The sequence below is a fragment of the Pelophylax lessonae genome (genome assembly GCF_965119305.1).
Source record: "Pelophylax lessonae genome assembly, chromosome: 11".
Lineage (NCBI taxonomy): Eukaryota > Metazoa > Chordata > Amphibia > Anura > Ranidae > Pelophylax > Pelophylax lessonae.
Genome location: NC_138778.1, coordinates 230,776,860 through 231,065,217, shown reverse-complemented (window position 1 = coordinate 231,065,217; position 288,358 = coordinate 230,776,860). Strand labels below are relative to the sequence as shown.

Genomic DNA, 288,358 nt, shown 5'->3' with positions numbered 1-288,358 from the left:
CCTTACATCCAGTGTCCTCACAACAGTGCCCCCTTACATTGGGTGTCCCCATAACAGTGTCCCCTTACATCGGGTGTCCCCATAACAGTGCTCCCTTACATCAGGTGTCCCCATAACAGTGCTCCCTTACATCAGGTGTCCCCATAACAGTGTCCCCTTACATCAGGTGTCCCCATAACAGTGCCCCCTTACATCGGGTGTCCTCATAACAGTGTCCCCTTACATCAGGTGTCCCCATAACAGTGCCCCGTTACATCGGGTGTCCCCATAACAGTGTCCCCTTACATCAGGTGTCCCCATAACAGTGCCCCCTTACATCGGGTGTCCTCATAACAGTGCCCCCTTACATCAGGTGTCCCCTTACATCAGGTGTTCCCATAACAGTGCCCCCTTACATCAGGTGTCCCCATAACAGTGCTCCCTTACATCAGGTGTCCCCATAACAGTGTCCTCTTACATCAGGTGTCCCCATAACAGTGCCCTCTTACATCAGGTGTCCCCATAACAGTGCCCCCTTACATCAGGTGTCCCCATAACAGTGCCCCTAGAAAAACAAAACCCCAATCAGAATATCTTCTTATATCAGTTGCCCCCTTCAATGCGCCCCCATATATCAATACCCCATAAGGGTACCCCCGTATTACAGCCTCCCCATAGACTAGCTGCCCCATTACACTGCCCCCTTACATAAGGTGTTCCCATCTTAAGTACCCCCCTAAATCAGGAGCCCCATCAGAATACCTTCATACATTGGTTATCCCAAACAGAGCATCCCCATAGATCAGTTACCCCCATCAGTGTGCCCCCTTACATTAGGTGTTCTTCTTCACAGTGCCACTTTATATCAGGAACCCCAATCAAAATACCCTCATATATTTTGCTCCAATCAGAGTACCCCCCCCTTATCAGTGGCCCCAATCAGAGTACCCCCATAGATCAGTTGCCCCAATCAGAGTACCCCCATAGATCAGTTGCCCCATTAGGGTACGCCCATAAATCAGTTGCAACATCAAAATACTCCCATAGATCAGTTTCCCCCATCAGAGTGCCTCCACAAATCAGTTGCCCCATCCCAGTGCTCCCATAGATCAGTTACCCCATCAGAATGTCCCCTTAGATTAGTTGCAGACATAGATTATCCATCAGAGTACACTATATTGTCAAAAGTATTGGGACGCCTGCCTTTACACGCACATGAAATTTAATGGCATCCCAGTCTTAGTCCGTAGGGCTCAATATTGAGTTGGCCCACCCTTTGCAGCTATAACAGCTTCACCTCTTCTGGGAAGGCTGTCCACAAGGTTTAGGAGTGTCTATGGGAATGCTTCACTATTCTTCCAGAAGAGCATTTGTGAGGTCAGGCACTGATGGTGGATGAAAAGGCCCTGGCTCACAGTTTTCGTTCTAATTCATCCCAAAGGTGTTCTATTGGGTTGAGGTCAGGACTCTGCGCAGACCAGTCAAGTTCCTGCACCCCAAACTCGGTCATCCAAAGACTGGGATGATATTAAAGTTCATATGTGTGTAAAGTCACCTGTAACAAATGTTTGACAATATAGTATATACAGATTATACAAAAAGGGGGCATGGGGATAGCGGGACTTTAAATGAGGTAGGTTGCTGTATCAAATCTCCAAATGGAAATAAAGTAGTTTCAATATATTAATTTATTACTTGCTGCATGGTAAAAATAAAATCCTGCAGCAATAGTCCGTAAATAAAATCTAACATATTCACAGTACAAATACAGACAATCCAGGTATGGACATATAAAAGGTAGTAAAGGAAATGTCTTGCTAGGCATATAACCATAATAAATAGATATACAATAGCAGATAAAAAATATCATACAACGGCTTATATATATATATATCATCAAATACATAGCAGGGATACATCCAGTGGCTCATGGGCTCTTTCATAGGTAATACATAATCCATATCCTGATAAATCTTCATATTTCATATTTAATGGCTCTACGCGTTTCGTGGGATTATCATCCACTCTTCAGGAGCTTGGTGTACATTTTCTGTAAATAAGGACTAGTTTGAATTCAACAAATCACATAAGGATAAGGAAACACACCAATAAAGTCCCTCAAAAGTTTTCAAAAATCTGAAGTTCTGATACTTACATATTAAAAAACACAGAAAGTCGCAGAAAAAAAATTGCATCATCTCCCGTCGCTGGGTGCACTGTGTGGGTATACGCCTGATCCGGGGCTGAGGCGGGTAAACGCCAGATGGTCCAAAAAGTGTGGGGGGGGGGGGGAGAGGAGAGAGGAGGAAAAAATCCCACAGAAGAAATGGAGGAACCAGTGATTTCATCACATCAGTGCCCAAGTAATCTAGTCAGGGAAGTAACATTTAAATATGTATGTGTCCATATTACGAAAAGTCTCGTTCAGATATTGGTGTTATATGTGATAAAAACAGGTGAGAGGACAAGAGAAAGTTAGTGGAAAATACCTGTGTACCAAGTGCAGCATAAGTGAAATCCAGCAAGCAGCCCAGCAGAAACAAGGGAGAAAAAAAAAAAACCCCCACAGGTGCAGAGCATGAAAAAAGTGGAAGTGCAAAAACTAGCAGGATGGTAATCTTACCATTAACATAGAGATGTGAAGCAGGAAGCAACCGTGCTACAGGGATAGTCCTGGTGCAGTCAGAGCATGAAAGAAAAGTGTCCAGAAACTCCCTAGCTATATACCCCCACGGGCCAGGGCGGATCCCCGCCAGCGCCATGTGGTCGTCGCAGAGAGGGGTGGTGAAAGAGTGAACATGGTATCCGGCTGAATGCTGGAAACCACTCACCACCTAACACACCCCCAGCGATCAGAGATGTATGTATGTGTGTGTGTATATATACCCCTATACAGAAGTTCAGATGTTATGCCTGCCTCCAAAGACGCCCAAAAAATGCCCAAAAAAATGCCTGCAACAAAAACGCCCAGGTGTGTTGATGAAGGCGTTTTTTTGGGCATTTTTTGGGCGTCTTTGGAGGCAGGCATAACATCTGAACTTCTGTATAGGGGTATATATACACACACACTTATATGTATTTACACACATACACACATATAGGTGTGATAGGAGCGGAGCCCTATGCCTGCAAATTATTTCAGCGCAGGCATAGGGCTAGCGCAGGCATAGGGTTCTGCTACTTACACACCTATATATGTGTCAGTGGCGGCTGGTGCTCAAAATTTTTGGGGGGGCGCAAAAAGAAAAATGTAATAGGTATTGCTTCACGGCAAAAAACACGGTAAAAAATTACATGACTTTGAGGTTATGATACAGGCATGGCACAGGTGATGGTACAGGCATGGCACATATGATATAGGCATGGCACAGGTGATGGTACAGGCATGGCACAGATGGTATAGGCATGGCACAGGTGATGGTACAGGCATGGCACAGATGATGGTCTAGGCATGGCACAGGTGATGGTACAGGCATGGCACAGGTGATGGTATAGGCATGGCACAGGTGATGGAATAGGCATGGCACAGGTGATGGTACAGGCATGTCATAGGTCATGGTACAGATGATGGTATAGGCATGGCACAGGTGATGGTACATGCATGGCACAGATAATGGTATAGGCATGGCACAGGTGATGGTATAGGCATGGCACAGGTGATGGTACAGGCATGGCACAGGTGATGGTACAGGCATGGCACAGGTGATGGTATAGGCATGGCACAGGTGATGGTACAGGCATGTCATAGGTCATGGTACAGGCATGGCACAGGGGATGGTACAGGCATTTCACAGGTGATGGTACAGGCATGTCACAGGCATGGCACAGATGGTATAGGCATGGCACAGGTGATGGTTCAGGCATGGCACAGGTGATGGTACAGGCATGTCACAGGCATGGCACAGATGGTATAGGCATGGCACAGGTGATGGTACAGGCATGTCACAGGCATGGCACAGATGGTACAGGCATGGCACAGCTGATGGTACAGGCATGGCACAGGTGATGGAATAGGCATGACACAGGTGATGGTAAGGTCATGGCACAGGTGATGGTAAGGTCATGGCACAGGTAATGGAATAGGCATGGCACAGATGGTACAGGCATGGCACAGGTGATGGAATAGGCATGGCACAGATGGTACAGGCATGGCACAGGTGATGGAATAGGCATGGCACAGGTGATGGTAAGGTCATGGCACAGGTGATGGAATAGGCATGGCACAGATGGTACAGGCATGGCACATGTGATGGAATAGGCATGGCACAGATGGTACAGGCATGGCACAGGTGATGGAATAGGCATGGCACAGGTGATGGCAAGGTCATGGCACAGCTGATGGAATAGGCATGGCACAGATGGTACAGGCATGGCACAGGTGATGGAATAGGCATGGCACAGGTGATGGTAAGGTCATGGCACAGGTGATGGAATATGCATGGCACAGATGGTACAGGCATGGCACAGATGATGGAATAGGCATGGCACAGATGGTACAGGCATGGCACAGGTGATGGAATAGGCATGGCACAGGTGATGGTAAGGTCATGGCACAGGTAATGGAATAGGCATGGCACAGATGGTACAGGCATGGCACAGATGGTACAGGCATGGCACAGGTGATGGAATAGGCATGGCACAGGTGATGGTAAGGTCATGGCACAGGTGATGGAATAGGCATGTCACAGATGGTACAGGCATGGCACAGGTGATGGAATAGGCATGGCACAGGTGATGGTAAGGTCATGGCACAGGTGATGGAATAGGCATGGCACAGATGGTACAGGCATGGCACATGTGATGGAATAGGCATGGCACAGATGGTACAGGCATGGCACAGGTGGTGGAATAGGCATGGCACAGGTGATGGCAAGGTCATGGCACAGGTGATGGAATAGGCATGGCACAGATGGTACAGGCATGGCACAGGTGATGGAATAGGCATGGCGCAGATGGTACAGACATGGCACAGGTGATGGAATAGGCATGGCACAGGTGATGGTAAGGTCATGGCACAGGTAATGGAATAGGCATGGCACAGATGGTACAGGCATGGCACAGATGGTACAGGCATGGCACAGATGATGGAATAGGCATGGCACAGGTGATGGTAAGGTCATGGCACAGGTGATGGAATAGGCATGGCACAGATGGTACAGGCATGGCACAGGTGATGGTAAGGTCATGGCACAGGTGATGGAATAGGCATGGCACAGATGGTACAGGCATGGCACATGTGATGGAATAGGCATGGCACAGGTGATGGTAAGGTCATGGCACAGGTAATGGAATAGGCATGGCACAGATGGTACAGGCATGGCACAGATGGTACAGGCATGGCACAGGTGATGGAATAGGCATGGCACAGGTGATGGTAAGGTCATGGCACAGGTGATGGAATAGGCATGGCACAGATGGTACAGGCATGGCACAGGTGATGGTAAGGTCATGGCACAGGTGATGGAATAGGCATGGCACAGATGGTACAGGCATGGCACATGTGATGGAATAGGCATGGCACAGATGGTACAGGCATGGCACAGGTGATGGAATAGGCATGGCACAGGTGATGGTAAGGTCATGGCACAGCTGATGGAATAGGCATGGCACAGATGGTACAGGCATGGCACAGGTGATGGAATAGGCATGGCACAGGTGATGGTAAGGTCATGGCACAGCTGATGGAATAGGCATGGCACAGATGGTACAGGCATGGCACAGGTGATGGAATAGGCATGGCACAGATGGTACAGGCATGGCACAGGTGATGGAATAGGCATGGCACAGGTGATGGTAAGGTCATGGCACAGGTAATGGAATAGGCACGGCACAGATGGTACAGGCATGGCACAGATGGTACAGGCATGGCACAGGTGATGGAATAGGCATGGCACAGGTGATGGAATAGGCATGGCACAGATGGTACAGGCATGGCACAGGTGATGGAATAGGCATGGCACAGGTGATGGTAAGGTCATGGCACAGGTGATGGAATAGGCATGGCACAGATGGTACAGGCATGGCACAGGTGATGGAATAGGCATGGCACAGATGGTACAGGCATGGCACAGGTGATGGAATAGGCATGGCACAGATGGTAATAGGCATGTCACAGATGGTACAGGTGATGGTAAGGTCATGGCACAGGTAATGGAATAGGCATGGCACAGATGGTACAGGCATGGCACAGATGGCACAGGTGATGGAATAGGCATGGCACAGGTCATTGTACACAGGTACAAGCATGTCACAGGCATGTAACACACCCCCCCCGTCTCCCCCCCCCCCCATCAACGCAGAGAGAGACCAGCGTGCATGCCCTTTTCAAGGCACCAGACTGTGACAGTGTGCAGGCCGTCCCGTCCCCACCCCCCCCCCCCAGGCATCGCTTACCGGCTCGGCGGCTCAGTCTTACAGTACTCTCACTGCTGCTGCGGGTCTGTCTGCGGCCTGCGGGACTCGGCAGTAGCGTCTCTGGGCTGGCTCTGCGGAGTCTCCGGACTGTTATCTCGGAAGCTGGAACCCGATACTGCGGAGAGGGGCCGGGTGGAGAAGAGGAGAGTGCCAAGGGAGCGGTAACGGTGCGTGACTGACGCACGCACCGGCACCGCCCCCATTGCGAGTCAGCGATGTCCTGGATGATGATTGGTCCAGGCTGGAGACTGGACCAATCACAGCCAGGATATCATGAAGGTGGGGTGGCTCAGCGCTTTTTGCTGCGCCCAGGTTACGCCCCCAGAAGGCAGCCAATCGGCACCTCTTCTGGGTCGTAAACCCCACCCCCCCATATCCACCAGGCCGAGCGCATAGGCCTGCGAACCCAATTTTTTTTTTTTCAAAACTTTATTATTTTTTGTCATTTTTTTTTCTTTTTTTTTTTTAGGGGGGGCGGCGCTCCGGCGCCCCCTATGCACGGGCCACCACTGATATGTGTATGTGTGTATATATACATACATATGTTATGTGTATATATACCCCTACACAGAAGTTCAGATGTCATGCCTGCCTCCAAAGACATCCACAAAAAAGCCCAATAAACGCCTGCAACAAAAAGCCAGGTGTGAAAATAGCGGAGCCACTATCCTGCTCTACTGCAATTCTAATACAAACAAACTTTTTTTTTCTGGTTCTGGACATGCTACAGAGCTGACACTTCACAGGTACACTTTTTAGACCCCCCCCAGACACTAAATCCAAAGAAATCTTTTTTTTTCAATCATTTTTTCAATAATTGGCTCTCTATCAAAAATGACAATTTTTAAGAACTTTTTTTTTTGTGTGATTAATAGTCCCTGGGGTATGACCCAGAACCCTAGGCACTTTTTAGGGGCATTTATTGGGTTTTAGGGCTTCAAAATGGTGTTTTTTGATTACCGAAGTTCGGGTCCCATTGATTTCAATGGGGTTCTGAAATCCGGGCCGAACTTTCGGGAAGTTCGGGTGTTCTGGTCGAACCGAACTTTTCAAAAGTTCAATCATCCCTAATTAGTACTAGTAGTGCCCACCAGTGCCACATATCAATGCCCACCAGTGCAACCAGTGTCCATTAGTGCTGCCAATCAGTACCCATTAGTGCATCATCATCAGTGCCACCTATCAGTGTCACCTACCAGTGCCTATCAGTATCCATCAGTGCTCATCAGTGCCACCTTTCAGTGCAGCCTCATCAGTGCCTCCTAAACAATGCCCACCAGTTCCGCTTCAGCAGTGCCACCTATCAGTGCCCATCAATGCCGCCCTATCAGTGCCCACCAATGCCGCCCTATCAGTGCTCACCAATGCCGCCCAATCAGTGCCCATAAGTGCAGCTTCATCAGAGTACATCAGTAAAGGAGAAAAATTACCTGTTTGCAAAATTGTATAACAAGCTATTAAAACTGTTTTTATTTATTTTTTTTCAATATTTTCTGTCTTTTTTGTTTGTTTAGCAAAAAATAAAAAACCCCCAGCAGTGATTAAATACCACCAAAAGAAAGATCTATTAGTAGGAAAAATATATAAAAATGTCATATGGGTACAGTGTAGCATTACTGCGCAATTGTCATTCAAAGAGTGACAGCGCTGAAAACTGGCCTGGGCAGGAAGGGGGTAAAGTGCCCAGTAAGCCAGTGGTTAAAGTGTCCCCTATAGAGAAGTGTAAGTAGCGTAGTTTGCCGCCATTCCCCGGGTGGACACAATTAAAGCGGGACATGTTAGGTATCTATTTACAAGGCGTAACATCAGTTTTTATATATTTTATATAAAAATGAGGTATTATATTGTGTTCGTGTGCAATAAAATGAAAATTTATTTTTTCCCCAAAAAATTGCTTTAGAAAAAACCGCTGCTCAAATACCGAGTGACATAAAATATTGCAACACCCGTCATTTTATTCTATAGGGGCCTCTGCTATAATGTTTGAGGTCCTAAACATTTTCTAGCAAAAAAAAAAGTCTATATTTTTTCATGTAGGAGAGAAGTGTCAGAATTTGCCCAGTTGGTTAAAATAACGGGGAAAAAAAAAAAAAGCTTTTCCTGAAAAATCTGCAGCTTCATTCCAGAGACAATACTTTTTCCTGCCACTAGATGTCCTCAGACTGATGTCCAGCATCATTAAATCCACGACAGTAAACCCCCGTTATATCGCGGTTCAGTTTTCGCGGTCCCGGTATTTTGCGTTTTTTTCTGTAAGATCTATTAATATTGTTTTATTAAATAAATCTTTGTTAATTCAATATTTTTGTGTTTTCCATTGCTCTTGCTCTGTCTCTCAATATCTTTTATGTGTTTAAATGAGTTTCTATTGTTTTTAAAAGTGTGTTTTAAGACCTTAAAATGCTTTTAAAAGTACTGTAAAAGTTATAAAAACCTGCCTAGGGTGAATTTAAATAGGGGATTTATTATTATTTTTTTTTTTACTACATTTTTTTATTTATTTAACATTTTTTTCATACAAAACACAACCCAAAAAAAAAAAAAAAAGGAAAAAAAAAAAAAGAAAAAAAAGAATAAAAAAACATATACATAGGTAATCATCGCACGTTGTACATACAATTTCATATCTTATTTATACTATAGCAGGAACATATATTCATAGTTTTAATAAATTTTATTTAAATAGGGGATTTCTATTTTGCGGATTTTCACTTATTGCGGGTGGGTCTGGAATGTAACCCCCGCAATGGAGGGGGGTTTACTGTACCCATGAGTGCAAGTTGTCTCCAATCTGCCCCCAGCAACAGTGAAATGAGAAACAACACAGGGGTGAGTTCATCTCTCTGTCACTATGCTCTCTCCTCCTATCAGCATGCCATTGTCAGTACATAAACTGATTGGCTGCTTGTGCTGCTTCTTTCTTCTCACACTCCAGCCGTGCTGTACAGAGGATGACACCAGGTCACATTCATGTACTTACACTGCTTGCATGTAAAAAAATAAATGTAATCATGTATCAATGATTAGGATTCTTTCTGTGTTTATAACTGCTTAACCACTTAACCCCCGGAGGATTTGGCTGCTCAATGACCAGGGCCTATTTTGCAATTCGGCACTGCGTGACTTTAACGGACAATTGCGCGGTCGTGCAACGCTGTACCCAAATGAAGTTGATGTCCTTTTTTCCCCACAAACAGAGCTTTCTTTTGGTGATATTTGATCACCTCTGCGATTTTTATTTTTTGCGCTATATAAACAAAAAAATAGCGACAATTTTGAAAAAATAACAATATTTTTCACATTTTTTCCCACAAATTCCGAAAACAAAAAAAGTAAAAATCAAAATTTTTTAACATTTTAGGCCAATTTGTTTTCTGCTACATATTTTTGGTAAAAAAAAAAAATCGCAATAAGCGTATTTTGATTGGTTTGCGTAAAAGTTATTGCGTTTACTAACTAAGGGAAAGATTTATGTCATTTTTATTGTTTTTTTTTTTTTTTAACGAGTAATGGCGGCGATCTGCGATTTTTTTTGCGGGACTGCGACATTGTGGCGGACAGATCGGACCCCTGACTGACACTTTTGGGGGTACCAGTGACATTACTACAGTAATCAGTGCTATACATATGCACTGTTACTGTAAAAATGACACTGGCAGGGAAGGGCTTAACTTTATTAGAGATCCAGGGATTAAGTGTGTCCCTAGGGGCGTGATTCTAACTGTAAAGGGGTGTGGCTTGTGATGTAACCACAGAGACATACAATCCTACATAGCAGGATCTTATGATCTCTGCAGTTACACCAGGGAGAATGACAGACGGCTTTGTTTACATCAGCCGTCTGCCTTTCTCCCTCTCCAGCGGGAGATCGCGAGTGGCCGGCTGACATCGGAAGCCGCCGGTCACACGCGCGGGGATGGCCATGAACGAGCGGGGGCAGGAGCATGCCTCTGGCGGTGCGCGCTCGCCCCCTGCAGGCTCCTGGGCGAGCGATGTAGTACTACGTCGCTTTGCCCAGGGGGTTGACTGCCGCAGTAAATATACTGTGGGCGGTTGGCAAGTGGTTAAGGAGCGTCCTACGTACATATACTGCAGCAGGGCGGACCTTAAGCGCAAAATGATGTACCTGTACGTGATTACTTTATTTGGCTCTGGGGCGCACGCACGTGCCCTGCCAAAGTCCCGCTGTGATTGGACGCAGCAAGAGCCAATCAGCAGGTCTGGCGGAAGACGATTAGACAGAGAGAGGCAGAACGGCGGTCTGCTAGTAACAAAGACAGAGATCTTGTGTATCTGCTAAGCAGGAACACGGATCTCTGTCTTTCTTCAGCTAAACCATCCCCCGCACAGTTAGCAAGCACTCCCAGGGAACACAGTTAACCCTTGATGTTAACCCCTTCCCTGCCAGTGTCATTAGTACAGTGCCAAAAGAAATTTGTGGTGCTTGGCACCTTACTCCTGCACTCAGAAACAGGGTTCCCAGACTACTCCTGTCACGGGACTCATACTTGGCATCCCCAATGGCTAGACCTTGCTGCCCTCTACGACCGGGGTGGTCAACATAGTTACATAATAGATGAGGTTGAATAAAGACAATAGTCCATCCAGTTCAACCTGTGTAGGTGTGTGTGGCTGTAATCATCTCACATAGCCCTGAATGTTCTGATCCTTGAGATGTAAGTCTAAGAGTCTTTTGAAAGCCACCATACTACCCGCAAAAACCACCTCTTGTGGTAGAGAATTCCACAATCTTGTAGCCCTCACAGTAAAGAACCCCCTACGTTGCCTGAGGTTAAAACGCTTCTCCTCTAATCGTTTTGTATGCCCTTGAGTCCTCGTGCAATCCCTTTGATTGAACAGCTTTTTTTCTAAGCTGAGATCCCCATTGAGATATTTTTAAATTGCTATCATGTCCCCCCTCAGACGTCTCTTCTCCAGGGAGAATAAATCAAGCGATTGCAGACGCTCTTCATAATTAAGGTCCTCCAATCCCCTAATTAGTTTAGTTGCCCTTCTCTGGACTCTTTCCAGCTCCAACACATCCCTCCAGAGGACCGGCGACCAGAACTGGACAGAATACTCCAGATGCGGTAGGACCAGAGTTTTATAAAGTGGAAGGATTATAGTCTTATCTCTGGAATACATCCCTTTCTTTATGCATGCTAATATTCTGCTGGCTTTGGCAGCTGCTGCTTGACATTGCATGCTATTGCCTAATCTATCATCAACCAAGACTCCCAGATCTTTCTCCATTTTTGATTCCCCCAAAGGTTCCCCCCTAACGTGTATTGTGCTTTTATGTTTTTAGTCCCCAAGTGCAAAACCTTACCCTTCTCCACATTAAACCTCATTTGCCATGTTGTTGCCCACTCCGTTATTTTGTCCAGGTCATTCTGTAGGATATCTGCTTCATGCTGTGCAGTTATTGCCCTGGCCAATTTTGTGTCATCTGCAAAAACTGATAACGAACTACTGATCACGTCCTCAATGCTGCTTATGAATAAATTGAACAAGGTTGGTCCCAGGACTGAGCCCTGGGGGACCCCGCTTACTACCTCAGACCAGTCTGAGTATGCGCTGTTTATTACTACCCTTTGGACACGCCCTTTTAGCCAGTTCCATATCCAAGAGCAAACCCTGCTGTCGATACCTGCCGACCTTATTTTATAAATTAAGCGCTTGTGGGGAACTGTATCAAACGCCTTAGCGAAATCCAAGTACACCACATCCACTGGTCTGCCCCTATCTATCTCACAGCTCACCTCCTCGTAGAATGTTAGGAGATTGGTTTGACAAGAACGCCTATTTGTAAACCCGTGCTGATTACTGCTGATGATGTTGTTGTCTTTAGCAAACTCTACGATATAGTCACTTATCATCCCCTCCAGAAGTTTACATACTATCGATGTCAGACTGACAGGCCTATAATTTCCCGGGATATGCCTCTGCCCCTTTTTGAATATCGGAATCACGTTGGCTTTCCTCCAATCCCCTGGTACATCTCCTGTCCTAATACTGTCAACAAAGATCAGGAACAGTGGTCTAGATATAACCTTACTGAGTTCCTTGAGTACTCTCGGATGTACGCCATCCGGGCCTGGTGATTTGTTTGTGTTAAGTTTATCCAGCCTGTCCCTGATTTCACCCTCTGTTAGCCATAGTGGCAAGTCCTGTGTATTACTACTAACCATACAGTCATGGTCAGTGTACCCCTCATTTTCCTGTGTAAAGACTGACGAGAAAAAAGCATTCAGCACGGTTGCTTTTTCAGTGTCCTCTGTAACCATCCTCCCATCATCGTTAATTATGTGTGCAATATGCTCTGCCCTCGTTTTTTTGCTGTTGATATATTTAAAGAATTTCTTTGGGTTTTTTTTACTATCCTCTGCTATTTGTCTCTCAAAGTTGATTTTAGCCATCTTGATTTTGTGTTTACTTTTCTTATTTGCCTCCTTGTATTGCTCGAAAACCGATATTGTGCCCTCTGATTTATATTTCTTGAAGGCCATTTTTTTTCCCCTAATAAGTTTTTTTAACGCTACGGTTTAGCCAGCCAGGTTTGGCTTTGTCTCTTCTAAATTTATTTCCCATAGGAATGCACTGCAAGATGCATTTGCTTAATATGGTCCTAAAGCATTCCCATTTTTCCTCTGTGGTCAGGGATCCCAGGGTTTGGTCCCAGTTTACCCTTTCCATCATTGAGTACAATTTTGGAAAGTCTGCCCTTCTGAAGTTTAGGGTTCTTATGTTCCCCACTTGCCTTGTTATATTGTTATTTACGCTAAATGCGATCATCCTGTGATCGCTAGAGCCCAGGTTGTCCTGGACTCCTACCTCCGAGATTAGGTCTGGGTCATTAGTGATCAATAGATCCAGGACTGCATTTTCTCTGGTAGGGGAATCCACCAACTGTGACATGTAATTATCCTGTAAGGTTTCCGTGAATAGACGGGCCTTCTGTGAGTGTGTAATCCCCTCATCCCAGTCAATGTCGGGATAATTGAAGTCCCCCAATATGATGACTGATCCCAATTTTGCCACTTTACCCATTAGTGCTAAAAATTCCAGCTCTACCTCCTCCCCTTGGTTAGGTGGCCTATAGCAAACCCCCACAATTACTTTCCCCTTTTCTCCTTCCCTATGGAGTTCAACCCACACAGATTCTAAATCCATGCTCATCCCATCCGTAATGTCACTCCTTTCTATCACCTTTATATTCTTCTTGACATAGAGACATACCCCTCCCCCTCTTTTTCCTACCCTGTCCTTCCGGTACACCGAATACCCTTGGATATTGGCCAGCCAGTCATGTGAGGGGTCGAACCAAGTCTCTGTTATTCCCACAAGGTCTATGTCATCCTCATGTACTAACATTTCCAACTCATCCATTTTATTAGCTAGGCTCCTGGCATTAGCATATACCACTCTTAGTTTTACGGAAGTTAAACATGGTTGGTGGTTATGTTGATTCCTGTTTGGTCTGCGGTTTTCCCGCACAGACCCACCAATTGCTGTTGTGGACCTACTGTCGCTGCTGACCCTACAACTGCCTTCAGTCCTTTGCTCTCTCCTAACTGACCCTACTTCTGAGCCCTCCCCCCGTCTCCTAGTTTAAAAGCCCCTCCAACTTGGTGGCCATCTTTCTCCCCAAAAGAGCTGTACCCTCCCCATTAAGGTGCAGCCCATCCTTACTAAAGAGCCGGTAGCCGACTGAGAAGTAGTGATGTCGCGAACCTAAAATTCGCCGTTCGCGAACGGCGAACGCGAACATCGGCAAATGTTCGCGAACCGGGCGAACCGCCATAGACTTCAATAGGCAGGCGAATTTTAAAACATACAGGGACTCTTTCTGGCCACAATAGTGATGGAAAAGTTGTTTCAAGGGGACTAACACCTGGACTGTGGCATGCCGGAGAGGGATCACGCAAAAAAAAGTTCTTAAAAATTATAATTTTTTGATAGAGAGCCAATTATTGGAAAAATTAAAAAAAAATAAAAATAAAAAATTTCTTTGGATTTAGCATCTGGGGGGTCTAAAAAGTGTACCTGTGAAGTTTCAGCTCTGTAGCATGTCCAGAACCCCTAAAAAACAGCATTTGTCTTATATTTTCAGGAATATGGCTTCTCTGCGGCTGGCTTTTTCTCTTGCAGGCATTTATCGGGCATTTTTTTAGGCAGGCATGTCATTTTTTGTATTTAGTGTCTGGGGGGTCTAAAAAGTGTACCTGTCAATTTTCAGCTCTGTAGCATGTCCAGAACCCCTAAAAAACAGCATTTTTCTTATATTTTCAGGAATATGGCTTCTCTGCGGCTGGCTTTTTCTCTTGCAGGCATTTAGCGGGCATTTTTTTAGGCAGGCATGTCATTTTTTGTATTTAGTGTCTGGGGGGTCTAAAAAGTGTACCTGTCAAGTTTCAGCTCTGTAGCATGTCCAGAACCCCTAAAAAACAGCATTTTTCTTATATTTTCAGGAATATGGCTTCTCTGCGGCTGGCTTTTTCTCTTGCAGGCATTTAGCGGGCATTTTTTTAGGCAGGCATGTCATTTTTTGTATTTAGTGTCTGGGGGGTCTAAAAAGTGTACCTGTCAAGTTTCAGCTCTGTAGCATGTCCAGAACCCCTAAAAAACAGCATTTTTCTTATATTTTCAGTAATACGGCTTCTCTGCGGCTGTCTTTTTCTCTTGCAGGCATTTATCGGGCATTTTTTTAGGCAGGCATGTCATTTTTTGTATTTAGTGTCTGGGGGGTCTAAAAAGTGTACCTGTCAAGTTTCAGCTCTGTAGCATGTCCAGAACCCCTAAAAAACAGCATTTTTCTTATATTTTCAGGAATACGGCTTCTCTGCGGCTGGCTTTTTCTCTTGCAGGCATTTATCGGGCATTTTTTTAGGCAGGCATGTCATTTTTTGTATTTAGTGTCTGGGGGGTCTAAAAAGTGTACCTGTCAAGTTTCAGCTCTGTAGCATGTCCAGAACCCCTAAAAAACAGCATTTTTCTTATATTTTCAGGAATACGGCTTCTCTGCGGCTGGCTTTTTCTCTTGCAGGCATTTATCGGGCATTTTTTTAGGCAGGCATGTCATTTTTTGTATTTAGTGTCTGGGGGGTCTAAAAAGTGTACCTGTCAAGTTTCAGCTCTGTAGCATGTCCAGAACCCCTAAAAAACAGCATTTTTCTTATATTTTCAGGAATACGGCTTCTCTGCGGCTGTCTTTTTCTCTTGCAGGCATTTATCGGGCATTTTTTTAGGCAGGCATGTCATTTTTTGTATTTAGTGTCTGGGGGGTCTAAAAAGTGTACCTGTCAAGTTTCAGCTCTGTAGCATGTCCAGAACCCCTAAAAAACAGCATTTTTCTTATATTTTCAGGAATACGGCTTCTCTGCGGCTGTCTTTTTCTCTTGCAGGCATTTATCGGGCATTTTTTTAGGCAGGCATGTTATTTTTTGTATTTAGTGTCTGGGGGGTCTAAAAAGTGTACCTGTCAAGTTTCAGCTCTGTAGCATGTCCAGAACCCCTAAAAAACAGCATTTTTCTTATATTTTCAGGAATACGGCTTCTCTGCGGCTGGCTTTTTCTCTTGCAGGCATTTATCGGGCATTTTTTTAGGCAGGCATGTCATTTTTTGTATTTAGTGTCTGGGGGGTCTAAAAAGTGTACCTGTCAAGTTTCAGCTCTGTAGTATGTCCACAACCCAAAAAAAACAGCATTTTTCTTATGATTTTTAGTAGAAAACTAATGCAGTGTCTTTCCAGCTGTCTTTTTTTCTTTCTGGCAAGCTGAAATATGATATGCCAAGGCAAACATGCCTATCAGTTGAGCTATGACACAGACAACACTGCACACATGGGGAAATATGTAAAACAAAAAACAGGAAAAGGAAATTAGGTGACGGTCACAAAACATGATATTGTGATTGGCCAAATAAAAAGTCACCTCGCGATGAGGTCGCGCCAAAGTCGCGCTAAGTCGCGCCAAAGTCGCACTGGAGGCGACGCTACTTTAGTGGTAGCGGCAGTGTAAACCAGCACTAAAACATCCAGTGTGTGAATACGATCAGGTATGATGTTTTATCGGTCAAGTAGTGTAAGGGTTACGCCCGTCGCCCGCTTCACAGTGACAGACCAAACTCTGACAGACCAAACTCCCCGTTTAACAGTCAGTCAGTCCATTTGCACAACCGCAAACTCCCAATTTGCACAAGGTTGGATACCAAGCTAGCCATGTCCCGTTCCTTGTCCTCACTGACATCATTGAAGGTCTCTTCCTCCACCCAGCCACATACAACACCAAGGGTCCCCGAAAGGTGAGAACAAGCCCCCTGGGACGCCTGCTGTGGCTGGTATTCCACCTCCTCAAAGCCACCTTCCTCCTCTGACTTCTCTTCTTCAGACTCCTCTCTCTGCGTTGCCACAGGTCCAGCAATTGACAACGACAAGGCTGCTTCTGGTGGTGATGAGGACCACAACTCTTCCTCTTCATGCTCATCTACAGCCTGATCCAGTACTCTTCGCAGGGCACGCTCCAGAAAAAACGCATATGGGATGAGGTCGATGATGTTGCCTTGGGTTCGACTGACCACCAGGGTTGTCATCTCCGCAAAAGGACGCATGAGCCTACAGCCATTGTTCATGAGCATTCAGTAACGCGGCCAAAAAATACCCAGCTCCGCAGAAAGAATGAAAGAAAATGAATGTTTTTTTTTATGAAAAATTATCCTGCGGATCGCTTTTGGTCTGTACACAATGAAGCAACGACCTTATCATCTGGGGTGTGCCAACACAATCCTAGAGGTGATCGCTTCATTGTGATACGCAAGCCCCTTCACCACGACAAGGTAACGATCACGAAGGGGAATTGACACATGTATGTGCCTTTTTTTTTGTTTTTTGTTTTTTTGCAGCCACAGTGTAGCACCAGAGGCCAGAAAAATTAGGCATGTACACATGCATGAAAAAGTAGGTATTGTTGCAGCCGCTGCTGTAGCAGCGGCCTGAAAAATTGAGGTTTTAAGGCAGAAAGTGCACTAAAACATTGCGGCTTGAACCGTAGTTGGTGGCGGAGACGTCACGTAAGTCATCCGGCATGCAGAGAATGATTATATACAGCAGCGTGTGGACCATTTTTAGGCCAAGGCATCTCAGTCATCACCAGGCCTTTTTTAGTCAAATGCATCCCCCACTGTCAGTCCCTTCGGGATCCATGCCTCATTCATCTTAATAAACGTGAGGTAATCAAGACTTTTTTGACCTAGGCGACTTCTCTTCTCAGTGACAATACCTCCTGCTGCGCTGAAGGTCCTTTCTGACAGCACACTTGAAGCGGGGCAGGCCAGAAGTTCAATGGCAAACTGGGATAGCTCAGGCCACAGGTCAAGCCTGCACACCCAGTAGTCAAGGGGTTCATCGCTCCTCAGAGTGTCGATATCTGCAGTTAAGGCAAGGTAGTCTGCTACCTGTCGGTCGAGTCGTTCTCTGAGGGTGGACCCCGAAGGGCTGTGGCGATGCATAGGACTAAAAAAGCTCCGCATGTCCTCCATCAACAAGACGTCTGTAAAGCGTCCTGTCCTTGCCGGCGTGGTTGTGGTGGTAGGAGGAGGATTACTTTCACCTCTTCCCCTGTTGGATACCCGTTGTGCTGTGACATCACCCTTATACGCTGTGTAGAGCATAGTTTTTAACTTATTTTGTAGCTGCTGCATCCTTTGCGACTGCCGGTAATTGGGTAACATATCACAGACTTTCTGCTTATACCGGGGGTCTAGTAGCGTGGCCACCCAGTACAGGTCGTTCTCCTTCAGCCTTTTTATACGAGGGTCTCTCAACAGGTATGACAGCATGAAAGACCCCATTTGCACAAGGTTGGATGCCGAGCTACTCATGTCCAATTCCTCGTCCTCACTGATGTCATTGAAGGTGTGTTCTTCCCCCCAGCCACGTACAACAGCACGGGTACCAGATAGGTGACAACGAGCACCCTGGGATGCCTGCTGTGGTTGGTGTTCCTCCTCCTCAAAGCCACATTCCTCCTCTGACTCCTCTTCCTCACACTCCTCTTCCAGTGTTGCCGCAGGTCCAGCAATCGATGGTAAGGCTGTTTCTGGTGGTGGTGATGGTGACCACAACTCTTCCTCTTCCTCTTCACGCTCATCTACGGCCTGATCCAGCACTCTTCGCAGGGCACGCTCCAGGAAAAAAACATATGGGATGATGTCGCTGATGGTGCCTTCAGTGCGACTCACTAGGTTTGTCACCTCCTCAAAAGGACGCATGAGCCTACAGGCATTGCGCATGAGCGTCCAGTAGCGTGGCAAAAAAATACCCAGCTCCGCAGAGGCTGTCCTAGCACCCCGGTCATACAAAGACTCGTTGACCGCTTTTTCTTGTTGGAGCAGGCGGTCGAACATTAGCAGTGTTGAATTCCAACGTGTCGGGCTGTCGCAAATCAAGCGCCTCACTGGCATGTTGTTTCGCCGCTGAATATCTGCAAAGTGCGCCATGGCCGTGTAGGAACGCCTGAAATGGCCACACACCTTCCTGGCCTGCTTGAGGACGTCCTGTAAGCCTGGGTACTTCTGCACAAAACGTTGCACAATCAGATTCAACACATGTGCCATGCACGGCACATGTGTCAACTTGCCCAAATTCAATGCCGCCAACAAATTGCTCCCGTTGTCACACACCACTTTGCCGATCTCCAGTTGGTGCGGGGTCAGCCACTGATCCACCTGTGCATTCAGGGCGGACAGTAGTGCTGGTCCGGTGTGACTCTCTGCTTTCAGGCAAGTCAACCCCAAGACAGCGTGACACTGTCGTATCCGGCATGTGGAATAGCCCCTGGGGAGCTGGGGGGGTGCAGTTGGTGTGGAGCAAGACGCAACAGCAGAAGAGGACTCAGCCGAGGAGGTTAGCAAAGAGGATGGAGTAGGAGGAGTAGAGGAGGTGGCAGCAGGCCTGCCTGCAAGTCGTGGCGGTGTCACCAACTCCTCTGCAGCAGAGCCACGCATTCCATGCTTGGCAGCCGCCAGCAGGTTTACCCAATGCGCAGTGTACGTTATATACCTGCCCTGACCGTGCTTTGCAGACCAGCTATCAGTGGTCAGATGGACCCTTGCCCCAACACTGTGTGCCAGACGTGACATGATTTCCTTTTCCACAATAGAGTACAGGTTGGGGATTGCCTTTTGTGAAAAATAATTTCGGCCGGGTACCTTCCACTGCGGTGTCCCAATAGCGACAAATTTTTTGAAGGCCTCAGACTCCACCAGCTTGTATGGTAAAAGCTGGCGGGCTAAGAGTTCCGACAAGCCAGCTGTCAGACGCCGGGCAAGGGGGTGACTCTGCGAGATTGGCTTTTTGCGCTCAAACATTTCCTTCACAGACACCTGACTGTGGGCAGGTGACGAGCAGGAACTGCTGAAGGTGAGAGGCGGAGGGGCGGGTTGTTGATAGGGGGCATGGAGGACAGCAGTGGTTGACGTGGCTGAAGATGCTGGACCAGGAGGAGGATGGTGACTTTCAGTTTGTGTGCTGCTTTTACTCATGTGTTGATCCCATAGGCGTTTGTGATGTGAGATCATGTGCCTTCGCAAAGCAGTTGTACCTAGGTGGGTGTTGGACTTCCCACGACTCAGTTTCTTTTGGCACAGGTTACAAATGGCATCGCTGATATCAGAGGCAGACACACAAAAAAAATGCCACACTGCTGAGCTTTGCAAGGACGGCATTCTGGTGGTGGCAACAGCTTGCGTTGATTGGCGTGCTGTCTGGCTGACCCCGGGTGCCGAATCTACATGCTGTCTGACTGCGCCACTAGCTCCTTGCGATGACCTCCTCCCCCTGCTTCCAACTCGTCTCCTCCTCCTCTCTGTCTCCCCATCTGAACTTTCCCCCTCTTCTTCTGCTCTTCGAGCAGGCACCCAGGTGACATCCACAGACACATCGTCATCATCAGCCGCTTCACTTGACAACTCAGCAAAGGCAGCAGCAGCAGGTACAACATCATCATCATCACAATGTACGTCCATGTGTATAATGCTGCCTGACTGAGACATATCCCCGTTATCTACATCCTCTGGCACTAATAGTTGCGCATCACTTATTTCTTCAAACTGATGTGAAAATAACTCCTCTGACGGATCAAGTGAAGCGTCTGTGGTGCTAGTGTTGGTGGTGGTGCCGGCGGGCTGGCGAGTGGTAAATTGAGAGGTGCCCGAAGCTGAGCTGGAGGAGGATGGTGCATTAAGGTTCCGAGCGGAAGCTGTAGACGATTGGGTGTCCTGTGTAAGCCAGTCAACTATGGCCTCAGAATTTTTTGAGTTCAGGGTCTGTGGTGGCCTCTGAACACTGGGCATTATTCTAGGGCCTAAGGAAATCACAGCACCACGACCACGACGGCCCTTGCGGGGTGGCCTGCCTCTGCCTGTCATTTTTTTTTTAATGTGTTGTTACTGTTGTACTATGAGTGCAAGCTGCTGTGCCACCTTATATATCAGTGGTGGGTGGGCAGTGGCACAGTACACTCTCTGTGGACCTGACAGCAGTCACTGGCACCCAGGCAACTGCAATTTAAAAAATATATATATTTTTTTTTACTTTGCAAGCTGCTGTGCCACCTTATATATCAGTGGTGGGTGGGCAGTGGCACAGTACACTCTCTGTGGACCTGACAGCAGTCACTGGCACCCAGGCAACTGCAATTTAAAAAAATATATATATATATTTTTTACTTTGCAAGCTGCTGTGCCACCTTATATATCAGTGGTGGGTGGGCAGTGGCACAGTACACTCTCTGTGGACCTGACAGCAGTCACTGGCACCCAGGCAACTGCAATTTAAAAAAATATATATATTTTTTTTACTTTGCAAGCTGCTGTGCCACCTTATATATCAGTGGTGGGTGGGCACACAGTGGCACTGCAGTGGGCACAGTACACTCTGTGGACCTGACAGTCACTGGCAGCCCAGGCAACTGCAATAATAAAAAATATTTTTTTTTTCAATTTATTGCAACAAGATGCTGTGCCAACGTATATATATCAGTGGTGGGCAGTGCACTGCAGTGGGTACAGTGCACTCTGTGGACCTGACACAGCACTCACTGCAATTATGACAGAGGAAAAAAAAATATTTTTTAAAATGCAAGGTACTGTGCCTGTGCCACCCGAAATGAGTGTGGTGTGCACACAGTACAGTCTGTGGTAGGTCTGTGGCCTCTCACACACAGCGGGCAGGCAACTGCAGTGTACAATAGATATATATAGATATATATATATAAAGAAAAAAATCTATTACCTTACCAGCCCTTAAAAGGGCTTTTGGGGACACTATATATATATATATATATGTATATATATAAATAAAAAAATCCTCAATTACCAGCCCTTAAAAGGGCTTTCGGGGACACTAGATAGATATAGATATATATATATATATAAGAAGAAACAACTCAATTACCAGCCCTTAAAAGGGCTTTTGGGGACGCTAGGTATATATATATATATATATAAAAAAAAAAAAAAAAACACAAATACCAGCCCTTAGAAGGGCTTTTTGGGGTGCTGATATTACAGCAGTAGTGGACCAAGAACACTGCAAGACCAGGAACACTGACTAACTGTCCCTAGCTTAACAGCAGCAGCAGCAGCAGCTCTCTCCCTACTCTCACTACACACACTGCTTCAGAATGATCTAAGATGGATGCTGCCCTTGCTTATTTATAGGAGGTGGGAGGGTGTGGGAGGGAGGTACGCTGATTGGCTGGAAATGTGTCTGCTGACTGTAAAGTTCAGGGTCAAAGTTTGCCTCAATGATGTCTTATGGGGGGCGGACCGAACATCGCATATGTTCGCCGGCAGCGGCGAACGCGAACATGCTAAGTTCGCCGGGAACTGTTCGCCGGCGAACAGTTCTATACATCTCTACTGAGAAGTCAGCCCAGTTCTCCAGGAACCCAAACCCCCCCTTCCTACACCAATTCCTCAGCTACTTGTTAACTTCCCTAATCTGCTTCTGCCTCTCCTGTGTGGCTCGAGGTACAGGCAGTATTTTGGAGAAATCCACCTCGGAGGTCCTTTTCCTCAATCTATTACCTAAGTCCCTGAAATCGTTCTTTAGGATCCTCCACCTACCTTTTACTTTGTCATTAGTGCCCACATGCACCATGACCGCTGGGTCATCCCCCGCCCCGCACAATAATCTGTCTGCCAGATCTGCGATGTGCCGAACGCGGGCGCCCGGTAAACAACAAACTGTTCGATTCACGAGATCTTTTTTACAGATTGCCCTCTCTGTCCTCTTGATAATTGAGTCCCCAACTACCACAACCTTTCTAACCTTTCCTGAGTTACGGCCCCCCTTCTTCCTGGAGCCGTCCCTCCCCTGGCAGCTGGGGGAGGGTGCATGCTCCAGCTCTGCCACCCCTGAGTTGATATCCCCCTCAACCTGCAACTCAGCAAATATGTTAGGGTGTACCAACTCAAGACTGGCCTCCCTGACACTCCTCCCACTGACATGACCAATGTAGAATAGATGTCCCCCCAAACTCTTAGGCTGCTTAACGCCAAAGACTCCACCCCCATTCCATAAACCTTTCCCCATACCTAAATAAATGAGACCACACCGTGCTTGGAGTTAATTGGCCACAGCAGCCATTTTATTAACCCTTTTACCTTAAAATTAACATAAGGAGAAAAAACATTCCTTAAAAACATAAAACAAATCAGTCGTTAAGCCTGTTGGTCCTTGAGGCACCCCCAAATAATTCCAAATCCTGCACTGCGGGACCTGTGCCCTGATAGGCCTCCAGCCGCGTCACCAGCTCGGAGACAACCCACTCCCCGCAGTGCCACCATTTTAAATTCCATTTAAACTGACATTAAATGGAATGCACCATAGGGACCCATACCAACGATGAGTCCCAACCATACCCTTATCCTAAACTGTTCACCTCCCCCGCCAGCAAAGACCAACAAAACGCCAAGCTGCCATGACAAGTTTAAATAACCCCCGAAAAGGACAGAAAGCACAAAAGACAGAAAGCAAAAACATAACACTCATATAAACTAGGGAGGGTGGGTGAGAAGCTTCTTCTTCCTTCGTCCGTTGAACTTCACTGACCTCCAATTCTTCGGGGCCACCCCTCCTAACTGTACCTCAACCCTACCCAAACCTGGTCCACCAATCCCTGAATACCCCCAAACCAAAACAATTTTTGTTTAACCCATACCTGCCCTGTCTCCCCTCTTCACATTGTCATGTCTGCCCTGCGCTATTTTTTTTTTTTCGCTTCGGGCCTTGCTTGACCAATGTAGAATAGATGTCCCCCCAAACTCTTAGGCTGCTTAACGCCAAAGACTCCACCCCCATTCCATAAACCTTTCCCCATACCTAAATAAATGAGACCACACCGTGCTTGGAGTTAATTGGCCACAGCAGCCATTTTATTAACCCTTTTACCTTAAAATTAACATAAGGAGAAAAAACATTCCTTAAAAACATAAAACAAATCAGTCGTTAAGCCTGTTGGTCTTTGAGGCACCCCCAAATAATTCCAAATAATTCCAAATCCTGCACTGCGGGACCTGTGCCCTGATAGGCCTCCAGCCGCGTCACCGGCTCGGAGACAACCCACTCCCCGCAGTGCCACCATTTTAAATTCCATTTAAACTGACATTAAATGGAATGCACCATAGGGACCCATACCAACGATGAGTCCCAACCATACCCTTATCCTAAACTGTTCACCTCCCCCGCCAGCAAAGACCAACAAAACGCCACCAGCACCCAAGGGTGACACCTTACCCTTGCGTGCCCCTCCAAACCCTCAAGGCTCGCTGGATCCCATCTTGCAATCCCAGAGCCCACAAATCCGTACCCACCGCATTGAGGTGCACTCCGTCACCCCGCAGATACCGCCATGTGTCCACTTCCAACTCCAAGTGGCGGACCACCAACCCACCATTCCGACAAACAAAGCGCCCCACTTCCTTGTTCAACTTGATCCGAGTCTTATTAAGTCGCGCGACCGACCTAGCCATGCGCCAGGACGTGCGGGCCACCATATCGGACCAAACTATAAGCAGCGCCGGAAAAGCCGTGCGCAGTCGCAGGAAATCCAACTTGATGTCCCTGATCAAGGCCCGCGCCGACCTAGCCCCCAAATCGTTGCCCCCGGCATGCAGCACCAAAACATCCGGCTGCCTGTCCAACCGGGCGAAACGATGAACTTCCGGGAGGACCCTGCCCCAAGTAAGGCCTGGTACCCCCATCCACCTGACACAAGCCTCCTGCCGAGAGAAACCCAGCTGTCTACCATTAGGACGTACATCAGCTCTCCGGGCCCCCCAGAAAACGTGCGAGTGTCCCAAAATCCAAACGAGGCAGGGGTCCACACCTATAAGAAAAGGGGACAAAAACACCAACCAATAATCAGACAACCAGCCGGGCCCCCCACCCCCCAGCTATAAAAAACCAACACCCGCACATACATTACACCAACAGCTGCGGACACACATACAACAAGAACCTCCTGGACTCCCAGCGCCCAATGCGTTTTACCGCATCCTCGTTCAACCCCCAGCGTGCGGCCTCCGTGGCTGCCCCGATCCGAAAGGAATGAGACGCAAACCTACTAGCATCCAAACCCAAAGAGCGCACACATTTCCTGAACACTGAGATGAATTGAAAACGAGATAACGACGACCCGTCAGCGTGCATCAAAAATGAACCAGGCCGAGGAGGGCGGATTGCCCTGAAAGCCTGAACCGTACCCACCGGGCACAGCGGTGAAGATGGCACCGCGAACAACCGTTTTTGACCTGCGAAGGAGGATAGTAACCCCCTCCCGACCGGACGAGACATCCTGATCCAATAAGCCCCCCGGCACCGTCCGGGAGGAGCTGACCAATTCCCCAATCCGGAAAGCCCCAAAAAAGCGAGAGAAAAGGCCACCCTAAACAACGCCACCTCGTAACACGAGGTGCAGTGTACCCCCAATTGCATGCACACGTCATGTAAAAGAGCGAAGGACACCGGGCGTCTGGAGTCCCTCCGCCGGTGTGCCCTGGAATAGCCCTTCAACGCCTGTCTCACCAAAAAGTCTTTTGTGAAGTCCTGACAACCCAAAAATTTAAACAGAAAGGCCAAGCCGGACATCTTGCGCGCCACAGCGGAAGCCGACGAACCCCTCTCAAAATGATCAGAAATAAAAGAAAGCAACACCCACCTGACCTCCAGACCCAGGGGATCCACCGCCGCCACCCGCAACACCTCCAGCCACTCCAACCATACCTTGCAATATGCTGACCACGTGGACTCACTCACCGACTTCCTGATCCATCCAGCGAGGACCCCAAGGCAATCCCCCACAGCCACTCCGGACACGGGACCCCGCGTTGCTCCTCTGCCGGTGCCAACTCCCGGAATCTGTCCCACTGAAACCGAGACAGCGCGTCAGCAATATCATTTTGAACCCCTGGAATGTGTACAGAATACAGGAAAACATTCAACAGTAGACAGCGCAAAACCAAATACCTGAGGAGGCGCACCACCAGCTGAGAAGAAGCCGACGCGCGGTTGATGACCTGGACCACCCCGAGATTGTCGCAATGGAGACGAACCTTCAAATTCCTGAACTCAGCCCCCCAGATCTCCAGAGCCACCACCACCGGGAACAGCTCCAGCAGAACCAAGTTGCTGACCAACTCTGCCACCTGCCACTCCCCCGGCCAAGGTGCGGCGCTCCACGCCCCTCGGTGAAAAGCCCCGTACCCAGCCGAACCAGCTGCATCAGTAAACAGCTCCAAATCAAAGTTGCTAATCGGCCCGGACAACCACAAGGATCTACCATTGTACGTGGCCAAAAAACTGTGCCACAGACGCAAGTCATCCCTGTGTTCCCTGTTGAGCCTGACAAAGTCGCCGCCGACAGCCGTCGGCAGAAAACCCGGCCCATGGGCATAATGCGGAAGGCAAAATTCAATTTTCCCAGCAACGACTGCAAGCTGCGCAATTGAATTTTTCGCAAGCCCAGAACCCCTTCAATTTCAGCACTCAAAGCCCCCAACTTGTCCTCCGGCAGGCGACACTCCATGGCCTCCGAATCCACGACAATGCCCAGGAAGCTAAGCACCGGGGTCAGGCCCTCCGTCTTGTCCGGAGCCAAAGGAATGCAGAAACTCCCCGCCACATGCTGCAACGTGACGAGAAGGATCGCACACCCATTGGAAGAGGGCGGGCCCACACAAAGAAAGTCGTCCAAATAGTGGATCACCGAATTCACCCCGGAAACATCCCTGACCACCCACTCCACAAAGGAACTGAAGGTCTCAAACAACGCGCAAGATATGGAGCAGCCCATGGGAAGGCAGCGATCCACATAATACGCCCCTTGCCACCAGCAGCCCAGCAAGCGAAAACTATCCGGATGAACCGGGAGCAACCTGAACGCCGCCTCTATGTCAGACTTTGCCATCATGGCCCCCCGCCCATAATGTCGCACCCAGGCCACCGCGGCGTCAAAGGAAATGTAAGACACCGCACAGGCCTCCGGGTCAATGGCGTCATTCACGGACCCACCTTTTGGGAAGGAAAGGTGGTGAATGAGGCGAAACTTATTGGGTTCCTTTTTGGGAACCACCCCCAACGGCGAAACCACCAAGTCTCGCACCGGCACCTCAGAGAACGGGCCCGCCATGCGACCGAGAGCCACTTTTTTGTTCAATTTATCCGACACCACCAAAGGGTGGCGCAAGGCCGAACGCAGATTCCTCGCCAGCGGCGGCACCGAGGCCAAAGAGCAAGGGATATGAAAACCCACCGCAAAACCCTCCCCCAGAAGTCGGGCAGCCGCCCTATCGGGGTACCTATTTAGAAAAGGCCGTAGCCTTTCCACCCTCACCGGCGTCGTCCCCTTTGTGCGAAGGCTCTCCGGAACGCCCCCTACCGGACTTAAAACACTGAGACAAGGAATGGGAACCTCCGCAACCGGAGCATTCATGTTTGAAGCGACAGGTGCCACCAAACTTACAGGAACCCTCATTGAACTGCCAGCAGAAACCCCTCTTCTTTGCGGCCGGCTGTCCCGGGGTCGCAGAACCACCGGCCCCCCCTGGAAAAAACTGATTCGGAGCCCTCGCAGAAGACATGAGCCGCATCCACAGGCTGATGTCCTTGTGGTCCCACCGCAAGGACGGCCTAACCGCCTTTCGCTGCCGGAACTGTTCGTCGTACCGCAGCCAGGCCGACCCCCTGTACACCCGATAGGCCTCCCCGTCCAGGTAACAGAATAGGGCCGAGCAGTGTTCCGGCGCCTTTTCCCCTATGACGCCCGCCAGAATGGCAAATGCCTGCAACCAATTAGGGAACGTCCGCGGGATAAGCCGATAGCGTCGTGCTTCCTCATCCTCCTTCTTGCGTTCCTCTGGTTTAACCCTGTCCAGGTTTAACTTCTCAAGGTGCAACAGCGTGAAGATTTCCACGTACTCACCCTTCCAAATCTTCTCCCGGACCTCCTGCTTCAAATGTGCCCCCAATGGGCCCTCAAAACAAACATATACCTCACCTTTAGCCGAATCGTCCAGGCGAACCGCGTCCGCCTTCCCCTCCTTCGCCGTCCCGGTCTTGTCCCCCGCAGACCCAGCAGTCACCGCCTCCACCGCAAGCGAACCAATAACTTGGGGCGCCGTGGCCACCCTCGTAACAGGCCCAGCGGAAGACGGCCCCGCCAACCCCGGGGGCCCCCACGGGCTCCGTGCCCGAGCCCCCCACCGGAGGAACCCAAGCCGCCGCAGGAGACGGGCGGACCCTGCCCCCAGGAGCCAAACGCCCCAAGAGGTCCCGCAGACCCATGATAAAGCCCCCCAAGCCCCCATCAGCTCCCCCATCTGGGGCCGCCACCCCCACCGGCCGGGACGCCCCTCCCATTTGAGCCACCGCAGGACTCCCACCCCCCACATCAAACAAACCCCTCAAATCAGCCAAAGGTAGTGAAGAAATAGTGACCTCACCTGACTGCCCAGGGGGGGCGCCCCCAGCCGCCGATCCAGCCTCCCTCGCCGCCGACCGGACACCGACATCCTCTTCACCTTCCGATCCGGACACCTCGCCTTCCGACCGATCGTCCCCGGACACTTCCTGCATCAGCCCTCCAGGTGGCGCACTCCCGGAAGCCGCAGAGCCGAGCGACAGGCGTCCCCGCCCCCTTACTCCAGCTCCGCCTGGCGTAGACCCCTGCGATCCAGCCGAACTCTCGATGACCTTGCCACGTGACTTGCCGCGATGCGTCATGTCTCTGCGCCAGACCGAGGCCGACTCCGAGTCCCACCGATCCCTGCTGCCACCGGCCGCCACAAAGTCACTCCCACGCCGAGGCTCCCCACCGACCGGAGCATCGCCAGCATGGGAGCCCGCCAGTCCACTTGACCCTCGATGAGAGGGACGGGGAGAGACCGAAGGCCGCCTCCTCCCACCGCCCCCAGAGCTCCGTCCCTGCAGAGGATTCCTCCCAGAGGCGCGCACGGCGGCAGCAGAGGCACGCTTGGCCGGCGACCCTAAAGGGTCCCTGTCGGGGCTCCTAGGGTGACGCTGAGCTCGAGGGGAAGGGTCCGGTGAAAAGCACTCCGGAGGCCGTGACCGCCGAGCCCGCGGGACTGCCAGCCCCCCTGGCTCCTGGGTAGAGTCCTGAACCCCCACCAAAGCGGAGACCTGGGCCCGGAGCCATTCAGTCCCCTTCACCGCGGCAGCGGCCTTGATTTGAGCCATCAAAACGTCCACCTCCGCCATCGCAGCCGGACCAGGGAAGCCGAGGTGAGATGCTCTGCAGTGCAAAAGGTGGGTGACAAGCTTCTTCTTCCTTCATCCGTTGAACTTCACTGACCTCCAATTCTTCGGGGCCACCCCTCCTAATTATACCTCAACCCCACCCAAACCTGGTCCACCAATCCCTGAATACCCCCAAACCAAAACAATTTTTGTTTAACCCATACCTGCCCTGTCTCCCCTCTTCACATGGTCATGTCTGCCCTGCGCTATTTTTTATTTTTTTTTTTCGCTTCGGGCCTTGCTTTCCTAACAGTCACCCAGCTGCGTACCTCTGCTGCTTGCGTCTCCTCTATTCCTCCCTCCTCTATGCTGGCCCCTGCCAGCGCCTGATAGGTAATGTCCAAGCTCCTTTCCAGGTTGTTGATGCCACGCAGTGTTGCCACTGTGTTCTGTAGGTCCAGGATCTGGTCTACCAGAGCAACAAGTCGCTCACATCTTGCACAGCAGTATTCGTCCTCGATTGGTTCATCAAGGAACGCATACATGCCGCAAGAAGTGCACTGAGTGGCATCACCAATCCTGTCGGACATTATTACCCACTACTCTATGGGGATATATTAACGACCTGCTCTTCCTTACCTACACGACCTCTGTCTCTCCTGGTACTAAACCTGGGGTACTAACCAGTCACTAAGATACTCACCAGTCGCAAGGATACTCACCAGTCGCAAAGATACTCACCAGTCGCAAAGATACTCACCAGTCGCAAAGATCCACCCCAGTCGCAAAGATACTCACCAGTCGCAAAGATACTCACCAGTCGCAAGATACTCACCAGTCGCAAGATACTCAGCACTGTTGGTCAGTCGCAGAGCACCTCTCAGTCTATAGTAGCCCCTTAGTAACCTGTATTGCTTGTAGTTTTTGTACTTGTATGTAGTTTGTACTTGTAGTCCCCCCCACCAGCCCACCCCCCTACCAGCAGATCAGCTCAGTTGTTTCCTACTTACGTCCCTCTGTCTCGGTCTGGTCCCGGTCCTGTCAGGTCCTTGTCTCCGCCGCTGCTGCTCTGTCCCCGCACTGTCTCTCTGGTCCGCTCTGACACCGCTGCTGCTGCTGCTCTGTCCCTGCTGCTGCTGCTCTGTCCCCGCTGCTGCTGCTGCTCTGTCCCCCGCACTGGTTTCCTGGTCCGAGGCTCCGAGGATCCTGCCTCCTGCCCCCGGCTTCCTAGTGCGGCCTCCACCCGCTCTCCCCCGCTCTACCCCGCACGTGCGGCTCCTCCTCCGCTCCTCCTCCACACACACACAGCTCACAGCTCTCCTCGCTGTGTGTGTGCTGTGGATCGCTTCCGGTTCCGGTTACAGTTCCTCCTCCTCGGCTAATCACCTTGGCCAATGGTGAGTATCTTAGTGACTGGTTAGTACCCCAGGTTTAGTACCAGGGGAGACAGAGGTCGTGTAGTGATGCATCCCACAGTTCTTTTTGATAGGTGTGATGGTCAGGTGTCCATCATTTTTTGATTTTATAATGTGTTTGAACATCATTTACCGAAACAATTGTAGAGAAGTCATAAATGGCAAAGTAATCCGCAATGCAATACGCTGTAAAACTGATACATTGTCTGGAATACTAACAAAACACACTGATAGATATTATTCATTGTTCAGTAATTTCCTATACTGTGAGATGGGGGGGGTCATTCTTCACCCCTACAGAAATGATTCTATTTTTATTAAACCCCCCCCCCCCCTCCCATCCTCCCGTCCTCCCATCCTCCCATCCTTCAATGGATTTGTATATAGCATGGAATATTCGGGAAGTTCCCCAGCTGTGTGCAGGCATTCCCCAGCATGAATTTGGTTTTACTTTCGTTCTCCTCAGAAGCTGCTTTCTTACAGGAAACCATAACTTTGGGGGTGTGCTGACAAAACTGGAAACATTGCACTCCATTAGTTAGGTTGAAAACAGCATCTCACAAACGTTTGCAGCACACTAAAAGGTAGGTGCTAGGTAAATTATAAGGGAGGCTTTTCCTGCTTTTCAGCAGGGCCTTATTATTCAGCTAGGCTGCCATGTGTTCCCAGGTGTGCCTGTTGTGTTGGGGAGTCTCCCCACTGAATCCCAATGAGGGCTCTCATTGGGCAGTGGAGGAAACCTGACTAATAGCACACCAGGGCTTGTATCTATCCCAGAAGGGCAGATTCTGCCGCACAGCATTCTGGGAGGGGGTATAGGTCTGTGAGGAGTGCATGGCAGATTGTCTTTGGCGGGAAGCAGAGTCCCAGGAGGGAGATGACGGCTGTCTCTCCTCCTGTCAGAGGAAAACGAGTGTCCCAGGTGGCTTACCTGGGTGGATACCGGGCTGAGCTGAGCTGCAGAGAAAGATCCAGTGTGCTGAGGACCAGCGGAGCTGTTGGGGAAGAGTTTCAGGAAAGCATTCTGAATCAGAATTGACCCGGCGCCGACCCCTGATCATTTTATTTGGGGGGGCACATGGGGGGGCACACTGTAACTTTGGTGGGGCCGTGGCCCCCTCTGGCCCACCCTAGTGACGCCACTGATTCTGATCCCTGAGTACTGCAAACTACTCCTGGGGTCTGCCTAGGAGAGGGGACCACTCCGGAGAAGGTCAGAGGGATCAAGGAGCTAACTAGCCATTGCAGAAGTGTAGTAAAGGGGGTGCCAGAGTTAACCCCGAAGAGTAAAGGGGGTGCCAGCGGTTGGGCCCTGAAGTGTTAAGTGTTGCAGCAGTATTGCAAGTAGCGACCTCAGTCAGTGAAGACTAAAGGGAGCTGTACAAAGGACTTTTGAGCTATCAGGAAGTGTCAGAAGTCAGTTCAAGTTCATAGTCAGTGTTCACAAGCACCAACGGGCGTTGACCGGCATTCAGCAAGTCAGCGCCAGGAGGCATTTTTCTCGAGTGTCCCATTTCAAGTAAATAGTTGAGCAGAGGAGTATCCCACTCATTCCCTTCTCCCATCCAAGTTCCCAAAATAAACATAAAAACCAAAGATGTCAGACTGTTTATTGTCTCAGTACTCACACTTGGGCAACAAGCTTAAGGCCCCTTTCACACAGGCGGTCCGTTCAGATCCGCCTGTCCGTTATTCACCAATATTCAGCAATAATGGTGGAAATACTGCTACACGTTTTTTCAGTTCTGGTCCAGAGCAGACATGTGCGTTTCGTTACTCCTTCCTCCTGCTGGTGACCCCTCTAGTGATATCAAGATCTTAGTAGAAGAATCTGGACCTCCTTCCTCTTACTGGTGACCCCACTAGTGATTTATAGATCTATATAGAGAAATCAGGACCTCCATCCTCCTGCTGGTGAACCCCTCTAGTGATATCAAGATCTTAATAGAAGAATCGGGATCTCCTTCCTCTTGCTGGTGACCCCTCTAGCAGGCCCGGACTGGGACATAAAATAGGCCCGGTAGGCTGAGCAGCCCATTTTTTTTTAAACAAAATAACCAATGATGTACAACTACCGGTTTCTCTATGTTTTTTTAGTTATATTTAGCATGCACACCCATGCAATCCGATTCTGCAAATCGCGCTGCGTTTTGAAAACTGATTGCTGGGTGTCGTTAACCTAACATACACTCCACAATCTGTTTGCGTGGACGGGTTGCTATTTAGATGCAGTCTGCATTTAGTGTGAACCCAGGCTAAGAGATAACAGGTCATTTTAAGGTACATTAAAAATATATTACCCAATTTTTGGGTAAAATATAAAAGATGAGTTTGCGTCAAGTAAATAAATACCCAACATGTCAAACCTTAAGACTATGCATGCCCGAAAATAGCAACACATTTCAGTACCCTATATTTTGCATAGGCAAAGCTATTAAAGATCATAGAGGTCATCAGTTCAGAGTTAACCATGAATAATGATCCTATAATTATTGCTCTCATTCCAGTGTGCAGGGTCATATATTACACGTGTAGTAAAATCAAGGTTTTTGTTCACAGGCGTCCCCAAAATTTGTATGTAGTTTCGTAAGGTGGTGGTGGTGGGGATAGGGATGACATCAGTAGCAGTGGTGGTGGGGATAGGGGTGACATCAGTGGCAGTGGTGGTGGGGATAGGGGTGACATCAGTGATGGTGGGGATAGGGGTGACATCAGTGGCAGTGATGGTGGGGATAGGGGTTACATCAGTATCAGTGGGAATAGGAATGACATCAGTGGCGGTGGTGGTGGGGATTGGGATGACATCAGTGGCAGTGGTGGGGATAGGGATGACATCAGTGGCGGTGGGGATAGCGTTGACATCAGTGGTGGTTTGGATAGAGATAACATCAGTGGCGGTGTTGAGGATAGGGATGACATCAGTGGGAATGATGAGGATAGGGTTGACATCAGTGGGAGTAGTGGTAAGGTTAGGGATAACATCAGTGGCAGTGGTGGTGGGGATAAGGATGACATCAGTGGCAGTGGTGGTGGGGATAGGAATGACAATGTTCACTGCCACTGATGTCATCCTTATCCTCACCACCATTGCCACTGAAGAGGGATGGCGGTGGGAGAGATGGGATCAGGCAGAGGGATGGCGGTGGGAGAGATGGGATCAGGCAGAGGGATGGCGGTGGGAGAGATGGGATCAGGCAGAGGGATGGCGGTGGGAGAGATGGGATAAGGCAGAGGGATGGCTGTGGGAGGGATGGGATCAGGCAGAGGGATGGCGGTGGGAGAGATGGGATCAGGCAGAGGGATGGAGGTGGGAGAGATGGGATCAGGCAGAGGGATGGCGGTGGGAGAGATGGGATGAGGCAGAGGGATGGCTATGGGAGAGATGGGATCAGGCAGAAGGATGGCGGTGGGAGAGATGGGATGAGGCAGAGGGATGGCGGTGGGAGAGATGGGATAAGGCAGAGGGATGGCTGTGGGAGGGATGGGATCAGGCAGAGGGATGGCGGTGGGAAAGATGGGATCAGGCAGAGGGATGGCGGTGGGAGAGATGGGATCAGGCAGAGGGATGGCATTGGGAGAGATGGGATCAGGCAGAGGGATGACTGTGGGAGAGATGGGATCAGGCAGAAGGATGGTGGTGGGAGAGATGGGATGAGGCAGAGGGATGGTGGTGGGAAGGATGGGATCAGGCAGAGGGATGGCGGTGAGAGAGATGAGAGCAGGCAGAGGAATGGCGGTGGGAGAGATGGGATCAGGCAGAGGGATGGCGGTGGGAGAGATGGGATCAGGCAGAGGGATGGCGGTGGGAGACATGGGATCAGGTAGAGGGATGGCGGTGGGAGAGATGGGATCAGGCAGAGGGATGGCGGTGGGAGAGATGGGATCAGGCAGAGGGATGTCGGTGGGAAAGATGGGATCAGGCAGAGGGATGGCGGTGGGAGAGATGGGATCAGGCAGAGGGATGGCGGTGGGAGGGATGGGATCAGGCAGAGGGATGTCGGTGGGAGAGATGGGATCAGGCAGAGGGATGGCGGTGGGAGAGATGGGATCAGGCAGAGGGATGGCGGTGGGAGGGATGGGATCAGGCAGAGGGATGGCGGTGGGAGAGATGGGATCAGGCAGAGGGATGGCGGTGGGAGCCTTTCCAGAGTCTTCAGTTCTGTGTCACAGTTCTGTTTATTTATGGACCACTAGTCACACACTACCATACTGATGCCACTCTGAGCTCTGCTCCTTCCATGAGCCCATCTGAATACCTCCCCCTTCCACACAACTATTTACAGAGCAGCCACTCCCATGCAAGCCTGTGATTTCATCTAGTGAAGAAGTGTTTATCTCTCACATGTCCTCCGTATCTCCAGTGTATCTCCAGTGTATCTCCAGTGTCAAGTTCTCCAGAAACTGGTACTGGTCTCACCTTGAGGAGAGCGGCGCTGCTGCCTGTCCTCCCACAAAAGATCCCCGACGGTCCAGGAGGAGGGAGCCGGAGGGGAAATTGCGGCAAGCCTGGACTTACATGCAGGGCTTCAATCTTACCCGCCCGGGCCGGTGTTGTGCCGAAATTGGTTTCCCCAAATGCATCAGGCTGGAGGGGCGGAGTTCCGATCACAGCCGAAAGCAAGGGGAAAACGATTTTGGCACAACACCTGTTCCATGCATAATGCAGGCACGTCCGCTCGGCTCAGTGTCGGCTGCTCTATGTCCCGGTGACCGGCTCTCTTCCGTCCTCTTCTCGCTGCCACTGCTAGGGCGCCGCAGCCCACCGGGAATATGCCCGGTCTGCCCTATGGCCAGTCTGGGCCTGCCCTTCTAGGGATATAAAGATCTATATAGAGAAATCAGGACCTTCTTCCTCCTGCTTGTGATCCATCTAGTGATATAAATATCTATATAGTAGAATCAGGGCCTCCTTCATCCTGCTGGTGACCTCTCTAGTGATATAAAGATCTACACAGAGGAATCAGGACCTCCTTACTCTTGCTGGTGATGCCGCTAGCGATATAAAGATCTATATAGAGAAATCAGGACCCCCCTCCTCCTGCTGTTGACCCCTCTTGTGATATAAAGATCTATATAGAGGAATCAGGACCTCCTTCCTCCTGCTGGTGATCCCTCTAGTGATGCATCCCCCACTTCTTTTTGATAGGTGTGATGGTCAGGTGTCCATAATTTTTTGATTTTATAATGTGTTTGAATATCATTTACTGAAACAATTAAAACAATTGTAGAGAAGTCATAAATGGCAAAGTAATCCGCAATGCAATACGCTGTAAAACTGATATATTGTCTGGAATACTAACAAAACACACTGATAGATTTTATTCATTGTTCAGTAATTTCCTACACCGTGAGATGGGTAAATCCCATTCAAATATTTCAGGACCAGTCATGGATCTCTGCTGTAAACTGAGATTGCTGTTAAAGTGCCTTGGATTATTCTTACTTGTAGGCAATCTCTAGTTAAACTATTCCTGGCCGGGAGCAGTGGAGGAGGGGGGGGGGAATCATTCTTCACCCCTACAAAAATTATTCTGTTTTTATTACCCCCCTCCCGTCCTCCCTTCCTCCAGTCCTTTTATGGATTTGTATATAGCATGGAATATTCGGGAAGTTCCCCAGCTGTGTGCAGGCTGTCCATCCCCGGCATGAATTTGGTTTTACTTTCGTTCTCCTAATGAATTCTCAGAAGCTTTCTTACAGGAAACCATAACTTTGGGGGTATGCTGACAAAACTGGAAACATTGCACTCCATTAGTTAGGTTGAAAACAGCATCTCACAAACGTTTTTCAGTTCTGGTCCAGAACAGACATGTGCGTTTCCTTACAAATCGATTTTCAGACAAAAATTTAATTTCCAGCGATTCAGATGTATAAGAATATCCGAATGGACATAGTAACTAATGTCAATAAATTAAAAAAAAAAAGTTGTAATGAAATTAACCACTTTACCACCGGAGGATTTTCCTGCTTTACGTCCAGGCCACTTTTTGCGATTCGGCACTGTGCGACTTTAACTGACAATTGCGCGGTCGTGCAACGCCGTACCCAAACTAAATTGACGTCCTTTTTTTCCCACAAACAGAGCTTTCTTTTGGTGGTATTTGATCACCTCTGCGCTTTTCATTTTTTGCAATATTAATACAAAAAAGCGACGATTTTGAAAAAATAACAATATTTTTCTACTTTGACAGTTAAAAAATATCCAATATATTAAATTTTTGTCATATATTTAGGCCAAAATGTATTTAGCTACATGTCTTTGACAAAAAAATTCTCAATGAGCGTATTTTTAACCGCTTTAAGACCGGAAGATTTTACCCCATTCCTGACCAGGCCATATTTTGCGATTCGGCACTGCATTATTTTAACAGACCATTGCGCGGTCGTGCAACGCTGTACCCAAATTAAATTTATGTCCTTTTCCCCCCACAAATAGAGCTTTCTTTTGGTGGTATTTGATCACCTGTGCGATTTTTAATTTTTGCGCTATAAACAAAAAAAGAGCAACAATTTTGAAAAAATAACAATATTTTTCAAATTTTTTTTATATGAAATTCCCCCAAAAAAATGTAAAAATCAAAATTTTTTAACATTTTAGGCCAATTTGTTTTCTGCTACATATTTTTGGTAAAAAAAATTGCAATAAGCGTATTTTGATTGGTTTGCGCAAAAGTTATCGCAGCTACTAACTACGGGAAATTTATATAATTTTTATTGTTTTTTTTTAACTCGTAATGGCGGTGATCTGCGATTTTTTTTACGGGACTGCGACATTGCGGCGGACAGATCGGACCCTTGACTGACATTTTTGACACTTTTGGGGGGACCAGTGACATTACTACAGTAATCAGTGCTATAATTATGCACTGTTACTGTAAAAATGACACTGGCAGGGAAGGGGTTAACTTTTATTGGTGATCAAGGGGTTAATTGTATGCCTGGTGCTTACTGACCTGTGTGGGGGGAGGGGACTGTGTGACACAGACAGAGATCGCAGGTTCAGCTATGCTGAATCCTGTAATCTGTCCCTGCCTGTCACTTAGGAGATCCGCCCGCTCTGTTTACACAAGCGGGCGGATCTCCACACTCGATTCCCCGGCGATCGGGGAAGAGCAGCGGTGATCACCGCCTCTCCTCCCCTGGCCCGACTTCCGCTGTGACTGAATACAGCGGAAGCGAGCCTCCGGTGGCGCGCGCGCGCCGCCCACAAGGGGAGGAGCCCAGCAGTGTAGACCAACGTCGCTGGACGATAACGAACCACTTTGCCGCAGTACGGTCAATGTGAGCGGTCGGCAAGTGGTTAACAAAATTTGTTTCATTCGGATGACATCACATGATGTGATAGTAGTTCGGTCCCATGGGGAAATTACTTAAATTTTTGTACATGTTCGAAAATTTAGATTTGGATAACAAATGGATCCCAATTTCATTCTATTCCTTATTTCGGATACATTGAGTAATGCATTCTGGTTCTACTGCCTGTCGATTGCCCGATGGGCGTTAGTATTTGTGTAATAAAGTAAAGTAGATTGGCGACCGCCTTATAGCAGTTTTACTGCTACAGGGTGGCAGCTGTGCGCAGAATGTACAGTATGTACATGATCCTGCACTTCCTGGGTAGTGGGGCAAGAATTTGCACCGCCGGCAGCTTGCTCCCACTGTGATTACACACAGCAATGGGTACTCCACAGGTGTCAAACACAAGGCCCAAGGGCCAAATCAGGCCCTCCAGGCCATTTCATGTGGCCCTTGCCCCTCTCCTGCAGCATCTCCCTCATCTCTGCCCCCACCTTGTCTCAGCAGGTGGCACCAGAGAGGACAGAACTCCTCTGCCAGATCCTGTGCTTCCCCCTGCAGCTGCAGAGAGGACCACCCCCCCCCCCCAACTCAGCAGTTGGCAGCAGAGAGGAAGACACAACTCCTCCTACAGATCCCGCACCTCTCTGTGCAGCCACAGCACCCCCTCCTCTCTGCTTCCACTGGTCTCAGCATTCAGCAGACTCTGGCAGCTGACTTCAGCTCTCCTCCAGACCCTGCAGTTGCTGCTTCACAGCTCTGCCTCCAGCTTCTTCCCAGCAGCAGCACATGGAAAAAGGGGCTCTTGACTTCTGATAGTGGTGGGCTACAGATAGAACTGGCCCTCTGAGGGCGACCATAATGGTGATGCGACCCGCGATGAAATGGAGTTTGACACCCCTGGGGTACTCAATGTCCTCCAGCACCCACCAATCATCAGCCAGAGAGACAGAACTGCAATCTGCTTATGTAAACAAGGCAAATCGGCATTCTGACAGAAGGGAAGGCATGGATCCTGTGTTCCTGCAAAGCAGGCAATATATTTAATCTCTTAATAAAAGCCCCTCCCACAATTTAGAAAAACACTGGCTAGGCACACAGTTAACCCTTTTAAATGCCCTTGATGTTGAACCCCTTCCCAGCCAGTGTCATTAGTACAGTGACAGTGCATATTTTTAGCACTGATCACTGTATTCATGTCACTGGTTCCCACAGAATAGAAGTTAGTTTCAGAATGTCTGCTGCAATAATTATTTATTATTCTCATTGATTAGGCACATATTACTTTATAGCATTAAAATTTTATCACTCCTTGCGCCGATTTTTTGTTTCCAGTCCCGCTATATGTCGCTGATCGCCACCATTACTGGTACCGTTAAATAAATAAATAAATAAATAAATATCCCAAAGTTGCAGACAACATTCTTCTATTTTTGACAATTCCCCTCACCATAATCCCGAACCTCCTTAAAGACTTTGCAGATTTCAAAACCCTGACTACTTTATAGATAAACTTTTCGAAATCCCATGCTCTTAACATTTCCCTAACACAAGACGTCTTGAAGCTAAGCCAATCTAACGTCCCATTCACATGGCAACGGGACGCGTTCACATACCTTGGCGTCCAATTACCGTCTAATCTTTCTGACCTGTACTCCAAAAATGATCTACCGATTCGCCACAATATACAACGAGACCTAAAATCATGGTCTACTGGCTTCGGAAGAGCACCATTTATTAAAATGAACATTCTCCCCAAAATACTATACATGATGCAAACCATTCCAATCAAATTGCCACCCACATTCTTCTCCTCATATAAAAGAGCTTGCACTAGTGTCCTCTGTAGAAAACTATGGCCTAGACTAAGCTACGAAAAATGAACAGTATCTAAACCTAAAGGAGGTATAGGACTTCCAGACATCTTTAAATACCATCAAGAATGCAACTTAACGAGGATAATAGACTGGAACATCCATTTGGAAACTAAAGATTGGGTTCAACTCGAGACTAAGTTCTCCTCCTTACCCATGAGCGTCCGCATGGGGGTGCAAGGGGGGGCAAATGCCCCCCCCCGGAATCACAACTTCCCCTTTAAAGTGGTTGTTAAGCCACTTTATACTATCCTGTCTGGTCTGTTTAATAATCCCGTGTGCCCGTGCCCCTGTGTCTGCATTTTTTAAAAAAATAAGCCATTCTTTAACAGTTTTTAGTGCTGATCGCCGCTCACGTGAGCCGCCAGCTCTCTCCTCTCCCTATCTGACAGCTACCTGCAGCGGGCGGGGCCAAGGATTCCCTGCTGACATCAGTCGGTAGGGTAGGAGGAGGGGGTGGAAGAGGAGAGACCGAGAGGAGGAGAGAGGTGGCGGGTCACGTGAGCGTCGATCAGCGATCTTAAAACTGGTAAAGAGCGGCTTTTTTTTTCCCCTTTAAAAATAAATACTTGCGAGTCGCGACTTGCACGGTGACTGACATCAGCAGCCACACGGACCACTGTCTTTAGCCCCAGGCACCTTAAAATGATGCCCCCCCTGGAAAAAGTTCTGCGGATGCCCATGTCCTTACCCTTATACTAACTACCATGGACAGACCCAGAATACATCCCACTGACAAGCAAAACACACCCCTTAACTGACAACACACTACATATCTTTAAAGCAGCCTGCCTGAAACACAAACTATCATCTTCACCAGTTACGAAATGTAATGCTCATCATCATACGATTAGGTAAATACTACTCGGAATTGGCACTTTCTTACAGATGATAGCACTGTTTCCAAATATGTAAACACCCAACCAGAGCTGGTTTATCGGAGATAAACCTACATAAACTTAGCACCTACATCATCCCATGGCCACGCTTTTCACAAGTTTGATAAGCATAAATGACTGATTACTAAACTCCCACTATATACATTTCTGAAATGTGCTCTACGCACTTAAACCTAATACTTCGGCTTTGTTAGGCCCAAGAACTTTATAAATTTAACTATAACCAACATTTAGTAAAAGTAAATGGGGAGACGTTTGGCTATGCCCCCACCGGGACACAGTTGGCTCCCAATCCGATGTCATGGGTAGGATGTGAATTTGCTTACGTGCAATGGTAACAAGATCTTACCTTTAATACAGTGGTAATCAACATAATGCGCATAAAGTCTCCAAGGTAGCCAAGGAACCACACTGTGTTGAATGGTATGCAGTGTTTCAGGGGGCGAACCCCCTTCCTCAGAGCCAAAAAGAGTTGCTACTGAGTCAGCAGCAACTCTTTTTGACTCTGAGGAAGGGGGTTTGCCCCTGAAACGCGTCAACCTAGACACAGCAGCCTCATGCGGCACACTGCATACCATTCAACACAGTGTGGTTCCTTGGCTACCTTGGAGGCATTATGCGTATTATGTTGATGTGTGTCTATACACACCTGCTTTGTGAGTATAATGTATACTTTTAATATTTTTAATAGATTTTTAGTGGTAATGCACTAGGTCGGTTGCGCCCCTTTTCTTTTTTTGTTCCCTAGTTGGTTTTGGATACCCTTGATCCTGAAGGGGCAGCAAGACCTCAAGCTTTGTCCACTCAAGTCTGAAGTATTCCTCTTCCCTCCGGCCCATTTTTCACTTGAGCGCAGGAGAATTGTTCTACTAGATCACGAAGGCTCATCTGAGGTGCGGAATCGAAGTACTAACCGGTGCTAGAGCTCCTGATGGTGGAGATGGATTTTGCTGCGTGTTAGCACCAGGTCACAGTCCTCAGGATCGCCCCACCAGGAAGTGAGGAAGTCAGAGTCCAGTAGCAGATATAGCAGGTAGGGATCAAGCAGAAGTGTATTCGATTAACAAGCCAAAGGTCAGTAACGAGTAGTTGCAGGTTGGGATTAGGCAGAAGCGTAGTCGAGGAAGAAATGTCGATAACGAATGGTAGCGAAGATACGGATGGCAGCAGGATAGACAAGCAAGATATTGGCTGGAGAAGGCACAATATTCTGGCAACCAGGAATTGCAGAGACATGGCTTAAATCAGGAAGTTCATGGGAGGAGCAAAGGGTTCACGGTTCAAGGCAATTAAGATTCATGGCAGGATCATTCAAGGATTTGTCTAGGGAGCTGTGCAGCATTCCAGGTGGCTCAGCAAGTAGAGTCACCGCCAAATACAATAGAGGTCCCAGGTTCAAGTCTAACAACACCCCTAAGTGGAGCCCAAAGTGTCAATATTTTTTGTGGCCACCATTATTTTCCAGCACTGCCTTAACCCTCTTGGGCATGGAGATCACCAGAGCTTCACAGGTTGCCACTGGAGTTCTCTTCCACTCCTCCATGACGAAATCACGTAGCTGGTGGATGTTAGAGACCTTGCGCTCCTCCACCTTCCATTTAAGGATGCCCCACAGATGCTCAATAGGGTTTAGGTCTGGAGACATGCTTGGCCACTCCATCACCTTTACCCTCAGCTTCTTTAGCAAGGCAGTGGTCGTCTTGGAGGTGCGTCATGTTGGAATATTGCCATGCGGCCCAGTCTCCGAAGGGAGGGGATCATGCTCTGCTTCAGTATGTCACAGTACATGTTGGCATTCATGGTTCCCTCAATGAACTGTAGCTCCCCAGTGCCGGCAGCACTCATGCAGCTCCAGACCATGACACCCCCACCACTATGCTTGACTGCAAGACACACTTGTCTTTGTACTCCTCACCTGGTTGCCACCACACACGCCTGACACCATCTGAACCAAATACGTTTATTTTGGTCTCATCAGACCACAGGAGATGGTTCCAGTAATCCATGTCTTTAGTCTGCTTGTCTTCAGCAAACTGTTTGCGGGCTTTCTTGTGCAACCAATTTAGAAGAGGCTTCCTTCTGGGATGACAGCCATGCTGACCAATTTGATGCAGTGTGCGGCGTATGGTCTGAGCACTGACAGGCTGACCCCCCACCCCTTCAACCTCTGCAGCAATGCTGGCAGCACTCATACGTCTATTTCCCAAAGACAACCTCTGGATAAGACGCTGAGCATGTGCATTCAACATCTTTGGTCAACCATGGCAAAGCTTGTTCTGAGTGGAACCTGCCCAGTTAAACCGCTGTATGGTCTTTGCCACTGTGCTGCAGCTCAGTTTCAGGGTCTTGGAAATCTTCTTATAGCATAGGCCATCTTTATGGAGAGTAACAATTCTTTTTTTCAGATCCTCAGAGAGTTCTTTGCCATGAGGTGCCATGTTGCACTTCCAGTGACCAGTATGAGAGAGTGAGAGCGATAACACCAAATGTAACACACCTGTTCCCCATTCACACCTGGGACCTTGTAACACTAAAGAGTCACATGACAACGGGGAGGGAAAATGGCTAATTGTGCCCAATTTGGACATTTTCCCTTAGGGGGTGGGCCAGTGCATTCCACAGGGAAATAAATTTAAAAGAGCAAAACTAAACCCTTGGTGGCTAAACTCCAACATAAAAATGTTTATTGGAGCTAAAGAAAAGGCCTTCAAAAAATACAAGACTGAGGAGTCATTGGCAGCATTTAAGCACTACAAAGAGTGTAATAAGAAATGTAAAGACGAAATCAGGGCGGCTAAAATAGAACACGAGAGACATATAGCGGAGGAGAGTAAAAAGAACCCCAAGAAGTTCTTTAAGTATATAAACAGTAAGAAAGCGAGGCCAGAACACATTGGCCCCATAAAAGATGATAAAGGAAAAATGGCCACAGAGGACAGAGAAAAGGCGGAAGTGTTAAATAATTTATTTTCTTCAGTCTTCACAAAGGAATTGGGGGGCAACACGAACCTTGCTTGTAAGGCCGAACTAAATAATACACCTCAGGAAGTGCCGCCATGGCTAACAGAGGATAGACTTAGAGCTAAACTAGAGAAACTTAACATAAATAAATCCCCGGGACCAGATGGCTTGCACCCGAGGGTTCTTAATGAGCTCAGTCAGGTGATTGCCAGACCATTATTCTTGATCTCTAAGGATAGTTTACAGACGGGTATGGTGCCAGCTGATTGGAAAAAAGCCAACGTGGTACCAATATTTAAAAAGGGGCCGCGATATATCCCGGGTAACTATAGGCCGGTCAGCCTAACATCTGTAGTCTGCAAAATTTTGGAGGGGATGTTAAGGGACCACATACAAGACTTTAGTAATGAAAACGGTATTATAAGTAGTAATCAGCATGGATTCATGAAAAATCGTTCGTGCCAAACCAATCTATTAACCTTCTACGATGAAGTGAGCTGCCACCTAGATAAAGGAAAGCCTGTGGATGTGGTGTATCTGGACTTTGCAAAGGCCTTTGACACCGTTCCCCACAAACGCTTACTGTTCAAACTAAGGAAGGTAGGTATGGACCATAAGGTGAGTACCTGGATAGAGAACTGGCTCCAGGGGAGAGTACAGAGGGTGGTGATTAATGGGGAGTACTCGGATTGGGCGGGTGTGGAAAGTGGGGTCCCCCAGGGTTCTGTCCTGGGACCAATCCTGTTTAATTTATTCATAAATGATCTGGAGGAGGGGATATCTAGTACAATCTCAGTATTTGCGGACGATACTAAACTAAGCATGCCAATATCTTCTATGCAGGATGTGGAAACCTTGCAAGCGGACCTCAACAAAATAACGGGGTGGGCAACTACATGGCAGATGAGGTTTAATGTTGAAAAATGTAAAGTAATGCACTTGGGGGCCAGAAACCAGAAAGCAAGCTACTCACTAGGGGGGGAACCTCTGGGTGAGTCTAGGATGGAAAGGGACCTGGGGGTACTGGTAGACAACAGGCTTGGCAGTGGCATGCAATGCCAAGCCGCCGCAAGCAAAGCCAACAGAATACTGGGATGTATAAAAAAGGGGATTCACTCCAGAAATAAAGAGATTATTCTCCCACTCTACAAGACTCTGGTCCGGCCACATCTGGAGTATGCTGTCCAGTTCTGGGCACCGGTCCTCAGAAAGGATGTGCTGGAACTGGAGAAAGTCCAGAGAAGGGCAACAAAAATAATTAGGAGAATGGAGGACATCAGCTATGAGGAAAGACTACAAGCACTGAACTTATTCTCTCTGGAGAAGAGACGATTGAGGGGGGATATGATATCAATGTACAAATACTGTACTGGCGACCCTAGCATAAGGAACAAACTATTCAGAGAGAGGAGATACAATAAGACACGTGGCCACTCACTAAAACTTGAGGAAAGGCGGTTTAACCTTAAAGTGCGTAAGGGGTTCTTCACTGTAAGAGCGGTAAGGATGTGGAATTCTCTTCCACAAGCAGTCGTATCAGCAGGGAGCATTGATAGTTTCAAAAAACTATTAGATGGGCACCTTAAAGACCACAACATACAGGGGTATACAATGTACAACATACAGGGGTATACAATGTACAACATACAGGGGTATACAATGTACAACATACAGGGGTATACAATGTACAACATACAGGGGTATACAATGTACGGTTAAAAGCAAACACACACACACATCATAGGTTGAACTGGATGGACTTGTGTCTTTTTTCAACCTCACTAACTATGTAACTATGTAACTATGTGTACTCACTTTTGTTGCCAGCGGTTTAGATATTAATGGCTGTGTGTTGAGTTATTTTGAGGGGACAGCAAATTTACACTGTTATACAAGCTGTACACTCACTACTTTACATTGTAGCAAAGTGTCATTTCTTCAGTGTTGTCACATGAAAAGATAGAATAAAATATTTACAAAAATGTGAGGGGTGTACTTACTTTTGTGAGATAGTGTACATATATATTTTGGGACTTGGTCATTCCATTGGATGGTGTGCAACACTTATTGATGTTTAGTTTTTTGCACATGCACTTTTTATTCATTATATGATATATATATATATTTTTATATATGCATGTTATATGTGTTGAAGCGCGAGACATATATTATGTTATCCTAAATATTTTTTCACTATTATATTTATTGATATAGCGCCGCTACATACTCTTTTTTTTTTTTTTTTACTTGGCGTAACATCATCTTTCACATTATACAAAAAAATTGGGCTAACTTTACTGTTTTGTTTTTTTAATTAATAAAAAAATTGTATTTCATCCCAAAAAATTGCTTTTCAAAGACTGCAATACCCTATGACATAAAATGTTGCAACGACTGCCATTTTATTCTCTAGGGTCTCTTCTTAAAAAATATATAGAATGTTTGGGGGTTCTAAGTAATTTTCTAGCAAAAAATACTGATTTTTTTTTTTCTTGTAAATTCTTTATAAAATACTGATTTTAACTTGTAAGCAACAAGTGTCAGAAAAAGGCTTAGGCTCTAAGGGGTTAAAGTGATTGTAAAGTCTAGTTTTTTTTCTTTTTTGGTAAAAACATACAATACTGTACTTCCCTCCTCTGTGCAGTTGGTTTTGCACAGAGCAGCCTGGATCCTCCTCTTCTCGGGTCCCTCTTCTTTTCTCCTGGCCCCTCCCTCCTGTTGAGTGCCCCCATAGTAAGCAGCTTGCTATGGGGGCACCTGAGCAAAGTCACAGCTCCCTGTGCCCAATCAGACACAGAGCTGCCATTCGGTCCCACCCCCTCTCTCTCCTGATTGGCCAACTGACTTTGACAGCAGAGGGAGTCAATAGCGCCGCTGCTGTGTCTCAGCCAATCAAGAGGGAGAGTCCCGCACAGCGGAGGGACTTGTAGACTTTGCTGGATAGAGAGGGTGCTCAGGTAAGTATTAGGTGGACCTGCTGCACACAGAAGGTTTTTCTTTTATCTTAATGCACCTTCTGCCTTTGCAATCATTTTAATTTAATTACACTGGCTCAATCGATGTGGAACCTTTGGCCAATCACAAATGGTCCCTCCCTGTGGATGTGCCAATATATAGTGTGTGGTAAGGTGTGCGTGCGTGCCCCTGATGATGTCATATGTGACGAAACCAGTAGGGCGGGACGTACGCACACCACTACACATACACAGACACAAGTCGGCCATTTTAACTTCTGGATATTGAGGATTTAGCATTTGATTCGCCAACCAATGCCTAAAAATCATGTTTTTGGCAAGGGAATAGGGGGGGCTTACCTGATTGGAGGTATGTGGTGGCTGGGTGGGGCTTGAGGAACTATAGGAGGGGTGGCTTCCGTCCTGTGGAAGATCGGCAGACACAGGAGGACAGCTTTCCACCCACCCTCCCGATTCTTGTTTATTTTTCATTGCTATGTTGTGTTGTCTTACTGGATGTCATGGCTGCTGGGCGTTTTGTTGGTCTTTGCTGGTGGAGGAAACATTTTAGGATAAGTGAATGGTTGGGGGCACATTGGTGGTATGTGGCCCTCTGGTGCATTCCAGTTAATTACAGATAACTGGAATATGGAAATGGTTGCACTGCAGGTAGGGTGTTGTCTCCGAGCCGGTGTGTTGCAGCTGGAGGCCTAATATGATAAAGGTCCAGCAGTGTATAATGGAAAATATTTTTGGGATGCCCCAGAGACCGACAGTCTTAGCAACTGAACTGTTTCTGTATTAAGAAATGTTTTCCTTATCCTTTATGTTAATTTAAGTTTAACCACTTAAGCCCTGGAGGATTTGGCTGCTCAAAGACCAGGGCCTATTTTGCGATTCGGCACTGCGTGACTTTAACGGACAATTGCGCGGTCGTGCGCCGCTGTACACAAATGAAATTGATGTCCTTTTTTTCCCACAAACAGAGCTTTCTTTTGGTGGTATTTGATCACCTGTGCTTTTTACTTTTTGCGCTATAAACAAAAAAAGAGCGAAAATTTTGAAAAAATAACAATATTTTTCACATTTTTTTTTTATATGAAATTCCCCCCAAAAAATTTAAAAATCAAAATTTTTTAACATTTTAGGCCAATTTGTTTTCTGCTACATATGTTTGGTAAAAAAAATCGCAAAAAAGCGTATTTTGATTGGTTTGCGCAAAAGTTATTGCGTTTACTAACTAAGGGAAAGATTTATGTAATTTTTATTGTTTTTTCTTAAACGAGTAATGGCGGCGATCTGCGATTTTTTTTTTTGCGGGACTGCGACATTGCGGCGGACAGATCGGACCCCTAACTGACATTTTTGACACTTTTGGGGGTACCAGTGACATTACTACAGTAATCAGTGCTATACATATGCACTGTCACTGTAAAAATGACACTGGCAGGGAAGGGGTTAACTTTATTAGAGATGCAGGGGTTAAATGTGTCCCTAGGGGCGTGCTTCTAACTGTAAAGGGGCGTGGCTATTGATGTAACCACAGAGACATACAGGGGAGGGCTGGCAGCCTTAGGCCTGGGGGGCAAGTTCAGTCAAGTGGCCTATTGAACCATGGAATCAGCTCACCATCCATGCCCACCTGGTTTTGGACTAACAGTTGTATACAGTGTCTGGCCCCTACATTAATCCAGCCCTGAGTGCGGCCTTTTTATTAGTTTTTACCACTTTTCAGAGTGGCCCGGGGGGCAATTGCCACCCTGCCCCCCTTGCCAGTCCTCCCCTGGAGACATACGATCCTACATAGCAGGATCGTATGATCTCGGCAGTTACACCAGGGAGAATGACAGATGGCTTTGTTTACATCAGCCGCCTGCCTTTCTCCCTCTCCACCGGGAGATTGCGAGTGGCCGGTGGACATCGGAGCCGCAGGTCACACGCCCGGACATGTCAGGGAACAAGCGGGTCGGGAGTTCGCCTTCAGCGGCACGCGCTCGCCCCCTACAGGCTCCTGGGCTAGCGACGTAGTACTACGTCACTTTGCCCAGGAGGGGCTGACAGTCGCAGTAAATATACTGTGGGAGGTCGGCAAGTTGTTAAAATCTGTTAATAAAAGGCTGCTATAGCCATTTTCACTCCATTCTCTGTGTGGCCTCAATTATTGGGATAGTTAAAGCGGAGTTCCGCCCCCCCCCCTCCAAAAATTTAAAGTGAGCAGCTACACATACTGTACACATACTGTAGCTGCTGACTGTTAATATTAGGACACTTACCTGTCCTGGAGTCCAGCAATGTCGGCAAAGCAGCCGATGTTTGTGGCTTCACGGGCAGGTCCCTACTGCGCATGCATGAAGCATTTGGATTAGCTGAGTGGTGAGGGAAGGAGGAGGGGGCCAAACTTCCGAGGGACGGCGCCGCGGAAGTGGGGAAGGGTTCCAAACAAAAGATAGTGACCGCACTCCAATGTAGATGAAAGCATTGAAAAGTATTTATTCCTCACCACGAATATCAATCAAGACTAGCACATCACAGGACAGGTATATAGGTTGACGCGTTTCATGACACTGATGATCGCTTATTCACATGGTTGATATTCGTGGTGATGAATAAATACTTCAATGCTTTCATCTACATTGGAGTGTGGCCACTATCTTTTGTTTGGAGTGCTGCCTGGATTGCGGATCCGACTCGCGCCTGATCTTCAATCTCACCTGAGCTGGTTTGTCTGCCTTGGATTTTTGCAAGTGGGGAAGGGTACCTGTCAAAAACAGGTACCCTTTCCCCCCTCCCCCCCTGAAAGGTGCCAGATGCCAGATATCCCAGCTGCAACACCACTTTAAGACATTCATTTGTACACGTCACAGGACATGTGCTCCCAAAGTCGAAGCGTAGGTTGCACCAGTGTGACCCGGGCCTCAATTACCACTGCATAATTGATCCTCTGGATTTCACTTTTTTTATTTTCAAGAACCATTCTGAGCAACAAGTGAAATCAATCATCAAATCAGTGGCGGCTGGTGAAGTTTTCAGATGGGGGGGGCGCAAGACCCCGCCCTTCCATTTTGACCCCTCCCATTTCTCAGAAGCCCCACCCCTTATAGACTCCACCCATTTTGTCCCCTGTATTTTGCTTGCGTGAACAAATTCTCCCAATATATCACATATTAAGGGGTCCATCAGTACTAGTATATCCCATAATAGGGAGCAGGGGCCCTATTATGGTATATACTGTGAGAGACACCCTATTATGGGATACACTGACTGAGAGCAGACTTGTATAAAGTACTCGAAATTTCTACTTGAGTAAAAGTACAAGTGCTCGATCAAAAAATTACTTGAGTAGAAGTGGAAGTGCTCGCAGAAAAAGTTACTTAAGTAGAAGTACTAAAGTATTCAACATTTTTTTTACTTAAGTATTGCAAGTAGTTTTTTCAAAAAATTTGCTACTTAAGTACTAAAAGTAAAAAGTACCAGTAGTTTTGAAAAAAAAATTCTACTCAAGTACTGAAAGTAGAAGTACAAGTACTGTGTTATGTAGTTATTAAAGAAAGAAGTCAAAAGTATGAACATCATATTGTTTTTATTATTTCAAATGATTTATTCAAATGATTAACCGGTGTTTGTTAGTAGTTTCTTGATGCACTTTAAGCGCTGTAGCATCATTTATTTGTTTGTTTCATATTTTCTTTTTATTGGAAAGATTTGGTATAGCAGCTTTTATTATACACAGCCTTTATTTTCGTATGCGCTGATTTACAAATGACATTATACACATTTTTTTGAGCTTTATGCAACCTGCCATCTACTGTTCTGGCAGTGGTAATTTTTTTAAAAGTAACTAGTAACTATGCAGCACAAAAAAAAAATACTTGAGTAGAAGTATCGAAATCATCGAAAAAATGTAGTGAAGTAAAAGTAGAAGTAGGAGAAAAAAATTCTACTCTAGGAAAGTACAGATACCGCATTTCGGTACTTAAGTACAGTACTTAAGTAGTTCTACTTCGTTACTATACATCTCTGACTGAGAGTGGCACAAACCCCTCAAGCACAAACCCCACAGTACAGGCCCCCTAGCACAAACCTCACAGTACAGACCCCCCTAGCACTAATCCCGGAGTACAGACCCCCTAGCACTTATCCCACAGTACAGACCCCCTAGCACTAATCCCACAGCACAGGCCCCCTAGCACAAACCCCACAGTACATGCCCCCTTCAATGTAGTGACCAGTATATATGCCCCCTTTCAATGCAGTGACCAGCATACATGTCCCCAATGCAGTGATCAGCGTACATGTCCCCAATGCAGTGACCTGCGTACATGTCCCCAATGCAGTGACCAGCGTACATGTCCCCAATGCTGAGATCAGCGTGCGTGCCCCCAATGCAGTGACCAGCATACATGCCCCCAATGTAGTGACCAGTGTACATGTCCCCAATGCAGTGACCAGCATACATGTCCCCAATGCAGAGATCAGCGTGCGTGCTTCCAATGCAGTGACCAGCATACATGTCCCCAATGCAGAGATCAGCGTGTGTGCTTCCAATGCAGTGACCAGCATACATGTCTCCAATGCAGAGATCAGCGTGCGTGCCTCCAATGCAGTGACCAGTGTACATGTCCCCAATGCAGAGATCAGCGTGCAGGCCTCCAATGCAGTGACCAGTGTACATGTCCCCAATGCAGAGATCAGCGTGCGTGCCTCCAATGCAGTGACCAGTGTACATGTCCCCAATGCAGAGATCAGCGTGCGTGCCTCCAATGCAGTGACCAGCGTACATGTCCCCAATGCAGAGATCAGCGTGCGTGCCCCCAATGCAGTGACCAGTGTACATGTCACCAATGCAGAGATCAGCGTGCGTGCCTCCAATGCAGTGACCAGCATACATGTCTCCAATGCAGAGATCAGCGTGCGTGCCTCCAATGCAGTGACCAGTGTACATGTCCCCAATGCAGAGATCAGCGTGCGTGCCTCCAATGCAGTGACCAGTGTACATGTCCCCAATGCAGAGATCAGCGTGCGTGCCTCCAATGCAGTGACCAGCGTACATATCCCCAATGCAGAGATCAGCGTGCGTGCCCCCAATGCAGTGACCAGTGTACATGTCACCAATGCAGAGATCAGCGTGCGTGCCTCCAATGCAGTGACCAGCGTACATGTCACCAATGCAGAGATCAGCGTGCGTGCCTCCAATGCAGTGACTAGCATACATGTCCCCAATGCAGAGATCAGCGTGCGTGCCCCCAATGCAGCCAGTGACCAGTGTACATGTCCCCAATGCAGAGATCAGCGTGCGTGCTTCCAATGCAGCCAGTGACCAGTGTACATGTCCCCAATGCAGAGATCAGGGTGCGTGCCTCCAATGTAGCCAGTACCAGTGTACATGTCCCCAATGCAGAGATCAGCGTGAGTGCTTCCAATGTAGCCAGTGACCAGTGTACATGTCCCCAATGCAGAGATCAGCGTGCGTGCTTTCAATGCAGTGACCAGTGTACATGTCCCCAATGCAGAGATCAGCGTGCGTGCCTCCAATGCAGCCAGTGACACAGTGTACATGTCCCCAATGCAGAGATCAGCGTGCGTGCCTCCAATGCAGCCAGTGACCAGTGTACATGTCCCCAATGCAGAGATCAGCATGCGTGCTTCCAATGCAGCTAGTGACACAGTGTACATGTCCCCAATGCAGAGATCAGCGTGCGTGCCTCCAATGCAGCCAGTGACCAGTGTACATGTCCCCAATGCAGAGATCAGCGTGAGTGCCTCCAATGCAGTGACCAGTGCGATTTCCCCAATGCAGAGATCAGCGTGCGTGCCTCCAATGCAGCCAGTGACACAGTGTGTACATGCGATGTCCCCATCCCCAATGCAGAGATCAGCGTGCGTGCCCCCTTCAAAGCAGATACTTACCTCGTCATGGACGGCGTGCTGTGATCGGGCCGAGATGCGGTGCGATCACGCACGGCGGCGGCTCTCCTGTCTCCTCTTCTCCGGCGGGCGGGAACTGAAGGTGAACGTGACGCCAGGGTGGTGCATTGCCCCCAGGCATCACGTCACCAGGTCTGATGTCGTCCTGTGATTGGTCCAGGCTGGTCTCTGGACCAATCACAGCCCGGACATCGCTAAAGTGGGGTGTGTCGGGGCGCATTGGTCTGCGCCCGACACACCCCCAGAAGAGCGCCAATCGGCGCCTCTGCCGGGCGAGGGTGGGGTCAAAAACTCCACCCTCCCCATACCAAGCACACAGTCCGGCGCCCCTAGTGGGCGAAAATCTTACTTTTTTTAAATTTTTTTTATTTAATCTTTTTTTTTCTGCCTCGTTTGGGGAGGCGGCGCACCAGCGCCCTCTATGGGTGGGCCGCCACTGCATCAAATTGTAGCACAGGGAATGCTGGAGCTGTGCTAAATCCAGAGAGTTCTCCCACGTTACCTTCTTCTGAGCCCTCCATAATCCACTTCAGTCAGAACCCAGAGAGCTCCTCATATGTGGACTGGGTGGGTCTTCTTCATAACCTGCACTGAGCTATAGACTTCTGTTATTACCTGCACTGAGCCATAGACTTCTGTTATAACCCACACTGAGCGATAGGCTTCTGTTATTACCTGCACTGAGCCATAGGCCTCTGTTATTACCTGCACTGAGCCATAGACTTCTGTTATAACCTGCACAGAGCGATAGGCTTCTGTTATTACCTGCACTGAGCCATAGGCTTCTGTTATTACCTGCACTGAGCCATAGACTTCTGTTATTACCTGCACTGAGCCATAGACTTCTGTTATTACCTGCACTGAGCCATAGACTTCTGTTATTACCTGCACTGAGCCATAGACTTCTGTTATTACCTGCACTGAGCCATAGACTTCTTTTATTACCTGCACTGAGCCATAGACTTCTGTTATTACCTGCACTGAGCCATAGACTTCTGTTATTACCTGCACTGAGTCATAGACTTCTGTTATTACCTGCACTAAGCCATAGGCTTCTGTTATTACCTGCACTGAGTCATAGACTTCTGTTATTACCTGCACTGAGCCATAGACTTCTGTTATTACCTGCACTGAGCCATAGACTTCTGTTATTACCTGCACTGAGCCATAGACTTCTGTTATTACCTGCACTGAGCCATAGACTTCTGTTATTACCTGCACTGAGCCATAGACTTCTTTTATTACCTGCACTGAGCCATAGACTTCTGTTATTACCTGCACTGAGCCATAGACTTCTGTTATTACCTGCACAGAGCGATAGACTTCTTTTATTACCTGCACTGAGCCATAGACTTCTGTTATTACCTGCACTGAGCCATAGACTTCTTTTATTACCTGCACTGAGCCATAGACTTCTTTTATTACCTGCACTGAGCCATAGACTTCTGTTATTACCTGCACTGAGCCATAGACTTCTGTTATTACCTGCACTGAGCCATAGACTTCTGGTATTACCTGCACTGAGCCATAGACTTCTGTTATTACCTGCACTGAGCCATAGACTTCTGTTATTACCTGCACTGAGCCATAGACTTCTTTTATTACCTGCACTGAGCCATAGACTTCTGTTATTACCTGCACTGAGCCATAGTCTTCTGTTATTACCTGCACTGAGCCATAGACTTATTTTATTACCTGCACTGAGCCATAGACTTCTGTTATTACCTGCACTGAGCCATAGACTTATTTTATTACCTGCACTGAGCCATAGACTTCTGTTATTACCTGCACTGAGCCATAGACTTCTGTTATTACCTGCACTGAGCCATAGACTTCTTTTATTACCTGCACTGAGCCATAGACTTCTTTTATTACCTGCACTGAGCCATAGGCTTCTCGTATTACCTGCACTGAGCCATAGACTTCTGTTATTACCTGCACTGAGCCATAGACTTCTGTTATTACCTGCACTGAGCCATAGGCTTCTGTTATTACCTGCACTGAGCCATAGACTTCTCTTATTACCTGCACTGAGCCATAGACTTCTGTTATTACCTGCACTGAGCCATAGACTTCTGTTATTACCTGCACTGAGCCATAGACTTCTGTTATTACCTGCACTGAGCCATAGGCTTCTGTTATTTCCTGCACTGAGCCATAGACTTCTGTTATTACCTGCACTGAGCCATAGGCTTCTGTTATTACCTGCACTGAGCCATAGGCTTCTGTTATTACCTGCACTGAGCCATAGACTTCTGTTATTACCTGCACTGAGCCATAGACTTCTGTTATTACCTGCACTGAGCCATAGTCTTCTGTTATTTCCTGCACTGAGCCATAGACTTCTTTTATTACCTGCACTGAGCCATAGACTTCTGTTATTACCTGCACTGAGCCATAGACTTCTTTTATTACCTGCACTGAGCCATAGACTTCTTTTATTACCTGCGCTGAGCCCTAGACTTCTTTTATTACCTGCGCTGAGCCATAGACTTCTGTTATTACCTGCACTAAGCCATAGACTTCTGTTATTACCTGCACTGAGCCATAGACTTCTGTTATTACCTGTAGGGTAATCTCAGCCAATGAGGAGAGAGAGTCCCGGACAGCTGAGTGTCTCGCGCAACATCCCTGGATAAAGATGGGGTTCGGGTAAGTATTAGGGGGGGTGAGGGGGGATGCTGCACACAGAAGATTTTTTATCTTAATGCACAGAATGCACCTTCTGCCTTTGCAACCACTGTAAACTGAGTAGGTGAATAAATTGTGGCAGGCTGGTAGGGGCCCCAGTGCATTACTTTGCCCAGGATCCCATGATGGTATTAAGATGGCCCTGGATAGAGGAGCCATTTGAAGTCCAGTAGGGTGCTTTTGGCAGGATCACCAAGTAATATGCAGCCAGCCAACATGAAAAATGCCTGGATTCTTTCACAAATGTACATAATATAAGTGGGTACTAACCTTTATAGGTAAAGTTGATCCAGGAAAAATCAGATTGCCTCTAGGGGGATCAGAAAGGAATTTTTTTCCCCTGCTGAAGCAAATTGGATTTTTTGCCTTTCTCTGGATCAACTGTAGGTATAGGATTGTGTATATTAGATTGTATAACATTTTTTCCCCTTGTATTGGTTGAACTAGATGGTCTTTTTCAACTTGAATAACTATCTATGTAAAGATTGGTAAACTGCAATATATGATATTTTTTGTGTTTTTTTGGGTTTAGATACGCTTTAAATCTAACTGGTTGCTGTGAGGAGCTTCATAGTGCTGACATTGCATGCATGAGACTTCCTGGGTGTGTCCCGGGATCCATCTTCTGGATCACAATCCTGGATATTGGCAGATAATGTCTGCCACAATCTGATCTGACAGGATAGGAAATTACATCACACAAAGTACAGAGCACAGATCATTTCTTTATATATAATTTTTATTGGTTATATTGATTACATTGGTAACTTCATAGCTCCCAACTGTCCCAGATTTCGAGGGACTGTCTCTGATTTGCAACAATGTCCCTTCTTTCCTCCTCATTTGTCCCTCACTTTTGTCTGATCTATATAGTTATATATGAAATGCACTTTTATTCTTTCAAAAAGTGTTAAAACTTTCATCCAATTTCAAAATTGCTGCATTTGTCCAGCCATGACCTGTACCATGCCTATACCATCTCCTGTACCATGACCTGTGACATGCCTGTACCATAACCTGTGCCATGCCAAAGTCCAAAGCCAATATACAGAAATAGTAGTGGTAAACAAAAGCACTTTACCAGGTGACATCAGACGCCTACCGAACGGAAGGAGTATATAAGGCCGGCGGCTCGGCGGTACAATTGCTGGAGCCTCGGAGGACACCGACAAGACTAACCAATACATAATATATGGTGAGAGACGGAAGCTGGAAAACGTATATGTATGCATTGGTAATGTTACTTTGTTTATTTATTTTGTTTAAGACCCCGTTCACACTGGGGCGATCCGACTTGCCGGGACAACCTCACAGGTCGCGGTACGCAGCTCGCACCGTGACCTCGGAGCGGCCGGCACGGACTTCATAACATTGAAGTCAATGCAGGTCGCTCCAGGTCACCCCAAAGAAGCTCCGGATCCTTTTTCTAAGTCGGAGCGACTTGTGTCGCTCCTATTAGAATGGGTCCGCAGCTTCTCTATGGCAGGCGACCTACGGCGACCAGGTCGCCTGACAGGTCGCCCCAGTGTGAACGGGGTCTTAAGCTTCACCCCATGATAACTCACCTAAAATCTATGGGAGTATGGGCAAGTCTGGCGCCTCCTTCCCATCTGGGCAATTGTTATTACCATACAGCATCAATAGGTGATACCATAATACTTGTAAAGATGACTACATGTAGATATATAAAATACAAAAATTTGTGAATATATATACTATTTTCTAAAGCAAGGTCCAGATTACTTCTTCTATGGCTGTTTAAGTACCACCCTGAAATTCAAAAAATCTGATAAACTGATAACAACTATAAAGTTAAACTAGAAGCAGTGGCGTACCAACAGGGGGGGCGGGGGGCGCACCGCCCCGGGTGCCACAGATTAGGGGGGTGTCAGGGAGCACCAGGGTGACACCCGGGGCCGGCCGCCGGACTGCCTCCGCCGCTCGCTGACACAGGAGCGCGGAGGAGGAGGAACTGTTCAGAGAATGAGAGAGAGAGATTACCGTCACTCACGTAGCCCTGAATACACAGCGGGCGCTGCCGGAGTTAACTGTGCTAGTTAATGAGAAGGCGATTGGTTGCTAGGACCGTCTATCAACCTATCAACCAATCACCTGCTCATTAACTAGCACAGTTAACTTCGGCAGTTCCCGCTGTCCCGCTGACCGCTGTGTATTCAGGGCTCGTGAGTAACGGTGAGTCTCTCTCCCATTCTCTGCTTTCAACAGTTCCTCCTCTGCTGTAAGGGGAGGGGGGGTGCTTGCATTGTAAGGGGGTTCTATTGGGGGGGATGTATTGTGATGGGGTTCTATTGGGGGGGGGCATTTGCATTGTAAGGGGGTTCTATTGGGGGGGTGTTTTGTGAAGGGTTTTTTTTGGGGGGCGCTTGCATTGTAAGGGGGTTCTATTGGGGGGGTGCTTGCATTGTGAGGGGGTTCTATTGGGGGGATGTATTGTGAAGGGGTTCTATTTGGGGGGGGTGGGCGCTTGCATTGTAAGGGGGTTCTATTGGGTAGGGGGGATGTATTGTAAAGGGGTTCTATTGGGGGGGGCACTTGCATTGTAAGGGGGTTCTATTGGGGAGGGGGTATGTATTGTAAGGGGGTTCTATTGGGGGGGTTTGTATTGTAAAGGGGTTCTATTGGGGGGGTTGTATTGTAAAGGGGTTCTATTGGGGGGGGGGGTTGTATTGTAAAGGGGTTCTATTGGGGGGGTCCAGAGGTACTGGGGCTGTGTAATGTGAAGGGGTCCAGGGGTACGGGGCCTGTGTAATGTGAAGGGGTCCAGGGGTACGGGGCTGTGTAATGTAAAGAGGTCCGGGGCCTGTGTAATGTCAAGGGGTCCAGGGGTACGGGGCTGTGTAATGTAAAGAGGTCCGGGGGCTGTGTAATGTGAAGGGGTCCAGGGGTAGGGGGGCTGTGTAATGTAAAGGGGTCCGGGGGCTGTGTAATGTAAAGGGGTCCGGGGGCTGTGTAATGTAAAGGGGGCCTTCCTACATTTTGCTGCAGTGCGTGGAGGCGCTACACGTGACACGTCAATGAGCGGTTCGTCGCCTGCACGCCTGGGGGGGGCTGCCAGATATAGGATCGGCCCCGGGTGCCAAATGCTCTAGGTACGCCCCTGACTAGAAGTAAGGACTGTTTATTTGTGGACAAGGACTCTCTCTCTCTCTCTCTCTCTCTATATATATATATATATATATATATATATATATACAGATTTCTTGAAAAAAGATTTTCTCTGTATTTGATAATTGTATGTAAAATTATATGAAATTTTCACATGGATGTATCTTTTATATACAGCGTATATATACGTTTTGGGCAACACTCCTCCAGAAGAAGCCATTGTCGGTGAACCATGTAGAGCACATGTGTCAAACACAAGGCTCGCGGGACGAATCTGGCCCTCCAGGCCTTTATATGTGGCCCTCGCACCTCTCCTGCAGCTGCAGAAGAGCTCCAGCCGTCCTCTGGTCCTCCCCCAGATCCTGTACTTCCTGCTTTCCAGCATTGTCTCCAGCTTCTTCCCAGCAGCAGCACAAGGCAATGGGGGTGCATTGGGGGACCCAAATTCTGATGGTGGAGAGAATCTTGATGACTTACGTCAGGGTAGGGAATGCTCTGGACATCTAGTCTTACAGATACAACCGGCCCTTTTTAGGGCAATCATAATGCTGATGCGGCCCATGATTAAATTGAATTTGACACCCCTGATGTAGAGGAACAACAGTACAACCTATACGGAACAAACAACTAACTGCAGTGGCGGCCAGTGTGTTGGAGGCGCAGGGGCGACGTCCCCCTGTCCTTGCATCCGGCCCCCTAATCTGCATGCCGGACGCATGGAGCTCAATGTGATTTTTTTTTTGTCACCTGATTAGAGCCAGAGGCTCTAATAGGCTTCAGAAGTGGGTGGACCCGGGGCGCAGAGCAGTGCGCCCCGAGCCCACCCATTGTGTGACAATAGCGAATGGAAATTCGCTATTGTCACACGGATCCTCCTCCTGGCCAATCAGGAAGCGTGTCCGATACAATATGATTGGCTGAAAGGCCCCGCTCAGCCGCCGCCTCCCTCGCTCTGATCCGGGAGGAAGCTCTGGTAGAGCCCACGGAAAGTTTCCCGCATTGTGCACGAATCCCGAGCTGTGCCGCCCGGCTCCCCTCTCCTCTCCTGGCTCCCCCCAGTGTCCTGTCCTCCATCCCCAGCTGGGAGTGTTGTTCCACGGCAGGTAGGATCGGCTGTGTGTCATCCGGGCCTCTGGGTGTGTGGTGCCCAGGGAGGGGAGGAGGGTGTCCGGGGAAGGGGAGAGGGGGTCTTATTGTTACCTACGATGACACAATGGCATCTCTGCATTGAAAGGGGGCACGCTGGCATCTCTGCATTGAAAGGGGGCACGCTGGTATCTTTGCATTGAAAGGGGGCACGCTGGTATCTCTGCATTGAAAGGGGGCACGCTGGCATCCCTGCATTGAAAGGGGGCACGCTGGCATCTCTGCATTGAAAGGGGGCACGCTGATATCTCTGCATTGACAGGGGGCACGCTGGTATCTCTGCATTGACAGGGGGCATGCTGGCATCTCTGCATTGAAAGGGGGCATGCTGGCATCTCTGCATTGGAAGGGGGCACGCTGGTATCTCTGCATTGAAAGGGGGCATGCTGGCATCTCTGCATTGAAAGGGGGCATGCTGGCATCTCTGCATTGAAAGGGGGCATGCTGGTATCTCTGCATTGAAAGGGGGCATGCTGGTATCTCTGCATTGAAGGGGGCACGCTGGTCTCTCTGCATTGAAAGGGGGCACGCTATACCTTAATTACTGAAGGCCCCTTTCACACTTTTGTGACCTCAAAGTCACGCAATTTTTTACAGTGTTTTTTGCCGCAAAGCAATGCCTATTACATTTTTCTGTTTGCGCCCCCCCCCCAAAAAAAATATTTTTTTAGCACCAGCCGCCACTGACTAACTGCTGTGGTTTTCTGTGTATGGATAATGTATAATTTATTTTAAATATGTCTTTAATGTGTGTAAAATAAAATTTATATTTTTTTAAAGAAAAAAATTGAGTCTTGGCACCATAAAATCCCAATATATTTTGAATAAGAATGAAATATTATATTTTGGGGATGCGGTGTAGAAAAAGTTCTTAGACCAGAAAATCAACCTGAATACTCAGCAATACTTAAAAACAAAAGCACTTGTGGGTTTACCTTAGTGGTGGCTCGTCCATTAGGGGTGCATGCGTCCGGCCCCCTAACCTACATGCAGGGTGCCGAACGCATGGATTCCAATGGAGGATTTTTTTTTTGAAGCATGCGATTAGAGCCAGAGGCTCTAATATGCTTCAAAAAAGGGTGGGCTCGGGGCGCAGAGCACTGCGCCCTGAGCCCGCCCAGTTGTGTGACAATAGCCAATGAATATTTGCTATTGTCAAATGCATTCTCCTCCTGGCTAATCAGGAAGTAGGTCCTGAGACCCATTCCCGATTGGCTGAAAGAAGAAGCCACCCTATTGGCGAAGGAGGAGGAGGGAGGAGACGCAGGGGAAGCCCGACATCCGAAGGGGGACACGGAGGAGACTGAGGGAGGAGGCCGCCACCGCCTCCACATGTCAGTCCAGGGGCAGCACAGGGTGAGTGAGCTGGTGACCGGAGGGGGTATGGGGTGCGGGCTGGAACTGGTGTGGTCCGTGGTCAGGTCCGTCTGCCGCCCCCCCCGACCCATGGAGCACCAGCCACCACTGGTTTACCTAATCATTTTTTTTTATTTTTATAATTTTCCTTTGAGGGGGTGTGGTGGGGGCATGCCCAATACCTAAATACTCTTGCCAATAGATGTCCCTCATTCCCATCTGGAAAAGTTGGGTGGTATGGGTAACTTTATATCAGATCAGAGATATAATTTGATTTGTAACAATTTTTTTCTTTAACCACTTGCCGACCGCTCACTCGAGCTCTACTGCGGCAAAGTGGTTAGTTATCGTCCAGTGACGTAGACCTACGTCACTGGACTCCTCCCCTTGTGGGCGGCGCACGCGCGCCACCGGAGGCTCGCTCCCGCTGTATTCAGTCACAGCGGGAGTCGGGCCAGGGGAGGAGCGGCGGTGATCATGGGGGAATCGAGTTGTGTAAACTGTCTCCTAAGTGACAGACAGTGACAGATTGCAGGGTTCAGCATAGCTGAACATGAGATCTGTCCCTGTGTCACTCAGTCCCCTCCCCCCACACACGTTAGTAAGCACCGGGCATACATTAACCCCTCCCTCTCCAATAAAATTAACCCCTTCCCTGCCAGTGTCATTTTTACAGTAACAGTGCATATTTATAGCACTGATTACTGCAGTAATGTCACCGGTACCCCCAAAAGTGTCAAAAATGTCAGTCAAGGGTCCGATCTGTCCGCCGCAATGTCACAGTCCCGCAAAAAAAAAATCGCAGATCGCCGCCATTACTCGTTAAAAAAAAAAAACACCAAAAATTACAGAAATCTTTCCCTTAGTTAGTAAACACAATAACTTTTGCGCAAACCAATCAAAATACGCTTATTGTGATTTTTTTTTACCAAACATATGTAGCAGAAAACAAATTGGCCAAAAATGTAAAAAAATTTAGATTTTTACATTTTTTGGGGGGGAATTTCATATAAAAAAATGTGAAAAATATTGTTATTTTTTCAAAATTTACGCTCTTTTTTTTGTTTATAGCGCAAAAAGTAAAAAACACACAGGTGATCAAATACCCCCAAAAGAAAGCTCTGTTTGTGGGAAAAAAAGGATGTAAATTTCGTTTGGGTACGGCGTCGCACGACCGCGCAATTGTCAGTTAAATTCGCACAGTGCCGAATCGCAAAAAGCTGCCTGGACGTAAGACAGCAAAATCCTCCGGTGGTAAAGTGGTTAATGAGCAGTAAGCAGTAAATGAAGAAGTGTGAATATCTTATAAACTCCTTTTGTTGGATTCCTGCGGAATAAAGCTGGGCTCCGGACAAATACCTAAAGCAGACCGTCACCTTTTTCTTATTGGCCCCTTTCCTTCCCTCTTACACAATTGGAGAACAGTTCCTTATGTTTTATAATAGTGCTGCACCACACCACTTCCTTTTACACCTAAATGAGAATTTTTGGGGACTTCTGTCCTCCCTCCCCCCACTGTCTCCTGGAATCTCCATGTCACACACCCCAGGAGTTCGTTTTATTGGCAGTTGTATGTACGCCATGGCAGTGGCGTAGCATGGGTTGTGAGCACCCGGGGCAAGGCAAGTAATTTGCGCCCCCTAACCTGTGGATTTTAGCACTTGAGTCTCTTCCACTAGATTAGTTGCCCTGCTAAGTGTCCAGCGTGCCCCCTTTCAATGCGGAATGACCAGCGTGCCCCCTTTCAATGCGGAATGACCAGCGTGCCCCCTTTCAATACGGAATGACCAGCGTGCCCCCTTTCAATGCGGAATGACCAGCGTGCCCCCTTTCAATGCGGAATGACCAGCGTGCCCCCTTTCAATACGGAATGACCAGCGTGCCCCCTTTCAATACGGAATGACCAGCGTGCCCCCTTTCAATACGGAATGACCAGCGTGCCCCCTTTCAATGCAGAATGACCAGCGTGCTCCCTTCAATGCAGAGAGACCAGTGTGCCCCCTTTCAATACAGAGAGACTTACATGCAGCGGCGGCTTCTCCTCAGTTCCCCACGTCTCCTCAAGTCCTCCCGCCTCCTGCTCGGCAGCTCGGCCAATGAGGAAGTGGATCCTGCTTCCTGATTGGCTTGGAGGAGCGAAATCTGTGACAGCGCCAGACTGCTGACTCTGCTCCATCGCTGCTAAACTGACTGAGCGAACTGTTATGTCAGAGTCAGACAGAGTGCATAGGCGTGCGCAGCCTATGGCATTAGGGTGTGCACCTCAACCACATGTGCATGTGTATATATATATATATATATATGAATATATACACACACACTTTTATAAATAAATGTAAACAAACATTTAAGCGGTATTAAAACATTTTTAATTAAACAATTATCAATGTATACCATAGATCCCATTTAGAGCAGGGTCCCCATAGATCCCCTTTAGAGCAGGGTCCTTATAGATCCCCCTCTACAGCAGGGTCCCCCATAGATCCCCTATAGAGCAGGCCAGGGTCCCCATAGATGCCCCTTTAGAGCAGGGTCCCCATAGATCACCTTTTAGAGCAGGGACCCCATAGATCCCCCTTTAGAGAATGGTCTCCATATAATCTATGGGGACATTTCTCTAAAGTGGGGAATCTATGGGGACCCTGCTCTAAAGGGGGATCTATGGGGACCCTGGCCTGCTCTAAAGGGGATCTATGGGGACCCTGGCCTCCTCTAAAGGGGATCTATGGGGACCCTGGCCTCCTCTAAAGGGGATCTATGGGGACCCTGGCCTCCTCTAAAGGGGATCTATGGGGACCCTGCTCTAAAGGGGGATCTATGGGGACCCTGGTCTGCTCTAAAGGGGATCTATGGGGACCCTGGCCTCCTCTAAAGGGGATCTATGGGGATCCTGCTCTAAAGGGGGATCTATGGGGACCCTGGCCTGCTCTAAAGGGGATCTATGGGGACCCTGGCCTCCTCTAAAGGGGATCTATGGGGATCCTGCTCTAAAGGGGGGATCTATGGCATAGATCCCCTTTAGAGCAGGGTCCCTATAGATCCCCCATTAGAGCAGGCCAGGGCAGGTTCCCCATATAGATCTCCCCCCTTACAGCAGGCCAGGGTGAGGTGAGGTCCGGACCCTGGCCTGCTGTAGGGGGGGGGATCTATATGGGGGACCCCAGAGTGACCTAACCTCACCCTGGCCTGCTGTAAGGGGGGATAGATCTTTTCAGTTTTCAGTGTTCTTCTCACACACTCCTACCTTTTTTTTTCACCTGTCCCAGACCCCATCACAGCAGGCTAGGTTTTCTCCTCGAGTCCCCCTAGGATTTGCTCCTGCAGTACCGTCTGACCGTCGTCTCCACTGGCTCTCTCCTCTCTGGCCTCTCATCTGCCACCGCTGCCAGGTTCTTCTGCTCCTGCCTGGCCTGGTGGTTCTCTCCCGCGCTCAGCGCTGTGCTGGGCGGCCGCTGCAGGGGTTAGTCCCTCCCCCAGATAGGCCAGGCGTGCAGGAACTGTCTCTCCAAACATGCCCCCCCCCTCCCCCACAGTGGGCGACCCGGCGGCTCGGATCGGATTCGGGAACCGAGCTGCACAGCCACAGCCAGCACTGTGACTGCAGTGAGAGAGTGAGTGAGCCAGGGCAGAGAGCTGCAAGTGCGTGTGGGCGGCGGCAGCCAGCCTAAGACAGTGTGAGTGACAACTGAACTGACATGACACTGCGGAGCGCCGAGCGGATCATGCGCCCCCCCCCAGATATTGCGCCCGGTGCGGCCGGCCCCCCCTGCACCCCCCACGCTACGCCACTGCGCCATGGGATTCCACATGTGTTCAGATGCACCACAGGTCTTTGGACCTGGCTTACACATGTGGTATGTAGCACACACAAAGAAGGATGGAAACCGCTCAGGTGTGTAGGTGTCCAAACACCCAAACTGGGTGCAGGTAGGATCCTCAATACCGGCAGAGTAAATGAAAATGAGATGACCGCACTCCAATTTGAAAGTGAAGGAGATTAAAATCCGTTTATTGAAAAATATCCAAAAGCATGAAGACAAAAAAAATCAGAGACAGGGGACAAACATAGTTGACGCGTTTCACAAAATTAGATTCGCTTAGTAATAACTATGACATGTGGTACATCTGTGCAGGCAGAGGAGGAGGGATGTGTGCATGTGTGTATTAAGGTCTCAGATACCAGAATTGTGTGACCATGTGCAGAAACTCCCCCGGGTTTCAAAGACCGGGCAGAGAACTTCAACACATTTGCGCACAACCAGGATTCTCAGTGCATTCTGGGAGAGGGAGGGGCCAGCACTATGAGCCAATCAGAGCTCTGCCACTGTATGTTTAACACGGGACATGTTTACAGGAGGGTGGAGCACAGGGATGAAGTCATCAACGAGCTGCTGCTTCCTCACTGTCCTATCACAGGATGTCATCAAAATTAAAGAAGCATAAGCTAATTAATTGTCAGGGTGGGGGAGGGGGGGTCACCTGTGATATATATATAATTAATATACTCACATTGTGATTTTCGTGTGGAGTTCTGCTTTATACACAATTTTAGGACATGCAGGACCCTATGGCAATGAAATTGAAAACTCAATGCCAGGCAGAGAAACGGTGGTTTGTGGCCCCATTCTGAACCCAGTGCCTAAGAATTTTGCCTCAATGCCATCAATATCAGCTGACACCCCAGTGTCCAAATTAGGACCAAACTTAGCTGTAACTGGGCCGGCAGTGGCAGAGACACTTCCAAGTTCTGCCCTGGCCATAGCCTCTACTCCCAGTGCACTGACTTCAGCTCCAATGGAGGCATTTGGCCCTTTAGCTTCAGCCTCAAAAACACTGAACTCTGCTTTTGCTCTGCCAATTCCGGCCTCAGCATAAACTCCTGCCTTTGGGATCCTCTTCATAGGTTTATCTATAAATCCCGTTGCGTACTTTCTTGACCGAGCGTATACGCCTTCTGCATACGCATGACCTGGTCTGTCATATGTGTCAATCATTCTAAGAAGACCTTTTTTGGATGCCTTAACCTTTAATTTCATGGTTGGTGTTCTTTGGAAGTTCAACTCCACTGATGATTTCACTTAAGTTGTAAAATGTTCTTTGTGGGTTATTTGGTATGTGGTATTTCCCCAAAAGTTATCAATTCATCTCCAGAATTTCCAAGCTTTTCCTTGTGATCCCACAATTGGAGGTCGTCTCTATCCTGTTAGGAGAAATATGTATACAGTTATCATCAGATACATACTAAAGTACTCTACACACACTGTACACCATGCTAAGACCAAACTTCACCCTCTTCCCTGACCCTACTATCTGAGTACAGCCGAATCCAATGGATATTTCAGGGCAACACGGGATCGGGCAGACAACTTGGCATATACCAGAAGGGTTTGTGTGCCTCATAGTGGGCTGCAGGGATCTCCCGTACACTGATGGCCTTAGTCAACTGTTTCTTTTTCATATATGTTGTTAGAAATATGAACAATTCCAAACAAATACTGTACTTAACCCCCGGAAGATTTTACCCCCTTCCTGACCAGGGGGTATTTTGCGATTCGGCACTGCGTGACTTTAACGGACGATTGCGCGGTCGTGCGACGCTGTATCTGAACGAATTTGGCGTCCTTTTTTTCCCACAAACAGAGCTTTCTTTTGGTGGTATTTGATCACCTGTGCAATTTTTTGATCATGCGCTATAAACAAAAAAAGAGCGTAAATTTTGCAAAAATAGCAATATTTTTCACATTTTTTTATATGAAATTCCCCCCCAAAAAAATGTAAAAATCTAAATTTTTTAACATTTTCGGGCCAATTTGTTTTATGCTACCTATGTTTGGTAAAAAAAAAATCGCAAAAAGCGTATTTTGATTGGTTTGCGCAAAAGTTGTCGCGTTTACTAACAAAGGGAAAGATTTTTGTCATTTTTGTTGTTTTTTTTTAAACGCGTAATGGCGGCGATTTTTTTTGCGGTACTGCGACATTGCGGCGGACAGATTGGACCCTTGACTGACATTTTTGACACTTTTGGGGTTACCAGTGACATTTCTACAGTAATCAGTGTTATACATATGCACTGTTACTGCAAAAATACACTGGCAGTGAAGGGGTTAACTTTTTTTTGAAAGGGAGGGGCTATGTGTGTCCCTAGGGGCGTGCTTTCTACTGTGATTGGCTGTGGCTTCAGCTGTATGAACGGTGATCAACGGTTCTACATAGTAGAACCGTATGATCATCCTTCATACACAGGGGAGAATGACAGGCAGCTTGTTTACACAAGCCGCCTGACTTTCTCCCTCTCCCCCGCCGATCACAGAGTGACCGGTGGACATCGGGTCCGCCGGTCACACGCGCGGGGGGGTCCGTGACCACGCGGGAGCTGGAGCGCGCCCCTGGGGACGCGCGCTCGCTCCCTAGACCCTCACAGCTTAGCGACGTAGACCTACGTCACTTTGCCTGTGAGGGGCTGACCGCCGACGTAGATAGTCGTGCGGCGGTCGGCAAGTGGTTAAGTACCGAAAGGTGGTATCTGTACTTTCCTGGAGTAGAATTTTTTTCTCCTACTTCCACTTTTACTTCACTACATTTTTTCAATGATTTCAATACTTCTACTCCGATATTTTTTTTTTGTGCTGCATAGTTACTCGTTACTATTATAAAAATGACCACTGCCAGAACAGTAGATGGCAGTTTCATGAAGCTCAAAACATGTGTATTATCAGCGCATACGAAAATAAAAGCTACTGTATGTATAAATAAAAGCTGCATTTGAAATAATAAAAAAACAATATGATGTTTAAACTTTTGACTTCTTTCTTTAATAACTACGTAACACAGTACTTGTACTTTTACTTTCAGTACTTGAGTAGCAAAATTTTTAAAAAAACTACTTGCAATACTTAAGTACAAAAATGTTGAATACTTTAGTACTTCTACTCAAGTCACTTTTTGATCAAGCGCTTGTACTTTTACTCAAGTATGGGTTTTCGAGTACTTTATACAACTCTGGATGAAGATATGGTTAGGCTAAACATCAATAAAGTTCCTGGAATGTAATACAATAAAAGAAGTCTATCATTCTGAATTAGGATAATGTCTCCAGGTTTTTTTTAAAAATAATAATGGGTAAAGAAAATTGATTCCAGGTAGAGTTGGGGTGGACAGAAGAAGGGGGGCAGGAGGTCAATGGGGGAAGCATAGGAGGGGGAGATTAGGGAAGGTGTGGGTCTACACCTACCGAACCAGGAAAGCACATGAGGTTTCTCAGTCCAGGGAGACAGCTGGATAGAAGGTGTATTCCTCTGTAAATGTAAATTCACACCAATAAAACCATCTTTTATGAAGGGCTTCTGTACCCATGATGGTGGGCATGAGGTCCTCCATGAGTTTGATTTCTTGTATTTTTTCAGACCATTGTACCAGCGCCAAGGTGTCCAGTCAACCCCAGAGATCAGAGATACAGGATCAGGCCGTGTTAATTGATGAATAAGTAACAATTTCTTATAGGTCTTCCTTGGGATTGTGATGTGATGGAGGGAGAAGGTCGTATTGTGAGGTATGGAAGTCGGAAAACTTTTGACCCATAGGTCTGACTGAGCGCCAAAAGGGTTGAAGCTTAGGGCAATTCCAAACAACGTGGAGTATACTACCCTCAGCTTCCCACATCATCAGCACATATCCGGGACCAGGAGAATCATACGGTGCAATACAGAGGAACTCTATACCAGTAATTTGTAACCCGTTTCTTGGGATGTGTTACCTGTTAAGAATTTGTGAGCAGAGTAAATCAGTTTAAGGCTCGGTTTCCACTAGTGCGGCTACGAAGTCGTACTACTTCTAGCACGACTTCGTAGCGAAAGTAAACTGCAGCTTCAGTGAGACTTGTCCCTCATATATAGAGGGAAGTCGCACTGAAGGCGGCTCAAAAGTAGTGCACGATCTACTTTTGAAGTTGCCGCAACTGAAGCCGCGGCAGTGGAAACGGGCCCCATTGAAAGCAATGGCTTTTGACTTGCTGTGCGACTTGACATGTGTCAAGTCGCACCACAAGTCGCACTAGTGGAAACCGAGCCTAATAATTGGTTCAGGGAGAAGTTAAGTTCCAGGTTGGTGGGAAAACAAAGCTGTTTCTTTTTATTTAATAGCAGAATAATAAAGAAACTTATAAAAGTCAATCATATCCCCCCCTTATGTATTTATACATGGAGATCATATCCCCCCTTATGTATTTATACATGGAGATCATATCCCCCCTTATGTATTTATACATGGAGATCATATCCCCCCTTATGTATTTATACATGGAGATCATATCCCCCTTATGTATTTATACATGGAGATCATATCCCCCCTTATGTATTTATACATGGAGATCATATCCCCCTTATGTATTTATACATGGAGATCATATCCCCCCCCTTATGTATTTATACATGGAGATCATACCCCCCCCCTTTTGTATTTATACATGGTGATCATATCCCCCCTTATGTATTTATACATGGAGATCATATCCCCCCCCCTTATGTATTTATACATGGTGATCATATCCCCCCTTATGTATTTATACATGGTGATCATATCCCCCCCTTATGTATTTATACATGGTGATCATATCCCCCTTATGTATTTATACATGGAGATCATATCCCCCCTTATGTATTTATACATGGAGATCATATCCCCCTTATGTATTTATACATGGTGATCATATCCCCCCTTATGTATTTATACATGGTGATCATATCCCCCCCCATTATGTATTTATACATGGTGATCATATCCCCCCCTTATGTATTTATACATGGTGATCATATCCCCCTCATGTATTTATACATGAAGATCATATCCCCCCTTATGTATTTATACATAGTGATTATATCCCCCCTTATATATTTATACATAGAGATCATATCCCCCCCTTATGTATTTATACATGGTGATAATACCCCCCTTATGTATTTATACATGGTGATCATATCCCACCGTATGTATTTATACATGGAGATCCTATCCCCCCCTTAATGTTTTTATACATAGTGATTATATTCCCCCTTATATATTTATACATAGAGATCATATCCCCCCCTTATGTATTTATACATGGTGATAATACCCCCCTTATGTATTTATACATGGTGATCATATCCCACCATATGTATTTACACATGGAGATCATATCCCCCCCTTAATGTATTTATACATGGTGATCATATCCCCCCTTATGTATTTATACATGGTGATCATATCCCCCCTTATGTATTTATACATGGAGATCATATCCCCCCCTTATGTATTTATACATGGAGATCATATCCCACCATATGTATTTATACATGGAGATCATATCCCCCCTTATGTATTTATACATGGTGATCATATCCCCCCTTATGTATTTATACATGGAGATCATATCCCCCTTATGTATTTATACATGGAGATCATATCCCCCCTTATGTATTTATACATGGTGATCATATCCCCCCTTATGTATTTATACATGGTGATCATATCCCCCCTTAATCTCCTCTTCTCAAGAGAAATTAAATTCAGTTCCTCTATCTTTCCTCATAGCTGAGCTCCTCCATGCCTCTTATCAGTTTGGTTGCCCTTCTCTGCACTTTCTCCAGTTCCCCGATATCCTTTTTGAGAACTGGAGCCCAAAACTGAACTGCATATTCCAGATGAGGTCTTACTAATGATTTGTACAGGGTGTGACAGGTGGAGACTCTGTCATGGTGAAAGTGGTCATTTAAAGGACACAGAATGTGCACTTTGGCTCTGTGCGGGACTACAGCGCATAGACGTGCAGTGGAGAAAACTGCTTTTGCGGCTTTCTCCATGTTTTGGTATACCTGGATGGGGCTCTGTAGTTTGGAGATTTCATAGTGTCTTGGGAGGGACAGAATCTCCAACTCTGTGTTCGTGTTTTGGGGATGACCAGCAGGGTGTGTGCTCAGGTGGTGTGTACTCTGAGGTCTAGGAAGACCTCAGAGCTCCCAGTTGGAGACTGCTTCATCCAACAGACAGGAGGTCTGTTCATGGGGAGTCAGGAGGACTTCAATGCTCTCTGGGAGTCAGTGGCTGCACGTGGCAGCCAGAGCACGTGTATCTGCAAGAGACAGGTAACAAACAAACAAAGAGCTGGGGGGGGGGGGGGCACACCCTGAACATGCATTTCTAAAGCTGGTGCAGCTATGAAAACCAAGCAACATGCATATTTACAGAGAATAGAGCACACATGCAAAAGAAATGACTATCAAATATAAAGGCAATCAATAAATAAAAATGGGGATTTAGTCCCACCATATCGTGCTCAAGCCCACCACTACGTCAAAGCACCCCATTGTCAGTGGGTAATAAATATGCATGTTGCTTGGTTTTCATAGCTGCACCAGCTTTAGAAATGCATGTTCAGGGTGTGCCCCCCCAGCTCTGTCCAAGTATACCACGTCCACAGCCCCCTCTGTCCAAGTCTACCATGTCCACAGCCACCCCTCTGTCCAAGTATACCACGTCCACAGCCACCCCTCTGTCCAAGTATACCACGTCCACAGCCACTCCTCTGTCCAAGTATACCACGTCCACAGCCCCCTCTGTCCAAGTCTACCACGTCCACAGCCACCCCTCTGTCCAAGTATACCACGTCCACAGCCACTCCTCTGTCCAAGTATACCACGTCTACAGCCCCCTCTGTCCAAGTCTACCACGTCCACAGCCTCCCCTCTGTCCAAGTATACCACGTCCACAGCCACCCCTCTGTCCAAGTATACCACATCCACAGCCCCCTCTGTCCAAGTCTACCACGTCCACAGCCACCCCTCTGTCCAAGTATACCACATCCACAGCCACCCCTCTGTCCAAGTATACCACATCCACAGCCCCCTCTGTCCAAGTCTACCACGTCCACAGCCACCCCTCTGTCCAAGTATACCACGTCCACAGCCACCCCTCTGTCCAAGTATACCACGTCCACAGCCACCCCTCTGTCCAAGTATACCACATCCACAACCACCCCTCTGTCCAAGTATACCACGCCCACAGCCACCCCTCTGTCCAAGTATACCACGTCCACAGCCACCCCTCTGTCCAAGTATATCACATCCACAGCCACTCCTCTGTCCAAGTGTACCACATCCACAGCCCCCTCTGTCCAAGTCTACCACATCCACAGCCACCCCTCTGTCCAAGTATACCACGTCCACAGCCACCCCTCTGTCCAAGTATACCACATCCACAGCCACCCCTCTGTCCAAGTATACCACATCCACAGCCACCCCTCTGTCCAAGTATACCACATCCACAGCCACCCTTCTGTCCAAATATACCACGCCCACAGCCACCCCTCTGTCCAAGTATACCACGTCCACAGCCACTCCTCTGTCCAAGTGTACCATGTCCACAGCCACCCCTCTGTCCAAGTATACCACGTCCACAGCCACCCCTCTGTCCAATTATACCACGTCCACAGCCACCCCTCTGTCCAAGTATACCACATCCACAGCCACCCCTCTGTCCAAGTATACCACGCCCACAGCCACCCCTCTGTCCAAGTATACCACGTCCACAGCCACCCCTCTGTCCAAGTATATCACATCCACAGCCACTCCTCTGTCCAAGTGTACCACGTCCACAGCCCCCTCTGTCCAAGTCTACCACATCCACAGCCACCCCTCTGTCCAAGTATACCACGTCCACAGCCACCCCTCTGTCCAAGTATACCACATCCACAGCCACCCCTCTGTCCAAGTATACCACATCCACAGCCACCCCTCTGTCCAAGTATACCACATCCACAGCCACCCTTCTGTCCAAATATACCACGCCCACAGCCACCCCTCTGTCCAAGTATACCACGTCCACAGCCACTCCTCTGTCCAAGTGTACCATGTCCACAGCCACCCCTCTGTCCAAGTATACCACGTCCACAGCCACCCCTCTGTCCAAGTATACCACGTCCACAGCCACCCCTCTGTCCAAGTGTACCACCTCCACAGCCCCCTCTGTCCAAGTCTACCACGTCCACAGCCACTCCTCTGTCCAAGTGTGCCACGTCCACAGCCACCCCTCTGTCCAAGTATACCACATCCACAGCCACCCCTCTGTCCAAGTATACCACAGCCATCCCTCTGTCCAAGTATACCACATCCACAGCCACCCCTCTGTCCAAGTATATCACATCCACAGCCAATCCTCTGTCCAAGTGTACCACGTCCACAGCCACCCCTCTGTCCAAGTATACCACGTCCACAGCCACCCTTCTGTCCAAGTATACCACGTCCACAGCCACCCCTCTGTCCAAGTATACCACGTCCACAGCCACCCCTCTGTCCAAGTATACCACATCCACAGCCTCCCCTCTGTCCAAGTATACCACATCCACAGCCTCCCCTCTGTCCAAGGTTTTACTTACCTCCTCATAAAAATAAATCAGATTTGTTTGACAACTTCTGTCTTTAGCCGTCTTTGTAGCCGTCTTTCAGCTATAACACAAGCGGAAAGTGGTTAAATATAGGCACCATATTGGCTTTACGCCAGTACAGTGCTACTATTCTAGTCAATAAAGAGTCCCTAAAAATTAAAAACAATGGCATTGATATTACAGAGCTCCATTCTTTAAGGATTGCGCGGGTGGATGCCATCCGGTCCAAGTACTTTATTCACCTTTATTCTGTCTAAATATTTCTGGACCATACCACTTTTCAGCCATTTTGGATCATTTGGGGTTATGTCACTACCATTATGGACATGAGCTCCCCCATGCTCCTTTGCATATACAGAGCTGAAGAAAGTATTTAATAAATTTGCCTTCTCTTTGTCCTCAGCCACCCACTCCTGATTATTTTGTAAAAGCCCTACATGCTCAGACCTGACCTTTTTACTATTAAAGTGGTTGTAAAGGAAGAACGTGCATTCTCTGCATTGGGATAAAAAGCGTTCAGTGTGCAGCAGCCCCCCTCAGCCAACCTAATAATATATTATATTATATTATATTATATTATATTATATTATATTGTATTATATTATATTATATTGTATTATATTATATTGTATTATATTATATTATTGTATGTTATATTTTATTATGTTAAGTTATGTTATTATATTACAGTATATTACAATATATTATGTTATTTTAAGTAATTTTCAATTATATTATTGTATTTTATCGTATATTATATTAAGATATGTTATACAGCTATTATGGTATATTGCTGTTATATTATGTTATACTACTGCAAATTATAATATAACATATTATATTATGCTGTTGTGTTAGGATATACAGTATAATATGTATATAATATATATATATATATATTTAATTATAATATATAATATCTTATATTATGAGAAGTGTACTTTCACAAAAAGCTACACACAAATAACAATTAGTGAAGCCATTAAGTCCCGGTTCACATTAATGCGATGAAAAACATTGCATGTGATTCGGAGCGCACTGTTCTGCAAATCACATGCGATGTCTGTGCGATGCGAATTCAGCCTTACGGATTGTATGGCTGAATTGGCATCGCATTCGGACACAAGGACCCTTCTTTGGGTCCGCTCCAGAAACAGATCGCATGGGTGTTCACACCCATGCGATCCGATTCATGTCCGAACTGACAGTTCGCACTGCGATATGCGAACTGATCTGGGGATGTCGTTAACTCTCTATTGACACCCCCAGCAATTTGCATATGGCAGTGTGACCTGCCTGCGAGTTGAATGCGATGCGGGAACCGGCACTTAAACTATTTGCTGTGATAAATATTCTGTTTGCAGTACTAACAGTGTAATAATTGTACATGAAGTTCCCATTGACCACCTCCAGCCTACCTGGCAGATCTTGATTCAAAAATATGTTGGAGAGTGGCACTGGTGGGCATTGATAAGTGGCACTGGTGGGCATTGATAGGTGATCCAATTCCTGTCCTATCTGACAGTTCGCCCTGCGATATGCTAACTGATCTGGGGGTGTGGTTAACTTTGTATTAACATTGTATTAAATTTGTATTAACTTTGTATTGACACCCCCAGCGATTTGCATATGGCAGTGTGAACTGCCTGCGAGTTGAATGCGATGTGGGAACCGGCACTTAAACTATGTGCTGTGATAAATATTCTATTTGCAGTACTAACAGTGTAAAAATTGTACATGAAGTTCCTATTGGCCATCTCCAGTCTCCCTGGCAGCTCTTGATTCAAAAATATGTTGGAGAGTGGCACTGGTGGGCATTGATAGGTGGGACTGATGGGCATTGATAGGTGGCACTGGTGGGCATTGATAGGTGGCACTGGTGGGCATTAATAGGTAGCACTGGTGGGCACTGGTAGGTGCTCCTGTATGTCCATATCTCAGATAAGCTCCTTCTGGTCTCCTCTATCAGTAATGAGTGTTTTATAGGCACTGGTGGGCATTGATAGGTGGCACTGGTGGGTATTAAAAGGTGGCACTGGTGGGCATTGATAGGTAGCACTGGTGGGCATTGATAGGTGGCACTGGTGGGCATTAATAGGTAGCACTGGTGGGCACTGGTAGGGGCTCCTGTATGTCCATATCTCAGATAAGCTCCTTCTGGTCTCCTCTATCAGTAATGAGTGTTTTATAGGCACTGGTGGGCATTGATAGGTGGCACTGGTGGGTATTAAAAGGTGGCACTGGTGGGCATTGATAGGTAGCACTGGTGGGCATTGATAGGTGGCACTGGTGGGCATTGATAAGTAGCACTGGTGGCATTGATAGTTGGCACTGGTGGGAATTGATAGGTAGCACTGGTGGGCATTGATAGGTGGCACTGGTGGACACTGATAGGTAGCACTGGTAGGGGCTCCTGTATGTCCATATCTCTGAGAGGCTCCTTCTGGTCTCCTCTATCAGTGGTCTCCTCTATCAGTAATGAGTGTTTATAGGACCCCCCCCCCCCGTACATTTCTAGAGTTCTTACCTGTTGGTGTAGAGATGAGGACACGATGTGACCCAGGCCGGCTCACACTCTTCAGCACTATGGACTCTGTGTGTGAAGTTTCAGAATTACCCTCCCGAGGTCCAACCACTCTGCAGGAGATCCCTCTGTTGTGAGCGGAGGTCTGTGAATTGGAAATGCCTGGAATTTGAATATATTTATACTGCTAGAGGAATTTCGGAGAGTCAACATGAAAGTGAAAGTCCCAGACGATCACATTCCATTGCTCTGTACAAGCAAAAATTCCCTAAACTTCTCAGCTCCCTTCTGTGCTTCCCAGCCAAGTTTCCTTTTCCCTGAACTCCGGGATCAGGAAATAATGTCTAAATACAGCCGTCATGTATATTCCTTCTGGAACCTTGGTGTGCCAACATTAGCATAGACGCACTTAAAGTGTTCGTTACCCCAACATTTCATATTCTTGTTATGTGGCTTCTGTACCATGTACTTGTATAAGGAAGTATCCTGTTGCCTTTGTGTGAAATCCCTGGTGATCCTGCCAGTCCACACTTAAATCCAGGCCATTACATGTGGCCCTCATACCCAGTGCCATCTTAAAAGCATTAAAGGGCCCCGGGCAATGCAGTGCACTGGGGCCCCACCTACCAAATCCCCCATGAGAATAAAAATGCAAATTATGGATAAGGCGATATTTATTGGTGCAGCAGTGCCAGGCTAATGACAGCTTCCATGTTGGGCGGCTGGGTCTGGTGACCACACACAGGGACGGGAGTTAGACTCGACTGTCCTGTGTGCGCCTGTTCCCGTGGAGGCGGATAGGCATTTCTGCAATCGTGGGTTCCCCCTCCACAGCCCAAGTGGCCTGACAGTAGTGCAGGGCCGCCAGGTGCTTGCCACCTGCTAAGTGTGGCGGCAGGGTCCGGTGACCACACACAGGGATGGGAGTCAGACTCGACTGTCCTGTGTGCGCCTGTTCCCGTGGAGGTGGATAGGCATTCCTGCAGTTGTGGGCTCCCCCTCCATGGCCCAAGTGGCCTGACAGCAGCGCAGGGCTGCCAGGCGCTTGCCACCTGCTAAGTTCGGCGGCTGGGTCCGGTGACCACACACAGGGATGGGAGTCAGACTCGTCTGTCCTATGTGCGCCTGTTCCCGTGGAGGCGGACAGGCATTCCTGCAGTTGTACAAAGAGCAAATGACTCCTGCGCTTAAGGGGTGGCCTTGCGGCTGGTATCCGGAAAATGCGATTCAGGTCAAATTGTAGTAAATCCAGGCTGTGCTGCCACTCTCATCGGGTCGTGGTAACCCAAAGAAGATACTGGAAAAGAGAAATGGACAGAGGGCGCACCAGCCTAGCGCATTATCTTTAAAACTATTTATTGTATTAGACATGTATACACATTATACTCACAAAACGATTATGAAACACGGGCAATAAGCAATGAGGGACCACCAGGGGTCTCCACTGGGCATCCTCAGCTGCCGCAGGCCGTGGAAGGATGTAGACCCCCAAAAAAAAACACTTACGCGTTTCGGGGTGTTCCCCCTTCATGCCCAGAAGCTGTGCAGGGATGACGTGCCTCCGCCGGAAGTGATGAACAGGGCCGGTGCAGGGCATTCTGGAACTCCAACATCACCGAAGAGGACACCGAAGAGGACGCTCCGGCTTCAGCTGCCCACACCTGAGATGGCAGCGCCGGACAAGACATTTTCAAGGTAAGTATTTCTTCTAAAAGGTAAGTGAAACCGGGGACAGTTCAGTGGCTATCATTGCTGAAATGCACTAGCCCTGACTGTCCCGGGGGTATTTTCATCGAAAAAAAAATTTTGAGGCCGGAACTCCGCTTTAACCGCTTCCCCACCAGGCCTATTTCGGACACTTTTTTTTTACAAGTTAAAACCAGTATTTTTTCCTAGAAAACTACTTAGAACCCCCAAACATTATATATATATTTTTTTTAGCAAAGACTCTGGAGAATAAAATGGCGGTCATTGCAATATTTTTTGTCACGCGGTATTTGCGCAGCGGTCTTTAAAACTCCATTTTTTTGGGGAAAAATTTTGAAAAATCACATTTCACTGCTTTTAAAAAATACTAAACAGTAAAGTTAGCCCATTTTTTTTGTATATTGTGAAAGATGATGTCACGCCGAGTAAATAGATACCCAACATGTTACGGTTTAAAATTGCACCCCCCCCTAGGATGGTAACAAACTACGGTCAATAGAGATCTCAATAGGCGACACTTTAAATTTATTTAACGGTTACCAGTTTAGAGTTAGAGTGTAGCTCTTTTTTTAAAATTATTGCACACGCTCTGGCGATCGCGGCGATACCTCACATGTGTGGTTTGAACAGCGGTTTCATTTGCGGCTCGACTTCCGTATACGTTTTTTTTTGTGCGCGAGCTAACGGTGACGGGGGCGGCTACATTTTTTTTTTCCCATTTATTTTATTTATTTTTTTAACTTTATTACATTTTTTTAAAAAAATACAAAAATCTGATCACTTTTATTGCTGTCACAAGCAATGTAAACATCCCTTGTGACAGCAATATGCAGTGACAAGTACACTTTATGGTGGGATCGAGGGTCTAAAAGACCCCAAACCCTTCCACTACACTTCCCTGTATGCATACAGCCGTTTTTCAAATTTGCCGCCTTTTGTAGCACACTTACCCAGAAGTGACGTCATGGACGCCGCCTCCGGGTTACGTCATCGGAGACCCGAAGCCGTTTCCGGCATTCATCGGGACTCCATCCAGTCGGCGGATGCGCCGGCTGGGTGCTCGGGGCTCCCGATGGGACGGGAGCCCCGGTATAAACACAATTCTACTGTGATATATAAGTGGGACTTATATATCACAGTAGAATTGTGTTATTTTACTTGCACTGTGTCATTGGGACTTTGAATATCACTGATTTTTGATTCAACGTTTATTATGGTTTTTCACAGTATTTGAGTTTATGGTCACATTATATATTATACCTCACTAAGCGATTAATTTTGATATTTATTCACTTAGCGCAGCAATATTATTTACTTACTACATATAACTGATGCGGCCCGCAATAAAATTGAGTTTGACACCCCTGGTTTATTCCATGGAGGACATCTAGTGGTGAAGGAACAGCATAACAGATCCACTTGATAGTTTCAATTTATGCGATACACAAGAGATACGCAGGTGAGAGGCTAATGAACACAGAGGGATGAAGATAAAGATCACCCACACCTATCTTTGAATGTTATGGTGAAGGGACATTTGGAATCACAGCATTAACTCATTTATATATTTTTTGTGGACTAAGTTTGCCACTTCTTCTTCTTTTGTGCACATTTAATTTAAATTGTGGCACTGAAATGATTTTTGCTATATTTTTTGTTTTGATATGAATATTTAAAAAATTTATGTTATTTTCAAGATCGTGTGTCCTAGAAGATTTAGTTGGATTATGCAGTGTTGAGTTATTTTGATCATAATAGGAGAATATTTTTTGCACGTGTAGCACTGCCCCCTTGAGGACTGCTGGATATTACACTTTCAGGTCCCCCTGAGTTACCCATTAGCAACACTGGCATTCACAATTTAACACTTTACTTCTTTGGCTCAGTCAATGATCAGTCTAGGGATATGTAGTGGTTTTTGGTGTTTTATTTTAAATTCTTCCGGCCCGCGCTATAGCCGAAAGACGGCTGCTGCGCGGGCTCTAATTTCAAGGAGGCCGTCTTTAAATGGCCTCCCAGTAACAGGCTCCCCGCGCGCTCCCGCGAGCGTGCATCAGGGAAAATCTGTGTCGGACACAGCCAATCACAGATCGTGGTAAATGGCCAATCACAGCCGCCATTTACCACGTGATCGGACCGTGCAATGAGAGATGATCTCATATGTAAACATATGAGATCATCTCTCATCGCCAGCTCTCCTTCCTCACACAGAGACTGCAGTGTGAGGAAGAGCAGAGCCGATCAGCCGTTCGGGGACACAGAAAAATGTAATCAGGGCACTGATCACCACTGCCCTGATTAAAACCGAGGTAAATAAAATAGAATGTGCCCACCATCAGTGCCCACAGTGCCCTCCATCAGTGCCCCCCATCAGTGCCCACAATCAGTGCCCATAGTGCTGACAGTCAGTGCCCATCAGTGCCTGCTCATCTAGGCACTGATGAGCACTGATTGGCAGCACTATGGGCACTGAGTGTGGGCACTGGTGGTGCTGCCCATCAGTGCTCATCAGTGCCGCCTATCAGTGCTCATCAGTGCCACCCGTCAGTGTCCATCAGTGCCACCCATCAGTGTCCAGCAGTGCTGCCTCTCAGTGCCCATCAGTGCCACCCGTCAGTGCCGCCTCTCAGTGCCCAGCAGTGCCACCTCTCAGTGCCCAGCAGTGCCAGCTATCAGTGCTCATCAGTGCCGCCTATCAGTGCTCATCAGTGCCGCCTATCAGTGCTCATCAGTGCGGCATATTAGTACCTCCTCATCAGTGCCCATAAGTGCCACCTCATCAGTGCCCATAAGTGCCACCTCATCAGTGCCCATCGTTGCAGCCTATCAGTGCCCATCATTGAAGGAGAAAAATTGATTTATTTTCAAAATTTACTCGCAGAAAATAAGAAAAACTTTTTTTTTTTTCAAAATTTTCTGTCTTTTTTCTTTTTTTTTGTAAGAAATAAAAAACCCAGAGGTGATTAAATACCACCAAAAGAAAGCTCTATTTGTGTGAAAAAAATGATAAAAATTTCATATGGGTACAGTGTAGCATGACCACGCAATTGTCATTCAAAGCGTGAGAGCGCTGAAAGCTAAAAATTGGCCTGGGCAAGAAGGGGGTGAAAGTGCCCGGTAGGCAAGTGGTTAACAGGGGATAGGGATGGGAGAAGGGAATAGTGGGATACTCCAAATTAACTATTCACAAAATGGAGGACTTCTACTTCTCGATACAGCCAGGCCGTTCACCCTGCCACTTAGGTGAATTCCCGTCTCTATCCAGATGACTTGATGAACTAAATTCTCTTCAGGACACTTTCCTAGCATCCTCTTTCTCGACTGCTGACACCTGTCCTCTGACTATATTACTCCGGGGTGGCCCCCCTCAGGTCAGGCCCCTTGACACGAACCCCTGTACTCACGATATTGTTTTTCTAGGGTCTTCAGTGTCTCCCCCTCAGTCAGCTCTCCTGGACCTCTGGGTTCAGTTGAGTTCCTCTGGCCCTAAGGGCGACCTCCTGATGCCATGTGCCACTGCTACAGAGGTGTCAGGAACGCACTAGGCATTCCTCTATGGCACTAGAGAGGCGCACTGGAGTGCGCATGCGCGAACGCCTATCTGCCCATTCAGCGGCGAACGAGCGTTCGCCAGTGCGCATGCGCGAACGCCTATCTGCCCGTTTAGCTATTGCATGCACGTGCACACTGGCGAATGCCCGTTCGTTGCTAAAAGGGCAGATAGGTGTTTTCGCATTTGCACTCCAGTGCCATAGAGGAATGCCTAGTGCGTTCCTGACAAGAGGAGGAGGCAGTCGTCCCCCTCCCTCCGGGACTCTGCTCACCAGCCAAAGACCGCTCCTGGCTTTTATACAGTATCCCAGAATGCACCGAGACAGCCAGTCTCTGCCATTCACCAGGACTGTATCAAAGCCCATGCACCCATTGGTCAGGTTTCCTTGAACTGTCCCAACATGCCTCCCTATTGGACCAGTGTGAAACACTCTCTAGACCCAATGAATCACACACTGAGCACACCGAGCAGACCCAACCCACAGACCAGACAGAAAGCAATACAGATCTGCCCGCTGCTCCTCTGATAGGCAGACAGAGCCAAAAACTATACTCTCTCACTATCACCTACCTAGGAGGGTTGCTACACACATTATTTTGATTTATCCAATATAGACAGCGCGACACCTTATTTTCACTTTATATTTCGTGCAACGCTGTAACTATATAGTTACATAGTTACATAGTAATTGAGGTTGAATAAAGACAAAAGACCATCCAGTTCCCCCTATGTAGGTGTGTGTGGCCGTAATCATCTCTCATACCCCTGAATGTTCTGATCCTTGAGATGTAAGTCTAAGAGTCTTTTGAAAGCCACCATACTTCCCGCAGAAACCACCTCTTGTGGTAGAGAATTCCACAATCTTGTAGCCCTAACAGTAAAGAACCCACCACATTGCCTGAGGTCAAAACACTTTTCCTCTAATCGCATTGTATGCCCTTGAGTTCTCATGCAATCCTTGCGACTGAATAGCTGTTTTTCTATGCTGAGATCACCATTGAGGTATTTATAAATTGCTATCATGTCCCCTCTCAGGCGTCTCTCTTCTCCAGGGAGAATAAATAAAGCGATTGCAGACGCTCTTCATAATTAAGGTCCTCCAATCCCCTAATTAGTTTAGTTGCCTTTCTCTGGACTCTCTCCAGCTCCAACACATCCTTCCTGAGGACCGACAACCAGAACTGGACAGAATACTCCAGATGCGGTCGGACCAGAGTTTTATAAAGTGGAAGGAATATAGTTTTATCTCTGGAATACATCCCCTTCCTTATCCATGCTCAGGGGAGGACTGGGCTAGGGGGCAGGGGGGCAATTGCCCCCTGGGCCGCTCTGACACACAGTCAGGAGGATTGGAAGGCATGCCTGAGAGGAGTAGGATGGGGCAGTCTGGGATGGGTGCAGAGCCAGTCGGGAAGACTGTGGTGGCATGGGCAGGGGCAGGAGAGGACTGGGCCAGGGGGCCGGGGGGCGATTGCCCTGCTGGGCCGCTCTGATGTCCTGTAAAAAGGCTGCACCGCTTCTGCCACAGACATGCCTAAAGGATTCCTAGTGAAGAGAAGTAAAAGGTCTCCGCCACTGACCTACTGAGTGCGGGTTAAGACAAGGACAGAGCGCAGGCCTCCCCCCCCCCCCCAGCATAGATGGTGTAAACTGTTTGAGCAGAGGCCGGTTCCATGCCCCACTGGAGACTCTCCTCCCCTGGCCAACCCCAACCAAACTGTCCCAGCTAGAGATTACCTGGAGCAGGGCTTCATCCTGGAATGGGGGTCAGGAGGAGGACGGGAAGAGGGAGAGAGGGAGGGGGCCTAGTCGCTGCACCATGGGCTTCTGGTTTGTACTTGCCCCCTGGGCCCAAAGTTGCCAGTCAGCCCCTGTCCATGCTAATATTCTGCCGGCTTTGGCAGCTGCCGCTTGACATTGCATGCTATTGCTTAGTCTATCATCAACCAAGACTCCCAGATCTTTCTCCATTTTTGATTCCCCCAAGGGTTCCCCCCCTAACGTGTATTGTGCTTTTATGTTTCTAGTCCCCAAGTGCAAAACCTTACACTTCTCCACATTAAACCTAATTTGCCATGTCGTTGCCCACTCCGTTATTTTGTCCAGGTCATTCTGTAGGACATCTGCCCCATGCTGTGCAGTTATTGCCCTGCCCAATTTTGTGTCATCTGTAAAAACTGATATTGAACTCCTGATCCCGTCCTCAATGCTGATTATGAATAAATTGACATTTCTATCATTTGTTTCACACATTGAAAAAAAAATGTCATCTTTTATTCTCCAATATCCATGTACAATGATACTCAATAATAACAAAAAACAAAAAAATAAATAAGCTGGTGCAGAAATATATATTATTTATTGTTAAAGTTATGTGGGGGGTCTGCTGTGTGTCCCGGCTATTCGGGGGAACAAGGACAGGATGCTTAGAGGTGTATTTAGGTAACAACGACAGTTTACAAAGTATTATACAAAAAAAATATAGAAATAAAATGTCTTCACATTTTGTTCAGGTTTATCCTGCATAAAAGAACACCCGAAAAGTCGTCTTATTTTTTTTAACAACCTGTGAGCACCGACTAAAATAAAAAAAATAAAAAAACACATATTACATTTATAAATGTAGAATAGCTGAGTGTAAGAAATATAAACATTTTGAGGTTCTATTTGTTACAAAAAATAAAAAAAATTGCACAGCCATTCCTATGATTTGGGCAAAAATCAATTTTCTTCGGACTATTTTTTTTTTTTTTACACACGAACAGCAGCAAAATACAGCATTGTGGCCACTAGAAGGAGCTGAGGAGCATAGGAAATATATTCAAACTTGTAACAAGTGATACAACAATTCTAGCCACTTCCCGCTGGGAGGACATCATCCTGGACTTTCAGTGGAGATATCTGAGTGATGGTCATTATTCAGGTATCTATTTTTCAGCCAGCAATTCTCTGCAATGTAAAAGGCATAATAGCAGCTGTTTAGCTGCTTGATTGCTATTACAGGTGGTGGGAGGGGACATCACCCCCCCCCTCCCTCCCGCCGCCCTCTGGTGCTTCCCGACTTGCCTATGCGATTGCCGAGCCAGAGAATGAAACTACCGGCAGCGGCCGTTTACCATAGAGATGGCTAGATGGTCTCCAGCCATATCTATGACCCTCAGAGAACAGAAGCGACGTCATGACGTCACCTACGGCGCAGGCAGATCTAAACACTGCGGGTTTATTTGCTGGAAAGCTCCAGATGTTTTTTTTATCTTAGGCTTTCCAGCATTGAGGAGAGATGTGGGGACTTTTAGACCCCAGATCTCTCCTTAAAGAGGACTTGTCATGCCCTATTCCTATTACAGGGGATCAAAAAATATATAGTAATGTGCATTAGCGCTACCAACTTCCAACTCACCAAAAAATATAAATATAAGCTGTAATCAATAATAATAATTACTTAACACCGTAGCTGATATCCCGTTATCTGCAATTACAGGGGATGTTTACATTCTTTGTACTAGAAATAAAAGTGATAAATAAAAAAATTCAAAAAAATAGAGGAAAAGTGTAAAAATAAAATAAACCATACAAAAAAAAAATAATAGAGCGCCCCTATCCATTCTTGCTCGCACGCAGAAGCGGACGCATATGTAAAGGGCATTTAAACCACACATGTGAGGTATCGCAGCAAAAGTCAGAGTGAGAGCCTATGGAGATTTTTAAGTACCAATGTTTGGCGCCATTCCACAAGTGTGTGCAATTTTAAAGCATTGGGTATCTATTTACTCAGGATAACATTATCTTTCACATTATAAAAAAAATTAAAATTCAGGCTATCTTTACTGTTTTGTTTTTTTTTTTGTTTTTTTTACTTCACAAAATTGTTTTCTTTTTTCCAAACAAAATTGTGTTTGAAAAATTGCTGCGCAAATACCGTGTGACATAAAATATTGCAACGACTGCTGTTTTATTCTCCAGAGTCTTTGCAAAAATATATATATAATATTTGGGGGTTCTAAGTAATTTTTTAGCAAAAAATACTGTTTTTATACTTGTAAACAACATGTGACAGAAAAAGGCTTGGTCCTTAAGTGGGTAATTCATGAAAGTGTTTTTTTTTTTTACAAAAAAATTTGCGTTTGAAAAATTGCTGTGTGAATACCGTGTGACAAAAAAATTGCAATGACCGCCATTTTGTTCCCTAGGGTCTCTGTTAAAAAAAAAAAAAAAATATATATATATATATATATATATATATATATATATATATATATATAGATATAATGTTTGGGAGTTCTAAGAAATTTTCTAGCAAAAAAAAAACCCACTGATTTTTACATATATGAGAGAAATGTCAGAATTGGCAAGTGGCTAGACAACACTAGAGGGAATTAGCAGATAATTCTAACCAGTGGCCAATAGTTATAGATAAAATGTAACCATTGTTTAAATTTATTTGTTATTTCTCTTTAGCATTCTTTAGGATAATTGCATTGTACCTCTTGTTACAAGGACCTATGTATTTCCTATGCTCTTTAGCTCCATCTAATGGCCATCATGTGGTATTTTAAACTTGAAAACAGCATGTGTCAGAAATAGGCTTGGTCCTTAAGTGGTTAATTCATAAAAGTGTTTTTTTTGTACAAAAAAATTTATGTCTGAAAAATTGCTGCCCGAATACCATGTGACATAAAAAATTGCGCCATTTTGTTCCCTAGGGTCTTTGCTAATACAGACATATATATATATATATATATATATATATATATATATATATATATATAAAATGTTTGTGGGTTTTACAACATTTTCTAGCAAAAAAACACAGATTTTTACATATATGAGAGAAATGTCAGAATTTGCCCGGATGGCAGGTGGCTAGACAACACTAGAGGGAATTAGCAGATAATTGCAACCAGTGGCTAATGGTGATAATAAGATTGTAACCATTGTTTACATTTATTTATTATTTCCCTTTAGCATTTTCTAGGATTGTATCTCTTGTTACATAGGACCTTGTATTTCCTATGCTCTTCAGCTCCATCTAATGGCCATCATGTGGTATTTTACTGCCCATAATAAAAGAACATTTGTCCAATAAACCACTTTAGGACCACCCCATAGTAGTTTCACTGCTACAGGGCGGCTCTCCTGTGCAAAATCTCATATATATATATATATATATATATATATATATATATATATATATATATAATTCTGCACTTCTGCCTGCAGGGGGCGCACACTGCATCACCAGCAGGCCCCTTCTGCCATGAAAATTCACAGAAGCCGATCTGCGGGTCCCGAGGACTTGATGTCCAGCGGCACCCGCCGATCGTGTGTAAACAACACAGAACAGGGGTTTGTAAACAAGGCAGATCCCAGTTCTGATAGGGAGGAAGGCATGGATCCTGTGTCTCTGCAAAGAATCCATGTCTTCCCCTAGTAAAAGCAGCACACATAGTAAACACAAACACTGGCTAGGCACACATTTAACCCGTGTATCACCCTAGATGTTTAACCCCTTCCCAGCAAGTATCATTAGTACAGTGACAGTGCATATTTTTAGCACTGATCACTGTATTAGTGTCAAAACTGTCGACAAGTGTCCGAGTGACCGCCACAATATCGCAGTCCTACTATAAGTTGCTGATCGCCGCCATTACTAGTATTAATAAAAAATAAAAACAAATTCTACAAATATATTATTTAGTTTGTAGGTGTCATAACGTTCAATATACGCTTATTGGGATTTTTCTTTGCCAAAAATTTGTAGCAGAATACATATTGGCCTAAATTTATAAAGACATTTTCATTTTTTTTATATTTTTTTTTTATTGGATGTGTTTTATAGCAGAAAGAAAAAAAATATTGTATTTTTTTTTTTTTTTTAATTGTCGCTTTTTTTTGTTTTTAGCGCAACAAAAAAAAAAAATGCAGAGGTGATCAAATATCACCAAAAGAAATCTCTATTTATGGGAAAAATTGAATTTTATAAATTTATGGGGAAAAAATGACATTATTATGTGCAGCATCACATGACCCCACGTTTGTCAGATAAAAAAAAAAAAAAAAAAAAAAAAAAAATTCTACAAATACATATTTATGGTATTTTTTTTTTACCATAAATATGTAGCAGAATACATATTGGCCTAAATTTCTTATTATTATTATTATTATTATTAAGGATTTCTATAGCGCCAGCAATTTACGCAGCACTTTACAATATTAGAGGGAGACAATACATATACAATACAATAAAATACAAGAGGATTTAGAGGGACCTGCTCAGAAGAGCTTACAATCTAATTCATGAAGAAACTTGATTTTTTTTTTTTACTTTTTTTTATTGGATGTGTTTTATAGCAGAAAGTAAAAAATATTGTGTTTTTTTTTTTTTTTTTTACATTGTCGCTCTTTTTATGTTTTTAGCGCAAGAAATTAAAAACCGCAGAGGTGATCAAATATCACCAAAAGAAAGCTCTATTTATGAGGAAAAAAAATGAGAATATATAAATATAAAAAATGACAATATTATGTGCAGCATCGCATGACCACACGTTTGTCAGTTAAAATAACGCAGTGTCGTAGCGCAAAAAATGGCCTGGTCATGAAGGTCAAGTGGTTAAGAAAATAGCCTAAAGAACATTTATTTTGCCCAATTAGCACAGAATATCATTGTTACTAAATAGACCCCTGGCTCAAAAGGCTATAAAATAGTTCTGTTGGAGGCCTCCGATACTTGTCTTGCGTTCCTTGATGGTCGGATGACTTGATTTTGGCTTTCCCCACAATATCCATCTCAGTGGATCTTCTAAGGCAGGAGGTTCAGCCGCACACACAAGGCACATAATAATACAGACAATGTTATATATCTTCACTCCTCAGGTGTTTCCATCCGAATGATGAATCTAAGTGGAAGTCTTCCTTCTCCTGTTCTTTGGCCAACTCAAGAAAAACCTGTTAGGAATCAAACAACAAAGACTGAGCACCTTCTTACCATACCTTATATTTATGAACATGGCCAGGAACTTCAAGTAAGTTAGTAGCTAGATAACCCTTCAGTTGTTGTTTCCCTACCCCTGCTGTCCCCTGATACCCCTACTGGAAAACTTACAGCATAAGTAAGCCTACATAAAATAAATCACATTAAGAAAGTAGGAAATGTATCACCATGTTTGACATTGTTCATTGGATATCAGTGCCATTACCTGCTCGAGGGTGGACTGGGAGAAGCTGTACTCCTCCATGTTATAGGTTTGTTTAGCTGTGTAAAGAAAATACACAAAGATCAGTGACCTTCATACCATCCTGTGAGGTGGACCACATTCATCTTCAGCTCCATTACCAGCTGTATAATCTTACCGTTCTCCAAGTGTAGGAAGGCCTGGGACAGAGACTGGACGTTATCCATTGGGATTTTATAGACCAACAAGGACGAGAACCTGCGGGGTAAAGAATGACATTCAATGGAAGCATCCAATCACTAAACCCATAAAATCTATAAAGTAAAGGTCACCCAAGGAGAACCTGCGGGGTAAAGACTGAAAATCAATGGAAGCATCCAATCACTACACCCAACAAGTCTATAAAGTAAAGGTCACCAAAGAAGAACCTGCGGGGGTAAAGACCGAAATTCAATGGAAGCATCCAATCACTAAACCCATAAAATCTATAAAGTAAAGGTCACCCAAGGAGAACCTGCGGGGTAAAGACTGAAATTCAATGGAAGCACCCAATCACTAAACCCAACAAGTCTAAAAAGTAAAGGTCATCCAAGGAGAATCTGCGGTGTAAAGACATTCAATGGAAACATCCAATCACTAAACCCAACAAGTCTATAAAGTAAAGGTCATCCAAGGAGAACCTGGGGGGTAAAGACTGAAATTCAATGGAAGCACCCAATCACTAAACCCAACAAGTCTAAAAAGTAAAGGTCATCCAAGGAGAACCTGCGGGGATAAAGATTGACATTCAATGGAAACATCTAATCACTAAACCCAACAAGTCTATAAAGTAAAGGTCATCCAAGGAGAACCTGCGGGGGTAAAGACCGACATTCAATGAAGGCCTCCAATCACTAAACCCACCAAGTCTATAAAGTAAATGTCATCCAAGGAGAAACCTGCGGGGTAAAGACTGACATTCAATGGAAACATCCAATCACTAAACCCAACAAGTCAAAAAACTAAAGGTGATCCAAGGAGAACCTGCGGGTTAAAGACCAAAATTCAATGGAAACATCTAATTACTAAACCCAACAAGTCTATAAATTAAAGGTCATCCAAAGGAAAACCCGCGGGTTAAAGACTGAAAATCAATGGAAGCATCCAATCACTAAACCCAACAAGTCTATAAAGTAAAAGTCATCCAAGGAGAACCTGCGGGGTAAAGACCAGCATTCAACAGAAGAATCCAAACACTGAACACAAGTTTCTTCCATCACATCTGTGTACTATTTGTGCTCTACTCCACTTTCATTTTTTCTATGTTGTATTGAACCGCATCAGGTTTTATTGAAGTATATTGACATCTAGTGGTGGTTTGTGGCCAACATAACTTGTTTACTTTGTGATTTCTAGTTTCTCCCTCGGTTATCCCCCTCCTGTTTAGCGCTAGACCTTACCCATTTCTAGACAGGGCTTGGGAAAGTCATTGCCCTCTTACACTTCAGAAGACTACAAAAAGTTCCTCTGCATTGTAATTAATTGGAGTAAAATTGGATTTAATTCAACTTCTGTGTCTTTTTGAAGAGTTAAGCTGCCTGTGGATGGTGCCAAGTTAGCAGGTGACCATATTCTTTGTACAGACTGAGTCTAAAGAGGTTTGTCAATATATATATAAAGCAGCATTTGAAACAAAGAAATTTGGTTTAAGATTCAGATGGAGGAGAACATATTTTATTTACTAATTGATCCCTCTGTACATGGATCCTAGGCACCTATTATTAAAGGGATCTGGAAGATTTCTAGAACTTCACAGATTTGTTATCACTTGAGATCTGTTATTGCTGCTATCTAAGGGTCCCTTACCACCATAACCAGAGATCTAAGAATCTGTCATCTAAGGCAGTGTTTCTCAACCCCGGTCCTCAGGGCACACTAACAGGCCAGATTTTAAGTATTACTTTGGGGAGAGGCAGACTAGAATACTACAATCACTGAGCAGCAAATGATATCATCTGCATTTCAGTTTTCTTGCAAACCTGGCCTGTTAGTGTGCCCTGAGGACTGGAGTTGAGAAACACTGATGTAAGGGATATGTTAATACCCCTTGGAGCCAGCGCCTCCCATCCCTTTAAGGGGTTTCAGATACCGGGAGGCAGGGCAGAGTATATGATCATGTGACCATCGTGATTGGCTGTCACTACAGTCACATGATCGGTAAGCTCCCAATCGCAAGAAGCGATGTGTATTTTTCCATTAGCTTCTGTTAGCTTTCCACAAATTGGTACACAAATATGGGGGCTCTCAGAGCCAAGGCCCATCTGCCGAGAGGCCACATACTTGCATACAATTGGTGCCTAGAGGTTAAAACTGAAGATTAATATTTATAGGGGAACCATGAATCATGGTCTTGGAATCTTGCAGAGTATGAGCTGCTTTACCTGTCCTGCCTGGCGGCTTGTGGGAAGAGGCGCAGGACCTCCTGGTGGATCTCATCAGCCTGCTGGGTGTCCTTCAATTTGATCTCCAGGAGGTAACCTTTACCGAATTTGCTCTTCAGATGCTGGATGGAGCCGATACACCTGGGAGAGAAATGCTGTGAATTATTAAAGTGCATGTTACATAGTACATAGTTAGTATGGTTGGAAAAGACACAAGTCCATCCATTTTTTGGTTCTAGATAGAGTAAGGAAGGTTTAGACCAGAGGTGTCAAACTCAATTTAATTGTGGGCCGCATCAGCATGGGGGTTGTCCTCAAAGGGCCGGTTGTATCTGTAAGACTATGCATTTACTTAGATACTTAGAAGTATGCAGTGTACAGAGTGTAAAGTTCACAAATGTGCTGCATACAGATTGCAGAGTTCAGGGGTGCGCTATGTACAGACTGCAGGGTTGTGGAGTGCATGACATACAGAGTGTAGGGTTTATGAGTGCACTATGTACAGAGTGCAGAGATAAGAAGTACGTGGTGTGCAGAGTTCAGGAGTGTGCGGAGTACAGAGTGCCCCTACCCCCCCCAAAAAGCTTTCTTACCTTTCATCTGCCTGGCTCTAGTACCTCCAGGCAGTATAGGTGGTTTCGCGTCTCTCTCTCTCGAAGGGAGATCATTGGTCGGCACTGCCGTGCCCTGCTGTAAATGCACGCAGGGTAGACAGGGATCTGCAAGAGCCGGAGGGGGCGGAACGGAGTTCCACCACGTTCCAGCTGAAAAAAAGCCCTGGGTGCGAGGGCCACATGAAATGGCCTGGTGGGCCGGATTCGGCCCGCGGGCCTTGTGTTTGACACCTGTGGTTTAGACCCTCAACTGAGATTCTTGAGTGGTCTGTGTACCCACTAAGAAGATTCATACTCTGTTTGTCCTGGTGACCCTTGGCACCACTATAAAAACTGAAAAGGAAATCCTACATTTTAGAGTTGTGAGATGAGGGCAAAACTTTCAATGGTGACAACTGTCTAGAAGGGGAATCCCCCTCACTTTGGAGAGATTTCCTCTCACGTCTGGCTGTGTCTCCAAAACAGAAATTTAAAGGAAATTTCCCCAGCAGCCAATAATAACCTGGTAGGGGTTTTAACCTTTTCTAACTTAACTAAAATGTTGGCTATACCTACACTTTTACATTCCAAAAGAAGAATAGGTAAGGGGAACCCAGCAACCATTAAAAATAATGGGTGGTGCCAATGGTTTGCTCAACTTTTACATCAAATTAGGGATTCTAAAGGACAAATTGACCAGAAAGCTGTTATATTGCTGTTACCTTTTCTGTGTTATTTGCACTTCCTTTTTTAAACACATTACACAATCTTCTTGATGGGAAAATATAATTTGGCCAGAACAAGGGGATTTTATTTAACCACTTGCCGACCGCCGCAAGTACATATACTGTGGCGGTCAGCCCCGGCCAGGCAAAGTGACGTACCGGTACGTCACTAGCCTGTTACTGGCTTGTGAGCCAATAGCGGGCGAGCGCGCGCGCACCCGCTGATGCGGGCGAGTGCGCGTCCGCTGATGCGCGCGCCCGCCCTGGCTCGTTCTCTAACAAGTCAGTGCGTGTGACCGGCGGACCCGATGTCCGCCGGTCACTCGCGATCGTTCGCCAGGAAGGGAGAAAGGCAGGCGGCTAATGTAAACAAAGCCGTCTGTCATTCTCCCCTGTGTAAAAATGGAGATCAGACGGTTCTACTATGTAGGACCGTTGATCTCTGTTTTTACACTAGTAGCCATGTCCCATCCCAGTTAGAAACATGCCCCTAGGACACACTTAACCCCTCCCTCTCCAATACAGTTAACCCCTTCCCTGCCAGTGTCATTTTTACAGTAACAGTGCATATGTATAGCACTGATTACTGCAGTAATGTCACTGGTACCCCCAAAAGTGTCAAAAATGTCAGTCAAGGGTCCGATCTGTCCGCCGCAATGTCGCAGTCCCGCAAAAAAAAAAAAAAAAAATCGCAGATCGCCGCCATTACTCGTTAAAAAAAAACACCAAAAATAACAAAAATCTTTCCCTTTGTTAGTAAACGCAATACCTTTTGCGCAAACCAATCAAAATACGCTTATTGTGATTTTTTTAACCAAACATATGTAGCAGAGAACAAATTGGCAAAAAATTTTAAAAAATTTTGATTTTTACATTTTTTTGGGGGGGAATTTCATATAAAAAAATGTGAAAAATATTGTTATTTTTGCAAAATTTACGCTCTTTTTTTATTATAGCGCATGATCAAAAAATAGCATAGGTGATCAAATACCACCAAAAGAAAGCTCTGTTTGTGGGAAAAAAAGGACGTCAAATACGTTTAGGTACAGCGTCGCATGACCGTGCAATTGTCCGTTAAAGTCACGCAGTAAAAAATCGCAAAAAAAACCCTGGTCAGGAAGGGGGTAAAATCTTCCGGGGCTTAAGTGGTTAACATATCTGCCAATAACTTGTGTCTGCAGAGAGGTCTCCACCTCCAACCTTTGTGATACCAGAGCTAAGTAATCTGCATTACATTTTCCTTCCTCATGGCTCTACCAGGATGTTTTTGAGCTGTATCCCCAAAACAGATGCTGGGTCAATGTTCTAGAAATAAAACATGCAAGACATCTCTACTCCCTCAGCCCCGGTTCACACTTGTGCGTGTGCAGGGTTCGCATGTAATGTCGGAGCGCACTGCTCCGACATTACATGAGATCAGCTGTGCGGTGCGAGTTTAGCCATACAAACTGTATGGCTAAATTCGCATCGCTCCCGCAGCAAACACGCACAGGAGGCATTTTTGCAGCCGCATCAGGATCGGATCGCACAGTGGTTCACACTTGTGCGATCCGATCCTGTGCGAACTGCACGATCGCACTGCGATATGCGATCAAACTGGGGGTGTCGTTAAGATTACATTGACACCCCCAGCGTATCGCATATGGCAGTGTGAACTGCCGGGGGTGCGTGTGCGATGCGGGAACAGGCTGCGAGTTCGCAGCCTTCCCGCATCGCATCAGTGTGAACCGGACCTCAATGCATTCCTGGCTTCTTAAAGGTTTCCTCTGACTCATTCCTTCTTACCTGAGTTTTCCAGACACCATGATTGCCACACGGTCGCACACAGCCTCGGCCTCCTCCATATAGTGTGTGGTCAGGATGGCGCCCCTTTCCCTGTTCTTGAAGGCCGCTCGGATGGCTCTCCTTAAATACACAAGAAAAGTCTAAGGTGTCATACATGTAAACCTCAAAGGTCCATAAAGACATGGATGAGCGAGATTGGGGTGGAGGAACTGGACTGACCCGCACAGAATCCTGACCTCAACCCGACAGAACACCTTTGGGATGAATTAGAGTGCAGACTGCGAGCCAGGCCTGCTCGTCCAACATCAGTGCCTGACCTCACAAATTCTGGAAGAACGGTCAAACACCCCCATAGACACTCCTAAACCTTGTGGACAACCTTCCCAGAAGAGTTGCAGCTGTTATAGCTGCAAAGGGGGGCCAACTCAATATTGAACCCTATGGACTAAGACTGGGATTCCAATAAAGTTCATGTGCGTGTAAAGGCAGGCGTCCCAATACTTTTGGTAAGATAGTGTACAGCCGTGGTCAAAAGTTTTAAGAATGACATAAATATTAATATTTCCCAAAGTTTGCTTCTTCAGTGTTTTTAAATCTTTGTGTCAGATGTTACTATGGGATACTGAAGTATAATTACAAGCATTCCATAAGCGTCAAAGGCTTTTATTGACAATGACATGAAGTTTATGCAGAGTCAATATTTGCAGTGTTGACCCTTCCTTTTTCAACACTTATGCAATTCACCCTAGCATGTTGTCAATCAACTTCTGGTCCACGTCCTGACTGATGCCCCCCCCCCCCCCCCCCCACCATTCTTCCATAATCAATGCTTGGAGTCTTTCACAATTTGTGGGGTTCTTTTGTTCAACCGCCTCTTGAGGATCGGCCACAAGTTCTCAATGAGATTAAGGTCTGGGGAGTTTCCTGGCCATAGACCCAAAATTTCGATGTTTTGTTCCCCATGCCACTTAGTTATCACTTTTGCCTTAAGGCAAGGGTCTCCATCATGCTGGAAAAGGCATTGTTCCTCACCAAACTGTCTTTGGATGGTTGGGAGTAGGGATGATCGAACAGAACACCCGAACTTCCCGAATGTTCGGCACCGAATTTCAGAACCCCATTGAAATCAATGGGACCCGAACTTCGGTAATCAAAAAACACAATTTTGAAGCCCTAAAACACAATAAATGCCCCTAAAAAGTGCCTAGGGTTCTGGGTCATGCCCCAGGGACTATTAATCACACAAAAAAAGTTCTTAAAAATTGTGTTTTTGATAGAGAGACAATTATTGAAAACAAAATGAGATTTCTTTGGATTTAGTATCTGGGGGGTCTAAAAAGTGTACCTGTGAAGTTTCAGCTCTGTAGCATGTCCAGAACCAGAAAAAAAAAAGTTTGTTTGTATTAGAACAGGATAGTGGCTCCGCTATTTTCACACCTTGCTGGTTTAGTAGCAGGCGTTTTTTTTGGGTATTTTTTGGGGGTCTTTGGAGGCAGGCATAACATCAGAACTTCTGTGTAGGGGTATATATACACACACACACATGTATGTATATATACACATACAGGTGTGAAAGTAGCAGAACACTTTGCTTGCGCTAATGAAATAATTAACACCCATATGGCTTCTTTGCTATAACACCTATATATGTGTATGTGTATAAATACATATAAGTGTGTGTGTGTATATATACCCCTATATAGAATTTCAAATGTTTTACCTGCCTCCAAAGACCCCCAAAAAATGCCCAAAAAAACGCCTGCGCCAAAAAAAAAAAAAAAAACGCCCAGGTGTGTTGTTGCAGGCGTTTTTTTTGGGCATTTTATGGGGGTCTTTGGAGGCAGGCATAACATCTGAACTTCTGTATAGGGGTATATACTGTATACACACACACTTTTATGTATTTATACACATATATAGGTGTTATAGCAGAGAAGCCATATGGGTGTTAATTATTTCATTAGCGCAAGCATAGGTTTCTGCTACTTTCACACCTATATATGTGTATGTGTATATATACATACATGTGTGTGTGTGTGTATATATATACCCCTACACAGAAGTTCAGATGTCATGCCTGACTCCAAACATGTCCTCAAAAAAGCCCTATAAACGCCTGCAACAAAAGCAGGGTGACAGGGGCGAAGCCACTATCCGGTTCTATAAGTGTTCTAAGAGAAACGATCTTTTCTCTATAGCGGTCACCCGGAAATGGAAGGGTTTTGTCACCCTGCCATAGTAGTCAGAGTCAGTTAACCCTACACTACACTACAGTCCCCCTGACACTTAACACTTTCCCTACAGAAACTAGATTATTAAATCTAACTATAGTGGAAAATAGTACCCTAACTACACTAGATATCCCTTTCCTCACACTAATAATTGCTAAATGACACTTTGAGAGCAGAAGTAACAGAACTGCTTCCACTCTCTTCCACAGCCCTGTATTAAAATGGTAGAGATTTGGCGGGGCTATCTTATATACTGGGGGGCGTATTCACTAATGATTGGCCTCTGGACCCCCTAGTCACTCCAATCACATTCCTAGCATTCTCCTGCCCCCTCAATTGGCTTTTACTGATGGTTCTGGTCCAATCACAGGCTTTTAAAGCCCAGTTCTTGTCCCATTGCATTTGGGTCGGTTCTGGTTGCTGAATTCCAAACTTTTTCAGCAAAAAGTTCGGAATTCGGCCGAATTTCGAACAGTCAATGTTCGGGTCGAACCGATGGTCGACCCGAACCATTCGATCATCCCTAGTTGGGAGAAGTTGCTCTTGGAGGATGTTTTTGTGCCACTCTTTATTCATGGCAAATTGGGAGTGAGCCCCCTCCCTTGGCTGAGAAGCAACCCCACACATGAATGGTCTCAGGATGCTTTACTGTTGGCATGACACAGGACTGATGATAGCGATCACCTTTTCTTCTCTGGACAAGGTTTTTTCTGGATGCCCCAAACAATCGGAAAGGGGATTCATCAGAGAAAATGACTTTACCCCAGTCCTCAGAGTCCAATCCCTGTACTTTCTGCATAATATCAGTCTGTCCCTGATGTTTTTCTTGGAGAGAAGTGGCTTCTTTGCTGCCCTTCTTGACACCTGGCCATCCTCCAAAAGTCTTCTCCTCTCTGTGGGTACAGACGCAGTCACACCTGCCTGCTGCCATTCCTGAGCAAGCTCTGCACTGGTGGCGCCCCGAACCCGGCAGCTCAATCAACTGTAGGAGACAGTCGTGGCATTTGCTGGACTTTCTTGGATGCCCTAAAGCCTTCTTCACAAATGCAGTGGAAATGTTTTTTATGGAATTAAGTTTATTTTCATGCCAAAGAGGGACTTTGCAATTTATTGCAAATCATCTGATCGCTCCTCATAACGTTCTGGAGTATATGCAAATTGCCATTGTAACGGAACCGCGACCCACACTGCGTTTGTGGGCTTTCATCAGTATACGGCTTCCTCCAGTCTTGAACATAGATATCAGATATTCTAGCCACCCCCCTCTCCCCCCATACACAACTAGACAGAACTTAGCTTGTAGATAACTGGAACCTTTATTGAAGAACTCACACCGAATAAATACAGGAAGGACATCTGCCTCCTGATCAGATTTCCCCACCAGGTCAGGTGCCTGATTACATTATCATATGCAGATGAAATTGTGTACAGAAATAGAATTAACCTGATTTAATTATCTAGCGATCTAGACAGAAACAACATATGAGTTCATTAACAATGAGACAGAAAGGTTTAACAGAATACAGATCACACCTTAATACACAGACAATAGGAAGAGACCACCAGTAACAGACTGTCTGTCTCTGACATTGAAGAACATGGAACAGAGACCAATGTGATTAGCTCTTTTACTGAACTTGTTCAGAGTCAAACAGGCCTGGAATAGTCTTCATATATTTCTTGAGATATATGGTTGACAAAAATATTATTGTCCCATTTGAAGTAATCCAAACCATATTCTCAGTGTCCCTTAAGTACCTGTCCATCATTTCCTTGGTCACCCTGTGTCCCTAATAGACACAGGTGGACTTACACATAAGAAGGGCCTGGGGGGCTGAGAGAGGGACTTCCCAACCTCTTTAAGGTAAGCTGGGTTCCACAGGCTCTCCAACCAAAGTGACTCCCGTCACAGCCATCATAAAAACTGAGGCAGCAGACTTTGTGAAAATTCATATTTGTGTCCTTCTCAGAACTTTTGGCCATGGCTGTATATTTGTATGACAGTTTAAAATAGTTTATTGATAATAATTATTTATTTTTACTCTGAATTGCAAGGGCTGTTTTTTTTTTTTTTTTTTTTTATTTTGAACATGTGACCGGCAGCAGAGGACTAGAAGGTCCTCCTGCTTATGTTTCCCTGCACATAGGCTGGGAGAGAGCCTGGTCATGTGACAGCTGGATATCGATTAGGATAAAAAGTACTTGGAGTTTTTTTTTTTTATTAAAATAATTACAGTGTCATTATCCACATACAGAAATAGAAGGGAGAATGTAAATTAAAATCACTTTTATAAATGAAACAGATGTGGCCACATGTTTAGATGGGCACTAGCGCTATAGCTACACACTCATAAGTCCCTAAAAAATTAGGACCAATAATCTAATTTCTACTGCCATGGTCATGTGGCAGCAAGGAACACCAATCTATAAACTTGTGAGTATATGAGAACAAATGCATCAACATGGATGAAGCCTGGCCTTGCTGTGTCCAGGGAAGATTGCTGGAACAATTAACCAATTCCCACAAATCAATGTCAATGTAAGTCGGCTTGGAGAAGTGGTTGTAGCGGGATGATCTGCAGCTGCAGGCATCACCCAGGTACCGTTCTTTAGAGCTGGCTATCGGCTTTGTTCAGGGCTCCAACCAGCCAGCGGACCTGCTGGCTGGTGGTTCAGGTCTCACGGTGGGACAGAAGGCGGTGGGAGGGGAGGGGGGGGATGTCCCCTCCCTCTCGTTGGGATAACAGCTGGGTGGCTCCTGAGCCGCATCGGCTGTTATCTTCTGAAAGCCGATCGCCTGCTCTAAAGAACGGTACCTGGGTGATACCTGCAGCTGCAGATCATCCCGCTACAACCACTTCTCCAAGCCGTCTCCGATGTATTAACCCGCAAGCGGCGTCATGACGCCACTTCCGGCTTACTCTGCGGCTAACGGCGCCAAGTTTAAAAATCTATCAGTATTAAAAAATGCCGAAATACTTTAGAGTTGGCTATCGGCTTTGTTCAGGGCTCCAACCAGCCAACGGACCTGCTGGCTGGTGGTTCAGGTCCCACGGTGGGACGGAAGGTGGTGGGAGGGGGGGGAATGTCCCCTACCGCTCGTTGGGATAGCGGTTGGGCGGCTCCTGAGCCGCATCGGCTGTTATCTTCTGTAGGGCTACTGAACAGACAAGGACTCACTGCTCGAGGTGGTGTAATTGCCTGATGACTCACACCGGTGCGTGCCCCGGCTCGCCTCCGTGAAAACTTGATAAAGGAAAAGGAATTGGCAGCACTCCGGGTTGAGTCAAAATCCAGATTTATTGACTGGACATCCAAATAATGACAATCGTGACAAGGTAGACGCGTTTCACACACTGACTGTGTGCTTAATCATTACGCGTCTACCTTGTCACGATTGTCATTATTTGGATGTCCAGTCAATAAATCTGGATTTTGACTCAACCCGGAGTGCTGCCAATTCCTTTTCCTTTATCTTCTGAAAGCCGATCGCCGGCTCTAAAGAACGGTACCTGGGTGATACCTGCAGCTGCAGATCATCCCGCTACAACCACTTCTCCAAGCCGTCTCCGATGTATTAACCCGCAAGCGGCGTCATGACGCCACTTCCGGTTTACTCTGCGGCTAACGGCGCCAAGTTTAAAAAACTATCAGTATTAAAAAATGCCAAAATACTTTAGAGTTGGCTATCGGCTTGGTTCAGGGCTCCAACCAGCCAACGGACCGGCTGGCTGGTGGTTCAGGTCTCACGGTGGGACGGAAGGCGGTGGGAGGGGGGGGGATGTCCCCTACCGCTCGTTGGGATAACGGCTGGGCGGTTCCTGAGCCGCATCGGCTGTTATCTTCTGAAAGCTGATCAGCGGCTCTAAAGAACGGTACCTGGGTGATGCCTGCAGCTGCAGATCATCCCACTACAACCACTTCTCCAAGCCGTCTCCGATGTATTAACCCGCAAGCGGCGTCATGACGCCACTTCCGGTTTACTCTGCGGCTAACGGGGCCAAGTTTAAAAAAACTGCCAGTATTAAAAAATGCTGAAATACTGAAAGTGCAGTGGAGGGGAATGGGGTCTTTTAGACCCCCGATCCCTCCATACAGAGTACCTGTCACTGCCTATTACTGTCACATGGAATGTTTACATTGCTTGTGACAGCAATAAAAGTGATCGGATTAAAAAAAAAAAAGTGTTAAAAATAAAAATTTAATAAAATAAATAGGAAAAAGAAAATAATGTTAAAGCGCCCCTGTCGCCGTGAGTTTGCGCACGAAAGAAAACGCATACTTAAGTCGCGCCCGCAAATTAAAAACGGTGTTCAAACCACACATGTGAGGTATCGCCGCGATCCCCAGAGTGAGAGCATGACTTCTAAAAAATGAACTCTAAACTGGTAACCGTTAAAATTTTTTAAAGCGTCGCCTATGGAGACTTTTAAGTACCGTAGTTTGTCGCCATTCCACGAGTGTGCGCAAAAAAAGATATATATGTATATATATATATATATATGTATTTATATATATATATATATATATAGATATATAGATATATATATCTATATATATAATGTTTGGGGGTTCTAAGTAATTTTCTAGCTAAAAATACTGATTTTAACTTGTAAACAACATGTGTCAGAATTAGGCCTGGTCCTTGAGTGGCTAAAGGAAAAGTACGGGGAAAGCTCATTTGGCTGCATTTCTCCTGTGGATCACTGAAGCGCAGTTCGTTTTGCACTCCTGTGACCTGTTTTTTAGCAGACAGCGGGCTTCAGCTGTCGGCTGATGTCACAGAGTTGGTTCCCGGATTGAGCAGGATCGCATCCATATGGTCGGGATCAGTGCCAGGACAAGGGCATCTAGAGCCCAGGGCGAACATACCCAATTACGCCCCACCCCTCAAGATGTATGAGCATTATGTGTCAGCAAAAACATCCTCCCCCCCCCCCAAAAAAAAAATTAAGCGCTAATCTATATGATTACCCCCTAAGCATAAATTCCCATTCCTTTCAATAAAAATCCACCCCCTGCTGAAACCCCTTCTCAGCACGAAGCTTTGCCTCCCCCCCCCCCCAACTCAAATCCTCTCATTCTCCATATACTCCCAGCATTAAACCAAGCCCTTGAAAAAAAATTTCCCCCTCCTAGTACAAATCCTTTATCCCTCAAATTTCCCCTCTGAGCACAAATCCTCCCCCCCCTCCACCTCCCAGCACAAATTCTCCCCAATCCTCCATCCTAGCATTCCCCCTCCTGTACTTCTCCTGAATTACGTTCTGCACTCCTGTGACGTGTTTTTTAGCAGACAGCAGGGGTTAAGTGTTCTCCTAGGGAGTGCTTTCTAACTGGGGGGGGGGGTAGGATGCACTAGAGGAAAAGAGATCTGTGTTTCAGTTTAGCTGAAACACATGATCTCTCTTTTACTCCCTGACAGGACAGCGGGAACGATCGGTGGGTCCCGGCGGCAATCATGGCCCGCCAGACCTGATGATTGGCTCCCGCTGTGTCCAATCACGCGGCGGAGCACGCACCCCCCTACATCACCTGCCCAAAATCACATCACATGTATTATCAACTTGTGACAAGACTCACCAAAGCCTTTGTTGTCCTTTTGGATCCAGACCGGTTGAAGGTTCGTCCAGGAGAACGATGGTGGGATTACCCAACATGCTGATGGCAAAACACACCTAGAGAATCACAGAGATCTGAAAGGCCAATTCTGGCTTCTACATGTTGGCTTAAACAACACAAAACTTGCAACAATGTTAATACTCAATGTTTATGATAACTGTATGAATGTTTCAGGAAATAAAGTACATGGCAGATTTAATCCCAGAGAACTATTTGCAAATTCTTTTGAACTTTACCATTCCAACCCACCATGGTGGTTCTGTGTTCTAAAGCCTTAATCCTGCAAATATTGGAGTTCTCTACCATCTTGCAAGGCATTTATAATTCGTCTCTATAATACTCCCATCTCTAGCAGTGCAGTGGACATCTCTCAACACGGTTTTTTCCTCACTGGGCATCCAAACAAATTCCAATTTCTCTTTTCCATTTTTCAATAAATGAAAGTCTCCTAAATCCCACCAGATCAGTAAGTGCAGGTGGCCGTGATATCTTCCAAGCCGTGGGGATGGCCAAATTTGGGGGAATCCCGATGTGCCACTGGGAGGGGGGAGACAACAGGCTGGAGGATGGCAGGAGATGTACCAAACAGTAGTGCCACTGCGGAAGCCGGTGGAGCCGACAAGCGGCTTCGTACACAGCGGAAGAACAGCCCGAGCGTGACGTCAAACCCTCGGGGAGCGGTGGTCTGGAACGGCGGGCTTGAGACACAAAAAAAAAAATACTATCATTAATTATTGTTTAGTTCCCAGACTCAGAGAAGGACCAAAACCATTCTGACCTTTATGACTCCAGATACAGTGCCTTGAAAAAGTATTCTCACCCCTTAAAATTTTCCACATTTTGTCACGTTACAACCAAAAACGTAAATGTATTTTATTGGGATTTTAAGTGATAGACCGACACAAAGTGGCCATAATTGTGAAATGGAAAGAAAAAAAATGGTTTTCAATTTTTTTTTTTAAAGTGTGGGGGGGCATGTGTGGGGGGGGGCATTTGTATTCAGCCCCCTTTACTCTGATACCCCTAACTAAAATCTAGAGGAACCAATTGCCTTCAGAAGTCACTTAGTTAGTAAATAGAGTCCATCTGTGTGTAATTTAATCTCAGTATAAATACAGCTGTTCTGTGAAGCCCTCAGAGGTTTGTTAGAGAACCTTAGTGAACAAACAGCATCATGGACAGCCAAGGAACACACCAGACAGGTCAGGGATAAAGTTGGGGAGAAGTGTAAAGCAGGGTTAGGTTATAAAAACATATCCAGTCCCACCAAAAATAACCACAGAAGAGCGCTGAATGGACCCCACTGATGTGAATTGTAAATATAATATGATCAAATGTAGGTGACCCCAGTGTAAAGAGTCAAACTGTAAAAAGTTTATTGGAGATAAAATCCATAAGAAAACAATTCATCCATGATAAAGGACAATGATGAAACATGCAAAACTCCCTTGGACTGCACTAGTAAACCACAGTAAGGTAAAAACTCACAGGATGGATCCCCTCTGGCATGCTGCCAATTGTAACTCGACCAGCCAGGACGGTGTAGTGGTGCAGGTGGCCGTGATATCCTCCAAGCCGTGGGGATGGCCAAATTGGGGGAATCCCGATGTGCCATGGGGAGTGGAGGAAGACAAAACTCTACCAGGCAGGAGGATGGCAGGAGATGTACCAAACAGTGGTGCCACTGCAGAAGCAGGTGGAGTTGACAAGCAGGTTCGTGCACAGCCCGAGCATGACGTCAAACCCTCGGGGAATAGCCGTCTGGAACAAGGCTTGAACCACAAATAGAGCGCGGGTGGGAAGTAGAGAAGCAGGAAAAGGTTACTGTCGTCACTGTTATCCTGGCAGCGCGTTTCAGGCACGGCTCTTTGTCAAGTCACGTGATTTGAGCAACGAATAGGGTTTAAGTAGGGGCTGGCCGCGGGATGTGTGAAATTTTATTTAAAAAGCCGCAATTCTCTTTCCATGTAAACTCCTGCTGCACAGTCCTGAATGGTTTAGTTACAACCAGCTGGTAAAAGACACAATCTAGAAACAGTAATAATATTATAATCCAGCTTAAAAACCAGATAACAAACCACACATTTGAAATGGGATAGATCATGGTGAGATATAGTAAAATAAAAATAAAAATGATAATAAAAATAAAAACGAATGGGGAACGATAAATGAGAAGAGGGGAAAGAATGTAAAAGGAAGGGAAAGGGAAATGCTCTAATTAAATGTGCAATGCAAGAATAGTCAAATAAGTCCAAAGACCAAAAGACAAAATGCAAAAAAAACTCAAAAGCACAAGAAACCAGGAAATAAAGAATACTATGCACCTCCAACTCCTCAACCCGTTGAGGGTTAAAGAAGCTAGTTTGTAAATCCAAAAGGATTCCTGTCTGCATAGCAGAGAGAATCTCTCGTTAATTGTTAGGGAGCCTGTAGGTATGAACTCAGGGTCGATCCTGGGCGGGTGCGTGGGGTGCACCGTGCCCAGGTGCCGCGTGAGGGGGGGCGCACATAACCTTAAAAATCTCCCGCAAGTCGCGGGAGTCTCTCACTGCAGCGAGGCTGCAGTGAGAGAACAGAGACTCTACATCCTTTGTAGTTCCGGCTCACAGGCGGAGAACTCTATAGCTGCTACCCATAGACTCCAAATTTTCTAAGCATGGTGGATCAGAGAATGGCGGGAACATTATGTTTCGGGCAACCCTTCTCTATGAGGCACCAATGTTCTCCCGCACATTTACGTAGGGTGCGCGTTGTGCGCCCTACGTATAGAAGATTACATAGACATTTGAGTGAGTAGATGACGTTTTCACAAGAGCATGTTATGAACCTCCAACTCCTCAACCCGTTGAGGGTTAAAGAAGCTAGTTTGTAAATCCAAAAGGATTCCTGTCTGCATAGCAGAGAGAACCTCCCGTTAATTGTTAGGGAGCCTGTAGGGATGAACTCTATAGCGCTGCTACCCTTAGACTCCGAATGTCCTTAGCATGGTGGATCAGAAAAATGGCGGGGAACATTATGTTTCGGGCCCTTCTCTATGAGGCACCAATGTTCTTTCGCACCTTGGTGCACGTTGTGCGTCCTACATATAGAAGATTACATGGACATTTGAGTAAGTAGATGACGTTTTCAGAAGAGCATGTTATGAACTGCTTGATGTTATTATAGGTCAGCCTTTCTTAACCTTTTTTAACACAGAGGAACCCTTGAAACAACTTTATGGGCTCGGGGGAACCCCTGCTGGAAATGACTATATCTACATCTCATAATACATTACTGTTATATTCAGTGGGAAGAACGCTCCTTACACTTGTGGTCATTGGGAAGAATTACCACCTTACAGAAAGCTAGAAAGATCAATGGTGTCAGTGGGAACTTATCTGAGAGGCAGAAATTGTTCATTGCTCAAGGAACCCCTAGCAACCTCAGGAGGAACCCTGTAGTTCCTTGGAACCCTGGTTGAGAAACCCTGTAATAGGTATTGCTTGCTCTATCTGAAAATGAGGACTGGCCATGTTGGATGAATTGGCATGTTAAACATCCTCGTTTTCTACAAAATGCCAGTTCTATTATCAAAATAGGAACGATTGTCCATACTTCTCTCTGCTCTGGAACTTTTAAATTTACTGGGAGTGAAAATGTTTTTAACAGTACGGGTTCTTTTGAAAGTCACCTGAGGGGCTGAAGGGATTGTGGGCGCGAATTTTGGATCCATTCGCAATATGTGCCAGTGCTTTTTAATAAGCTTAACGATGGATCTGTATTTGTTGTTGAATTATGTTACAAACCTAACTGTGTTAATGTTGGGTCTATCGTCCTTCTTTGAGAGTGAAAAGGCAGCTTATTGAAAATTATTGCCTTGTCCTCCATCATGAAGGTTATTAACCACTTGCCGACTGCCGCACGACTATTTACTGTGGCAGTCAGCCCTGTACAGGCAAAGTGACGTAGGACTACGTCGCTAGCCTGTGAGCCTCTAGGGGGTGAGCGCGTGCCGCCGGAGGCGCGCTCCTGCCCCGGCTTGTTCCCTAACACGACCCGATGTCCGCTGTCCACTCGCGATCTCCCCGTGGAGAGGGAGAAAGGCAGGCGGCTGATGTAAACAAAGCCGTCTGTCATTCTCCCCTGTGTAAGAACAGAGACCATATGGTCCTGCTATGTAGGATTGTATGTCTCTGTGCTTACATCACTAGCCACACCCCTTTACAGTTAGAATCATGCCCCTAGGGACACACTTAACCCCTGCATCACCAATAAAGTTAACCCCTTCCCTGCCAGTGTCATTTTTACAGTAACAGTGCATATGTATAGCACTGATTACTGTAGTAATGTCACTGGTAACCCCAAAAGTGTCAAAAATGTCAGTCAAGGGTCCGATCTGTCCGCCGCAATGTCGCAGTCCCACAAAAAAAATCGCAGATCGCCGCCATTGCTCGTTTAAAAAAAAAACCCACCAAAAATTACAAAAATCTTTCCCTTAGTAAACGCAATAACTTTTGCGCAAACCAATCAAAATACGCTTATTGTGATTTTTTTTTTTACCAAACATATGTAGCAGAAAACAAATTGGCCTAAAATGTTAAAAAATTTTGATTTTTACATTTTTTTTTTGTGAATTTCATATAAAAAAATGTGAAAAATATTGTTATTTTTTCAAAATTGTCGCTCTTTTTTTTTTTTTAGCGCAAAAAGTAAAAATCGCACAGGTGATCAAATACCCCCAAAAGAAAGCTCTGTTTGTGGGGAAAAAACGTCGATTTCATTTGGTTACAGTGTTGCACGACCACGCAATTGTCTGTTAAAGTCACGCAGTGCCGAATCGCAAAATAGGGCCTGGTCAGGAAGGGGGGTAAAATCTTCCGGGGCTTAAGTGGTTAAAAAGCCAACCTTCAGCCCCACAGGTGACTTTAAAGAGAACCCGTACTGTTAAAAACATCCCTCCCAGTAAATTTATAAGTTCCAGAGCGGAGTGAATTATGGACATTCTTTCCTATTTTGATAATAGAACTGGCCTTTTTCAATGTAGAAAACTAGGGTGTTTAACAAGCCAGTTCATCCAACGTGGCCAGTCCTCATTTTCAGATAGAGCAGGCAATACCTATGACATCAAGCGGTTCATAACATGCTCTTGTGAATACATCATCTACTTACTCAAATGTCTATGTAATCTTCTATACGTAGGGCGCACAACGCGCACCCTACGTAAACGTGCGGGAGAACATTGGTGCCTCATAGAGAAGGGTTGCCCGAAACATAATGTTCCCGCCATTCTCTGATCCACCATGCTTAGAAAATTTGGAGTCTATGGGTAGCAGCTATAGAGTTCTCCGCCTGTGAGCCGGAACTACAAAGGATGTAGAGTCTCTGTTCTCTCACTGCAGTCTCGCTGCAGTGAGAGACTCCCGCGATTTGCGGGAGATTTTTAAGGTTATGTGCGCCCCCCCTCACGCGGCGCCTGGGCACGGTGCACTCCACGCACCCGCCCAGGATCGGCCCTGAGTTCATACCTACAGGCTCCCTAACAATTAACGAGAGATTCTCTCTGCTGTGCAGACGGGAATCCTTTTGGATTTACAAACTAGCTTCTTTAACCCCCCAACGGGTTGAATGAGGAGTTGGAGGTGCATAGTATTCTTTAGTTCCTGGTTTCTTGTCCTTTTGAGGTTTTTTGCATTTCGTCTTTTTGTCTTTGGACTTATTTGACTTTTTTTGCATTGCACATTTACTTGGAGCATTCCCCTTTCCCTTCCTTTTACATTCTTTCCCCTCTTCTCATTTGTCGTTCCCATTTATTTTTATTATCATTATCCTTATTTTTTTTTTTTTACTTTTTCTCATCTTGATCTATCCGATTTCAATTGTGTTTTTTTCTTTTTTTATCTGGTTTTTGAGCTGGACTATAATTTTATTACTGTTTTAGATTGTGCCTTTTACCATCTGGTTGTAACAAAACCATTCAGGACTGTGTAGCGGGAGTTTACATGATAAGAGAATTGCGGCTCCTTTAATAAAATTACACACAACCTGCAGCCAGCCCCTATTTAAACTCCATTTGCTGTTCAAAATCACGTGACTTGACAAAGGGCCATGCCCGAAAAGCGTCATCAGGACAACAGTGACCTCTTCCTGCTTCTCTCCTTCCCACCCTCGCTCCACTTGCGGCTCAAGCCTCATTCCAGATGGCTACTCCCCGAGGATTTGACGTCATGCTCGGGCGGTTCTCCCGCTGTGCACGAACCTGCTTGTTGGCTCCACCTGCTTCCGCAGTGGCGCCACTGTTACAGTACATCCCCTGACATCCTCCACCCTGGTAGAGTGTTGTCTTCCTCCACTCCCCATGCCACATTGGGATTCCCTCAATTTTGCCATCCCCATGGCTTGGAGGATTTCACAGCCACCTGCACCACTACACCGTCCTGGCTGGTCGAGTTACAATTGGCAGCACGCCAATCCATCCTGTGAGTTTTTACCTCACTATGGTTTACTAGTGCGGTCCAAGAGAGTTTTGCAAGTTTCATCACTGTCCTTTATCATGGATGAATTGTTTTCTTATGGATTTGTCTCCAATAAAAATTTTACTGTTTGACTATTTACACTGGCGTCATCTACATTCGATCATATCATCATTTACAATTCACACCAGTGGGGTCCATTCAGCGCTCTTCTTTCGACACAGCTGCTCCATGGCATCCGGGTTGATTTTGCTCATCATTGTGGAGGGAGCGTAGGTCCTGGTCTCTTAGCGCCAGACTTTTTTTGTTTTAACATTATAAAAAAAATCCCAAGCTTTGAACATCTCACGGAGCGCTGTTCAATCCGCCAACCCGAAAATGGAAAGAGTATGGCACAACTACAAATCTACAAAGACATGGCCGTCCACCTAAACTGACGGGCAGGGCAAGGAGAGCATTCATCAGAGAAGCAGCCAAGAGGCCCATGGGAACTCTGGCGGAGCTGCAGAGATCCACAGCTCAGGTGGGAGAATCTGTCCACAGGACAACTATTAGTCGTGCGCTCCACAAATCTGCCCTTTATGGAAGAGTGAGAAGAAGAAAGCCATTGGTGGAAGAAAGCCATAAGAAGTCCTGTTTGCAGTTTGTGAGAAGCCATGTGGGGGACACAGCAAACATGTGGAAGAAGGTGCTCTGGTCAGATGAGACCAAAATTGAACTTTTTGGCCTAAAAGCAAAACGCTATGTGTGGCGGAAAATTAACACTGCACATCACCCTGAACACATAATCCCCACCGTGAAACATGGTGGTGGCAGCATCATGTTGTGGGGATGCTTTTCTTTAAAAGGGACAGGGGAGCTGGACAGAGTTCATGGAAAGATGGATGGAGCCAAATACAGGGCAAATACAGGGCAATCTTAGAAGAAAACCTGTTAGTCTGCTTGACTAACTGGGGCAGAGGTTAATTTTCCAGCAGGACAACGACCCTAAACATACAGCCAGAGCTACAATGGAATGGTCTAGATCGAAGCATGTTTATGTGTTAGAATGGCCCAGTCAAAGTCCAGACCTAAATCTTTCAAGACTTGAAAATTGCTGTTCATAGACGCTCTCCATCAAATCTGACAGAGATATTTTGCAAAGAAGAATGGGCAAAAATGTCCCTCTATGATGTGCAAAGCTGGTAGAGACATCCCCAAAAAGTTTTGCAGCTGCAGGGCAGCCATCAGAAAATGTGGGGCCCCTTACACAGCTTTAGGCCTAGGTCCTCCAGGCCTGGCCCCCAACATTCCCCAGGGCCCGCCCACTGGCCTTCACAACAAAAGCCCACATCCAGCAACATTGTCAATCAATTTACTATTGTGATGTCTAACAACTTGGTTTCCAGACCAGTCTAAAGTGAGCACTGAGGCTAACCTATGACTGGCATGGCACCCAAACCAGCATCCGGTCTGCAGGGAGAGGTGGAGGTGAGCTGCATCAGGTTACTCCATGGCCACCCTGCTTTAGCAATTGCTAGTTACTGCAGCAGCAGCTACTCACTCTCGTTGGTTGGGGCCTGGGCGGTCAGGCCCCTTTAGATGTCCAGGCCCCTCGTGATGCCTGGGCCCCCTACATGTGTATGGGCTGTCTCCCCCTGATGGCAACCCTGTGCAGCTGTAATTGCAGGGAAAGGCGGTTCTACAAAGTATTGACTCCGGGGGGTGAATACAAATGCATCCACACTTTTCACATATTTATTTGTAAAAAATGTTGAAAACCATGTATCATTTTCCTTCCACTTCTCAATTATTTGCCACTTTGCATTGGTCTATCACATAAAATCCCAATAAAATACATTTACTGTGACAAAATGTGGAAAATTTCAAGGTGTAAATACTTTTTCAAGGCACTGAAAATGTAATGGTTTTCAGAAGCAGAATTGGTGGAGATGGGAAAGTCCCTGCAACTCTGAGAGCTTCATGTTGGGGATGGGGCCTGTGAGGACATGGCCTTGGTTGGCTCTGCAGATCCTCTTCCAATATCCAGAATTTCTTAACACCATCTACTCAATTAAGCACACACCTTTCTGGAGACCCCAGCTGATAACTTCCTGGCAGGTTTATCGAGATGGTCCTTCATCTCCAGAGCGTCACTCACCCTGCAGACCAAAATATGGAGACACAATGAGAGGAACAATCTAGTTAGGATTTATTAACCTGTGAGATTTATTAAGGTGTAGAGATAGAGGTTCACAGGGACTTGTATGTGATTGTGTGAGTTTCCATTAGGCCCTGTTTTCTCCAGCAACCTAAAAGCATAATGATGGAATCAACATTTTTGTGGATGGGACTGCCAGGGCCAAACAATATTGAGGAGACCAGAGGAAATGGAGTCCGACAACTCCCGAGGGGCATCATGATGATTTGGTGCACAAGTTAACCTACCGTTTGATAGCACGGTTTGTGTCCTCTTTATTCATGCCCTTCACAGTGGCATAGATCTCCAAGTGTTCCTTCACAGTAAGATTGGGCCACAAAGGGTTGTGTTGAGGACAGAAGCCCAATGCTGCAGAGTCTTCAGTCCTAAGGGGGTCTCCTGCATTGCCTAGCACCACCTGTAGGAGGCATCCAAGAAGGTGGATTAAAAGAATGCCAAGCTAGACATTTTGCCCAGGTCTACTAGTAATGGAGCCCTTTATAAAAAATGTAAGGAAATGTGGTTAGGTGAATCACATACACTATATTACCAAAGGTATTTGGTACTAACTTTAATGGCATCCCAGTCTTAGTCCGAAGGGTTCAATATTGAGTTGGCCCACCCTTTCCAGCTAGCCCTGGCTCGCAGTCTGTGCTCTAATTCCTCCCAAAGGTGTTCTATCTGGTTGGGGTCAGGACAGTCAAGCTCCACCCCAAACTCGCTCCTCTATGTCTTTATGGACATTGCCTTGTGCACTGCTCCAAATAATTTGGTGGAGGGGAGATTATGGTGTGGGGTTGCTTTTCAGGGGTTGGGCTTGGCCCATTAGTTGAAGGGAACTCCTCAGGCATCAGCATACCAAGACATTTTGGACAATTTCATGCTCTCAACTTTGTGGGAACAGTTTGGGGACGGCCCTTTCCTGTTCCAACATGACTGCACACCAGTGCACAAAGCAAGTTCCATAAAGACATGGATGAGCGAGTTTGGGGTGAAGGAAATTGACTGGCCTGCACAGAGTCCTGACCCCAACCTGAAAGAACATATATGGGATGAATTAGAGTGCAGACTGCGAACTAGGTCTTCCCGGCCAACATCAATGCCCGACCTTACAAATGCACTTCTAGAAGAATGGTAAAACATTCCCATAAGAGTTGAAGCTGTTAGAGCTGAAAAGGTTGGGCCAACTCAATATTGAATCCTACAGACTAAGACTGGGATGCGATTAAAGTTCATGTGCGTGTAAAGGCAGGCATCCTAATACTTTTGGTAACATAGTGTATTCTCAACCAGCCATCTATGTACAGACATTAACCTTTTTTTGAAAGGGAGTAATAAATTACTGGGGTTCTCAGATGTTTTCATAATTTTCTTGATTGTAGGTGCATTTTTATATTCAGCCTTGGTCCCCTCATAACCACAGTGGGTGAGAAGTTCCTGTAGCACCTCCAACCATGAGAACTCAAGTCCTCTACTCCTATGCCTTTTTCATGCCTCACCTGTCCAGCTGTTGGCTTCATCTCTCCTGCTAGAATCAGCACGGATGTGGTCTTGCCGGCTCCGTTGGGGCCCAGAAGTCCCAGGACTTCACCTTCAAAAGATATAAACAGACAAAAACTAACAGTGATATTTATAAATCTCTGAAAGGAAAATTGTCAGCTTTTCTCTTAGCAACCAAGCAAATGCCTTCTGCACAGGAAATAAATGATCTGGGTGTACTTCTGTTATTGCAGACAATAAATCTGAAACATGTTGTGATGTTAAATAATGGAAAAAGAGAACATATACTGTATATATTTATGTCCAACAAACATGACTGCACTGCCATGAGGGCTCACTTCTGCTTTCAGGGACTTAAAATTGAACCATAGTGGTCGATGTGCATATTTCAAATCAAACATGGGTGTTTTGGCAGCACATTTCCAACCCCACACTGGTTTTTTGGCCACATCTTTGTGGCCGAAGTCAATAAAAGGAACAGAAATAAACAGGAACTGACCCTTCTTGACGCAGAATGAGGTGTGACTGATTGCCGTTCTCTTCTTCTTCTTCCTGAAGAGTCCACAGCTGCCTGACTTCTCCTTAAACTCTTTCCGTAAACTGTCCACAAGGATGGTCGGCCTCTGGAAGGGTAAAAACACAAATTCATTGTGTGATTTGATTCTGAAGGACATCTGATAATTGTGACATTTGTAAATTAGAAAAAAAAGGAACATGGGAGGGGCGTGTATAGGGGACTTTTTATGTGGATGCCATCATGAGACAATATATATTGAAAGCATGTAGTATAAAAAGTATAATTTTATTGAAACAACAACAATTGTAAAATGTATACTGTATTTCAGAAAGGAAATCAGTATTACAGCATAAATTTAAAAACATAAAGATTACAAGTCATATCGTAATTGCATACAATCAGTATATTGTATTCTACACAGGGGTCATTTGTAGGAATTTACAGGCCCATTACCAGCCAGAAGAGTACCCTGGTTAGCATCTGTGTGAAGATGGATGATGCCCAAAACTGTAGCCCGACATGTTTCGCGGCGGAAGCTGCTTCCTCAGGGGCAGTTGAGGGTTTATATAAGCATCAGTACAGTTACTAGGAAGAGAAAGATAGTATGAATACAATATGCATCAAGATATATACATACATATACAAATTGTTTTAACATACATGGTACCAGGATGCATAACGAAATGGTTGGTCATGAGAGGAGGTCTAATTATATACCGCACCTGAAGGGTAAGCAATACCTACCTTGCGGTCCAGAACCTAAGTCTGTCGTTCAGTCAACTGCTTACCCTTCAGGTGCGGTATATAATTAGACCTCCTCTCATGACCAACCGTTTCGTTATGCATCCTGGTACCATGTATGTTAAAACAATTTGTATATGTATGTATATATCTTGATGCATATTGTATTCATACTATCTTTCTCTTCCTAGTAACTGTACTGATGCTTGTGTAAACCCTCAACTGCCCCTGAGGAAGTGGCTTCCGCCGCAAAACATGTCGGGCTACAGTTTTGGGCATCATCCATCTTCACACAGATGCTAACCAGGGTACGCTTCTGGCTGGTAATGGGTCTGTAAATTCCTACAAATGACCCCTGTGTAGAATACAATATACTGATTGTATGCAATTACGATATGACTTGTAATCTTTAGGTTTTTAAATTTATGCTGTAATACTGATTTCCTTTCTGAAATACAGTATACATTTTACAATTGTTGTTGTTTCAATAAAATTATACTTTTTATACTACATGCTTTCAATCTATATTGTCTCATGATGGCACCCACATAAAAAGTCCCCTATACACGCCCCTCCCATGTTCCTTTTTTTTCTATTCATTACTCGGGACGTGGTGCCCTTTTCTATAGTTTATTCCTTTGAGCTTGTCCCATTTGTCTCGACATTTGTAAATTGATACATGATTTCAAAAATGGGCCAATACAAGAAGAGTCTCATGTGACTGCTACACAGTTACTAAATTATGTAACTTCTATTAATATTTTTATTACACTTTTATGTCAGGCTGGAACAGCCATTCTCAACCAGAGGTTCCATGAGCTGTGACTGGTTGACCTTCTAATTGATGGTGCCAGCATAATTCCAGGATCTACACCACTTGGCAAAGCCAACATTTTTAGGAAGAGGAAGCATTCTTCCCACTTATTCCCGAGACCTGAAAATAAATTTGAGGATCCCTCTGCGGTAGAAAGCCCAGTCTATACAGTGTAGTCTAGACTTTTCCTTATATCAACAAAGCACTGATAGACAGGGTACTCTTTATAATCTGACAAAGAAATGAGCAGAGACTGACTACAGCCATTCATTCACCTCCCCTATGGTCAGCCAGCAGAGCAGTCACTCCCACTGCCAGCCTGATTCAGAAAGTGTGCAGGGCATGAAGTGAAATGAATATACAGGAGTGTGATTTATATTTACAGTACATGGTGGACTAGCATTTAGCAGTATGGAAATATTACCTCCTCCTCCTGGTCTGTTGTTTTTAAGGTGTTAACCCTTTCCTTCTCAGCAAGGACCTCCTCATCAGCATCATCCAGCTGCTCGGGATTCTCGAAAAAGGGATGTTTCCTCTTGGTAAACCTGAATAGAAAGAGGAAAGTGTCAGACCCTTAGAGTGGGCTATTTTAGCAGTAAATTATCTATTCCCACATATAGAAATTAAATTAAACACAATACACGACCTAATAATGGTATATTGTAATCGGCATATGATACGAACTATATACAAAATATAAAAGAATTGTATCAGAAACAGACAAAAGCACATGCTAGGTAGAGGACATCACTTACAATGTTACAATGAGTTGGTAAAATATAGTTTACATGTGAAGGGTTATGTTTAGCAAATGGTGGAGTACAAAGAGTACAAGAGTCTACAGAAGGCACATAGACCAAGTACTACGACATGGAGAATACTCAACATGTGGAGGCCAAACCAATGTCTTCACCCAGGAGAGGACTGGGCACCCTTAGCCTGGAGGGAAAACACAATATAGTGGCCCTTTAATGGTGGGGTTGGATTTCTGTAGGCTAAATAATGTGTACACCATGCAAAGAGTGCCATGGTGCCACAATGATTAGTAGGCATGATGAGAGGCGGGTGTTCCTGAGGGATGTGGTTTGCTGTGACACACTTTTTCACATATTCCAGTACTGGCTTTTATTGTAATCATCAGCATTTGGCCTCATAATGGAAAGACCAGGAGCTGCAATTCCAGGTTTGAACAGGCAGCAGGTAGCTATATAACACCTAGCAGAGCTAACCCAAAATTTGAATGAACTTAGATTCAGATCATGTTTTATGAATTTGGAGGTCCAGGTTTAAATCTGAAATATTTTTAAGGGTTTGAATTCCCAAAAGGCATCAGGGAAAAAGGGGCCAAAGGCTGCTTCCACCTTATGTCTGCTTCTGCTATGTCAACCCTTAACTTGACTGTCACCAGGTCAGCTTCCCAAACCATTCAGCCCAATTTATCATCATTAGCTGGTCTGTAATACACACTTTCTTGGGACCTGGTTCAAATTACCTTCGACTTCTAAAGGACTTTGGGTTTGGAATCTACAATTTTTGGAGATGTATGATTTATTAAAAAGTTTGGCTGAACCACAATTCGTCAAATTCTTCTGAAGTTTGCTTATCTCCAATGCCCTGTGTGTGTCACTGACTGCTGGTCCTGATTCGGGATGGCCTTGAGGTTCGCCCGGCGGTCGGTTTGCGGCAAACTTTGCTCGTTCGCAGCCCGACGATTTTGCGAACACATGGCGTTGTTCGTGGTGGCCATATTAGTTTACATTGGGGAGAACTTTGACCCATGATACAGCCATCAGGTGGAACGGGACAGCCAATTGAAACATTTCAGCACATGGACATACCCCCTACCTTATAAATAGACCTGAGCTGGTGGCCATTTCACATTCTGCTTTTTGTCAGTGTAGGGAGAGGTTGGCGGTGTGCACCAGGGACAGACTGTCGGTAAAACAAATCGCTCTGTTAAGATCCACAAAAGTCCTTTTAAGGGCTGATATTTGGTATAGGTCTACAGTCTCTTTTTTCAGTGTAGGGAGAGGTCTGCTGTGTGCACCAAGGACAGATCGTCAGTGACACAAATCGCTCTTTTAAGGTCCACAAAAGTAATTTTAAGGACTGGTATTTGTTATAGGTGTTCAGTGCACTATATAGGAGTATAATCCACTTATAATATACTTTGTAATATAGAAAGCATATTATAGTGGATTTGTATTGTGTACTGTGCAGCATTGTGACTGGTGTGTTGAGCGTTCCTGCAACAATACCACAAGCAGTGACAAAAGCACTTTTAAAGTACTATAAATGGTGTGATAGACCAGTGGCCCCCGATACCACATATTGAAGTGGGGAGTTATCTGAGTATACTTTTATAAGTGTATTTGTGTCCTGCAACAATATTGCCTCTTTTGCTGCGTTTACTCTGCTACACACAGTGCCAAACTCACTGGCCAATTTTTTGTACAACTGGTGTGATAAACCAGTGGCCCTCCAATACCACATATTGAAGTGGGGTGTTATTTAACAGTATACTTTTATAAGAGTGTATTTTAGTCCTGCAAAAATTTGGACTCTTTTGCTGCATTAACTGTGCTACTCACAGTGACTGGCCAATTATTTGTAGAACTGGTGTGATAAACCTGTGGCCCTCCAATACCACAGATTGAAGCGGGGTGTTATATACCTTGTTCCACATATACTGCGCTTCTCTAGAGACTTTTGACACAGGGTAATTTAAAAAAATGACAGGCAGAGGAAGAGGCAGGCTCTTACGCAGGGGTGGTAAGGGTAGGGCAGGAGCAGTAGGCAGGAGTCAAAGTGTGAAGTTTCACAAGGTGCGTTCGATTACGTCAAAGGACGCACCAGACTTGGTTGAGTGGCTTACTCAACCTTCCTCTTCTGCACCCTCCTCATCCTCTCTATCTGCACCCTCTTCACTCTCTGCTGTGTGCACCCCCAAAGACACCACCACCACCAACACCATATACCCTCCGCTTGAGTCACTGAAATTATTTTCCAAACCATCACAAGACATTTGTGATGCGCAGCCATTGTTGGCATCAGATCAGGAAGAGGAGGTAGCAACAGCCGCCACTCAGCAGTCTGACGACAGTACCGAGATCAGCCCAAGGAGGTTGGTCTCCGCTGTTGCTGCCTACTGCGAGATCTCGAATGTTAGTGGTGGGGAAGGTGACGTGGATGATGACGTGTCTATGAACGTCACGTGGGTGGCCACAAGAGAGGAAGAGGAGGGGGGTTCAGAGGGAGAGACGGACCAGCAGATAGGGAGGGGAAGCAGGCGGAACTTGCATTGCACAAGAGGTACAAAGCAGACTGCAAATGTATCAAGAGCGAGCCATCAACCATGTACAGTCACATCTGGCGCTCCCAGGATGCCGGCACATGGCTCCGCAGTGTGGGCTTTTTTTAATGTGTCCGCTGCTGACAACAGTGTTGCCATCTGCAGCCTTTGCAGTCAACGCATAAGTCGCGGTAAGCCCAACACTCACCTAGGGATGACCGCCTTAAGAAGGCACCTGAACTCCCATCACCGAGCCCAGTGGGAGCAACACTGTCAGAACCCACAAAGCCACACTCCAGGCTCTCACCGTCCAGCCTCTTCTCCTTCTCCTCTTTCCTCACAATTGTCCTCCACTCCACCTTCCATGATGCCATCGTCACATTGTTCTGGAAAAAGGCAGGCTTCTGTGGCCCAAATGTTGGAGCGTAAAAAAAAATGATGACGCCGGATAACCCTCTTGCCCAACGTTTGACTGCTGGCTTGTCGGAAACTGATAGCCCACCAACTACTGCCATATAAACTGGTGGACTCGGAGGCCTTTCGGAAATTTGTGCCCATTGGAACACCACAATGGAAGGTCCCAGGCAGGAAATATTTCTCGCAGAAGGGCATTCCAGACCTGTATGGCCATGTTCAGCGGCAAGTGAATATATCTCTGGCACACAGTGTTGGTACCAAGATACATCTGACCACAGACACATGGTCTAGCAAACACGGGCAGGGAAAGTTTATCACTTTTACTGCCCACTGGGTGAACCTTCTGAAGGCTGTCAAGCATGTAACCCGTGGCACCCGTATAGATTTGGTTGTCCCGCCACGGATTGCATGCAGGCCTGCCTCTTCTTCTCCTCCTCCTCCATCATCCCTCTCCTCCTCGGCTGACTCCTCTTTTTCCGATGCTACTGTCTCTTCCGCTGCGCCGCCCAAGATCCCCAGAACCTATTCCACATGCCAGGTGAGGCGTTGTCATGCTGTTCTGCGTCTGTTGTGCCTGGAAGCCAAGAGCCACACTGGTCCTGCACTCCTTTCAGTTTGCGTTCACAGGCAGATCAGTGGCTGACACCGCTCAATTTGACAGTTGGTAAAGTGGTGTGCGACAACGGTGCAAATCTGCTGAGCGCGCTGAAACAATGCAAAATAACACACGTGCCATGCATGGCACATGTCCTGAACATGGTCGTGCATTGATTCGTTGCCAAATACCCTGGGGTCCAGGACATCTTGCGGCAGGCCAGGAAAATCTCGGGCCATTTCAGAAGATCTTACACAGCCATGGCTCGCTTTGCTGACATTCAGCGGCGACACAACCTGCCCGTCAGGCGTCTTCTTTGTGACGCCATGGAACTCAACGTGGCATATGCTTGATAGGCTGCTCCAGCAGAAACGTGCAGTTAACGACTACCTGTACGAACTCTATGGCAGGACAGGTTCTGGGGAGCTTGGGTTTTTGTCAGCTCGCCAGTGGCTGCTCATGCGCGATGCATGCAGACTTCTGCGGCCATTCGATGAGATCACCAAACTGGTCAGTCACTGCCAGGGCACCATCAGTGACATTGTACCTTACGCCTTCTTGATCAAGCCGTCGAGGAGCAGAAGCAGGAAGATGAGAAAGTCGCAATGTTGGATGAGTTTCCAGGGAGTGCTACTCCATCTGAGACAAGTCAACAACAGGAGTCTGAAGAGGAGTCAGAGGAGGATGGTGCCGGGGCGGATGAGGAGGAGCAAGAACAGCATGCTTTAATCCTTTCTGGGTTCCCTGATGTTATCCATGGATGGGGGGAGGAGAACGAGGACGACATTATCCTGGATGATGAGCTGGAGCCAGGCCACTACACCGCTTCCAGTTTAGTGCGAATGGGGGCCTTCATGCTCCAGTGTATTAAAGGGGACTCCCATATAAAAAGCATAAAGGGCAAGGACCTGTACTGGGTGGCAACGTACTTAGACCCCCGGTACAAACAAAAAATGGAGGAAATGTTATCACAATCACAGAGGGCGGTCAGAATCTAGCACTTCCAGGCCTTGCTGCGAGAAATGCTGCATTCTGCTTTTGCGTGCGCTGGCAGAGGAATTTCCAGTCACAGAGAGACAGTTGCGGGTAGCAATCCAACAGCGCCTGCAAGAAGAGGGCAGTTTGAAGATGTGTTGGTCACTTCAGATATGAGATACTTCTTTCAGCCGACCCATCGAAAGCTGTACTCCGGATCCAGCATCAGGGAACACCTAGACCAACAGGTGTCCGACTACATTGGGTTAATGGCCGATGTGGACGCTTTGAGGAGCGATGAACCCCTGGACTACTGGGTGGGCAGGCTTGACCTCTGGCCAGAGCTTGCACAATTTGCAATGGAACTGTTGGCTTGCCCCCTGTCCAGTGTCCTGTCCGAAAGGACGTTCAGCACAGCAGGGGGGATCGTGACTGATAAGCGCACTTGCCTAGCTCATGACAGTGTAGACTACTTCACATTTATAAAAATGAATGAGGCATGGATCTCTGAGGAATTCAACACCTGTGACCAATAGACCATGTTTCATTTAAATTCCTCATGACAGGCCACAAATATCCGCCACCACCCATAACAATTCATGGTCCCTGTCTTCGCTAAATACAGTGGCATAAAAGGCATTTCAATTATTTTTTCTATCAATGCCTAATGTACCTCCAGCCACAGAATACAACGTTCTTAGCTGTCAGCTAAACCCATGTGGGCTAATTTTTGGGGCCTTTTATGGCCGACACTTTCTTATTTATCCTGTGAATGCCTAATGTACCTTCAGCCACAGAATACAACGTTCATAGCTGTCAGGTAAACCCATGTGGGCTCATTTTTGGGGCCTATACTGGCCGACACATACTCCTGTATCCTATGAATGCCTAATGTACCTCCAGCCACAGAATACTACGTTCTTAGCTGTCAGCTAAACCCAATGTGGGCTAATTTTTGGGGCCTTTTATGGCCGACACTTTCTTATTTATCCTGTGAATGCCTAATGTACCTTCAGCCACAGAATACAACGTTCATAGCTGTCAGGTAAACCCATGTGGGCTCATTTTTGGGGCCTATACTGGCCGACACATACTCCTGTATCCTATGAATGCCTAATGTACCTTCAGCCACAGAATACTATGTTCTTAGCTGTCAGGTAAACCCATGTGGGCTAATTTTTGGGGACTTTTATGGCCGACACTTTCTTATTTATCCTGTGAATGCCTAATGTACCTTCAGCCACAGAATACAACGTTCTTAGCTGTCAGGTAAACCCATGTGGGCTAATTTTTGGGGCCTATACTGGCCGACACTTACTCCTGTATCCTGTGAATGCCTAATGTACCTTCAGCCACAGAATACAACGTTCTTAGCTGTCAGGTAAACCCATGTAGGCTAATTTTTGGGGCCTATACTGGCCGACACTTACTTCTGTATCCTGTCAATGTCTAATGTACCTCCAGCCACACAATACAACGTTCTTAGCGGTCAGGTAAACCCATGTGGGCTATTTTTTGGGGCCTATACTGGCCGACACTTACTTCTGTATCCTGTCAATGTCTAATGTACCTCCAGCCACAGAATACTACGTTCTTAGCTGTCAGGTAAACCCATGTGGGCTAATTTTTGGGGCCTAGACTGGCCGACACTTACTTCTGTATCCTGTGAATGCCTAATGTACCTTCAGCCACAGAATACAACGTTCTTAGCTGTTAGGTAAACTCATGTGGGCTAATTTTTGGGGCCTATACTGGCCGACACTTACCTCTGTATCCTGTCAATGCCTAATGTACCTCCAGCCACAGAATAGTACGTTCTTAGCTGTCAGGTAAACCCACGAGGGCTAATTTTTGGGTCCTTTTATGGCCGACACTTATTTCTTTATCCTGTGAATGCCTAATGTACTTTCAGCCACAGAATACAACATTCTTAGCTGTCAGGTAAACGCATGTGGGCTAATTTTTGGGGCCTGGTATGGCCGACACTTGCTTCGTTATCCTGTGAGTGCCTAATTTTTCAGACTGGAATTTAAAATCAATGGGTCTGTAAACGTTCTGCCAAATTGTGGAATGGATGCGGACCCATTTTACAGATGTGTGAATGGACCCTATATGTATTTGACATGTATTACCGGCTGCTGTCAGTTCTGGCTGATTTATGAAAAAAAAAAAAATTTTGTTTGCTGTAAAAAAAAAAAACACTTTTAGGGCAACTTTTGCAATTGCAATACTTCTGTTATGACATTGTCCATGTGGTGGGACTATTTGTGCACAGCTAGTAAGTCCTTTTGTGGCTGCAAATATGACCTAAAGGTTTTTAAAGTTTGCCTCCCATTAAAGGGAACTTGTGGTTCGCGGACTTTTGTGAACCGCCCCAGCTGATGTTCATCCATCACTAGTCCTGATGTCTGAATGGTGAAGCTTCTCCACTTAGGGTCACCAGCTCAACATATATTACCAGTCCTGGTCCAGGGGGGGAAAATTCTGCCTTCGAAGCCAAGAGATGTGTCCACATTGAGATCAGCACCCACTCTTGGAGTGCTTGCTGTGACTTTTCTTTATATATGTTCAACTAGGTGGCCATATCCACAATCCTATCTATGTAAATAGTTAAATGATTGCCAATGTGTTCACTGACCCACCTGAATACTGGATCTTGTTTTAAACTTCTGGATCCCCTCCACCATTCCAGAAACCACAGGAGGCCCCAGAATATGATAGTATGCACGTACGGCTGAAGAGGAAGCAGAGAGAGTTAGAAACCAGGCTTCTGTGGAGAGGTGGAAATTGTCATACAAGTAACAATGCTGGTGTTTGGCCCTCTATGCACTTTAGTTCTCGTACATGTAAACCCTTATGGAGCAATTTTAAAATTACCACTATAATAAATACGTTGATTTTGGGAACAAAATTGCTCTCTTTTGGCAATATTGTCTTGCAAAATGTATTTTAATTTCTATGTAATCTATAGACAAAAAGCAATAAGAGTTTAAAAACAAAAGTATGTTGACCACTGTTCGTACCTGTAATAAAAAAAAATATATATATATATATATATATATATATATATATATATATATATATATATATATATACACATTTTATACTATAATAAAATTTAGATTATTATATATTGCTCATTATATATTATTTTATATATATATATATATATAAAATATATTATTATATATAATATATAATAATTGCTTATTATATATTTATATATTGCTCTCTTTTGGCAATATTGTCTTGCAAAAGGTACTTTAATTTCTATGTATGCTATAGACAAAAAAGTAATAAGAGTTTAGAATTAAAGTCTATCTTGACCACTGTTCGTTTACCTGTAAAAAAAAAAAGATATATATATATATATATATATATATATATATATATATATATATACACACACACACACATTTTATTCTATAAATTTGTCCTGTTTAAAGTGACACTAAAATGATGTTTCTGATACAAAAAAGCATGGCAAAGTACTTTTTTTCACTAAATAAAAAAAAAGGAGGAAAAATTAATAATTATTAATTAATATTAATTTTGCTTGAAAAAAACTAGAACTAAAAATTAGAAATAAAACTAAAAAAGGAAAATTTGTAAATTTGGACTCACTAGTGTCAACTAAGGGTTAAAGAGGACCTATAATAAGGCTTACCTATAGGTACTGTAAATGTATCCTAAACTTGCACCAATTAGGAGATACAGTATATACTATATACGCCGCCAATTACATCATCGGTGAATGCGCTCTGAAGGGACGGCCGCCCATACCGTTTCCTTAGAGTCCTGTGCCGTGACCAGCGGCTCCTCCGCGCATGCACGGGAGTGGCTTCATCGCGGCTCTGGCCACTCACAGCGCCGGAGACTGCAAACCCAGAAGAAACACCAGGGAAGATGTCAGCCAATCGGCCATCTCAGCGGTGTGCGGGCGCCGCTGGACGGCTTCATTCTAAGGTAAGTATTTCGTAGTGACCTAGTATGGGATGCACACTAGCTCATTATGCCGTTGTCTTATAGGTTTTTTTTTTTTTTTGTGCGTTTCCCCAGGGTTTACAACCTCTTTAATAAGGGGTTAAATTGAAGAGGGGGTTGAATTAGAAAAATAGTTTTTTTTACTTCATGTAAGGTTTCTTCAACGTATATCATATGCATATCAAACTTTACATCTTTGGTCTACATATGAATGAAATGCACACACATACTGTATAGTAACAAAAGAAGTAAATACAATGTAACAATACATTGCTACATTGTGTTACTCAATGATATTTGAAGACTATTTGCAAGGATCATTTTACACAGCATTCTGACAACTACTCCTGTAATGTAATAGGTAGCAATTCCTGGCTGTGATTTGGACAGCCGTTTTTTTACCTGTAATAGTAATGGCAGAGTTTTGGCAGGAAAGTTTTGGTAGTGGTCAGTGTATAAATCAGGTAGGTCAGTGTAGTGGCCAATGTACTAACCAGGTGGGTCAGTGTAATAGTCAGGTAAGTCAGTGTAGTGGCCCGTGTAGGTATCAGGTAGGTCAGTGTAGGAATCAGGTAGTTCAGTGTAGTGGTCAGTGTAGGAATCAGGTAGGTCAGTGTAGGAATCAGGTAGTTCAGTGTAGTGGTCAGTGTAGGAATCAGGTAGGTAAGTGTAGGAATCAGGTAGGTCAGTGTAGGAATCAGGTAGTTTAGTGTAGTGGTCAGTGTAGGAATCAGGTAGGTCAGTGTAGTGGTCAGTGTAGGAATCCGGGAAGTCAGCGTAGTGGCCAGTGTATGAATCAGGTAGGTCAGTGTAGTGGCCAGTGTAGGAATCAGGTAGGTCAGTGTAGGAATCAGGTAGGTCAGTGTAGTGGCCAGTGTAGGAATCAGGTAGGTCAGTGTAGTGGCCAGTGTATGAATCAGGTAGTTCAGTGTAGTGGTCAGTGTAGGAATCAGGTAGGCCAGTGTAGTGGCCAGTGTATGAATCAGGTAGTTCAGTGTAGTGGTCAGTGTAGGAATCAGGTAGGCCAGTGTAGTGGCCAGTGTATGAATCAGGTAGTTCGGTGTAGTGGTCAGTGTAGGAATCAGGTAGGCCAGTGTAGTGGCCAGTGTATGAATCAGGTAGTTCAGTGTAGTGGTCAGTGTAGGAATCAGGTAGGCCAGTGTAGGAATCAGGTAGGTCAGTGTAGTGGCCAGTGTATTAATCAGGTAGGTCAGTGTAGTGGCCAGTGTAGGAATCAGGTAGGTCAGTGTAGTGGTCAGTGTAGGAATCAGGTAGTTCAGTGTAGTGGCCAGTGTAGGAATCAGGTTTTCAGAGACTCAATACCCTGCGCAGGCGCTGTTAGGAATGCTTCCTGAGCACACTGATGTGCTGTCATGAGTCTCCTAAAGGGTTAACCTAGAGCAGACTAATTGCTGTAATTGGCAAACAGGCTGCATTATTTAAACAGCCCAGCAGCACTGCACTTTGCTGTGTTGTCTTCAGCTCTCCTGTATCCTGTGCCTGTTATATCTGCTGTTCCTGTTTACCTGACCCGGCTTGTCTTTGGATTCTGATTACCTGCTGCCCGCCCTGATCTTGGCTTGTCCTGACTATCCTCCTGTCTCGTCCTGATCTGTTTACCTGCTACCGGCTATTGGTCCTGGATCTGTTCCTGGCTCTCCCAGGGAATCCGGGGGGCCGCGACCTGGTGTTAGCAAGCAGCCAAATCCATCCCCACCTTCTGGGGCCCTGGTGAAGACCGGCTTACACTTAGACTCCGCGCCTCTGGTGAACCTGTGCCACGCCAGTTACCCGGTAAGCCACTCCTCTTACGTCAGGCTCTGCCACGTTACCCCGTGACAGTACAACACAGCCAAGACTGAGCCTGCTAGAGGAGCCTCTCCTATGGATGACATCTGCCAGCACCTTGTGGCCCTTACCCAAGCCGTTAAGTCCCTGCAAGAGGGCTATACCCAGCTGGAGGGGCGTGTTCAGTCCCTGACCCCCTCCACGGACCCTACAGTTTCTGCTGCTTCCATGGCTCCCTCCGGTCCGACCGTGGTGATGCTGCCTCCTGAGCCAAGGGTCCCTACGCCGGAAAGGTTTTCTGGGGATCGGAGCAAGTTTAGAGCCTTCCGCAATGCCTGCGAGCTGTACTTCTCCCTGCAACCCCGAACCTTCTCCTTGGAAGCAACCAAAGTGGGGTTCATCATATCCCTGCTTCAAGGTGAACCTCAGTCCTGGGCTCACCGCCTGCTTGAAGAGCGCAATGACCAGCTGGACTCCATGACGACTTTCTTTAACGCAATGGCGCAGTTATACGAAGACCCGCAGCGCACTGCTACCGCAGAAACTGCGCTTACTTCACTCCAACAGGGCCGTAGAGCCGTAGAGGATTACGTCACTGACTTCAGGCATTGGAGTACGGACACTCACTGGAACGACGCAGCCTTGCGACATCAGTTCCGCCTGGGTCTTTCAGAAAACTTGAAAGATGAACTGGCCCGAGTGGGTATACCCGAAACCTTGGAGGCATTAATCACCCTGGCCATACAGATAGACCGCCGGCTCCGTGAACGTAGAGCAGAGAGGTCCACGCAGCAGACCCGCCCAGTCTGGATGTTGCCACAGGTTCCTAATCCCGTCCACACCTTCTCCTCTGGTGCCCGTTCCAGCAACACTGCTCCGCTTATTTCTGAATCGGATACGTCGGAGCCGATGCAACTTGGGCTTATGCGTCCTTCCTTATCAACAGAAGAACGCTCACGTAGATGTCAGAACAACCTGTGCCTGTACTGCGGAGAGGCCGGACACTTTGTACGCTCATGCCCAGCAAAGATCGCGTCTTTCCATATCCCCCTCAAGTTATCCAGTCTCTGTCAACAATACCACTCACCTGGCTCTCTCTATCTCATTTCAGCTCCCAGAAGGCCCGATCCCGGTCACCGCTATTATTGATTCCGGGGCATGCAGCTGCTTCATTGATCTTACCTTTGCTGCCCATCAACGCATCCCACTTCGACCCAAGTCGCAGGGACTCTCCATCTTCCTAGCAGATGGGTCCCACATCAAGTCTGGGCCAGTTACCCAAGAAACCCCTCCATTGCCTGTGGCCACTCTCGAAGGGCACAAGGAGTTGTTATGCCTGGAAGCCATCTCTTCTCCCTTGTTTCCCGTTATTCTGGGGTTACCCTGGTTGCAGGCGCACAACCCGCAGATTAATTGGACTTCTGGAGACGTCAAGTTCCAGTCCCCTTACTGCCAGAATCATTGCCTGCCAGTACGCCATAGTGCTCCTAGCACCCTACTCTGTATGGACGCTGATAAGGAGATACGTTCCTCTGTCCCAGTATCTTATCACGAATACTTGGATGTCTTTAGTAAACAGGGGGCTGAGACCTTACCCCCCCACCGCCCCTATGATTGTCCAATTGAATTGCTTCCGGGGGCCGAGATCCCTTTCGGACGTATCTTTCCTTTATCGGAACGAGAATTGGGTACCCTTAAAGACTATGTGACGGAGAATCTAGAGAAGGGATTCATCCGACCCTCTACTTCTCCGGCAGGAGCTGGGATCTTTTTTGTGGAGAAAAAAGACCATTCACTTCGGCCATGTGTGGACTACCGTGAGTTAAATAAAATTACGGTCAAAAACCGGTACCCCCTACCCTTGATTCCTGAACTTTTCCAGAGACTAAGAACCGCCTCTGTATTCACCAAACTGGACCTACGGGGAGCCTACAATTTGGTCCGTATTAGGGAGGGGGATGAATGGAAGACAGCATTCCGCACCCGATTCGGGCATTATGAATATTTGGTGATGCCTTTCGGGCTCTGCAATGCCCTGGCCACCTTCCAGCACTTCGTCAACGACATCTTCAGAGACTATCTGGACATCTTTGTTATTGTCTACCTGGACGATATCTTGGTCTTCTCTTCCTCCCTGGCCCAGCACCGAGAACACGTTAAAAAGGTACTCCACCGACTCCGGCTACACAGGCTCTACGCAAAACCCGAGAAATGCGAATTTGAACAGCAGAGTATCCAATTCCTCGGGTTAATAATCTCCTCTGAAGGGGTCAAAATGGACCCTCAGAAGGTCTCCGCCATCCTGGATTGGCCCGCACCGGTGGATAAAAAGGGGATTCAGCGTTTCATAGGATTCGCAAATTTCTACAGGAAATTTATCAAGGGGTTCTCTTCCATCATCGCCCCTATTACCCTGCTCACCAAACAAGGTACCCGCTTCCACTGGTCTCCCGAGGCGCAAGTCGCATTTACTGCCCTGAAGGAGCTGTTTACTTCTGCTCCTATCCTCAGCCACCCGGATCCCGCCCTGCCTTACATCCTTGAAGTTGACGCCTCGGAAATCGCAGTAGGAGCAGTCATCTCCCAGCGTCAAGGTCTCAAGGACCTGATTCATCCGGTAGCTTTCTTCTCCCGTAAGCTTTCTCCTGCGGAGAGGAACTATGATGTAGGGGATCGGGAGCTCCTTGCCATCAAGACCGCCCTGGAGGAGTGGAGGTATCTATTGGAAGGGGCGGCACATCCCATACTCATCTACACGGATCATAAGAACCTGGAGTATTTGAGGACGGCCAAACGCCTGAGACCTCGCCAAGCAAGGTGGGCACTTTTTTTTCCCAGATTTACGTTCCATATAACGTACCGACCGGGTTCCAAGAATACGAAACCCGATGCTCTCTCTCTAATGTACGACAGTTCTAAAGAAACCATTGTACCTGACACCATCTTAACCCAAGGTAACTTTCTGCTATTACAGTCTGACCTTCTTACCGCTCTGAGACAAGCCACAGTAAATGCTCCCCATCCTGCTGGAACTATACTGGTACCCAGAAATGGACTGCTATGGAGAGGGGATCAAATTTTCGTTCCAGAAAGTGCTCGTGTGTCCATCCTAGGACTGTGTCATGACCACCCGATGGCTGGTCACTTCGGGATCCATAAGACCCTGGATCTTGTGCAGCGCACGTTCTGGTGGCCCGACTTGGAGAAGTGTTGTAAACAATATGTTTCCTCCTGTACTGTTTGCACACGAAGCAAGGCAACCCGAAATAAGGCATGGGGCCTGCTCAGACCACTACCAGTCCCTGACAGACCATGGAAGATGATTGCCATGGATTTCATTGTGGAACTTCCTCCATCAGACGGTTATTCTGCAATCTTCGTGGTAGTAGACCGTCTGTCGAAAATGGCTCACTTCATACCACTAAGAGGTACACCCTCCGCGCTTGAGACGGCACAGGTCTTCATCAGAGAAATTGTAAGACTTCACGGGGTCCCAATGAACATTGTGTCGGATAGAGGTGTCCAATTTACTTCTCGCTTCTGGAGAGCGTTATGTGATTCACTGAAAATCAAGCTGTCAATGTCCTCTGCATACCATCCCCAGACTAACGGGCAGACTGAGAGGACCAACCAGACCCTCGAGCAATATATCCGATGCTTCACCACCTTTGTTCAAGATAACTGGGTCTCGCTACTTCCATCAGCAGAGTTCGCATACAATAACGCCAAACACTCGGCTACAGGTCAGTCCCCATTCTATGCCAACTACGGGTTTCACCCATCTTTCTTGCCCTGCTTTCTTCCTGAATCTACAGTGCCAGCAGTCCGGGATATCTTGGAGTTCCTTAAAGAGAACAACAAAATCTTACAGGATGCCATGACCAAGGCTCAGACCTCCAATAAAGAGTTCTTTGACAAAAGAAGGAGAGGTGAGTTGGTTCTCCAGCCCGGCAACCTGGTATGGTTAGCCACCACCAATCTCCGATTGGCATGCCCTTCCAAAAAACTGGCACCCAAGTTTATTGGCCCATTCCCTGTGAGGAGAAAATTAAATGAGGTATCTTACGAATTGACACTTCCCGATTCCCTCAAGATCCATCCAGTCTTCCATGTTTCACTCTTGAAACCTGCAGTACCTGACTCCTTTCCTGGTAGAAGTTCAGAACCACCTGCTCCTGTCACCATCAACGGGGACGAAGAATTTGAGGTGGAGGCCATCCTAGACTGCAGAAGGCGGAGGAACCAGCTACAATACCTGGTTAAGTGGAGGGGCTACGGCCCCGAAGAAAATTCCTGGGAACCGGTACAGAATTTCCATGCCCAGGACTTAATCCGGAATTTCTTCCGCAACCATCCCCACAAAAGGAACCTTTTGGGCACCCGGAGGTTGCCCTTAAGGGGGGGGCAATGTCAGAGACTCAATACCCTGCGCAGGCGCTGTTAGGAATGCTTCCTGAGCACACTGATGTGCTGTCATGAGTCTCCTAAAGGGTTAACCTAGAGCAGACTAATTGCTGTAATTGGCAAACAGGCTGCCTTATTTAAACAGCCCAGCAGCACTGCACTTTGCTGTGTTGTCTTCAGCTCTCCTGTATCCTGTGCCTGTTATATCTGCTGTTCCTGTTTACCTGACCCGCCCTGATCTTGGCTTGTCCTGACTATCCTCCTGTCTCGTCCTGATCTGTTTACCTGCTACCGGCTATTGGTCCTGGATCTGTTCCTGGCTCTCCCAGGGAATCCGGGGGGCCGCGACCTGGTGTTAGCAAGCAGCCAAATCCATCCCCACCTTCTGGGGCCCTGGTGAAGACCGGCTTACACTTAGACTCCGCGCCTCTGGTGAACCTGTGCCACGCCAGTTACCCGGTAAGCCACTCCTCTTACGTCAGGCTCTGCCACGTTACCCCGTGACACAGGTAGGTCAGTGTAGTGGTCAGTGTAGGAATCAGGTAGTTCAGTATCGTGGTCAGTGTAGGAATCCGGGAAGTTCAGTGTAGGGGTCAGTGTAGGAATCAGGTAGGTCAGTGTAGGAATCAGGTAGGTCAGTGTAGTGGCCAGTGTATGAATCAGGTAGGTCAGTGTAGTGGCCAGTGTAGGAATCAGGTAGGTCAGTGTAGTGGCCAGTGTATGAATCAGGTAGGTCAGTGTAGTGGCCAGTGTAGGAATCAGGTAGTTCAGTGTAGTGGCCAGTGTAGGAATCAGGTAGGTCAGTGTAGTGGTCAGTGTAGGAATCAGGTAGTTCAGTATCGTGGTCAGTGTAGGAATCCGGGTAGTTCAGTGTAGGGGTCAGTGTAGGAATCAGGTAGGTCAGTGTAGGAATCAGGTAGGTCAGTGTAGTGGCCAGTGTATGAATCAGGTAGGTCAGTGTAGTGGCCAGTGTAGGAATCAGGTAGGTCAGTGTAGTGGCCAGTGTATGAATCAGGTAGGTCAGTGTAGTGGCCAGTGTAGGAATCAGGTTGTTCAGTGTAGTGGTCAGTGTAGGAATCAGGTAGGTCAGTGTAGGAATCAGGTAGGTCAGTGTAGGAATCCGGGAAGTCAATGTAGTGGCCAGTGTAGGAATCAGGTAGGTCAGTGTAGGAATCAGGTAGGTCAGTGTAGTGGTCAGTGTAGGAATCAGGTAGGTCAGTGTAGGAATCAGGTAGTTCAGTGTAGTGGTCAGTGTAGGAATCAGGTAGGTCAGTGTTGGAATCAGGTAGGTTAGTGTAGGAATCAGGTAGGGCAGTGTAGGGGTCAGTGTAGGAATCAGGTAGGTCAGTGTAGGAATCAGGTAGGGCAGTGTAGTGGTCAGTGTAGGAATCAGGTAGGTCAGTGTAGGAATCAGGTAGGTCAGTGTAGGAATCAGGTAGGGCAGTGTAGTGGTCAGTGTAGGAATCAGGTAGGTCAGTGTAGTGGCCAGTGTTGGAATCAGGTAGGTCAGTGTAGTGGCCAGTGTATGAATCAGGTAAATCAGTGTAGTGGCCAGTGTTGGAATCAGGTAGGTCAGTGTAGTGGCCAGTGGTCCCTGAATGCATCACAAGGTTTGTTTTATTTTGAGCGGAGTGTTGTTTTACTTACAATCGCCAGGCTGGCATACACAAAAGGCGTAACAAAGTCAAAAGTCACAAGGTAAACCTAGGAAGAGAATATCATATTATTGTATTATGCAAAGATTTCTAATCCCGTCACTATACTAAAGTCCATCAATCAGAATCCTTAGTTATAGCGTATGTCTATAGGAAAGTTAAAAAACTCTATAAGGTTTTCTAGTATTCAATCGTTTTTTATTGATTTTAAACAACATATTGCAGTAATGCAGCATAAATAGAAAATGTAGAAAACATAGGCAAGAGAAAAGGGGTTGGCCTGCGAAAAGGCACTCCATACCTGGACAATACATAACAAAATATGGCTCCAAACAGTATTAGCAACCAGGCAGACAGTGATAAAAATAAACAGCAAAATACATCGCAACAGCCGTAGTCCCCTCCACAGGAGACACATCAAGAGTCCAGAAGACTCACCAAACTCCAATAAGATATCAGTCAGCAGAGGGCTCCCCCCCCCCAGACACCCCCAATGGGCACAAACTGTGTCCACGAAAGGGTGAAGCCCCCCCCAGCCTCCCTCCCCAGAAGGGGAAACCAACCGGCTCCCACCAACGGCCAAATAGTAGAAAGCATCCTTGGCCCCTAGCACCTAGCAGAAAACCCAAACCAGGGTTCCGGAGCCTGAGCCAAGAACACCCTTCCAGCAGCCAGACCCCCAAGAGAGTAAAGAAACGGAAAAGCAGAAGAGCAAAAGGAAAAGGAAGAGAAGAACAGCCCACATCTCTATGGGTAGAAAGAGAATTAACCATGCAGGAAATCAGGAAAACAGCAAAAAGAAGGAAAAAGCCAGAAAGAAAAGAGACCAAGAGAAAAATAGACCAAAGACAAAGGCAAATAGCCACCCTTCCCATATCCCCCCGCTCCGGACTCCAATCCACCCAGCCGCAACTACGGAGCCTGTAAGTACTCCACCCAGGGGCTCCACACTCGGTCAAATCTACGCTGCCTGTCCATACGGATGCTGGCCAACTTTTCGTTAAGCATAATCCACGACATTTTGGTTTTGACATGTACTACATTCAGCACGGGTGTTTTCCAAGCCCGTGCCACAGTAATTTTCGCTGCCAGGAGAATAAAGAATATCAGAGAACGGGTATTTCTAGGGATCTCAACTGGCAAGTCCAAGAACAACACCGTCTTGGCGTCTCTGTCGATCCTCTGGCCCGTCGCCGAGTGGATCAGGTTAATCACCCGGATCCAAAATCGCCGGACCTTCGGACAACTCCACCACACATGGTACATATCCCCGTGCTGTCCACAGTGTCGAAAACACAGGGGGGAGGCTCCTGGAAATAATTTGGCCAACCTCGTTGGCACCAAGTACCACCGGGATAGCACTTTATAGTTTGCCTCTACCAGAGTAGTGTTGAGTATCCCCCTGTGCACCATACTCTATAAGGTTTTCTGATGTCCAATGAGGAAAATGTCCAATGGGGACACCTGTTTTGGTAATACTGCCAACGTGGTTGATTCCTTACTTTCGGAGGGTAATCCTTTTAATATTGTTGTGGCTCCAAGAGAAGAAAAATCCCCAGTGGGAAAAAAAGGTGTTCTAACCATAGCCCACTCAATCAAAAAGATGTTCTAACCATCCCCCACTCCAACTAAAGAACAACATTTTGGCTTTTTAATTACCCTTTGGGTTAAATAATAAATAAAAAAACGTTTGTCCGTTAAAACTGCATTTAAAATAACTGACTGTTTTCATGACTGTTGAATGTTTTCAGGCTATATTCTCTGCAGTTCAAATGTGTGAATGCAGAAATAAGAAATTATGGCCACTAGATGGTGCTAACAATCATATTAAATAAGTTTGCTCCTTAGTGTGATCTGGTTTCTATACTGTGTTATGCCTGTGCCCCTGGACGACGTTGGCTGTGACAAAACACATCAGGCAGAGCCTTATTGGAGACGTCATCATGTTCTCTTGCCAGCCAGAGATAGTGCTGGCTATCACAAGAAAATAAGTTTGCTCCTAAGTGCCATCTAGTTGCCAAAATGCCATTATTTCCTGATTCATACATTCGATCTGCAAAGAATAAAACATGGAATCGATTAATTTTGCCCCATTTGCCCAGAGCAAATTTACTCTGCAGCTTCTATGGAGGAACAGCAATGCATTTTTTTTACCCCTAGATAATTGGTTGCTATGGGTAACAACAAATAGTTCCCTTAGAACATCAGCCCTCAAATTGATTTTATCTTCTACATGTGAACACTCTTTATTATTTTTCCTTTTTTATAGTAGGACATGACTTACTGCGATAACGTGCGAGATAAAAACGTGCAAATCAGCGCTCACCATTTCTATCATAAACGCCGTCAGATTGCTGGGCGGCACCAAGATCAGGTAGACGATATACAATTGCGATGGCAAGAAATTGTAGGCTTGAAATGTGAAGAACAATATTGGGATGAGGGAGGACTGAAAGAGATGAGAAATCCACGTGATTCTGCTACAATGTTGGCGATGATAAAAATTTAAAAAGCAACACATGATCAACCCACAAATAACATCCCCCTAATTTAAAGTGAAACTTTTTGTTTTTAGTTTTTGGCTAGCGATAGAAAGGACAAAAAAAAGATACTAGCAGAATTACATTGTACAATTAACTACTATATACAGTGTATATACAGTATCTCACAAAAGTAAGTACACCCCTCACGTTTGTAAATATTTTATTCTATCTTTTCATGTGACAACACTGAAGAAATGACACTTTGCTACAATGCAAAGTAGTGAGTGTACAGCTTGTATAACAGTGTAAATTTGCTGCCCCCTCAAAATAACTCAACACACAGCCATTAATGTCTAAACCGCTGGCAACAAAAGTGAGTACACCCCTAAGTGACAATGTCCAAATTGGGCTCAAAGTGTCAATATTTTGTGTGGCCACCATTATTTTCCAGCACTGCCTTACCCTCTTGGGCATGGAGTTCACCAGAGCTTCACAAGTTGCCACTGGAGTCCTCTTCCACTCCTCCATGATGACATCACAGAGCTGGTGGATGTTAGAGACCTGGAGCTCCTCCAGCTTTTGTTTGAGGATGTCCCACAGATGCTCAATAGGGTTTAGGTTTGGAGACATGCTTGGCCAGTCCATCATCTTCACCCTCAGCTTCTTTAACAAGGCAGTGTTACAAAGTTACATAGCTTGTGAGGTTGAAAAAAGACATCAGTCCATTCAGTTCAACCTATGATGTGTGTGTGTGTTTGCTGTTAACTGTACATTGTATACCACTGTATGTTGTACATTGTATACCCCTGTATGTTGTGGTCTTTAAGGTGCCCATCTAATAGTTTTTTGAAACTATCAATGCTTCCTGCTGATACAACTGCTTGTGGAAGAGAACTCCATATCCTTACAGCTCTGACATGCTCTCCCCTACGTATTTTAAGCTTAAACCATTTTTCCTGACAGTTTTAGTGAGTGGCCACGTGTCTTATTGTATTCCCTTTCTCTGAATAGTTTGTTCCTTATGCTAGGGTCGCCAGTACAGTATTTGTACATTGATATCATATCCCCCCTCAATCGTCTCTTCTCCAGAGAAAATAAGTTCAGTGTTTGTAGTCTTTCCTCATAGCCGATGCCCTCCAGTCCCCTAATTATTTTTGTTGCCCTTCTCTGGACTCTCTCCAGTTCCAGCACATCCTTCCTGAGGACCGATGTCCAGAACTGGACAGAATACTCAAGATGTGGCCGGACCAGAGTCTTGTAGAGTGGGAGAATAATCTCTTTATTTCTGGAGTGAATCCCCTTTTTTATACATCCCAGCATTCTGTTTGCTTTGCTTGCAGCGGCTTGGCATTGCATGGCACTGCCAAGCCTGTTGTCTACCAGTACCCCCAGGTCCTTTTCCATCCTAGACTCCCCCAAAGGTTTACCCCCCAGAGAGTAGCTTGCTTTCACATTACTGATGCCCAGGTGCATTATTTTACATTTTTCAACATTAAACCTCTTCTGCCATGTAGTTGCCCACCCCGTTATTTTGTTCAGATCCTCTTGTAAGTTTTCCACATCTTGCATAGAAGATATTGGCATGCTCAGTTTAGTATCGTCCACAAATACCGAGATTGTGCTGGATATCCCCTCCTCTAGATCATTTATGAATAAGTTAAATAGGATTGGCCCCAGGACAGAACCTTGGGGGACCCCACTTTCCACACCCGCCCAATCCGAGTACTCCCCGTTTATCACCACCCTTTGCAACCTCCCCTGGAGCCAGTTCTCTATCCAGGTACTCACCTTATGGTCCATACCTACCTTCCTTAGTTTGAACAGTAAGCGTTTGTGGGGAACGGTGTCAAAGGCCTTTGCAAAGTCCAGATACACCACATCCACAGGCTTTCCTTTATCTAGGTGGCAGCTCACTTCATCGTAGAAGGTTAATAGATTGGTTTTGAAAGAACGATTTTTCATGAATCCATGCTGATTACTACTAATAATACCATTTTCATTACTAAAGTCTTGTATGTGGTCCCTTAACATCCCCTCCAAAATCTTGCAGACTACTGATGTTAGGCTGACTGGCCTATAGTTACCCGGGATATATCTCGGCCCTTTTTTAAATATTGGTACCACGTTGGCTTTTTTCCAATCAGCTGGCACCATTCCCGTCTGTAAACTTTCCTTAAAGATCATGAATAATGGTCTGGCAATCACCTGGCTGAGCTCCTTAAGAACCCTCGGGTGCAAGCCATCCGGTCCCGGTGATTTATTTATGTGAAGTTTCTCTAGTTTAGTTCTAAGTCTGTCGATTTGTGGTGCCTCAAGTCAAGTATGGGATTTTAAGGGCAGGAGTAAGGCGAGTAAACAGTAGTAGTACAATTTGTAGATAAAATTTATTCACATGTATAATTATATACAGAGATTTGAGTGAATTAATGGGTAAAGTCCCATTGTGATAGTTCTAAGTCTATCCTCTGTTAACCATGGCGGTACTTCCTGAGGTGTATTATTTCGTTTAGCCTTACCAGTTGGGTTAGTGTAGCCCCCCAATTCTTTTGTGAAGACTTAAGAGAAGAAATTATTTAACACTTCCGCCTTTTCTCTGTCCTCTGTGGCCATATTTCCTTTGTCGTCTTTTATGGGGCCAATGTGTTCTGGCCTCGCTTTCTTACTGTTTATATACTTAAAGAATTTCTTGGGGTTCTTTTTACTCTCTTCCGCTATATGTCTCTCGTGTTCTATTTTAGCCACCTTGATTTCGTCTTTACATTTCTTATTACACTCTTTGTAATGCTTGAATGCTGCCAATGACCCCTCAGTCTTGTATTTTTTGAAGGCCTTTTCTTTAGTATTAATATGCATTTTTATGTTATAGTTTAGCCACCCAGGGTTTAGTTTTGCTCTTTTAAATTTGTTTCCCTTTGGAATGTACTGGCCAATCCCTTGGTCTTCTTGGAGGTGTGTTTGAGGTCAATATCATGTTGGAATATTGCCCTGTGACCCAGTCTCCGAAGGGAGGGGATCATGCTCTGCTTCAGTATGTCACAGTACATGTTGGCATTCATGGTTCCCTCAATGAGCTGTAGATACTTAGTGCCAGCAGCACTCATGCGGCCCCAGATTATGACACTCCCACCACCATGCTTGACTGTAGGCAAGACACACTTGTCTTTGTACCTCTCACCTGGTTGCCCCCACACACACTTGACACCATCTGAACCAAATAAGTTCATCTTGGTCTCAGCAGACCACAGGAGATGGTTCCAGTAATCCATGTCCTTAGTCTGCTTGTCTTCAGCAAACTGTTTGCGGGCTTTTTTGTGCATCATCTTTAAAAGAGGCTTCCTTCTGGGATGACAGCCATGCAGACCAATTTGATGCAGTGTGCGGCGTATGGTCTGAGCACTGACAGGCTGACCCCCCCTACCCCATCAACCTCTGCAGCAATGCTGGCAGCACTCATATGTCTATTTCCCAAAGACAACTTATGGATTTGACGCTCAGCACATGCACTCAACTTCTTTGGTCGACCATGGCGAGGCCTGTTCTGAGTGGAACCTGTCCTGTTAAACAGCTGTATGGTCTTGGCCACCGTTTCAGGGTCTTGGCAATCTTCTTATAGCTTAGGCCATCTTTATGTAGAGCAACAATTCTTTTTTTCAGATCCTCAGAGAGTTCTTTGCCATGAGGTGTCATGTTGAACTTCCAGTAACCAGTATGAGAGAGTGAGAGCGATAACATCAAATTTAACTAACCTGCTCCCCATTCATACCTGAGACCTTGTAACACTAACAAGTCACTTAAGGGTGTACACGCTTTTGTTGCCAGTGGTTTAGACATTAATGGCTGTGTGTTGAGTTATTTTGAGGGACAGCAAATTTACACTGTTATACAAGCTGTACACTCACTACTTTACATTGTAGCAAAGTGTCATTTCTTCAGTGTTTTCATATGAAAAGATAGAAGAAAATATTTCCCATAATATGAGGGGTGTATTTACTTTTGTGAGATACTGAAAATACTGAACAAAATTATAAACGTAACACTTCTGTTTTTGCCCCCATTTTTCATGAGCTGAACTCAAAGATCTAAGACTTTTTCTATGTACACAAAAGGCCGATTTCTCTTAAATATTGTTCACAAATCTGTGTAAATCTGTGTTAGTGATCACTTCTCCTTTGCCGAGATAATCCATCCACCTCACAGGTGTGGCATATCAAGATGCTGATTGGACACCATGATTATTGCACAGGTGTGCCTTAGGCCGGCCACAATAAAAGGCCACTCTAAAATGTGCAGTTTTATAACACAACACAATGCCACAGATGTGGCAAGTTTTGAGGGAGGGTGCAATTGACAGGCTGGCTGCAGGAATGTCCACCAGAGCTGTTGCCCGTGAATTGAATGTTCATTTCTCAACTATAAGCCATCTCCAAAGGCGTTTCAGAGAATTTGGCAGTACATCCAACTGTAATGTTCTGGTACCTTGGTACCCTAATTCCACTTTCTTTAAGTGTATGCGCCCCACCATTCTCTTTTGGTGAGGTGCGCATACACCTTTAAGACCGATGCTGTCGTCATTGAGCGCCGCAGGAGCGGCTATTTCAACAGCCGGCGGTCTCACTAGCATTGTTCGTTCAACGCTGCTTAACCTGTCTTGAAGCTCACATGCTTGCAAGCATACCTCGCTGTCGGAACCTCGCTGCTGATCCCTGTATCCCGCTACCGGATCACCCGCTCTTACCGAACCTCTCCTCTGCTACTTGCTACTAGTGATAAGTACCCCACAGGGGAATCCTCCATAACCTTCATACTAAAGCTTACACTATCTAGCTCTGCATACTAAAGACTGTTACTACATCTGCACTATCTAGATTGCTAGCTCTTGAGCCTACTATCATCTGCTCTTGCACTGGGTTAGTCTCTCCTGTATGTCATCTGCTATCCTATCATCTACTACCATACATGATTGCTAACCTATCTGCATCCCACCTGCTACTATCTCATTCTCAAGAACATTCCTCTCAAGTGTCTGTCACCTATCATCTCTACTCAACCTGTCTCTTCAGCCTATCACCACTATACTACTATACACATAGATCACTCCAGGAACATCTTATTGAGTGTGTGTATTTGTATGCTGAATTGAGACTATCCACATATGATGAGTCTTGGGAGTTGGGATTGGTATCTCAGCGTTTCTCTACATGACTACTGAAGTGGAATATTTCTGCAGCTGCAAATCCACATTATACAGAAAACGCAGGAGCGTTACAGATTGAACGAACCTTAAAATGGATTCAGCAGAAATAACCACTCAGGTGACACAATTAAAACAACAAGTAACTGCGTTAATACACGCACTTACTGAATTAAAAGAAGACAATCAGGCTCTGACGCAGCAGGTGGCCAGACTGACACAACTTACCGCTGCTCAGTCCCCTGAACCCAAAATAAATCCTCCTCTAGTATTTACAGGCGATCGCAAAAAATTTCGTGAATTCAAAAACGCATGTGAGTTACTTTTCTTGCTAAAACCCCGTACCTACCTTACTGATCATATCAAGGTTTGCACTATTATTTCTTACCTAACAGGCGATCCACGGGCCTGGGCAGACTCTCTCTTTGAGAAAAACGATCAGCTTCTCAACTCCTATGCTTTATTTCTAGCAGAACTTACTAGCCTATATGATGACCCCAACATGCAGAGTACTGCCGATCTTCAATTGAGGTCCTTAAAACAAGGTAGGAGACCTGTGGAAGACTTTGTGGCAGAGTTCAAGAGATGGACCCTTGATTCAGAGTGGAATGATGCATCTCTGAAAACTCAATTTAGGCTTGGCCTATCAGAGGCCGTTAAAGACGAGCTCGCCCGAGCGGATTTACCGAAAACCCTGGATGCATTGATACAACTCAGTATCACCATAGATAGAAGACTACGAGAAAGAAAGGCTGAAAAAATGGGAATGCCATTATTCAGTTCTTCTCGGATTTCGGCCGCTAACCCTACTCCTATGGAGGTAGGAACCATACGCCCACCTCTATCATCTACGGAAAGAGCCAGGAGACGACTTAGTAATCTCTGCTTATACTGTGCATCCCCGAATCACATGATAAACGTCTGTCCCCTTGTCTACAAAAAAAAGGGTGAGTGTTCACATGTCCTCCTAGGGGGATTGACAACTTCAATTACTAACCCTTACCTTTTTGTTCGCTTGACTCTACAGTGGGACCAGACCAGGATTACTACTAAGGCCATGATTGACACAAGATCTTGTGGAAATTATATTGATATACGTTTTGCTGCTTTAAATAAAGTCCCTATTATTTCTAAACCTAAACCTGTCTCAGTGAGTCTTATTAACGGTGTTCCTTTATCTTCTGGTCCGATCACTGATCAGACACAAGCACTCTTAGTCACCACTAACGAGGCTGATATGGAGACCACCACCTTCGACCTAATACCTTCACCCCACTTTCCCATTATTTTGGGACTTCCCTGGTTACACACACATCAACCAACCATAAATTGGAAGGAACGGACCCTGGCCTTCCTCTCTTGCTATTGCGAGGGTATGTGTAACCTCCCGTCTTATGGGAAGATCCTGTCTGTGGTGACAGATGAGATTGCACCACTATGCTATCAGGATCTGTCTGAGGTTTTTCTTGAGAAAAATGCCCAAGCACTACCTCCCCATCGGGACTATGATTGTACTATTGATCTACTCCCAAATAGCAAATTGCCGTTCGGTCATGTTTATCCTCTTTCGCAGGATGAACTTTCCCATCTCAAAGAATATTTGGATGAGAATTTGACAAAAGGTTTTAATAGACCTTCCACTTCTTCCACAGCAGCAGGACTCTTTTTTGTCCGCAATAAGGACTCAAGTCTCAGGCCTATCATCGACTATAGGCAATTGAATGCTATTACAATAAAAGATCGCTATCCTCTACCGCTTATCCCTGAGCTCATTGAACAGGTGCGTGGAGCTACCTATTTTTCAAAATTGGACCTGAAAGGGGCATACAATCTAATCCGAATCCGTGATGGAGATGAGTGGAAGACTGCATTCAGAACCAGATACGGATTGTTCGAATATCTTGTAATGCCATTCGGGCTATGCAACGCCCCTGCAGCCTTCCAACGATTTATAAACGATATCTTTAGAGACTTACTGGATGTCTGTGTTGTGGTATATCTGGACGATATACTTATATATTCACGATCCTTGTCTGAACATATAAAACATGTAAGACTTGTGTTATCGAGATTACTTGCACACAACCTATACGTGAAACTGAAAAAATGCTTGTTTCATAAAGAAGAAGTACTATTTCTAGGATACATCATATCCAAAACAGGAATCAAGATGGATATGAGTAAGATATCCTGCATTCAGGATTGGCCTATACCAACCACCCGCAAAGCGCTACAGCGATTCCTTGGATTTTCAAATTTCTATAGGAAGTTCATCAAGAGACCCCTCACACAACTCACGAGCATTAAGAGACCATTCAAATGGTCAGATGAAGCAAATGAAGCTTTTCACCTGTTAAAGACAAATTTTACTTCTGCTCCCATATTACGCCATCCAGACCCATCCATCCAATACATTCTGGAAGTAGATGCGTCAAACATGGCAGTAGGAGCAATACTCTCCCAACGACCAACTAACACTTCACCACTTCATCCAGTCGCCTTCTTTTCTAAATCCTTAAGCAGTCCAGAGATAAATTACCCAGTGGGTGAAAAGGAACTGCTTGCTATAAAATTGGCTCTGGAGAATTGGCGACATCTACTCGAAGGCACCCGATTACCAATACTCATATACACAGATCATAAAAATCTTCAATATCTTCAGACTAACAAAACTCTCTCTCACCGGCAGGTACGATGGTCACTATTCTTCCTAAGGTTTAACTTCCTAGTGACCTACACACCTGCAGATAAGAATAAAAAGGCGGATGCACTATCACGACTAACTGAAGAAAATTACTTTGAAATCCCTTCCGTTCCTATAATACCTTACAAGCGTATTATTGGAGTTGTCCGTTCCTTGAAGGAAGAGGTTCTGCATAGTTTAAGTTTGGATTCACCCCCACCACAACTAAATACTGATGCAGAAGGCTTCCTCTACTACAACGACAAACTTTACATACCCCCTACCATGCGCACCAAGATCTTGGAATTGTCGCATGATGTGCCTATGGCAGGACATATGGGTATGACAAAGACTCTTAATTTGCTTACCAGGCAGTTCTGGTGGCCTGACATGAAGACATCTATACAGAAATTCGTCTCTTCATGCAATGTCTGTGCCAGGTCCAAAATTGACACTACGAAACCATCCGGTCTACTATGCAGTCCACCAATACCCCAGACTCCATGGGAAGTTGTGTCCTTGGACTTTATAGTAGAACTACCTCCTTCCAAAGGATTTAATACCATCTTGGTGTCAGTGGACCATCTGACAAAAATGGCACATTTCATTGCTATTCGCAGACTACCTTCGTCCAAACAAACAGCGGAACTACTGATGAAACATGTCTTTAAGTTACATGGTATCCCGAAAACTCTTTTGTCTGACCGTGGATCACAATTCATCTCCAAGTTCTGGCAAGAACTATGTCACATACTACGAATTGAGCGAAGGCTCACTTCTCCCTACCATCCTCAGACCAACGGACAGACTGAAAGAGTCAACCAGTGCATCGAGCAATATTTACGTTGTTACACTTCATACCAACAGGATGATTGGGTGGATCTTCTCCCTCTGGCAGAATTTGCCTACAACAACGCAACCCACAGTACGACCAAACAGAGTCCGTTCTACTTGAACTATGGGTTTCATCCCACTATTCTTCCACCACGCATCCTTCCTTCAAATAACCCAGTAGCCTCAGACTATCTTACCCAAATAAAGGACTCTCTGGGTTTACTTAATACTACCATCGCACACGCTCATAGTCAACAAAAGAAGTACTATGATCTTCGTAGAAGACCTTCTCCTCAGTATGCTATTGGGGACCTCGTTTGGCTCTCAACAAAAAACTTAAGATTAAGGATCCCTAGCAAAAAGCTTGGGCCTCTGTTCTTGGGACCTTTCCCAATCAGGAAACTTATTGGAAAAGCTGCAGTACAGCTCACATTACCAACAGACCTCAAAATACATCCCATCCTCCATGTGTCGCTACTGAAGCCCCATGGTGCTGACCAAGGAATAAGGCCTACTATCCCACCTCCACCTCCTGTACAAGTTGAAGGTGGAGAAGAATATGAGATAAAAGAGATTCTGGATTCTCGTATCCACAGAAGAAGACTTCAATATCTAGTCCGATGGAAGAACTATGGGCCCCAAGACGACACCTGGCTAAATACCTCTGACATACATGCACCTAGACTAATTCGCAATTTTCACGCAAAATACCCGGAAAAACCAGCTCCAGAGGCCTTCAGGAGCCGGCCTTAAGGGGGGGGGGGTACTGTAATGTTCTGGTACCTTGGTACCCTAATTCCACTTTCTTTAAGTGTATGTGCCCCACCATTCTCTTTTGGTGAGGTGCGCATACACCTTTAAGACCGATGCTGTCGTCATTGAGCGCCGCAGGAGCGGCTATTTCAACAGCCGGCGGTCTCACTAGCATTGTTCGTTCAACGCCGCTTAACCTGTCTTGAAGCTCACATGCTTGCAAGCATACCTCGCTGTCGGAACCTCGCTGCTGATCCCTGTATCCCGCTACCAGATCACCCGCTCTTACCGAACCTCTCCTCTGCTACTTGCTACTAGTGATAAGTACCCCACAGGGGAATCCTCCATAACCTTCATACTAAAGCTTACACTATCTAGCTCTGCATACTAAAGACTGTTACTACATCTGCACTATCTAGATTGCTAGCTCTTGAGCCTACTATCATCTGCTCTCACACTGGGTTAGTCTCTCCTGTATGTCATCTGCTATCCTATCATCTACTACCATACATGATTGCTAACCTATCTGCATCCCACCTGCTACTATCTCATTCTCAAGAACATTCCTCTCAAGTGTCTGTCACCTATCATCTCTACTCAAGCCTATCTCTTCAGCCTATCACCACTATACTACTATACACATAGATCACTCCAGGAACATCTTAGTGAGTGTGTGTATTTGTATGCTGAATTGAGACTATCCACATATGATGAGTCTTGGGAGTTGGGATTGGTATCTCAGCGTTTCTCTACATGACTACTGAAGTGGAATATTTCTGCAGCTGCAAATCCACATTATACAGAAAACGCAGGAGCGTTACACCAACCGGCCTCACAACCGCAGACCACGTGTAACCACACCAGCCCAGGACCTCCACATCCAGCATCTTCACCTCCAAGATGGTCTGAGTCCAGCCCAGGACCTCCACATCCAGCATCTTCACCTCCAAGATGGTCTGAGACCAGCCCAGGACCTCCACATCCAGCATCTTCACCTCCGAGATTGTCTGAGACCAGCCCAGGACCTCCACATCCAGCATCTTCACCTCCGAGATTGTCTGAGACCAGCCCAGGACCTCCACATCCAACATCTTCACCTCCAAGATGATCTGAGACCAGCCCAGGACCTCCACATCCAACATCTTCACCTCCAAGATGATCTGAGACCAGCCCAGGACCTCCACATCCAGCATCTTCGCCTCCAAGATGATCTGAGACCAGCCACACGGACAGCTTCTGCAACAATCGGTTTGCATAACCAAAGGATTTCTGCATAAACTGTCGGAAACCATCTCAGGGAAGCTCATCTGCATGTTCGTCGTCCCTTATCGGGGTCTCCACCTGACTGCAGTTCGTTGTTGTATCCGACTTGAGTGGGCAAATGCTCACATTCAATGGTGTCTGGCACTTTAGAGAGGTGTTCTCTTCACTGATGAATTCCGGTTTTCACTGTACAGGGCAGATGGCAGACAGCGTGTATGGTGTTGTGTGGGTGAGCAGTTTGCTGATGTCAACATTGTGGATAGAGTGGTCCATGGTGGCGGTGGGGTTATGGTATGGGCAGGCGTACGTTGTGGATAGAGTTGCCCATGGTGGTGGTGGGTTTATGGTATGGGCAGGCATACGTTGTGGAGGGAGTGGCCCATGGTGGCGATGGGGTTATGGTATGGGCAGGCATACGTTGTGGAGGGAGTGGCCCATGGTGGCGGTGCAGTTATGGTATGGGCAGGCGTATGTTGTGGATAGAGTTGCCCATGGTGGTGGTGCGTTTATGGTATGGGCAGGCATACGTTGTGGAGGGAGTGGCCCATGGTGGCGATGGGGTTATGGTATGGGCAGGCGTACGTTGTGGATGGAGTGGCCCATGGTAGTGGTGGGGTTATGGTATGGGCAGGCGTACGTTGTGGATGGAGTCACCCATGGTGGCGGTGGGGTTATGGTATGGGCAGGCGTACGTTGTGGATGGAGTGGCCCATGGTGGCGGTGGGGTTATGGTATGGGCAGGCATACGTTGTGGATGGAGTGGCCCATGGTGGCGGTGGGGTTATGGTATGGGCAGGCGTACGTTGTGGATGGAGTGGCCCATGGTGGCGGTGGGGTTATGGTATGGGCAGGCGTACGTTGTGGATGGAGTGGCCCATGGTGGCGGTGGGTTATGGTATGGACAGGTGTATGTTATGGACAATGAACACAGGTGCATTTTATTGATGGCATTTTAAATGCACAGAGATACCGTGATGAGATTCTGAGGCCCATTGTTGTGCCATTCATCCACGACCATCACCTCATGTTGCAGCATGATAATGCACGGCTCCATGATGCAAGGATCTGTACACAATTCCTGGAAGCTGAAAACATCGCAGTTCTTGCATGGCCAGCATACTCACCTGACATGTCACCCATTGAGCATGTTTGGGATGCTCTGGATCGGCGTATAGGACAGTGTGTTCCAGGTCCTGCCAATATCCAGCAACTTCGCACAGCCATTGAAGAGGATCGGACCAACATTCCACAGGAACCAATCACCAACCTGATCCCAGGAGATGTGTTGCACTGCGTGAGGCAAATGGTGGTCACACCAGAGACTGACTGGCTTTCGGACCCCACCAATACAGTAAAACTGCATATATTAGAGTGGTCTTTTATTGTGGCCAGCCTAAGGCACACCTGTGCAATAATCATGCTGTCTAATCACCATCTTGATATGCCACACCTGTGAGGTGGATGGATTATCTCTGCAAAGGAGAAGTGATCACTAACACAGATTTAGAAAGATTTGTGAACAATATTGGAGAGAAATCGGCCTTTTGTGTACATAGAAAAAGTCTGAGATCTTTGAGTTCAGCTCATGAAAAATGAGGACAAAAACAAAAGTGTTGCGTTAATAATTTTATATATATATATATATATATATATATATATATATATATATATATATATATATACTTCCATGTCAAAATGATTATTGGATTCTATTACAATTCTAACAGTACACCTGCGAAGTGGCGGACTTTCATAAGTGGGGTAGATATTGGGAAACCTCCATGTATATATATATATATAATCAAATTATATAAATATATATGAAAAAATGTTTAATTCCTTTGCTTTGGCTCAAAAAAATTTAAGATTTTTAAAAATTAAAGAAAAAAAAGAAGAAGGTGTTGTGCTAGTGCTTTAAATTTTGTAATCTCAACTCACAAGCTTAAAATACAATAAAACAGGTATAATATAAGTGTGTAAATGCAGTGCAAAAATAACTACAGTTTAAAATGTGTTCATTAAAAAAAAAAACTTTTATAGAGTGGGTGCCTGGATGTTTATAATTTTTCTTCCTCCAATCAAGCGAGTCGAGTTATTGCCAAAGAGCTCAATTTTGGTCTCATCTGATCACAGCACTTTCTCCCAATCCTTCTCTGAATTATTTGGATGTTCATTGGCAAGTTTCAGACGGGCCTTGTGGACACTGCAGAATTTTAAACTATGGTGTCGTATTGTGTTACCAACGGTTTGTTTGGCGAATGTGGCCCCAACTGCCTTGAGATCATTCAGAGCTCCTCCTGTGTAGTTCTAGGCTGATCCCTCACTTTTCTCATGATCATCCTTGCCCCATGAGGTGAAACCTTGCATGGAGCTCCAGACCGAGGGCGATTGATGTTTTTTTTATATATATACAGTATATATATATATATATATCTTGGAGCTCTCATTCTTGCATTCAAGTGTGACTCTTCCTGGGACCCAGTTGGGGCTCCAATGGGCAGTAGTGAGTTGCCACACTGTCATAATATTTTAATTTGTTTCTAACCTCCACTCAGAGCTCCACCACCCAAATTCCCGAAGAGTTTTTATTGCTGTCTGCAGATCCATGGCAAATCTATGGCTTAGAAGGTAACGCACAGGAAATTATCTCCAATTTGTATCCCTTCTTAGGCATAAAAAATCCGAAGTAACCCGCTGGAAACAATATCACCTACTTACCAAGATAAAGAAGAAGGACCATCGGTCATGATGAATCTTCTTCTTCCCAAACACCAACGTGATTAGGTAGACATAGAGGACCATGGCCATGCCGTAACCCAAAATTTCCATAATCTGAAAATCAAAACATAAGTTTGATGTAGAAAATACATTCCTAATCCAAACACACTGGATAAATGTACAATTGACATGAAGTTGGGGGCCAACCTAAATCTGACCTCCAGCCTTTCCTTCAGTTTTGCACAGTTGTACCGGCTCTCCAGTACAGGTTGATATTTGCATAACTCCTTCCAAGAGCCTGCCCACTGCTTGCATCAGGGCTGAGGGCTCTTGAGAGGAGTACTAAGGCCTGGTGCTGTGATGTTTTCAGGAAGCTTTGTACAGTCCCCTGCTGGCCCCTCCCACCAGCCATGATCTGCTTACACACAGGCAAGGACAGAGAGCCAGTGATGACATCATTAGACCGGCTTCCTGTTGGTGACAACGATGGGCCAGACCTGAACAATGTGTGGGGAGGACCAACACGCCCCTTGCTGTGGCAGACATATAGCTGTGCAATCAAAAAAGCCCATACTTCTTGCTGATCGGAGAGATCTAGATATAACTCAGCATTGGACATGTTGAACCTCCGCAGGAAGATCATTGCTTCCACACAGAGAGCAAGGGTCCTTTTCTGAACCTGCTGGCAGGGGACAGACTTCTCTACTTGAGCTGTGGCCGCTTTCTAAAGAAAACCAACTATAAGACTTGGCTCCCCTTTCGTTTTGATGCACCTGGAAGGTATTCTCTACTTCTCTACTTGTTCTGAGGCTGCTTTCTAAAGAAAACCAACTATAAGACTTGGCTCCCCTTTCGTTTTGATGCACCTGGAAGGTATTCTTTACTTCTCTACTCGTTCTGAGGCTGCTTTCTAAAGAAAACCAACTATAAGACTTGGCTCCCCTTTCGTCTTGATGCACCTGGAAGGTATTCTCTACTTCTCTACTTGTTCTGAGGCTGCTTTCTAAAGAAAACCAACTGTAAGACTTGGCTCCCCTTTCGTCTTGATGCACCTGGAAGGTATTCAGCTCATTTTAAATCATAAATCCGGTTGGGTTTTTAAAATTTCAGATTTCAGAGGTTCAGCTAACTGCAAGGCTATGAAAAGCTGAGCGATGATACTCACAAGCAGCAACGCGTTAAAGAATGGAAAATGGACGGAAGGGCTGAACATAAACAGGATGGCGATCATCAGGAAAAGGAGGAGCCACGAGAGAGCGATGTCCACCAGGGCTTGTCCAAACCAGTACGCGGATGGGAAAAGGCCAGAAATACGCAGCTGGGAGCGAGCTTTGATCTGGAAGGAGAAAGAATTGGTGGTGTGATCTTCACCAACAGATAATAAAAAAAAATTACCTAGCTGGACCTTACTCTCTAGGCTTCATAAACAGCTGAGCTCAATTCACCAACATGAACATATCTTAGAGCAGAGGCATAACTAGAACCTTCAGGGCCCTGGAGCAAGAAACCATGAAGGGCCCCCTTGGCCCCTAACCGGGGCCATTGCCAATGATTTTGGGGCCCTTTACTCCCATCCCACCCTTTATTATAGCTTCCTGCCCTCTTGGAGTCTCCCCACAGTAAACGCCAGAGCCCAGTCACAGGTGCGACCTTTGCGACCCTGGTAGTTCCGCCACTGGTGTCAGTAGCTTTTTATTTCTTTTGTTTTTTTTTTTATTACCATTTGCTTTTTTTACAATTGTATTTTTTGTTATTTTGTTATTTTTTTTACATATTTTTTTAGGACCGGTTGGGGGGCTTTGGTGAAATATCAGGGGTCAAAATAGACCCCTGATGTCTCACTTTTGAGATAGAGAAAGGGACAGGTCCCCATCCCCCCGCTGCTAGTAACTGAGGACATAGATTCATCAGTCCCTTTCTCCACAGCCTCAGCTGTACAGAATGAATGAACAGGGATAGCTCTGTACAGAGCTTCCTGTTCATTCATGTGCAGTTTACTATGCCCCAGCTATGAAAACAAACAAACAAAAAAAACAGAGCCAATGATCGATATTAAGACAAGGAACACATTTACGGGCCCCTTCCCTGCTCTCCATCCTGACAGATCCCCCGCAGTAGCCAGTGGGAGGGGGAAAGGGAGAAACATGGCAGCACTGTGGGGGCAGGGTGCAGGGATAGGGAGGTGGCGGGAGCGGCATGTGGAGGAACCGATGCCTTCCATTTCTCTCTGCAGCCGCTGAATGTCTGCAGGAGGGAGAAGAAGAAGAAGCGGGCATTCAGTGGCTACATAGAGGGATCAGTTCCTCTACATGCCACCGCCCCCACCGCCCTTCTCTCCAGACGTACAGGGGGTCCGGGTCGCAATGGCGATAGGCCCTGTATATAGCTTCTATCCAGACATAGAGGGGGTCCGGGTCGCAATTAGGGATGATCGAACGGTTCGGGTCGCCCATCGGTTCGACCCGAACATTGACTGTTCGAAATTCGGCCGAATTTCGAACTTTTTGCTGAAAAAGTTCGGAATTCAGCAACCAGAACCAACAAAAATGCAATGGGACAGGAACTGGGCTTTAAAAGCCCGTGATTGGACCAGAACCATCAGTAAAAGCCAATTGAGGGGGCAGGAGGATGCTAGGAATGTGATTGGAGTGACTAGGGGGTCCAGAGGTCAATCAGTAGTGAATACGCCCCCAGTATATAAGATAGCCCCGCCAAATCTCTAACATTGTAATACAGGGGCTGTGGAAGAGAGTGGAAGCAGTTCTGTTACTCCTGCTTCAAAGTGTCATTTAGCAATTATTAGTGTGAGGAAAGGGATATCTAGTGTAGTTAGGGTACTATTTTCCACTATAGTTAGATTTAATAATCTAGTTTCTGTAGGGAAAGTGTTAAGTGTCAGGGGGACTGTAGTGTAGTGTAGGGTTAACTGACTCTGACTGCTATGGCAGGGTGACCAAACCCTTCCATGTCAGGGTGACCGCCATAGAAAGCCATAGAAAAAAGATTGTTACTATTTGCAATAAAGCAGGATAGTGGCTTCGCTACTTTCACACCTAAGCGATTTGTAGCAGGCGTTTATTGGGCTTTTTTGTGGACGTGTTTGGAGGCAGGCATGACATCTGAACTTCTGTGTAGGGGTATATATACACACACACATGTATGTATATATACACATACACATATATAGGTGTGAAAGTAGCAGAACCCTATTCCTGCGCTAATGAAATAATGAGCAGGCATAGGAATTCGTTCCTATTACACCTATATGTGTGTATGTGTATAAATACATATAAGTGTGTGTGTATATATACCCCTATACAGAAGTTCATATGTTATGCCTGCCTCCAAAGACGCCCAAAAAATGCCCAAAAAAACGCCTGCAACAACACACCTGGGCGTTTTTTGTAGAAGGCGTTTTTTTGGGCATTTTTTGCCGTCTCTGGAGGCAGGCATAACATCTGAACTTCTGTATAGGGGTATATATACACACACACTTACAGTATATGTATTTATACACATACACACATATAGGTGTGATCAGGGCTTGACAAATTTTCCTGAAATCTAGGAGCCAGCTAAAAAAGTTAGGAGCCAGTTTTTTTTTTTTTTTTAAACTAACAACCAAGCTTTATTTAATAAAACGGATACTAAATTTACACATAAATACGACTAGAACCCCACTCTCTTCTAGCGCAATTGGATGAAAACAGACTGTCTGTCTCTTTCCATCCGATGCCATCTGATCCGATCCACGGGATGGATAGAAAATAGAACCACCATCCGTCTGCTTTTGGCAGACAGGATCAGATGGCGGCAGATTACTGCTCCATAGAGGAGAATGAAGGGTCCGATCAGGTCTGCCTGAAAAACTGACAGGCTGACCTGATCAGACAGCCCGTGTGAAAGGGGCCTTCGGCTGTGGCATGGCGATGAGGAAAAATTATTATTATTATTATTATTATTATTATTTTTTTTTTTAATAATTAAAAAAAAAAGAAAAAAATATTATTTCGTTTTTACATTTAAAAAATAAATTAAATTAATAATAAATAACCACACTCCCTGTCAAAGGTAACTAACTGGACAGGGAGATGGTAATGCATTGTGAACAAGCAGGCAGTGGAAACAGTAATTACAACAGTCATTACTCCCGGCCACCACAAGAGGGCGCCAGTTCCCCATTGGAAGCCTCTCATCTCAAGTAGGCCGAAAAGTCGGGGCCTCAATTTTCGGACGGCCCGGAAGTCCGTGCACTCCGTGCAAAAATGACAGGACACCTTCTGCAGGGCACCCCAGGCGCCAGGTTGCTAATTCTAGTCGCAAATGCGACCTGGCGCCCGGGTTTTGTCGAGGCCTGGGTGTGATAGGAGCGAAGTCCTATGCCTGCTCATTATTTAATTAGCGCAGGAATAGGGTTCTGCTACTTTCACACCTATATATGTGTATGTGTATAAATACATACATGTGTGTGTGTGTATATATACCCCTACACAGACGTTCAGATGTCATGCCTGCCTCCAAACACGTCCACAAAAAAGCCCTATAAACGCCTGCAACAAATAGCTGGGTGTGAAAATAGCAAAGCCACTATCCTGCTCTACTGCAATTCTAATACAAACAAACTTTTTTTTTTTCTGGTTCTGGACATGCTACAGAGCTGAAACTTCACAGGTACACCTTTTAGACCCCCCAGACACTAAATCCAAAGAAATCTCATTTTTTTTTCAATAATTTTTTCAATAATTTGCTCTCTATCAAAATTGACAATTTTTAAGAACTTATTTTTGTGTGATTAATAGTCCCTGGGGCATGACCCAGAACCCTAGGCACTTTTTAGGGGCATTTATTGGGTTTTAGGGCTTCAAAATGGTGTTTTTTGATTACTGAAGTTCGGGTCCCAATGATTTCAATGGGGTTCTAAAATCCGGGCCAAACTTTCGGGAAGTTCGGGTGTTCTGGTCGAACCGAACTTTTCAAAAGTTCGATCATCCCTAGTCGCAATGGCAATGGCCCTGTATATAGCTTATAGCATGCTCTGCTGTACAGGGACTGCAAGAGGATAATATCAAGTAACATTCAGGAGTAAAGTGTATCCCCAGCCAAAATTTGCTAGGGGTGGGTTATTAGTCCCATTAATTAGTAAGTCTTATGCTGATGCATATTTGTAACTTAAAGTGGACCTAAACTTTTATCGTGCATAAGCAGTGCCCTAAAATATCTACTCATTGTCTTAAATTCCTTTAGAAAACTAGAAGTGTGTTTCACATTCCTAGGCACGATTTCTCTGTACCCTCATAGCTGTAAATCTGCAGCGTAAGATCATTTAAGGAAGGTTGAGTGAGATTTGCTGAAGTCACTTCTGTGCTGCTCACTGTTCTCTTTGCTGGACAGGAATCTGTACCTGAGGACCTGAAGTGCAAGGATCTCCCTGCTTCCAAGCCTGGTAATCTCTGGAGATTTGGAGTGCGATTTGGTAATGTCCTCCCTGTGCTTCTCACTGTTCTCCTTGCTGGAGTGGAAACTGTTCCTCAGGACCTGTAGTGCAAGAATATTCATGCTTCCAAGCCTGGTAGCCTCAGGAAATTTGGAGTGAGATATGGTGTTGTCACCACTGTGCACCTCACTCTTCTTTTTGGAAAGGATGTTGTACCTGATGACCTGCTGTGCAAGGATCTCCCAGTTTCCAAGCCTGATAATCTCAGGAAATTTGAAGTGAGATTTGTCCCTAAAATGCTGCTCGATGTTCTCTTTGCTGGAGAGAAATCTGTACCTGAGGACCTGCAGTGTGAGGATCTCCTTGCTTCCATGCCTGGTAATCTCTGGAGATTTGTAGTGAGTTCTGTTCATGTCACTACTGTGCTGCTCAGTATTCTCCTTGCTGGAGAGGAAGCTGCACCTGGGGACCTGCAGTGAATGGATTACTTCCAAACCTGGTAGCTTCAAGGGATTTGGAGTGAAAGTTGGTGACATCACTACTGTGCTGCTCACAAACATCCTTGCTATAGAGGAAGCTGTACCTGAGGACCTGCAGTGCAAGAACCCCCCTGCTCCCAAGCCTTGTGGTCTCACAAGATTTGGAGTTTTTTGTTGGTGTCACTACTGTGCTGCTTGTTGTTTTTCTTGTTGAAGAGGAAGTTGTACCTGAGGACTTGCAATGCAAGGATCTCCAAGCTTCCAACGCTGACAACCTCAGAAGATTTGGAGTGAGATTTGGAGACTGCTGTGCTGCTCACTATTCTTTTTGCTTGACAGGAAACTGTTCTTGAAAACTTGCAGTTTAAGGATCCCACTGCTTACAAGCCTGTTAGCAAGGATCTCCTTGCTTCTGCTCCATCCATTATGTAGATATGTGCATTAATCAGATCGCCAGTCATCCAGGAACAGCTTCATCATGAGGAAACAAAGCACTACCTCCACCAACATGTCCACTTCCACACAGAGAAATAGTCAAAAAGTCAGTAGATCAAATGCAGGGAGCCCACAAGCAGAACTGGTGACTAAGGATGGGCCAAACACCCCTGTGACGGTACCCGACACCCCGACTTGGTATCTCCACCAAGAAGCTGCTTCCTAAGCTCTGGAACACGAGATCCGTGAATCTGGCTACAGTTCCCCCAAGAACTAGGCACTGGCAGTACCAGTTTTGGAGTCACCCAGAATAAAACTGTTTATTCAAACACAGGCACAAAGAGATATACACCTTGGGACAACTCCCTCTCCCCCTTAGCAGCCAATTCACATACACATATACATCCCATAATAGGTTGATCTTAAGGCAGACAGAAACAATAGAACAATGGGATACAGGCACCCAACAATAACAAACCCCACCCCACCCCACTATCTGCCCCCTACCCCAAAGCACTCACCCCCCCCCCCCCCCATGTTCAGGGCATGTGGCCTGGTATGGTTCAGGACCTACCAGGCTGCATGCCTGGATAAGGGTCTGGTACAGATTTTAGGGATGGACACCACACATTTTTTTTTGGCAAATCTAGATTCCCCTCCAAATCTACACCAGACCGGAAGGACCCCACTCCATTTTTTTTCTTTTTTAACCAGCATTATTTTTTATTGTTCAGCTGTCAGTAGGGAAACACATTGAGAGCTGATGACTCATCAGTTCTTAAGGACGCCATGGCCGGCTTCCCAGCCCAATTCTTAACGACAAGCTTACACTGCACCCTGATTGATTGGACAAAGCTTTGCCCAATCATGGCGCAGAATGCACAGTGCAGCACTCAGTGCAAATGTTTTGCATTTCATTTCTATTTTAAACTAAATGTTATTTCTATACTAACCTTCATATCCTGCATGCTGGCCATTGCAAAGTGAGGGGCAAGTCCGGACCCATAAATCATACACATCAATCCCATGTAGAACATCATGTAAGGACTGTTTTTCGCGTAGTACTGGTGATAGAAAGAAAAATTGTTACAGATGTAGCCAAAACTGGATTACCATGTTTGAGTATGCAGACCTACTGACCTACCTGAAATCTTGAATGCTTGGGGTAGGTCTATATACCTATATATATACCTATATACCTATATACTGCCTGCCAATGGCCAGTGCCATGAATTGCCTTGGTGCGGACAGGAAGTGGCAGCGTGATTCTTGGCCATAGAGCGTCATTGAATGATATGGTGCTGGAGGCACAGATGAAACACTGATGCAGATGCATGAATGGTTAGCACTACCCCCGTAGGAGTTGCAGATGTCAGGGTTCCCCACTTCTGCACAGCCAGTAATACAGCATTTCCTTCTTACAACCATTCCTTGAGCTTGTTTTTGTTTTTATATAGGGGATGATAACTTGGATGGGGTTAGGGATTATGGGATGCCCAACTTGATAGCAAGAAACATAATCAGGGACAGCTTCCTCCCTATTTACAGATTCCACTTCTTCCTCCTGCACAAAGTTCCCTTAGCACAGCTCCGCTGGGTTTACTCCTTGGCAACTAACACTCTCTTTAGTTGGTTCAGCAACAGCCCCGTACAGCCTAGGCTAGGAACTCTATGTTCTTTGGGAAAAGTAGCACATCTGGAGTTAACTGCTTCCTGCAACGCCATCTGCTTTCCTGGAGATACTGGTCTCAGCTCTACTTCCTGAAGAAATGCTAGCTTGTTTATTATGTATTCGGTCTGACCAGACTACCGAGGTTGAGCAACCCACCCCACCCCCCACACACACCTGTACTCTATCGGTGTCCACTATCAAGTGGATATAGGAGGAGTCCCCTGTAGTGCATTTGCACATCTTTCCCAGCAAGGAGAATTATCTCCAAGGGTTAGAAAGGCTGGATTCATCTCTTTTTCATGGATAGTGTAGGACCCACTGATAATGGGGTACTTTGATGTAGTGGTGGGCTCGAGCACTATATGGCCATATGGTGGGACCAAATCCCCATTTTTATTTATGGATTGTCTTCAAATTTGGTAGTAATTTCTTTTGCATGTGTGCGCTATTCTTTTTTAATATTCTTTTTTAATATACAAATCTACCCGACTGACACACTGGAAACCTCCCAGGACAAGGTTAGATAAAGACTTGGCACACCGCTGTCTTCAAGAGAGACCTTCTACAGCTGGCAGTCTCCCCTTGTCTGTCCCTGCACCGTGCTGATCTACTCATTCTGCCTCTCTTTACTTCTGCTGCCTCTCCAGAAAGCTTTCCTCCAACAGCCTCCTGTGGTAGGATCCTTCTAGGCCAGCCACCTGAGCTCCAGCCCGAGGTAAAAAACAATCCCTCAAGGGCCACCGACAGACTCCCATAGCACAGCATCTCCATTTTCCACTTGACTCCCTGACTAGCATAGCTCATACCTATTTAAGGGCTACATAGTTACCTGCCAGGCCCACTTCCTGGGGATTGGCTAAGGGCCCCTAAATAGGCAAGGCACCCCCTCCTAGCTTCCGCCCATTAATTTCTAGAATATTCTCCAACATTCTAGAACCAGGTGGAGGCACCAGAGAGCTGCCAGGATGAGTCATCCAGTCCTAACCTTTAATAACCCTGACCCAGATTCCATGACTAGGGTTTAACCCTGGACCAGCTATAATTTGCATGCACTACACTATGTTGGAGTGCTGGTTCTACAGCCAGACATTGCAACTATTCAAATATACTATACTGCAGTTAGTAGTCCTGCCACTTGGTGGTAGTATAATGATTGTTTAAAGTGTGATGTTAACTAAATGAGCAAAATGCGCAACCAATACAGCAGCACAGTATGGGCGCAACGGAATTAAGGGACAGTGTGCCACATCCTTAATAATTGTATCAAATCATTGGAAGAAATTTGGTGGACTTTAAAGGCACAGATAAGGGTGAGATAAAAAAACTTTATTAATTGACATATAAAAACAGAGGAAACCCCTAACAAAAGGGGAATACTTTTAGCACATACAAAATATACATAAAGAGTACCAGAGTGTACTTGAACAATAAGACTTACATATGTATCAATAATAGGAAGAAAAAATAATAATCATTGCATGATAAATAAGACATAGTGGTATCACCATACTATACATTACATCCTACAAACTCAAAGATAGTGCTGAGGAGTGGCACTATGTAGATCCTCGAGTGTAGTTGGTACAGCCCTTGAATGGGGAATGGTTCATGTAGCCAGATGCCCTACATGTTTCGCTTGGAAAGTCAAGCTTCTTCTGGAGCTACTGGTGTACAAACTCCCTGTAGAGACAGATAGTAGTTCACAGTGGCCGATGTATTTTGGCACAACAAGTGTATAGATCGTGGATAATAACGGGGGGGGGGGGGTGTAGTGAGTTTGTCAGCTGGTGTCAGTTCAAAACAGAATAAACAAGGTATGTGTCTGCTTAAGACAGATACCAGTGGTTATAACCAATTGGCAGAAAAGGAACAAAATAAGTATGGTACAAGGGTATCCGGGATATAAGGGATCCCTCAGAAGGGAGACACCAGCAGTCTGACTCAAAGAAACAGCGACCGAATCCCTGGATGGGGATAAACCACCATGAACCATTCCCCATTCAAGGGCTGTACCAACTACACTCGAGGATCTACATAGTGCCACTCCTCAGCACTATCTTCGACAGGCCCGCTAATGACTTGGCATCGCAAACATCTGTTGCCCCTGTCAGAAGCAGTTTGTGTGCCACCAGAGACAGATTCACAGTCCACACCCACAGTCTCCCAGAGTTCCCGACCAGTGACTAGATCTCAGTTGGTGCCCCCTGATGTGAAGGATGAGGACAACAAAGATGAAGAGATCTGAATGGACTGGCTGTGGCCATCTTAAATGCCAGGGCTTACCACCCCCTCTTCTTTTCCTCCCAAGGTGACAGTCACCATGATTTTCAGGCAAGAGGTTCCTGAATTTGTGCCTCAGAGTGAACCTCTGGAAGATCTGGAAGACTCTCAATCTTCCCTGCTGGCAGCAGATCCCGAGGACTTTCCTTTCTTTGTTTAACAGAAAGCTGAAGCTGATGTGCTGGAGAAAGAAATGGTTTAGGATGAGGAAGAGGCCAGTAAGCCTGTAACGCAGGAGCCTAAAAAACAGAGAGCGGGAAGGGTTATTTACCCGCCCAATACTAACCTATGATGCATTGGGTAAAAGCTCTGAGGAGGTCTTTCAGAAGTTCTAGAAGGACGCTTGCAGAGCCTGACCTTCTCACCACAGATTTGGTGAAGGGCAACCCTAACTTATCCCCTGGCACACTTAGCTTGGCCATTCCAATCAAGATGGCCTGTAGGCAGCACAACCTTCCTTCCTATGCTAATTGGTCGGAGGTTCCTCTGCCACGTTCTTATGCAAATGTAAATTGTTTGTTTTCCTGTGTACATTAACCTGCTTCCCTCCACGTGTATTGGAAAGCATATACCAGCTCAAAGACTGTAACTTCCTTTGGGGGGGACCAGAGGTTCTTTGGTGGGAGGAGTGTGTAGCGGGTGCCTTGCGGGCCTGCATCTCCCTCTGGCTGCCACTGGAATTCACTCACACACACAGCCTCAGGGAGAGACACAGCCTGTCTGCTTCTGCGTGGTAATTTCCCCCTCCCTCCAACACACAGAGCTGCTCACCCTGCTCCCTCCCCTGCTTCCTCATTGGCAGGGGAGAACAAAAATTGAGGAAAGAAAAAGATGGGGCTTTGCAGGCCGGTGGGAGCAGAAGGAGCCCTAGAGGGTGACAGTAAATGACCTCTTCTTAATGTATGGAGTACTCCAGGCAGGAAAGGGGGTGCATATAGGGACAATTGGTCCTGGGCTAATTAGCCCTTCATCTTGAGGCAGGCTGTCTAGCAATCTGAAGATGAAGGGCTAATTAGCCCAGGACCAATTGTCCCTATATGCACCCCCTTTCCTGCCTGGAGCACTCCATACATTAAGAAGAGGTCATTTACTGCCACCCTCTAGGGCTTCTAGACCATGAACACTAGCATCTCTTGAATCGCAAAGAGAAGGTTGACTCCTGCCATATTTGAAGCCACTCCTGTGTAGACGTAGATCTATCACACCTAATGGTGAACATACACAGTTATATAAAATTGGAAAGGCGCTAAGGAGAGGATTGTTGCCTTTCTAAATGCGACTTTCTGTTCAAGAGGTTATAGTAAAGGTAAACCCATAAGCCTTGCCATTGGTGACGCAGTTGGGACTCTAAAGTATCGGATCCAGTGCAACTAATTGTCTATGATATCTATATAAGAATTTATATTGGAAATACGGAAGCAATATCTTCCAAACAGCATCCGTCATCACTACAACCTTGTCGCTTAGTATGAGTCACTACCAAAAAGGAAACACCGGTCTGTTATGGTCTCTCAGGCCCTGAGGAAGCCTTGAGCGAAACGCGTCGGCTTGCTGGGGACCTATATTTGACCGAATCCAACTTGAGACCCATCTTCCATCCTACACAGGCGTTTGTGGTCATATCCCCCTTGGGGATTGTTTCTGTATTGCTAGTGACTTTATATGTTTTTACCAATATATGTTAGTCTGTCATTTCCAAGAATGCATGGTTGTCCATGCGTATTTTTATTCTATGTTTATCAATAAAATGTAATTTTGGTTTTACAAATATTGGTTTTGCTTCTGATCCTTCTGCTCCCACCGGCCTGCAAAGCCCCATCTTTTTCTTTCCTCAATTTTTGTTGGTCTTACAGGGGTAAGGGCCTAAAACTGCACGGTATTTTCTGTACAAATGGCAGGGGAGAACCAATGACACTCAAGTAGTACTGCAGCAATGCATCTTGGGACATGTAGTTCCCATTATAAAACGGCCCTATAGCTTTCTATAGGGACAGAACTACACAGACCAGCTGCCCTCAGGATTAAAGAAAGGAAAGGGCACCATCTTGTCTCCCTGGGGCTAGTCAGACACCACAAGGCAAGGGAGAAGACCAGACCTAGGGGAGAGGTGTTCTCTCCCAGGTCAGCATATAAACCTTCCAGGCATCCACGGCCAGTCGGGGTACATCCAGTCTGAGAGGGGATCTCCAGCGCATCTCCAGAGGCACCTGCACCGATGGCATGAAGTGTTCCAGAGTTGAGATAACCAGTCGTGTTACCTTAAGAGCCTGCCTTGTTCCAGGACATCTCGCTTAGCATTGACGGCAGGATTGGTAAATGGGCACTTGCCCATTTGCAGAACACAAGGACACTGCTTACAGACAATGTTGTTCACTTTGCCCACACTTGCCAGAACCTGGGTCACATTTACTCCCTGTTGAGCAGTTACAGTGTCCGCCTTTTTACCCACATACTGCCAGTATACTACAATTGTACTCTACCAAGCAGGATACCTAAGTGCACCAACGGAAAGTGGCTAGCTTGAAATTCAAGGCCTTGTCCTCTTTGGGACTGAAGAAAATGATGCCATACGGGCATGCACACGTACCCAGGGCTATGTGATGCACTAGATGGGTGGTTTGCCTTAGGAGTTAGGCCATGGATCACTGAACTGGATGCAGTGTCTATAGTTTGTGGGCCTGTGGTGTCAGGGGACAGAAGAGAGAGGTCTGACATAAGAGAGGGTCATTCCTCTGTTCTCCTGCTTGGACTCATAAAGCAAAACCTAAGTGAATCGGTAACCAATCCGGTATAAAGTTTGCCATTTGTAATCTGTTGTTATTAGAGGGTTTGCCACTGCTCTTGGGGTTATTCGCCGTTGAGGAATCCCCTGAAAGCAGCCTGACCCTAATATTGAGTTATATTGTTCTTGATCCTCAGTCATTACTCTTCAGTTAGTTTAATTGAAATATACAGATAAAAGTGTGTATATGTGGGCGCTTCCGTGGGGTAGAGCCCTGGATCCAACGAATTATGTAGATCTGCATGCACATGGGCAGCACCTGAGAGGAGAAGCGGCTCTGTGGAAACATGGAGAAGAGCAAGGCGCCTCTAAGTGCAATATAGACCATTTATTGGAGCATAGAGAGATTAAAATAACTTAAAGGAAGTTAAAATCAAAACAGCATGTCTTAGAAGCCAGAGGAGCCGATGCCCGGTAATCCAGTGCCCGGGAGACTGCTGCATGTGTCGGCGTGCACACAGCGTGGTCGGGCTTCCGGTAACCACCCTGGAACTCACGCAGCTGATTGTCAAAAGCGGGTGGGCGGTAACATGTTTCGGAGCATGCGCAGCTCCTTCATCAGACCTCCGCCCACTGAGGATCCATTGAACTATAAAGACAAATGGGGCCGGAGATGGGTGGGGCTGGATAATTACTTTCTGCCTGCTGGTCAGAAGACAACAAGGGGAAGGAAGGACGAGGGTAGGAGCAGGCATACAGTACATGTTGGCATCTTATCTGTATCTATCATGATCGATCGTATATGGACAATTTAAATAGAGAGAAAAATTATACAGTTAAAAGGAATAAAAAAGAATAGAAGGGAATAAAACTGAGGGATTAAAACCAAAAATAAATAATTAAGAGGAGAAAAAAAACTATTATGGTCCTAGAATGGCTCTGTATTGGTGTTAATAATCATACACAAGCGAAAAATATATACAGGCATACCCCACTTTTAGTACACAATGGGACCAGAGCATGTATGTAAAACGAAAATGTACTTAAAGTGAAGCAATACCTTTTTTCATTTCTCAATGCATGTAAATACACCATAGGAAATCTTGGTCAGCTTGACATGGCATTGCTCCCAAACCATGTGACAAGGACACCAAGCTTGGGGAGCATGTTAAGGGGATCAAGGACTATGACATAGTAGATTACCTAGGAAAGCTGGCCAGCCACAAACAGGATATGTTGTAGTCCTAGGTCCCCTCTCGGTGCTCCCTAAGTTTGGTATCCCTGTCACTTATGGTTTGGGAGCAGTGCCATGTCAAGCTGACCAAGATTTCCTATAGACGCCAATGTTAAAAACCGGGAGTAGTGTCATGCCAAGCTGAACAAGCTGTGTCCTTACTCGCGAGTGTACTTAAAGTGAGTGTACTTAAAGCGGGGTATGCCTGTACTGTATAAAAGTAACTATGGACCAGATTGACATCTGGGGGCGGGAGGAATTATAATAAACTGTTTATTTCTAATTCTTCGTTGATCCCTCCTGGCGATAAAACACCAAGAGCGTATATCCAGTAGGTTTCTCTGCGGTAGAGGCGTAAAAAACTTTCTGCCTCAGGGAAAGTAGTGGGGATGGATTCAATAACCCATACTTTTAGACCAGTGGTAGATTTTGTGTGATATTTGGTAGTGTCTGGGAACACTATGTTCGTCCTTGCAAGTATCAATGGACCTGCGGTGTTCTCCAAAACATTTTCTTAGAGTATGTATTGTGCAGCCTACATAATGGAGGCCGCAAGGACAGGACAGACAATATACCACATTTTCAGTAGAGCAAGTATAGAATTATTTTATGGGATAAGTTTTCCCTTTTATAACTGTGACGGTATTCACCATCACTGGAGGTGAGGAGCAGATACAGTACTTAATGGTTTAAACTGCTTCAGATGGGACAGCGATATTTGTCAGCAATATCTTCATATAGAAATATGAAGATTTAATCCTATTTTACACTGGGAGACTTAGACTGTTATAGACAATTGCCATGAAGTCTGACTCCTAGATAATGTGTGTATTCCATGTCCCTGCATGCCAGACAGGCTTCCCTATTGTTTGTGTATTGAAATGGAATGTGTATTGTGTTAAAGTTTACCTGTCCCTTTGTTGAATGTTAATGACCTCACATTGTTCGGTCTGCCTTGAGATAAACTATTATGGGATGTATATGTGTATGTGGATTGTGAATGTCAGGGCCTGTTCTCAATAAGGTCCACCTGGGTGGTAACCTTGTGGGGGAAAACTGTATAAAAGTCTGTTTCTGGTTCAATAAAGAGTTAGTTCACCCTCAATCTAGAGTTCTGTCTCTCATTGGGGGAATCTTCTACAAAGGATTGCTATGGTCCTCAATACTCCCTTGGACAATCACTAAGCTCTTGTAATATCTTGTGTAGAGCTTGTTCCTGCTGCCCTCTCTGGGGAAAGAGAGGTTCACCCACGGGACCCTGGAGCCTTGTCATAGGTCCAGGGTGGGTAAGAGACGGTGAGACCCTAACCAAGCTGCGGCGGTTTGTGGGGTCTGAGGTGGGTATGGTGTCTGGTGGAGTACTTGGAGCCCTCGGAAAGCAATAGGAGCATCCGTCAACGGAGGTGCCCGGTCGGGGTGCTGGTTGATCCGTTACAATAACAAACTCTTTTTGTCCATGACGGACAAAACTACACGTGAGACATAGGTCTTAAAGTTTTTGTTATGAGCCTAACGTAGCAGGACTGTGAACAAACCCCAACTTGCCATGATGAGGATCCCTAATTTAAAAAAATTACAGTTATTTTTAGCTATGTTCAAAAAGGTAAAAAAATGGCAGTTATTTTTCAGCTGTGTCCAGTCAAATAGAAAATGAAAGTTATATGGCTGAAAGTTAAGATCCTTATCCTTAGGCAAAGCTTTGTGACTTCAGCCTTATGAGTATTTACCAGAGAAGCCATTTTTACAAGTCACGATTTACTGACTCCAGCACTGTGCGTTAAGAATAACTTCATGACCTAACATAACAGAAAACCTGTAATGGGCAGAAGTTTCGGGTGGCCAGATGGATACTCACAGGCAAAATGGGGTCATTCCACACCCTGATCCTCTCCGTGGAGTTATAGACCCTCATCAAGGCATTACTGATAACATTGACCAATACCGGTAGGCTATTGTGTGCCCGAGGGTTTCCAATTATTCTGTACCTGTAACCCTACAAAAAATAAAAGAAGAACAGTGATTCAAGTCAATTCAAGTCTATGAAATGCATTGGTCAAGGCAAATCCAAATTACCTTATTTCATCATTTCAAGCATTTTCATCCAATGAGATCAGATTTAAAGTGTAGTCATAGAGAGCATTTTCATAGTTTTGGACAGAATACAGAAGCGTTGAAATCCCCATTAAGTTACCTTTTGCTGTCTGTGTCCTAATGGGGAGATTTTCCCTCACTTCCTGTCTTGGAGACCTCACAAATGGGCACTAATTCCCACAGAAACCCTCCAAAAACTCACGGAAAGCCTTCCCAGAAGAGTGGAGGGTGTTATAGCCACAAAGGGAGGCCATCTCAATATTAAAGGCCACAGGGGAAGGGGGGGGGGGACACCATAATAATGGCCAAGGGGAAGGGGGAAATTCGATATAAGTAGGTATAGGGGTGGGGTGAATCTTCCACCCCTTTTACCTATGTTGATCGGTGGGAACGAGACCCCTTTTTTTGGCCTTTGGCCTTCTGGTCCTCTTCCCCCCTTTTCTCCTTGTCTTTACTCTGCTTACCCGTTTTTCAGGTGCACGATACCTTCCCCTACAGCGTTGTCTTCCCTCATGTTTATGCTCTGTTCTCATCCCCTTTGGGCTCTGTAGAGGCTGTATATTGCACCACTGTATGGGTATTGGTGGGCCCAGTAGACGCCCCACTGTTGAGGGGAACCACTCCAGGACCCTCTGGCCTTTATGGCTTATTGGCTATGCCTATTTACTGTTGTTGTGTCAGTTGTCGGGTTTCTTACACTGCCTCGTTTTTGCCTTCCTTTGCCATTACGCAAGCCAAACCTTGTTACAAATGTCAAAGCTAGCCTCTGTGTGGGCAGAACTGTTGCATGTTAACTTCTTAAAACCAAATAAATATTAATAAAACAGAAACAAAAATTGAGAAAGGCTGTTATAGGGATTTATTGGTCCCATCTGTTGACAGTGGCGGCTGGTGCTCAAAATTTTTGGGGGGGCGCAAACAAAAAAATGTAATAGGCATTGTTTTGCGGCAAAAAACGCTGTAAAAAATTGCGTGACTTTGAGGTCGCAAAAGTGTGAAAGGGGCCTTCAGTAATTAAGGTATAGTGTGCCCCCTTTCAATGCAGAGAGACCAGCGTGCCCCCCTTTCAATGCACAGTGACCAGCGTGCCCCCTAGTAATGCACAGTGACCAGCGTACCCCCTTTCAATGCACAGTGACCAGCGTGCCCCCTTTCAATGCAGTGACCAGTGTACATGCCCCCTTCAATTCAGTGACCAGAGTACATGCCCCCTTCAATGCAGTGACCAGCGTACATGCCCCCTTCAATGCAGTGACCAGCGTACATGCCCCCAATGCAGAGACCAGCATGCATGCCCCCTTCAATGCAGTGACCAGCATACCATGCCCCCAATGCAGTGACCAGCGTACATGCCCCCAATGCAGTGACCATCGTACATGTCCCCAATGCAGTGACCAGTGTGCGTGCCCCCTTCAATACAGTCACCAGCATACATAACCCCAATGTAGTGACCAGCATACATGCCCCCAATGCAGTGACCAGCATACATGTCCCCTATGCAGTGACCAGCGTGCGTGCCCCCAATGTAGTGACCAGTATACATGCCCCCAATTTTCATTCGCTATTGTCACACAATGGGTAGGCTCGGGACGCACTGCTCTGCGCCCCGGGACCACCCTTTCCATCGCCCTATTAGAGCCTCTGGCTCTAATCAGGTGATGAAAAAAAAAATCCCCATTGAACACCATGCGTCCGGCGCCCCTGCATGCAGATTAGGGGGCCGGACGCATGGATGGGGGGTGGCGCCCCTGCGCCCCTAACGAGCCAGCTGCCACTGCCTGTTGATCAATAGCTACACCTAAGCTACAAAAATCCAACAATCTCCTGTAGCTCTCTTGTAGCTCTCCTGTAGCTCTAGTGAGGTGATGCCGGTAGGTGGTTAAACTTAGAGATTAAAATCAACCACATAGCTACCCCTTATGGATATACCCAACATGTTTCAGGGCATGGAATCCCTCTTCTTCAGGGTCAGAAATATACAGATATTAGCTGTGTGTGTTTACCCTATACATTTATCAAAGATTTTCATTCACATGAATATATACACTCACCGGCCACTTTATTGGGTACACCTGTTCAAATGCTTGGTAACACAAATTCCTATCAGACAATCACATGGCAGCAACTCAATGCATTTAGGCATCTAGACGTGGGGAAGACGACTTGCTGAAGTTCAAACCAAGCATCAGAATAGGGAAGAAAGGGAATTTAAGTGACTTTGAAGGGAGGGAGGGGGGGGGAATGGTTAAGGCTGGTGGTGTAATGGTGTGGGGGAGGAGGGGGGGTAATGGTTCAGGCTGGTGGTGTAATGGTGTGGGGGAGGGAGGGGGGGAAATGGTTCAGGCTGGTGGTGTAATGGTGTGGGGGAGGGAGGGGGGAAATGGTTCAGGCTGGTGGTGTAATGGTGTGCGGGAGGGAGGGGGGGGTAATGGTTCAGGCTGGTGGTGTAATGGTGTGGGGGAGGGAGGGGGGGTAATGGTTCAGGCTGGTGGTTTAATGGTGAGGGGAGGGAGGGGGGGTAATGGTTCAGGCTGGTGGTGTAATGGTGTGGGGGAGGGAGGGAGGGGGGTCAATGGTTCAGGCTGGTGGTGTAATGGTGTGGGGGAGGGAGGGGGGGTAATGGTTCAGGCTGGTGGTTTAATGGTGTGGGGAGGGAGGGAGGGGGGGGTAATGGTTCAGGCTGGTGGTGTAATGGTGTGGGGGAGGGAGGGAGGGGGGAAATGGTTCAGGCTGGTGGTGTAATGGTGTGGGGGAGGAGGGGGGGTGATGGTTCAGACTGGTGGTTTAATGGTGTGGGGAGGGAGGGGGGGGGGGTAATGGTTCAGGCTGGTGGTGTAATGGTGTGGGGGGATATTTTCATGCATACAACATTCTTTCCCACCCAAGGATATTCCCCATCTGCTTTGGACGGTTGTTTTTTTATATCCATGTGACAAGATACACACAAAGCTGTTGGCACCAATTCTAATTGATGTTGTCATGGGATATTTTCTTGGCACACTTTGGGCCCCTTTGTACCAACTGAGCATTGTATAAACCCCATGGCCTACCTGAGTATTGTTGCTGACCATGTCCTTCCCTTTATGACTACAGTGTCCCCATCTTCTGATGGCTCCTTCCAGCAGGATAATGCACCATGTCACAAAGCTCCAATCATCTCACCACTGGTTTCTTCAACATGACAATGAGGTCACTGTCCTCCAATGGCCTCCACACTCACCACATCTCATCCAATAGAGCATCTTTGGGATGTGGTGGAACGGGAGATCGGCATCATGGATGTGCAGCCGACAAATCTGCAGCAACTGCGTGATGCCATCATGTCACTATGGAGCAAAATCTCTGAGGAACGTTCCCAACACCTTGTTGTATCTATGCCACCAAGAATGAAGGCAAAAGGGGGTCCAACCCACTACTAGCAAGGTTTTCCCTTATAAAGTGGTCAGTGAGTGTAAATAAAGTGCCTTGCGAAAGTATTCGGCCTCCTTGAACTTTGCGACCTTTTGCCACATTTCAGGCGTCAAACATAAAGATATAAAACTGTAATTTTTTTGTGAAGAATCAACAACAAGTGGGACACAATCATGAAGTGGAACGAAATTTATTGGATATTTCAAACTTTTTTAACAAATAAAAAACTGAAAAATTGGGCATGCAAAATTATTCAGCCCCCTTAAGTTAATACTTTGTAGAGCCACCTTTTGCTGCGATTACAGCTGTAAGTCGCTTGGGGTATGTCTCTATCAGTTTTGCACACGGAGAGACAGAAATTTCTGCCCATTCCTCCTTGCAAAACAGCTCGAGCTCAGTGAGGTTGGATGGAGAGCGTTTGTGAACAGCAGTTTTCAGTTCTTTCCACAGATTCTCGATTGGATTCAGGTCTGGAATTTGACTTGGCCATTCTAACACCTGGATATGTTTATTTGTGAACCATTCCATTGTAGATTTTGCTTTATGTTTTGGATCATTGTCTTGTTGGAAGACAAACCTCCGTCCCAGTCTCAGGTCTTTTGCAGACTCCATCAGGTTTTCTTCCAGAATGGTCCTGTATTTGGCTCCATCCATCTTCCCATCAATTTTAACCATCTTCCCTGTCCCTGCTGAAGAAAAGCAGGCCCAAACCATGATGCTGTCACCACCATGTTTCACAGTGGGGATGGTGTGTTCAGGGTGATGAGCTGTGTTGCTTTTACGCCAAACATAACGTTTTGCATTGTTACCAAAAAGTTTGATTTTGGTTTCATCTGACCAGAGCTCCTTCTTCCACATGTTTGGTGTCTCCCAGGTGGCTTGTGGCAAACTTTAAACAACACTTTTTATGGATATCTTTAAGAAATGGCTTTCTTCTTGCCACTCTTCCATAAAGGGCAGATTTGTGCAGTATACGACTGATTGTTGTCCTATGGACAGAGTCTCCCACCTCAGCTGTAGAGCTCTGCAGTTCATCCAGAGTGATCATGGGCCTCTTGGCTGCATCTCTGATCAGTCTTCTCCTTGTATTAGCTGAAAGTTTAGAGGGACGGCCAGATCTTCGTAGATTTCCAGTGGTCTGATACTCCTTCCATTTCAATATTATGGCTTGCACAGTGCTCCTTGAGATGTTTAAAGCTTGGGAAATCTTTTTGTATCCAAATCCGGCTTTAAACTTCTCCAACAGTATCTTGGACCTGCCTGGTGTGTTCCTTGTTCTTCATGATGCTCTCTGCGCTTTAAACGGACCTCTGAGACTATCACAGTGCAGGTGCATTTATACGGAGACTTGATTACACACAGGTGGATTCTATTTATCATCATTAGTCATTTAGGTCAACATTGCATCATTCAGAGATCCTCACTGAACTTCTGGAGAGAGTTTGCTGCACTGAAAGTAAAGGGGCTGAATAATTTTGCACGCCCAATCTTTCAGTTTTTTATTTGTTAACAAAGTTTGAAATATCCAATAAATTTTGTTCCATTTCATGATTGTGTCCCACTTGTTGTTGATTCTTCACAAAAAATTACAGTTTTATATCTTTGTGTTTGAAGCCTGAAATGTGGCAAAAGGTCGCAAAGTTAAAGGGGGCCGAATACTTTCGCAAGGCACTGTATATGGTGTAAATCTGGCATGTCTATAGAATAGAGTGTAAGCTTCTCTGCATCATACAGTAGATTAGTGATGATGTTATCAGTATTGTCGGCACAGTGGTGTATACATCAGGAGTAAGGTAGGAGACCAGTCCTGTTGAGTTATTTTTAGTATCCTTAGCAGAAGAGAAATGTTACATTGTAAGAAAGTTTAATTACCATGTTGTTTCCTCGTGTGATCTCTATGGCACCGTTGTAGGCCGTAGTGTTTTCATCATACGGACCATCCACAACATCCACGGCGATATCTTGAGCCATGACACCATGAACCAGATCCTCAATGGGGAGACCTATGTGGAAACATACTGGAAGTCAACTTTATGAAAAGTTATGGTATAAGGAACCTTAGTGACAAGTATGGGTTAATAGTAAAAACATTCTGAGGCGATTGTAGGGATGAATCCCATAGATGGAAATTTGCTTTACTCTTTGGTAACATTGTTGCAGATTTTTTAAGCCTATAGATCCCAGCAGTACTGTACAAGACACATGCAGAGACTTCTTTCATCTGCTTGTATCAATGAAGGAAATGTTAACTAATGGTAATTTATTCATAGTAACTCATTGCAACTAATTAGTGATCATAATGTGAACTAATGAACAGACCAATGAGAATCTTTGGCTTCTGTAGGAACGTTGGCTTGAAAATTGGCTTGTGCTCCAATAACGGATATCAAGTGATTTTTAACTAATTTGTTCAAAAATACTTAATATTAACTATTAAAAAATAGGGTGGGGAGATCTATTTTGCCATATACGGCCACATCCCGAAGTTAATTTAGAAAAGTTGGGGTTCCCTCATAAAGAGAAATGTGACTTTAAAGGTTTAAAGAGTGAACATAGGATTCTGTTAAAAAGTTATAATTTTATTCATTAGGCAACAATCATGTTATACAGTATGCAAAATCAAAATTATAAATCAATAAAAGTTGGGTACAATGTTACCCATAGCAGAATCGCATAATGGTACTGTTATGACCATGCAGAGGTTGCATAAACAAAATCCAACGCGTTTCGGAGTTCTGAGACTCCTTCCTCAGGGACTTATCTAAATGTAATGTAATGATATCCACTATTGGCACACTACCTAAATGGGTCCATTTACCACTTACCGCAAATCGATGTAGACCTACATCGGCTGCAATAAGTGGCTGTACCGGGGTAATGCCTGCAGCTAGAGGCATTATCCCGGTACCATTTTTTAGAGCCGGTGGTCAGCTTTCAGGCGGTAATGACCGATGCGGCTCGGAAGCCACTCGATCGTTACCCCAGTGAGCGGGAGGGGACGCCCCCCTCCCATCGCTTTCCGCGGCTCTGCCCGGTTCTCCCGTCCCACCGAGAGACCCGAGCAACCAGCCGGGGGAAACCGCCGGCTGGCTGGAGTCCCGATCAAAGCTAGGTGTGGCTTTGATCGGGTCTCTGATGACGTAACCCGGCGGCGGCATCCATGACGTCACTTCTGGGTTACTCAGCTGCTAAAGACGCCAAATTTAAAAAGTGACTATTCAAAAATGCAGTTTTCGGCATTTTGAATACATTGAAGTGCAGAGGAGGGGTTTGGGGTCTTTTAGACCCCCAATCCCTACATAAAGAGTACCTGTCACTGCTTTTTACTGTCACATTCCCCCCGATCCCTCCATAAAGAGTACCTGTCACTCCTATTACTGTCACATTCCCCCCGATCCCTCCATAAAGAGTACCTGTCACTGCCTATTACTGTCACATTCCCCCCCATTCCCTCCATAAAGAGTACCTGTCACTGCTATTACTGTCACATTCCTCCCCAATCCCTCCATAAAGAGTACCTGTCACTGCTATTACTGTCACATTCCCCCCGATCCCTCCATAAAGAGTACCTGTCACTGCTATTACTGTCACATTCCTCCCGATCCCTCCATAAAGAGTACCTGTCACTGCTATTACTGTCACATTCCCCCCGATCCCTCCATAAAGAGTACCTGTCACTGCTATTACTGTCACATTCCCCCCGATCCCTCCATAAAGAGTACCTGTCACTGCCTATTACTGTCACATTCCCCCGATCCCTCCATAAAGAGTACCTGTCACTGCTATTACTGTCACATTCCCCCCGATCCCTCCATAAAGAGTACCTGTCACTGCTATTACTGTCACATTCCCCCCGATCCCTCCATAAAGAGTACCTGTCACTGCTATTACTGTCACATTCCCCCCGATCCCTCCATAAAGAGTACCTGTCACTGCCTATTACTGTCACATTCCTCCCGATCCCTCCATAAAGAGTACTTGTCACTGCCTATTACTGTCACATTCCCCCCGATCCCTCCATAAAGAGTACCTGCCACTGCATATTACTGTCACAAGGGATGTTTACATTGCTTGTGACAGTAATAAAAGTAATCAGATTTTTAATTTTTTTTAAAAAAATCCTGTGCTAAAATTAAAAAAATAAATAGGAAAAAACATTTTTTAACCACCTCCGTCGCTGTGCGCTTGCGCACGAAAGAAAATATGTATACGGAAGTTGCGCCCACAAATGAAATCAATGTTCAAACCACACATGTGAGGTATCCCTGCGATCACCAGAGCGAGAGCAATAGTTATAAAAAAGAGCTACTCTGTAATTCTAAACTGGTAACCGTTAAAATTTTTTAAATCGTCGCCTATGGAGATTTTTATTGACGTTAGTTTGTCGCCATTCCGTGGGTGTGCGCAATTTTAAACCATAACATGTTAGGTATCTATTTACTCGGCGTGACATCATCTTTCACAATATACAAAAAAATGGACTAACTTTACTGCTTAGTTTTTTTTTTTAAATGCAGTGAAAAAATAGCGTTTGAAAGACCGCTGCGCAAATACAGCGTGACAAACAATATTGCATTTTATTTTCCAGAGTCTTTGCTAAAAAAATATATTTAATGTTTGGGGGTTCTAAGTAATTTTCTAGCAAAAAATACTGATTTTAACTTGTAAACAAAAAGTGTCAGAAGTGGTTAAAAAAAAAAAAAATTGCTGTGCAAATGCTGTCATAAATAAGTGAGTAATAGGTTTATTTCATTTTACCGTTAGCTCCCTCTAGTGGCTATATTGCATCTTTTTTTTTCCTGGTTAAGGTATTTTAAGAAAATACCACAATAAAGCCACTAGATGGAGCTGACATTTATAGGATATTAACATATTAGACGGATTGAGTGGAGCCAGTTCATGACACTGAGACTATCCCATTATGGCCAATAAATGGAGCTGATGATCATGACGTTTGACAATTTTTTTTTTTATAAAAAGACCCCAAAAAATAGAGATTTTTTTATACAGAGTTTGTATAAAAATGGCCAAAAAAATATTAACTTTTTTTATTACCAATTTTTCTTTGAGTACACTGCGTATAACATTGTAAACAGTGTAAATTCCCGGCATCTATAGGATAAGAGAACAGAGCTGGGGGATGGGAACATGTAACTACAGCACCGATGTTGAAGATGCATTATCAGTGGCCTGTTAATGGTGGATAAATGAAGAAGCCAAACCAGAAGAAGTTGGCGGCAGTGGCCTATGGAGCGACATAGTAGAGTATGGGCCACACATGGCTGTAGGAGGCCAGTCTAACTCTCTATAATCTGCAACTTACTTGTACATTATAGCAAATGCTTTTGGAAATGCTGCTTCAGTTCTGCTTAACCTCCCTGGAGGTATGATTATGTCAGGAATTATGTACTAAAAGCGGTACAATTTTTTGATATTTATAATTTATAATATATATTTTATATATATATATATATATATATATATATATTATAGAATATAAATATTATATTAATAATAAATATATTATAAAATATAAATATTATAATATATATATAATATATATATATAATATATGTAATATATATAATATATATTAATAATATAATTTATCATTTACAATTTATAATATTTGATATTTTTCTGATACTAAGGTGATACAGTGTAATCCTCTCAGATTACACTGTATCACCTCCTTTTTATGTGTTTGTGTTGGTGCAACATTTGAATTTCCCTCCCAGTTCCGCTCCCATGCACCATTGCTGCTGCAGGGAACGGAACCAGGAAGTCAGCAGAGCGACGGACGGCGGGGCGGGGATCTCGGCGGCGATCACAGCAATGGGAGATCATCGCAGGATCGCCAGGAGAAGGTAAGGAACCCTGCTGCAGGCTCTGCACATCTACCCCGAGCGTGACTCGGGGATACCGATCCTAGCATGAAAAAACCACCCCGTGTCACGCTCGGGGTTACCGCTAAGGGAGTTAAAGACTGAGAATGTTTTTTATTTGCCAAATTAAATATTTAGGCTTAGAGTGCTGAAAACAGAAAATGACGCCCCCGTTTGGTTTTGTACCGGTTGTGTTGACGAGCAGAAGATTGGAGTAATATCTGTGGGCCCGATCTCCGGGTCTTTGGAAGTAAAGGTGTGGAGTCAGCTCCCAGGTTTTTTTGTAGAACCTGGTAATCACTATGGTGGCGGTAACCAGGGGAAGGATGAACAATACCAGCAGAAGAAGTCTGAAATTCAATATGGCGTGTTACATGCATATCAGATTAAAGACAACTACACAACATCTCTTATTTTCATTCCCACATTGCATTTCAAAGAAATCTTTGTTATTCTTGTATGGTTGGTAGTAATCTGCTACTTGAAGACTCAAGTTTTTGAACCCCTTTCCCCATTCAACCTACAAACGATGAAGCTCGAATGTCTCCAGTGAAGGGTCCTGGTAATACTACATCATACAAAGACATTATAGACAATTGTACTTCCAACCTTGTGGTAACAGTTTGGTGAAAACCCTTTTCTGTTCCACTATGACTGTTCCCTTGGGTACAAAGCCAGCTCCATAAAGACATGGGGGTTCATTTACTAAAACTGGAGGGTGCAAAATCTGGTGCAGTTGTGCATGGTAGCCAATCAGATTTTAACTTCAGCTTGTTCAATTAAGCTTTGAAAATAAAACCTGGAAGCTGATTGGTTTCTATACAGAGCTACAACAGATTTTGCACTCTGCATTGTTTGACTAGTTTGGTGTGGAGGAACGCAAGTGTCCTGCACAGAGCCCCCCGACCTCAACCTTACTGAACACCCTTAGGGTGAATTGAATGCCAGGTGTAAGCCAGGCCTTTTTTTCTGGTGCCCAACACGGGGCTTGATGGGACCAACATGAGTATCTGACCTCACAAATGGGCACAAATTATGGGAAGCCTTCACAAGAGAGTGGAGCCAGTTCCATAATGACATGGTTTGGCCAGTATTATGTGGAAGAACTTCTCCTGCCCAGAGCCCTGACCTCAACCATACTGAACTATTTTAGGGTGAATTTAATGTCAGGTGTAAGCCAGGCCTTTTTTTCTGGTTCCCAACACAGGGCCTGATGGGACCAACATCAGTATCTGACCTCACAAATGGGCACAAATTATGGGAAGCCTTCAGAAAAGAGTGGAGCCAGTTCCATAATGACATGGCTTGACCAGTATTATGTGGAAAAACTTCTCCTGCCCAGAGCCCTGACCTCAACCATACTGAACAATTTTAGGGTGAATTTAATGTCGGGTGTAAGCCAGGCCTTTTTCTTCTGGTGCCCAACACGGGGCTTGATGGGACCAACATGAGTATCTGACCTTACAAATGGGCACAAATTATGGGAAGCCTTCACAATAGAGTGGAGCCAGTTCCATAATGACATGGTTTGACCAGTATTATGTGGAAGAACTTCTCCTGCCTGGGGCCCTGACCTCAACTATACTGAACATCTTTGTGATGAATTGGAACACTGATTGTAAGCCAGGTCTTCTGTTTGCAAAGCCAGCTCCGTAAAGACATGGTCTGACCAGTTTGTGGAGAACCTAGAAGACTTACACAGAGCCCTGACCTCAACCCAACTGAACACCTTTGAATTGCAATCCAGGTCCCCTGTGTACCAAACCAGCTCCCATAAAACATGGTTGGACTAGTTTGGTGTGGAGAAACTGGAGTGTCCTGCACAGAGCCCTGACCTCAACCCTACTGAACACCTTTGGGATGAATTGGAACACCAATAATGATCTGGGTTTTCTGTTTGCAAAGCCAGATCCATAAAGACGTGGTTTGACCAGTTTGGTGTGGAGGAACGCAAGTGTCCTGCACAGAGCCCCGACCACCCTTAGGGTGAATTGAATGCCAGGCCTTTTTTCTCTGGTGGCCAACACGGGGCTTGATGGGACCAACATGAGTATCTGACCTCACAAATGGGCACAAATTATGGGAAGCCTTCAGAAAAGAGTGGAGCCAGTTCCATAATGACATGGTTTGGCCAGTCTTATGTGGAAGAACTTCTCCTGCCCAGAGCCCTGACCTCAACCATACTGAACTATTTTAGGGTGAATTTAATGTCAGGTGTAAGCCAGGCCTTTTTTTTCTGGTTCCCAACACAGGGCCTGATGGGACCAACATCAGTATCTGACCTCACAAATGGGCACAAATTATGGAAAGCCTTCACAAAAGAGTGGAGCCAGTTCCATAATGACATGGTTTGACCAGTATTATGTGGAAGAACTTCTCCTGCCCAGAGCCCTGACCTCAACCATACTGAACTATTTTAGGGTGAATTTAATGTCGGGTGTAAGCCAGGCCTTTTTTCTGGTGCCCAACGCAGGGCCTGATGGGACCAACATCAGTATCTGACCTTACAAATGGGCACAAATTGTGGGAAGCTTTCACAAAAGAGTGGAGCCAGTTCCATAATGACATGGCTTGACCAGTATTATGTGGAAGAACTTCTCCTGCCTGGAGCCCTGACCTCAACTATACTGAACACCTTTGTGATAAATTGGAACACTGATTGTAAGCCAGGTCTTCTGTTTGCAAAGCCAGCTCCGTAAAGACATGGTCTGACCAGTTTGTGGAGAACCTAGAAGACCTACACAGAGCCCTGACCTCAACCCAACTGAACACCTTTGAATTGCAATCCAGGTCCCCTGTGTACCAAACCAGCTCCCATAAAACATGGTTGGACTAGTTTGGTGTGGAGAAACTGGAGTGTCCTGCACAGAGCCCTGACCTCAACCCTACTGAACACCTTTGGGATGAATTGGAACACCAATAGGGATCTGGGTTTCTGTTTGCAAAGCCAGCTCCATAAAGACATGGTTTGACCAGTTTGGTGTGGAGGAACTCGAGTGTCCTGCACAGAGCCCTGTGGAGGAACCTGGTTTCTCCTACATACACTGTGTTGCCAATTTTGGATGGAACTGGCCTAGAACATTTGCATTGTTACGATCAAGCTAGGACTAGACTTATGGGGCATACACAGAGAATAAATTATATAGAATTCTACACATAGCCTAACTCTTTATACCATACCCCTGTTCAGTCACACCAAATACAGCCAAAACAGAGGACATCACCTACATGGATTGAAAGCTTTTCAAGTCATGGATAAGCTTCAAGTATCGGATCCTCGCCATGGCCAACACCTGTTGTCTCCATAGAGCCATTCCACTGATAGTGGGTGTACCGGAATCTGACATCAGGAGAGTTGAATCCTCTGGTTCTGAGGAGAAATGATCCTGGTCCTCCTGCTCATTTTGCTCTTGGGCAAAAACACCGTAATCTGATCATTCAAAATGAAAAAAAAAAAAAAAAACACTTACTGTATAGATTCAATCTTGCTGCATTTTATTGTCAATTTGATGGTAATATTAGTTTTAATATAATATATTCCTTCACCTGATATGGGAGATGTTCTTCACTAGGGATGATCGAACTTTTGAAAAGTTCGGTTCGACCAGAACACCCGAACTTCACGAAAGTTCGGTTCGGATTTCAGAACCCCATTGAAATCAATGGGACCCGAACTTCTGTAATCAAAAAACACCATTTTTAAGCCCTAAAACCCAATAAATGCCCCTAAAAAGTGCCTAGGGTTCTGGGTCATGCCCCAGGGACTATTAATCACACAAAAAAAAGTTCTTAAAAATTGTCATTTTTGATAAAAAAGCCAATTATTGAAAAATTAAAAAAAAAAAAAAAAGAGATTTTTTTGATTTTTACTTTGGATTTAGTATCTGGGGGGTCTAAAAGGTGTGCATGTGAAGTTTCAGCTCTGTAGCATGTCCAGAACCATGAAAAAAAAAAAGATAATTTTTCAGTAGAACAGGGATGTGGTTCGGGAGCCTCCTTTAACTTTAACACCTATATGATCTTTTTTTCTGGTTCTGGACATGCTACAGAGCTGAAACTTCACAGGTACACCTTTTAGACCCCCCAGACACAAAATCACACAAAAAAAGTTCTTAAAAATTGTCATTTTTGATAAAAAAGCCAATTATTGAAAAATTTAAAAAAAAAAAAAAAAAAGAGATTTTTTGATTTTTACTTTGGATTTAGTATCTGGGGGGTCTAAAAGGTGTGCATGTGAAGTTTCAGCTCTGTAGCATGTCCAGAACCAGAAAAAAAAGATCGTTTGTATTAGAAAACTTTAAGCACAGGAATATGGCTTCTCTGCTGTAACACCTTGCCGGTTTAATAGAAGGCATTTTTTTGGGTTCTTTGCAGTCAGGAAAAACATCTGAACTTGTGTATAGTAGTACTGTGCACAAGTTCTGATGTTTTGCCTGCCTCCAAAATTCCCCAAAAAATGCCAGCAAAAACACACCTGGGCATTTTTTTTTTTGACGCTAGCGTTTTTTTTTGGCATTTTTTGGGGTTCTTTTGAGGCAGGCAAAACATCTGAACATGTGTATAGGGGGGATATATAGACATATATGTCTGAATATATACCCCGAGACATATATAGGTGTGATAGTAGCAGAAATAAATGCTTGCGCTAATGAAATCATTTACAGTAATATATTTCTGCTACTATCACACCTATATATGTCTCGGGGTATATATTCAGACATATATGCCTATATATACACCCTATACACATGTTCAGATGTTTTGCCTGCCTCAAAAGAACCCCAAAAAATGCCAAAAAAAACGCTAGCGTCAAAAAAAAAAATGCCCAGGTGTGTTTTTGCTGGCATTTTTTGGGGGGTTTTGGAGGCAGGCAAAACATCAGAACTTGTGCACAGTACCACTATACACAAGTTCAGATGTTTTTCCTGACTGCAAAGAACCCAAAAAAATGCCTGCTATTAAACAGGCAAGGTGTTACAGCAGAGAAGCCATATTCCTGTGCTTAAAGTTTTCTAATACAAACGATCTTTTTTTTTCTGGTTCTGGACATGCTACAGACCTGAAACTTCACATGCACACCTTTTAGACCCCCCAGATACTAAATCCAAAGTAAAAATCAAAAAATCTCTTTTTTTTTTTTTTTAATTTTTCAATAATTGGCTTTTTTATCAAAAATGACAATTTTTAAGAACTTTTTTTGTGTGATTTTGTGTCTGGGGGGTCTAAAAGGTGTACCTGTGAAGTTTCAGCTCTGTAGCATGTCCAGAACCCCAAAAAAAGATCATATAAGTGTAAAAGAGGGGTCCCACCATCCCTGCTCTACTGAAAAATTATCTTTTTTTCTGGTTCTGGACATGCTACAGAGCTGAAACTTCACAGGTACACTTTTTAGACCCCCCAGACACTAAATCCAAAAAAAGTCATGCCTGCCTCCAAAAATGCCCGATAAATGCAAGAAAAAGCGCCGTAGAGAAGCCGTATTCCTGTTCTAATAAAAATTATAAGAAAATGCTAATTTTTGGGGGGTTCTGGACATGCTACAGAGCTGAAACTTCACATGTACACTTTTTAGACCCCCCAGATACTAAATCCAAAGTAAAAATCAAAAAATCTCTTTTTTTTTTTTTTTTTTAATTTTTCAATAATTGGCTTTTTTATCAAAAATGACAATTTTTAAGAACTTTTTTTGTGTGATTTTGTGTCTGGGGGGTCTAAAAGGTGTACCTGTGAAGTTTCAGCTCTGTAGCATGTCCAGAACCATAAAAAAAAAGATCGTTTGTATTAGAAAACTTTAAGCACAGGAATATGGCTTCTCTGCTGTAACACCTTGCCGGTTTAATAGCAGGCATTTTTTTGGGTTCTTTGCAGTCAAGAAAAACATCTGAACTTGTGTATAGTGGTACTGTGCACAAGTTCTGATGTTTTGCCTGCCTCCAAAACCCCCCAAAAAATGCCAGCAAAAACACACCTGGGCATTTTTTTTTTAACGCTAGCGTTTTTTTTGGCATTTTTTGGGGTTCTTTTGAGGCAGGCAAAACATCTGAACTTGTGTATAGTGGTACTGTGCACAAGTTCTGATGTTTTGCCTGCCTCCAAAACCCCCCAAAAAATGCCAGCAAAAACACACCTGGGCATTTTTTTTTTTGACACTAGCGTTTTTTTGGCATTTTTTGGGGTTCTTTTGAGGCAGGCAAAACATCTGAACATGTGTATAGGGGGTATATATAGGCATATATGTCTGAATATATACCCCTAGACATATATAGGTGTGATAGTAGCAGAAATATATTACTGTAAATGATTTCATTAGCGCAAGCATTTATTTCTGCTACTATCACACCTATATATGTCTAGGGGTATATATTCAGACATATATGTCTATATATACCCCCTATACACATATTCAGATGTCATGTCTGACATCAAACATGTCCTCAAAAAAGCACTGGCAGTGGCAGCCCCTGCAGCATTAAAAAATGCTTGCTGGTGAGAAGCCACATTCCTGTTCCGAAGCAGAGAAATGATCATTTCTCTATAGCGGTCACCCTGCTATGGAGGGGTTTTGTCACCCTGCCATAGCAGTCACTGTCAGTTAACCCTACACTACACTACGGTCCCCTGACACTTAACACTTTCCCTACAGAAACTAAATTTTTGAAGCTAACTTAAGTGTAAAGGAGCACTCTAACTACACTAGATATCCCTTTCCTCACACTAAAAATAGCTAAATGACACTTTTAAAGTAAAATTAACAGAACTGCTTCCACTCTCTTCCATGTCCATTATAACAATGCTGGGAATATGGCGGGGGCGATCTTATATACTGGGGGGCGTATTCACTAATGATTGGTCTAGGGACCCCCTAGTCACTCCAATCACATTCCTAGCATTCTTCTGCCCCCTCAATTGGCTTTTGCTAATGGTTCTGGTCCAATCACGGGCTTTTAAAGCCCATTTCCTGAAGCATTGCATTTTGGGCGGTTCTGGTTGCCGAATTCCGAACTTTTTGGGCAAAAAGTTCTAAATTCGGCCGAACCTCGAACACCCAATGTTCGGGCCGAACCGATGGTGGACCCGAACCGTTCGATCATCCCTATTCTTCACTAGTGTCTTAGGGTGACAAAACTGCTCCTCTAAAGATACAGTACAGTAAGGCTCCATTCACATCTATGCCTGTTGCTTTTGAGCATTTCTGTAGTGCTTTTTGCGTTTTTGACCGCCATTTTGCTGCGATTTGCATTTTTTATGCTTTTTTAAGCAGATTTGCTGTTGGGCATAATAAAAAATGCAAATTGCGTTAAAAACGCACTACATGCTTTTCTGCAGATTCTCCATTAAAGTCTATTGAACCAAAAAAAGAAAACAGTTTTGGGTTTAAAAAAGTCCCTGACCCAGGGCCGGTGCAATGATTTTTGCCGCCTTAGGCAAAATAAAAATTGCGGCCCCCCAGTATGTTCTACCACCCCCCATCCCAAGTTAAAACCCCTTCAGTGACTTACCTCGGCGCTGGGTCAGGCTCTACCTACTCTCCTCCCCCGCCGACATCAGCCGGAGGGGGAGACCTAATGCGCATGCGCGCATTAGACCTCCCCATAGGAAAGCATTATTCAATGCTTTCCTATGGGGATTTCGGCGACGCTGGAGGTCCTTACATAGCCCCAATGTCAGCCGATGGGGGAGACCTAATGCGCATGCGCGGCAATGGCCACGCACACGCATTAGACCTCCCCATAGGAAAGCATTATTCAATGCTTTCCTATGGGGATTTCGGCGACGCTGGGGGTCCTCACATAGCCCTGATGTCAGCCAGCGGGGGAGACTTAAAGCGGAGTTCCACCCTGGTTATACATTTTTTTACAAAAATACCCCCGGGACAGTCAGGGCTAGCACATTCCACAATGGCTAGCCTCTGATCTGTCCCGGGTTGCACTTACCTTTCAGGAGAAATACTTACCTTGAAATTGTCTTCTCCAGCGCTGCCATCTCAGGTGTGGGCAGCTTGAAGCCAGCACGATCCTCTTCCGCGTCCTCTTCGGTCCTCTTCCTCCTTCTTCGGTCCCACGATGCACTGCACCGGCCCCGACGTCACTTCCGGGTCGCGCGCGTCATCCCTCCACAGCTTCTGGGCATGCCCAGAAGCTGTTTAGAAGGGAATGACGCGCGCGCCCCGGAACTGACGTCGGGGCCGGTGCAGGCGCAATGATTCCTGGGAGCGATGACGTTCAGCTCCCAGGAATCATTGCAAAAGCCAGGAAGTGACGAATCGCCGTGGCCGCCGAGGGGAGGAAGAAGGAAGTAAGGTGAGTATATTTTCTCTAAAAGGTAAGTGAAAAAAAAAAAAAATTGCGATTATCCATTTGTTTTTCAGGTGACCGGGAGCGAGAAGATGGAGGTAAGTATAAATTTCGGGTGGAACTCCGCTTTAATGTGCATGCGCGGCAATGGCCGCGCACGCGCATTAGACCTCCCCATAGGAAAGCATTATTCAATGCTTTTCTATGGGGGTTTAGGCGACGTGGAGGTCCTCACATAGCGTGGCTTGCTGTAGCGCTCAGGCGGCACAGCATGAGGAGTGAATTTTAAAGAATTATTGCTAGAGATGAAGTAAAAAGCACCACATCCCTTTGATTAAAGTAACTACAATGGAGGGGGGCAAAGTGGGACTTTAACGGTGCAAAATGATGGAGAAAAATCTGAATTCTCAAAAATTGTACATTTTATTACACATAGAAAGTGAGGACAAGACAATACATCAATATAAAATGAGAAAATCAAAGAATGCACTCGAAAATATCAACTCTACATGTTTCGCCATCTTCATAATAGCTTCTTCAGGAGTTTTCATAGATATTTCTCGAGAGTGAACATTTCTAAGTAGCAAAAAAGAAAAAACATAAAAGACATAGTACGTGTATATACATAGGGCTTATCTCAATAGTCCTACAATTGAGTGCCCAATTGGTTTACATATTGGTAAGACAATGATACTAAAATAAAGATACCTTAAGATGACCAGAACCCTTTCTTAAGGCGAAAGTGGAGGTAACAAAAGTGATGCCACCCAGGCACGCACAGAGGGGGGGGGGGGGACCGAGACATCCAACCTCTTAAAGTTGACCCATAGAGAGGGTGATAGCCAAGCTAGGAATGATGGATAAGGGCAATGAGACCAGAGCATAGAAATACACTTCAAACCAGAATTGCTATAGCCCCAGTTGTATATGAATAAACAGGTTGGAAAATTACTGAAGTATTCACCTGATCATAGTAAAGGTGCAGTTGGTTCACTGAGTACCCCAATATATGAGAACAGGGAGGGAAAAGCAAAGTTTCCTTAGTATCCCAGAATATGAGGTATCCCTTAAAGAGAATAAAATGGAATTTATTAATGACATTGACAACCATAGTAGGGGTTTGTCAGATATTGAGGGTATGAGTACTTACCCAAAATTGACAAAATTGGGCACATGGATTATCATGTAGTATTCCAAAATTCACTGCCAATGTAATTGACCAAATTTTCCAATAGTACGCTCAGAATGAAGAGACTGCACAGAAACAAAAGGAAAAAGGAAAAAGGCATGGAAGGACATGATCAGCATCTAATGTATGGAAGAAGCGAGGAGAAAAGCAAGGTTTGGAAGATTTCGTTTACCGCAACTGGATCCAGTGATGGCCCCCACTGCGCTTACCTTACTTTTCAAGAACAAGAGTATCTTGTGATTTGTCGATTGGATATCTTATTCCAGATCCCTGCCGTCATGTGGATGTGACTGTGGGTGGCGGATCCTAAGGTAAGCGCAGTGGGGGCCATCACTGGATCCGAGCTCTTTTCCAGCCTCTGTCTTTGTTGCCCATATGGGCACCCGCGGTTCTCTACCCTTATTTTCCAGGAAAATTGGTCCAACCTGGTTAGTAGTAGCACCGCCTTTTAACTCCTAGGTGTTCCTTAATGGAGTCTCATACAACCCTTTCTTTCCAATTCTTTTCTCTATCATAATACTGACTGATCTATTAATCGGGCTATTTTTCCTTTATGACCAATTGTGTCTTTGGATTTTTTCCATTTAACATAGGCATTGTGGATATATCTTTTGATGTCCGGTCTTTGGTAAAGCTGTCAGTGTCATTTGGATCCATTTCAGTTTGTTACCGTGAATGTTTACCTCCTCTGCATACATTACGTCCGGACCGGATGTTGTCATCCCCGAACTTCCGGTTCCGGTGGAATAATGAGATGCGGTCGCGTCTTGATGACGCACTTCCTCCTCGATCTCCATTGGACCACTGGGTGTATCCTGCTCTCACTCCCTCGGTGACGTCAGACGCCGAGGGAGTGGAGAGGGTGTATAAATGCCGGCGCCATGCGGTCAGTATTACACTAGACCACCGGGGAACGACACATGAGCCTTGGATCCAGTTGCGGTAAACGAAATCTTCCAAACCTTGCTTTTCTCCTCGCTTCTTCCATACATTAGATGCTGATCATGTCCTTCCATGCCTTTTTCCTTTTTCCTTTTGTTTCTGTGCAGTCTCTTCATTCTGAGCGTACTATTGGAAAATTTGGTCAATTACATTGGCGGTGAATTTTGGAATACTGCATGATAATCCATGTGCCCAATTTTGTCAATTTTGGGTAAGTACTCATACCCTCAATATCTGACAAACCCCTACTATGGTTGTCAATGTCATTAATAAATTCCATTTTATTCTCTTTAAGGGATACCTCATATTCTGGGATACTAAGGAAACTTTGCTTTTCCCTCCCTGTTCTCATATATTGGGGTACTCAGTGAACCAACTGCACCTTTACTATGATCAGGTGAATACTTCAGTAATTTTCCAACCTGTTTATTCATATACAACTGGGGCTATAGCAATTCTGGTTTGAAGTGTATTTCTATGCTCTGGTCTCATTGCCCTTATCCATCATTCCTAGCTTGGCTATCACCCTCTCTGTGGGTCAACTTTAAGAGGTTGGATGTCTCGGTCCCCCCCCCCCCCCTCTGTGCGTGCCTGGGTGGCATCACTTTTGTTACCTCCACTTTCGGCTTATGAAAGGGTTCTGGTCATCTTAAGGTATCTTTATTTTAGTATCATTGTCTTACCAATATGTAAACCAATTGGGCACTCAATTGTAGGACTATTGAGATAAGCCCTATGTATATACACGTACTATGTCTTTTATGTTTTTTCTTTTTTGCTACTTAGAAATGTTCACTCTCGAGAAATATCTATGAAAACTCCTGAAGAAGCTATTATGAAGATGGCGAAACATGTAGAGTTGATATTTTCGAGTGCATTCTTTGATTTTATCATTTTATATTGATGTATTGTCTTGTCCTCACTTTCTATGTGTAATAAAATGTACAATTTTTGAGAATTCAGATTTTTCTCCATCATTTTGCACCGTTAAAGTCCCACTTTGCCCCCCTCCATTGTAGTAGCATGAGGAGTGCCGCACTGGCCAACGGCCGGAACATTACTGATCCTGGGTGCAGGATGCCAACACCCCCTGCTAAGTTGTGCCCTAAGCGGCTGCCTAGGTCGCCTTACAGGTAGCGCCAGCCCTACCCTGACCCTTTCCAAAAATGCAGAGGCACAAAAATGCATTGATGTGAACGTGCTCCTTAGGAACCCATGTTAAAAATAATGCCCTGCGTTTCTGCAAAGAGCATGAAAAAATGCAATGGTGTGAAGAGAGCCTATCTGAGCATTGTGGCCCCAGGACAGATAGGGGTCTTTTTAATTTAAAAAAAATGCTGTGCAAATGTTTCAGCATTTGCACAGACATTGCGAAAGATCCCGGAAACCTGTCTAATATGTTTTATTTTCTATGATTGTCAGCGCCATCTAGCCATAACTGGCCATAATGAAGAATTATGCAATTCCTTAATTAGGAAAATACAGCACTATGACCACTAGATGGAGCTGACAATCAAAGGAAATAGACATATCAGATACATTATAGGGATTATTTGCAACAGCTGTACAAATGCGTAGACATTCAGACAGCAATTTTTTTAATATAAATCAACCCCTTCATATGTTACTGGCAGGATCATAGGGTGGAAATAAAATGGGAAAAAAGTCTAATAAAGGAAAATGGATACAAACACCAAATTGGAACTGCTGGATGATTGAAACGTCACCCACCTCCTTTTTCAATCTCGGCTTCTCCTTCCAGTTTCAGGAACACATCGTCCAGGGTGGTGACAGAGACACCATAACTCACAATGTCCCGTCCAACACGTCCCTCCAGGTCAGAGAATAGAGCTGCAAAATGACAGTTCAAAATAAAAAGAGAACTTCAGGAAATATGAATTGAAAGGACAGAGGGGGATTAGTGTTACGCAGTGTTTCTTAACCCAGGTGCCATTCATAGGGGTGCGCACAGGGTGTGCCAGGTGTGCCTGTGCACACCCTAATCACCCTGTGCTGCAAAGATTCCCCCTGCTGTTTGGCTGCAGAGAAAGGAACAAGGGAATATCTTGTCCTCAGTGCCTTTCTCTGTCTCAAATGTGAGACATCAGGGGTCTGTTCAGACACCTGATATTTCACCAAAGCCGCCCAATGGAGCACCTAAAAAATTGTAAAATTATTGTAAAAAATATCATAAATTTAAAAAAAATTGTAAAGAAGTAAAAATGAAAGAAATAATACAAATAAACTACTGACACCAATCTCTGCTCTATTGACACCGTCCACTGCTCTACTGACACTGCCTATCACCCTAATGCTATATATACTGTGTGTGTGTATATATATATTATAGCAGTAGTATAGACTCTGTCGTGAAAGGGGGACTTTGTTTGGAGGACCTCTGACATGAAAGGGGAACCCTGATTGGAAGACCTCTGACGTGAATGAAAGGAAGACTCTGATTGGAGGACCTCTGGAGTGAAAGGAAGTCTCTGATTGGAGGACCTCTGGCGTGAAAGGGGGACTCTGATTGGAGGACCTCTGGCGTGAAAGGGGGACTCTGATTGGAGGACCTCTGATGTGAAAGGGGGACTCTGACTGGAGGCCCTCTGATGTGAAAGGGGGGCTCTGATTGGAGGACCTCTGATGTGAAAGGCGGACTCTGATTGGAGGACCTCTGGCATGAAAAGTGGACTTTGATTGGAAGACCTCTGACATGAAAGGGAAACTCTGATTGGAGCATCTCTGATAGTGATGAGCCAAACACCCTCCCTGCTAGCGAACATAATGTATGAACACGAACAATCACAAGTCCTCATTTTAAAGGCTTAAATGTAAGTGACTATTAATCACCTGCTGGCCAGGGGAGTTTCAAACCCATAGCTTCTAACTTGCAAGCCCATTATTCTACCAGCTACGCCACCAAGCCAGCTGATTAACCTAAGACTCTCTCTGCTTAACTAACTTCTATCTGAGTTTGACAGCTCTATTATAGGGCTCTGACATCACCAGCCCCCCATAATCCACTGCTCAGGTGCAGTGAATAAATTACTGACGTCAGTAATTTATTCATTGTACCTGAGCAATGGATTATGAGGCACTGGTGACTTCAGAGCCCTATAAAAGAGCTGTCAAACTCAGATAGAAGTTAGTTAGGCAGAGAGAGTCTTAGGTTAATCAGCTGGCTCAGTGGCGTAGCTGGTAGAATAACGGGCTTGAAAATGAGAGGCTCTTGGTTTGATTCCCTGGCCACCGGATGATTAATATAAATTATGGATATTAAATAAAACCTATTAAATTAATTATAGATGCGGTGACTCGAAATTGCCGCGAAGAAGCCCATTTGTTCGGCATTCGGCAAACGGGCAAACAGGCAGTGTTCGAGTCGAACTTAGGTTTGACTCGAACACGAAGCTCATCACTAATCTCTGATGTAAAGTTCATTTCATTAGGGCAGCTGTGCGCATCATCCCAGGCTCAGGTTTTCAAATTGATAAATAACATTTTTTTACATTTTAGACTAGAGTGCTTCAAGATTTTGCATTCTTTTAAAGGACGCCACCACTGGAAAAAGGTTGAGAAATGCTGGTGTAATGTGTTCATTTACCTCCATGCTTCGTAATACCGTTAGCTCAATGCTCCTGGTCTGTGCACTCCCTCCTTCTTTTCCCTTCCCATACAAAAAGCTGTCACTTCCCCAACCTATGACTGGTCTAAACAGCAAGGAGTACTGGATGGGCAAACGCATGTCAAAAAAGCCAAGGAATTTCCAGTCACAACTTACCAACCAGCAAAAGTGTCAGTGCGTTGCCTGACCAATATAACAACCATACAAAAAGTGGTCACTTCCCCACTTATAACCTTTGCTGCCATTGTGCAATGTGCTGTGTGTTCAGTGCGTCCCTGCGACTTTAAGGAGGGGTGGGCTCCCTCCAGTCACCTGTCCTCCATCTATCCATCAGAATACATGTGCTCCCACTGTGAAGGCTCTTTAAAGCTAGAGTTACGGACTGCAGATATCAGGGTGCCTTGCAGCTTACACATGTATTTGCAAATGTGTGCAACTAAACCCCTGTTATTAATGCATACTGTTAGACGGGTTCATTCAGTTGGTCGCAGGCTGGTTGATTAGTTGTGACTGGAAATTCATTGGCTTTTTTGACATTCTTTTCCCTTCCCAACAGACTTCCATTTTATCTTCTTCAGACCATGACATGAGCACATACCTGGGAAGGCATCCATGTTCTGGAATGGTAGGGTGAACGTCAAATCCTCCACATTCTGTGTGCTGAGTTTGGCACTGGAGACGTGCTGCTTTATGAGGGATGCGATGGCCTCTGTGTCGCATGAGGAAGTCACCTGCATCCTGGTTACCCAAAAAAGATATAATAAATATAGTGTTATCACGCAAAATGAATCACTAAAATACTCTTCACACTGCTGAGGGACATGGACCCTTTATCTGTGCCAATAATCCTTTTAAGCTGCAAATGTTAGTATTAAAAAGGGTCGCCTGCTATAGAAGAGACAAAGGTTGGTGGTTTGGTAGTCCAAATAGCCAAAAGGACCAAAGGCTCAATCCTTCACATAGGTTGACTTTTTTTTACTCTGTGTGAGCCACATTGCCCCACAGGATCACAGTTTCAGCATTTTCATAAACCAAACCAGACCGCCTTCTATCTATGCTTAGATGTAGTATGGGAACTGGTCGCTGAAGGCAACTAAAATGTCATTAAAGATTCAGGTATGAGGCCTTTTGTGTTTGTAGCCATTAGAGAAATATTTTAATGAATACTAACCCTTCCTTGAAGGTTTAGATATGAGGCCTTCTGTGTTAGCACCACAGTCTAGATGTTAGAAGAGTTGTTTGGTCAATTCTAACCCTTCCTTGAAGGTTCTGGTTTAAGACCCTTTGTCCTTTCACCATGGTCTAGATGTTAGAAGAGTTCTTTGCTGAATTCTAACCCTCGCTTGAAGGTTCCTGTATGAGGCCCTTTGTGTTTGCACCATGGTCTACCAGATGTTAGAGCCACTGTTTGAGGAATCCCATAGGCGTGCGCAGCCTATGGCATTAGGGTGTGCACCTCAAACCAAAGCTCAAACACATGTGCGTGCGTGTGTGTGTGTGAGTGTATGTATATATATATATATATATATATATAGTGACCAGCGTGCCCCCTTCAAGGCAGAGTGACCAGCGTGCCCCCTTTAAGGCAGAGTGACCAGCGTGCCCCCTTCAAGGCGGAGTGACCAGCGTGCCCCCTTCAAGGCGGAGTGACCAGCGTGCCCCCTTCAAGGCAGAGTGACCAGCGTGCCCCCTTCAATGCGGAGTGACCAGCGTGCCCCCTTCAATGCGGAGTGACCAGCGTGTCCCCTTCAATGCGGAGTGACCAGCGTGTCCCCATCAATGCAGAGCGACCAGCGTGCCCCCTTCAATGCGGAGTCACCAGCGTGCCCCCTTCAATGCGGAGTGACCAGCGTGCCCCCATCAATGCAGAGCGACCAGCGTGCCCCCTTCAATGCGGAGTCACCAGCGTGTCCCCATCAATGCAGAGTGACCAAGGTGCCCCCTTTAATGCAGAGTGACCAAGGTGCCCCCTTTAATGCAGAGTGACCAAGGTGCCCTCTTTAATGCAGAGTGACCAGCGTGCCCCCATCAATGCTGAGTGATCAGTGTGCCCCCTTCAATGCAAAGTGACCAGTGCCAGTGATCTGTAAAAAAAAAAATAATAATAATAATTCCACACAACTCACTTCAGGCTCTCTCTCTGGCTTCTCTCCCCCTCCTTCTTGCAGAATGCTGATGGGTGATGGATGATTGCTTGCTGAGTCTGACTGACTGTGGTGGTCCTCCTCGCCGTGCGGCCGGCTTGCTCGTTCTCTGCTCTGCCTCCTCCTGAGTCCTGCCTGGTTCTCTCCCGCGCTGACTGTGCTGGGCGGCCGCTGCACAGGCAGTCCCTCCCCCAGCCCCGGACCCGACAGTCCCTCTCCGGCACGCCTGTCTCCCCCTCCACAGTGGGCGGCGCCGGCTCAGATTCAGTCTGGAGCTGAGCGGCGCCAAATGAGTCAGCCCAGGGGCAGAGGAGAGCCGCAGCCCGCAGAGCAGACTCAGCAGCGGGCGGCGGACATGGCGGGCACGAGGGTGATTAGGGTGTGCCTGGGCACACCCGGCACACCCCGTGCGCACGCCTATGAGGAATCCTATACTTGGTGCATCAACTAAATCTTCTGCAAGTCTTAAAGCATTACATGCAGGTTTGGGTCTCCATGCTCACCTCAAGTGATAGCCAATGCCCCATTTCCGCTTTAGGAAAAAAGAGCTACCAACACATTTCAGCCTCCCGTTGGAGAGCACAGCCTTACGGTCTGTAACCAAATAAGAAGATAATGGTCAGACATGGATAGGAATTATCAACAAGTTAGAGTTCATGTTACAACAGAAAGGTGGACACCAAAATCATAGACCAACGAACCCGCAAGGATGTCAGCTTCATCCATAAACTGTGTGCTAAATAAGGTGACACGGCCAACTTTGCGCTCTTTGAGAACAGACCATACACGGTGCCTGGAGAATGGGTCAAGGCCAGACGTCGGTTCATCCAGCAAAAGAATCTGAAAGAAGGGGCAAGTTTTTTTTTTCAAAATTAATTTTTTTTATGGAATGTGAAAAATTATTCCTAAAAAGTTTACCTCGGGGTCTCCTAATAGTGCGATCGCCAGGGTCAGCTTCCTCCTCTGACCTCCACTCAGTTTATTTGCTCTCAGATCTTGAATGTTCTCTATGTCCAGGTCACAAAGGACCTTTTCTACCTATAAAATAAAGCTGATCATCAAAAAACTCAAACCTTCCATTTTAGGGTGTCTATTGTTGATATTGTGACAGGAAGTCAGGTAAATCTGGGAATGTAGTCACTGAGAGGAGACACATTCCCACCTGCTTTGAAAGTTCACTGATACTATAGGGTGTTGGCTGCAGAGAGAGCCAGCAGGAAGTTGAAAACCATTCAGCTGTTCAGAATGAGGAGATCAAGGACTCTATAATTTGTCCAGAGAAAATCTATTGAGTGCTGCCTCCTGTCGCCGTGTGGGCTGGGAGAGGAAGGCAGACATACGTGTACCTCCCGACGCCGTGTGGGCATGGGAGAAGGACTGCTGCCTCCTGTCGCCGTGTGGGCTGGGAGAGGGGGACAGTCGGATGTGTGCCTCCCGACAAGCTGGTGAGCATGGGAGAAGACCCCCTACAGCGATGTGAAGCTAAGGAGGGTAACCACGAGTGAAGACGTCTCAAAGGTGAGAAGACAAAGTGTTCCATGTGAAGAGTGTGAAGAGAACTATGTTCAATGTGAAGAATCTGAAGAGTAAAGGATCCTGTTATAAATGAACATGTGCTGTGTGAAAGAAAACAAAGGGACATGTTCAATGGACAATGTTTGTGCTGTGTGAAAAGCAAACAAATGGACATTTGAGTGTCTGCTGTAGGATCAGCAGTGTCGGCCCAACAGTAGGTTGGAAAGACTTCTTAGGTAGGTTCCAGCTGTGAGAAGGTAGCCGCCCACCGAGGCAAGGATTTATTTTGTCTTTTATTTTATTTTGGCTGTTTTGATGCTTGCAATTGTGTTAAGTAAATTGCATGAATAAATCAGTCTTGTTTTCAACCTCTAATCGGCTATCTCTCTGTGAAAACGCACCCCCAAAGGGGTCATCCACGCCTACCAATGAGTGAATCCCTCACATATGGTGGAGGTATGCAGTGGGCATAAGCAGAGATCCCTGCAAGGAAGTGCAAATGTTTGATGAACTTTATCTGGTGCATGAGATTGCACAATCTATGTGTGCAGGAGAGAAGATCCTGACAGAAAAAAAAAAAAAGTGTTTTAAAGAGACAGCGGTCTCAAAATTATTTGATGAACTTTGTTGTGTCTGGTGCAAGTGACTGCACAAACTGTGTGCGCAGGAAAAGAGATCTTGCAAGAGAGAGAAAAACTACATGTGTTAAAGAGACAGTGGTCTCAAAATTTTTTGCTGGACTGTGAAAAATTTGTTTGTGGAGTTATTGAAGATGGGGCGATCCAAACGCCTGAAAAATGCAAAGATAGATGAAATGAGAAACCGGATTCTATGGATGGAGGGGATGTTACCGTCTGAACCAGCCCCATCCATGCCTAAAGAGAGTCTACTAAAGAGGAAGGTTGTTGTCCCTAGCAACACTGATGAAACTGCTATGGAGACGCAGTGTGCTCAGATGAAAAGTAAACTCAAAATGGAGGAGATGTTGAAACAACTGATTATATCAAATACAGCTCAACAGCAGGCAAATGCAGCTCAACAGCAGGCAAATGCGGATTTTCAGCGGAGCTTTGCAGCTCAACAAAAGGCTCACCAAGAGAGCATGGCAGGCTGGAAACAGAGACGCCAGCAGCCAATGGAGGCCATCGGTTTGGAAGAAACCGAGTATGTGTGCAGGGCTGAGTTGGATGCCTTGCAACGGAAAATGGAAGAAAAGGAACAAGCCTTGGAATTGCTTAAAATGGAGCATAGAAACTTGCAGGAAACGAATGAACTACTCAAGTCTCATGTGTTACAGTGGGAAGAATCCACTGCTCTTCTTTTGGTCGAGTTGCAAAAACGCAGAGAGACTATAATGGAGAAAGATACCATCCTCATGGAAAAGGAAATTGAAATTCAGACTTTGCAGAAGCAAAGCATGTGTGAAATGTTGGAGTTGCGTAATCAGCTGGAAAAAAGTCTTCAGTGTTTGGAAGTTACAAAAATAGACCTGCAGGAGTCGCAGGAACAGAATGTCGCTCTGAAAACGACATTGTCTCTCAGCGACAACGAGAAAAGTGAAAGAGAGGCTAAATTACTGAGTACTGTGTATGAGCTCACCACTTTGAGCAATGTGGTAGATGAATTACGTGCAGACTGTGAAAGTTGGAAAGATGAAGCCCAACGTTTCCAGCAGCAGTTAAAGGAGAAAGAAGCCTGTGTGGCAGAATTACAGTCTCATTCCCAGAAACTAGCCAATGAGGTGAAGGCTCTTATGCAGGGAAAAGGAGATTGTGAACATAAGAGGGAAAAAGTAGAGGCACAGCTTCTGGAATCGCAAGTGAAGGTGTCAGAAGGTGACCGATTGTGTGCTAAGCTGTCAGAGAAGGCAAACCGACTGCAGGTTGAGTTGGACAATGTTACAAATCAGCTTTCTCAAGCAGACAGCAAATCTAGAGAAATTGCGGAAGATTTTTCTATCTTGGAATCGCAGCTGCAAGACACGCAGGAACTCTTACAGGAGGAGAGGTGTCAAAGGCTGAGTTTTAGCACAAAGCTCAAACAAATGGAAGATGAGAAAAATGGCTTCCTGGAACAATTAAAAGAGGAGGCTGAAGCAAAGAAAAACCTATCAGAGCAAGTCGCAACATTGCAAGCTCAGATAGCGGATATGAAAAAACGCATGGAAGAAAGCGTTGGTTCATTACAGTGTGTTGAAGATGTGAAAAAGAAGTTTGATCAAATGCTTGGTGAAGAGAAGACTGTGTCTGCAAAATATGCAGAAGAACGCGCACGTGCAGAAACGGAGGTGCGTGATAACGAGAGCAAAGCCCTGTTCTTGGCTCGCTCTTTGGAGGAAGCTCTAGAGTGTAAGGCTGAACTAGAAAGTGTTAACAAACAGCTGCGTACAGAAATTGAAGAATTGGTCAGCTCCAAGGATGATGTTGTGAAAAGCGTTCAGGAGCTAGAAAAGTCTAAACGAGCTTTAGAACAGCAAGTAGAAGAGATGAAGATTCCGTGGCAGGAACTGGAAGAGGAATTCCAGGCAACAGAGGATCTGTCCCAAAGAGGGGATAGTGTGCCTGATGCAGTTTTTAAAAGGATCAGTGTTTTGGGGTCTGTCCTGAGTGAGCCTCAGAAATGTGATGACATGTGGCTTGAATCACCCCTTTGGAATAAACCGTTCCTTCAAAAACTTCAAGCATTGGAAAATGTATCATTAGAACTTCAGCAAACAAAGGAGCTGAGTAAGAAATGTGATGATTTCTCAGTTCAGGCTGAAAACCTAGTGGGGAAAACTAAGGCTGTTGGTGAAAACGTGAAGCAAATGAATAAGTGCCTTTCAGGGAGTGTTTCCAAAATGGAACTGGTAAAAGAATGTGTTGCAGTTCCATGCTTCTTCACTGATGCAGAGAGGAGGTCTATAATGGATACCACCCAGATCGCTGGGTTCAACTGTGTTGTTGCCTTTGACCCATATGATGATGGAAGGAAAGTTGATAAAGTACAGACGTTTCCTGGAACAAAGCTAAGTGAAGCAGAGGTTCTCAAAGTGTTGTGGAAATCATTTGTTGATTGCAGAGAGAGGCGTCTTAAGAATGTTGAAGACTTTAAGACTAGCAAAATTGAGTTGCCTATGGATCACGGACCTCCATGGTGGATTGGACAGACGGTTATGAGGGACAAGCTGTCTGACATTTATGAGAAAGCTGTCAATGAAGATGACAGAAACGAGAAGGAGCAAAATGATGCCAAAAATGCAGTTGAAGAATGTGTATATGAGATGAGAGACAAACTGTGTGGCATTTATGAGAAATCTGTCAATGAAGATGACAAAACAGTTTCATCCGGAAGCTTGAGGATAATAGGAGGCTTATCAGTGAGTCAGCAGTGCCTGACACATGCGTGCCTGGAAATATGTGTCCCAACCCTAGGGTTGAAACAAGAGGGGGGGGTATGTGACAGGAAGTCAGGTAAATCTGGGAATGTAGTCACTGAGAGGAGACACATTCCCACCTGCTTTGAAAGTTCACTGATACTATAGGGTGTTGGCTGCAGAGAGAGCCAGCAGGAAGTTGAAAACCATTCAGCTGTTCAGAATGAGGAGATCAAGGACTCTATAATTTGTCCAGAGAAAATCTATTGAGTGCTGCCTCCTGTCGCCGTGTGGGCTGGGAGAGGAAGGCAGACATACGTGTACCTCCCGACGCCGTGTGGGCATGGGAGAAGGACTGCTGCCTCCTGTCGCCGTGTGGGCTGGGAGAGGGGGACAGTCGGATGTGTGCCTCCCGACAAGCTGGTGAGCATGGGAGAAGACCCCCTACAGCGATGTGAAGCTAAGGAGGGTAACCACGAGTGAAGACGTCTCAAAGGTGAGAAGACAAAGTGTTCCATGTGAAGAGTGTGAAGAGAACTATGTTCAATGTGAAGAATCTGAAGAGTAAAGGATCCTGTTATAAATGAACATGTGCTGTGTGAAAGAAAACAAAGGGACATGTTCAATGGACAATGTTTGTGCTGTGTGAAAAGCAAACAAATGGACATTTGAGTGTCTGCTGTAGGATCAGCAGTGTCGGCCCAACAGTAGGTTGGAAAGACTTCTTAGGTAGGTTCCAGCTGTGAGAAGGTAGCCGCCCACCGAGGCAAGGATTTATTTTGTCTTTTATTTTATTTTGGCTGTTTTGATGCTTGCAATTGTGTTAAGTAAATTGCATGAATAAATCAGTCTTGTTTTCAACCTCTAATCGGCTATCTCTCTGTGAAAACGCACCCCCAAAGGGGTCATCCACGCCTACCACCGAGCTAATCCCTCACAATATAATCTGCACATCCACATTGGTTTGTACCTCGGATTTAACTTTACTTCTAGGAACTCCTTTAATCTGAGAAAAAACCTCCAAATTCTCCTTCACCGTTAGAAGCTCAAAGTTAATTTCGATCTGCGGACAAAAGCCGATCTTTCTCTGGATCTCCTGACGAAGACTGAGGTCTGATAGAGGATGGTCATAGATGTTGGCAGATCCTACAATGAAAAAGGAAGAAGTTAAAGGTTATCTCCACCCAAAATGTATATTTGAAGATCAGCAGACTAGAAGTCATTTACCCATAATGCACAGTAAGATAATGACACCAGTTCTCATCCTGTTCAGCAACAGTATGGTCCCCACAGATGTTTCCAGATGTGGTATTAGCACAGTGTTCTCAGATTTAGGGCTCTTTGAAGCTTTACAAAAGAAGAGCTATTGGAAACTGTAATGGATCTGGGTCTGTTTTTTTAAAATGATATACATATTTTTAAGACTCCTATTTCGTAAAGGTTTTTTTTCAAGTGTACAAAAATAAGTAGAAAGTCATTAAAAAATTTTCCTATAGCCTTCCACATACTGTGGCTTGGGGTGTTAAGTCAAAGAACTACCCCTGAGAAGATAATAGCTTGAAAAACCAATGAAAGGCAGCCCAGAGCCTCACCTGTTGTCCCAAACGAGAAAACAAATGATTGATATGCAATTTATTTAATATACACTCACCGGACACTTTATTAGGTACACCATGCTAGTAGCGTGTTGGACCCCCTTTTGCCTTAATTCTTTGTGGCATAGATACAAGGTGTTGGAAACATTCCTCAGAGATTTTGCTCCATAGTGACGTGATAACATCACGCAGTTGCTGCAGATTTGTCGGCTGCACATCCATGATGCCAATCTCCCGTTCCACATCATCCCAAGGGTGCTCTATTGGATTGAGATATGGTGAATGTGGAGGCCATTGGAGTACAGTGACCTCCCTGTCATGTTGAAGAAACCAGTGGTGAGATGATTTGAGCTTTCTGACATGGTGCATTATCCTGCTGGAAGGAGCGATCAGAAGATAGGTACACTGTAGTCATAAAGGAATGGACATGGCAACAATACTCTGGTAGGGCGTGACATTTAAACTATGCTCAATTGGTACTAAGGGGCCCAAACTATGCCAAGAAAATATCCCCCCCACCATTACATCACCACCACCAGCCTGAACCGTTAATACAAGGCAAGATGGATCCATGCTTTCATGTTGTTTATGCCAAATTCTGACCCTACCATCTGAATGTCGCAGCTGAAATCCAGACTCATCAGACCAGGCAATGTTTTTCCAATCTTCTATTGTCCAATTTTGGTGTTCCTGTGTGAATTGTAGCCTCAGTTTCCTGTTCTTAGCTGACAGGAGTGGCACCCCGTGTGGTCTTATGTTACTGTAGCCCAGATGGTATTCTGCATAACTTGGATGTAACAAGTGTTTGAGTTACTGTTGCCTATCTATCATCTGGAACCAGTCTGCCCATTCTCCTCTGACCTCTGACATCAACAAGGCATTTTCCTCCACCCAACTGCCACTCACTGGATATTTTATCTTTTCCTGACAGACTCCATGGCAGCATATGTTTTGGGTTTAGCTCCATTCCTACCCTATAGGACCCCATTCCCATAAATCTTTGTTCCTGTTCAGCATCTGTGTTCCTTTTTTGTCCTCTCCGGAGCACCTGTATGGTGCCCTGTTCTACCAAAACTTGAAGTTTGGGATAAGTCCAGGCAAGTGCCGGCAGAGCATGACGGGTCGCTATGCTGCAATAGGTTCTTGCTATTAGAGTATGGAGTGGGCAATGGAAGAAGTGCTAACACCTGGTCACTGACAGGCAGGCGAAGTGTTGCCCAAATAGCCCAGCTGCTGCGGGTAGCTGTATGTGCCCCAAAGTCCTGTGTGTGCTTCCCTGGGCCTGGATCAATGCGCAGGAGTGGTAAGACGTACCTTTCCATGGCAGCATTTTCTTTTTTTTATGTGTACGCTTTTTTTCCCCCCTCCTCTGTCCTCTCCTCTCCTTCTCTCTTCCCCTTTCCCTGGTGCTAGTGTTACCTGCCATAGCGGCTGGTCCGCTTCCGTGTTCCAAGCCGTTGTTTTGTGTTGATTCCGTCTGTGCATGCCCTGCTGATTCAAAAATGAGGCTTGGTTGCGCATGCGCGGTAGAGGCAAGGTGGCGGTGGTCGTGCATGCGCAAGTGGTGATGTCAGCAGAGGTGCAATTTTTAAAAGGGATACAGTCCATGCAGTTTGTGGGAATGATCGTGGGCCAGGCGGCGACTTCCCAAGGCTCCAGGAAGTTGGCGGCAAGGTAGGACTTGTCTCTACGAGCTGTATGTGGGCTCCCCACCCCCTTTCTCCTCTCTCATCTGGCTGTCCATGTCAGCACTTTGCAGGTCAGTGCCCAGAGATGGAAGCCTCACTGCCCTCCTGTGGCCAGCCCTCACGCAGCAGGCACCTACTATGTTCTGCTCCAGGGTACGGCTGTGGTGGGTGGTGAAGGTTGGGGGGGGCATCATGTCCCATGCAGCCTGTGTTTTCTCTTTCTCTTTTTTGCAGCCCTTCTGGATCTGATCCCCCACCACACGCAAAGAAGATAGTCATTCAAAGTCTCACCACCGGCACTCTTCCTCAAGGTCTAGGCACAGGTTCCCTTCTAGCTCAAGGCGCCACAGTAGGGACTCAGCCTTCTTACCTGGATCCTTTCATCACCCTAGCCACCAAGAAAAGACAGGGTACTGGGGGTGCGGTTCTTGGGTCCCAGATGGAAAATCTTTCTGTGATCGTGGTTTTTCCCAGGCTGCAGGTGAAAAAGGTAGTTCGGACCAACAGCTATAATTTATGGTGAAAGGGATCATTAAGGATTCCCTAAGCGAATTTGGAGTTAGCCATGTCCAAAGTCCATCCTTGGATCCTCCACACTCTCCATCCAGAGATGCGCAGGGCCAAGACATCCTGGAGTCATCACAGCCAAGCTCAGAACTGAGAACGAGCTTGTTCTCAGACAGAGATTCAGAGTCAGAAGATCCCTGTCTGGGCTTCGACTTTGGCATGGTTCCTCCCCTGGTCAGGGCAGTGAGGGAAGCTCTAAACTGGGAGGATCCAGTGGTCTCTCTCCCCAGCAAAGAGAATTCTTTAAACAGCTGAACAGAGAGCAACTGAATTTTCAGTTTCTGGGAGAGTTGGGAGAAGTTATCACAGACGAGTCAAGCAAAGTGGAAAGGAAAAACTCCATGCTCTCGAAGATTGTGAAATTATTTCCATTTAAAGAGGAAGAGGTGAAACACCTGGAGTCCCCGCCACTCATGGATGCGGCTGTGATGAGGCTTGTCAAGCATTTGACCCTTTCATTATGGGATACAGTTTCATTCAAAGACCCTCTGGACAGACTGATTGACTCTGACCTCAAGCAAGTCTATCTAACAGCTGGCATGGCTTGTAAACCAGCCTTAGCTCAAGCAGCAATGTCCAAAGCAATGGAGATATGAGCGGACAATGTAGATGAGACGCTTAGGAGCTTCTCTGAAGAGATGGTCAGAAGCTCTACTATTCAGGAGCTGAAGATGGCCTTGGCCTTCTTGGGAGAGACTTCCAGCTGCATCATCCGCCTGGTGGCCCAGTTTATGCTTTCCTCGGTCACCACCAATCATGCCCTTTGGCTTCGGCCTTGGTTAGCTGACCCTCCCTCAAAGTAGGTGTGGTGCCATATCCCATGTGACGGCAGTCACTTTGGTTGGGGGGCCTGTGGAACCCAGCTTACCTTAGAGAGGTTGGGAAATCCCTGTCTCAGCTCCCTAGACCCCTCTTATGTGTAAGCCACCCTGTGTCTATTAGGGACACAGGGTGGCCAAGAAAATGATGGACTTAATGGACACTGAGACTATGGTTTGGATTACTATGGTTTTGATTACTTGGACTATATGAAGACTCTGGGACTCTAAGCCTAGCTGCCTATTGCCAATAAGGCTCCATAGTCAGACTCATAGCAGATGCTAATATCATCAGCTCAACCACCTGTCTTCCACAAACTGTAATTATGCAGATTTACTCTGTTTTTACACTTATAATAATGTGGATTGTATTTTGTTTTAGCTTTGTTGCCGGCAGTCAAGTCTTCCAGCCTGGTTTAAGTGCGTTGAGTTAATTAGAATTAATGATAACCTTGTCTAGATGGGATTAGCCATGAGTCAGCTGTACCTCGTTATCTAACCATTGTGTGATTTTTGAGTAAATATTCGGGTCATTGTTCATGTAGTGACTGACATACTTCTCAAGTGTATAAAAAGTATGTTTCTTGTTCAATAAATAGTTAGTTGTTTTCAGATACATATAAGCTAAGTTCAGGCTAGATTTGTATGTAGGGTGGCTGGAATATCTGATACAGTATCTATGTTCAAGACTGGAGGAAACCATATACTGACGGAAGCCCACAAACACAGTGTGGGTCGCGGTTCCGTTACATCCCATTAGAGCGTTCTTCCCTCTTTAGGAATAAGTTAGATAGTGCCATAACTCAGGCCACGGGTGGTAGGTTGGGGTTCCTTCCCCAAGACCAGCGCTTACTGAATCAGAAATGCACTCAACCCAGGAAGCAGGTCACAGATCGTGCTAGGAAACACGTAGCTACAAACCCAGTAGGGAGTTTGGGAGAAGATGGAAGTCAAGACAGTCTTCTTTTCGGAAACCCCCCAAGAGTTGATCTACTGGGGACGAAGAGGCCACTAAGTCCTTTTGAGATTTTGAGATTGGGCCCACTCAGACGTGTCAGGTGGGGGCTCATCTGCTCCACTTTAGGCATGTGGGCAGCCTCATCCAGGACTCTTGGACCGGTCAGAACGTTTTCTTCTGGACATACGTGGGCTTTCAGCAGTGCTCCCAGGGTCAGGTGGTCCCCCCTTCCCTTCCTCTTTCGGCAGAAAAAAGGCAGACGCTTCTATCCTATGTGGAATCCCTGGTAATTCAGGGCACCGCCATTCCCATCACGGAGGAAGAGCAGGGACAAGGAATCTGCTCACCTCTCTTCATGGTACACAAAAATCTAAATCAGTTTATAAAAAGAGAGAGGTTCAAGATGGAGACACTACTAACAATCCAGAAGTCGGTCCAGCCGGGAGGTTGGCTAGCATCAATAGACCTAAAGGACGCTTATTTTCATGTTCCTGTTACAAGGAACTTAAACAGTATTTCTGGTTCGCCATGGGTCAGACTCACCTACAATTCACCTGTCTCCCCTTCGGGCTTTCCACATTGCCTCACATGAGTCAGCTGTAACTCGTTATCTAACCATTGTGTGATGTTTGAGTAAATATTCGGGTCATTGTTCATGTAGTGACTGACATACTTCTCAAGTGTATAAAAAGTATGTTTCTTGTTCAATCCCTGGTAATTCAGGGCACCGCCATTCCCATCACAGAAGGAAGAGCAGGGGCAAGGAATCTACTCACCTCTCTTCATGGTACAGAAAAATCTAAATCAGTTTATAAAAAGAGAGAGGTTCAAGATGGAGACACTACTAACAATCCAGCAGTTGGTCCAGCCGGGAGATTGGCTAGCATCAATAGACCTAAAGGACGCTTATTTCCATGTTCCTGTTACAAGGAACTTCCAAAAGTATTTATGGTTCGCCATGGGTCAGACTCACCTACAATTCAGCAATGCAAAAAGTGGTCACCGCCTCCACCTATAACTGGTCTTAGTGGTAAGGAGCACTGGAAGGGCGGACGCAGATCAAAAAAAACTGAGAGATTTCCAGTCACAACTTACCAACCAGCCAGCGACCAACCGAATTGACCTGTCTAACAGTATGCGTTAAAAACAGGGGTTTGGTTGCACACATTTGCAAATACATGCGTAAGCTGCAGGCCCCGACAAGGCACCCTGTGATCTGCAGTCCCTAACTCTACAATTTAAAGAGTCTCTACAATGAGAGCACATGCATTTAATGGGATAGATGGAGGACAGGCGACTAGAGGGAGCCCACCCCTCCTTAAAGGCACAGGGTCACACTGAACACCCGCCCTTCCAGTGCTCCTTACCACTAAGACCAGTTATAGGTGGAGGCGGTGACCACTTTTTGCATTATTGATATCTATATTGAACCAGGCAACGCACTGACACCTTTGCCGCCATTGTGCGATGTGCTGGGTGTTCAGTGTGACCCTGTGCCTTTAAGTAGGGGTGGGCTCCCTCTAGTCACCTGTCCTCCATCTATCCCATTAAATGCATGTGCTCTCATTGTAGAGACTCTTTAAATTGTAGAGTTAGGGACTGCAGATTACAGGGTGCCTTGTCAGGGCCTGCAGCTTACGCATGTATTTGCAAATGTGTGCAACCAAACCCCTGTTTTTAACGCATACTGTTAGACAGGTCAATTCGGTTGGTCTCTGGCTGGTTGGTAAGTTGTGACTGGAAATCTCTTCATTTTTTGTGATCACCTACAATTCAACTGTCTCCCCTTCGGGCTTTCTACATTGCCTCACATGTTTTCGAAAATCTTGTTGGCAGTAGTAGCCTTGGTGAGAATCAAAGGTATTCGGCTCCATCATTACTTAGATGACCTTCTCCTCCTGTCTCAAGACAAGGGTTAACTTGTGGAGCATCTGGGTAAAGTCTTCACCACTCTCCAGGAGTTCGGGTGGCTTTTAAATATGGAGAAGGGTCATATAGAACCCATACAGTACCTCGTGTTTCTTGGGGCTCAGTTCGACACGACAAGAGGCACCATCTCTCTGAGACAGCATACTTCTCGCTCTCTCTTTCTCTCATCTCTGTGCCTGGCAGTGTCTAAGGCTCGGTTCACATATACGCGATGCGGGAAGGCTGCGAATTTGCAGCCTTTTCCCGCATCGCACACGCACCCCCGGCAGTTCACACTGCCATATGCGATATGCTGGGGGTGTCAATGTAATCTTAACGACACCCCCAGTTTGATCGCATATCGCAGTGCGATCGTGCAGTTCGCACAGGATCGGATCGCACAAGTGTGAACCGCTGTGCGATCCGATCCTGATGCGGCAGCAAAAATGCCTCCTGTGCGTGTTTGCTGCGGGTGCGATGCGAATTTAGCCATACAAACTGTATGGCTAAACTCGCACCGCACAGCTGATCGCATGTAATGTCGGAGCAGTGCGCTCCGACATTACATGCGAACCCCGCACACGCAGAAGTGTGAACCGGGGCTTAAGGTCATCGGGACCATGGTCCCCACAGCTCCCATAGTGAAATGGGCTCTGTGGAGAATGCAGCCCTTCCATAGAGGATTTCTTCAGCAATGGAGTACAGAAGACAAGGACCAGTGCATCTATCTAACCCCATCCATGAGGGGGTGCCTTCCCTGGTGGCTTCAGCTGGAAAATCTGTTCAACTGCTACTCCATAGCCCCTGTCTCATGGGTCATCGTGACTTTGGATGCCAGCAATATAGGTTGGGGCACCCACTGTCTTTCAGGATAGCACAGGGCAGCTGGGACTTTTCCTCTCGTGGGATAGTCTTGAACATTCTGGAACTCCAGGCAGCATTTCGAGCGCTACAGGCCTTCTGTCATCTAATGTTGGGATCTTCGGTGATGCTCAGGTTGGACAACACAACGGCAGTGGCCTACATAAGGAAACAGAGGGGAACTCGCAGTTTCTCTCTGTTAAGAGAAGTAGAGCCGATTATGACCTGGGCGCAGAAGAACCTGTCCAACCTATCGGCTATCTATGTTCCCGGTGTCTAGAATGTGCAGGCGGACTTTCTCTCTCGAATCCGGCTAGAGAACAATGAGTGGGCTCTCCACAAGGAGGTCTTAGAGTGGGTTCTGACCCTGGGGATCTCCCCAGAGATCAAACTCTTTGCGTCCCCATGCAACCACAAACTGTCGAAGTATTACTTGAGGTTCCGAGATCCCCAAGCGTTCAGGGTGGTTTAGACATTAATGGCTGTGTGTTGAGTTATTTTGAGGGGACAGCAAATTTACACTGTTATACAAGCTGTACACTCACTACTTTACATTGTAGCAAAGTCTCATTTCTTCAGTGTTGTCACATGAAAAGATAGAATAAAATATTTACAAAAATGTGAGGGGTGTACTTACTTTTGTGAGATACTGTACATACACATACAGTATACTAACAATCTTATGCCAGTGAGCGCTGACTCACTTACTTCTAGCTAGTTGGTGAATTGTTTTTTGCATGCCGCATTCAAAGTCACTTAAATCCCCTTTCTTCCCCATTCTAATGCTCAGTTTGAACTTCAGCAAGTCGTCTTCACCACGTCTATATGCCTAAGTTCATGAATTTGCTGCCATGTGATTGGCTGATTACCAAGCAATTGAAAAGGTGTACCTAATAAAGTGGCCGGTGAGTGTATATCTACAGAAGACTTCCAGCACAGTATGGAGATGAGATGCTCAGCCGCACTGGCATACGGTTGCGGCGCATTCGCAGCATGATTGCGGCACGTTAATACAATGAAAATTTCAGCTGGTTGTTAAGGAGCGCACCGGGCAACCGGCCACTGCGTCCTTAACAACTGATGAGTCGTCAGATGTCAGAGGGCTTCCCTGCTGACAGCTGAATGTAAAAACAAGCATTGTCGGCAATAAAAAAATTATCAAAAAAACTGCATGGCCTTCGGGTCTGGTATAGATTTTGAGGGGAACCCCACGCCAAAAAATGGCATGCCCCCCCCCCCAATCCATAGCAGATCCTTAACTGAGCATGAATCCAGGCAGGTCAGCAAAAAGAGGAGACGGGAGAGCGGCACCCCCCTCCTGAATTGTACCAAGCCACATGCCTTCAACATGGGGGGGGGTGGCATTGCACCCTTGTGACATCACCAACCCAGCATGCACTGGGCAATGACGTCACAAGGGGGCGATGCCGCCCAGTGACGTCGCCAGCTGACCCCACTCCTTATCTATTTAGTAAATGTCAGGCAGCGGCGCAAGCAGATGTGCCTTTTTTTTTCTTTTGGGACTGGCGGGGGCGGCAGCGTCGTAACTGATGATGGATCTTACATCGGGGGGCATTGTTTTTTTTTTTTTTTAATAAAGAACTTGTCAAAAACTGTGTGTTTGTTTTCCATGATCATTTCCCAAGTCCCTCCCCCCACAGTTAGAAAACACTTCCCTAGGCTCACAATTAACCCTTTGATCACCTCTAGGTTAACCCCTTCCATGCCAGTGTCATTATTACAGTAACAGTGCATATTTTTAGCACTGATTACTGTAGTAATGTCACTGGTCCCCCCAAAAATGTCCAAAATGTCAGTTAGGGGTCCAATCTGTCCGCTGCAATGTCACAGTCCTGCTAAAAATCGCAGATTGCTGCCATTACCAATGAAAAAATGATAAAAAATAAAAATGACATAAATATTTCCCCTAGTTTGTAGACGCAATAACTTTTGCGCAAATCAATCAAAATACGCTTATTGCAAAAAAAATTTTAACCAAAAATATGTAGCAGAAAACCAATTGGCCTAAAAGGATGACATTTTATTTTTTTTTTATTGGGAATGTCATTTAGCAGAAAGTGAAAAATATAGTTTTTTTTTTTTCAGAATTGTCGCTCTTTTTTTATTTATAGCGCAAAAAATAATAATTGCAGAGGTGATCAAATACCACCAAAAGAAAGCTCTATTTGTGGGAAAGAAAGGAAATCAATTTTTTTTAGGTACAGCGCCGCATGACCGCACAATTGTCCGTTAAAGTAATGCAGTACCGAATCGCAAAATATGGCCGGGTCATTAAGGGGGGAAATCCTTCTGGTCCAGAACTGGCTAACGTGCATTAATGTTATAGGAGCATTTTATTGGCATCAGTATTTGGAACAAGCCCTAAAAGAGTTCCTCAGAGATCAGAAATTCAGCCCTGATGATGAGGTAAACAAGGCTGTCCTTGGATGGGTCAGATATACTGACAAATGTTTCTATGACAAAGCTTTCCAGGCATTAGCTAAACACTGAAATAAGTGTATAAATGTAGCAGGGGAGTATAATGGTGTATAAATGTAGCAGGGGAGTATAATGGTGTATAGATGTAGCAGGGGAGTATAATGGTGTATAGATGTAGCAGGGGAATATAATGGTTTATAGATGTAACAGGGGAGTATAATGGTGTATAGATGTAGCAGGGGAGTATATGCAGCAGGGGAGTATAATGGTGTATAGATGTAGCAGGGGAGTATAATGGTGTATAGATGTAGCAGGGGAGTATAATGATGTATAGATGTAGCAGTGGAGTATATGCAGCAGGGGAGTATAATGGTGTATAGATGTAGCAGGGGAGTATAATGGTGTAAAGACGTAGCAGGGGAGTATAATGGTTTATAGATGTAGCAGGGGAGTATAATGGCGTATAGATGTAGCAGGGGAGTATATGTAGCAGGGGAGTATAATGGTGTATAGATGTAGCAGGGGAGTATAATGGTGTAAAGATGTAGCAGGGGAATATAATGGTTTATAGATGTAACAGGGGAGTATAATGGTGTATAGATGTAGCAGGGGAGTATATGCAGCAGGGGAGTATAATGGTGTATAGATGTAGCAGGGGAGTATAATGGTGTATAGATGTAGCAGGGGAGTATAATGGTGTATAAATGTAGCAGGGGAGTATAATGGTGTATAGATGTAGCAGGGGAGTATAATGGTGTATAGATGTAGCAAGGGAGTATAATGGTGTATAGATATAGCAGGGGAGTATAATGGTGTATAGATGTAGCAGGGGAGTATAATGGTGTATAGATGTAGCAAGGGAGTATAATGGTGTATAGATGTAGCAGGGGAGTATAATGGTATATAGATGTAGCAGGGGAGTATAATGGTATATAGATGTAGCAGGGGAGTATAATGGTGTATAGATGTAGCAAGGGAGTATAATGGTGTATAGATGTAGCAGGGGAGTATAATGGTATATAGATGTAGCAGGGAAGTATAATGGTGTATAGATGTAGCAAGGGAGTATAATGGTGTATAGATGTAGCAGGGGAGTATAATGGTGTATAAATGTAGCAGGGGAGTATAATGGTATATAGATGTAGCAGGGGAGTATAATGGTGTATAGATGTAGCAAGGGAGTATAATGGTGTATAGATGTAGCAGGGGAGTATAATGGTATATAGATGTAGCAGGGGAGTATAATGGTATATAGATGTAGCAGGGGAGTATAATGGTGTATAGATGTAGCAAGGGAGTATAATGGTGTATAGATGTAGCAGGGGAGTATAATGGTATATAGATGTAGCAGGGGAGTATAATGGTATATAGATGTAGCAGGGAAGTATAATGGTGTATAGATGTAGCAAGGGAGTATAATGGTGTATAGATGTAGCAGGGGAGTATAATGGTGTATAAATGTAGCAGGGGAGTATAATGGTATATAGATGTAGCAGGGGAGTATAATGGTGTATAGATGTAGCAAGGGAGTATAATGGTGTATAGATGTAGCAGGGGAGTATAATGGTATATAGATGTAGCAGGGGAGTATAATGGTGTATAGATGTAGCAAGGGAGTATAATGGTGTATAGATGTAGCAGGGGAGTATAATGGTATATAGATGTAGCAGGGGAGTATAATGGTATATAGATGTAGCAGGGAAGTATAATGGTGTATAGATGTAGCAAGGGAGTATAATGGTGTATAGATGTAGCAGGGGAGTATAATGGTGTATAAATGTAGCAGGGGAGTATAATGGTGTATAGACGTAGCAGGGGAGTATAATGGTGTATAGATGTAGCAGGGGGGTATAATGGTGTATAGATGTAACAGGGGAGTATAATAGTGTATAAATGTAGCAGGGGAGTATAATGGTGTATAGATGTAGCAGAGGAGAGGAGTATAATGGTGTATAAATGTAGCAGGGGAGTATAATGGTGTATAGATGTAGCAGGGGAGTATAATGGTGTATAGATGTAGCAAGGGAGTATAATGGTGTATAAATGTAGCAGGGGAATATAATGGTGTATAGATGTAGCAGGGGACTATAATGGTGTATAGATGTAGCAGGGGAGTATAATGGTATATAAATGTAGCAGGGGAGTATAATGGTGTATAGATGTAGCAGGGGAGTATAATGGTATATAGATGTAGCAGGGGAGTATAATGGTGTATAAATGTAGCAGGGGAGTATAATGATGTAAAGATGTAGCAGGGGAGTATAATGGTGTATAGATGTAGCAGGGGAGTATAATGGTGTATAGATGTAGCAGGGGAGTATAATGGTGTATAAATGTAGCAGGGGAGTATAATGATGTAAAGATGTAGCAGGGGAGTATAATGGTATATTGATGTAGCAGGGGAGTATAATGGTATATAGATGTAGCAGGGGAGTATAATGGTGTATAGATGTAGCAAGGGAGTATAATGGTGTATAGATGTAGCAGGGGAGTATAATGGTATATAGATGTAGCAGGGGAGTATAATGGTATATAGATGTAGCAGGGGAGTATAATGGTGTATAGATGTAGCAAGGGAGTATAATGGTGTATAGATGTAGCAGGGGAGTATAATGGTATATAGATGTAGCAGGGGAGTATAATGGTATATAGATGTAGCAGGGAAGTATAATGGTGTATAGATGTAGCAAGGGAGTATAATGGTGTATAGATGTAGCAGGGGAGTATAATGGTGTATAAATGTAGCAGGGGAGTATAATGGTATATAGATGTAGCAGGGGAGTATAATGGTGTATAGATGTAGCAAGGGAGTATAATGGTGTATAGATGTAGCAGGGGAGTATAATGGTATATAGATGTAGCAGGGGAGTATAATGGTGTATAGATGTAGCAAGGGAGTATAATGGTGTATAGATGTAGCAGGGGAGTATAATGGTATATAGATGTAGCAGGGGAGTATAATGGTATATAGATGTAGCAGGGAAGTATAATGGTGTATAGATGTAGCAAGGGAGTATAATGGTGTATAGATGTAGCAGGGGAGTATAATGGTGTATAAATGTAGCAGGGGAGTATAATGGTGTATAGACGTAGCAGGGGAGTATAATGGTGTATAGATGTAGCAGGGGGGTATAATGGTGTATAGATGTAACAGGGGAGTATAATAGTGTATAAATGTAGCAGGGGAGTATAATGGTGTATAGATGTAGCAGAGGAGAGGAGTATAATGGTGTATAAATGTAGCAGGGGAGTATAATGGTGTATAGATGTAGCAGGGGAGTATAATGGTGTATAGATGTAGCAAGGGAGTATAATGGTGTATAAATGTAGCAGGGGAATATAATGGTGTATAGATGTAGCAGGGGACTATAATGGTGTATAGATGTAGCAGGGGAGTATAATGGTATATAAATGTAGCAGGGGAGTATAATGGTGTATAGATGTAGCAGGGGAGTATAATGGTATATAGATGTAGCAGGGGAGTATAATGGTGTATAAATGTAGCAGGGGAGTATAATGATGTAAAGATGTAGCAGGGGAGTATAATGGTGTATAGATGTAGCAGGGGAGTATAATGGTGTATAGATGTAGCAGGGGAGTATAATGGTGTATAAATGTAGCAGGGGAGTATAATGATGTAAAGATGTAGCAGGGGAGTATAATGGTATATTGATGTAGCAGGGGAGTATAATGGTGTATAGATGTAGCAGGGGAGTATAATGGTGTATAGATGTAGCAGGGGAGTATAATGGTGTATAGATGTAGCAGGGGAGTATAATGGTGTATAAATGTGGCAGGGGAGTATAATGGTGTATAGATGTAGCAGGGGAGTATAATGGTGTAAAGACGTAGCAGGGGAGTATGTCGAAAAATTAATGCAGTTTCTACTGTGAAATTTGTTCTTTTATTATATAAACTCAAAAGTCGCGCTTTGACTTGAACGCCCCTCGTAGAAAACAACCAAACATTGAAATAAGCTGTTTATGAGGTTATGAGATATAAGGAGAGGAAAATCTCACCGCTAGTGGCTTTGCACATCCCACTGAGTATATTCAGTAATGTTGTTTTTCCAGCTCCGCTGTGACCGAGTAACGCTGTGATCTGTCCCTCATAGATGTCCAGATTCAGTCCTGGGGGGGGCGAAACACTTCAATGATCAATGCATGGCTACACAATATAGGATTACTCTTCTATCACAAACATAAAAATTGTAAAATGCAACAGTGTGTCTCTTTACATAGAAGGGATGACTGTTCTTTATCTGAAAGTATACTCATTCTTTCCCAACTTTTTGGGTCTCCTTATTCTTAAGGCTCCATTCACATATAGGGGTCTCGGATCGCAGGTAGAATTGCAACCATTGCAAGCCACAGGACGCCCGTGAGATTCCCGTGACCTACAATGGCACCCCAAACGCGCCGCGATTATGCCACGATTGTCGCCCGACGAATCGTGGTAAAATTGCAGAAACAGAATTGCGGGACGCCCGTCGCTCAAAAAAAGCACAAGAACTTATTTTGGGCGTCAGGCGTCCCGCGATTCTGTCTGTTTTAACAAGCTTACCTCTGTGAGTAAGTTTTTATTAGACCTACATTAAAGTTGTTATTCTGTTGCACTTAGAAGGCACTGTGCTTTTCTCTCTCCTTGTTCCTCCAGAGTTTCTTCTACCTCCTTCATTAGCAGCCGCTACAGTGAGCAGAATCCATGTTGACTTTCCATGCCGATTTATTTATTTATTCCCCCCCCCCTTTCCCTTATTTACCCACAGTTTTTGAGGTGACGCTGTGAACTCTGGGTTGCGCCAATTACCCTGTTTTTTGGACACTAGATGGAGCCAACAATCATAAGACCTAACCACTTGCTGACTGGGTACGTCGCTAGCCTGTGAGGCTCTGGGGAGCGAGCGCGTGCCGCCGGAGGTGCGCTCCCGCTCGGTCATGGACCCCCCCCGCACGTGTACCCGGCAGACCCGATGTCCGCCGGGCACTCGCGATCGTCCGTTAGAGCGGGAGAAAGGCAGGCGGCTAGTGTAAACAAAGCCACCTGTCATTCTCCCCTGTGTAAGAACAGTGATCATACGGTTCTACTATGTAGGACCGTTGATCACTGTTCCTACACCTCAAGCCACAGCCAATCACAGTTAGAATCACGCCCCTAGGGACACACACAACCCCTCCCTCTAAAAAAAAGTTAACCCCTTCACTGCCAGTGTCATTTTACAGTAACAGTGCATATGTATAGCACTGATTACTGTAGTAATGTCACTGGTAACCCCAAAAGTGTCAAAAATGTCAGTCAAGGGTCCGATCTGTCCGCCGCAATGTCGCAGTCCCGCAAAAAAAATCGCAGATCGCCGCCATTACGCGTTTAAAAAAAAAACAACAAAAATGACAAAAATATTTCCCTTAGTAAACACAATAACTTTTGCGCAAACCAATCAAAATACGCTTTTTGCGATTTTTTTACCAAAAATATGTAGCAGAAAACAAATTGGCCTAAAATGTTAAAACATTTTGATTTTTACATTTTTTTGGGGGGAATTTGATATAAAAAAATGTGAAAAATATTGTTATTTTTGCAAAATTGACGCTCTTTTTTTGTTTATAGCGCATGATCAAAAAATCGCACAGGTGATCAAATACCACCACAAGAAAGCTCTGTTTGTGGGGAAAAAAAAGGACGTCAAATTCGTTTAGGTACAGCGTCGTACGACCGCGCAATTGTCCGTTAAATTCACGCAGTGCCGAATCGCAAAATAGGCCCTGGTCAGGAAGGGGGTAAAATCTTCCGGGGCTTGAGTGGCTAAAAGGCATAAGCATATTCAGCAAAATAAGGGTATTATCTTTGATGGCTGAGCGAATGCTTGAGACGTTTGCTGAGTAAATTTTCCTAAAAATCTTTTTATTTATAACATGTGTACACTGATTTAGGTGATGTTATGGGTTGAATGTGAATATTTGTATGCCCACTGTCATCTACAAAGTTATTCCTTGAAAGGATAGACAGCTTTTTCTCAGCCCAAAAGTGTATATTAAGAAGTTGAATGACTCCACAGCAGATGTCAGCAGGATGTGGAATATTTTCTTTCCAGGGTTGTGGAACAAAGATTCTAATTTGTATCCATTCTAAAGAAAAGGGTTTCTCAACCAGGGTTCCTCCTGAGGTTGTTGGGGGTTCCTTGAGCAATGGGCAATTTCTGCCTCTCAGATAAGTTTCCAATGACACCATTGTTCCTTTTAGCTATCTGTAATGGGGTAATTATTCCCAATGATGACCAGACTAAGGAGCATTCCTCCCACTGACTGTCACTTTAACCACTTTTCCACCGGAGGATTTTCCTGCTTTACGTCCAGGCCACTTTTTGCGATTCGGCACCGTGCAAATTTAACTGACAATTGCGCGGTCATGCAACGCCGTACCCAAACGAAATTTACGTCCTTTTTTTCCCCACAAACAGAGCTTTCTTTTGGTGGTATTTGATCACCTGTGCGATTTTCATTTTTTGTGATATTAATAAAAAAATGCGACAATTTTGAAAAAATAACAATATTTTTCTACTTTGACAGTTAAAGAATATCCAATATATTCAATTTTTGCCATATATTTAGGCCAAAATGTATTTAGCTACATGTCTTTGACAAAAAAATTCTCAATGAGCGTATTTTTAACTGCTTTAAGACCGGAAGATTTTACCCCATTCCTGACAAGGCCATATTTTGCGATTCGGCACTGCGTGACTTTAACGGACAATTGCACAGTCATGCGATGCTGTACCCAAATCTATGTCCTTTTTTCCCCACAAATAGAGCTTTCTTTTGGTGGTATTTGATCCCCTATGCGATTTTTACTTTTTGCACTATAAACAAAAAAAGAGTAATTTTGAAAAAATAACAATATGTTTCACATTTTTTTATATGAACCCCCCCCCTCCCCCAAAAAAAATGTAAAAATCATAATTTTTTAACATTTTAGGCCAATTGGTTTTCTGCCACATATTTTTGGTAAAAAAAAATTGCAATAAGCGTGTTTAGATTGGTTTGCGTAAAAGTTATCGCAGCTACTAACTACGGGAAATTGATGTCATTTTTATTGTTTTTTTTTTTAACTAGTAAAGGCGGCGATCTGGCGGTGATCTGCGATTTTTTTTGCGGGACTGCAACATTTCGGCGGACAGATCGGACCCTTGACTCACATTTTTGACACTTTTGGGGGGTACCAGTGACATTACTGCAGTAATCAGTGCTATAAATATGCACTGTTACTGTAAAAATGACACTGGCAGGGAAGGGGTTAACTTTATTGGAGAGGGAGGGGTTAATGTATGCCTAGTGCTTACTGACGTGTGTGGGGGGAGGGGACTGTGTGACACAGGCATAGATCGCAGGTTCAGCTATGCTGAATCCTGCAATCTGACCCTGCCTGTCACTTAGGAGATCCGCCCGCTTTGTTTACACAAGCGGGCGGATCTCCACACTCGATCCCCGACGATCGGGGAAGAGTGGCAGCGATTGCCGCTGCTCCTCCCCTGGCCCGACTGCCGCTGTGACTGAATACAGCGGGAGCGAGTCTCCAGCGGGGCGCGCTTGCGCCGCCCACAAGGGGAGGAGTCCAGCGAAGTAGGTCTACGTCGCTGGACGATATCGAGCCACTTTGCCGCAGTACGGTCAACCTGACCGGTCGGCAAGTGGTTAATGTATCATGAGTTGTAGATTTTTAATTTTTAGCAGGGGTTCCCCGAGACCAGAAATGTATTTCAAGGGTTCCTCTGTGTAGAAAAGGTTGAGAAAGGCTGCTATAGAAAGTATCCTGTATTACAGACAAGAGAAGTGAACATGTTAGGAATTGGATCACCTTGTAGCGCCTCTGTCGCCTTGTCCTTGCCGCTGTACATTTTCTTAACATTGCTTATCCTGTATGAAGGGACAAGATGATGATTTAGAGGGAATTTCATAAAACAGACCTATTCTATCACCAGATACTAAAATGTATAATTTACATCAACCATTCTCGACCTGGGTTCCTCCAGAGGTGGCTAGGGGTTCCTGGAGCTTTGGTTGGTTGATCCCATCTGATGGTGTCCGCATAGTTCCAGAGCCCATGATCTTTTTAGCTGTTTGTAAAAGAGGCATTCTGATCATCACTATAAGGGGGACATTCTGACCTCCACCGTATGGGGGACATTCTGACCTCCACTGTAATGGGGACATTCTGACCTCCACTGTAATGGGGACATTCTGACCACCACTGTAAGGGGGGACGTTCTGACCTCCACCATAAGCGGGACATTCTGACCACCACTCCATGGGGGAGATTCCGACCACCACTGTATGGGGGGAAATCTGACCACCACTGTAAGGGGAACATTCTGACCACCACTGTAAGAGGGAAATTCTGACCACCACTGTAAGGGGAACATTCTGACCACCACTGTAAGGGGGACATTCTGACCACCACTGTAAGGGGACAGTCTGTCCTCCACTGTAAAGGGAGCATTCTGGCCACCAATGTAAACCACCAGTGTAAGGAGGCAATGTGATCACCACTTTAAGGGGTACATTCTGACCATCACTGTAAGGGGGGCATTCTGACCACCACTGTAAGGGGGCAATGTAATCACCACTGTAAGGGGGACATTCTGACCACCACTGTAAGGGGGCAATGTGAGCACCACTGAAAGGGAACATTCTGACCACCACTGTAAGGGGGAAATTCTGATCACCACTGTAAGGTGGAAATTCTGATCACCACTGTAAGGTGGAAATTCTGAAGACCACTGTAAGGGGGACATTCTGACCACCACTGTAAGGGGACATTCTGACCTCCACTGCAAGGGGGCAATGTGAGCACCACTGTAAGGGGCCATTCTGACCACCACTGTAATGGGGCAATGTGTTCACCACTGTAACAGTTACATTATGACCACCAGTGTAAGGGGGCAATGTGATCACCACTGTAACAGTTACATTCTGACCATCACTGTAAGGGGGGCATTCTGACCACCACTGTAAGGAGGCAATGTGATCACCACTGTAAGGGGCCATTCTGACCACCACTGTAAGGGGGCAATGTGATCACCACTGTAAGGGGAAATTCTGACCACCACTGTAAGGGGGGCATTCTGACCACAAATATAGGGGGGCATACCTTTCCAATAACCACTGAAGAATGGATTATAGCAGGGGTTCTCTGAGATCTGAAATGTATTTCAAGGGTTCCTCTGGAGTTAAAGATTGAGAAAGGCAATCCAACAGACTAATCATCAGCAAGGCTAAATCACATTTCTGGAGTAGCAGGAGACCTTCCTTGCCATGAATGAAATATCGCAGCTCACAAAGGCTAAATCACAGGTCTTTAGTCATCAGCAGCCTTGTGGTTGTTTCATGTTATTACAGACTGCAGAGAACCTAATAATTTAAGCTAAGGAGAATCTGTCCCCTTTGCTTACCATGGGACAAGGATCCATAAGGCACAACTGTTCTACAACACTGCAAATTATAGCCTGTACTGTATACATAATGGGCGCTTATGGCTGCCCTCATATGCATTCTTTTTTTTTTTTTTTCAACGTTTAATTTTTATTTGAAAAATCTAGATAGCAATATTCTCAAATTGTACAAATTGGGTATAACAATTGTAGAGAATAGTGATACAAAGAAATAAAGCTGATATATATCAAGTTCCCTTGGTGATATAAATGCAAATTACACACAAGTTTGAGTGAAATGATATATAGGACCCTCTACTAAGGAAGGAGTCTGGCCCCCCCAATTGGGTTCATACTGTGACCAGACCCAGTCCTACATCCTGAATAAACCTTTAGGGAAGGCCTTCCCTGAAGGCGAAAGCCTAAGGCATCATTTAAACAAAGGAACAATTGAAAAGTTGAACGTATTAATCCATCCCCTAATCCTTAATTACTCTGTATGATATAGTAGTGTTACAATCTATATTTGTGATGTGGCCTTAGAATATTTTCCCCATGAGTCCCATTTTTTATGGTAGAGATGTGCTTTATGGTCCTTGTATGCTATAAGTTTCTCATAATGGGATTGAGCATTGACTCTAGATATTACTGAGTCCACCGTTGGAGCAGAGGTAGACTTCCATTCTTTCGCTAGAGCTATACGTGAGGCAAACAGAATGTGTTGATGGGTAAATTTCCACTCCCAAATTATGTAATACTAGGGCAGGAGTAATGGGATTGACTATACCCGTTAGATACATTGTAATTTGAAGTATTCCATTCCAGAAATTAGTAAATTTAGGACAGCTCCAAAAAGTATGTAGTAGATTGCCTCTTTGATGGCATTCCCTCCAACAAAGTTTTGAGGTGTCCAGATTTGTGTAGTCTCATGGGAGTCAAATACCAACGATGGTGCCCTTTCTGTGCATTGTTTCAGTGGTCAATACAAGAGGATGCCCTTTGAGTAACCGCAATTGATTATTGCCATTGTTTTGGAGTAACTGTTTGGTTTAGATCTGTCTCCCATTTTACCATGGGTGCTATTTTATTGGATGTTGGGTAGTAATTACAATATTTATAGAAAAAAGAAATGCCCTTGATGTGAACGAGATTGTAGTTCATGATAGCATTCCAAATTTTTCGGGGGACTGTAATCCTGCCCACGGGATTACTACTATGGTAATGGGAGATCTGTTGTAGTCTATATGCTGATAAAGTGTTCCCCTCCGACCCTCTATCTTCATTAAGAAAATGAATACCACTCTTAGACCAATGTTTTACAGAGAAGTTGTGTATCAAATATTCGCAGGCCTTTAGTGGGATCTCTATGGTACGAGAATCCTCATCCTGATAATTAGTTCTATATAATGATGACCAGGCTCCTATTGTTGCTTTAATCCCTCATATGCATTCTAATAACATCACTTTGAAAACAAAAAAATTTCCTATCCTGGCCCATTGTTAAAGGAACAAGTACGGGTGTAACGACACCCCAAGTATGAAATGGGTTACAGTCGTCTAGGATAATCTGCTCCCGAACACCAGGACAGCTATCGACCACTCCAATCCGCCATACATGAAGCCCATCAATAATTCCCCCCCAAGTATGAGACAAGGCTCTGTAGTGAGGTTTCGATCTAGAGTAACTCTCTTCTTCTTTATTGAAAGAAACACAGCATTTATATATACTTTGAGAATACCATATGAACAATGACTGTGTAATTACCTCCCTTAGTAGACAGCCAGGTGAGCTCATTAACATACTTATCAATAGTCTCAGACCCAATTAACATACTGTCCTATTTTAGACAAAAGCACTTAGTTAATCAGTAGACATTCTTTAGGAGGGCCTGCTGGAAACAATCCCCCCCCCCCCCCCCTCTCTGCAGCTAATACACATTGATTAGCAGACACGGTGTCTCTCCTAGTTCCTGGACGCCCAAATTAGGAGTTGCACTTCCTGTGCCTTACAGTGTATAGGAATAAGATAGATCTCCATATTTCCTGAGAGATATTGGTAATGCATATACTGTCCCATTTGAAATAGTCCAAACCATATTCTCAGTGTATTCCACCCTCCCGGTCACCCTGCATCCATAAAAGATGCAGGGTGACTTAAACATAAGAAAGCCACACAAGGCTGGACATGGTGTCTCCCAACCTCTTTAAAGGAATTTGGGGTCCACAACCCCCCATGCCCAAAGTGACTCCTGTCACAACGGGGAAAGTTCATTAGGCTGTACTTCTCCTGTGGATCACAGAAGTGCAGTTCATTCTTCACTCCTGTGACCCATTTTCAACAGACAGCAGGCTAAAGCCTGCTGTCTGCTGACGTCACAGAGCCAGACCTCCCTGGACCGGCACCCAGCTCAGCCTTTCAGCGTGCCGCTGAGATACTGAGCCGGCCACTCCCGCTCCCCTCCATAGCCCAGTGAGTGAGGAGGGGGCAGAGCAGAGAGTGGCGACTGACAGTCCCCAGCTCTCTGCTTGGGGAGACTTGTGGTGTTAGATCATTTGGTTTTCAGTGTTATAGTCAGCAGGGGACAGATGCCATCCACCTAGGTAAGTATAAATCTACAAAAAAAAAAAAAACAATCCCTATACTTCTCTTTTAAATATAATATATGAGGCCCACGGCAGCAGGCTTTAGGCTTGTCTCAATGAGCAAAAGCTAAAAAAGCTAAGATATCATTTTTGGTTAATTGGACCTGCATTTGACCTCCTTCTGATGTGCAGTTTACCTATTTCTAAGCTGCATCGCCCTACTTCAAGCTGCTTTTGCCTTCCCATTGACTCGCAAGAGCAGAGAAACAGTTCTTTGAAAAAGAGATGAGAAGACCAAGCGCCAATCTAAGTGTAGCAATGCAAGTATTTAATAACAATAAGAAGAGTGTTACTCACAAAAGTGCGTTTAAAACAGGCATCTCAAAGTAATTAGGGCATCTGGGCAATGTTCGTCCAGGGTGTCCATCCGAATCCCTTGCGGAGCTGTCGCTTGTAGGGGATGAGCGGCGGTCTCCTGTTGCGAGGCAGGGGACGTGCTGATCCTCAGCGGTGGTGTAGCAGCGTGGGTCCGTAGGTCCCTACAAGCGAAAGCTCGGCAAGGGATTCGGATGGACACCCTGGACGAACATTGCCCAGATGCCCTAATTACTTTGAGATGCCTGTTTTAAACGCACTTTTGTGAGTAACACTCTTCTTATTGTTATTAAATACTTGCATTGCTACACTTAGATTGGCCTTGGTCTTCTCTTCTCTTTTTCTTGGATCCATACAGGGTTACTTCCCTCTTTAAAGCCTGCAGCCATCAAAGTGATCTAGCAACACCGGACTTTATCATCTGCATTTTGCCCATACTTAGACTATTGCAGCAACTCGTGCATTCCGATTTCGCCAATCTCTCCCCTTTCCTTGAAACAGTTCTTTGACACAGGGCCTTAATTTGCTTTTGCAGTTGCCTCTTGGCCTTGAGTGCTGCTTAGCTGTTGGCTAGTATTCCCAGATCCCTTTTCAACCTTCCCTAATCTAAGGTGTCTACTGTGCAGGGCTGCTGTTAGAAATTGCGGGGCCCCCGTACAGACTACCTGGCAGGGCCCCCCCAAGAAAATATTAAAGATATATTTAGCTAAAATTGCAACAAAATCACTATTAGCAGACACAAATATAACATAACTTGCATAATTCCTGCTAAATCTAAAAAAAAAAAACTATGTTAAACAAAAAAGAAGATGAGATGAGAAAAATATACAGGCTGGGCAGTTAAGCCTCGGTTCACACTAGGGCGACCTGTGAGGCGATCTGGTCGCCTCACAGGTCGCCGCAGGTCGCCTCCCATAGGGAAGCTGCGGACCCATTCTAATAGGAGCGACACAAGTCGCTCCGACCTAGAAAAAGGGTCCGGAGCTTCTTTGGGGCGACCAGGAGGCGACCGCCATAGACTTCAATGTTATGAAGTCCGTGACGGCCGCTCCGAGGTCGCGGCGCGCTGTTTGCACCGCAATCTCGGAGGTCGCCCCGGGAAGTAGCGTCGCGGTAGTGTGAACCGGCGCTTAAGCTCAGTGATCAGAGAGACAGAGAGAGAGAGAAACAAAGTTACAATTTACAAATAAACTACTGAGCAGAGATAAGTGCTGGGAGGGGGGACACACAAGGGAGGGGGATTAGTGAGGGACGACTGTCTCTTTCTCAACAGATAAAAGCTGATAGCAGGGAGAGGGATAGATCAGATTCAGGTGCTGGAGGAAGATTTCTGTATTTGTTGTCCATCACTAATCCCCCTCTCTGTGTGGGCCCCCCTGTGTGCTCAGGCCCCCTACAAGAGGGCTGGTGGTCCCCCCCCCCCCCCCCTATCAGCGGCCCTGCTACTGTGTGTGTATCTTCTACAATAGACAGAACTAGAGACTGCAGTACCTGATCGCTTCTTTTCCTAGTAACTCAATGGGAACTTTTTCTACATAGTCCCCAGAGTCCTCCTCTATGTGTTCTCCTTCTCCTAGCGGTACAGGGGTCATCTTCTTCTTCTTTGACCAGAATGAAGGTCTCAGGCAGAACAGCGGCTCGTGTCTCACTCCGTGTTTATCTGGCATCAAAAGAAGACAAGTCTGATCAATGCCATGATCACAAAATAAAGACAGCTATAGAGTTAATTTGCAGAGGCTTTTAGACCAGCATACATAAAATGATATCATAATAGTGACATCACAGTGACCAAGACAAGTCAATGAATGAGCTGCCTCTCAGATTAGTATTCTTCCCACCTGTGTGCTCCACCTGAAACATTTTGTTATTGGAACACCATTAACTGAGAATAAATTTCAATCATTTGTCATCACCTGGAATAATCTTGTCGAAATAGAGAGTGAGTATGAAATAAAGCACTGAGTCTAGAGTCAGGTAGATGGCGCTGGAAAGTATGTGAGAGGAGTCACCTCCGATATCCGAGAAGTAGACCCCTTGAAGGTCATTTTCCATGTGCATGCTCTAAAAACACAGAAAAGCCATAATTAATGGACACATCTCATGCAAAAAATTCAGGATTCTAGACCAAACATCACAAGTGTTTTCTGAAGTGGATTTAAACCAAATCAGCACTTTGTCGATGCAGCGCAGAAGTACAGCAGGTTCACAATAATGCCCGCCCCTGAAGAGCTATTCCCTCACTCCTCCACTGTTCCATTCCCCTGCCAAGAAGATCAGTACGTCCAGGTACAGTTGACCATGCTACTTACTCCCCTTCCTGTCCCATCATTGTGCTGGTGCTTGGTGATTGGCACAGTGTTGTAGGGAGTGGGGAGATGTTCTTTAGCCCTGTGTAAGCTCTAAAAACAATTCCCAATAATAAACTGTTACCTCCAAGATCCCAATGGCAAAGGAGAAGGGGTGGAAAATGCTCAGAAAAACTTCCAGAGATTTGGGCATGGCGTTCACCAGTGGCAGAAGACCAAGCGCAGATAGGAAGAGAGTGATGAAAAATCCCAGAATCGCTGCTAGGCGGTGCTTCCTGAAGAGGGCGCTCAGCATGCAGTTAAAGCAGACCTGGAGGGGGGGTACATAAAATATTTATTAGAGAGGTTGTGTTCAGTTCATAAAAAGGAGCCATGGAGGAAAAATGCATAAACCTAATTTTTCATCCATGGTTCCATCCCAGCCCTGAAGACTTCCAGCCACTTCCTGTCTACATGCACTCCAGGGATCAGGGGCTGACTGGCAACTTTCGGCCCAGGAGGCAAGTACAAACCAGAGGCCCATGGTGCAGCGGCTCGGCTCCCCTCCCACTCTCCCTCTTCTTGCCTCCTCCTGACCCCCATTCCAGGATGAGGCTCCAGGTATTCCCTACTCATCGGCCGAATCCAGGTTCCCAACCTGGCCAGCAGGCGGCGGTTTGGGGGGAGCCGGGACAGCTCGGTTGGGGCTGGCTGGGGGGGGGGGGGGGGAAGTCTCCAGTGGGGCATGGAACTGGCCTCTGCTCAGACACAGTTTACACCATCAATGCTGGGGGGGGCTGCACTCTATCCTTGTCTTCATCCCACACTCAGTGGGTCAGTGGCACAGACTTTTTACTTTTCTTCACCAGGAATCCTTTAGGCATGTCTGTGGCAGAAGCAGGGCAGTCTATTTATAGGACATCAGAGTGGCCAAGGGGGCGATTGCCCCCCTACCCCCTAGCCCAGTCCTCCCCTGGACACAACAGGAGGTATTTATACTTCTGGAGGACATGGGACTGGCTCTCGGAATCATTAAAGCTGAACTCCAGACTGATATAAAAAATACACAAATTGCTGGGACAGCTCAGTCGGGGCTAGCTATGGGAAGAGAGCCTCCAGTGGGGCATAGAACCGGCCTCTGCTCAGAAACAGTTTACACCATCCATGCTGGGAGGAGGCCTGCGCTCTGTCCTTGTCTTCATCCCACACTCAGTAGGTCAGTGGTGGGGACTTTTAACTTTTCCTCACCTGGAATCCTTTAGGCATGTCTGTGGCAGAAGCGGTGCAGCCTATTTACGAGGCATCAAAGCAGCCCAGGGGGCAATTGCCCCCCTGCCCCCTGGCCCAGTCCTCCCCTGCCAGGGATGGTAGCCTAACATTTCTCAGGGCGAGTTTCCTGATAGTGACAACACTTGACCATGCCTGTATAATGTGTGTTGAAATGGCCACTTGTTGTCTGCACCAGAAGCACTTGTGACAACGCAGGAAGAGAATTGGGAGACTGAGACTAATGGGAAGACATTATTAACATGTTCAAGCTTCTTTGAGATTTTAATGATTGGGTTCACAACTTCTTGAATGTAGATATGGGGAATAACGTGGAGTTCATTTGCCCAAACACACCAGCCAGACCTACCGTGGCGACACCATAGAGGCAGAAGAGCAGAAAAATAATGCCAAAGGAACTTTGCACAAACACATAAGTGGTGGTGATCAGAGCCATGAGGGTGGCGATGATGATGGCACTGACAGTGTACAGCAACCCCCAGGACAACCTGAAAGACAAGATGATAACCACCATATTAGAACTCTCTAACCAATGGGGACTATTTTTACCTGTCAACAGAAAGGTAATCATACATGTGACCCCTCACTCCAAGCCTGCTGTGCTATAGTAAGCCCCTGCCTGACCTCCAAGAATATATTAATTTGGGTTGACCTGCACCACTCACCAAAATGCCAGATCCTTCAGTCCCATCATCCTCATCAGCTCTCTGGTTTTCTTCCTCTCCTGGGAAATCTGCAGCGTCATGAAATAGGACAGCGAGACGAAGCACATGCTTATGTCATAGATGACAGTGCCCATGTGCAGAACTGATGTCGTCGTGATATCCACCGCTTTCATCTTCACCACCTCTGTGGCCGCCATAACATCCCATAGCGACTGATTAGTGTTCCTCTGCAAAATATATATTTTTTACCTTTGATTATTTCACTTTTTTTCTTAAAGTTGGCCAATTTTTGTGTTTTATTATATTTTATTTGTATAATTTTGATGGTAGAATTTAAAGAAAGGTAGTAGACCCCAGCAAAGATAACTTACCAGTAATTTGTGGCAGTGTTGTACACTTGCAGAGCAATTGAAGCACAAGTTCTAGATGACACTTTTCCAATTTGTAGCAGATTTGGGTGGCAAGTCTCTTGCAAGAGCAGCCAGTGGTGTCTACAGCAAGAACTCTGCATGTCTACAGCATGAAAATTCAGCCACACTGCCCCCTGTGGTGGGATGACTATTGCACAACATAACTGAACCAGAACTTGCAACAGAATTGCAGAACATTTGCAAAGAAAGTGGATCTGGAGTCATGCAATGCGGACTTGCTGCAATTGTGCAACAATTGTGTGAAGCCTGGCAAGTCTAGCAATAGCTTAGCAAGTCATTTTCAAAACTTGCAGCACAATTATCTGAGAGGGAGCAAGAGAGCCATAAAATAGCACCTTTGTGTTGGGTATTTCTTTGGAAAGTGGAAAAGTCCCCAAAAAAGGAAAATGCCACCAAAACAATTGCAGAGTCATGTGCCCTGTGTAACTGCATGTACATTTGTTCTGTGTGAATGGGGGCGAAATCACATTTTTTTAGGCTATGACCTCTCCAGGTTGAATGTCATTCATTTTTACAGACTAAAGTAAATCAGGAAAATACAGCATTATGACCATTAATCATAGAAATCAGTGTAGTGCAACCAGGTCTGCCGCTAGAAATCCTGGGGCCCCATACAGCCTACCTGACAGGGCCCCCCCCCCCTTCCACCGAAAATATCAAAATTATATTATTACCCCCTCCCCCAATCCCTCTTCCTAGCAGAAATCCCTCCCAATCACCCCTCACAGCGCAACCCCCCAAATCCCTCCACAAATTCACAACCCCATCCCCATACAGAGTGCAGGGGTCAGGAATGCATTACGTACAGAGTGCAGGGGTCAGGAATACGTTCAGGAGAATGCTAGATACAGAATGCAGGGTTCTGGAGTGCATTATGCACAGGGTTCAGGAGAGTGCTTGATAGGGAGTAGTGCCTTACTAAGCTGACCAAGATTTCCCATAGATGCAAATGTTAGACAGGGAGCAGTGCCATACCAAGTTGACCAAGATTCTCCATTGAGGCCAATGTTAAAAATCGGGAGTAGTGCTATACCAAGGTGACCAAGATTTCCCATTGAGGCCAATGTTAAAAATCAGGAGTAGTGCTATACCAAACTGTACTGCACCTCTTCCCAGCTGCTACAACCTCTGCAACACACACACCTCTCCTCTGCCCTTACCTTCCCCAAAAGGTCCCCCATCTTCCACATGATTACCTTTCTAAAATACCTTTCTGTTGCTGGCTGCCATATCTGCCTTCTCATTCTACCCTATGCACATGTTGCTTGACACAGGGGGCGGGTCTGAGTAGCAGTCCCGCCCATTGCCGACATCACAGCATGAATTGTGGCTACATAGTGCACACCCAGCTTGTTTGTTAGCCAATCCCTGGCTGTTCTAAATGTTCCCACTGCTGCAGGTCCTTCTGAGCTAGAAGGTAACATTTATCACCAGAACAAAGCCTCTGTACAGCAGGACAGCAGGACAGTCCTGCCCAGGTTGGGAGGTATGCTGTCATCCTACCGATCTTCCTGCTGTCCGGGCCCCCCTATGTGCCGGGGCCCCATACAGGAGTACTGGCTGTACCCCCCTCATGGCGGCCCTGAGTGCAACCAATATAAAGTACAATCAAAAATATAATCCAATAAATGAAAACAAAAAAAGTCCCAGTTTTGTGTATGAATTTCACCGTTGTGCAACTCAAAGTGATGGTTCAAGATAATATTAAAAAAAAAAAATAATGTGATCCAGTGAATTCAGTGACCACCACCTCTGGCTGGAATGCCTGCTCACCTCCAAATAATAACCCCACTATAAAAGTCCCAATCCCCTTTTAGGACGTCTCTCAGGATGCCACGGGGGTACCCCTCCACAGGACGTCCCTGAACCATGCTGACATCCTCTTGGGGGTCTCAATAAATCATGTACGGCCATAAAATAATAAGGGGAAACCATAGTGCTCTCTGCTTTGAATATTTATTATAAAACTTCACATGGGGATTAAAAATAAATAAATGTGTGAAAAATATGCATTTCATCAGCTCTCCACGCTGACACACAAGTGAAAAATCATCCTAAATAACGGCTCCTCTCACCCGTACGCGTTACGCCCTCTATTGAACTTCTTCAGTAGGTCTGCTGAGGGCGTAACTCGTACAGGTGGGAGGAGCGGTTACTCAGGACGTTTTCTCGCTTGTGTGTCAGATGATATGCATGTTTTTCACACATTTATGTGAGTATTTTTAATCCCAGTGTGAAGCTTTATAATAAATATTCAAAGCAGAGAGCATTATGGTTTTCCTTTATTATTTTATGGCTGCACATTATTGTAACGGAACCACAACCCCACAATGTGCTTGTGGGCTTCCGTCAGAATAGCGCTTCCTTCAGTCTTGAACATAGATATCAGATTTTCTAGCCGCCCCCATACAAAACTAGCCGAGAATAGCTTGTACAAGATCTGGAAAATTTATTGAACAAGCTCACACCGAATATATACCCCACCAGGTCAGGTGCCTGATTACATTATCCTATGCAGATGAAATTGTGTACAGAAATATAATTAACATAACTAAGGAAAAACCAACACAAACAGTATTCTACTTTCCCACTAGCAACTAATAGATGACAGGGATTTAATCAACTTGAGCTAATTAACTAGCAGACTTGCCGTCATCGAACTCAAAGTACAATGCACATTATTATAAGTGTAAACACAGAATCCACAGCAGACAATAGGCAGCTAGGCCTTTAATGTGGATCCTTGGGCTAGAGTCCCAGAGCCTGTGTGCCTTGGGGCGATGTGGACTTGAATCCAAAGTAACAATACTCCAAGGGCCCCCCCCCTAGCATACACCTCACAAAGAGCAGCTTTCCCTCACAAACCAGGGTCCATAGTCAATAGGCAAGAGGCTAGCCTGCAGTCCCCTCCAAAAAACCCTGAGAGAATTAGTCACAATGATTGAGACCAGGGCTTTCTTTCATTAGCAATGTGGGGAAACGCAGTTCCGGCACCCCAAGCACTGAATGTATGTAATGGTGATGGGTACTCAGTATGCTGGCAGGAATCTATTTTTTGTGTGGGGGTCTATTGTTGCTTGAAAGGTCTATTGTTGCTGTTGGGGGTCAATTGTAGAGGGAGGGGTCTATTGATGCTGGCTGCTGGGAAATATGTTGTTGCTGCTGGGGGTCTATTGTTGCTGGGGTGGTATTTTGTAACAGGTGGTCTATTGTTGCTGGGGGGTACAATATTGTGTGGGGGATTTATTGTTGCTGGGTGGGTCTAATGTTGCAGGGTGGGTATAATAATGCTGGGGTATCTATATTTGCTGGGCGATCTATTGCTGTTGGGGGAATCTGTTGTTCGTGTGGGGATCTATTGTTGCTGGGGTAGGTCTAGTTTTGCTGGGGGATCTATTGTTGCTGGGGCGGGGTCTATTATTGCTGGGATGGGTCTAGTGTTGCTGGGGATATCTATTATTGCTGGGGGAATCTATTGTTGCTGGGGGAATCAGTTGTTCCTGTGGAGATCTTTTGTTGCTGGGGTAGGTCTAGTTTTGCTGGGGGATCTATTGTTGCTGGGGCGGGGTCTATTTTTGCTGGGGTGGGTCTAGTGTTGCTGGGGATATCTATTATTGCTGGGGGATCTATTGTTGCTGGGGGAATCAGTTGTTCCTGTGGAGATCTATTGTTGCTGGGGTAGGTATAGTTTTGCTGGGGGATCTATTGTTGCTGGGGTGGGGTCTATTGCAACGCAAAATAATCCTGTATTCTCTAAAAGGGCTGGTACTAGGAGGTGGGTAGTGGGTGGAACCAAGGGACGGTGCTTGGGGTGGGTAAGGGGTGGAGGCAAGGAATGACTCAGAAGGTAGGAGTTCTTGCACCTATTCTCAAAGAAAAAAAAGCCCTGACTGAGACCCCAAGAGGAGGTCAGCGTGGTTCAGGGATGTCCTGTGGAGGAGTACCCCCCGTGGCATCCTGAGAGACTGGGACTCTGTAGTGGGGTCATTATTAGGAGGTAAGAAAGGCATTCCAGTCCAGAAGTGGTTAATTGAGACCCCAAGAGGAGGTCAGTGTGGTTTGGGGACGTCCTATGGAGGGGTACCCCTGTGGCAACCTGAGAGACATCCTAACAGGGGATTGGGACTTTGTAGTGTGGGTCACAATTTGGAGGTAAACAGGCATTCCAGCCAGAGGTGGTGGTCACTGAATTCACTGGATCGTATTATTTTTTTTTAAATATTATCTTGAACTATCACTTTGAGTCACACAACGGTGGAATTTATACACAAAACTTTCTTTTATTTGATTATATTATTGATTGTATTTTATATTGGTTGTGCTACACTGGTTATATTATACTGATTTTGGTTTGGAGAGTCACAGGTGGACAAACTCTGATAGGTGTTAGCAGCAATCACAATAGGCCTCCGTTTAAGGCCACTGCGTATTAGTTTGCACAGAATTTTTGGACAGAGTTTCTTCATTATAGTATTCACAACGCTTCACTTTTTCCACATTTTGTTATGGTACATCCATATTCCAAAATGGATTAACCACTTTACCACCGGAGGATTTTGCTGTCTTACGTCCAGGCCACTTTTTGCGATACAGCACTTTGCGAATTTAACTGACAATTGCGCGGTCGTGCGACGCCGTACCCAAACAAAATTTATGTCCTTTTTTTCCCACAAACAGAGCTTTCTTTTGGTGGTATTTGATCACCTGTGCGATTTTTACTTTTCACGCTATAAACAAAAAAAGAGCGTAAATTTTGAAAAAATAACAATATTTTTCACATTTTTTATATGAAATTCCCCCCCCCCCCCAAAAAAAATGTAAAAATCTAAATTTTTTTACATTTTTGGCCAATTTGTTTTCTGCTACATATGTTTGGTAAAAAAAAATCACAATAAGCGTATTTTGATTGGTTTGCGCAAAAGTTATTGCGTTTACTAACTAAGGGAAAGATATCTGTCATTTTTGGTGGGGTTTTTTTTAACGAGTAATGGCGGTGATCTGCGATTTTTTTTTTTTGCGGGACTGCGACATTTGGGGCGGACAGATCGGACCCTTGACTGACATTTTTGACACTTTTGGGGTTACCAGTGACATTACTACAGTAATCAGTGCTATACATATGCACTGTTACTGTAAAATCACACTGGCAGTGAAGGGGTTAACTTTTTTTGAGAGGGAGGAGTTAAGTGTGTCCCTAGGGGTGTGCATCTAACTGTGATTGGTTGTGGCTTGAGGTGTAAGAACAGTGATCAAGGGTCCTACATAGCAGAACCGTATGATCACTGTCGGGATTATTGGGGGATGATTAATATAATAATAGAAAAAAAATGGATTTAAAAAGCCATGTATATTCCATATCATGCATATAAGATTCTGAACAGTTTAACTTCCATCTTGTTTTAAGGTGTAGGAGAGTTCATATGTACTTGTTAAACAAAATGTCTCTTACAAGCTTACAAGAGAGAATAGAGTTTCAACAGAGGTCTTTGTATTTTTTTTTTTTATCATAAATAAGGTAATACATTGACATCTCATCAGATAAGGGACAATTAGTGAGACACCATACTAGTCTAGCTTGTAATCTTATCTGTATATAACAATGGACAATACCCCAGTATACTCTAGCAGACATTTAATTTAAACTATAAGTTTTAAAAGATACATCATTATGTGTGTGAAGATATTAGCCATAATTATGTCATTATATTATGTAAGGCATATACATATATATTTAGGAATGTTATATCACATTTTGGGTTTATATTCTTACAGTAGTAATCTTACTTAGAATTATTTTTCTAATAAGTGTAAGAACATATGTATCTTGTCACTAATTACCTCATTTCAGAGAAGTTTGTGTTTAAGTGTTCAAAGGTATCATAAATACCAGTCCTAGACTAAATGTCTGACAGCCTATGGCATGGTCAAATAATTAATGGACTTTCACTAGCCAATTTACCACTAGCCAATTTACCACATCGGGTCCGCCGGGCACACGCGCGGGGGGGTCCGTGACAGAGCGGGAGCGCGCATCCGGCGGCGCGCGCTCGCTCCCCAGAGCCTCACAGGCTAGTGACGCACCCCTACGTCACTTTGCCTGTGAGGGGCTGACCGCCATCGTATATAGTTGTGCGGCAGTCGGCAAGCGGTTAAACTGATTTTGGTTTGGAGAGTCACAGGTGGACACACTCTGATAGGTGTCAGCAGCAATCACAATAGGCCTCCGTTTAAGGCAACTGCACATTATTGCACTAATTACAGTGCATCCGGAAAGTATTCACAGCGCTTCACTTTTTCCACATTTTGTTATGGTACATCCATATTCCAAAATGGATTAAATTCATTATTTTCCTCAAAATTCTACAAACAATCCCCCATAATGACAACGTGAAAGAAGTTAGTTTTTAATCTTTGCAAATGTATTAAAAATAAAATACAAAAAAATCCCATGTACATAAGTATTCACACCCTTTGCCATGACACTCAAAATTGAGCTCAGGTGCCTCCTGTTTCCACTGATCATCCTTGAGATGTTTCTACAACTTGATTGGAGTCCACCTGTGGTAAATTCAGTTGATTGGACATGATTTGGAAAGGCACACACCTGTCTATAGAAGGTCCCACAGTTAACTGTGCATGTCAGAGCACAAACCAAGCTATGAAGACCAAGGAATTGTCTGTAGATCTCTGAGACAGGATTGTATGCAGAAACAGATCTAGGAAAGGGTACAGAAAAATGTATACAGCATTACAAATCCTAATGAGCACGGTGGCCTCCATCATCTGTAAATGGAAGAAGTTTGGAACCACCAGGACTCTTCCTAGAGTGGGCCGTCTGGCCAAACTGAGCGATCGGAGGAGAAGGGCCTTAGTCAGGGAGATGACCAAGAACCGATGGTCACTCTGACAGAGCTCCAGCGTTTCTCTGTGGAGAGAGGAGAACCTTCCAGAAGAACAACCATCTCTGCAGCACTCCATTAATCAGGTCTGTATGGTAAAGTGGCCGGACTGAAGCCATTCCTCAGTAAAAGTCACATGACAGCCCGCCTGGAGTTTGCCAAAAGGCACCTGAAGGACTCTCAGACCATGAGAAACTAAATTCTCTGGTCTGGTTAAACAAAGATTGAACTCTTTGGCCTGAATGGTAAGCATCATGTCTGGAGGAAACCAGGCACCGCTCATCACCTGGCCATCCCGACAGTGAAGCATGGTGGTGGCCGCATCATGACTGTGTGGATGTTTTTCAGCGGTAGGAATTGGGAGACTAGTCAAGATGGAGGGAAAGATGAATGCAGAAATGTACAGAGACATCCTTGATGAAAACCTGCTCCAGAGCGCTCTGGACCTCAGACTGGGGCGAAGGTTCATCTTCCAACAGGATAACGACCCTAAGCACACAGCCAAGATAACAAAGGAGTGGCTATGGGACAGCTCCGTGAATGTCTTTGAGTGGGTCAGCCAGAGCCCAGACTTGAACCTTACTGAACATCTCTGAAAATGGCTGTGCACCGATGCTCCCCATCCAACCTGATGGAGCCTGAGAGGTCCTGCAAAGAAGAATGGGAGAAACTGCCCAAAAATAGGTGTGCCAAGCTTGTAGCATCATACTCAAAAAGACTTGAGGCTGTAATTGGTGCCAAAGGTGCTTCACCAAAGTATTGGGCAAAAGCTTCAACACGTATATACATGGGTTTTTTTTTCCTTTTTTATTTTTAATAAATTTGCAAGGATTTCAAACAAACGTTGTCATTATGGGATATTGTTTGTAGAATTTTGAAGAACATGTTGAATTTAAAGCGGAGTTCCGGGCACAAAATCGATATTTTTTTTTTGTGCCCGTCCGGCTTCTTCACCTTCACCTGAAAAGGAATTGGATAGTTAGGTTTTTTTTTTTAAAAACTCACCTTGTAATTGAAGATAGAAAATACTCACCTCAATGTACTTCCTCCCTCTGTGCCTCGGCTCCTCCGTCACTTCCTCCTTCGCGATGATTCCTGGGAGCTGAACGTCATCGCTCCCAGGAATCAATGCGACGGCACCGGCCCCGCTCGTCACTTCCGGGGCGACGCTGCATTCCCGGCTAAACAGCTTCTGGGCATGCCCAGAAGCTGTGGAGAATGCGGCGCCACGCCGGAAGTGACGAGAGGGGCCGGTGCAGGCGCATTCTGGGAGAAGAGGACGCGGAAGAAGACGCGGAAGAGGATCGCGCCGGCTTCAGCTGTCCACAAGAGAGAAGGAAACGCTGTGGAAGAAATTTTATAAGTAAGTATTTCTTCTTGCAGGTAAGTGCGAACCGGGACAGATCAAAGGCTAGCCATTGTGGAATTTGCTAGCCCTGACTGTCCCGGGGGTATGTTCAGTGAAAAATGCTTTCTGTGCCTGGAACTCCGCTTTAATCCATTTTGGAATAAGGCTGTAAAATGTGGAAAAAGTGAAGCGCTGTGAATAAATACTTTCTGGATGCACTGTATATAGTGTTTCACAATCATAGAAATAAATTCTTAATAACTATGACCATCAGCTCCATCTATTGGCCATAATGAGGTATTTTCTTACATTCAAACAAAGAACTTTCTACCTGCGGTGAAAATAACCTAGTAATATTTGGGGTTTTTTGCCACCATTCGCACAGAACAAATGTACATGCAGTTTCACAGGACAAATAGGCTCTGCAAATTAAAGTGGGTGAATCTCCAGAGACACAAAGAACAACAAAAATTTTATGAAGAGCAAAGTGCCAAACCAGTTGTATAAAGCCCAGAAAGGATTCTCATTTGAAGTTTCCTTCAGTATATAGTCAACACGTTTCAGGGACACAAAATCCTCCCCCTTCATCAGGGCTTGAAAATGCAGATGAAAGCCTATTCTGAACAAACAGAACTGGAAAGATTCTGAGGGGTAAATTGGATAACAAAACTCCCATCTCTCAACCATCAATTGGATTTTCAATTCACCCCCCCCCCCCCCCCCAGGCTCTTTTTGGCCCCATTGGTCAGACAGGTGCCTATATAATGAGTAGTGATGGGACAGTAATGGCATTTTGCTCACCTCAACAATGGCGGAGTCAATGCTGGCTTGTAGAGAGAGGAACCCCGCTTTCCAGTACAACAGGGGGCGGCAGCTGCTTTCTGAATTTTCACAGTAACCTGAAAAACCACACAAGGAGAGCAAAGATAAAAAGAACACCATGAACCGAGGATTCCAAACTTATTCCCAGGTGACACACCTTTGTACCGCCAAAAAAAAAATGAAAGAAAACCCTGAGTATAGTATTTCAAACGTCTCATTATTTCCATTCTTTGTTTTCCTGCATGTTTCCTTTTCAAAAAACCCAGAGAAGAATAGCCTTCCTACTGACCACCGATGTAAGGGCAATTCTCCTCACTGACCACTGATGTAAGGAGCATTCTTCCCACTGATCACCAATGTAAGGGACATTCTTCCCACTGACCACCAATGTAAGGGACATTCTTCCCACTGACCACCGATGTAAGGAACATTCTTCCCACTGACCACCAATGTAAGGAACATTCTTACCACTGACCACCAATGTAAGGAGCATTCTTCCCACTGATCACCAATGTAAGGAGCATTCTTACCACTGACCACCAATGTAAGGAGCATTCTTCCCACTGACCGCCAATGTAAGGGACATTCTTCCCACTGACCACAAATGTAAGGGGCATTCTTCCCACTGACCATCGATGTAAGGAGCATTCTTCCCACTATTCACCAATGTAAGGGACATTCTTCCCACTGATCACCAATGTAAGTAACATTCTTCCCACTGATCACCAATGTAAGGAGCATTCTTCCCACTGACCACCGATGTAAGGGACATTCTTCCCACTGACCGCCAATGTAAGGGGCATTCTTCCCACTGACCACCAATGTAAGGAGCATTCTTCCCACTGATCACCAATGTAAAGGACGTTCTTCCCTCTGATCACCAATGTAAGGAACATTCTTCCCATTGACCACCAATGTAAGGGGCATTCTTCCCATTGACCACCAATGTAAGGATCATTCTTCCTACTAACCCCCAATGTAAGGAGCATTCTTCCCACTGACTGCCAATGTAAGGATCATTCTTCCTACTAACCCCCAATGTAAGGGACATTCTTCCCACTAATCACCGATGTAAGGGGCATTCTTCCTACCGACCACCAATGTAAAGAACATTCTTCGCATTGACCACCAGTGTAAGGGGCATTCTTCCTTCTGACCACCAATGTAAGGGACATTCTTCCCACTAACCCCCAATGTAAGGAGCATTCTTCCCACTGACCACCAATGTAAGGAGCATTCTTCCCACTGAGCACCAATGTAAGGGACCTTCTTCTCACTGACCGCCAATGTAAGGGACATTCTTCCCACTGACCCCCAATGTAAGGAGCATTCTTCCCACTAATCACCAATGTAAGGGACATTCTTCTCACTGACCACCAATGTAAGGAGCATTCTTCCCACTGACCCCCGATGTAAGGAACATTCTTCCCACTGACGCACAGTGGAGGGAACTTTCTTCCCAAAGACCACCAATGTAAGGAACATTCTACCCACTGACCCACAGTGGAGGAAACTTTCTTCCCAAAGACCACCAATGTAAAGTATCAAGTGAAAATAAAAGGGAATTGCTTGCAATGGGTTGTATCCCAATTATAGATGGTAGGTCATAGGCTCCATTGGGGTCTAGGCCTGCTACGTTTATTATAATGAAAATAGGGGTGTTACCGAAGAGATCACTTGGGTGATTGGAGAAGAGTTCCTGATGTCCCAAAAAATTGCAGACATTCTGACAGCGCTCCTCTCCAATCACCCAAAGTGCACGAATGTAAGAGCCATTTTCCCTACAGACCACCAATGGAAGAAACATTCTTTCCAATGATCATGAATGTATGTTTTTCCCATTGACCAACCACAAATTGGTTTAGTAGGGGTTTCCCAAGACATGAAAATCATTTTACGGGTTCCTCTGGGGTAAAGTGGTTAGGAAAGGCTGCAATAGACTTTCATTCAAATGCAAAAAGAAAAAAAGGAAGTGGTAGTGTGAATGTTGCAGTGTGCCGATGTTCTAAGGCAGTGAAAGGGCTTTGGATATAAGAAAAGAGACCTCTATGGCACTGCTAAAAATTGGCTATCTGCTCTCTTACCTCTATCAGCAAGGTAGTCATTGGGGCTCCAGATGATGTGTAGAGGATAACTAATAAAATACGTAAACTCATTCTCAAATTCCACACCAGCAGTAAGGCGCTCCTCAACTGTGTTCAGTAGGGCAGAAGTATTTGGAAATTTCTCCACCGATATTTCTGAAGGAGGAATTCAGGACTTTTGTCATTTTCATTTATTTATTATCGGGGGTAATTCTCGGGGTACCCCAGCTTTGTACACACAGATAACACTTGAATGGGAACTAAAAGAATTTATAAAGCAGTCAGGCCCTTTGGTGACCCCCATACACTCCTCATTCAGTGGGGAGGAGCACCATGCTCGGCTCATAGCTGATCTTACCTGGGATGATGGGGCTTCTTTTGACCCTCTGCATTATGTCCCGGATGGCCGGGGTTGTAGGGATGTAGCCAACTTTAAAACCTTTGCTGCTGAATTCATCCAAACGCCCCAGGACTTCGGCTGGCGTGTATGCACCCTGCCTTGGTAAAGCTCCTAGACCCATCACCAAGCACAGCACGAAGACCAGCGCCAAATGCTGGAGCCACTCCTGAAAACCAAACATGGGGTCACCACCATCACCAATTAGGAGAAACACTTCGATATGTAGGCAGGTGCCTAAATTATTTTTTTAAAATGTGTTTTACTGTGAGTTAACTATGCCTCCCATTTTACCAGGAGATAGAAGAAGATAAATACAAGGGAAGAGCAGCTTTGTGGGTTGGTTGGTGCTCGCTCCATGAATGGAAATTAGACAGGAGAACTTTGCCCAATTGTTCTCCTCTTGGTGGGTTGGGGTTTCTAGGACATGGACATTATGGACTTTGTAGACTTTCTGTGAGTTAACTATGCCTCCCATTTTACCGGGAGATAGAAGAAGATAAATACAAGGGAAGAGCAGCTTTGTGGGTTGATTGGCGCTCCCTCTATGAATGGAAATTAGACCGGAGAACTTTGCCCAATTGTTCTCCTCTTGGTGGGTTGGGGTTTCTAGGACATGGACATTATGGACTTTGTAGACTTTCTGTGAGTTAACTATGCCTCCCATTTTACCGGGAGATAGAAGAAGATAAATACAAGGTAAGAGCAGCTTTGTGGGTTGGTTGGAGCTCGCTCCATGAATGGAAATTAGACGGGAGAACTTTGCCCAATTGTTCTCCTCTTGGTGGGTTGGGGTTTCTAGGACTTGGACATTATGGACTTTCTAGACTTTCTGTGAGTTAACTATGCCTCACATTTTACCGGGAGATAGAAGAAGATAAATACAAGGGAAGAGCAGCTTTGTTGGTTGGTTGGTGCTCGCTCCATGAATGGAAATTAGACGGGAGAACCTTGCCCAATTGTTCTCCTCTTGGTGGGTTGGGGTTTCTAGGACATGGACATTATGGACTTTGTAGACTTTCTGTGAGTTAACTATGCCTCCCATTTTACCGGAAGATAGAAGAAGATAAATACAAGGGAAGAGCAGCTTTGTGGGTTGATTGGCGCTCGCTCCATGAATGGAAATTAGACGGGAGAACTTTGCCCAATTGTTCTCCTCTTGGTGGGTTGGGGTTTCTAGGACATGGACATTATGGACTTTGTAGACTTTCTGTGAGTTAACTATGCCTCCCATTTTAACGGAAGATAGAAGAAGATAAATACAAGGGAAGAGCAGCTTTGTGGGTTGGTTGGCGCTCGCTCCATGAATGGAAATTAGACGGGAGAACTTTGCTCAATTGTTCTCCTCTTGGTGGGTTGGGGTTTCTAGGACATGGACATTATGGACTTTGTAGACTTTCTGCATTGAGAGGTATGAGCTAGCATGGGGTAACAGGAGGCACCAGAAACTAAAGAGATTTATTGAATTGAATGTTGAACTAGGTTAATGAGGCCGCCTTGTGATGTGACGCTGTAATGGATGGAGTGCGATAGGTCATACATGCACCACTATGTATGTGACCTCAAATTACTTCAGACCAGGCAGAAGTACTGTATGTTGATGGCACTGCCATCATGGCAGTTTAACCGTTACAGCTTCACATAAAATGGCAGTGCAATCAACAAAGTTCTGCCTGGTCTGAAGTCTTTTGAGGTTATATATAAAGGGGTGCATGCACGGCGTATCAAATAACATGGAGACATCAGAGGCCAAGGCAGTGTGAAGGGAAGATGTCCCAGCAGTGTCTTAGCAACCGGTTAAGTCAACCCTTGAGGGGTTGTGTTGCCATTGCCAGAGACTGCAGTTTAAGTGTCTTAGGTGCAATATAGCAGCCAGTCACTCAGGAAGGGGAGGTGACTTGGCATAGGTGATGGAGGTCCCCGGTAGTGAAGGAGCCTAGGTGCATAGGTTCCTTCCCTAGCGATCGTCAGAAGAGTTTAGGCAAATACCTCTGACAGCCTCTAGGGTCATGAGTGCCCCACTTCTCCATGTCCCTACATAAACCGCTCCCACAACTATCACAGGCAGTTCATAGAGCTAGAAATCTCCTCCACTACAGGGAATTACAGGTTAGATAAAGGATGACATGGGATGGGCTCTCTGAATCGTTAAAGCTGAACTCTAGACAGACACAAATGAATGCAGCCTTTCATTTCTAATTCTCATATCTATGTCACTTTGCTCTCTCCTCCTAGCAGCATGATCTTTGTTTGTACATGAGCTCTACAGCACACCTAATTGCCTCCCAGTCTGAGCTTTGCTGTACAGGGGATTGCAATAGGCTGATTCGGGTACTTACACTGACTGCAATACCTATAATAAAAAAAGAAAAATAAATAATAATAATAACAATACTAATAATAATATATTGGTGAATACAGAGCTGCTTTAGTTTGTTTCTGTTATATCTGCCTGGAGTTCAGCTATAAAAAGAACCTGCCACTAACTTGGAGGTAAAAGCAAAGAAAAACCAGGTACTGTAAATGTTTACTAGCAGCGTTTTTCATATATATTTTTTTCTAACTTAATATCAGCATACATGAAAATAAGCAGAGGAACATAAAAGAACTGTCAAAAGACCCGTGTAACAAGGTTATTAAACTTTTTTAAAGATGGAAAAGAATATAAAAACATATCTAAAGCCTTAAATAGGACAGTCAGTACTGTTTAATCACTTATTAAGAAGTGGAAAATTCGGGGATCCCTTGATGCCAAGCCAAGGGCAAGTAGACAAAGAAAGATTTCAGCCACACACAGAGGAATTGTTCGGGATAGAAAGAAAAACCCCACAGGTAACCTCAGGAGAAATACAGGCTGCTCTGGAAAAAGATGGTGTGGTTGGAGCACAATAAAGAAATACTTAAACAGAAATGAGCTTCATTGTGGAGTTGCTAGAAAGAAGCCTTTACTGCGCCAATGCCACAAAAAAGCCAAGTTACAATAAGCCGATAAAGCTTTGACACGCCTCACCGGGCTTTTTTGTGGCATAAAGGCTTGTTTCTGCCAGCTCGACCATGCAGCTCATTTTTTTCAAACATGGTCTTATTGTGCTCTTTGAAACAACCACACTGTCTTTTTTCAGCCTGTATTTCTACTGAGGTTACATGAACATTTTTTCTGGCAGTCTACTGCAGTCTTACTTGTCTTACCTGACCTTGACTTGGGATCAAGAGATCCTTGAATTTTCAACTTCTTAATAAGTGATTAAGCACTACCGACTGTCATGTTCAAGGCTTTGGATATCTTTTTCAATCTTTATAAGGTTCCATGACCTTGTTATGCAGGTCTTGTTACAGTTCTTTTCTGCTCCCCAATGCTCAGTATCTAGTCTGCTCAGTGCATCCACATGAGAGCTAACAAACTCATTGACTATTTATACACAGACCCTAATTGCAATTTAAAAAGCCATGGATGTGGGAAATGAACCTTTAATTGCCATTGTAAGTTTGTAACCTGTGTGTGTAACCTTGTGTGTCTGTACCAAGGCCAAACATTCCAGGGGGGAGGGAAACTTTTCATCGGGGCCATTTTGGGGATTTCTGTTATCATAAGGATTTATAAAGGAGCCAAACAACTCTGTGATAATAAATGGCTTCATATCATCGCTATCCGAAAATAAAAGACAGATTTTTTGGTACGATCAGTCAGATTTTCAATATCAATGCCAACATTTCACCATTTCTGCCAGGGGAGGCAAACTTTTGAGCACAACTGTATATCATCAAAGTATATATAATGAGGTCATCTTCAATGTGTGTCCTTTTATCCCATCTTTTTTTTCTCTACCTAAAACCATAGTTTTGTCCAACCCAAAAGCAATATGAAAAAAAAAAAAAAATAATAATAAATAAAAAAAAAAAAATATATATATATATATATATATATTAAGTGGGGAAAATAATGATTTTGTCCCTTGCACATTTGGTAAGTTTGCCCACTTACAAAGAATTGAAGGGTCTATAATTTTTATCATAGGTGTATTTTAAATGATAGAGACAGAATATGAACCAAAAATCCAGAAAGAAAGCACACAGTACAATTGTTACAAATGGAGTTGCAGTTCAGTGAGTAAAAATAAGTATTTGATCCCCAAGCTAAACATGACTTCGTATTTGGTGGAGAAACCCTTGTTGGGAAGCACAGAGGTCAGACGTTTCTTGTAGTTGGTGGCCAGGTTTGCACACATCTCAGGAGAGATTTTAGTCCACTCTTCTTTACAGATTTTCTCTAAATCCTTAAGGTTTCTTGGCTGTCGCTTGGCAACTCGAAGTGGCAGCTCCCTCCATAAATTTTCTATGGGATTAAGGTCTGGAGACTGGCTAGGCCACTCCATTTTTAGATCTCTCCAGAGATATTCAATCAGGTTCAAGTCTGGGCTCTGGTTGAGCCACATAAGGACATTCACAGAAATGTCCTGTACTCCTTTGTTATCCTGGCTATGTGCTTAGGGTCGTTGTCCTGTTAGAAGATGAACCTTCAACTCAATTTGAGGTCCAGAGTGCTCTGGAGCAGGTTTTCGTCAAGGATGTCTCTGTACATTGCTGCATTCATCTTTCCCTCAATCCTGACTAGTCTCCCAGTTCCTGCCACTGAAAAACATCCCCACAGCACAATGCTGCCACCACCATGCTTCACTGTCGGGATGGTATTGGCCAGGTTTCCTCCAGACATGATGCTTGCTATTTAGGCCAAAAAGTTCAATCCATGTTTTAGCAGACCAGAGAATTTTGTTTCTCATGGTCTAAGAGTTCTTCAGGTGCCTTTTGGCAAACTCCAGACAGGCTGCCATGTGCCTTTTACTAAGGAGTGTCTTCCATCTGGCCACTCTACTATACAGGCCTGATTAATGGAGTGCTGCAGAGATGGTTGTTCTTCTGGAAGGTTCTCTCCACAGAGAAATGCTTGAGCTCTGTCAGAGTGACCATCAGGTTCTTGGTCACCTCCCTGATGCCCTTCTCCCCTTAGTTTGGCCCAGGCAGCCCACTCTAGCAAGAGTCCTGGGGGTTCTAAACTTCTCCCATTTACAGGTGATGGAGGCCACTGTGCTCAATTGGACCTTAAATGCTGCAGAAATGTTTCTGTACCCTTCCCCAGATCTGTGACTCCATACAAAACTGTCTCAGACAAACTGTCTCAGACAACCCTCTACAGACAATTCCTTGGACTTCATGGCTTGGTTTTAGCTCTAAAAAGCCCTGTTAACGGTAGGACCCTATATAGACAGGTGTGTGCCTTTCCATATCATGTCCAATCAACTGAGTTTACCACAGGGCAAATCCAATCAAGTTGTAGAAACATCTCAGGGATGACCAGTGGAATCAGTATGCACCTGAGCTCAATTTTGAGTGTCATGGCAAACGCTGTGAATACTTATATACATGGGATTTTTTAGCTTTTTATTTTTATAAAATTTGCAAAGATTTCAAATAGTCTTATTTCATGTTGTTTCACGCACCGGGGGAAGAGCGCACAGATATTACAGCGACCAGTCTTCTCACCCTTCGTGACCCTCCTTTCAAGCTCAGGTTCTCATATTTCGTGGAGGTAGAACACCTTCCATGATTACTTTTCCTACGACTTCAACACCATAACCAGGAACCGTATGTGAATCTCAGAAATCCTTGCCACTTGCCTTGTGGGATCCTTGCGGAATAGGCCATTGAGGGCTTGAGCGTAACAATACTCAACCAAGAAGTTGCAAAATAATTTCCACTTGTTTCTACTCTCGCTGGCTCCATAATCCCTTCCCCCTTTATATTTTTCTGGGGATTTTTTTCGCCCTTCCCCCTATCAGTGCGCCTCCTTATTGCGCTGCCAACTTGCAGGTAAAAGCACAGAAAAACCAGGTACTGTAAATGTTTACTAGCAGCGTTTTCCATATTTTTTTGTTTCTAATTTAATATCAGCATACAGGAAATAAGCAGAGGAACATAAAAGAACTGTCAAAAGACCCGTGTAACAAGGTAATTAAACTTTTTTTAAAGATGGAAAAGAATATAAAAAGATATCTAAAGCCTTAATTATGACAGTCAGTACTGTTCAATCACTTATTAAGAAGTGGAAAATTCGGGGATTCGGGGATTTCATGGCTCATTTGAACTGTGGCAGCTCCTTGTATATGTGGTCACAAGCATCTGGAAACCTGGCGAGCGAAGTGTACTCCAACTGATCTTTGGACAAAGGGTTTCACCTGAAACGCATCAGGTCTGAATTCGGGAGATTACATATGCTTTCGCCCCTTAGTTTTCCTCAATGATTTATCTATACCGCATGCCAATTGTATTGTTATTATCATCTCTTATTGTATGTCATTTATAATAATTTTTTACACATTTATATTTTTACATTCGTGCATACACCTTTATTGTTCTGATGGTCTTTTGCCTAAAAAGTCCCGCACCCAGGGGAATTTTTTCTTTTTCTGTTGTCATTATGGGGGATTGTTTGTAGAATGTTGAGAAAAATAATCAATGTAATCCATTTTGGAATAAGGCTGTAACATAACAAAATGTGGAAAAAGTGAAGCGCTGTGAATACTTTCCGGATTCACTGTATATTATATACTTTCCACCAACATCCTTGCTCACCGATGATTTGACCAAAAAAAACAAAAATTGCCATGGTAGTGTGCCTCCTTCAAACAGTAACAGTTTTTCATAAATATATTCTCACATTTCAATGTGCAAAACATAATTCCCATGTGATGACCATCCATAAAGTGCATGCAAACCCCCCTGAAATATAGTGCGGCCCACCAGACTCCAGAGCCCACTGATCCTAAAGTGATTGTAAACCTTCGATTTTTTAAATAAAAATAACAAATATTTTATACTTACACACCTTCTCTGTGTAATGATATTGCACAGAGCACCCCTGATCCTCCTCTTCTGGGGTCCTCTGCTGGTGTTCCTGGCTCCGCCTCTTCACTAGGTACCCCCCACGATAAGCCGCTTTCCATTGGGGCACCCATGTGGCCGCTGCGTCCTTTCACAAAGAGAGTGTGACTCGGCCCCGCCTCCCTCTCCTTTGTCACACCTTTTGATTGACAGCAGCAGGAGCCAAAGTAGAGCCTTGTAAAGAGTTCCAAAGAAGGACCATAGTGTAGTAACTCAAGCAATAAAAAAATTATTTTCTCATCTATATGCTTACATAAAGCCAGGTAAAGCCCAATTCCAAGATGGCCACACCGGTACTTCTGGTTCTGGCGAGCGTCTGGTGTCACTTCCAGTTATGGCGTGTGTCTGATGTCACCTGCCATATAAAGGGGTTCTAGGAGGCTCCTGAAATGTTGGTCACATGCCTGATTAGGGGGATAGGTGGGGTGCAGTGACGTGCGGCAGAATAATACACTCAGTCCCAGTGCAATGAAAGAACTTGCATTGAAATAATGCAAAAACAGTTCACAAATAACCTGGTGGAAAGGCAGCCCAACCAGGGGAAATTCAGAGTTCCAACAGCGTGTAGACAGAGCAGAGTGTAGCCGAACTAACAGTATCTGTAGAGAGGGGGAAGAATGTGGCCTGGCTGTCTTGTGCCCAACAGGCAGGTGTCCAGAGAAATTGTGAGCCCTATGCTTTTCGTTCTCATCAGTAACTTTTCCCTGGCGCTAGTTCTGTCCCTACCTGGCAGGGTACCTGTCCCTACTACCAACTCGCAAATGTGCACCAAACCTGGGATCCAGGGTCTTAAATAGGCTCTGCCTGAACCAAGATGGTTGCCGGAGTCACATGAGGCATACAATTGGATGTTTCCCCAGTGGACTAGGAAACCATAGAGGAACCGTGTTCTTCCTGACTTCCTTTACAACTATAGTGCCACTGAAGAAGGGCAAGCAGACTACACCTGCTTACAGGGGGTCCTGCGAGTCTCCAAAACATTGGTCACATGCCCAAAGAAGGGATCCTGCAAGGCTTAGCATTTCGGAAACATTGGTCACATGCCTAAAGATGGGATCCTGCAAGGCTCAGCATTTCGGAAATATTGGTCACATGCCTAATGAAGGGGTCCTGCAAGGCTCCAAAACGGGTCACATGACTGATGAATGGGTCCTGCAAGGCTTCGAAACATTGGTCACATGCCTGATAAAGGGGTCCTGCAAGGCTTTGAAACACTGGTCACTTGCCTGATAAAGGGGTCCTGCAAGGCCCTTATACATTGAGTCACATGTCTGATGAAGGGGTCCTGCGAGGCTCTGAAACATTGGTCACATGCCTGATGAAGGAATCCTGCAAAGCTCCGAAACGTTGGTCACATGGCAGATAAAGATGTCCTGCAAGACCCTAATACATCGGATCACATGCCTGATTAAGGAGTCTGCGAGGCTCTGAAACATTGGGTCACATCCCTAATAAAGAGATCCTAAAAAGCTGCGAAAAACATTGGGTCATAAGCCTGATGAAGGGGTCCTACGAGGCTCCTTTCTATTACAATGATGTGATCGCTGAATGAAGCTTTGGACCTGTTCTGGAGATCCGTGGTGCGCTGGTGATGTTCTCTCGCTCAGACTTCACTTTCTGACATGATTCGTTGGGTTGAGTTTTTTTAAAGGAAAGTCAACCCAACGAAACGCAGGGAACGTAAAACCTCACGCTGGAACTGGAAGATTGTTTTTTTTTTTTTGGTCAAATCATCAGTGAACGAGGATGTTGGTGGAAAATATTTGGTGGAGAGTATATAATACCTGAAAATATGGGGTGAGAGCGGATGACTGGAGGAGGAAGTGGTTTGCACTGAAGACGAGCACTTGGGTTGGAGGCGCACATTTTTTTACACACTATCATTTGGCTAGAACACATTACACTATATACAGTGTGTTGTCTGCTGGATGAAATTATGGTTTGAGGAAGAGAAGAAATAGATGGACTAAAGAAAAGACGTACATTAACCCTTTCCCATATAAGAGTAAAACAAATACCAATGCCTAAGCCCAATTTTGCAACTTTGACATGTGTTCATAAAACTGTACATATCATCACAACTACTTGTGTATCCAGGGGGATTATACTGCATTTTTATTTTTTAGGACACATTGGTGTTTAAAAAATTGTTATTACATTTCTTTACATACATAACAAATAAAAAATATGACATTATAAAACAAAAACATCAATTTACACAAAACCGTGACATTTTGGTGTCTCCAGCATGAGTCTTAAAGCGGAGTTCCGGGCACAGAAGTCATTTTTTAACAAACATACCCCCGGGACAGTCAGGGCTAGTACATTCCACAATGGCTAGCCTCTGATCTGTCCCGGTTCGCACTTACCTTTTAGAAGAAATACTTACTTAGAAAATTTCTTCCACAGCGTTGCCATCTCTGTTGTGGGCAGCTGAATCCGGCGCGATCCTCTTCTGTGTCTTCTTCCGCGTCTTCTTGTCCCAGAATGCGCCTGCACCGGCCCCTCTCGTCACTTCCGGGGCGGCGCCGCATTCCTCCACAGCGGCGTCGCCCGGAAATGACGATTGGGGCCGGTGCCGTCGCATTGATTCCTGGGAGCTATGACGTTCAGCTCCCAGGAATCATAGCTAGACAGGAAGTGACGGGGGGAGCCGCGGCTCCGAGGGAGGAAGTACTCTGAGGTATCTTCGATCTTCAATTACAAGGTAAGTAAACCAAAAAAAAAAAAATAACTATCCAATTCCTTTTCAGGTGAGGTCTACCTAGCGGAGGGGCACAAAAAAAAATTATCGTTTTTGTGCCCGGAACTCCGCTTTAAGCCCCGTACACACGTAACGATTGTCGGCCATAAATATTCGGCCGCCGAACGATCGGCCGATTGTCGGCTTGTTAGTATGATGCTTCCGACAACCGACTCTGACTTTTCGGCCGAACAGAATCGGGTGTGCAGGCATTAAAATTTTTGTTGGCCAACACCAAAACGGCCGATTGTTCGCCAGTCAGTACAGAATTCGGCCGACAAACAGCCGATTAGCAAGACTGGGCATGCTCAGAAAAGAAAAAACACACGGAAAGCTAACCATCACATGACATCACTTCTGCAGTCGGCTGTTGTTGGCCGACAAAACTCATGTGCAGTCTTTTGCAGTTTTCAGCCGACAGGACAGCCCTGGACAAAAGACGGCCGATCGTTCGGCCGACATTCGGTACGTGTGTACGGGGCTTTACCCTTCAACTATTTTTCTTATCATTTCCCCTTTTCCTTTTCCCTTTCCTACTTTTTTTTTTCCCATCTTTTTTTTTTTTTTCCTTTCTTTCCCCTTCTGCCCTTCCTTTTCCCCCTTTCTTTTCCTTCCCCTTCCTGTCTTTCTTTTTTTCCCCTTCCCTCTTTTCCCCTTCCTTCCCCTTTTCTTTTCCTTTTCCTTCCCTCTTTTCCTTTTCTTTTCTCCTTCTCCTCCCTTTCCCTTTCCTTCCCCTTTCCTTTCTCCTTCCTTTTCTTCCCCCCCCCCTTTTTTCCTTTCCTTTTCTTCCCTTTTCCCTTCCTACCCTCCCCTCCTTCCTCCCCTACCAAAAAAAAGAAATTTTGATAAATTGTACACTAAAATAATTTTATTTAGGGGTGTATATATATATATATATATATATAGATATATGTATATATATCTATCTATTTATATATATATATATATATATATATATATATATATATATATATATATATGTATATATATATATACATATACCAACTAATTACAACATCAAATAATATGCCTCTGTTGATGATAAAAAAAATTAAGGGGTGTATGTCAGGTTAGAAAACATAGTTATCCGCACCTTTCCACCCTATACATGTTATTTTTTATTTTTTTTAGGACGCATTGGGCTTTCATTTGGTATTAAATGGTAACAGATATCCCCTGATTTTTTTTATTTATTTTTTATTATTGCAATGGAACCGCGACCCACACTATGTTTGTGTGCTTCCGTCAGAATACCGCTTCATTCGGTCTTGAACATAAATATCAGATATTCTAGCCCCTCCCCCCTATACAAAACTAGCCAAGAATAGCTTGTATAAAATCTGGAACATTTATTGAACAAACTCACTCTGAATACATACCGCACCAGGTCAGGTGCCTGATTACATTATCATATGCAGATGAAATTGTGTACAGAAATATAATTAACATAACTAAGGAACAACCAACACAAACAGTATTCTACTTTCCCACTAGCAACTAATAGATGACAGTGATTTAATTAACTTGAAAAAAGTTGGTTGACAAGCCCTGTAACAGGTCTGGTGTGGCATAGACACTGTGGTGGGGGTGATAACAACAACGGGGAAGGGGGCTGTTAGGAAAACATGTATGGAGGGTTCAGTATTGTAAAAAGTTCAGAGCAATCTAATTATTGTATTGAAACAGAGTCTGTTTGTCTGAGTAGGAAGGACCCTGTATGGAAGAAGCAGATAGAAAGAGCAGCACCGATCTAAGTGTAGGTTATAAGCATAAAAAGTACACTTTATTAAATTACAAACTTTACAAATTACAAACAGGTGAAAGTTCATGGGCATGTAGAGTATGTATGTAACATCCTGCAAGTCCGTATGGGGATCAACACGGCGTCACTCAAGAGACTCGTGGCCAACAGCCCCGACGCCTACTCGCCCTGCACTGACCTGTCGTCTCCGTGGCAACCTCTGGCTCCTCTCTCCGCTCATGGACCCGAAGCACTAGAAGACACCGGCGCTGCTGGCAAAGTGTCTCTTGGAGGACGCCGTGTTGATCCCCATATGGACTTGCAGGATGTTAATCTCTACATGCCCATGAACGTTCACCTGTTTGTAAGTGCAATTTAATAAAGTGTACTTTTTATGCTTATAACCTACACTTAGGTCAGCGATGCTCTTTCTATCTGCTATTTAATTACCTTGAGCTAATTAACTAGCAGACTTGCTGTCATTGAGCTCATGACGTACAATACACATTATTATAAGTGTAAACACATCCCCACATTAACATTAAACAATAGGTGAGTTAATCAGCACAATCATCAATGTGTGAAAGACAGGTGGTTGAGCTGATATTAGCATCTGCCATGAGTCTGACTGTGCAGAGCAGTCCCTTACTGGCAATAGGCAGCTAGGCATTTAACATGAGGCCTGCATACATGTGTTATGTTGGCGTGAAGGGGTTAAAGATAACATGTGTTATGTTGGTGTGAAGGGGGTCCTAACTAATGATGGGGCTAGTTTGGGGGAGAGGGCCCTGTGTAAAGATGGGTGTACTGTGCAATGATGGGGGAATTATGAGGGAGGGGGTCCTGTGTATCGATGGAGGTAGTATAAGGGGGAGAGCCCTGTATAATAATGGGGCTAGTATGGGGAGGAGGTCCTTTGTAATGATGGGTGAAGTATGGAGGAATGGGTCCTGTGTTGTGATGGGGGTAGTATGGAGGAGGGAGTCCTGTGTAATGATGGGGGTAGCATGGAGGTGGGGTCCTGTGTAATGATGAGGGTAGTATGGAGGAGGGGGTCCTGTGTAATGATGGGGGTAATATGGAGGAGGGGTCCTGTGTAATGATGGGGGTAGTATGGAGGAGGGGGTCCTGTGTAATGATGAGGGTAGTATGGGAGAGAGGGCCCTGTGTAATGATGGTGCTAGGATGTGGGAGAGGGTCTTTTGTAATGATGGGTCAGGTATGGAGGAAGGGGTCCTGTGTAATAATGGGGGTAGTATTAGGGAGGGAATCCTGTGTAATGATGGGGGTAGTATGGGAGAGAGGGCCCTGTATAATAATGATGCTAGTATGGGGGAGGGGGTCCTGTGTAATAATGGGGGTAGTATGGAGGAGGGGGTCCTGCGTAAAGGTGGGGGTAGTATGGAGGAGGGGGTCCTGCGTAAAGGTGGGGGTAGTATGGAGGAGGGGGTCCTGTGTAACGATGGGGGAAGTATGGGGGAGAGGGCCCTGTGTAATAATAGAGCTAGTATGGGGGAGGGGGTCCTGTGTAATAATGGGGGTAGTATGAAGGAGGGGGTCCTGTGTAATGATGGGAGTAGTATGGGGGAGAGGGCCCTTTGTAATAATGGAGCTAGTATGGGGGAGGGGGTCCTGTGTAATAATGGGAGTAGTATGGAGGAGGGGGTCCTGTGTAAAGATGGGGGAAGTATGGAGGAGGGGGTCCTGTGTAAAGATGGGGTAGTATGGAGGAGGGGGGTCCTGTGTAATGATGGGGAAAGTATAGGGGAGAGGGCCCTGTGTAATAATGGAGCTAGTATGGGGGAGGGGGTCCTGTGTAATAATGGGGGTAGAATGGAGGAGGGGGTCCTGTGTAATGATGGGGTAATATGGAGGAGGGGGTCCTGTGTAAAGATGGGGGAAGTATGGGGGAGGGAGCCCTCTGTAATCACGGGGGTAGTATTAGGGATGGGGTCCTGTGTAATCATAGGGGTAGTATATGGAAGGGGGTCCTGTGTCATGATGGGGGGAGAATGGGGGAGGGGTGCTCTGTAATCATGGGGGGGTAGTTTTAGGGAGGGGGCCCTGTGTCATGATGGGGGGGGAAATGGGGGAGGGGGCCCTCTGTAATCATGGGGGTAGTATGAGGGAGGGGGTCCTTTGTGATGATGGGTGTAGTATGGAGAAGGGGGTCCTGTCAAGAGATGGGGGTAGTATGGAGGAAGGAGTCCTGTGTAAAGATGGGGGTAGTATGGGGAGGGGGTCCTGTGTAAAGATTGGTGTTGTATGGAGGAGGGGGTCCTGTGTATTGATGGGGGTAGTATGGAGGAGGGGGTCCGTGTAATGATGGGTGCTGTATAGGGTTGAGCGGACACCTAGATGTCCGTGTTCGACGGGTTCGGCCGAACTTTAAAAAAAAGTCCGGGTCCGTGTCCCGGACTTTTACCGAACTTTTCCCGGACACCGAACCCCATTGAAGTCAATGGGGACCCGAACTTTAAGGCACTAAAATGGCTCTAAAACACCAAAGGAAAGGGCTAGAGTGCTGCAAATGGCAGCAAAACGTAATTAAGAGCATGGCAAGTGCTCTGCAAACAAATGTGGATAGGGAAATAACTTAAAACAACAAAAAAAACCAGAAAAATAAAACAATGTTCTTCTTCATCTCTGAAGGACGAGGCCCATATGGAGTAGGAGGGAGGTTGAGGTGGTGGTGGATGTGGCGGTGACATAGGCGTGCGCACAGGGTGTGCTGGGTGTGCCTGGGCACACCCTAATCACCTAGGGCACATAGCATTGCCAGTGAGGAGATGGGAAAGATCTCCCTGGGACCTGCTCTGCTCTATTTCTCCTTGCCTACAGGTACATGGCCCCGATACATTACTCTCCCTGCTGGCAAACACATGCATGTGTATTTCAACTTTGGGGTGCACACCTTAATGCAATAGGCTGCGCACACCTATGGGCGGTGTAGGTGGAAGCGGCGGTGGAGGAGGACCAGGGCCGGATTAACAGCATCATGGGCTTGGTGCTGAGGATTTTGAAGGGCCTTAAGGGCCGTGCCTTGCCATGCACCCAGAGGAGGAAGGGTGCAGCCATGCATGCCTAATTCAACATGGGATGCTGTCTCTGAAGCCCATAAACACATCCATGCATCGCCAACTGTCCCTCCTTGTCCGGCCTTCACGCTGTGTGGGGAGGTTCTGAGGGTGCTGCCTGGGGAAGCGAGCATAGAAGCCAGACTTCTGTGTTTACAAGTGACAGAAGAGCGGTAACAGTGAATATGGCCAACCCGGGGCCTATATAAAAGGTAGGGGCCTGGAGCTGCAGCTCCAATAGCCCCTACATTAATCTGGCCCTGAGGAGGAGGACGAGGTAGCCAACACTGCTTCTTTTCAAAAATTTTAAATGAGGGTACACCCCAAAAGAGTGAGAAAGAGCAAAAATGGAACAATGGGTGGGTAAGGTCGGTATCCATTGCTATTCTGCATAAGGTACGGAAAAGTCCCGTGGGATCCATGCCTGGTTCATTTTAATGAACGTGAGCTTGTCCACATTGTCTCTGGACAGGCGGCTGCGCTTGTCTGTTATAACGCCCCCAGCCGTGCTAAATACCCGTTCAGATAATACACTGGCTGCAGGGCACGCCAGCACCTCCAAGGCGTAAAGGGCAAGCTCAGGCCATGTGCCCAATTTGGAGACCCAGAAGTTGAAGGGGGCAGACCCGTCATTCACTACATGTAGGCGTGTGCACACATACTGCTCCACCATGTTGGTAAAATGCTGCCTCCTGCTAAGACGTTCCATCTGAGCTGCTGGTGCTGCTGTTTGTTGTGGCGTGCTGACAAAGCTTTTCCACATTTCGGCCATGCTAACCCTGCCTTCTGAGGTGCTGGCGGTGCCCTGGTTGCGTTGGCGACCTCCTCCTCCTCCTCCTCCTCTGCCTTGTGCTTCCACTGTGGCCCCGCTGTCAGATGGGAATGCCAGCAGCATGGCGTCTACCAGCGTGCGCTTGTACTCGCGCATCTTGCGATCGCGCTCCAGTGAGTGAATTAAGGACGGTACGTTGTCCTTGTAACGGGGATCCAGCAGCGTGGCCACCCAGTAATCAGCACAAGTTAGAATGTGGGCAACTCGGCGGTCGTTGTGGAGACACTGCAGCATGTAATCGCTCATGTGTGCCAGGCTGCCCAGAGGCAACGAAAGGCTGTCCTCTGTGGGAGGTGTATCGTCCGTGTCCTCTGTATCCCCCCAGCCACGCACCAGTGATGGCCATGAGCTGGCCTGGGTGCCACCCTGCTGTGAACATGGTTCCATCTCCTCCTCCAGCTCCTCCTCCTCCTCATCCTCCTCATCCTCCAGAACTGTGCCCCTGCTGGACAATTGCGTCCCTGGCGTTTGCGTGTGCAGGAACCCACCCTCGGAGCCCCTTGCGAATGACTGCCCTGAAAGCCTTGGAAATGTTACCTCTTCATCCTCCTCCTCCTCCTCATCCTGTGCCACATCCTCTTCCATCATCGCCCGAATTGTTTTTTCAAGGAGGCATAGAAGTGGGATAGTTAAGCTGAGAACGGCGTCATTGCCACTGGCCATGTTGGTGGAGTACTCAAAACAGCGCAACAAGGCACACAGGTCTCGCATGGAGGCCCAGTTATTGGTGGTGAAGTGGTGCTGTTCCGCAGAGCGACTCACGCGTGCGTGCTGCAGCTGAAACTCCACTATGGCCTGCTGCTGCTCGCACAGTCTTTCCAGCATGTGCAAGGTGGAGTTCCACCTTGTGGGCACGTCACATATGAGGCGGTGAGCGGGAAGGCCGAAGTTACGCTGCAGCGCTGCCAGGCGAGCAGCAGCAGGGTGAGAACGCCGAAAGTGCGCACAAACGGCCCGCACTTTCTGCAGCAGCTCTGACATATCGGGGTAGTTTTTAAGGAACCTCTGCACCACCAAATTCAGCACATGCGCCAGGCAAGGGATGTGCGTCAAACCGGCTAGGCCCAGAGCTGCTATGAGATTTCGCCCGTTATCGCACACCACCAGGCCGGGCTTGAGGCTCGCTGGCAGCAACCACTCATTTGTCTGCTGTTCCATGCTCCTCCACAACTCCTGCGCGGTGTGTGGTTTGTCCCCCAAACAGGCAAGTTGTAAAACTGCCTGCTGTCGTTTACCCCTGGCCGTGCTGAAGTTGGTGGTGAAGGTGTTACGCTGTCCGGATGAGGAGGCGGTAGAGGATGAGGAAGCGGAGTAGGAGGAGTTAGGAACAGGAGGCAAACTGAAGCGCCCTGCAATCCTCGGTGGTGGAAGGACATGCGCCAAATTGCTATCCGCCTCAGGCCCATCCGCCACTGCATTTACCCAGTGTGCCGTTAGGGAGATATAACGCCCCTGACCGTGCTTACTGGTCCACGTATCCGTAGTTAGGTGGACCTTGGCACAGATGGCGTTGCGCAGTGCACACCTGATATTTTCCCCCACTTGGTTGTGCAGGGAAGGGATGGCTTGCCTGGAAAAGTAGTGGCGGCTGGGCACGACGTACTGTGGGACAGCCACCGACATAAGGTTTTTAAAACTGTGCGTCTCCACCAGACGGAATGACAGCATTTCAAAGGCCAATAATTTTGAAATGCTGGCATTCAGGGCCAGGGATCGCGGGTGGGTAGGGGGGTACTTCCTCTTCCTCTCAAGTGTTTGGGAGATGGAAAGCTGAACGCTTCCACGGGACATTGTGGAGATGGTTGTTGGTGACCCAGGTGGTGGTGTTGCTGACAGATCGTCTGTTTGCGGGGTGGCAGGTGCCGGTATCACTACAGATGTGGCTGGAGCGGCCGAGACTGCAGCAGAAGAGGAAGCAGGATGAGCCAGAGACGTTTCTTGGTTTTGAAGGTGTGTACTCCACTGCAGCTCGTGCTTTGCACTTAGATGCCTGATCATGCAGGTTGTGCTCAGGTTGAGAAGGTTTATGCCTCGCTTCAAGCTCTGATTGCACAGGGTGCAAACCACTCGTGTCCTGTCATCAGCACATTTTCTAAAGAACTTCCACGCTAGAGAACTCCTTTGAGCTGACTTTGGTGCGCTCGTTCCCTTGCTGCGTTGGGCAGTAGCGGGCGTAGTGTCTAGGGCACGGCCGCTCCGCTTCTGCACCCTGCTCCCTCTTCTGCTGTGCTGGTGGCTCTGTGCGACCACCGCCTCTTCCTCCAAACTACTCAGGTCACCTGCATGACGTTCATTCCATGTGGGGTCGAGGACCTCATCGTCCTCCACATCATCTTCCACCCAGTCTTCACCCCTGCTCTCCTTGTCGGTCTCCACAATGCTGAACGCCGCAGCAGTTGGCACCTGCGTTTCGTCATCATCGGAGACGTGCTGCGATGATCCTTGCATGTACTCATCTTGAGAAATAAGTGGTTGGGCATCGCTGCACTCAATCTCTTCCACTTCTGGGGCAGGGCTAGGTGGATGGCCCTGGGAAACCCTGCTGACAGAGTCCTCAAAAAGAATAAGAGACTGCTGTATGGCTTGGGGCTCAGACTGCTGGCCTGATTTGCAAGGGGGTGAGGTGAAAGACGGTTGGACATTGGCTGCAGGTGCCAACTCTGACCTTTCTGCAGTAGACTGGGTGGGAGACAATGTGAAGGAACTGGAGGCACTGTCAGCAGCAAACCAATCTACTATCGCCTCAACTTGTTCTGGCCTCATCACTTCTAGGGGCGTTTGATGCCCTACCAAATACTGATGCAGGTTCTGTCGCCTACTCACACTTGAGGAAGGTGTTTCACTTGTGCGTGTAGCTGGCACAGATCGACCACGTCCTCTCCTTGCAACAGGAGCTCTACCAGCAGCACCACGACCCAGGCCACGGCCCTTATTTGACGGTCTCCTCATATTTCTGTAATTTAAGATCTTGCCCTAGAAAGGTTTTTATTGAATAGCGGAATAGGAAATATGATCCAAAAAAGTGTATGTATCTCGCACTTCCAAATCACACTAGGCCCCAATTACTATTGTTTCTACCCCTAAAAGGATGGATGAGGAGTAGGAGGAGTATGGAACAGACAGCACCCTCAAATCTTCAGAAGTATGAGATGAACCCCAAAAACTTGGAAAGGTGGATCTCACACGTACCGACACAGACTATCCCGCAATTCAATTGATCCTCAAAGGTTTTTATTGAATAGCGGAATTGGAAATATGATCAAAAAAAGTGTATGTATCTCGCACGTACACAACCACACTAGGCCCCAATTACTATTGTTTGTACCCCTAAAAGGATGGATGAGGAGTAGGAGGAGGAGTATGGAACAGGCAGCACCCTCAAATCTTCAGAAGTATGAGATGAACCCCAAAAACTTGGAAAGGTGGATCTCACACGTACCGACACAGACTATCCCGCAATTCAATTGATCCTCAAAGGTTTTTATTGAATAGCGGAATAGGAAATATGATCAAAAAAAGTGTATGTATCTCGCACGTACACAACCACACTAGGCCCCAATTACTATTGTTTGTACCCCTAAAAGGATGGTTGAGCAGTAGGAGCAGGAGTATGGAACAGGCAGCACCCTCAAATCTTCAGAAGTATGAGATGAACCCCAACAACTTGGAAAGGTGGATCTCACACGTACCGACACAGACTATCTCGCAATTGAATTGATCCCCAAAGGTTTTAATTGAATAGCGGAATAGAAAATATGATCAAAAAGAAAGTGTATGTATCTCGCACGTACACCACCACACTAGGCCCCAACTACTATTGTTTGTACCCCTAAAAGGATGGTTGAGCAGTAGGAGGAGGAGTATGGAACAGGCAGCACCCTCAAATCTTCAGAAGTATGAGATGAACCCCAAAAACTTGGAAAGGTGGATCTCTCTCACACGTACCAACACAGACTATCCCCCAATTTAACTGATCCCCAAAGGTTTTTGATTAAATAGCGGAATAGAAAATATGATCCAAAAAAAGTGTATGTATATCACACGTACACAACCACACTAGGCCCCAATTACTATTGTTTGTACCCCTAAAAGGCTAGATGAGGAGTAGGGGGGGTATGGAACAGGCAGCACCCTCAAACCTTCAGAAGTATGAGATGAACCCCAACAACTTGGAAAGGTGGATCTCTCTCACACGTACCAACACAGACTATCCCCCAATTTAACTGATCCCCAAAGGTTTTTGATTAAATAGCGGAATAGAAAATATGATCCAAAAAAAGTGTATGTATATCACACGTACACAACCACACTAGGCCCCAATTACTATTGTTTGTACCCCTAAAAGGCTAGATGAGGAGTAGGGGGGGTATGGAACAGGCAGCACCCTCAAACCTTCAGAAGTATGAGATGAACCCCAACAACTTGGAAAGGTGGATCTCTCTCACACGTACCAACACAGACTATCCCCCAATTTAACTGATCCCCAAAGGTTTTTGATTAAATAGCGGAATAGAAAATATGATCCAAAAAAAGTGTATGTATATCACACGTACACAACCACACTAGGCCCCAATTACTATTGTTTGTACCCCTAAAAGGCTAGATGAGGAGTAGGGGGGGTATGGAACAGGCAGCACCCTCAAACCTTCAGAAGTATGAGATGAACCCCAACAACTTGGAAAGGTGGATCTCTCTCACACGTACCAACACAGACTATCCCCCAATTTAACTGATCCCCAAAGGTTTTTGATTAAATAGCGGAATAGAAAATATGATCCAAAAAAAGTGTATGTATATCACACGTACACAACCACACTGGGCCCCAATTACTATTGTTTGTACCCCTAAAAGGCTAGGAGTAGGGGGAGTATGGAACAGGCAGCACCCTCAAACCTTCAGAAGTATGAGATGAACCCCAACAACTTGGAAAGGTGGATCTCTCTCACACGTACCAACACAGACTATCCCCCAATTTAACTGATCCCCAAAGGTTTTTGATTAAATAGCGGAATAGAAAATATGATCCAAAAAAAGTGTATGTATATCACACGTACACAACCACACTAGGCCCCAATTACTATTGTTTGTACCCCTAAAAGGCTAGATGAGGAGTAGGGGGAGTATGGAACAGGCAGCACCCTCAAACCTTCAGAAGTATGAGATGAACCCCAACAACTTGGAAAGGTGGATCTCTCTCACACGTACCAACACAGACTATCCCCCAATTTAACTGATCCCCAAAGGTTTTTGATTAAATAGCGGAATAGAAAATATGATCCAAAAAAAGTGTATGTATATCACACGTACACAACCACACTAGGCCCCAATTACTATTGTTTGTACCCCTAAAAGGCTAGATGAGGAGTAGGGGGAGTATGGAACAGGCAGCACCCTCAAACCTTCAGAAGTATGAGATGAACCCCAACAACTTGGAAAGGTGGATCTCTCTCACACGTACCAACACAGACTATCCCCCAATTTAACTGATCCCCAAAGGTTTTTGATTAAATAGCGGAATAGAAAATATGATCCAAAAAAAGTGTATGTATATCACACGTACACAACCACACTAGGCCCCAATTACTATTGTTTGTACCCCTAAAAGGCTAGATGAGGAGTAGGGGGGGTATGGAACAGGCAGCACCCTCAAATCTTCAGAAGTATGAGATGAACCCCAAAAACTTGGAAAGGTGGATCTCTCTCACACGTACCAACACAGACTATCCCCCAATTTAACTGATCCCCAAAGGTTTTTGATTAAATAGCGGAATAGAAAATATGATCCAAAAAAAGTGTATGTATATCACACGTACACAACCACACTAGGCCCCAATTACTATTGTTTGTACCCCTAAAAGGCTAGATGAGGAGTAGGGGGGGTATGGAACAGGCAGCACCCTCAAACCTTCAGAAGTATGAGATGAACCCCAACAACTTGGAAAGGTGGATCTCTCTCACACGTACCAACACAGACTATCCCCCAATTTAACTGATCCCCAAAGGTTTTTGATTAAATAGCGGAATAGAAAATATGATCCAAAAAAAAAGTATGTATATCACACGTACACAACCACACTAGGCCCCAATTACTATTGTTTGTACCCCTAAAAGGCTAGATGAGGAGTAGGGGGGGTATGGAACAGGCAGCACCCTCAAACCTTCAGAAGTATGAGATGAACCCCAACAACTTGGAAAGGTGGATCTCTCTCACACGTACCAACACAGACTATCCCCCAATTTAACTGATCCCCAAAGGTTTTTGATTAAATAGCGGAATAGAAAATATGATCCAAAAAAAGTGTATGTATATCACACGTACACAACCACACTAGGCCCCAATTACTATTGTTTGTACCCCTAAAAGGCTAGATGAGGAGTAGGGGGGGTATGGAACAGGCAGCACCCTCAAACCTTCAGAAGTATGAGATGAACCCCAACAACTTGGAAAGGTGGATCTCTCTCACACGTACCAACACAGACTATCCCCCAATTTAACTGATCCCCAAAGGTTTTTGATTAAATAGCGGAATAGAAAATATGATCCAAAAAAAGTGTATGTATATCACACGTACACAACCACACTGGGCCCCAATTACTATTGTTTGTACCCCTAAAAGGCTAGGAGTAGGGGGAGTATGGAACAGGCAGCACCCTCAAACCTTCAGAAGTATGAGATGAACCCCAACAACTTGGAAAGGTGGATCTCTCTCACACGTACCAACACAGACTATCCCCCAATTTAACTGATCCCCAAAGGTTTTTGATTAAATAGCGGAATAGAAAATATGATCCAAAAAAAGTGTATGTATATCACACGTACACAACCACACTAGGCCCCAATTACTATTGTTTGTACCCCTAAAAGGCTAGATGAGGAGTAGGGGGAGTATGGAACAGGCAGCACCCTCAAACCTTCAGAAGTATGAGATGAACCCCAACAACTTGGAAAGGTGGATCTCTCTCACACGTACCAACACAGACTATCCCCCAATTTAACTGATCCCCAAAGGTTTTTGATTAAATAGCGGAATAGAAAATATGATCCAAAAAAAGTGTATGTATATCACACGTACACAACCACACTAGGCCCCAATTACTATTGTTTGTACCCCTAAAAGGCTAGATGAGGAGTAGGGGGAGTATGGAACAGGCAGCACCCTCAAACCTTCAGAAGTATGAGATGAACCCCAACAACTTGGAAAGGTGGATCTCTCTCACACGTACCAACACAGACTATCCCCCAATTTAACTGATCCCCAAAGGTTTTTGATTAAATAGCGGAATAGAAAATATGATCCAAAAAAAGTGTATGTATATCACACGTACACAACCACACTAGGCCCCAATTACTATTGTTTGTACCCCTAAAAGGCTAGATGAGGAGTAGGGGGGGTATGGAACAGGCAGCACCCTCAAACCTTCAGAAGTATGAGATGAACCCCAACAACTTGGAAAGGTGGATCTCTCTCACACGTACCAACACAGACTATCCCCCAATTTAACTGATCCCCAAAGGTTTTTGATTAAATAGCGGAATAGAAAATATGATCCAAAAAAAGTGTATGTATATCACACGTACACAACCACACTAGGCCCCAATTACTATTGTTTGTACCCCTAAAAGGCTAGATGAGGAGTAGGGGGGGTATGGAACAGGCAGCACCCTCAAATCTTCAGAAGTGTGAGATGAACCCCAAAAACTTGGAAAGGTGGATCTCTCTCACACGTACCAACACAGACTATCCCCCAATTTAACTGATCCCCAAAGGTTTTTGATTAAATAGCGGAATAGAAAATATGATCCAAAAAAAGTGTATGTATATCACACGTAAACAACCACACTAGGCCCCAATTACTATTGTTTGTACCCCTAAAAGGCTAGATGAGGAGTAGGGGGGGTATGGAACAGGCAGCACCCTCAAACCTTCAGAAGTATGAGATGAACCCCAACAACTTGGAAAGGTGGATCTCTCTCACACGTACCAACACAGACTATCCCCCAATTTAACTGATCCCCAAAGGTTTTTGATTAAATAGCGGAATAGAAAATATGATCCAAAAAAAGTGTATGTATATCACACGTACACAACCACACTAGGCCCCAATTACTATTGTTTGTACCCCTAAAAGGCTAGATGAGGAGTAGGGGGGGTATGGAACAGGCAGCACCCTCAAACCTTCAGAAGTATGAGATGAACCCCAACAACTTGGAAAGGTGGATCTCTCTCACACGTACCAACACAGACTATCCCCCAATTTAACTGATCCCCAAAGGTTTTTGATTAAATAGCGGAATAGAAAATATGATCCAAAAAAAGTGTATGTATATCACATGTACACAACCACACTGGGCCCCAATTACTATTGTTTGTACCCCTAAAAGGCTAGATGAGGAGTAGGGGGAGTATGGAACAGGCAGCACCCTCAAACCTTCAGAAGTATGAGATGAACCCCAACAACTTGGAAAGGTGGATCTCTCTCACACGTACCAACACAGACTATCCCCCAATTTAACTGATCCCCAAAGGTTTTTGATTAAATAGCGGAATAGAAAATATGATCCAAAAAAAGTGTATGTATATCACACGTACACAACCACACTGGGCCCCAATTACTATTGTTTGTACCCCTAAAAGGCTAGATGAGGAGTAGGGGGAGTATGGAACAGGCAGCACCCTCAAACCTTCAGAAGTATGAGATGAACCCCAACAACTTGGAAAGGTGGATCTCTCTCACACGTACCAACACAGACTATCCCCCAATTTAACTGATCCCCAAAGGTTTTTGATTAAATAGCGGAATAGAAAATATGATCCAAAAAAAGTGTATGTATATCACACGTACACAACCACACTAGGCCCCAATTACTATTGTTTGTACCCCTAAAAGGCTAGATGAGGAGTAGGGGGGGTATGGAACAGGCAGCACCCTCAAACCTTCAGAAGTATGAGATGAACCCCAACAACTTGGAAAGGTGGATCTCTCTCACACGTACCAACACAGACTATCCCCCAATTTAACTGATCCCCAAAGGTTTTTGATTAAATAGCGGAATAGAAAATATGATCCAAAAAAAGTGTATGTATATCACACGTACACAACCACACTAGGCCCCAATTACTATTGTTTGTACCCCTAAAAGGCTAGATGAGGAGTAGGGGGAGTATGGAACAGGCAGCACCCTCAAATCTTCAGAAGTATGAGATTGTGTTCACTGTACCCCACAAAGATTGAGTTCACTGCACCCCACAATGATTGTGTTCACTGCACCCCACAAAGATTGTGTTCACTGCACCTCACAAAGATTGTGTTCACTGTACCCCCCAAAGATTGTGTTCACTGCACCCCACAAAGATTCTGTTCACTGTACCCCACAAAGATTGTGTTCACTGCACCCTAAAAGGATGTTGTTCACTGCACCCCACAAAGATTGTGTTCACTGCACCCTAAAAGGATGTTGTTCACTGCACCCCAAAAAGATTGTGTTCACTGTAGCCCCCCCAAAGATTGTGTTCACTGCACCCCACAAAGATTGTGTTCACTGCACCCCAAAAAGATTGTGTTCACTGTACCCCCCAAAGATTGTGTTCACTGCACCCCAAAAAGATTGTGTTCACTGTACCCCCCAAAGATTGTGTTCACTGCACCCCACAAAGATTCTGTTCACTGTACCCCACAAAGATTGTGTTCACTGCACCCCAAAAAGATTGTGTTCACTGTACCCCCCCAAAGATTGTGTTCACTGCACCCCACAAAGATTCTGTTCACTGCACCCCACAAAGGATTTTGTTCACTGCACCCCAAAAAGATTGTGTTCACTGCACCCCAAAAAGGATTTTGATCACTGCACCCCAAAAAGGATGTTGTTCACTGCACCCCAAAAATGATTTTGTTCACTCCACCCCAAAAAGATTGTGTTCACTGCACCCCACAAAGATTGTGTTCACTGCACCCCAAAAAGATTGTGTTCACTGTACCCCCCAAAGATTGTGTTCACTGCACCCCACAAAGATTCTGTTCACTGTACCCCACAAAGATTGTGTTCACTGCACCCCAAAAAAGATTGTGTTCACTGCACCCCAAAAAGGATGTTGTTCACTGCACCCCAAAAAGGATGTTGTTCACTCCACCCCAAAAAGATTGTGTTCACTGCACCCCACAAAGATTGTGTTCACTGCACCCCAAAAAGATTGTGTTCACTGCACCCCAAAAATGATTTTGTTCACTGCACCCCAAAAAGGATTTTGTTCACTGCACCCCAAAAAGGATGTTGTTCACTCCACCCCAAAAAGATTGTGTTCACTGCACCCCAAAAAGATTGTGTTCACTGCACCCCACAAAGGATTTTGTTCACTGCACCCCAAAAAGATTGTGTTCACTGCACCCCAAAAAGGATGTTGTTCACTGCACCCCAAAAAGGATTTTGTTCACTGCACCCCAAAAAGATTGTGTTCACTGCACCCCACAAAGGATTTTGTTCACTGCACCCCACAAAGATTGTGTTCACTGCACACCAAAAAGGATTGTGTTCACTGCACCCCAAAAAGATTTTGTTCACTGCACCCCAAAAAGATTGTGTTCACTGCAGCCCAAAAAGATTGTGTTCACTGCAGCCCAAAAAGATTGTGTTCACTGCAGCCCAAAAAGATTGTGTTCACTGCAGCCCAAAAAGATTGTGTTCACTGCAGCCCAAAAAGATTGTGTTCACTGCAGCTCACACACAGAAAAATGGATGTGGATCACTGACACCTGCCTATCTCCAATCCCACACCACACAGCAATATCGATTGTAGTTTGTAGAACACAGTTTCCCTAAAATTCAGCAGACTCTGTCCCTAACAGGATTGAGAAGAGATCGTAGATCAGGATTGAGTGCAGATTCACCCCACCCCCCACACAGCAATATCGATTGTAGTTTGTAGAAGACACTGACCCTATAATTCAGCAGACTCTATCCCTAAAATGCCTACAACTCGCCCTGCCTAAACACTCCGACCTGTCCCTCAATTCTATCCGGACACAAATGGTTTTTTCCTGCCTATCTGTCCCTAATCAGCAGCCAGCACATTGATGTGTGCTCTGTCCCTTAGCTAAGCAGCAGAATGACGCTGCTGCGGCGGCTGCCTCGAACTTATAAAGACTTGGTCACATGCTTCAGACGGCCAATCACAGCTACTAAGACATTTGCAGGCATGGCTGGGATGGCTTAAGGCACACCAGTTAAACGATTGTTGATTGGCTGTTGAAAGCCCGCCATGAAAAGAGCGCCAAAGCATGCAAAACCCGGAAATAAAACGACCGAACACGGATTTTTACCCGAACATACAGTAAAGTGTCCGTGTCCGTGTTCGGGTAAAAAAAATCCAATTATTCGGTACGAACACGAATAATACAGTCCGTGTTCGCTCAACACTAGTGCTGTATGGAGGAGGGTGTCCAGTGTAAAGATGGGGGTAGTATGGAGGAGGGGGTCCTTTGTAAAGATGGGGGTAGTATGGAGGAGGAGGTCCTTTGTAAAGATGGGGGTAGTATGGAGGAGTGGGTCCTTTGTAAAGATGGGGGTAGTATGGAGGAGTGGGTCTTGTGTATTGATGGGTGTATTATAGAGGAGGGGGCCCTGTGTAATAAAGAATGGATTTTAATCACTGGGATGTTTATAATAGAGGTGAAAAGCCAACATGTTTCGGGACATTTCCACCCTTCATCAGGACTGTTTGTATACAACCATTGATTATGCCGATTCAAACCCTTTTATGTATGTGGGAAGAGATTTACACAAAGGATTTGGCCCATGAAAAACATCAAACTTATAGTAGAGGTGGTCAAATGGTATTTATTCTTGCGTCCCTAAAATGGAAATATTGACAACTTCCTGTCCAGGGGACAGGGTGTCACATGGGCGGGAAGTGGTGAGAATCAGAGACAGCAACAAAACCATAAAGATATCTATGATAGGTGAAGTTTGAATGTCTGTCAGCCTTTGTTGCTCTCTGTGTCTTCCTGTTCCGGTGACACCAGCACCCTGTCATCTCTTGTTGTTTTTGGCTGGAGTTGTGCTTTAATGCCATTAAAGTGACCGTCACTAACATTAAAGACCTAATAACAGAGCTCCCTGCACATTTATTGCAGGAAAGGAAAGGTCAGCGGCAGCAGCCTACATTTTTCTGGTCTTTAAAGGTCTTGCCCTCACAACCCACCCCTTCCCCATACACCCACAGGGTTGCCCCCAGTCATGGTTTACCTACCAGCACTACATGTCCCAGGCGCCTCCATTGTACCAGAATATTCTTCCGCAGCAGAGCAAAGATCTGCTGGACGAGGCTGGTCTCCCTCGCTGTCCCTCCGGTCATCTGAAAAAACAGACATCACCACCGATCACTTTGGAAATACTCCTTGTTGTTGTTTTTGTAACTTTTTTGTTATTTTTGTATCTTTTTTAGGTTTTTTTGTATCTTAATTTTTTTATTTTTTAGCAAAGGTCTGCTGGACGAGGCTGGCCTCCCCCGGTGTCCCTCCAGTCATCCGAAAAACAGGCGTCACTGTGGATCACTTTGGAAATACTCCTTGTTGTTGTTTTTGTAACTTTTTTGTTATTTGCGTATCTTTTTTAGTGGTTTTTTTTGTATCTTTAAAATTTTTTTTCTATCAAAGGTCTGCTGGATTAAGCTGGCCTCCCTCCCTGTCCCACTGACAGTGGTGCATGTAGGTTTTGTGGTGCCCTAGGCCTGACTAAGTTTGTGCACCCCCTAATTTAAATATGACCCACCCCTTCCTGCAAAGGCCACACCCCTTCCTGTTTATGACCCGCCCTGCCATCTGTACACCACAGACCACAACCAAAGTCTATCTGTGCCCATCAGCATTACCTTATCAGTTCCCATAAGTTCAGCCACATCAGTGCCGCCTCATTACTGCCCATCATTTCAGCCTCATCAGTGCAGCATATCAGTGTGGCCTCATCAGTGGCCACCAGTGTAGCCTATAAGTGCCCATTAGTGCAGCCTATCATACTGGCAAGTAGCAGTGTGACTGCTTTATGGGGGTGCCAGACTGATTTGCCTCCTGGACCCTGCCCTCTGGCCCAATTTGCCCCATAATACTGTCACTAAACAAAGTGTAGCACAAGCCGGCGGGGACCCTTTTCGCGTGGGAGCCGGGAGGAGGCTGTTTTTTTTTTCATGCGGTGTGCAGCTTTTTGCTGCCCCCCTGCAAAGTGCCGCCCTAGGCCTGGACCTTGTCGGCCTAGGCCAAGATACATCACTGTCCACTGGTCATCTGAAAAACAGACATTCCCACTGATCACTTTGGAAATACTTTTTTTTTGTTTTGTTTTTGTAACATTTTGTTATCTTTGTATCTTTTTTAGGGTTTTTTGTATCTTTTAATTTTATTTCTTTTTTCAAAGGTCTGCTGGATGAAGGTGGTCTTCCTCTCTGTCCCTCCGGTCATCTGAAAACAGACATCATTACTGTACTGTCACTTTGGAAATGCTCCTTGTTGTTTTTGTAACTTTTCTATTATTTTTGGTTTTTTTTTGTATCTTTTAATTTTATTTCTTTTTTCAAAGGTCTGCTGGATGAAGGTGGTCTCCCTCTCTGTCCCTCCGGTCATCTGAAAAACAGACATCACTACTGTACTGTCACTTTGGAAATGCTCCTTGTTGTTTTTGTAACTTTTTTGTTATTTTTGGGTTTGTTTGGGGTTTTTTTTTTTATCTTTTAATTATTTTTTTTAGCAAAGGTCTGTTGGACGAGGCTGGCCTCCCTCCCTGTCCCACCGGTCATCTGAAAAACACACATCACCACTGATCACTTTGGAAATACTCCTTGTTTTTGTAACTTTTTTCTTGTTTTTGTAACTTTTTTTATTTTTGTATCTTTTTTAAGGTTTTTTATGTATCTTTTAATTTTTTTTTTCTATCAAAGGTCTGCTGGATGAGGTTGGCCTCCCTCCCTGTCCCTCCGGTCATCTAAAAAAACAGACATCACTACTGATCACTTTGGAAATACCCCTTGTTGTTTTTATATCTTTTTGCTGTTGTTCTGTATCTTATTCATGTCACTTTTTTGTATCTTTTTTTTTTTTTTTGCATTCTGTTGATAAATTTGGAAATAGTCCTTGTTGTGTTTGTATCTTTATGTTGATGTTTTGTATCTTTTGTATTATTTTTGTTTTTTGTTGCATTCTGTTTAATGATGCTGAGGCTGAGTTGCTCTCCTATTCAATAATAAGTTCTGTACATTACGTAACACTGCAATGCCACAAGGGATTTTACTTCTCAAAAAAACAAAAAAAAATTCTCCAGAAACTGGAACAGATAATTTCCCGGGGATGTCACACAGATGTTACTTTCCGCACTTCTCTTGGCAACCAGAACAATGTATTCCATGTAACTGAAAACTTCCAATGCTTTCAGAGCTCTGCGAAACACATCCAGAGCCCCCGAGAGGGAAGAAGAAATTACCACCAAAACATTGGGAGGTCCGTTGTCTGTGAACTGGCCCTTTGAAGTGTAACTAAGACCAAAACCATGCGACTTTTGATGGGTGCGACTTGGATGTGACTTTGGCTTTGACCAATGATAATGGACAACTGATGGTCAACTGTCACAGTAGAGCCTGTACAGCCAGCCAGCGATTGGCAGCGATTGGCAAGGTGTCCGTACACGAACACTGGTGTCCGTGAGCGGGCCTTGCAGGGTCCACGGCAGCGCAGTCACAGGCAGCATCCACCGCCGCTGCCCGCCGGCTTCCTATCAACCAATCACTTGCTTGCTGCTTGCGTTGCCCAGCACCCAGGCCCTGACCATCAGAGGAGGAGAACGGAACTTCCTCCTCTAACCTGCCCGTGCCCACTGATCTCAGTGCGCAGCGTACCCCAGGCCCCAGCTTCCTCGTTGTCATGAGTCGTGTATGTCAGTCTGTCTGTGTCCTATTCCTAAGCTCTACTACTAAGAATTGGATCATAACAGATCTATGGGGGACTCTGCTGGCCTGCTCCAAAGTGGGATATATGGGGACCCTGGCCTGCTCTAAAGAGGGATCTAAGGGGGACTCTGCTCTAAAGGGGGATCTATGAGGGACACAGTTCTAAAGGGGGATCTTTGGGGACTTTAGAGCAGGGTCCCCATAGATTCCCTTTAGAGCAGGCCAGAGTCCCCATAGATCCCCTTTAGAGAAGGGTCCCCATAGATTCCCCCTTTAGAGAAGGGCCATAACCCTAGTAGAGAGTAGTGTTTTTTGATGGCTTTAATTTGAAATGTACCTTCATGTCCTTCACTAAGGTCTGTACTTTGGAAAATGTCCACCACAGCCTTGACAAATGCCTAGCCCTGCAGCCAGACCTCTTGTACTGGGCCCCGGCCCCATCAGTTTAAAAGGGGAGCCCAGGCACCTGCTGAGCAGAAGGTGCAGCTGTACTGCCTTATTGCAGAAGTCAATCCTCTTCTGCCTCCTCCTGCAGTGCTGCCAGCTTTTCCTCCTCTCCCTCCCTCTGGCTGCACTGCAAGGGGATTGGTTCTAGCACATGCGCCTCCTCCATCTGCTGTCTGGGCCCCCCGGCGTGCCCTTCCCCCCGCAGCACTGCCGGCTTCCCGTTGGCAGATGATATGGGCACACAGGGGGCGGTTCAGAATGGAGAACAGGGGAAGGGGCTAGTAAATATGTAATTTACTGGCCCCTTCCTTTCCTGAATGAACATAGTGAGTGATCAGTACCAATCCCTCTTGTGTCAATTCATCACTGAAGCATAGTAAACTATGCTTCAGTTTGTGAATGAGCAACAAGTCTCAGAGTGCTTCCCATTCATTCATCTGTTCAGCTGAGGCTGCAGAGAGAGGGACTGATAAATTTATGTCCTCAGTCACTAGCAGCCGGGGGTGGGGGGCCCTGTCAGGTAGGTTGTATGGGGCCCCGTAATTTCTAACAGCAGCCCTGTGCCGGGGTGCCAATATTTTTGGCCATGACTGTGGATGAACATATTCTGATCTTTCTCTGCTGATTATTATTTGGGCTGTTAAAGTGAGGGAAAAAAGTATTTGACCCCTGCTGATTTTGTACATTTGCCCACTGACAAAGAAATGATCAGTCTATAATTTTAATGGTCGGTTTATTTTACCAGTGAGAGACACAGAGAGGAGAGAGCACATCTAACTGTGAGTACTGCACCAAACACATACCTGCACACTTAGATAGGCAAATTTCACCCCCGATCGCCCCCCCCAGTTAACCCCTACACCCCCTGTCACAACACACACTGTATACTGTATATAGCATTTTCCTATATACCCGTATAAGTGTGACTTGTGACCAGGTTTAGCATTTGCGATAAAGATTTTAATGCCAATAAAGATTTAACCCCCTGATCCCCCCATGATCACCCCCAGTTAACCCCTTCCCCCACTGTCACATTGCACACTAATACACACGTAATATACTGTTTTACTGTATTTTGTATTAGTGTGATTGTGACTTGAGTTAGCGCTAGCAAGTTAGTTTCTGTCCCAAGTAGGTTTAGGGTCCCCGCCACCCCCCCAATAAATATTTAACCCCCTGATCACCTCTACACCCCCTGTCACAACACACACTGTATACAGTATATAGCATTTTCCTATATACCCGTGTAAGTGTGACTTGTGACCAGGTTTAGAGCTTGCGGTCGTTCCTTTTATCCTTAGGATACCCGCCACCCCCCAATAAAGATTTAACCCCCTGATCCCCCTTATCCTCCCCTGATCACCCCCAGTTAACCCTTTCCCCCCTGTCTCATTGCACACTAATACACATGTAAAATACTGTTTTAGCGCTAGCGAGTTAGTTTCTGTCCCAAGGAGGTTTAGGGTCCCCGCCACCCCCCAATAAAGATTTAACTCCCTGATCCCCCCTCATCACCCCCAGTTAACCCCTTCATTGCCCTGTCACAGTGTCACTTTTATAGCGTACAGTTTTTTTTCTGATTACTATTATTAGTGACACAGGTGACATTAGCTAGTGTTAGCATCAGTCTAAAATAGCGCAGATCCCCGGCGCATAGTTAGAAATAACCCCTTGATTACCACACACACACACACTTCCATTACTAGTATAGTGTTTGAACAGATCAATATCTGATCTGATCAGAACTATACTAGCGTCCAACATAGTTTAGGGTTCCCAAAACGCAGTGTTTGCACGATCATCACTGATTCCTGCCAGCACCTGCGTTTAACCCCTCCGTCCAGCCCACCCCACCTCACCCCACCCAGGAAAGTGTAGTAATCAATAGATTACTGTCACTTACAAAAAACACAACACACAAAACCGCTGTGTTAGCAAAGTCAGGCCTGATCCCTAGCGGTTGAAATAGTCCTCGACAGCCAGGTGCTTTTATTACCTGTGAGTCACACTACTGTACCGGTAAATTTAGTTACTAAAATGTCCAAACGTTGGTACAGTAGTGCAGAATCTTACAGTATACTGACCATGTCAGATGAGAGCAATGGGGAAGCCTCACTGGCAGAATCAGGGTCAGTATGAGAACCTGATGACAGCAGCGGCTCCCTGACAGATAGCTCCAATGACGGATGGGTCCCTGTTAGACCCAGGCGTACCCGACCCCATTCTGGAGTTGTTGAGATGCAGGAATAGCAGGGTGCTCGTATGGAGCAGAGTGTTGGTACTAGTGCCGCTGATCCTTCTGGTGGCCTGGCAAGCGCAAGCGGCCTAGTACACCCTGGACCTAGTACAACCAGCACTGCAGTAACACTTGGTGACGTGGCGAGTCCCATGAGTGCAGTTGAAGCTGGTGCGGTGACACCCCAAAATACACACCCAAAAAAAACTAAAATGACACCCCAAAATACATTCTGCTGCTTCTCCTGAGTACAGGGATACCCCATGTGTGAGACTTTTTTGCAGTCTAGCCGCGTACAGGACCCCGAAAACCAATCCGCACCTTCTGGCTTTCTAAGGGCGTAAATTGTTGATCTCTTTCCTTACTACCTATCACACTTTTGAAGGTCATGAAATGCCAAGATGGCCCAAAACCCCCCCAAATGACCCCATTTTGCAAAGTAGACACTCCAATCTATTTGCAGAGAGGCATGGCGAGTATTTTGCAGCTCTCATTTTTTTTTTGAAAATGAATAAAAAACAGGAAAATCCATTTTTTTCCCTCTTTTTTCAATTTCCAAAACTTTGTGACAAAAAGTGAGATCTGCAAAACACTGAACATACCTCTCTGCAAACAGCTTAGGGTGTCTACTTTCCGAAAAGGGGTCATTTGGGGGTGGGGGGGTTGTACTGTCCTGGCATTTCTTGGCCTCCGAAACTGTGATAGGTAGTCAGGAGTGAAATCAACTATTTACGCCCTTGGGATGCCTGAAAGTGGGGATTGGTTTTCGGGGTCCTGTACTCAGATAGACTGCAAAAAAGTCTCACACATGGGGTATCCCTGTACTCAGGAGCAGCAGCAGAGTGTATTTTGGGGTGTCATTTCACATATACCCATTGCATGTGTGAGCAATATATCATTTAGTGACAACTTTGTGTAAAAAAACAAAACAAACAAAATAATTTATTTCCCAGAACTGGTGGCAATATATAAAATACTCCATGGACTCACCATGCCTCTCAGCAAATAGCTTGGGGTGTCTACTTTCCAAAATGGGGTCATTTGGGGGGGGGTTTGGGATATCTTGGAATTTTAGGGCCTCCGAAACTGTGACAGGTAGTGCAGAGGTGACATGCACAATTTACGCCATTAGAAAACCTGAGAGTGTTGATTGGATTTCGGGGTCCCGTACACAGCTAGGCTCCCAAAAAGTCTCACACATGTAGTATCCCTGTACTCAGGGGAAGCAGCAGAATGTATTTTGGGGTGTCATTCCACATATACCCATGGCATGTGTGAGCAATTTATCTTTTAGTGACAACTTTGTGTAAAAAAAAAAAAAATAATAAAAAAAAAATGTAATTTTCCCGAAACTTGTGGCAAAATATAAAATATTCCATGGACTCACCATGCCTCTCAGAAAATAGCTTGGGGTGTCTACTTTCCAAAATGGGGTAATTTCGGGGGGTTTTGTGCTATCTTGAAATTTCAGGGCCTCTGAAACTGTGATGGGTAGTGAGGAGTAAAATCAAAAATTTACGCCATTAGAAAACCTGAAGATGGTGATTGATTTTCGGGGTCCCGTACACAGCTAGGCTCCCAAAAAGTCTCACACATGGGGTATCCCCATAATCAGGAGAAGTGGCAGAATGTATTTTGGGGTGTCATTCCACATATACCCGTGTCATGTGTGAGAAATGTATCTTTTAGTGACAACTTTGTGTTAAAAAAAAAATGTAATTTTCCCCAAACTTGTGGCAAAATATAAAATATTCCATGGACTCACCATGCCTCTCAGAAAATAGCTTGGGGTGTCTACTTTCCAAAATGGGGTAATTTCGGGGGGTTTTGTGCTATCTTGAAATTTCAGGGCCTCTGAAACTGTGATGGGTAGTGAGGAGTAAAATCAAAAATTTACGCCATTAGAAAACCTGAAGATGGTGATTGATTTTCGGGGTCCCGTACACAGCTAGGCTCCCAAAAAGTCTCACACATGGGGTATCCCCATAATCAGGAGAAGTGGCAGAATGTATTTTGGGGTGTCATTCCACATATACCCGTGTCATGTGTGAGAAATGTATCTTTTAGTGACAACTTTGTGTTAAAAAAAAAATGTAATTTTCCCCAAACTTGTGGCAAAATATAAAATATTCCATGGACTCACCATGCCTCTCAGAAAATAGCTTGGGGTGTCTACTTTCCAAAATGGGGTAATTTGGGGGGGGGGGGGGTTGTGCTATCTTGAAATTTCAGGGCCTCCGAAACTGTGATGGGTAGTGAGGAGTAAATCAAAAATGTACGCCATTAGAAAACCTGAAGATGGTGATTGATTTTGGGGTCCCGTACACAGCTAGGCTCCCAAAAAGTCTCACACATGGGGTATCCCCATACTCAGAAGAAGCGGCAAAATGTATTTTGGGGTGTCATTCAACATATACCCATGTCATGTGTGAGAAATGTATCTTTTAGTGACAACTTTGTGTTAAAAAAAATAAAAAAAAAATTAATTTTCCCAAAACTTGTGGCAAAATATAAAATATTCCATGGACTCACCATGCCTCTCAGCAAATAGCTTGGGGTGTCTTCTTTCCAAAATGGGGTCATTTGGGGGGGTTTTGTGGTATCTTGACATTTCAGGGCCTCCTAAACCGTTATAGGTAGTGAGAAAATGCAATGAAAAATGTACGCCCTTTGAAATTCTCATGGTGGGGATTGGTTTCGGGGTCCCGTACACAGCTAGGCTCCCAAAAAGTCTCACATATGTGGTATCCCTGTACTCAGGAGAAGCAGCAGAATATAGTTTGGGGTGTAATTACACATATACCCATGGCATATGTGAGCAATATATCATTTCAATGTCAATTTTGTGTAAAACAAATTTTTTTTTTAGTCATTTTTCAAACACATGTGACAAAAAAATGAAATATTTAATGAGCTCAACATGCCTCTCAGGACATTCCTTAGGATGTCTACTTTCCAAAAAGTGGTAATTTGGGGGGTTTTGTACTGCCCTGCCATTTTAGCACTTCATGAAATGAGATAGGCAGTCAGAAATTAAAGCTGCGTAAATTCCAGTATTTACACCATAGTTTGTAGACGCTATAACTTTTGCGCAAACCAATAAAAATACGCTCATTGAGATTTTTTTTGTCAAAGACATGTAGCTAAACACATTTTGGCCAAAATATATCACATAAATTGAGTATATTGGATATTTTTTAAAAGACAAAGTTGAAAATGTCATATTTTCTCAAAATTTTCGCTCTTTTTTTATTAATATCACAAAAAATAAAAAGCGCAGAGGTGATCAAATACCCCCAAAAGAAAGCTCTGTTTGTGGGGAAAAAGGGCGTAAATTTTGTTTGGGTACAGCATTGCATGACCGCGCAATTGTCAGTTAAAATCACGCAGGGGTCTGGTCTTTGAGCAGGAAAATCCTCCGGGGCTTAAGTGGTTAAATACCCCCAAAAGAAAGCTCTATTTTTGTGAGAAAAAAAAATGATAAAAATGTTATTTGGGTACAGTGTTGCACAATTGTCATTGAAAGTGTGACAGTGCTGAAAGCTGAGAATTGGCCTGGGCAGGAAGGGGGTGAAAGTGCCCGGTATTGAAGGAGATAAAGCGACGCGTCTCCTGGGCATGAAATCCACTTACCTTGCGAGTCGGAGAGGATCAGACACACGGCCACCCGGATCCACTTATACCACCATCTGTTCTATCTCCTCACCCAGCACAGCGTCAGTCAGAGGAAATCACATGACTGGGACAGAGTTTGTGTTGTTGGCACGGCTCCAAGAAAACTCACGGTCACGGTTCTCATTTAGCGTTCGTGTTATGAGGACCTCCAGGCCAGAACTGTCTTACACATTCCATCCACATTCTTCATCTGATGATTGGATGGAAGCCAGGACCCCCCCCCCCCCTCCCCCAAGAGGACAAAATCAAACTTTCGAACTTTTAAACAGATTGCACAAGGACTCAACATTGTGCAAGATACACAAGATCAGAGACAACGCAAATCCCAAACTGTCCCAATTGACTGTATGGGAGGGGGTCCTCCTAGGGAGCCGGACAATTTCTAGGATGACAATGTCCATGTATGATCTCAGCCAAGGGGTGGGCAGAGAAGGGGGGCATAAAAAGAACTAGACCCACAACTTATACTGCTGAAGTAGTTCACAACTCATGCTTCATGGGGAGAGAGCACTTTGGCAGCACAGGGATGGTGGAACCCCTCATAATGGGCACAGCAGGTGTACAGAAACTGGGAACTCAGCACAGGGATGGTGGAACCCCTCATAATGGGCACAGCAGGTGTACAGAAACTGGGAACTGAGCACAGTGATGGTGGGAACCCCTCATAATAGGCACAGCGGGTGTACAAAAACTGGGAACTGAGCACGGGGATGGTGGGAACCCCTCATAATGGGCACAGCCGGTGTAAGGACCCGGGAACTCAGCACACGGATGGTGGGAACCCCTTTATAATAGGCACAGCAGGTGTACAAACCAAGGAACTCAGCACAGGGATGGTAAGAACCCCTCATAATGGGCACAGCAGGTGTACAGACCAAGGAACTCAGCACAGGGATGATGGGAACCCCTCATAATGGGCAGAGCAGGTGTACAGACCTGGGAACTCAGCACAGGGATGGTGGGAACCCCTCATAATGGGCACACCGGGTGTGCAAACACGGGAACTCAGTACAGGGATGGTGGGGAACCCCTCGCAATGGGCACAGCAGGTGTACAGATATAGGAACTCCTCATAATGGGCACAGCGGGTGTACAGACCCGGGAACTCAGCACAGGGATGGTGGGGACCCCTCATAATAGGCACAGTATATATAGGAGAGGGGGAAGGTTGAGACTTTGAATGAGACGAGTGTCATCCACTCACTCCCTCCATTTCTTTGGGCCCATGTGGTATGTGTCCTCAGCACCCTTCGTGTAACTTTAATCTGGTACTTATCTGGGACCACTTTCAGTACTCTCTGACACTATGCTATTTAGCTGCACATTGCACTGTATTTCATTACAACCTATTCACAAGTCCTTAGGTATGTCCTGATGCCACTACATTTTTCACTGTTTATTCCTCTGTTTTTCTCCATGCTATTTCTTTTCCTTCTATTTTCATGCGCAATGTTTATGCCTGGTTCGCCCTGTTCTTTGCCTCCCCACAGCTTCCGGTAAGACTGGTTTATTGGCCGTTCCCAGCACTATATACCCACATGATTTGCAATGATCTGAGCTGCCCTGTGAGTAGATGTGGGTGGATTTTTTCTATTTTCTATATATATATTTTTATTTTTTCTTTCATCATTTTTACCCTTTGAGACATATTTTTATACAACTGTTTTTCGCAGATTCACATCATATGCTCCTGATGAAGTGGAATACAGTCCACAGAAACGCGTCGAGCCTTATTGATACAGACCATTATTAATGCTTGGGTTACAGTTATATATCCTATTTTGTCCTATTTTGGTTGTTTTTATTTTGCAATCTTGATGTATGTATACCAGCTCATATCTACTGCTTTTCTATCCATTTACAATCGTCATGTATTTGTGCATCTATACAATAAATTTGACACCATGTTTTTTACCACCATGGCTGTGTCATACGTCTCATTCAAAGTCTCAACCTTCTCCCTCTCCTATATATATATTGAACCAGGATGGAGCTGATTTTTCACCTCATTTAAAGTCCCAAACTTTCCCTATTGCCATACTAGGCACAGCGAGTGTAAGGACTAGGGAACAGTGTTCAGACCTGGGAACTCAGCACAGGGACGCTGGGAACCCCTCATAATGGGCACAGCAGGTGTACAGACCCAGGAACTCAGCACAGGGATGGTGGGAAACTGCTATTTTACTCATTGACAGTGAGGTGTGAGTTGCTGGTTCCTTTGCTCGTGTGCTTCCAGAAGCCGGGCGCTAGAGTTGCCTCTCTGCCCCAGGAGGGATGTTGGATCCTGGGGAGGACCCCGGTGGGGGCCCCCTGGATAGGCCTTAGACTAGGCCTCAGTCTGTGGAAGACATTGGTTCTGGCCCAAGGAGAGATGAATCCCTGTCTGCCTTTAGATGGAGGATTGTGGACAAGCTAACACGGATTGAGAAAGAGGAGGAGAAATTAGCAGCTTTGAAAGCTGAATTTAAAAAGAAAAAGCTGTTTTGTACTAAAATCTACAGCAAGAAGAGACCGGCTCTGAGACCTGAGTTGAAGGACTTGGAGTAAGCTTTGAAGAAGCAGAAAGAGCTGGTGAGCTCTCTGAAGGTCAGCAGAGTGAGAAAGTGAGCCCGGAGGATGAGCCCAGCTCTTCAACACCTCAGACATCTGCTGAGCCCCCAATAGTGCAGGCCTCTGTCTCCCTCCCTCTGCAGCAGCAAGGAGGAATATCTGAGCAGCGGGTTAAAGGGGGTACTACTGGCATGTTGGAGTTCATCACTGAGCTGGAATCCCCTCTGCATGGAAGAAAGTTCAATTTCTCTGCGGATTCCTCAGATGACGATGAGGAGATGGATACCGCTCCTAGTCCTGTGAAAGAGAGACCTGTAGACAAAGGAAAATTCATCATAAAGGCTACAACAACCAGGAGGACGCTTGATCCCACCATCAGCCATGACACAGCAGAGGTAACAACACAGCAAGCAGGTACAGTGTGTGTGCAAGATGGTGATATGAACTTTATTAATGACAATGTGCTTGCTGACTGTTGTAGTGCTATGGGCTGTCAGCCCAGACCCTTAGACAATGTGCAGCATGCAGTGCAACCTGATGCACCTGCTAAAAAAACTTCACTTTTGAATGCAATTGGTGGCAAAACTGAAAATAACTGTGAGCTTCTGGTTGAAGAGTCTGCAGAGAGGAGCACCACAAACATTGCAGAGGCTTTGCCTGGATCAGATAAGGAGGCTGTTCCTGAGAATGGTGGAGGAGGGGATGAGAGCAGTAGTGCTACAGCTGTTTGGGAGTCTGCAGTAGACAAGACTGTGATTGAACCCAGGAAAGCAGGGAGGAGGGGGTGGGTCTTGTCTCTGCTGCTCCAAACACTGCAAAGGTTGTTTCACGCTCCTTGTCAGCAGGTGTGGTTGTGCCTAAAGATAAGGATGTAATTGCTGGTGGTGTGTCTGGGAGGAAAACGTATGCTGGTGCTGCTGCAGAATCTGGGACGGGGGAGAGAGAGCAGAGAAGGAGCATGTAAATGTTTTATCTTCCTCATTATTTAAAAGGAGGAATGTTGTGCAGCTTCGATGGGAGGGTGAGGGTATTCCTCCACATAGAAGGGCAGTGGTGGATAGGATTTTGCAGATGGGGTTTAGACTTCAGACCGCAGATATCTTCGTCCTGATCAGTCTGGCCGATTCTTATGAGTATAATTTGTCCTTTATCCGTCCGGATTCTTTGGACATTTTTTGGGAGAAATATGAGCATGTGTGTAGGAGCTAGAAAGGGCTCATCACCAGGGTTGTATGACGCCAGCCACTCATTAAAATGGTGACAATTCTTGTCCACAATGAGTGCATACCACAAGGGGATTTATCTGTATGGTTGAGGAGATATGGAGACAACATGAGCCCTTTAAAGAAAATTGTGGAGGACCGGGGAATATGGACAGGGGGGTGATCTGTGAAGCTAAAACTAAGATGTATTGACAATGTCATCCAGCATCTTCCATCCTCAGCTTTCCTGGGGAGGGACAGACTGATCATCTTTTATCCAGGCCAGTCAAAGCTGTGTAATAAGTGTGAGGATAAAGGGCACTTTGCGTCCTCCTATCCGGTGATGAAGTGCTCTCTGTGTCAGGGTTTAGGGCATTTGGAAAAGGATTGCAATATTATAAGGTGCAAGCTGTGCAATGCGGTTGGGTATCCTTATAGTCAGTGTCCTGAGGCAATACACAACCAGCCTGAGCTCATAAGAGAGTTCTTCCGCCTAGACATGGAGTCTGTGCCAATGCCTAGTGTGCCTGTGTCTTCCCAGTCTGTGGTGCCCCAGTCTGTGCGTTTGCCTAGTGTGCCTGTGTCTTCCCAGTCTGTGCATTTGCCTAGTGTTTCAGTGTCTTCCCAGTCTGTATCTAAGGTATCAGTTACTGAGAATGTGTCCATTCCTCCTATGTCTATGTCTACCAAAATTGCAGAGGCAGCAAGAGGTGCTGTGGCAGGGGCATCAAGTGCAGTGCCAGTCCCCCCTCCTTGATATTGCAGGGCTTCTATTAAGGACCATGAGGTGCAGAGGAGTGGGGAAAATGATGAAGAGGCTGGCCTGGGGGGAGGGGGGGGTGAAGGAGAGGGTAAGAGTGGGGAAACTGTTACTTTTGGTTTGTCCAAGGATGATATGGAATGGTTGGAGGAGAAAGACGGGTAATTGCGAGTAACTGAGGTAGAGATTGGGAGATGGTCATCTTTGGAGGTGACTTCAACACCATTACAAGGCCTAAAGACAGGAGAGGTTTCAGAGATAAGCTGGGCTATGACAGCCTTTTCCTGAATGCGATGGTTAGGGAAGCAGGTCTCGTAGATGTGCACAATTAGCGCTGCCCAGACAGCACGGGGTTCACTTTTCAGCGAGGTTATAGTCAGAGTAGGATGGATAGGCTTTTTTTAAAGGGGGACTCTACTTTTTTGGCACCTGTGTGTCGGGCAGTGGAGTTTTCCGATCACTATATTCTATCTGTGACTCTGAATGCCTCAGGCATGCCACCTAGGAGGAGGGGTATCCGGAGATTGAATTTGGCCCTTTTGGATGACGAGGAAGTAAGACAATCCTTAGAGGAATTTTTTCAGGCACAGGTAACTATCCTAGACTTTTGCAACAGTAAGTCAGAATGGTGGGAGATTATAAAACAGCGGACTGTTAGGCTTTTCAAGGCCATAGGGTGAAGGGGACATCAAGATAAGAATATCATCTACCAGCTTTTGCGGAGGAAACTTAACCGCCTTGTTTAGAATGGAGGAGAATCTGGGGTAATCTCTGAGGTGAAGCTCCTCCTGAGGAGACATCAATATGACTGGCACACCACTTTGGTCCAGGAAAGGGACTATGGGAAATACCATTCGCCTGACCCTTACCAGAACTGTAAACAGAGCGTAGCTGTTAAGACGGTCAATGGCCTGAAAGACAGTATGGGCTCTCTGACAAAGTCTAGGTCAGGGATCCTGGAGGTCGTCAGGTCGTACTATGGAAGGAAAGAACCTTGATCGGGCAAGGATGTTATGTTTTTTGGACTCTACACCAGGTCTGGAAAGTAATGTTCCATTGATCCAGGCTATTGATAAACTAGCCATCAGGAAAACGCCAGGGCCAGATGGTTTGACAGCTGAATTTTATAAATGTTTTAAGACGATCCTGGCTTCATACCTTTCTGAGGTTTTTAATGGCTGTTTGCATGAAGGTTCTCTCCCTCCTTCCATGAGGCAATCTGCAGTAATTCTTCTGTCAAAGGGCAAAGATTAGTCGATGATTTGGAATTGGTGCTTCGTTAGCCTTTCTAATGTCAATAGAAAGATACTGGCAAAGATTTATTTCTGGCAAATATCATCAGTGGCAAGCAGTTTGTTATCCCATCACCAGCACAGCTTAATCCAGGGTAGAAGCTGTCTTAGCTGTCCGGGAGGCCTTGAAGCGTTGTAGGGCTGCTGGTTGGGGTAAATTTATGCTGACATTAGATCCGACTAAGGCCTTTGATAGGGTTAATGGCTCCTTATTAGCAAGTATGGCCTGGTGGGGGGTTTCATTGATTGGCTCAAGATTTTGTACAAAGGGGCTGAAAGCTTTCCTCTGGTTAATGGTTGGGTTGGGCAACCCTTGGTGGTTGGCTCAGGTGTGCTTTAGGGGTGTCCTTTGAGTTCTCTGCTATATGCGTTTGCAATCGACCCCTTCATTAGAAGGCTAGGGAGAGTGGACCATTGTGTGGGGTACTTTTAGGCATCGCTAGTGAGTCACCTTTGCAGGGTGTAACTTATGCTAATGACATTTCTGTTTTTATCTCTGAGACTGGGGAGGCGCAGGAGGTGGTCTCAGTGATAAGGCAGTACACAGAAGTACCAGGTTCAAAGGTCAACCAGGACAAATGTGAAGCTTTCTGGATGGGTGTGAAAGGTGAGGGTTTTGTTCTCCCGCATGACTTCTCGGAGCCCCAACAAAAAATTAGAGTTCTATGCATTGAATTTGGCCCAGGTGACTATGGTCATGCAAATTGGGTGAACAGGCTGGAGAATGCTGATGCCAAGGTGGCAAGCTGGAAAGGTGGGCAGTTTTCCTTAAGGGAAAAAGTTGACCTTATCAAGGCTTACCTGATTCCGATTTTTCTGTTTGTCAGTTTTGTTTGCGTTTTGCCAGTGTCTTTCTATACCAGGAGCCTAACTATAGTTGTTTCTTCCAGCTGTTGTGGGGGAACAGAATAAACCTTGTCAAAAGGAGTGTGACTTACCTTCCTAAAAGGGAGGGTGGTCCAGGAATGATCAACCCTGTCGTTTTTTCTCTCTAATGTTTGTGAAGTACAACCTGGCTAACATGTTGGCAGAGAGACTGCCTGAGTGTTTGGGTATTTTCCAGTCCTGGTTTAGGCCCTTTCTGCGAAACTGGGAAAATGGTAGGCCAGTGAAAAGCCTGAGGGTCAAGCTTGACAAGCTCCCGGCTTATGTTGCCCCATGTTTGAAAATACTTTGGCATTGGCAAGTAATGGCAGGGGAAGTCAGATCTCTTCCTAGGAAACTTCATGAGAAGCTGATCATGAGCTCTGTTTTTTACGAACCACTGGCCTTAAAGGAATTGCTCATCCTGGTTAATGGGGGGAGGGTTTGCGATTGATTAATTTGGAGAGAATCCCAATGAAGTTTAGGGATCAGGCCTGGCTTGCGTTCCATCAAAAACTATATGCGAAGGGCAACTTGAAGTTTCTTTCTATGAGTGATCGGGGCTGCCCGAGAGTGGAGTGTGGAGGAGTGGTGGAGTCCGTGGATCATTTTCTACTTCGGTGCTCTTATAATATAGAGGTATACAAGAGGGTAGGGAGGGCTCTGAGTGTACCCTTCCTCCCCCATATGAGTGGGTGTATGGGGCATTCCAGACTCGCCGGGATTATGATTTGGAAACACTTTTTTTAGTTAGTCTAGTAGTCCGTTATTTCACGTGGAGTGCACAATGCCAGGTATCCTTACGGAGTAAAATCCTCCCTGTCGAGGTGGTGGTGCAGAACATTCTGGGTGAGGTTGGGAAGATTCGGGGTCTTGAGAAAGACAGGTGGCAGCAGGAGGCCTGGATAAAGGCGTGGAGGAATATCAGGACTCTCTAGCTGCTGCCTGTTTATCTCGGGGTGTGCGGCTTTTCTTTCTGTCCTTGCTTCACTCCCCTAGATTTTCAGCTAAAATATATTTTTGATAAAAGTCTACATGCATGGTGACGGTGATGTTCCTTCGTCTGGCTCTCTTGTAGGGTTTGTGCTGTGCACAATTCGGTTTATTTGTTATGTTGTTATTTTTTTTGTTTTGTATAGTTATATTCAATTATTTTGTAAATATGTTTTATTTATTAATTTATTTATCATGGTTTAAATACATATAGGTTGTTGTTTGAATAAATTTTCAATAAACAAAATAATCCCTTTATAATGGGCACAGCAGGTGTGATACGGCGTGAACACCACGTGGAGAGGCGGTTGGTGCTACTAACTGTGACCGGGGCTCCTCTTTTGGAAATATAATTTTGGTCCCTGACAGCTCACGATACAAAGCGGGGGACGTATTGGTTCACTCTTTTGGCATTAGAAGGTTACTGTTGTACCAATCTATGCTTGGCGGCCAACAAGGGGTCAAACTACCTGGAGATATGTGTGGTACGTCCTTATACTGAACGGATATATCACTCTGACATAGAGATGAAGCACAATAAGCATGCCTGCTCGATACACAAGGCTACAGGAATCCTCTGAGGAAGCAACTTGAGCGAAACGCGTCGCGATTCCACTTTTTCCACTAGTATACCCCATGTTTGTATTTAGTGTTATCATGATTATATCATGATCAGGTAAACTTTATTCATTAATTGCCTTTGATTTGAGAGGCTTTTTGGGGATCTAGTGGTTTATCTGTACTATCTTTTGTACATGTATTATATGTCTATTGAACACATGTTCATTGATACTTTTGGTATGTTTTTGTAAAATAAATGATATATTTTTATACCAATATTGGTGTATTTATTGTCGTCAGGATCAAGACTCACTATCTGCCTATAAAGTCCCATATTTACTTGAGAGGCAGAGAGACCCCAGTACGCTGTGGGATTCTCTCATCCCTCTCTTCTCTTCTTTTCAATGTACTTTTGGGATGTGGCAATAGTGGGACCCATAGTATGTCTCACCTATTCCTTAGGTGTACAGACCTGGAAACTCAGCACAGGGATGGTGGGAACCCCCCATAATGGGCACAGCAGGTGTACAGACCTGGGAACTCAGCACAGGGATGGTGGGAACCCCTCATAATGGTCACAGTGGGTGTACAGACCCGGGAACTCAGCACAGGGATGGTGGGAACCCCTCATAATGGGCACAGCAGGTGTACAGACCCGGGAACTTAGCTCAGGGATGGTGGTAACCCCTCATAATGGGCACAGCAGGTGTTCAGACCCAGAAACTCAGCACAGAGATGGTGGGAACCCCTCATAATGGGCACAGCAGATGTACAGACCCGGGAACTTAGCTCAGGGATGGTGGTAACCCCTCATAATGGGCACAGCAGGTGTATAGACCCTGGAACTCAGCACAGGGATGGTGGTAACCCCTGATATTTTGAACATCTATAGGGGTGGAGAAGGTATCCTTGTGTTAGTAAAACAACAGTAAATACTTGTAGTGGAGGTAGCTTTGGTTATTGGGATGAAGTTTTTTTGGCGTTGGGAATCTGTCCCTGGTTTTGCCCCCGGATTCAGTGCCGGATTAATGTAGACAGGGCACCCCCTGCTGGACAATCTCACTGCCGCTCCTGCTCAGTGGAGGAGAGGCAGAGCCAAAAAATTACTGTGTGGAGGGCTGAGACCAGGAGATGGGCAGATGGGGGGGGGGGGAGTCTGTTTGTACACAGGTGAGGGCAGTGGGGGAGCAGGGGTCAGCTGCATGGAGAGATGGGGAGTTTAGCTGTTGTAGGGGAGGGGCTAAGAGGTGGCTGCAGCGATAATCTGTGAAAGAAGGGTGCCGAGGTGAGCTATGGATGTGAAGGCAGAAACATCCTTTGTGCATAGCAAACCTCTGAAGCCTGCACTCTATGCCTAACAGCCTCCTGTATATTATGCAGTCCTGTGCCAAGCGCTCTGTGTATTATGCAGTCCTGTGCCCAGTGCTCGGTGCATTATGCAGTCCTGTGCCCAGTGCTTGGTGCATTATGCAGTTCTATACCCAGAGCTCTGTGTATTATGTAGTCCTGTGCCCAGTGCTCTGTGTATTATGCAGTCCTGTGCCCAGAGCTCTGTGTATTATGCAGTCCTGTGCCCAGAGCTCTGTGTATTATGCAGTCCTGTGCCCAGTGCTCTGTGTATTATGCAGTCCTGTGCCCAGTGCTCTGTGTTTTATGCAGTCCTGTGCCCAGCGCTCTGTGTATTATGCAGTCCTGTGCTCAGCGCTTTGTGTATTATGCAGTCCTGAGCCCAGCGCTCGTTGCATTATGCAGTTCTGTACCCAGTGCTCTGTGTATTATGCAGTCCTGTGCCCAGTGCTCTGTGTATTATGCAGTCCTGTGCCCAGTGCTCTGTGTATTATGCAGTCCTGTGCCCAGCGCTCTGTGTATTTTGCAGTCCTGTACCCAGCTCTCTGTGTATTATGCAGTCCTGTGCCCAGTGCTCTGTCTATTATGCAGTCCTGTGCCCAGTGCTCTGTGTTTTATGCAGTCCTGTGCCCAGCGCTCTGTGTATTATGCAGTCCTGTGCTCAGCGCTTTGTGTATTATGCAGTCCTGAGCCCAGCGCTCATTGCATTATGCAGTTCTGTACCCAGAGCTCTGTGTATTATATAGTCCTGTGCCCAGTGCTCTGTGTATTATGCAGTCCTGTGCCCAGTGCTCTGTGTATTTTGCAGTCCTGTACCCAGCTCTCTGTGTATTATGCAGTCCTGTGCCCAGCGCTCTGTGTATTTTGCAGTCCTGTACCCAGCTCTCTGTGTATTATGCAGTCCTGTGCCCAGTGCTCTGTCTATTATGCAGTCCTGTGCCCAGTGCTCTGTGTTTTATGCAGTCCTGTGCCCAGCGCTCTGTGTATTATGCAGTCCTGTGCTCAGCGCTTTGTGTATTATGCAGTCCTGAGCCCAGCGCTCATTGCATTATGCAGTTCTGTACCCAGAGCTCTGTGTATTATATAGTCCTGTGCCCAGTGCTCTGTGTATTATGCAGTCCTGTGCCCAGTGCTCTGTGTATTTTGCAGTCCTGTACCCAGCTCTCTGTGTATTATGCAGTCCTGAGCCCAGCGCTCTGTGTATTATCTAGTCCTGTGCTCTCTCCCTCCCTTCATCCCTCCTTCTTTCCCTCTCTCTCTCTCCCTCCCTTCATCCCTCATTCTTTCCCTCTCTCTCTCTCTCTCTCTCTCTCTCTCTCTCTCTCTCTCCCTCCCTTCATCTTTCTTTCTCTCTCTCTCTCTCTCTCCCTCCCTTCATCCCTCTTTCTTTCCCTCTCTCTCTCCCTCCCTTCACCCCTCTCTCTCTCTCCCTCCCTTCATCCCTCTTTCTTTCTCCCTCCCTCCCCCTCCCTTCACCTCTCTCTCTCTCTCTCCCTCTCGCTCTCCATCCCTCTTTCTTTCCCTCTCTCTCTCTCCCTCCCTCCCTTCATCCCTCTCTCTCTCCATACAGGGGAAGGGGGGAGGTTGCTGTGTCTACCACCACTCACTGATATACTAACTCCCTGCTTTTAATTTAACCACTTCTGGACCAGAAGATTTCCCCCTTAATGACCAGGCCATTCTTACTTAACTGACAATTGACAATTAACTGATCATGCGAGGCTGTACCCTAATAAAATTGATGTCCCCCCCCCCCCCCCCCCACAAATAGAGTTTTCTTTTGGTGGTATTTGATCACCTGTGAGATTTTTTATTTTTTTGCACTATATATTTTAGGCCAGTTTGTTTTCTGCTACATATTTTTGGTAAAACAAATCCCAATAAGCGTATTTTGAAAAGTTATCACGTCTACAAACTACGGGAAAGATTTATGTAATTTTTGTTTAGTTTTTTTACTAATAATGGCGGCGATCAGCGATTTTTAGCGGGACTGCGACATTGCGGCGTACAGATTGGACCCCTAACTGACATTAGATAGAAAAAAAATGTATACCATGCTCGAAAGTCGGAATTGGTTACTAAAATTTTTGAATCCCACCACTGGGGTTAGCCTATCAGTGCTCAGACCATACGCCGCACACTGCATTAAATTGGTCTGCATGGCTGTCGTCCCAGAAGGAAGCCTCTTCTAAAGATGATGAACAAGAAAGCCGCAAACAGTTTGCTGAAGACTATAAGACTAAGGACATGGATTACTGGAACCATCTCCTGTGTTCTGATGAGACCAAGATAAACTTATTTGGTTCAGATGGTGTCAGGCGTGTGTGGGGGCAACCAGGTGAGGAGTACAAAGACAAGTGTGTCTTCCTACAGTCAGGCATGGTGGTGGGAGTGTCATGGTCTGGGGCTGCATGAGTGCTGCCGGGACTGGGGAGCTACAGATCATTGAGGGAACCATGAATGCCAACATGTACTGTGACATACTGAAGCAGAGCATGATCCCCTCCCTTCAGAGACTGGGCTGCAGGGCAGAATTCCAACATAACGACCCCAAACATCTCCAAGATGACCACTGCCTTGCTAAAGAAGCTGAGGGTAAAGGTGATGGACTGGCCAAGCATGTCTCCAGACCTAAACCCTATTGAGCATCTGTGGGGCATCCTCAAATGGAAGGTGGAGGGGCGCAAGGTCTCTAACATCCACCAGCTCTGTGATGTCGTCATTAAGGAGTGGAAGAGGACTCCAGTGACAACCTGTGAAGCTCTGGTGAACTTCATGCCCAAGAGGGTTAAGGCAGTGCTGGAAAATAATGGCGGCCACACAAAATATTGACACTTTGGGCCCAATTTGGACATTTTCACTTAGGGGTGTACTCACTTTTGTTGCCAGCGGTTTAGACATTAATGGCTGTGTGTTGAGTTATTTTGAGGGGACAGCAAATTTACACTGTTATACAAGCTGTACACTCACTACTTTACATTGTAGCAAAGTGTCATTTCTTCAATGTTGTCACATGAAAAGATAGAATAAAATATTTACAAAAATGTGAGGGGTGTACTTACTTTTGTGAGATTATGTAAATATCAATATATGGTCTATACTGAATGGCCTAATATATACTCAAGTGCCATATATATATATATATATACTGTGTATATATATATATATATATATATATATATATATATATATATATATATACAGAATATATATATACAGAATATATATATATACAGAATATATATATGTATATATATATATATATATATATATATATATATATATATACTGTATATATAGATATCAATGTATGGTCTATAATGAACTGACCGATAGATACTGAATGGTCTAATATCTACGCAAGTGCCCTATATATACAGTATCTCACAAAAGTAAGTACACCCCTTACATTTTTGTAAAGTGTCATTTCTTCAGTGTTGTCACATGAAAAGATAGAATAAAATATTTACAAACATGTGAGGGGTGTACTTACTTTCTTACTTTTGTGAGATACTGTATCCACGCTCTACTGTATACACTTTATTATTAAATTATGTTATCATTATACACTTTATTTTTTTATTTTTTTTCATTATACACTTTATAATAAATAATAATTTTACTCTTTTTATTATTATTATTATTATTATTATTATTATTATTATTATTATTATTATATTAGTAGTAGTAGTATTTTTGATTATTATATTATAATAATATTTATATGTTATTAGTATAGGATATTATTGTGCACATTATTATGATTATACTGTATCATATTATTATATATATATATATATATATATATATATATATATATATAAAATGTAACATGTATTTTTTAAACAGAGATATTTTTCTCCTCTTACATAGTAATTTCCTCTTTTTTTTCCCAGAATTGTTTTCTTGGAACAAGAGGTCATTCTGCTGACCCCCACATTCTTCTGTGTTCCGGTGGGGCCCCCAGGCACAGAAAAGGGCCCTTATCCCTGGCACAGACCCCTCACCTCCCGGGCACAATGCCTCCATTGATGTCTGAGTTCATCATAAATGCCCTTTTACTGGCAGGCTGCTGTCTTCTGATATCAGCGGCTCCAATTCCTCATTGTAATTACAGACATCCCCCAATTCCCAGCCGGGTCACTGATCTCTAACAAACATGGAGGATGGGAGCTTCACTGGGCGCATGCTTCATCCAGGACAGATGTGGCAACCCCAGAACAATCATATTATAAATAGTTTTGGGACCACCACCATACCCAACATAAAGGTGTAAGATGCTACTACATTTTATTTTAAATGTGATTTTAATTAATATTTAATTGTATAAAAACATGTAAGCAGCACTGTTTAAATAGACAGTCCTTAGTCCTGCGTGGACCAGACAGAGTTCGATGAAAAAGGGATTCTCCACCCTGGTGAGAAGAAACATGCAATGGTGAGCCCGATCCTCCACCTCCACCACACACTGACTCTTACCAAAGATAGAGGGCCACTCTTTCCACAAATTGCCAGACAGTGCAGTGGGTGATTCAAAGGATCACTCGGCCTTAGACATCCTGACCGCTCTGATGACTAAAATCCTCCCGGGGCCAAAAGGTACCTCATGCAAGAAAAGGGGTCAAGAAGAAGGCCTCATAGCGTGATACGTTTCTAATATTTATTCAATATAAGGTGGAAAATCACTTACCCAGCAATAAAATACAAAGCGCATGTTATATGAACAGCATTCCTGTTGATAATCAAGGTAATGGCCAACTTTCGGGCACGACGACATAGCGTAAGGCTGGCTCCTCCCAACGCATTTCGTCATAAAGACGTCATCATTATACATTTAAATATTCAGTGTTGTGCCTATAAAGTCCATGGACTGCCGTCCAACGTTTGTATTTCCATTTGAACTGATTTAGGGACGGGGAAATGCTTGCTCCTGCCTGCAGCAGAGTGATGACATCATCTCAGCCTAGGCAAAGTCACTGACTAGAGCTCAAATATGGCTTTCTAATGATAAAATGTGGATAAATGATACTGTTGCTGTATATTGTGAAATATCGATATATTGTATATATATACAGTATATATATATATAACGGTTCAGGCTGGTGGTGGTGGTGTAATGGTGTGGGGAAGGGGGGGGGGTAACAGTTCAGGCTGGTGGTGGTGGTGTAATGGTGTGGGGAAGGGGGGGGGGTGGTAACGGTTCAGGCTGGTGGTGTAATGGTGTGGGTGGATATTTTCGTGCATACAACATTCTTTCCCCCCCAAGGATATTCCCCAGCTGCTTTGGACGGTTGATTTTTTTTTATTATCCATGTGACAAGATACACAGAAAACTGTTGGCACCAGGTCTAATTGATGTTGTCATGGGGTATTTTCTTGGCACACTATAGACCCCTTAGTACCACCTGAGCATGGTTTAAAAGCCACGGCCTACCTGAGTATTGTTGCTGACCATGTCCATCCCTTTATGACTACAGTGTCCCCATCTTCTGATGGCTCCTTCCAGCAGGATAATGCACCATGTCACAAAGCTCCAATCATCTCACCACTGGTTTCTTCACCATGACAATGAGGTCACTGTCCTCCAATGGCCTCCACACTCACCACATCACGTCCAATGGAGCACCTTTGGAATGTGTTGGAATGGGGGATTGGTATCATGGATGTACAGCCGACAAATCTGCATCATGTCACTATGGAGCAAAATCTCAGAGGAACGTTTCCAACACCTTGTTGAATCTATGTCATGAAAAATTAAGGCAGTCCTGAAGGCAAAAGGGGTCCAACTTGATACTAGCAAGGTGGACCTAATAAAGTGGCCGGTGAGTGTATATACACTGCTATATATATACAGTAGCACACCCTTGTAGCTACTTGCTCTTTAGCTGGTAAGCAAGAGCATGTGACCTTCTCACCTGAGACAGTGCCGGGGCCTAGAAATTGGCTGCATATGATTGGAAAGTGACATCACCACTCTTGAACTTGAATTGTTTGCAGCCAATCCCAGTGTTGGCTGCAGAGGAGCAAGGAGCTATCAGGAAGTGTAGGATAGGTGAGTATATGGGGTATCGGGGGGTGCCATATACAGTATAAAATATCTCACAAAAGTAAGTACACCCCTCACATTTTTGTAAATATTTTATCTTTTCAGGTGAAAATGTCAAAATTGGGCCCAATTAGCCATTTTCCCTCCGTGGTGTCATGTGACTCGTTAGTGTTACAAGGTCTGAGGAGTGAATGAAGAGCAGGTGTGTTAAATTTGGTGTTATCGCTCTCTCTCATACTGGTCACTGGAAGGTCAACATGGCACCTCATGGCAAAGAACTCTCTGAGGATCTGAAAAAAGAATTGTTGCCCTACATAAAGATGGCCTAGGCTATAAGAAGATTGCCAAGACCCTGAAACTGAGCTGCAGCACGGTGGCCAAGACCATACAGCGGTTTAACAGGACAGGTTCTACTCAGAACAGGCCTCACCATGGTCAACCAAAGACGTTGAGTGCACGTGCTCAGCGTCATATCCAGAGGTTGGCTTTGGGAAATAGAAGTATGAGTGCTGCCAGCATTGCTGCAGGGGTTGAAGGGGTGGGGGGTCAGCTTGTCAGTGCTCAGACCATACGCCACACACTGCATCAAATTGGTCTGCATGGCTGTCATCCCAGAAGGAAGCCTCTTCCAAAGATGATGCACAAGAAAGCCCGCAAACAGTTTGCTGAAGACTATAAGACTAAGGACGTTGATTACTGGAACCATCTCCTGTGGTCTGATGAGACCAAGATAAACGTTTTTGGTTCAGATGGTGTCAAGCGTGTGTGGCGGCAACCAGGTGAGGAGTACAAAGACAAGTGTGTCTTCCTACAGTCAAGCATGGTGGTGGGAGTGTCATGGTCTGGGGCTGCATGAGTGCTGCCGGCACTGGGGAGCTACAGTTCATTGAGGGAACCATGAATGCCAGCATGTACTGTGACATACTGAAGCAGAGCATGATCCCCTCCCTTCAGAGACTGGGCTGCAGGGCAATATTCCAACATGATAACGACCCCAAACACACCTCCAAGACAACCACTGCCTTGCTAAAGAAGCTGAGGGTAAAGGTGATGGACTGGCCAAGCATGTCTCCAGACCTAAACCCTACTGAGCATCTGTGGGGAATCCTCAAACAGAAGGTGGAGGAGCGCAAGGTCTCTAACATCCACCAGCTCCGTGATGTTGTCATAGAGGAGTGGAAGAGGACTCCAGTGACAACCTGTGAAGCTCTGGTGAACTTTATGCCCAAGAGGGTTAAGGCAGTGCTGGAAAATAATGGTGGCCACACAAAATATTGACATTTTGGGCCCAATTTGGACATTTTCACTTAGGGGTGTACTCACTTTTGTTGCCAGCGGTTTAGACATTAATGGCTGTGTGTTGAGTTATTTTGAGGGGACAGCAAATTTACACTGTTATACAAGCTGTACACTCACTACTTTACATTGTAGCAAAGTGTCATTTCTTCAGTGTTGTCACATGAAAAGATAGAATAAAATACAGTATTTACAAAAATGTGAGGGATGTACTTACTTTTGTGAGATATTGTAGTTTTATTAACATTGTAACAAATTATAAAAGGCCAAAATGAAACATTTTTGTATTTGTTTCACAAATCCTTTCCTGAGTTATGAAGTTATGAAGCTTCAAATTTCTTTTTTTTTTGGGGGGGGGGGGGGGTTGCTTTACTGTTTTTATATCATCGTTCTCTTTCCCTGAGAAATCCTTAGAAGAAAAATAATCTTTCGAACATCTACTGTAAATGGAATAATAGATGATTGAATTGAATATGATACTCAGAATCTTTCCTTCCATCCAATGTGTACACAATTGCAGTTGTTGATGGAGAGAATGGGAAGGTCTTCATCCAGCAGATGGATTGGATTGGCCTCCTGGGGTCAGAAAGGAATTTTTTCCCCTTTCGATGAATAGGAGGGGGATGGGAATAGGGGATGACGGTTGTTTTCCCGACTGTAGAGCAAAGCTACTAGAGACTGTCCAGGGATGAACATGATAAAAAGTAAGCCTTTTCTTTGCAGCCCTTTAAAAATAATTGACTGACTAAGTGAAGGTTCCACTTTCTTATTCCCTCAGGGGTGCCGTGATTGCCAGTAAGCTGTGTTCATAGAAAACGGATTGGATGCCTGCAGGAACTGTTGGTGATTGGACAACTCACACAAGGACTATGTGCAGATGAGAATCACGACCCCGTTGGGGACACCAGGAGCCCGCATTCACATCGCCCACTGAGCTCACTAAGGAATTTGCTGGCCAAAGTGGTCCTCCTTGGCTTGAAGCGTAAGTTGTAATCGCTTAACCGAATTTCATAGTTAAGAGCACCTGTCATTTTGATATCTCCCAAGGTTTTTGAGGACCTACTTTATCAGGTTGAGTGATATAAATTAGGGATAGACTGATATGTTTTTTTCAGGGCTGATACCGATACTGATATTTTGGTCACAACATATCAGTATCGGCTGATATGGGCCGATATTTTGTACATTTAAAGTTTTGAAAAATAAAGACAGTTTTTTACACAAATCTGGTACTGAACATGTTAATTTTTGTTTAATGCTTAATGGCTGGCTTGCTGGCACCCTGTGGTGGGTGGCTGGCTGGCACCCTGTGGTGGGTGGGTGGGTGGCTGGCACAGGGGCTGTGGGTGGCTGGCTGTCTGGCACCCTGTCTGTGGGTGGCTCTGTCTGGCATCCTGTGGCGGGTGGCTGGCTGTCTGGCACCCTGTGGTGGGTGGGTGGCTGGTACATGGGCTGTGGGTGGCTGGCTGGTAGAGGGCTTGTGGGTGGCTGGCTAGCACAGTGCTTGTGGCTGGCTGGTACAGGGCCTGTGGGCGGCAGGCTGTCTGGCACCCTGTCTGTGGGTGGCTCTGTCTGGCATCCTGTGGCGGGTGGCTGGCTGTCTGGCACCCTGTGGTGGGTGGGTGGCTGGCACATGGGCTGTGGGTGGCTGGCTGGTAGAGGGCTTGTGGGTGGCTGGCTGGTACAGTGCATGTGGCTGGCAGGTACAGGGCCTGTGGATGGTAGGTACAGGGCCTGTGGATGGCTGCCTGGCTTGTACAGGGCCTGTGGGTGGCTGGCTGGTACAGGGCCTGTGGATGTTGGTGGCTGGCCAGCACCGGGCTGCTGTGGGTGGGTGTATGGCTATGATACACTCCCGCGAGACTAATCCCGACTCCAGACGAGGCTGTCCAAGGCGATGGAGGCGGCAGAATGACA

General features: G+C 45.4%; 1 protein-coding gene across 1 annotated transcript; it reads right to left on the bottom strand.

Moving 5' to 3' along the window:
- Positions 1-87,600: 87,600 nt before the first annotated feature.
- Positions 87,601-269,605, bottom strand: LOC309567503 (ABC-type organic anion transporter ABCA8-like). Its single transcript, XM_082272888.1, has 39 exons — positions 269,489-269,605; positions 260,491-260,595; positions 232,878-233,085; positions 232,520-232,675; positions 230,415-230,512; positions 220,936-221,162; positions 220,620-220,758; positions 219,129-219,314; positions 218,612-218,759; positions 218,190-218,358; positions 212,168-212,226; positions 208,336-208,446; positions 194,453-194,628; positions 189,531-189,650; positions 189,314-189,452; positions 189,116-189,206; positions 187,067-187,206; positions 184,575-184,694; positions 175,647-175,848; positions 172,605-172,768; positions 168,406-168,536; positions 162,887-163,024; positions 154,077-154,187; positions 147,941-148,111; positions 146,776-146,889; positions 133,177-133,299; positions 130,843-130,899; positions 121,662-121,762; positions 114,165-114,285; positions 112,168-112,291; positions 111,668-111,759; positions 110,417-110,586; positions 110,055-110,130; positions 101,502-101,596; positions 93,688-93,807; positions 90,585-90,725; positions 88,343-88,422; positions 88,189-88,244; positions 87,601-87,937 (listed from the first exon to the last, which is right to left on the bottom strand). Exons 2-39 carry the CDS (start codon positions 260,593-260,595, stop codon positions 87,845-87,847), a joined length of 4,872 nt encoding a protein of 1,623 aa, XP_082129014.1. The 5' UTR covers positions 269,489-269,605; the 3' UTR covers positions 87,601-87,844.
- Between the last annotated feature and the right edge of the window lie 18,753 nt (positions 269,606-288,358).

Coding starts and splice junctions, on each gene's coding strand:
- LOC309567503 (XM_082272888.1), bottom strand. CDS start 260,595: ATGACCGGAGGGACAGCGAGGGAGACCAGCCTCGTCCAGCAGATCTTT. Junction 189,651..194,452: donor GAAGTAAAGTTAAATCCGAG/GTACAAACCAAT, acceptor TTTATTTTATAG/GTAGAAAAGGTCCTTTGTGA. Junction 189,207..189,313: donor TGAAGCTGACATCCTTGCGG/GTTCGTTGGTCT, acceptor ATTTGGTTACAG/ACCGTAAGGCTGTGCTCTCC.